The sequence below is a fragment of the Microcaecilia unicolor genome, chromosome 3 (genome assembly GCF_901765095.1).
Source record: "Microcaecilia unicolor chromosome 3, aMicUni1.1, whole genome shotgun sequence".
Taxonomy (NCBI): Eukaryota; Metazoa; Chordata; class Amphibia; order Gymnophiona; family Siphonopidae; genus Microcaecilia; species Microcaecilia unicolor.
In genome coordinates, this window is record NC_044033.1 from 120,117,360 (window position 1) to 120,405,717 (window position 288,358).

Here is a 288,358-nt window from a genome sequence, read left to right on the forward strand (position 1 = left end):
CGATTCCCTAACATGTTGTTATTCTACCATAACATCACTTGTAAAACTGTTTATATCGGAACTGACGAATGCCTTTACGGTACTATGTAAGCCACATTGAGCCTGCAAATAGGTGGGAAAATGTGGGATACAAGTGCAACAAATAAATAAATAAATAAATAAATTAATTAATTAACATACAGGCCCTAAAAGAAATTAACACAACAGCACTTACTTGCTCCTAATCCTATGTAAAGTCTGCATTATTCAGTTTAAATGTGTTAATCATAATACATTAACTCAATAATGCTTCCCTGCCCAACACACCTCCTCCCCAAATTCTTTTTTAAATTGTTAAGGCACAGTTAGCATGCAAAAAAGAGGGTAATGCTCATGCTAATCTTGTGTTAAGGGTCTAATAAAGTGCTTTTACTAAACTGAGGGAAAACAGGCCCTGAGGTAGCGGTGGGGGCTGTTCTTCCTGTGTTGGGGGATGTTTTTCCTGTGTGCCAGGGCCCTGATTACCACAGCGGATAAAAATCCCCCCCCCTCTCAAAATGTCTATGTGGTAAGATAACCTTTGCTGTGTGACCATGCAGCAGGAAGTACTTACCACCACCCACTGAGGTGGCGGTAAGGGATCCCACAGTAACCTGGTGATTGGGCAGCGCACAGTGATGCCCGATTACCACCAAGTTAGTGCTGCGCTAGAGAAAAAACAATTTTCCAGAGTGTCAGAAATGGCTCGCGCTTCAGACGGAACTACCGCCGGCGGCCTTGTTGGGCCAGTGGTAGTTCCGTTTTAGCGTGCAGTAAGCCCATGTTGGGCTTACTGCCGCTTTGTAAAAGACTCCCTAAATTTGTTACAGTATATTAGCAAACTGAATGTACACTATCAAACACTTATTCCTATTATGTGGGAGTTCGCCTTATCATGACGGACATGAGCTCAGAATGTTAAGCAACTTCCCATGAAGCTCTTATAACTGCTTTGCCCCCTGAAGTGGACACTGCCAAAAGGGATGTTATTACTACTCAGGGTTGGGTGTGGATTTCAGCACCCATGGGTAAGAGCAGAGAGCATATTCCAGAGAGGGGGAGGGGTAGGGCAGAGATCCCAAAGAATGATTGCCAGAACAGCAACAGAGGAAGGTCATAGTGTCATATTGGCATCTCTTGAAGCACCAAATGTAAATGGTTCTAAAGGAAAAAGGAACAAGCTCCACTTTGGCCTGGTTCATAAATACGTAAGTATATAATGTGATATCCCTCTTCTCACTCAGGGTGACCTGGTTCTCAATATGCAGATCATATGCAAATTAGTGTGCTACCCCTTCTCGCTCAGGGTGACCTGGTTCCCCCTCAGCAAATTAAACAGGTCTCACCAACTGCATATTTCTCAGGCAACTCTTTATTCCAGCCCCTGGGCACAGTTCTTCTAGCTTAAATACTTTATACATTTACATATCTTCTCACTGAGCCTCCCCACACAGATTCCTGGGCTCAGCACTACACCAATACTTTGGGGACTCTCAACCCCAGGCGTTGCAGCCTGCTTCTCTCAGTACTTTGGACACACAGCCCCTCTTTGAACCCACAGTTCTGGACACACAGTCTTTTCTTCTTTGGACACACAGTCCCCTCTTTGAACACACAGTTCCGGACACACAGTCTTTTCTTCTTTGGACACACAGTCCCTCCACTGAACACACAGTTCCTATAAGTACTGAGGACACACAGTCAAACACTAATGCTTTAGGGACTTCTTACCCAGGACTTTCAGCCTGCTGATCTCCTTTGGACACCCAGTCCACCCCCAAGTCCATAAGGTTAGCCAGTATCTTTCAGGGGCTCTCTCTTCTTCTGCTGCTAGCTCACCTCCCTTCCTTTCACAACTCAGGTGGGGTATAAAGTGGTTCATTAGCTACACAGGACCCAGCCCACAACCACCTGCACCTGTGGACCTCCCAGGGCTCTCCCCGGTCCTAGCGACCTCCATCTTCTTCTAACGCCCTCTAGTGGCCTACACCATATAGGACACCCTCTTACTTATCACAATAAGCATTGCCATACTGGGACAGATTAACTGTCCATCAAACCAAGTGTCATGTTTTAGTGTCCAATCCAGGTCTCAAGTATCTGGCAGAATACCAAACAACAATAGATTTTCCCAGGACCATCTTAATATTGGCTTATGAACTTTTAGGAACTTGTCTAAACCTTTTTAAAACCCTGCTAATCTAACCACTTTTACTACATTGCGTCACATTCAATTACACATTGAGAGGCCCTTTTACTAAGCCAAATAAGCATCTGTGCACACCCAACGTGCACCAAAATGGAGTTATCACCTGGCTACCATGTGGCTCTTGAGGTAACTTCATTTTTGGCATGTGTCCTATACGTGCATCTGAAAAATAATTTTTATTTTCTAGCGTGTATCTGCTACGCACGCCAAGTGGCATTTGACGCACGTAGGTCATTACCACCCGGTTACCACATAAGACCTTACCGCTAGGTCAATAGCTGGCGGTAAGGTCTCAGACCCATTTTCGACAAAAATTTAAAAAGCCATTTTTTTTGCAGGCGCACTGAAAATGGATCTTCATGTTCCCAAAATACGCGCCTACACTACCGCAGGACATTTTCAGCGCACCTTAGTAAAAGGACCCCTGAATGAAGAAATATTTTCTCTGATTGGTTTAAATTTATTATTTAGTAGCTTCATTGCATTCCCCCTAGTCTTTGTATTTTTGGAAACAATAAAGTAATTAATCTCCACCTGTTCTACTCCACTCAGTATTTTATAGACCTCTATCATATCGCCCATCAGCTGTCTCTTCTCAAAGCTGAAAAGTCCTAGCCTCTTTAGCTATTCCTTATAGGAAAGTCTTCCCATCCCCTTTATCATTTTTGTCACCCTTCAATGTACCTTTTCTATAGCTTTTATTTAATTACTTTGAAATTTAGCATCCTAGGTAGTTGTCTATGGGGCTAATTTTTAAACCACTTAGACTTCCAATGTTCCATACGTTACTATGGAACTTTGTAAGTCTAAGGGGGTCTTTTACTAAAGCTTAGCTCGAGTTATCCGCAGCAGAGCCCATAAGAATATAATGGTCCCAACTGCAGATAACTTGAGCTAAGCTTTAGTAAAAGACCCCCTAAGTGCTTTGCCAAAATCCAGGCCCGGTACACTCACTGGTCCCTCTGTATCCAGACATAGAGCACTCGAACTACATTGACAGACAACAGGCTTGTAATTCCATCTCCATCTAAAGCTAGATGAGAATCAACGCGAACATCGGCATTTTTTTTCTTAGCTCCCTCACTTTGGAATTGTCTTTCTAAAGAACTTAGGCTTGAAGATTCTTATACTCATTATCGTAAAGCTTTAAAAACACATTTCTTTCGAGAGTCATTTGAAAAAAACACTTAAATTAAAAATAAAGGGAAAAAAAACTTTTAGTTTTTCGATTTTTATCAATGTTTTTATGATTATAGCTTTTGAAATCTGTATGTGTGTTGAATTTTTGCAGTGCTTTTCTATCATAAATGGATTTCAGAGTATGTCTACTTATTGTTTTAATGTTATTTTATATTGTAAACCGTTCTGATTTACCTTTGTAATAAGTGACGGTCTAGTAAATAAATAAATAAATGATAAACGATAATAACCATTAAAGTGCATTAATCAAATGTTTTTAAGCAACTAAATGTGTGTTTATCATGTAAATTTGTAGTGTGAATATTTCTTTTCCTTCTATATGTGAGTAAAAGTATATTCATAGTTTCACAGAAAAAGGAGTTGAGTTAAGTCAGGAAAGTATATGCATAAATTTCGTTTTGAAATCTTTACCTGTTCTTCATATATTTGTTTTGCACCTGCTTCCACTGGGGTGCAAAAACACATGGATGCAAACAATCTCACTTCGTATTTGCCAGGGGCATTTGCAAAGAGAGGAGTTTCCCTTTGAAAATTACCTGCAGCTGCACGATCATCATGAGGGTTTCAAACTTTCCTCAGATACACTGCAGTTAAAGAGAAGACCAATCATATAATTGTTATACCTGACAAATTATGTTTGGGCAAGCATTAGCTACAAGACAGTCACTTTGGAACTAGGTATGCACTAAATTCAGCTTCCATTTTCAATTATGTATGTACTTTCGCGTTTGTTTGTTTTTTAATTAGGATTGAGGTTTTTATATGATTGAGATTTTTATATGATTAATATATTTACATTACATATTATTTATATCTAATTAGATTATTTATGGTTTATGACTGTTATTGTTTTTAATTCTATGTTTCTTTCTATGCTTATTTGTTGATGTTTATTTCTGACAGACCACTGACGCAGGCTATAGTTGCCAAAACACAGACTGTATTAGGTCTGTTGAATAAAACGAAGTTGAAACACCATTTTTGAAGGCTCCTTATGTTTTTTGTTTGTCTGTTATGTCCTTTTTAACCAGAATGACAGGAAATGCTCCAAATTTAGGAGCTCTTTAACTAAGCTGTGTTAGGTGCTAAGGTGCGCCTAATGCAGCAAAAATGGCCTAATGCAGGTCACGCTAAAGCATTCTCTGTTAGTTTTGCCATCTGTGCATGCTTAGGACCCCAACACAGGCTGGCCACGTGCTAAAAAGGAAGTACCGCTGGTGCGTGTCATATCCAACGCTACAAAAATATTTTTATTTTTGGAGCGCTGGTGTGTACCCGGTTACCGCCGGGTTAGTGTAGAAGCCCTTACCGCCACCTCACTGGGTGGTGGTAAGGCCCCCCCCCCCCCCCAGAAATGGCCATGCAGCAAATGCTTCACTTGTCATACACCCATTTCCTTAAAAAAAAGAAAGACCTACCTTTTACCTGCTGCAGTAAAAGGGGGCCTCAGGATTCGTCAAAAACATGCACCAATGCCAGCGTAGGCCCCCTTTTGCCACAGCTTGGTAAAAGGGGCCCTAAGTCCGTGGTGTTTATTTTTTTTTCTTATTTTTTGAAGGGGATGTGTCAGGGGCAGATAATGGGCTTAGATACACTAAACAGTTAGTGCACTGACATTGCAGCCATCCTAACTGGAGAACATGTACATAACACAGGAGAATTTATTGTACCATCCAATTTGATTCTCTTCTAACAATATTTAATTTCTTTCCTCCAAGTGGTCTTACTATTGCTTGGACATGGTTAGTGTTTTTTTAAAATAAAGAATCTTTAATAAATTGACCGACATGGGCCGTGTCTCAAAAAAGGTCATGGATATGATTACCTTCCAATGAAAATGCTGAAATACAATCAACTGTACATGAAGCCGCGTTCTAAAACATTGTATCTAGAAGTACTTTTGACTACTGAGGTCCGAGATGCGGTGTTTTGAAACATAGTTCCATGTACTGTCGATTGCATTTCAACGTTTTCAGTTGAAGATAAGTCATATCCATGACCTTTTTGTGAGATTTGATTGCATTCAATTCTATTCAGGAAATCTTGACTGCCCCAACTTGACATTTCGTCCATTAGATTGTAAGCTCCTTCGAGCAGGGACTGTCCTTCTTTGTTAAACTGTACAGCGCTGCATAACCCTAGTAGCGCTCTAGAAATGTTAAGTAGTAGTAGTAGTAGTAGTATTTGACCCCTGAAACATGCGCATGTGTGCCGAAACACAGCCTGTGTTGGGGCCGATTCTGTTCAATATATTTGTGAGTGACATTGCCGAAGGGTTATAAGGTAAAGTTTGCCTTTTTGCAGATGACACCAAGCTTTGCAGCAGAGTGGACACCCCGGAGGGAGTGGAAAACATGAAAAAGGTTCTGAAGAAGCTAGAAGAATGGTCTAACGTTTGGCAATTAAAATTCAATGCGAAGAAATGCAAAGTGATGCACTTAGGGAGTAGAAATCCAAGGGAGACGTATGTGTTAGGCGGGGAGAGTGTGATAGGCACGGACAGGGAGAGGGATCTTGGGGTGATAGTATCTGAGGACCTGAAGGCGACGAAACAGTGTGACAAGGCGGTGGCTGTAGCTAGAAGATTGCTAGGCTGTATAGAGAGAGGAGTGACCAGCAGAAGAAAGGAGGTTTTAATGCCCCTGTATAAGACGTTGGTGAGGCCCCACCTGGAGTATTGTGTTCAGGTTTGGAGGCCGTACCTTGCGAAGGATGTTAAAAAAATGGAAGCGGTGCAAAGAAAAGCTACGAGGATGGTATGGGATTTGCGTTCCAAGACGTATGAAGAGAGACTTGCTGACCTGAACATGTATACCCTGGAGGAAAGGAGGAACAGGGGTGATATGATACAGATGTTCAAATATTTGAAAGGTATTAATCCGCAAACGAATCTTTTCCGGAGATGGGAAGGCGGTAGAACGAGAGGACATGAAATGAGATTGAAGGGGGGCAGACTCAGGAAAGATGTCAGGAAGTATTTTTTCACAGAGAGGGTGGTGGACGCTTGGAATGCCCTCCCGCGGGAGGTGGTGGAGATGAAAACGGTAACTGAATTCAAACATGCGTGGGATATGCATAAAGGAATCCTGTGCAGAAGGAATGGATCCTCAGAAGCTTAGCTGAAATTGGGTGGCGGAGCAGGTGGGGGGAAGAGGGGTTGGTGGTTGGGAGGCTAGGATAGGGGAGGGCAGACTTATACGGTCTGTACCAGAGCCGGTGATGGGAGGCGGGACTGGTGGTTGGGAGGCGGGAAATACTGCTGGGCAGATTTATACGGTCTGTGCCCTGAAAAAGACAGGTACAAATACAAGGTAAGGTACAAATTCAAGGTAAGGTATACACATATGAGTTTATCTTGGGCAGTCTGGATGGACCATGCAGGTCTTTTTCTGCCGTCATCTACTATGTTACTATGTTACTATGTTATTTATTAAAGATTCTTTGATTGTTCCAGTCCTGAAGGCCTTTTTGTGATTCTTGTTTTATCTTTGCTTGTTTACATTTGGACCCTCTCTTTTTCTACCTAGTGTTTTGTTATCCCTTGCCTTTGAAAAGCTAATTTCACTTGAGGTAAAGATCCAGCTATAAAAAGTCAAAAATAATTGGTAGAGTGAGGTTGTCATTCCAGAGTAGTAAGGGTTACACAAAGCTCCATTATAAGAATGTTTAGTAGGTGTACAATCTCCACTCTATATATATACTCAGGCTTCTGTTTTCTAAGGTGCACTAAGGTATTGCATTTACTCCTCAGTAAGGATTATTTTGTTGGGCTACCTATTTCTGAAAGCTGGAATAAACTTCCAGCACAGGAGAGCAAAAGATACTATCACCTTGGGTGAGCTGTACACCGCCTTGGGTGAATCTCTTTATAAAGGCGATTAATATATCCCCAATTAAAAAAATAAATAAACAAGTAAATCTGTAAGCTGATGCATCAGTGGGTGACTAGGTAATTTTTGTACTCAGTGTAAAGCAGACACCAGGGGGCAGAGCATGCAAACTGCTGACATTCATGATTAGGAGAAGACGCACATCCAGTATTATTTATATATATAAACTGAAGTGTAAGAATGTATATATATATATATTGTAAGGAGGCATTTGGGGAAGGCAAACTCTTCAAAGAACCAGAAAGGCTAGGATTTTTGCTTCAGCCCCTGGCTTCTGGAGTATATAAGTTTTTAAAAGAATAGATGAAAAAAATGGGTGATACATTTGACTATTGTCTCTATCTGGCTCTTGGCCTTTTGGCTGAAGAGGGGGGAGGGGTTTCTTCAGGCTGTGAAAGCTGGGCTGCAGTCCATGGGCTCCGTGAGCTAGAATTAAAAAGATCTGGAATCTTACAAAAGAACTAGAGGTACTGAGCCTTGAACCTAGCAAGGACATAGCCCATGCTAATGGAAACCCCTCCTAAAGAGGAAGGGCCTGCAAAGTTTGGAGAAGGAGAGGCGATGCCTGGAGGACACAGCCCAGAGGTGGAGAGGCAATACACAAAATACACAGTCCTGGGGTGATGGAGCCCAGAGGCAGTTGTAGCAACAGGATCCAGCAGCAGAGACAGTGGAGGAATTATGCTGAAGAAGTAGAAGGTCCCAGGCAGCTCAAATGAGAATGGGGAGGACAACTAGTAATGAGATTTGAAAACACAATATTACTATTCCTTACTTAGGGGCCCTTTTATTAAGCTGTGGTAAAATGTAGCCTTAGCATGTGCTTACGTGTGTCATTCCCACCTGCTAAAAGCGTCAAAAAAAAGCACAAAGGGCTTTTCAAGAATGGGACAAGTGTGTTTTATTGATGATCCAACGCAGGTTGTATGTTGTGAAGACGCCTGTCTCAGGGGTCAATTCCTGCAACCAACGATAAGTGCTTAGGTGAGGACAGAGGATGTATATATTGTAGCATAGCACAATGGTGGTCTGCTCTACTAAGACAGGAATATTCCTGTTTTAGTGATTATATATGGTGACAGAAGCATGCTTAAGCAGTAGGTGATGGGAGCTAAAAGGGGATTCAATATTTTGCACATCCCTTACAATTTCATATTTCCCTTCCCAGTACTTCATTCATTAAACAACCTTCACCTAGTTCTACCTGGGCTAAAACAAGCTCTTTTGAAATCTACCAGACATCATTCCTTCTTCTTTGCCACAGTACAGAATTCCTTACCTTCCCATGTCCGAGCCAAATACTCACTTAAAAAATTGAAGACAGGCCTCAAAACGTGGTTCTTCCACTGCGCTTTTGACTCTGCTTAGGTTGTTTGCAGAACTTCTGACAATGAGTTGACCCTTTATTCTTATTTTTATATTCATTTAAATTTTTTTTGTATGTTTTAGTGTACTCTAATTTTCCTCCTTCATTTACTTCTGTTTCCTCTCTGTACTTATCTGTTTGGGGTGATTGACTATCCTTTCAGATTTTGTAGTTCCTTTTCCATTCATTTTTATCTTGTGTTTTTAGAATAGTAAACAGCTTTGATCTGCAAGTTAGCAAAGGTGGTATAGAAAATGCTAATAAACTAAAGATCCATCTGGCAGCAAGCAGGAGGGCAAGGTGGGATCTAATAGAGAAATGCAGGAAAATAGCAGCGATCAGTAGCATAGTAGATGATAGTGTGAATGGTGGACAGCAGGGAGAAGTAACAAGCAGTAGAGGTGCCTTTTAACCACCTCATTCAAGATGCAGAGGGAAGTAGAGCGGCAGGCACAACTTCATGATTTGTCTAAGGAAAGTTGACATAGATCTAGATTACCTCCTATGGATTGGTTATGCATGACAAAGGTGATATAGATCCTGAAGCCCTTCAAGGATGTCATGGAGGTCCTGAGTTCAGGTTTGGCCACCTTTGGCAAGGTCATCCCTTTAGTCAATCTACTAGATGTCAGGTTAGAGGATATGAACTTTTCCTTCAGGAATTTGTTGACTTAGGAGTAATGTCAGGACATACTTTTTCATGGAAAGGGTGGTGGAAGCCAAGAATGCTTTCCCAGGGGAGGTGGTGGAGATACAAATGGTGAGGGAATTCAAAAAGGCATGGAAAGAGAATAGAATAAAAGCACAACTTTGCAGTGCTTAGATGAAAACTTCAGCAGTAGAAGAGAAGTAAGACAACTGCCAAGCAGACTTTTACGATCTGTATCCCAAATATGGCAAAACAGGGCAAGCTTTACAATTTATGTCCTGATTATGGAAAGACAGATCTGGATGGGTTGAAGTGGGCTTCTATGGCAACTTCAATGGTTGGGAAGTATGACCAGTGCCAGGAAGACTTCTACAGTCTGTGACCTGAAAATAGCAAGGGCACACCAAGAACAAGTATATTTTACATCACAATCGTATCATGTGCTATGAGTGTATCTCATATTTTACATGTTCATCAGTTTGCATTTCTGGCAGGTTACAGCACCAAGTTGACCTTTGTTGAGTTTGTCAGTGAGGTTCATTGTGTTCTAGATTCTGGAGATATGGTTTTGGTGGTGTCTTTAGACCTCTCATCTGCTTTTGATTCAGTAGATCACCAAGAGGGGCATAATCGAACGCGAACGCCTATCTCCATGGGTGTCTATGTCCGAAACCGGGTACGTGAAGAGGCGGGACAGACCGTATTTTCGAAAAAATGTACGTTTTTCAGCTGGGCTTTGTTTTTTTTAGCGATAATGGAAACTAAAAACGCCCAGCTCAAAAACGTCCTAATCCGAGCCATTTGGTCGTGGGAGGGGCCACGATTCGTAGTACACTCGCCCCCCTGACATGCCAGGACACCAACTGGGCACCCTAGAGGTCAGTGCGGTGGACTTCAGACAACACTCTCACATGCATAGCTCTCTTACCACGGGTGCTGAGCACCCAACCCCCTCCCCCCAAACCCACTACCCACAAATGTACAACACTACCATAGCTCTTAGGGGTGAAGGGGGCACCTACATATGGGTACAGTGGGTTTTGCAGACCTCCCATTTACCAGCACAAGTGTTACAGGTATGGGAGGATGGGCCTGGGTCCACCTGGCTGAAGTGCACTGCGGTACCCACTAAAAGTGCTCCAGGGACCTCTAGGACTTGTTGCTGCTATATAACATTGGCACACCAGTTGACACCTGAAGACTAATCTCTCTGAAAACATCCTTTATTGCCATAAGCACGCTTACTCACAGTTAACTGCAGATCAGAGGTTGTGCCCCACTGGCAATGAGTCTCCCTGGTACTGAGATTAGCAGTAGGTCAGAGCTGGCAGAATGCTCTACAATGCCCTCTTTCAGCCACATTCAAGGTAAGAACTAAGTTCTCTAACGTGGCTAACACGTGAAAGGGATCTAAAACTGGCTTACAAAAATGGCCACTACCTCATGGACTACCGGAAACAAAACAGGGCACACTCTGACCCAGTAAGCATGGGGAAAAGCACCATGGGAGTAGAGCCTACCAACTACCAACATCGTGAGCATGTGGCACAAGCTGGTGGAATCATGGAACCCAATACCCTACACCCACCACAATGCATTGCTGATGTGACTCTGCAGTGCGCATAACATAAAAGGTGTCATACTCACCCGAGAGCCACATCAGAACCAGGGAAAGGCTGTCAGAGGATAGAACACATTCTGCTGTCATGGAGGTGGGTACGGCATTTGAGGCTGGCATACAGGCTGGAAAAAAAGTTTGTAAAGTGGGGGTTTTTTGGTGAGAGGGGGTTAGTGACCACTGGGGGAGTCCAGGGAGGTCATCCCCGATTCCCTCCAGTGGTCATCTGGTCAGTTGGGGCACTTTTTTGGGACTTGTTCGTGAAAAAAAAGGGTCCAAAAAAGTGACCCAAAATCGCGGTAAAAACACCTTTTTTTCGATTAGCAGCTAAAGACGCCCATCTCTCCTCAGCCGATAACCACGCCCCAGTTCCGCCTTCACCACGCCTCTGACACGCCCCCATCAACTTTACCCGTTTCTGCGACAGATTGCAGTTGGAAACGCCCAAAATCGGCTTTCAATTATACCGATTTGGGCGCCATCTACCGATTTGGGTCGCAGTATAGGCGTTTTTCTCTTTCGATTATAAGCAGGCAATTGTTGCTTGCACAACAGAAGTCATTGAGGATTGATGGTAACGTACTTACCTGGATTTCTTTGTTTTTGGCAGATCGCACCTTCTCAGTGGTTAGAGGAGGTGAGATCTTTGTTGCTAAGTGATTAGATTGTGGAGTGCCACAAGACTCCGCCCTTTCACCAATGCTATTTAACATCTTTCTGAGCCTTTGTTGACCCTGATTCAGGGTTTCACTGAGGTGAGTAGTTTTGTTTATGCAGATGATTTGTTGGTGGTGGTCCACATTTCTCCAGCTGTTAGGGATCTTGGACTTTGCATTCCTGTCTTTCAGCAGTGAGTGAGTGAGTGGTTGGTGGGGTATCGTTTAGTTTTGAATTTTGGCTAAAACCTCTGTTTGCTAGTTTGTAGGGTGGCAGGACTGTCCATTTGTACAATTAGATTTTATGGGGATGCAAATACCCGTGGTTGATAAATTTAAGTACTTTGGGGTCTTTTTTTTTTTTTTTTACTCCAAACTAACTTTTGTTGACCAGGTTTCTTCTCTAGTCTGGATGGGATTTGTGTATTGCATAAGTTACCGTCAATGTGTACTCTTTTTGATGAGCACTCTTTTCAAACATTGGTACATGCACTTTTAATGTCTTTACTGTATTATGATAATGTGATGTTTTCTGGTTTCCCAAATGCTGTGTTGAAGAGACTATAGACTGTGCAGAACACTGCTATTTGTTTGTTGGTGGGGAAATCTAAATATGAGCATATTACGCCTGTTTATTTTTGTATTTATTATCACTGGCTGCCTATATCTTTTAGGTATAAGTTGTTACTTTTGGCACATCAGGCTTTTTTTGTTTGATAGAACTCTATCTTCTTTGGCATGATTATTGGTGCCTGGTGTTCCAGGATAAGCACCTCGCTCTACTATGGGTAATCAGTTAATGGTTCAAGACTTGAACAGAGCCCATAGGGCAGTTCCTCAAGTCGTAACTTTTTTTCTCTATGTTCTATCGGTCTTATGGAACTCTCTTCCTGAGGTGTTACAGTTGGAGAGCTCTCGGACTCAGTTTAAGAAATTGTTGAAAATTCATTTCTTTACTACTGCTTTTGGATCGTTGCTAGGTGGGGCTGGCTGAGTGGTTCCTGGATGATTAGAGATTGAATGGTTTGTTTGTTCTTGTTTGAATGTGCTTTCCTGTTTTTAATGGTCTTTTCTGTTTTAATTCAGATTTTATTTTATATTGTACACTGCTTTGTTCTTATTTAAGGTTAGGCGTTATAGCAAATGTAATACATTGTAATTGAGGGGAGACACGTTAAGGTTGATTGCACATAAAATGTTGTCAGTTTGCAACTTTGTTGGATTGTTGGTTTAATCAAGTATTGACAATGAATCTGGCTATGCTGAAACCAAAATTATAACACCACTCTTCCAAGATTGTATCAAATTTAATTGCCTATTTGTTAGAGGCACTACAGAGGCCACCCTCCAGCAACTAGTGGAGGAGCCCACCTGAAGAGAGCTACATTGAATCTGGCATTGACATATGGAGAGAAAGTGTTACTGACTTCATGGTAAGGGAACATTTGGTCTAGTGATCATTCTACCATCTTCTATGCCTGAATATAACTTGTCTAGAGCTAAGAATGAAAAGGTCTGAGGGGCATAGCCAGACCTTGCAGTGGGAGGAGGCCAGACCCCAAGATGGGGGGCACATTTTGGTCTGCCGTCCTGCCACCGCCACTCCCCCCCATAGCCTTGCCACTCCCCCATTGCTAACTGCAAGCTGCAGCAAATACCTTGGCTGAAAGGGGTCCCAAACCCCTGCCAGCTGAAGCCTTGTCCAGCACCAGTCTCCGGCGCCGCCACATTGCCTGCCCTGCTCTCTCTTCCCACTCACGTCCTGCACACTCCTTTTAGTGAAACTGAGCAATTTCACTAAAAGGAGCGTGCAGGACATGAGGGAGAAGAGAGAGCAGGGCAGGCAACTCGGCAGCGCTGGACAAGGCTTCAGCTGGCAGGGGTTGGGGACCCCCATCAGCAAAACCAGGGGCCCAGGCCCCAGTGGCCCCACATAGCTATGGCACTGTTAAATATTAAACAAATAGTACCTGGCTCCATATTAGCCTAGTTTAACTAATCCAAATTAAAATTCTGGACTTCAGAGGGAAGGAGAGGACAAACTTTGAGATGAGTGATAGTGTTAAGTAGGCTAAAGAGGAAGGAGGAACTTGTAACCAGGGGTAGAGCTACTGAAGGGCCTAGGCCCATCCACTTTGCCCTCAGGCCCACCTAGCAGCCAGGCACATCAATCATCTAGCTGGTGGTGAATCTCAAGCTCTGCCAGCTGGTGAAATCTAGAGATGTGTTCAGCCAATGTACTGCAGCAATCAGTGACAGCATGTTGAGCTGCTGGCTCTGGCATTGCTAGCATTATTGCCACTGAGTGCAGTGGTTTAGTGAATGAGCTCAGCTCCAGATTTTTTCTGCTAATTGTTTTTTGAGGGGGAGGGGAGAGAAGAGGAGAGGGGAGGCTGAGAAAATGGGCTGCCCAGTCCCCACCCATACTAACTGTTATGGGCTAAAAACAAAACCCTCAGTTCTTGCTATGCTTCTGCTTGAGACAGCAATGAAAAGGAGCATTGATAAGGCATCATATCTCTATAATATGGGACTGGTTACCAAAGAATAAAAGAAAAAGAGACAAATACGATTTTTGAGACAGTAGAAAATGGTAACAGCAAAGAGATGAACATTAAAAATAACCATAAAAATCACCACAGTTAGATGAAGACAGGTAGAATTGTCAGAAGCAACAAAGGGAAGTAGAGAGGGCACTCTGGTCTTTTGCTTGACTAACAGAGGAGAAAATTACCCAATCAATAAAACAAGGAGATAAAACATGCTTTGGTTGTAAAAAGGAGAGATGAGAACCCAAAGGGAGGATAGGTAAAAGAAAACAGAAAATGCAAAGAGGTCTAGCAGAAGACCTGATTCATTAAAGGTAGCTACAGCTAAATTGCTTTAATAGGCATGAAAATAGCATCCTGGGGGGGGGGGGGGGGGGGGGGGGGGGGGGGGGTTAAAGAGGACAATTTTGATACTGCCTACATAGCTGCACTTTTTACCTGCAGACTGTGCACTGAGTTTGACAATGAAAGTGTGAACATACTTTCACTTTGAAAATGGCCAGTGGAGAGAAATGAACCTGCAGACACTTGCCTCCATTTTTTTTTGTTACATGTGTACCCTGTGCTTTCCCACTCATGGCAGGCTCAATGCAGCTAACATGGGGCAATGGAGGGTTAAGTGACTCGCCCAGCATCATAGGGAGCTGCCTGTGTCTGAAGTGGGAATTGAACTCAGTTTCTCAGAACCAAAGTCCACCACCCTAACCACTAGGCCACTCCTCCACTCCAATTTTCTATTGATTCTGACTGAAACAATGTGTGGAGCTTTTGAAAACCCGTAAGTGCATGTGTTCATTCAATCCCCACTCTATTCCAACCCCCAGAAACACTTACCGTATTTTTCGGACTATAAGATGCACCGGACCATAAGACGCACCTAGGTTTTAGAGGAGGGAAATAGGAAAATTTTTTTTTTTCCTTTTTCCCTCCTCTAAAACCTAGGTGCTCCAGTGCGTCTTGTCCGAATCCCTCCCTCCGAGTTTGGGATCGCCCTCCCCCCAGCCCTGTCACCACTTCTCCCTACTCACATCACGCGATCTTCCCTGGTGGTCCAGTGACGTCGGGGCAGGAAAGAGCCCCCTCTTTCCTGCCCAGCGTGCTGCTCTCCATCCTCCTGTATGCAGCCTGATGGTCTTGGCGAGATTCAAAATGGCCGCCAAGAATTGAAGTCTCGGTGGCCATTTTGAATCTCGCCGAGACCGTCAGGCTGCATACAGGAGGATGGAGAGCAGCGCGCTGGACAGGAAAGAGGGGGCTCTTTCCTGCCCCAACATCACTAGACCACCAGGGAAGATCGCGTGATGTGAGTAGGGAGAAGTGGTGACAGGGCCGGGGGGAGGGCGATCTCGAACTCGGAGGGCGGGCGGCCAGCCAGCCAGCCAGCCAGCCAGCCAAATCTACCTTCGGACTATAAGACGCACCCCCCATTTTCCTCCCAGATTTTGGAGGAAAAAAGTGCGTCTTATAGTCTGAAAAATGCGGTACTAAGCGGGTCTTTTACAAAGGCAAGCTAATGTGATTAGTGCACGCTAAAAATGATAGTGCCCCTTTGTAAAAGGACCCCTAAATGCAGGTAAACATGTGTGAGGTGTTCCACAATGCTTATACATTTATTATGGGTGAACATTTATTTTTAACCTGAAACAGCAGGAACTTTTTTTATATATATATATCATCATTAATGCATACTATTGCTCAAATGAAAGCAGCAGGTCAATAATTTACAATCCCAAAACAGGGTTGTGTCCATCTTTAAATGATAAGATTGATATTCAAAGTGATTTAACTGACCAGAAACAGCGCATGGCCAGTTAAATTGCTTGATTGGGGCTAACTAGTCATTTTCAGCAGCACTTAGGGCCTCTTTTAATTAGGCTTGCTAGCGTTTTTACTGTGCGCTAAAATTTAGGTCATGCTATACGTTAGAGATGCCCTGGGCATCTCTAATGTTTAGCGCACCCTAAATATTAGAATACACTAAAAACGCAAGTGCACCTTAGAAAAAGCCCCCCTTAACCAGTTAGTACCAGTGAAAATGATTGGTCAGCGCCTAATGCAAAACTGACTGTTTTGGGGGTGTTCCAGGGGCAAAGTCAGCACTTGGCCAGTTAAATGTACACAGTGCCCCATAGCCAGTTAAATGCTGAATATTGTACCTAATTGACTGTAGTTTAGCTGGCTCTGGAAACCCAGAAATTCAATACTGGAACCTGGACATGGCCCAGCATGAATTTCCAGGCACAGCGCTGGCGGCGGTCAGCAAAACTTTGAATGGTGCTGGCTGAATATCGACCCCAATGTATTTAGCTTTGGATGGTCACTGTGCTTGTTGGAAATGGGGGTGGACTTTTCCCCAGAAGAGAGACAACCTTTAAATGGGTGTGTTGCAAGTACACCAGCAAAAAGACAGTGGGGAATGGACAAGCTCTTCGGGGACAAAACAATGATACTACAAAGATTTTAAGAAGCAGTGTTTTTTGAAGGTTGAAGATTCAACACAGCACTGTGTTTCGGCAAAAAAGCCTCCTGGAGTCTAAAAGTAACATATAAAACATATATACACTATACCATAAATTCTTCTTTAAAATTGCAATGATAAAAAACAAAATTGAAAACATAAGCATTTATAAAATTACAAATAAAAACTACAGGATATCAAATATAATTAAAATATATCAATTGCGACTAAAATATAAAATGTGACATACCAAAAGAATACCCACAATTAAATGCTCATATAATGTGTTCTAAACCATATGTAAAAATCAATGTAAATAATTCTTATGGCTAGTGCAGGCATGGAAAATAATCTGCACATATGGAAAAAGAGGATAGTGTCAACATGGTTTCATGAGATTTTTTTTTTCCTCAGGGGGAGGAATGCTGGCTTCGGCCTAACCCCTGGTAAGCCTTTCCTCAGCTGAGAGGTACCCACCTCTACCACCGGCTGCCTTTCAGGTGCTGTGGAGGACTTGCAGCTCATCTGCATATCCTTACAGCCTTCTCCGGGGTGACACCCAGGTCCACCCCGATCCACTCAGGGCCTCCGCTCTAGGTGCGGCGCGCGGGGCATTTTTCTCTTTGTATCTAATCTTTTTCCAGTTGCTAAAGTACCTTAATCGTTTATGGCCCCTATTCACATTCTCTTCCTAGCTCTGTCCCTTCCTAATCTTTTCCCTCACCCCCTACCTCTCTCCGCTACAGGAACTCACTTCCCATCCATCGACTTCATCACCTCACCTTCTCTCCTACCCTCTTCCTCCTTTTTGGCTTTTAATCTCCGTCTCTTTCTTCCCTCCATTTTGCCCTCCCCATTCCACCTAAATACCTCTCGCCTTCGACGCCTTCGTGGCCACACCTCTCCTACTCTCCTCTGCTCTCTTTTACTCCTTCTCTTACTCTCAGCTGGTGACATCAATCCCAATCCTGGCCCTCCTCACCAACTATTATCCAAACTCTACAGATCTCACCGTGACCTCTCTAACCTCATCTCTATTCCTCTACTCCCCTCCTCTTCTCTGCCCTTCTCTTGCGCCCTATGGAATGCCCGCTCTATCTGTAACAAACTCCCCTATATCCAGGACCTCTTTATCTCGCGTCACCTCCATCTGCTCGCCATAACAGAAACCTGGCTCTGCCCTGATGACTCTGCTTCAGTCGCAGCCCTGTGCCATGGCGGTTATCTATTTTCACATACTCCTCGCCCTGCTGGCCGTGGGGGCGGTGTTGGACTACTTCTCTCTCCCTCCTCCAGATTTCAACCCCTTCTTCCACCTCAATCTCACTGTTTTTCCTCCTTTGAAGTCCACTCTATCCGCCTTTTCTCTCCTCTGCCTCTTCGAATAGCGGTCATTTATCGTCCCCCTGATAAGTCCCTTTCATCCTTTCTCAGTGACTTTGATGCCTGGCTTGCCTTCTTCCATGATCCTTCCTCCCCCTCTCTCATCCTTGGTGACTTTAATATTCCTGCTAATGATCCTTCCAACTCTTATATTTCCAAGTTACTCGCTTTAACGTCGTCCTTTAATCTCCAACTATGCTCCACCTCCCCCACTCATCAAAATGGTCACTGTCTTGATCTCATCTTCTCCTCCAACTGTTCACCCTCTAGTTTCCTTGCCTCCGATCTTCCCCTCTCTGATCACCATCTTATAACTTTCACACTTAAATCTCCTCCCTCCCAGTCCCGTCCTATCCTATCTAATTTATCTAGGAATCTTCACGACATTGACCCTTTATCTCTATCCTCCCATGTTTCAAACCTCCTCTCTACTGTGGCACCATCCACGTCTGTCAACGAGGCTGTTTCTTCTTACAACAATACTCTATCCTCTGCCTTAGACACTCTTGCACCTTTGATGACCCGCCCTGTAAGGCGTACAAAACCCCAACCTTGGCTGACTTCTAATATCCGCTACCTACGTTCCTGTACCCGCTCCGCCGAACGCCTCTGGCGGAAATCTCGGGCCCTTGCTGATTTCTTACACTTTAAGTTCATGCTGACCTCCTTCCAATCTGCTCTTTTACGTGCCAAACAGGATTATTATATCCAACTGACCAACTCTCTTGGCTCTAATCCTCGACTTCTCTTCACCACATTGAACTCTCTCCTCAAGGTGCCCCCTCCCCCAACTCCCCCTTCATTATCTCCTCAGACCCTTGCTGAATTCTTTCACAACAAGGTTCAAAAGATAAACCTTGCTTTCTCTACCTCACTAGCTCTCCCTCCACTAGTCCGTTCCCCTCTCTCTCCTTCCCCTCATTCCCTTTCCTCCTTTCCTGAAGTTACTATTGAGGAAACTACACTTCTCCTTTCTTCCTCAAAATGTACCACCTGTTCCTCTGATCCCATTCCCACCCACCTTCTTAATGCCATCTCTCCTACTCTTATTCCTTTTATCTGTCACATTCTCAACCTCTCACTTTCCACTGCGACTGTCCCTGCTGCCTTTAAACATGCTGTGGTCACACCTCTCCTTAAGAAGCCTTCACTTGACCCTACTTGTCCCTCTAATTACCGACCCATCTCCCTCCTTCCTTTTCTCTCCAAATTACTTGAGCGTGCTGTTCACCGCCGCTGCCTTGATTTTCTCTCCTCACATGCTATTCTTGACCCATTACTATCTGGTTTTCGCCCTCTCCACTCAACCGAAACTGCGCTTACTAAAGTCTCCAATGACCTATTACTGGCTAAATCCAGAGGTCAATATTCCATCCTCATTCTTCTTGATCTTTCCGCTGCTTTTGACACTGTCGATCACAGCATACTTCTCAATACCCTGCCCTCACTTGGATTCCAGGGCTCTGTCCTTTCCTGGTTCTCTTCCTACCTCTCCCTCCGCACCTTTAGTGTTCACTCTGGTGGATCCTCTTCTACTTCTATCCCTCTGCCTGTCGGCGTACCTCAGGGTTCTGTTCTTGGTCCCCTCCTCTTTTCTATCTACACTTCTTCCCTTGGTTTATTAATCTCATCCCATGGCTTTTCCTACCACCTCTATGCTGATGACTCCCAAATCTACCTTTCTACCCCTGATATCTCACCTTGCATCCAAACCAAAGTTTCAGCGTGCTTGTCTGACATTGCTGCCTGGATGTCTCAACGCCACCTGAAATTAAATATGACCAAAACCGAGCTTCTCATTTCCCCCCCCAAACCCACCTCCCCGCTCCCCCCGTTTTCTATTTCTGTTGATGGCTCTCTCATTCTCCCTGTCTCCTCAGCTCGAAACCTTGGGGTCATCTTTGACTCTTCTCTCTCCTTCTCTGCTCATATCCAGCAGACCGCCAAGACCTGTCGTTTCTTTCTTTACAACATCCGTAAAATCCGCCCCTTTCTTTCCGAGCACTCTACCAAAACCCTCATCCACACCCTTGTCACCTGTCGTTTAGACTACTGCAATCTGCTTCTTGCTGGCCTCCCACTTAGTCACCTCTCCCCTCTCCAGTCAGTTCAAAACTCTGCTGCCCGTCTCATCTTCCGCCAGGGTCGCTTTACTCATACTACCCCTCTCCTCAAGACCCTTCACTGGCTCCCTATCCGTTTTCGCATCCTGTTCAAACTTCTTCTACTAACCTATAAATGTACTCACTCTGCTGCTCCCCAGTATCTCTCCACACTCGTCCTTCCCTACACCCCTTTCCGTGCACTCCGCTCCATGGATAAATCCTTCTTATCTGTTCCCTTCTCCACTACTGCCAACTCCAGACTTCGCGCCTTCTGTCTCGCTGCACCCTACGCCTGGAATAAACTTCCTGAGCCCCTACATCTTGCCCCATCCTTGGCCACCTTTAAATCTAGACTGAAAACCCACCTCTTTAACATTGCTTTTGACTCGTAACCACTTGTAACCACTCGCCTCCACCTACCCTCCTCTCTTCCTTCCCGTTCACATTAATTGATTTGATTTGCTTACTTTATTTATTTTTTGTCTATTAGATTGTAAGCTCTTTGAGCAGGGACTGTCTTTCTTCTATGTTTGTACAGCGCTGCGTATGCCTTGTAGCGCTATAGAAATGCTAAATAGTAGTAGTAGTAGTAGTTTCCATAGACCACTTTTTTTTCAACAAACTTTGGAACTTATCGGATGGTTATATTCCTCAAGTTTTCACCTTCAGGCTCTTCTCCCAAACTTTCAATGGAAGAAGCAATTAACTTGCTGGTCACCCATACACAAGGACTAACACCAACTCAGATACTATAGCAGGACTTGTTTATCTATCCTATCTTAGCTGAGATCATATTCATGAACCTTTTTAACTTTATGTGCAACTTTCTTAAATTAGCCCTGTTACAGTATGTTCTAATACCTGTTAATTTGTCTTATCTTCTATATGATCCATCTTTGCCTACACCCTATACTGTCTATTCAAATGTTCTATTGTGTATTATGTTGACAATTTAAATAGCATACTGTGCCATACCATGTACTGTTATTTGAATATTTTTTTTTACTGCTGTAATTGTCTGTTGCCTATGTTCAACCTATTCTTGCTGTACACTGCCTTGGATGAATTATTTTTCCAAAAGGTGGTAAATAAATCCTAATAAATAAATAAGTAAATAAACAAACAAACAAACAAACAAACAAATAAATATCTTGAGCCATACCTGACTAAAACTATTCATTGTAATTCAGCCAAGCCTATTCTCCGTAAATTTTGTAAGTCCATGAACTCAGATCCACATACTTCAACAAGCCAGCATAAAAACCAAGCTTTCGCCACCCCAAACATGCTAACAGGATATGGAATGCTAACAACCTGTTAAATATAATCTGGCACTAGCATTCTTTTCTTCTTTCCCTCATCCTTTATCACTTTTACTTTCTTCTAGTCATATACATTCCAGTTCTTGTTCACACAATCTCCTACCAAATGTGACCCCTCCTAGACACTTGTGCTACCCCTTTAGAGTGGACAATTAACCCAGACAGCTAGCCATCCTGACCAGCCTCAATGTGTTCATCATCAGAAGATGAGAACAATGAGGATGAACCTGAGGAATCCCAAGATTGAGAAGAATTTAAAACTTGCATATGATCCCCATGCCTATAATGCTAGTGCTTAAATTCTTTGAAGGAGTAAACAAACATGTGGACAAAGGGGAGCCGGTTGATGTTGTGTATCTGGATTTTCAAAAGGCGTTTGACAAGGTACCTCATGAAAGGCTACAGAGGAAATTGGAGAGTCATGGGATAGGAGGAAATGTCCTATTGTGGATTAAAAACTGGTTGAAGGATAGGAAACAGAGAGTGGGGTTAAATGGGCAGTATTCACAATGGAGAAGGGTAGTTAGTGGGGTTCCTCAGGGATCTGTGCTAGGACCGCTGCTTTTTAATATATTTATAAATGATTTAGAGATGGGAGTAACTAGGGAGGTAATTAAATTTGCTGATGACACAAAGTTATTCAAAGTCATTAACTCGCGACAGGATTGTGAAAAATTACAGAAGGACCTTACGAGACTGGGACACTGGGCGGCTAAATGGCAGATGACGTTTAATGTGAGCAAGTGCAAGGTGATGCATGTGGAAAAAAGAACCCAAATTATAGCTACGTCATGCAAGGTTCCACATTAGGAGTTACGGACCAAGAAAGGGATCTGGGTGTCGTCGTCGATAATACACTGAAACCTTCTGCTCAGTGTGCTGCTGCGGCTAAGAAAGTGAATAGTGTTGGGTATCATTAGGAAAGATATGGAAAACAGGTGTGAGGATGTTATAATGCCGTTGTATCGCTCCATGGTGCGACCGCACCTTGAGTACTGTGATCAATTCTGGTCGCCGCATCTCAAGAAAGATATAGTAGAATTGGAAAAGATGCAGCGAAGGGCGACTAAAATGATAGTGGGGATGGGACGACTTCCCTATGAAGAAAGACTAAGGAGGCTAGGGCTTTTCAGCTTGGAGAAGAGACGGCTGAGGGGAGACATGATAGAGGTATATAAAATATTGAGTGGAGTGGAACAGGTGGATGTGAAGCGTCTGTTCACGCTTTCCAAAAATACTAGGACTAGGGGGCATGCGATGAAATTACAGTGTAGTAAATTTAAAACAAATCGGAAAAATTTTTCTTTACCCAACGCGTAATTAAACTCTGGAATTCGTTGCCGGAGAATGTGGTGAAGGCGGTTAGCTTAGCAGAGTTTAAAAAGAGGTTAGACGGTTTCCTAAAGGTCAAGTCCATAAACTACTACTAAATGGACTTGGTAAAAATCCACAATTCCAGGAATAACATGTATAGAATGTTTGTACGTTTGGGAAGCTAGCCAGGTGCCCTTGGCCTGGATTGGCTGCTGTCATGGACAGGATGCTGGGCTTGATGGACCTTTGGTCTTTTCCCAGTGTGGCATTACTTATGTACTTGTCCTTCTCCAACCTCATAACCACATATTTCAAGTGCTTTAAAATGTCTTTCTTCTCAAATGGTGCCCTACAGATTTTTACTTTGCCCACCCTTACCCTCCTCCTTTTCTGTACTTGCAATCCACCATTCTCTGTCTTTCACCTCAGCAATGTCTTAACCCCAAGACATCAACCACACAATTTTCACACTCCCTATTGTTCTCATGGACTGCAGAACCCCACTCAGCACCTTGAGATCTATTCACCTCTATATCTACTTCTTCAGCTTGGTATTCCATTGCCCCAGATACAAAAACCCAAATTATAAGCCCACTATGGACAGAGAAAACACCTGCACAGAACAAATGCAAACCGCTTTGACTGTGCCACAGACAAGCAGTAAATCAAATTCTTGACTCCTTACCCTTTCCTGCTGAACACCACTGACAGCACAAGCTGCACAGAAGCAGCCTCATGGACCCTAGTCTCTTTTTTTCCTCCTTCTCCTCCTCCTCCTCCTCAACCCCTAGCCTCCCCCACACCTTCCAAACAGTCATTGGTCCATCTGCTAGCCCCCTAGATCATATAGAATGAGCTCCCTCTCCCATTACCTTTTGAGGAGCTATCAATGCCTATTACAAGCTGCACACTTATGCCCCAAGCAAACAAATTATCACAACAAACCAGCCACCTAAGGCAAAAAGGATCCCACACAGAAGAGACTAGCTACAGGTCAGCAGTTACCCAAGCCACAATCTCCACACTTCTAGCCAAACTCACCAGTTTGATAACATAATTATTTTGCCCCCAGGACCGCTGTCTTGGACTCCAAAATAGCAGCACCACGAAGCTCAGCCTCCTATGAGCGGCCTACAGCTGTGAATAGCTGCACTTGCTTGTCACTGGCACTAAAGAAAAACATGCCTGCAGCACAGTACCCATGAAAATAGCCCAGAGCTGCAACCAGCTGAGCATGCCTGTACTAGCAAAGAATAGTTTAGCTCTGAACTTGTTGCCAGAGGATGTGGTAATGGCAGTTAGCATATCTGGGCTTAAAAAAAAGTTTGGACAAGTTCCTGGAGGAAAAGTCCATAGTCTGACATGGGGGATGCCACTGCTTGCCGTAGAATTGGTAGTATGGAATGGTGCTACTAATTGGGTTTCTGCCAGGTACTTGTGACCTGGATTGGCCACTGCTGGAAGCAGGATGCTGGGCTAGATGGACCATTGGTCTGACCCAGTTTGGCTATTCTTATGTTTATGTTATAAAACATTGGCAGAACAACACATCTCCTAAAAGACTAGCAAACAACTATGGCTAACGGAAATGTAAGAATTTCTTTTCCCCACCAACCTCACAACCTGCACTGAACAAAGGCAAGAAAGAGAAGATTGAAGGACTGTGGCCAGTCGCACCAGTTGCTTCCTTTAGGTTGGACTAACTTAATACATGTTTTAGTAGCTTTTAGAATCTAACAAATTAATCAAGACATGTATTAAGTTAATCCAGAGGTTCTCAACCCAGTCCTCAGGATACACCAAGCCGGTCAGGTTTTCGGGACACTCACAATGAATATACATGAGAGAGATTTGCATACAATGGAGACAGTGCATGCAAATTTATCTCATGCATATTCATTGTGGATATCATGAAAACCAGACTGGTTTGGTAGGTCTCAAGGACTGGGTTGAGAACCCCTGAGTTAGTCCAATAAATGGGTATCATTGTTTGTATTCTTATTTATTAGCCATTATTTCTGTGCAACTCCAATGGCAACCACACTGCTCTATCCGTGGAGGCTGATTGATCATCCTTGCTGTTCAGTCAGTAGGTGTTTATAATACCACCAGCAATGTCATATGTGTGCTTGGCAGTAGCTTCCTACTTGCAAGTATGGCTTTGTTTGAAAATAACTTTCTATCACTTGTCATGATTATAACTAATTACCTCCCTCATGCTTTTTCATGGTGAGGAACAGAAACCTTCATGCAGGCAAGATGAGACCTTGCCTGACAGGTACCATATTTCAGCTTCTGGCTGTTTTAATGTTGGCTGAACATCCTTGACCTGATGGAGCTTAAGATAAAAGGTTATAATTATATTTCTTTTTGGTAACAGAAATTCCAAAACAAGCCAATGTTCTCTGTGAATCCAAGAGCAGTTTATATTGCTCGCTATAGCATTTTTTTTCACAACATCAATATAATCTCAATCAAGATGAAGTAGATATAAGGCAAGAAGGGAAAAATAAGCAGAGCACAGCTCATAAACTTTTCTCAACCTCTCTGAATATATTTGTGTGTATACCTGTCTTGTTTTTGACCTGGGGAAAGAGGAGAGGGACAGATTGAATGGAGTTGATCCCAAACATTCCTTTGGTTTGGCAGGGGGGGTTGTTTACTAAAGCTTAGCTCGAGTTATCTACAGCAGGGCTAAGGAATAAAATGGGCTCTGCTGCAGATAACTCGAACTAAGCTTTAGTAAACAGGGGGGCAAGAGTAATAATATTTAACCATTAGATGTCACTGTCAAGACATTTCAAAGGATGGATTTTACAATTTAACCATAGAGTGCCTCTTTTCCATGGTAACACAGTAACATAGTAGATGACGGCAGAAAAAGACCTGCACGGTCCATCCAGTCTGCTCAACAAGATAAACTCATATGTGCTACTTTTTGTGTATACCTTACCTTGATTTGTATCTGCCATTTTCAGGGCACAGACCATAGAAGTCTTGCCCAGCACTAGCCCTGCCTCCCAAACACCAGCCCCGCTTCCCAATCTTGGCTAAGCTTCTTGTTATGCTTCTCCACCAAAAGCTGGTAGCACACACAACAACGAGTAACAAACTGCTTGGTAAATCACTAGTCACCATCTACAGCAACCATGAAGAAAGCTATATGGTTCAGTCATTAGGTTTCAAAGTAGAATTGATAACAAATACAATGGAATATACACCTGAATTTTCTTAGAATTCATCCCCTTTCAAGGCTTTGGATGGGCTCTTCTCATGACTCAGCTTGTTGATGCACTATCCCTAGTCTCTGGAACTAATTACCTATTGAGCTTCAATTGGAATCTTCCAAAAATAAGTTCAAGGTTGTTCTATAAACTTGGTTAGTCCAGCAGGCTTTTTACTGATTGATTCTCAGCTTTCAAATTCTCTACCATTGCTTACCTTCTTCCCCTCCCTTTTGCCCATGTGTTCAGCTGAATTGCTGTTTGTTATTGGTTAACCTATGTTGTGCTATTCATTGCCCAACCTTTTGTGGGTCCATATATTGTCTCATTTTCATATATAGTTACTATCTATTGTTTTTTTTTTGGGGGGGGGGGGGGTCCCAGCTGTCTCAACAATAAATTGTAAACCTCTATGATGCTAGTAAAAAGCGGTATATCAAATGACACATAAAATAAAATCCCTTAGGGGCCATTTACTAAAGCATAGGTATAAAATGGGCTTCTAGCGTTTTGCCCATGCTAATTCCATTAGCGTGCACTAAGGTTTTAATAAAAGAACCCCTTAGAATCAGTGCAGCATTGGGTTGTGGCAGTAGTAGGGGAGGAGTTTGGTAAAGAAAGCATTTGCAGTACGTCTCATTAAATTATTTCCAGCATCTCTGTGTATTGTATGTGTCTGTCTGCCATGGTTTTGTGTTTGTTCTGTGTTTGTGTTTTGTTAGTGTGTGTGTATGTATATTACTTGTATTTTACTTGTGTTTTACTTGTAGGTTAGTGTTTTTTTGTTTTGGATCTAATCATGTATAAATGTATTTGTATCTGGTATGTGTATAAATTTTATATTTCTGTGCCTATATTTTCTTTATGTGTTATATGTGTATGTGTGTTTTGTATATCTGAGTATGCTGTATCTGTGGGAGTGTGTTTGTTGGTGCTGTATGTGGTTGAGATCTGGAAAATAGAGGCAAGGGAAGAAGTGGTTTGAAATGAACAATTCTATAATAGCTATGTGCCCAGTGTTTCTTTGATGCAGAAACTGAAACTACTTCTTCCAAGGTAATGAAATGGGTCTTTTTATAGGAGATCTTATTTCTCCAATCTGGACAGATTCTAAACTTGCTGTGTCTTTTCACACATTCATCTCTCCCCATACCTCAACACATACACCCACACCAAATTTGGTCCCATTCCATTAAAGTTTCAGAGAGTTATTTGTTCCCCAGACAGGCAGACATTCTTGATTTCTTACAGTATGTAAAATTTCTTTCCAACAATCTGTTGCATTGGAAAGAATGTTAATAGACTCCTCTGGGTCAGATTTGGCCAATGATTTTCTCATAGACAAAGGAGAAACACCTTGATGAAGCAAGCTATTTGGCCACACCACAGACAAGGGCATGGCAGCAAAGCTAAAAAGCAATGGCCTCTAAGTGAAATTGCAATTATTCATGGGTAAAAGAAAATGAAGGTGAAATGACTTCTTAATGAATAATTTTGTATTTCACAGTAGACATTATAATTGGTGATTTATAATTAAGTGATTTATAATTAAGGACAAGGGAAACACATGAATCATAAGAATGAGGCATTCAGCAACAACAATTCATTAGTTCAAAAATATGGAAATGTAGTGAAATACGAGAAAGATGCGTGAACAGGAGATCAGGCTGATTCCTTTGTTTGTTGAGAAGGAAATGTTGTGACAGTGGGATTCAGCTTTCACTGAACTAGATCCCCAGGATATCTCCAGGCTACTTCATCACTTCTTATATATCACCATTTCTTATTTTCACCTGCCCTTCACTTGGGTTTAGGTTAACATATGGCTCCAGAAAAAGGAGGATACATTGATCCAGTCCAGGTTTTGTTTCCATTGACTGCAATGGAAGTAAAACCCAGACTGGCTCAATCTGTCCTCCTTTTTCTGGAGCCATGTGGTAACCCTACTTAGGCTCCCCTTCTTACCTTGCCTCTCTGATCATCCCTTATACCCTTTCTCATTTCCTATCGTCTTACCCTTACGTCCCTCAAGCTGGTGCATTTTGAGTCCACTTGTCAATTGGCCTTCTTTTTCGTTGTGCCCAAGTTGTGGAATGAACTCCCTCCCTCCTTAAGATCCGAGCTTTCCTTTCCTCTTTTCAAGTTGCAACTAAAGGCACATTATTTTACTTTAGCTTTTGGCTTCTTATCCAAATTTCTTAATACTTGAGACTCGTTCCTCAGTAGACGGGACATGTGAATGTATTTGTTGTTTTTATTTGTGTAACTATTTTGGTTTGATTGCTGTCTCAGGCTGACAAACCTCTGTTCTATCTAATTCTGGTGTTCTTTTCTGTGAGATTCTACTGCTATGTAAACCACTTTGTCCTTTTATTAGCAATGGCTGTATATTACGTATAACAATAAACATAACTGCTCAGACTCCCAAAGTCCCTTTTGTGATTACCCTGAGATCCTAACTTTAACAGACTGTTGGGTAAGCTAAATAAGGAGGAGGAATTTTAGGGGGTAATTTTAAAAGACGCTGCTATATGGAAAGTCTAAAAATCCCTATTTTAAGCCAATGCTATAAAGATGCACTCAATAAACAAGACAACCTGAATATAACATGTCATATCATATAATCTTAGATCTTTGGACCTCAACAATAAGAAGAGAGCTTGTCGGCATGATGGGTTTCTCACACACATTGGGGTTTTTCCTTGGAACTGCAGATAACGAAACAAGATTTCATGTCTGAAGAGTGATCCCCCAGCGGACACGATCAGATAAGTTTTATTCAAGTTTATAAGGTACAATTGTTGAAGTAGAAAATATAGTGTTGTTACACGTGGAGGGGCATAATCGAATGGGGCGCCCAAGTTTTCATGAGGGTGTCCTCACAGGATGGCCCCGCGAAGGGGCGGGGAAACCTGTATTATCGAAACAAGATGCGCGTCCATCTTTCGTTTCGATAATACGGTCAGGGACACCCAAATCTCAACATTTAGGTCAACCTTAGAGATGATCGACCTTAGAGATGGTCATCCCCGGTTTTCGGCCATAATGGAAACTGAGGACGCCTATCTCAAAAACGACCAAATCCAAGCTCTTTGGTCATGGGAGGAGCCAGAATTCGTAGTGCACTGGTCCCCCTGAAGTGCCAGGACACCAACCAAGCACTCTAGGGGGCACTGCAGTGGACTTCAGAAATTGGTCCCAGGTGCATAGCTCTATTACCTTGGGTGCTGAGCCCCCCCCCCCCCCCCACAAGTGTAACAGGTAGGGGGATGGACCTGGGTCTGCCTGGCTGAAGTTCACTGCACCCACTAAAACAGATCCAGGGACCTGTATACTGCTGTCATGGAGCTAGGTATGACATTTGAGGCTGGGGTGGGAGGGGGTTGGTGACCACTGAGGGAGTAAGGGAGAGGTCATCCCCGATTCCCTCCGGTGGTCATCTGGTCAGTTTGGGCACCTTTTCACGGCTTGGTCGCAAGAATAAATGGACCAAGTAAAATCAGCCAAGTGCTCGTCAGGGACGCCCTTCTTTTTTCCATTATCGGCTGAGGACGTCCATCCCTTAAGCATGCCCCAGTCTCGCCTTCGCTACGCTGCCAACACACCCCCGTGAACTTTGGTCGTCCCCGCAACGGAAAGCAGTTGAGGACGCCCAAAATCGTCTTTCAATTATGCCGATTTGGGTGACCCTGAGAGATGGATGCCCATCTCCCGATTTGTGTCGGAAGATGGGCGCCCTTCTCTTTCAAAAGTAAGCCTGGAAGTATGCACAAGTTATAAAAAAGAGGACCAATGACAATATTGGAGATTGATTCTTGATGGAATGAGAAATTTAAAGCTATTGCATTTCTCCACTGAGGTCCGAAGAGATAATAAGATCTAAGATTATATGATATGACATGTTATATTCAGGTTGTCTTGCTTATTGAGTGGGTTTTGATTTTTGACACCTGCAACAAACAGCTTATTGCCAGAATTATTTGTTATTGTGATGATATAAAGGTAACATAAGGGTCTAGGTGCCTCTCTATAAAATAGCTGAGATAATTTTCATGCACCTTTTCTGACTCTATGAGCTCCTGTTACTCTATCTTATCTGTCTATATGTTCCACTCTACTTACCCCCATGCTATTAAGATGTTTGAATGTGTCTTGTGTTGAGATTGTAAGTAACATTTTGTGCCATAATGTGCACCGTTAGTTGAATATTTTTACTACAATAACTGTTTCTTGCCTATGTCTGGGTTTTACTTGCTGTACACTGTCTTGGGTGACTAATTAAATCCTAATACATAAAAAAATAAATAGGCACCTAGTATCAGCCCCAATAGTACACTAGTGTCGTGTTTCCTTATACAAAAGGTATATATTTGTATGTGTATTCTATGTTTATACTTGTGCACCTTAGAAAATACATGTGTACATCACAACTCCACCTAAACTATGCCCAAGGGAATGCTTACTCAGACTGAGTAGGAGCAGGCATACTTTTTAATTTAACATGGACATTTATAGGTCACATGACCAACGAAGCTCAAGGCGGCTTCTGAAAGAAAATCCTAAGTTACAATTTTCAACAAGTATGATGACTACCGTGAAGTTTCTGATATCAGTACAATTTAAAACAAATATTTACAAAAAGCCAAACTTTTAAAAGCATGTCTAAAAGCAAAATAACTTGGCAAAGTTTTATTTCTACTGGTAAGGCATTCTCTGTGCCTGCGTTATATGTATGTATATCTCCACATAATTTTATAAACACACTTGTCTGTATGTAAAACAGACTTTATATGATCTCACCTCGGTCAAATCTGCAGTAGATTCCAGAATACTGCAGGATATATGTATCAGGGGTGAACCCCAGGAAGTAAGCACACACTCACCTTGGGCATCACACATGGCCTGCATGTTCATGGAGTGATATGATTTTTCTGTTCTTATAGGTCTCCTTGTGTGCTCAGGGGGGTCTGAGTGCAACGTGTGTGCAGTCGATGATGCCAGTGAATGAGGGGAAGCAGTCTACGGTGTAGAACTGAGCCATGTTGTTCTGGAGGGCCTGTGTGGTAGTGGGAAGGTAATATTGTGTGAAGTGTGGGTAAGGAAGGCATTGAGGAACTGTGCAAGGCAGTTGGAGATGGTGGGTTGGGTGGTACCTGCATTGGCTGCTAGCACCAACTGAATCATACCGGTGGCAAGAAAGGCAAGGGAGGCAGAGACCTTAAGGTGGACTTATACTGGATTATTCCTGTGCATCCTGGCCTGGAGGAAGGTTTGTAGCTGGTCACAGAAATGCTGTATGGCAGCCCTATCAAAGAGGTACCTAGCAAGGCATTACTGGTCAGTGAGGTCCATGAAGTGAGTCATGGCCCTAAATACTCTGGAATTGGGGTATCTCCTTTAGGACCTCCCCTCCAAACTCTCATCCACATCCGGCAAAGCATCAGTCACAATAGCATTCAGCACTTCCATGACTGACGTGCAGGTGTCCACCACCACAGGTGCAACCCAGTAACATCACTATGCACTTCTCCACCTACTGCACCCAATAAGACCCAGCACCAGCACCCAGCACTCACTCTCCCAGCACCAGCAAATAGTCCTCACACAAATGGCAGCAAAACATAGCAGTCTCTCTCAGCACCAGAACACAGTCCTCACACAAACAGCTGCAACACCACGAACAGTGACAAGCTGGGAGAGGACATACAGAAAGACAATGAGAGACAGAAGACAATCAGGTAGGGGGTTTAAATGGGAGGTGTGGGGATTTGGGGACAGTGAAGGGAGATTTGGGGGAAGGGGCAAGATACAGAGCAAGGGACAGGTATGGCTGGGTGGGCTGGCAGTTGTGGGCAAGGACATACATCACAAACAATGCCCATCTCATGCTCATGCCCACAACACCTTCCCCCCAAAATGCGCACTCTCAAAACTTTTTCATTTGATTATATGGTTTAAACGATTTCATGTGAGAAAAACCACTTTGGGCTCAGGCCCACCCAGTAGCAGCATACCTGTGATGTGGCTGGCAGGGATCCCCAAGCCAAAAACTCCTAACAACTGTCCCTCCTACATACCTTGTAAATAGCAGAGCTTCATCTGCAGTGAGCAGTGACTGATACATACTGCTTGCAACCCCACAGCCTTTCCTCTGATGTATTCCCTCCTATGTGGAAACAGGAAGTTGCATCAGAGGGAAAGCTGTGGGGCCAACATGGACAGCATGTATTAGTTGCTGCTCGCTGACTGTGAAAATCTGCTATTTAAAAGGTATGTGTGTTTGGTGTGGGGGGAGGGATATTTGAGAGACCATATAGGATGCAGGCAAGAGAGGGAGAGACCAAATCACTTGTGGGACAAGGTGGACTTCTGCCCACCAATCTTGGGCCCAGGCCCACCCAAAATTGGGTGTCTGGCTACGCCCTTGCCTTGTGCACTTTTTTCAATGTTCTTTTCTTTTGAAAATGAGCCTCAACCTATTCATTCCCTATACAGGAGCTAAAAACATTGCCTGCAGTAGGAAATATGTAATAGAGATTTATTTTACCAACAAAGTTTTGGTTTATTTTTTATTTTTTCTTAAATTTTCTCCAGTTTAGAGTTTGTTTTTTTAAATTTGATTCACACATGCATTTTAATATTTGTTGTATGCCTGTTAAAACGTTTTAACAAATACAAATTGATGTATGTGCATTAATTGGAGGTATACATGTGTATAATTTTCATGCACTAAGGGGTCCTTTAACCAAGGGCTTAACGCAACTTAAAAGTTCTTACAGCAGGGTGTGCTCAGGCGTCCTGCGATAAGTTCCAGATTAGCATGTGCACTTTGTGGAGGGGTTGTGTCTGGGGGCGGAGGGGGGGGGGGCGGAGAGTGGACGTGTCTGCATTGTTAAGTTAATGCAGCTATATTGTCATGCGCTAACTGATTACTGCGTGAACCCTTACCGCCTGGTAATCTTTTTCAATGGTAAGTAACAAAAGAGATGGTCCAAAAGTACACAAATCAAGACAACAAAAAAGCACAAAAGGGCCTCCAAGGCTGGAACAATGGTACAATCTTTAATGAAATGGACCCAACATGGGCAGTGTTTCGGTGCAAAGGGGCGCCTGCCTCAGGGGTCGATACAATTGACGGTTCATTGGAATTGTCTACTACTTTTTGAAGCGTTCGGTACAATCTGCTGTGGATTGAAACGTCTTTTAAAGGACGATTTGGGACACATTTTTTCACTGTAAAGAAAATTCTTTCGACCCCTGAGGCAGGCGCATCTTTGCGCCAAAACATGGCCCATGTCAGGTCCATTTAATTAAAGATTGTACCATTATTCCAGCCTTGGAGGCACTTTTGTGCTTTTTTGTGTGATCTTTTTAAATGACCACATTAGTACATGACCATTAATACAAAAATTCAAAAATCAGTCATTTTACTGCAGCACTAAAAGTGGCATGTCAGAAAGGCCCTCGTAAAGGCACATTAAGGCCACTTTTTAGCACTGCTTTATAAAAGGGCCCCTACAAATTTTAAGGCACCCAAACAAATCAAGGGGTCCTTTTACAAACCAGCAGTAAAATGTGGCATTAACACGCCTTTATGTGTGTCATTCCTGTATGCTAAGACCATTTTTACAGCTGGGATAAAATGGCTGAAATTCCTATTTCTGGTAATAATGGCCACGCTATTTTTGCCATTGGTTCATTACCATTAAAACGGATTAGTGCGTGAGCCCTACCTCTACCAATTATGAAGGCAGTAAGGACTCATGTGTTAAACATGCGCTAATCGGTTAGTGTGCAGCAATGTAAGTACACTAACCCCACTTTCCACTCCCAGACATACCCCCTGCACCAAAATATAAATGTTTTTTTTATCATTTATCATTTATTAATGCCTATGTTTACTAAGGTGTGCTATCGGCGCGTTAGCATTTTTAACGTGTGTAAATTGTTTACACGTGTTAAACACTAATATGCCCATAGAAATGTATAGGCGCATTAGCGTTTAATGCACCTTAACTTTAAAATCGCATTAGAAATGTTAATGCACCTTTGTAAACATACCCCTTATTTGCTATTTTGCTTTGTTGCGAACAAATTAAAGCGGTTTACACTAAAACAATAAATATAGTTAGGTAAAAAACAGAAAAGAACAACAATTTGTGACAGGAAAGAACTAACTAATCACTCACACAAGAGAAACGAAAACAAACATACAAACTCACCCCCCCTGTTTACTAAGTCGTGTGGCAAAGTCGACACAGCCCATTCAAAATGAATGGGCTTACGGCAGCCGCTAGCACAGCTTAGTAAACGGGGTAAAATACTTTATTTAATTTAAAATAAATAACCGTTCATGCACTTCCCATCCAGAATTCCTGGTCTCTCGCTGCAGGATCAGCCTGTACTTATATAGCAAAAGCCTGTTGAAAAAGGTGCATTTTCAAAAGAACATGGAAAGAGCGGCGGCGTAGCTACGGGGGGGGGGGGCATAGGGGCCTGGGCCCCCAAATTGGCTCTGGGGCTCCCATTTTGTCTGATGGGAGTCCCCAACCCCCACCAGCTAAAGTGCTTGTCCCGTTCACAGCGACTGAAAACAAAACAGGGTGCCAGTCAATGTGAGACTAGCATGGGACAAACGCTTTAGCCAAGGTACCTTCACAGTGGCAGGGGGCGGAGGTGATGTCAGGAGGACGGAAGCGATGTCAGGAGAGTGGCAGTGGGGAGGTGGTAGCAGGGCCGGTCTTAGCAAGTGCGGGGCCCTGTGCAGAGCAATTTGATGGGGCCCCACCCAGCTCCGCCCCCACCCTAGCTCCACCCCCACCCTAGCTCCAGGGCCGACCATCCCCTCCGAGGTCCAGGGCCATCCCCCCTCCCTCCGAGCTCCAGGGCCCGGCCCCTCTCTGAGCTCCAGGGCTCCTCCCTCCGTCCCAGCTCCAAGTCTCCCCTCCTTCCCAGCTCCAAGGCCTCCCTCCCTCCCTCCCTGCCAGCTCCAAGGCCTGCCTGCCAGCTCCAAGGCCTGCCTGCCTGCCTCCCTCCCTCCCTACCTGCTTGCCAGCTCCAAGGCCCCCCTCCCAGCTCTAAGGCTCCCCACCTTCCGAGGTCTCCCTCCCCTTCCCTCTGCATTTTAAAAGTTACCTCGTCAGGTTACAGGCAGCGGCAGGAGTAAAAAGCGTGCGAGCTGCTTGGCGCTTCAGGAGCCTTCCTTTCCTTTGCTCAACTCTGAGGGCGGGACCAGAGCTGAGAGAGGGAAAGGAAGGCTCCTGAAGTGCCGAGCAGCTCACATGCTTTTCACTCCTGCCGCTGCCTGTAACCCGACTAGGTAACTTTTAAAATTCAGAGGGAGGGGGACTGGAACTCGGGCGGTCGGGGGCGGGGCGGAGGCGCGCCACGCGGGGTCCCCTTGAGCATGAGGCCCTATGAGGTCGCCTCGGTCGCCTCGCCCTAAGACCGGCCCTGGGCGGTAGCATTCTTGGTGGGGGGGGGGGGGGGCGGAAGTGGCAGCGGGAGGGCAGGTTAAAATGTGCCCCACCACCTTGAGCTATAGCCCCCCTCCCATCGAGGTCTGGCTACACCCCTGGAAAGAGGTGTAAAATGTTTCAGGACAGAGCTACTGAGGTAGGGAATTCCAAAGTGCTGGGGACAAGAAGTAAAATGCACTTGATCTAGTAGTTTCTAATCTCTGCGAGCACCTCATATTCCATTTTTTGCTGGTTAGCACACGTTAGTGCTTACGGTAACTCTGTAAAAGGGCCCTAAATGGGTGAAATGAGTGCACATCCTTAAAATGCATGTTCACCTGTGGAGAGAAATCCTAGCTAAAAGGAACTGTGGTTAGAGTGTCCAGTGTTCACTGTTTATAATTAAATCAATGTTTTATTTCATAAATGAATAATATAGTGCAATGGAACTGCATTGTATAATCTACACCAGTGAGCATGTTTAAACTGCTAAGTGCTCTTTCTCACCACAAGAAAATTGTGTACATCTCCTTGATATTTTAAGCCCTTTATTCTTAAAGGATCTTGACTCTGTGGGAAGAGTGAGGGCATGTTATCATTAGTAAGCCTACTTGGCTAAAATAAGAAAATTTTTTGCTAATAAGGTGCAGGATAAAGCAAAGGAAAACAAAGGAATAATCCTATCAAATATACTAACAGAATGTATTAGTGTGATTATAAGCTATGTATCTTCTAAACAGATGAATTATACTACAGCAGCCAGGTTGGATAAGAGTAAAGAAATTAGCATTTGTGGGAATTTGAGGTAATTCAACTGCACATCATTGTGCTTCATCTGCTGTAATCTAATAGTACATGCAGGATGGCACTTGACAAATCTTGTTAATAGATGGTTTCTAAAGACTTTGGCAGCTGTAAGAGCTTCAAAAAAAGAAAAAAAATAGAAACCCATTGTACTGTATATATATATTTTTATCTTTAATCACCATTTTGAGAGAGAGACAATATTTGAGTTACTAAGCAAAACAACTATCATAGTTAAGATAGTGGTCATTTTATTTGAGTCTTCTAACAATGATTTTCTGAACGTTCTTTCTTTTTCCACCTTCTCGTTGTACTTCCTCAGTTTTATAATTAAGCAGGAAAATAAATTTTATCTTTCTTTATTTTTATTGTCATTAGGCAATTCAAAAAGCCAGGGTTTAGAAAACAGTACTTTGAAAGAAAATGAGAAGTGGAAGAAAAAATGCAATCATAGGTCACACCTTAAACAGTAGTAAGTGTGTGGTTATATATTTTTGGACGTGCATTAGGCAGAAATTGAACCTTATGCAATCAGTGGTGTAGACCTGTTGTGTAAAAGTTCTGTGGGAAATACATGTCATATAAACATGCAGGACAATACCTGGGGTAGCAGTGAATACTAGAAATGTATATATTTTAAAGGAAAAGTACTGCAAAGCATTGGGCTGTTATTACTAAGCAGCAGTAAGCCCAAAGCGGCCTTACCGCTCGCTATACAGGAAGTACCACTGGGCTACCTCAGCAGCCCGGAGTTACTTCCCACCCCTAGTGCACCATCATTTCTGACGCTACAAAAATATATTTATTTTTGTAGTGCCAGAGTGCACCCGGTAGTAATTGGACAGTGCTGCATACTGCCTGGTTACCTTTGGGTTAACGCAGGAGCCCTTACTGCCACCTCAATAGGTGGCGGTAAGGGCTTCCCCCAAAATGGCTGCGCGGCAAGTGCTTTACTTCCTGCATGGCCATTTCCTGCAGGAAGGTGAGGCTTCTCTTTTAGCAGCTGCGGTAAAAGGGACCCATTGTTTTTATGATTTGTAAATTGACCTGAAATATGCATGTTTAATATTTAGTCTACTTTGGGGCTCATTTTCAAAACAAAAAAAGTCCACAATTATCATTAGGTGGTAGACAGACATTTTTCTCTCAAAAACATCCAAGTTGCAATATGTGACACTCCAATTTCAGATATTTTTCTCCACAGTTTGTCCAAATTTCAAGGGGGTGTGTTTTGGGTGGGACATGGGTGGCACCAAAAGATAGACATTTGCTGCATTAATTAAACAAAATGAAAATGTCTAGGACCAGAATGATGATTTTGGCTACACCTGTTTCAATCAAAAGTGACCAAAGTGTGTAATTAAACCTGGAATTCGTTGCCAGAGAATGTGGTAAAGGCGGTTAGCTTAGCGGAGTTTAAAAAAGGTTTGGATGTCTTCCTAAAGGAAAAGTCCATAGACCATTATTAAATGGACTTGGGGAAAATCTACTATTTCTTTGATAAGCAGTATAAAATATTTTGTACTTTTTTGGGATTTTGTCAGGTATTTGTGACCCGGATTGGCCACGGTTAAAAACAGGATGCTGGGCTTGATGGACCTTTGGTCTTTCCCAGTATGGAAATACTTATGTACTTACGCCACTGCTGCTGCCACTACAGCACTAGAGACTTCTAGTGGTGCCCCATATCACCCTCCCCTGTCTTCCAATCCCCTGAGCTGCCGACAGCCTCAGTAAAAGCAGCATGCACGCTGCTTTAGACCTGCCCTGGAGGACCCTCTCTCTCCTACAGCTTCCTGCCTGCACGGGAACAGGAAGTTGAAGGAGAAAGAAAGGCTTCCGGGGGCAGGTCTAAAGCAGCACACATGCTGCTTTCTCGCAGAAGCTGCTGGCGACTCGGGGGATTGGAGGATGGGGTGGCAGTTCATTTGGGGGGCACTGCCCCCATCACCCCCCCCCAAACTACACTCATGACCGTATGCTAATATTAACATTAGTGCATGACCAGAAATAAAACAAATAGGAAAAGCTCTTTTTGATGGCTATGCTAGAAATGAGCTTAGCACATGGAACAGGCCTGATGAAGGGCACGATAAGCCCTTTTCTTAGTGCAACTTAGTAAAAGGGCCACTTAGTGATTAATAATAAATATTTTGGTTCTTAAAGATAGTATTTCTGGCAAAAAAATATTCATTGTCACATACTCTTTGGACTTCAATATGTTGCTTGCACATGGAAAAGTATATTTTCAGCTTTATTTTCCTTATACTTTGTGATAGTGATAAAACATAAGGTGCTTCAACTTTTAGTACAAGAAGAGTGCTAGGCAGACTTATACAGTCTGTGCCCTGAGAATGGCAAGGACAAATCAAACTCGGGTATACATATAAAGTATCACATATCAAGTAAAATGAGTTTATCTTGTTGGGCAGACAGGATGGACCATACAGGTCTTTATCTGCCGTCACTTGCTATGTTACTCACGTTATGTTAGTTACAAAAAATGACAAATCTCACATTTAGGGGTCCTTTTACTAAGGTGTGCTAACAGATTTAGCATGCGCTAATGATTAGCACAATCTAAATGATAAAACCCCTGTAGGAATAAAATTGTCTTCTTAACATGCTCATATTTAGCATGCATTAAGGGCTTCTTTTAGAAAGCCATGATAACGATTCCTGCCTGACAAATGAGAGGAAGCCCATAGGAATTGAATCTGCTTCCTCTCATTTGCTTAGGGTTACCATATTTTGTCCCCCAAAAGGAGGACACATGCCCCGCCCCACCACACACCCCGCCCTGCCCCCTGTCACGCCCTCGCTCTGTCCCTGTCACATTTTCCCTTCCCCCGTCAAATACCCCATCGCCCCCCCTCCCCGTCACCCCCCTCCCCTTACCTTACTACTGCCCTGGTGGTCTAATGACCTCCTCTTTGGGGCAGGAAAGAGCCCCCTCTTTCCTGCCCAGAACGCTGTCCTGCATGCATCCTTCCTGTTGCTGATCTTCGGCGCCAAGTCAAAATGGCCACCGAGAGTTCAAGTCTCGCGAGGTCACATCAACTCTCGGCGGCCATTTTGGATCAGCAACAGGAAGGATGCATGCAGGGCAGCTCTCCTGGCAGGAAAGAGGGGGCTCTTTCCTGTCCAGAAGGCGGAAGAGGTCACTAGACCACCAGGGCACTAGTAAGTAAGGGGAGGGGAGGCTAGCAATCTGCCTGTTTGTCCGGATTTCTGGACAAATGGGCAGGCTGGCGGGTGGGCCATCCTATAGGTTGAATGAATGCATGAGAAGCATTGCATTTGTGGTTGCATTTCTGAACCCCAGTTTGCTTCTGTTTTTGAACTGAATAAGTGAATGATAGGTCTGATTTTTTTTCCACTATTTCTGAGTCAGCTGTCATGCAGTTTGAATCAACAATTCACTATGTCAGTTCAAACTATTGGACCATGCCAGATTCTGTTTGAATATCAGTGGGGACAGGAAAAAGGGGGGGGGGGGACTCTTTCAACAGGACTTATTTCAGAAGAGTTCAGGGAAGGACTGCAGATAACATGTCAGAAACTCAAAGGGAAGAGGACGTTAATCTATTTACAGCAGAAAAAGTTGGCATAGAACTAGGGAAAAAAAGCTGTGATGCATAGAGATGTGTCTGCAGCTTTTTTAACAGTTCTGGTCAATCGTTCTTTGGTGACAGGAGTGATTCCAAATGACGGGAGACAGATAGATATACTTCCTCATCACAAAGGAGGAAGTCAGAACATGTTTGATTACTACAGGCAAGTTAGCTTTAGCATCATGGTGAGGAAATGAATAAAATGGCTAATGAAACAAAGGATAATATATTTTTTATTTTTGTTACATTTGTACCCTGCACTTTCCCACTCATGGCAGGCTCAATGCAGCTTACATGGGGCAATGGAGGGTTAAGTGACTTGCCCAGATTCACAAGGAGCTGCCTGTGGCGGGAATCGAATTCAGTTCCTCAGGACCAAAGTCAACCACCCTAACCACTAGGCCACTCCTCCACATATATGACATGATTGTACCAGAGAGATGTCATATCATACAGAGCTGCAAAGAACAAGCAGCAAAGAAATTCAATCCAGGACAGTGGTGTATTTGGTGAACTTAGATGTCACTGACTGACCAAAACAGAGGAAATCCCTCACAAACAGCAACAGCACACAACCACAGTGAAGGAAACAAAGATCGCATGGATGATACTCAGAGTCCTTTATTCACATTTACAGACTCAACATGGGCCTGTGTTTCGGCCAAAAGGTCTGCCTCAGGAGTCTCTTATCAGATGTAATTGTAGTGTGTAATGTTGTCTGTAATTAATAATTAATAGTTTTATCAACACATAACTGGACAACCTCTCAGCTTTCAAGGCAATTCTACAGAAGAAACTCACTGAAGATGATTCCAAGCCACTCAGCTTGTTAAAGCATTAAACTGGGTTAGAAATTGATTGATAGGCCATAGTAAATAGATTTCACTTCAAGGAAGGAGGGGTTATCAGTTTCCATAAGTGATGCTGCAGAAGAGCTAGTGGTGAAGGCATGCTTTTGTGCTGGTGGAACTAAGATGGGCCACAGGGTCGACATTCTAGACTGCATAGGGAAAAAAATGAGAAGTGATGTACAAGAGTCTGAGGAGTGCTTATGAGTTTAGCCAGTAATAGTTTTCTTCACCTCTGCATTCCACAGTCAGCCCTTCTTTTAAATGCCAGTCCTAGAATGGAGAAGTGGCCTAGTGATTAATGCAGTGGCCTGAAAACCAAGGGATATGGGTTTGATTCCCACTGCATCTCCTTGTGATTCTGGGCAAATCACTTAACTCAGGTACAAAATCAGTACCTATATACAATATGTAAACCACTTTGATTTTCTGTGATATATCAAATCTCATATCCTTTCCCTTAAAGTTATACTTGAATATTCAGCACTGGCCAATATCTGGATATTGGTGCTGAATACCTGGGTATGGTGTTGTCCATTGTCCTGAGGCAGGCAGGTTATTCTGCTGAAATACAGACCGTGTCGGGTTAAGCTACATCTCCTATGGTGGATTGTCTTTTTTGGCCAGCCTCCACTTTCTCCTGTCCAGACCGCAGCCAATACCCAGATAATGATGATATTCAGCACCATTTTATGAAAATGAATCTGAATATCTTAGGACAACTTTTCTCTTTAACAAGGCTTACCATAACAATCAATAATAGGAACTCCAATGGATCACTATTTACTTGATAGTTTGCCTGTTTTCTGATTTAATGAATTGATTATATCCATTATGTTACACTTGTTTCTTTGTATGTAACCAATTGTTTATTACTCTTGATTGGTGCCTGCTATGATGTAATATTGTAAGCCACATTGAGTCTGCAAATAGGTGGGAAAATGTGGGATACAAATGCAACAAATAAATAAATATTGCCAGAGTCTGGACAAATCCCAAAAGCCCAAGCTCTGGATTGTGCTGGGGTGGCCTGTAGTGACTTTCAGTGGCATCATCTGGTCGGTACTGCTACTCTGGGTGGCAGGGAAGTAGTTTTGAATTTTGGTGCCTTATTATTTCCCAAATATCAACTGTCAGAAAAGTATTAATCCTAGCTTCTATAAAGATACTGAGAATTGCAAGAGGTGAAGCCACTAAAAAGATTCATGGGGAAGTTATCAGCATGGGCTACCATTAAGTCAGGTTATTTTAGTGTTAATAACTAGGTCTCATTGCATAAAATGGGACCTGTGCTAAAATAGTAAGACTTAGTGGTAGAATAACCTGTCTTTATAGTGCTTCTGTTGATAACTTCCTCCCTCAATTACTGACTTTTGCTGTGTCCTAAATCAGCTCTTGATTTTCAGAGCCCTAAAGAGAAGGGAAGAAAGGGGTTGCAATGGTGATACTGACTGACCATAATCAGATACATACATATCATGTTCTGGATAGAGACATGACTTGTGAATCCTACCTGAAGAACACAATAGGAATGGCTAATCTAGAGGAGAAGTGATTTAATTATGAGAACAAATCTTAGATTATTGTTAATGAAGGATTATGGCACCAGAAATCCAATAAATGCTAGTTCTGATTAAGATGGAAGCTCAAAAGAATAAAGGCTACATAAAAGTTAAGCATTCTTAATGGAAAGAAAGTTTTTGGAATAAATAATGTAAAGCTTATGAAGATAAGTTTAACAGGTTAGGGCTCTACAACTTGTAGAAAGGAAGACTCAGAGAAGACATGATAGAGATTTATGAAATCTTCATTAGGGTAGAACAGGTGACTAGAAAAAAGTTGTTTACTCTTTCGAGCAGTACTACAATTAGAGGATGTTCCATGAAAGAAACTAGTAGCAGATTCAAAATAAATATAAGAAATTACTTTTTCAGTTGAAATTCAGGTAAGCTGTGGAATTTGTTTCCAAAAGATGTGAACAAAGTTAGTAGAACAGTTAAAAAAGAAAGTTTGGTGAACCTTCTAGAAGACAGGCCAATTAACATTTTCTAGCCAGACTGATCTAGAAATTACCACTTTCTCTGTATGGGAATGAAGAACATGGAATAGATAATCAGCTACTTCCAAGTAGCCTAGGTTGGCCACAAAATGCCACTTCTTACATCATATGAAACTGAAAGTACTGGAAAAGAAGTGGGTTCTCAGAAGTTCCTAGAGCTCTCTCATTAATTTATTGTATTGTAGCTTCTCACCTACTAAAGCAGAACTGGCATAGCCCTATGATGAAAAGATCTGGAGACATATCACTGAACACAAGGAAACATGACCTCACAGAGATTGGTGGATGTATGGACCAGCCTCCCATTAATGTAAACAGAAATAGCATCAAAATTCAAAGATACGTGGAATAAGCTCAGGGATCTAGCAGGCATGGAGAATAAATCTGGTGATAAAATAGGGTTTATGGTATTTCAATGGGTTGGGAAAATGGAAAGACTTTGCCATCATTTTCTGTTTCTATGTGAACTGTTCATATTTGCCTAATGTGCCATGCAGAGCAGTGGTATTCACACTAGTTCACAGTACATCAGGTTTTCAGGATACCTATATGCATGAGATATATCTGAAAATATTGGAGGTAGTGCCTAAATCGTCTATCCAATCAGCCCAACATACCCTAAACCTTCCCAAGAGAACATCCACCTCTCCATTCCCACTCTCCAGGGAAGGAACACCTCCTACCCTCACCTGCCTCTGAACAGAGAGTTGTATCTTCCATTCTGTGAAGATTATACTCCTTCATGATTAAACACTGGTATCACAAACAGGGCAGTCAGCAATTTGTCACCATGCCAACTCCATTTAGGCAATTACGTATAGTGCAATCTTGTAACTTAATACCACTACACCATGCCAATAGTCCAAAAAGTGGCTTTATTATTATGGTGTCACCATAGTCTCATATAGTACACACTTCTTCCTCTCCCTTTGAGGTTCACAGCAACCACAATCTTAGCATATGGTAAGAATGTGATATGAACTCTCAAAAAAACTCAAAAACTGTGCAGAGTATTAAAATCAGAAACTATCAATTATAAATCAATACTCTGATTTTCAGTTGCAAATCAAGCACTCAGTTGCAATCAGTTATTTATATTTTTTTAAAAATAGCCTCAAAAGCCCAGGGTACCTTTAAATTAGGACACCAAAAGGGGCATAATCGAACGGAAATGTCTATCTCCATGGGCGTTTATCTCCGAGAACGGGCCCATGAAGGGGTGGACCGAACCGTATTTTCGAAAAACATGGACGTTTATCTTTTTTTGAGCTGGGCGTTTTTGTTTTTCAGCGATAATGGAAACCGAACGCGCCCAGCTCAAAAACGAATAACTCCAAGACATTTATTCGTGGGAGGGGCCAGGATTCATAGTGCACTGGTCCCCCTCACATGCCAGGACACCAACCGGGCACCCTAGGGGGCACTTTTACAAAAAAAAAAAAAAAGGTAAAATAGCTCCCAGGTGCATAGCACCCTTCCTTTGGGTGTTGAGCCCCCCAAATCCCCCTCAAAACCCACTGCCCACAAGTCTACACCATTACTATAGCCCTAAGGGGTGAAGGGGGGCACCTAAATGTGGGTACAGTGGGTTTGGGGGGCGGTTTGGAGGGCTCCCATTTACCAGCACAAGTGTAACAGGTGGGGGGGGGATGGGCCTGGGTCCACCTGCCTGAAGTCCACTGCACCCCCTAATCACTGATCCAGTGACCTGCATACTGCTGCCAGGGAGGTGGGTATGACATTTGAGGGTGAAAATAAAAAGTTGTGAAACGGCATATTTTGTGGTGGGAGGGGGTTTGTGACCACTGGGGGAGTCAGGGGAGGTCATCCCAGATTCCCTCCAGTGGTCATCTGGTCATTTAGGGCACTTTTTGGGGCCATATTCGTGGAAAAACAGGGTCCAGGAAAAGTGCCCTAAATTCTCGCTAAAAACGCATATTTTTTTTCCATTATCGGCGAAAGGCGCCCATCTCTGATCGCCTGATAACCACGCCCCAGTTCCGCCTTCACCATGCCTTCGACACGCCCCATCAACTTTGTCCGCATCCGCGACGGAGTGCAGTTGAAAACGTCCAAATTCGGCTTTCGATTATACCGCTTTATTCGTTTTTGTGAGATAAACATCTATCTCCCGATTTTGGTCACAATATAGGCGTTTTTCTATTTCGATTATAAGCAGGCAACTGTAGTAGCTAGCATCATAGGCTCCTCTGCCTTCCGAAAACAACTACAGAGTAAAAACTTCCAAAATATTTATTGATGGAAGAAAAAGTCTGTGGTAAAAAAATGGAAGGAGGGGTGATAACTATAACAAAAAGGTTTTTGTGTGATTTGAGTGCTTAGAAAGCAATACTATGTTCCAATTCAAAGATTGAAAAACTTATATTAATAATAGAACATTGAAAGTATCACAGAACATGAAATAACACCTATTTTAACTCAGCTTATAAGTGGAAAAGTGAGTGCTTGGTATTTCACTCCCATACTCAATAATATGCTGTGTCAACGTAGCCTAGTATTAATACATTTTTTTCCATCTTCTGAAACAGTTCTTTAGTATACTTTGTACTTAGCTTAAGGCGAAAGTGAAAACCATATCATTCTCAGTCTTGCCACTGTTGCTTCTAGCAGCGAAAAGTTACAAGATGTTCTGGTCTTCAATTCTCTTTGATCCCCTAACCGGATCTGTATATCGTTTCACATAGAATCTTTCTCTTTCTCGACAGTATAGGGACCCTTCTGTTTCGCTGCTTCTTCAGAAGAAAATCCAAATAACAAGTATCTATTTTTCATTTCAATCCTCATGATATAAAATATGCATACTTGATCGTAATCTGTCTTTGTCATTATTGGGATATGAACTGTAGAAATCTGTCACAGCCTACTCCTGCCTATAACATAACATTTCAATAGCCATGACATCATTTAAGTTTTATTTTGATTTGATTCCATCTTTTTCCTGTATAGGGTTCCTTTTGAGTTTGTCCCACACACTTTTGAATTCCATCACTTTTTTCTGTCTTTACCAGCTCCACCGGGAGGGTGTTCCAGGCATCCACCACCTTCTCCACACAGAAAGTATTTCCTGATATTACTCTTAAGTTACCAACACAGAAGATTTCCACCAAATGAAAATGTCTTAAACAATAATGTAGTCATGCATAAATTGTAGAACATCAGTTCTTTAGCACCCAAATCTACCTGGAAGGAAAAAAGCCTCACAGAGCTCCTAGATCGTTCAAATCTGCCAGATCTGACCAGATCACAACGATCTTCTGCTCATCATTGGCCAGAAAAAACCTTCCAATGGCTAAATCTTTCACACAATTTTTTTATATGCTGTTTCACGCAATTTTTTTACATGCTTATTTCAATACTTTTTAATTCATGTATGATGCCGTAATGCATCTTAAGTGTTCACCAAAAAAGAGAATAAAGCAGGACTACATTTATACCTTAAAGTAATGGTAACATAGTAGATGATGGCAGAAAAAGACCTGCACGGTCCATCCAGTCTGCCGAACAAGATAAACTCATATGTGCTACTTTTTGTGTATACCTTACCTTGATTTGTATCTGTCATTTTCAGGGCACAGACCGTATAAGTCTGCCCAGCAATATCCTTGCCTCCCAACCACCAGCCCCGCCTCCCACCACTGGCTTTGCCACCTAATCTCAGCTACGCTTCTGAGAATCCATTCCCTCGGAACAGCATTCCTTTGTTTATCCCACGCATGTTTGAATTCCATTACCGTTTTCCTCTCCACCACCTCCCGCGGGAGAGCATTCCAAGCATCCACCACTCTCTCCATGAAAAAATACTTCCTGACATTTTTCTTGAGTCTGCCCCCCTTCAATCTCACATCGTGCCCTCTAGTTCTATCGCCTTCCCATCTCCGGAAAAGGTTAGTTTGCGGATTAATACCTTTCAGATATCAAGGTAAGGGGCATTAAAACCTCTTTTCTTCTGCTTTTCACTCCCCTCTCTATACAGCCTAGCAACCTTCTACTTACGGCCACCGCCTTGTTACACTGTTTCGTCGCCTTCAGATCCTCAGATACTATCACCCCAAGATCCCTCTCCCGGTCGGTACCTATCAGACTCTCCCCACCTAACACATACGTCTCCCATGGATTTCTACTCCCTAAGTGCATCACTTTGCATTTCTTCGCATTGAATTTTAATTGCCAAACCTTAGACCATTCTTCTAGCTTCCGCAGATCCTTTTTCATGTTTTCCACTCCCTCCTGGGTGTCCACTCAAAGTGAAATTGATAGTGCTGTACAGACACTTATCTTTCTTTGTCAGCACTGTCTGTTATTGGCATAGAAAGATCCTATGCTGCCCCCCACACCCCCTTCACTCAGATCTAGAGGTGGTAAATAAGACAATAAATAATGCGACAAAATTGGAGGTTGCCCAGATAAAAGAACCTTATGAATTAAAGTGAGAATTTCATATTGGACAAGATATTGCACAGGGAACCAGTGTTTCTTCTGTAGTATGAGGGTAACATGGTCATATTTCCACCCTCCCAATACTAATTTTACCGCAGTATTTTGTATCAATTGCAGACGCTGGAGTTCTCATTGGTTAATCCTCTGAAATAAAGCATTTCAATAGTCAATACTAATAAGAACTAGAGTGTGTGTTAAACTTCTAAGTGTGCCTGGCTCAAGAAATGGACGTAATGATCTAATGATCTGATCTGACATAATAGGTAAAAACATTTGGAGATTACAGTTGAGAAGTGAGTTGAAAAAGAAAGACCTGTGTCAAAAGTTACCCCTAGGATCCTAAGGATATTGGACGTGGAGATAGTGTTTCCCAAAACATATCAGCGTGATAATTCTGGAGGGAGGGGACTATGAGAGAACAACATAATTTTAGATTTGGATACATTTAGTTTCATCCTGTTTGACTCAATCTATAATAGTCTTTTTCTAACTTGGTGGTAAGAGAAGCCTGTGCTAAAGGATCATTAGGCTTAAATGGAGCCTGTACCTGTATGTTGACTGTGTTGATAAAGGGGATAAGGCCAAGGTCAGCTATAAGCAGAGCCAAGTGAGTTAAGAATGTGTTGAAAAGTAGTGGGGCTAACAACGAGCCCTGTGGCACTCCACACAATATGGAAATGATGATAAGCTACCTCGCCAGAGAACTTGGTATGAGCATTGGCTCAAGTAAGATTTCCGCCATTGCTTCTCAGCTCTAGTGATACCTATTTGTATCCTTACATCTGGGAATCCCTAGCCACCAGGCTCACCAAAAATAGTCACAGTAGAACAATAGAATCTTGCAATGGCAGAACTATGTTGAACCAATTAACCTGAATTTATATACAAACTAGTTGTGGAGGTGCAGCCTGGAAATGAATAAAAAATGGGCCCAGGAGGGTGGAGTTGAATCCTAGACACCAAACAAATTCTGCAGGACTGTCTGGCCAAACCAACTGTTGCATCATATATTCTGCTCGAGGCAGTAATGAGATATGAATGTGTGAACTGAAGACTACATTAAAGCCTTGCATATTTCTTCAATGGAAGTTGACCTCAAGTGGGCTACCGATGCAGCCATGGCTCTGACATTGTGAGCCATGACATGACCCTCAAGAGTCAGCCCAGCTTGGGAGTAAGTAAAGGAGAACTAGCGAATTGGATAACGTGCACGTACTGATGGCTGTCCCCATCATGTTGGGATTTAAAAAAATAATAATAAATAAAAAGCTGAATTTAGTCCACTCCAGATAGAAAGCTAAGACTCACTTGCAGTTCAAGTTATACACTGCACTTTCAACAGGATGGACATGAGGTTTTGGGAAGAATGTTGGCAGAACAATAGACTGGTTAAAATGGAACTCTGACACAATTTTATGAAGGAATTTATCATGTGTATGTAGAACTACCCTTTTATGATAAAATCTAGTGTAAAGTGGATCAGCTACTAAGGCCTGAAGTTCACTAACTCTGCAAGCTGAAGTGACCACTGCAAAAAAAAAAAAAAAAAGACCTTTCAGGTCAGGTACTTCAGAAGATAGGAGTCTAATGGCTCAAAATGAGCTTTCATTAGCTGGGTGAGGACAACTTTAAGATCCCAAGACACCATGGGAGGTTTGAGAGGGGGCTTCATCAACATCAAACCTTACATGAAGTGAACAACTAGAGGCTGTACAGAGATGGACTTGCCCTGCACCTGATGGTGATAAGCAATAATTGCAGAGTGATGAACCCTTATAGAGTTGGTCTTTAAACCAGATTCTGATGGGTGGATGAGATACTCAAGCAATTTTTGTGTAGGACAAGATAGCGGATCTAGGGCCTTGCCTTCAAACCAAACTGCAAACGTCCTCCATTTGAATGTGTAACACCTCTTAGTGGAATCTTTACTGGAAGCCAGCAAAATACTGGAGATATCCTCAGGCAGATGAAAGGAGGCAAGCAGTAAGGGCCAGGGTTTGGAGACTGGGATGTATAAGGGAGGATGGCATTTGGTGCTAATCTGCTATGTGATCTGAGTCTGGAATAGAACTAAGGGACTTTGTTGTTGAGATGACTGACAAAGAGGTCCACCAAGGGAGTGCTTCACACATGGAAGATCTCACAGGCTATGCCCGTATTGAGAGAGCACTCTTGTGGTTGCATGATCCTGCTTAGCCTGTTCACCAGACTGTTGTCTTTCTTCACCAGGTATATGGCTCTGAGCACCATGCCATATTTGAGAGCTCATTGCCACATCCTGACTGTTTTCTGACACATTGGGTACAATCCCATACCCCCATGCTTGTTGATTTAGTACATTGCAACCTGATTGTCCATTTGAATTAGAATAATTTGGTTTGTCAGCCGATCTCTGAAACCCTTTAGAGTATTCCATATTACCTGTAATTCCAGGAGATTGAAATGGAAGGACATTTCCTGGGAGCACAAAGTTTCTTGAGTGTGAAGCTCATCTACATGAGCTCCCTATCCCAGGTTGGTTGTATCAGTGGTCAGTATCTTTTGAGAAGGCTGAATTTGGAATGGTAGTCCCAGGGTCAATTTGAACTGAATTATTGTCACATCCCTCGCTAACTCCGTCTGTGCTCGCCTAGGGGCCGGCCCGTGGCCATGGCCGGCCTTGACCCAGTCGCCGGGCGATGCGCCTGCTCCTCGCCCTGATGGCTGGCCATTCCGGTCTCAAGGCGATACCGGCCAAGATTGAGGGCCAGCCGCCGCCGAGACTGCGGCCGAAGACCGGCCTACTGTAACTTCCTGTTCTCCATCACCGGCTATGGAATCCACGCTTGCACCGGCAGGGAAGATGGCACCGGGAACCTGGAGCCAGCATCTCTTCCGCCTAGTAAACGCGGGAACCAAGACCCCGCCCTGGAGGACCCTGATTGGATGGTTGGAACCAAGGCTCCGCCTGAAGACCGGCCTTGAACCACTCCAAAGGGTTCCTCGAGGGAGATCATCCGAAGTCTCCACCCCTGTCAGCTGAGGCTCGCTTGCTGATCACTGGTAGTATTTAAGGCATAGCCTCCTGCAGGCATATTGCTTCGGCTTCTGTTTCGTGAGGCTCCAGCCTAGTGGTGATTCCTGGACTACTTTGCTTGTCGCCTGCTTTGACCTCCTGCCTGTCCCTGGACTACTCTGCTCGCCGCCTGCCTTGACCTCCTGCCTGTCCCTTGACTACTCTGCTCACCGCCTGCCTTGACCTCCTGCCTGTCCCTGGACTACTCTGCTCGCCGCCTGCCTTGACCTCCTGCCTGTCCCTGGACTACTCTGCTCGCCGCCTGCCTTGACCTCCTGCCTGTCCCTGGACTACTCTGCTCGCCGCCTGCCTTGACCTCCTGCCTGTCCCCGGACTACTCTGCTCACCTTGCCTGCCCCTCTCCCCTGCTGGGGTTGGGAGGCTAGTCCTCTGGTGTCCGGTCAGTCTGTTCACCCCCGCGGTTCCGGAAGTCCCGTTGGCCACCTGCAGCTGGGGGCTCAACACCTGGTGAACGGTGGTCGCCGCGGGTGAAGTCTCGGGGTGCTCGGCTGTCCTTTGGGGGAACATTGAGGCATTCCTTACGCTCTCCTGGGGGACCCAAGGGCTCACGACTCATCAGTCAGGACAATTATCCACCAGCAGAGAGACTGTTTGAGTTGTGGTGTGACCTTGATGACATCCACTAGGTTCCTCATGTCCTGATGCACTTGAGAAGCTTGGGTCCACTGGGCTGTCCTGAAATAGAAATGTGCCAAGGATATAACATGTACTATAGAGGCCATGTGGCCCAGCTATCTCAACATCTGCTGAGCTGTTACCTATTGGTTGCTGCAAATCTGATCCATGATCACCATTAGAGAAGTCACTCTATCCCGAGGAAGAAAGGCTCAAGAGCACTATGTATCTAGATGGGCTCCTATGTACTCCAATTGCTGAACAGATTGGAGATGGGACTTTGGGCAGTTGATTACAAACCCTAGCAGCTCCAATACCCAGATAGTTCTCTGCACTGATGCTTGAACACCCTCCCATGATGTGCTTTTGAGCAGCCAATCGTCCAAGTAGGGAAACACATACGCTCCCAGCCTGTGTACCGATGCTGCAACTACTGCAAGACATTTGCTGAATACCCTGGGTGCAGATATGAAGCCAAATATCAGAATGTGGTAACATGGAGGAGCATAATCGAACGGGGACAACCATCTCTAAGGGCGCCCATCTCTAAGGACGTCCAGGCGAAGGGGTGGGGAAACTGCTATTATCGAAACAAGATGTCTATTAGATTGTAAGCTCTTTGAGCAGGGACTGTCTTTCTTCTATGTTTGTGCAGCGCTGCGTATGCCTTGTAGCGCTATAGAAATGCTAAATAGTAGTAGTATTAGTATGGGCGTCCATCTTTTGTTTCAATAATACAGTCAGGGACGCCCAAATCTCAACATTTAGGTCAATCTTAGAGATGGTCGATCTAAGTGTTGAGATGGTCAACCTTAGAGATGGTTGTCCCCCGGTTTTCGGCAATAATGGAAACCGAGGACGCCCATCTCAAAAATGACCAAATCCAAGGCATTTGGTCATGGGAGGAGCCAGCATTCATAGTGCACTGGTCCCCCTCACATGCCAGGACACCAACCGGGCACCCTAGGGGGCACTGAAGGACTTCAGAAATTGCTCCCAGGTACATAGCTCCCTTACCTTCGCTGCTGAGCCCCCCAACCCCCCCCCCCAAACCCCACTTCCCACAACTGTACACCACTACCATAGCCCGAAGGGGTGAAGGGGGGTACCTAGATGTGGGTACAGTGGGTTTTGAAGGGCTCACATTTACCAGCACAAGTGTAACAGGTAGGTGGGGAATGGACCTGGGTCCGCCTGGCTGAAGTGCACTGCATCCACTAAACCTGCTCCAGGGACCTGCATACTGCTGTCATGGAGCTGGGTATGACATTTGAGGCTGGCATAGAGGCTAGCAAAAAAAAGTAAAAAAAAAAAAAAAATAGAGTGGGAGGGGGTTGGTGACCACTGGGGGAGTAAGGGGAGGTGATCCCCGATTCCCTCCAGTGGTCATCTGGTCAGTTACTACTACTACTACTACTTAACATTTCTAGAGCGCTACTAGGGTTACGCAGTGCTGTACAAGTTAGCAATTAAGGACAGTCCCTGCTCAAAGGAGCTTACAATCTAAAGGACGAGATGTCAAGTTGGGGCAGTGTAGGACACATACCTTTTGAGGCTTGGTCATGACAAAATTGGACCAAGTAAAGTCGACCAATAGTATATGCTCATCAGGGACGCCCTTCTTTTTTCCATTATCGGCCGAGGACACCCATCTCTTAAGCACGTCCCAGTCCCGCCTTCGCTACACCTCCGACAGGCCCCGTGAGCTTTGGTCGTCCCTGCGACGGACTGCAGTTGAGGACACCCAAAATCGGCTTTCGATTATGCCGATTTGGGCGACTCTTAGAGAAGGACGCCGATCTCCCGATTTGTGTCGGAAGATGGGCACCCTTCTCTTTCAAAACTTCCCCTGATAGTAACAGTAAATAACAGCAGACAAAGACCTGTACTAGAATTGGTGCTTCTCTACTAGAAATCTAAGATACTTCTGGTGATTGGGAATTATCTGGATGTGGGTATATGTATTCTTTGAGTCCAGAGAGTGTAGCCAATTGTTTTCCTGAATCATGGGAAGAAGAGTGCCTAGGGAAACCATCCTGAACTTTTCCATGACCAAATACCTGTTCAGAGCCCTTAGGTCTAAGATTGGGTGAAATCCCCCTGTTTTCTCAGATACAAGGAAGTATCTGGAACAGAATCCCTGTCATTCTTGCCCTGGTGGGATGGTTGCTATGCTTTCTTGGAGCCAGTCAAAAGCTTGCCTTCGCTTTTGCCTGAGGAGCAGGTTGTGACTTCTGTGGACAATGCTGGCGAGCCCGAGGACACTGGATATGGACCTGCTGCTGAAGACGGGCAGAAGTAGTAAACCTATGTCTTTGAGAGTAGTCGGGACATCTTCAAGGCCCATCAGAAAACCTCCTAGTACAGGAGGATGCAGAAAGAGGCTGCCAGGAGAGGACTGGATGGTGTCAGTGTGTTTTTTGATGAGGTCAGTGACCTCCTCCACCTTGTCCCCCAAAAGATTGTCTCTCCAGCAAGATACATCTGCTAGCCTCTCCTGAACCACAGGTTCAAGGTCAGAGACATACAGCTATGAGACTCTGCACTTCCCCATACTCAAAACAGAAAATCATACGTGCCCCTAATCAAATATCTTCAATACTCCTTCTGACTCTTTGCCAACTGATGAGGATCAGCAGCCTGCTCCTATGGGATAGTGTCTGCAAAGTCTAGTATACTACGAATCAAGGACTGCAAGTAAATGCTCATGTAGCAGACTGGCATCGAGGCCTGATAAATATACCTCCCCAAAGTATATAAGTCCTGGGTCTCCCTGCCTGGGGGCACCATACATGAGACCTGGAACTCCTAGCCCTTTTGAGAGCACATTCAACCACCATGCAGTGGTGTGGCAACTGGGTCTTCTTGAATCCTGGAGCCTTCTAGAACCCATACATAGAATCCGCCTTCTTCAGTACAACTTGAACAGAGAGAGGGTTCTCCTAATTCTTCGTCCATACATCCCAGAGAATCTTGTGCAAAGGGATTGTCACAGCATCTCTTGGGGGGGGGGGGGAGAATCAAACTCCAGGACTTGAAATTACTCAGTCCTAGGTTTGTCCTCCATTTCCATCTTAAAGAGAATGGCATCTTCCATTTCTTTAGCAAAACAGGAAAGGAGAGAGGCTCAGTGTAGACTTTCTTCTCTCATCAGTTTTTTGTTTTGCATTTGTACCCTGTGCTTTCCCACTCATGGCAGGCTCAATGTGGCAATGGAGGGTTAAGTAACTTGCCCAGAGTCTGTGCCTGAAGTTGGAATTGAACTCAGTTCCTCGGGACCAAAGTCCACCACCCTAACCACTAGGCCACTCCACTCCGCTCTGCCTCTGAGTGTATGCTGTATGACTCCTCCTCTGAGAGGTAGACTAGATCTTCTTCAGTCTCCCATGATCAGTCCATGTCAGACTCAGCAAAATAGTCCTGATGGGACTCCTGAGTCTGCACCTGTCTTAGCTAGCTGGAAAGTTGTCCAGGCCTTGGGGCTAGGTGCCTGCTCATGTCTTGACCTCAAGGGAGCTTCCTCTCCTGATGCCAAGTGATGCTGTGCACAGAGAAGCACCAATGTCTCTCGAGGCAATGGGGTCGGAAACTGTTCCATAGATGATTCATGGGCCTTGGGGATGGAGAGGTTGAGTGCTGCTGCTGGTGCAAGCACCCTCAATATCTGAGCACTTTGGAGCTCTAACAAGCTTGATAACTCCTCCCTAAGCATGGCCCAGAACTAATCATTGAGGACAGGCATTGGTAAGACTGGGGCCGATGTCAATGTGGACACAGCCTGCTGAGTTGTCGGTGCCAAATTGGAAGTGGGGTCCTGGCTGCACAGTGGTAGAGGTGAGGGGAAGCAGTCCTTTTGGCACTGACATCTCTCTGGTGCCAGTGATGCTGATTCCCCAGAGCTCCCAGCACTGTGCATAAAAGAGGACCGATGTCAATGCTTACTGGCCTTCACCTGATGCCAGACATCAGGGTCCCTTGGTACCAATGAGGACCACACATGTCCTTGAGCTTGCTACCAGTGTCTGACTTTGAGGAAGGTGGAAATTTCCTTGATGCCTGTGCACGCTCATTGTTGGATGGTGGTACCTTACCAGCCATCAAGGTTGATGCTTCTGATGCTGATGTCGATGGACCAGACTTAGAAAATCAAAATTTCCCTGTGGTGGGCCTGACTTGCTTTCTGTGTTCTTTTCTGTACTTTAAAACAGAGAACACAGTTGAGTGGATCATAGTCAGGCCCCAAACACCCCACATACCATTTGTGTGGGTCATTGCTAGATATCACCTGATTGCATTGGATGCATCTCTTAAAGCCACTAGGAGTCTTCTGAGGTATCAAAAAGAACAGTGGCTAAATCAAAAGACTTGATAGTGAGACCAAAAAGGGACTTACCACAATATGAGCTCAGTGCTCTGGCCTAAGAGGGCCTCAGGAGCCACGAAAAAGAAAGAAAACTTAAAAGAGCCAAAAACATTACAAAAAGCTCTATGGGAAGGCACAAACACACAGTGAAAAAATTGCTGTGGAGGAGATCAGCGAGATGCAACCTCCTAGCTCCACAGAAAAAACTAGACTGAGGGTCCTGTGCTCATGCATTGAGCAGAAAGGTACTTGTGCATGCATGGTGGGGCCAGGGGCATAGCCAGACAACAGATTTTAGGTGGGCCTAGGCAAGAAGTGGGTGGGCATCAAGTGTTCTCCCCTTCACCCACCACTACAAAAAATCTCAGCTGGTGGGAAAACGCTTCTTTCCACCTTAGTAGTCTGCAGCAGGCATGCACTGAAAACTGAGCATGTGCAGGTGCCAGTATCGTGGAGAACAGCATTTTCATTACCATCGGGGGAAGTCTTCAGCTGGCGGAGCTTGGGATCCCCACCAGCTACCGCTAAACGTGCTACTGTTGGGTGGGCCTGAGCCTTAATTGGGTGGGCCCCGGCCCACCCAGGCCCACCTGTGGCTACGCCACTGGGTAGGGCTGCTGCCAAAAGCGAATAGAGTGCTGGGCAGCGCAGCATCCGCACCGGGCTCCATCAGGATGACATCACCCAGATGTAAGGATACAACTGTCCTGCTTGTTCTCAGAGAACATGCAAGTAACCAAGCCAATGTCATCATCATTATCATCCTAATTCCATGAACCAGATCAAGAATGAATGCACTAGTTGAATGGAAAGTTCACTTCACTGCTCCATGTGGCTTGAATTCTGTACGAACAGGCCAGAATCAGAGACTCAACTGTGACTCATATGATTTGAACCAAACTAACCCTTCCTGGTTTGGAGTGTGTTCAAATCCAATTCAAATATTTTCCCATCACTGAACAGATTGGAAAGTAAAGCCCTCTATTTATCCATATAAAAGGTAGAATACAAGCAGTGACAGTGCAAGGTTCCCCACACTGCCGCATCAACATGACTCAATCCTGGCGAGACAACCCCCAAGGATAAACAGGTAATTCTGTTTTTATATTCACTCATTCTTTGGCTTCTCTATTGAGACTGCCAAGGGAGTCTGCCAATAACTTTCTGGTATCTAGATTGCAGAACAGCTTCCAAGCCAGGCAAGGAAGGAAGCAATATCGATACCATCAGTTTTATCCACTGTACAGTGAAATAGAAAGCGACCTGGGCAAGGTCAAAGAGGCAAAAGGTCAGCAGTGGAACCAGGATTAGAATGCAGAACTGTCAGTTCTGCTGTTCCACTGTTCTGTGTTCTTACCACTGGATCACCCTACATCCCAGCCTAAACATTCCTACAGAACTCTGGGCTACAAAGAGGATATTGTTAAGACATGAAGGTCACGAAAGATGTGTGATCCTGTCAATAATTGCTCACTGCAACAGCCTGAGTGTAGTCAGCTTTCTGATAATATGTTTACACATCAGGGTTTATTAAAAAAAAAGTAACAGAAACTTCTTATTACATCATCCACAGACTCGGATGATACCCATCATAAGCAAACATTATGTATTTACCAAAAAATGCAACATTTGTGATTGCTGTTTCTAGGCTACCACTTAACCCTGATAAGCTCTCAGCAATGCTTCCAGATTTAAAAACACTTACATTTAACACCTGGATATGGAGAGTTATTTTCTACTTCTTAAGAAAAGTGATTTCATTCCTGCGTGAAAAGAGATGTCACACCACACCAAGTGAGTCTAGATTTTCCTCCTGTTTATATGTAGTGTACATTCAGTGTGTCCAAGGAATGGCACACCCAGAAATTATCACTGTGAAAGGTTAGCTCCCGGGTCACTCACCCATACACCTGGGAAGAGACTTCTCACTAATAAGTTAAAGATTTCTGAGTCATATAGTTAAAACATTACCTATTGCTGAGTATTAAACTGAGTCCAAAAGTTTTAATAGATAATTATATTTTCATGAATAGTTCATCATGGAGTTGGGACATTAAACCAGGACTTAATGCATTCCCCCCACCCCCACCCCACGAAAATTAAATCAAATGGAGCCTCATTTTATCATTTTACATAGAACATGGCGACTGGAATTGAAATGACCAGGTCAGGACATGCTCAGTTCCGATTATATTTTAGAAAAGGATCTACCAGCACGGAGCACATGAAACAGAAACAGCCATTTTAAAAATATACATGTTGAAAAAAATGAACAGCATGAAGCCGACACTTTCCATGTAGGGGTGTCAACACTTTCACATGGGACTGGCAGTTTCACCACATCCACATGTAAGTGTTGAAATTTGCCTGCCTCAGCCTGGCTGTCTTTTGTGCTGGATGCTGATGTCTTCTACAGGTCACAGAGCAGCTGTAGGGCCTGTACATGGAGGTGCCTTAGGTGGATTGCAGTTGGGGCACCAATGCCACCATTTGCTGTGCGAAAAAACAGAAGGTAACTGAATGAAAAAGGTCCCACGAGACAAGCAATGATACACAAAAAAAGTGGGAACAGAGGAAGGCTTGACAAACCCCAGGAACAAAACAATTAAAATTTATTACTTAAAATATGTATAAAAACAGCATAAACTACATATTTAAAAAAGGAGATATGTGCATAATAAAATAAATATACTAAAAGTCCAATAATGTGCATTAAAATAAATCTACTGAAAATCCAATGGTGTACGTTAAAATTGGTGTCAAAGTAATACATTTTAATTGTTTTGTTCCTGGGGTTTGTCAAGCCTTCCTCTGTGCCCACTTTTTTTGTGTACCATTTGCTGTGCTCCATCTGGCGTCATGTCTAGAGAGGAAAATGCATGATATGTTTGCCTACATGTCTCCATATGTGCAATTGTGTGGCATTCGCTGTGGATCCTAGCACTGGAAGCAGAGCGTAAGAGAACAGAGCAGCACAGAACAGAACAGATTGTAGCAATAGCATTTAGCATTGAAACTGTCCTGTCTTCTGCTGTCAGAATGGACGGAATTCAACTTCTGTTATGCACAGCTGTACTCACTTTCTCTCTTTTATATTGTAATGTTGCCTTTTCCTATTATGTTAGTACTTTCTTAGATGTATGTTGTAAGCCACTTAGAAGGTTTGTCTAATAGGCAGGATAGCAAGAAACTATTAAACTTGAAACGTTTTAAATGAGTCATTATGCAGGGTCTGGTCTCTCTCTCGACTTCTAGGTTATTAGCATCACCGGTCCACCAAAGCATGTCCAAATGATAGAGCCATGCACTCCTGCTAGAAACATACCCCCCAATATTCAAATCTATTTAACCTGCCAGAAATGGCTGCTGGCCGGTTAAAAAGCATTTTGACGTCTAAATGAGAATGTTCAGCGCAATATAATTGGTTGTTTCCACTGAATATTTGTGGTCAGTGCCAAAAAGTTAACCGGTTTTATCACACGGTAACTGGCAATATTCAGCTCTGACCGGCTAAATTTAGCAAGCAAACCAGACCGAATAAATAGCAGTCCTATCTTCGCCCGCTATGAGCTTAACCATCCAGAGCTGAATATTTGCTTAGCCGGTTAAGTTGATGCCGGACAAAACCCCCCAAATATCCAATGCCACCTGGCATTGTATATCCAGGGTCAGCGCCGACCACACCACTTATGCAGGCTGCCTCCCATTGGCTGAATATCAGCCCAATAGAATTGGCTAAAAATATGAAGGGAAAGGAGTGATGGAATAGAGGGCAAAGCACAAATTTGAAGGGGAACACAGAAGTAGAGATACACAGCACTGAGGGAAGGTGCACAAAAGAACACACACACATATACAAACAGATACACAAACACACAGTTTGACCTCATTTACTAAGGCTTTCACCTATTTGGGAGACACTGTAGTGACCCTAGCGCTGAAGGTCAGCAAATAAATTCCTAATTCGCATATAAAATTATGCCTAAGGCAGTATCAAACTGTATTCAAATACCCCTGGATTCTATAAATGGTGCTCAAATTTGCGCAAGGAAATTTGAGTGCACACCCAATTTGTGTGTGTAATTTGAGTAACAAACCCATTAATGTCAATAATTGTGTGTTAACAGTCAGTTTTTTGTGCTAATTAGCAATATTTTTTTAAGTACAGATCTTGCTAGGCACTATTCTATAAAAATGCACAGATAAATCTTTTAGGGAGCCTTTTGTAAATCCGCGCTAATGATTCCCACCCAACCACTGCGATGAAACCCCTAGGAATTGAATGGGCTTTGTTAGGGTTACCATATGTCCGGATTTACCCGGACGTGTCCTCTTTATGAGGACATGTCCGGGCGTCCGGACGGGTTTTTGCCAGTCCACCCGTTTGTCCGGATTTCTGGACAAACGGGCAGGTGGGCGGCAGGCCTATCCTAGCCTCCCCTTCCCTTACTTGCTATCTACTGCCCTGGTGGTCTAGTGACCTCTTTGGGGCAGGAAAGAGCACCCTTTTTTCTGCCCCGAAGAGGTCACTAGACCACCAAGGCAGTAGATAGTAAGTAAGGGGAGGTGGCCTGGGGGAAGGGAGATTAGGTGACCCGGGGAGGGGAGGTGACGGGGAGGCAGGGGAGGGGAATATGTGACCGGGGGAGGGGAAAATGTGACAGGGGGCAGGGCGTGGGCGGGGCAGGGTGTGGGACATGTGTTCTCTTTTTGAGAGGACAAAATATGGTAACCCTAGGTTTGTTGCATTTGCTGCACCAGAATAGTACTACTACTACTTAACATTTCTAAAGCGCTACTAGGGTTACGCAGCGCAGCTCAAAGGAGCTTACAATCTAATGAATAGCTAGTGTGGCTTTGTAAAAGGAGCCCATAGTGTGCACCTGAAAATGGGGCGTGGTTATGGGAGGGGCATGGGGGTCATGGGTGTTCACTGAAGATGTATGCACTATTTTAGAATTCAGGAGATCCATGCCTAATTGACGGGTAAGGATTTACACCAGGGTTCAGTTGGTATAAATCCTTGCACCCAAAGTTTGGTGCGGATACTGATACTATGCGTTATTCTATAAATGTATAAATGGCAACCAACTCAGAGCACTGTTTAGACAATAGCACACATTTTTATTTGGTGCCCAAATTACTGAATCTAGTCCTAAGCTTTCAGGTCATGTGGACACTTCTTTGCATCCAGGTTCAGTATGGATACCCTCATTATCATTGGATTTAAATGAGCAGTATTCTGATGTCTCTTTGCGCTGTAGACCCTGATATTGAGATAGCAGGAATTAAATTGGCTAACTCCCGCTGTTGCTGGTGAACCCGAATTTCAGCCACCAGCATTGTATTCCTAGAGTTTTTTTTGGCACCGCAAATGTAGCCAGTTAAGCTGATATTCATTGGCTGGCCAGCTAGGTTCTGGTGATCAAAGATAGGCCTGCTATTTACGCAGGTCTATCTGGCTGCTAAACTTAACCAGCCAGCCACTGAAAATCAGCAGTAACCAGTATGTCATGTGGCATAGCTGGTGACCGGGCTAGCCATTGACCAGAATATTCAGCAGGAGATAGCCTGTTATCTTCCACTGAATATCAGCGGATAACTGGCTTGAGGGTATTTATTTATTTATTTATGCATTTGTACCCCACATTTTCCAATCAGGTTGTCGGTTCAATGTGGCATACTGTTTAATACAGTTAGGCTTGTAACATGTTAATTGGGAGTTAACTCATGTTGTGATTACTTTCTGTTAGTGGTTGTGTTTCGTGGTGTTTTGTATTGTGGAACAGTTAGCCTGTTAGTGCGTTTTAGGATTTTCGGTATTGTGTTCCAGATTTTGGAATAAATGTATATGAAGCTGCTTGAGTGTGCAGATTTGTATTTTAGGCCTTGGCATTTGGGGAAGTGAAAAGAAAAGTAGGTTCTTGCACCTTTGATTGCATTGCACATAAGTAGTTTTATTAGGTTTGTCATGTATTCCGGTGTATGGCCAAAGATTATCCTGTGAGCTAGAGAGCAGATCTTGAAGGATATACGTGTTTTGATGGATAGCCAGTGAAGTTTGAGGAGCAGTGGTCTTGTGCTTTCATATCAATTCATTACGAATATTAGTCTGGCTGCTGTGTTTTGTCCTGTTTGCAGTTTCTTGAGTAGTTGCTTCTTGCATCCAGTGTAAATTCCATAGCTGTAGTCTGCATGGGCGAGGACCATGAATTAGACTAATGTGTGGAATACGTCTCTCAGGAAGTATTTTTTAATGCATTTCAGTTTCCACATGGTTTGGAACATTTTCTTTCTTGTGTTTGAGATTTGCTTGTTGAGGGATAGGTTGCGGTCAATGGAGACTCCTAGGATTTTTAGATTGTCAGATATTGGGAGGGATGCGTTCATAGCATAAATATTTGGGTATTGCCCGATATTATGTGGTGAGGTGAGTATTAGACAGTGTATTTTTTCTTTGTTCAGTTTGAGCTTGAACGATGATACCCAGGAGTCCATTATATTTAAGCCGTTCACAATTCTAGATGTAATTTTGTGCAGATTCTTATGGAAGGGGATGTAAATGGACATGTCGCTGGTGTAGATGAGGGGGTTGAAGCCTTATTTGGATAGTGTTTGGGGAAGGGGGGGGGGCATCATTAATTTGAATAGCATCGGTGAGAGCAGTGAGTCCTGGGAAACCCCACATTCCACTTTCCATGGAAGGGATAAAGAAGAAATTGTCTTGACTTGAAGAAATTGTCTTGACTTGATAGGATCTTGTAGTCAGGAAGCCTAGGAGCCAGTTAAGCAGCTTACCTCCAATTCCAATTTTATCAAGGATTGTTTTGAGAATTAGATGGTTAACCACGGAGTGGCCTAGTGGTTAGGGTGGTGGACTTTGGTTCTGAGAAACTGAGTTCAGTTCCCACTTCAGGCACAGGCAGCTCCTTGTGACTCTGGGCAAGTCACTTAACCCTCCATTGCCCCATGTAAGCCACATTGAGCCTGCCATGAGTGGGAAAGCACAGGCTACAAATATCGCTAAAAAAAAGCACTCAACATGTCAAATTGTAGTAGAAATATGCTTTTTCCATATGAGATTTCCTTTTTGAAGTTGGCCAGTAGTGTGGTCAATACTGTTTCGGTGCTGTGATGAGGTCTGAAGCCTGACTGGGAGTTGAGGAGTATGGATAATTTGTTAATGTAGTCAGTTAGTTGGTAGGCCACTATTCCTTCCATTATTTTAGTTATTAAAGGAATGGATGCCACTGACCTGTACTTCCAAGTGTTGTTGATGTTTTTCTTGCCTTTTTTCTGTGGGAAACAACCTGCCTGAAACATGTAGTTCAAATGGGAGGTGAGTTGGTCTATGAATCGGTCCAGGGCAACTTTTAGTATGTGATTGGGGCATGTATCTAGCATGCAGAAAGTGGATGAGAATTTTCTTAAGCTTTTGCTACTATCTCTTTTGTGGGTTGTGTAAAGGTGGTCCATGTTCAGTCTACTGGTGCTTCCTCTGAGGGGTGGTCATGTTCATCAATTAGGGATTTGAAGTTTGCGTCATCTTGTTTTAAGTGTTTTCTTAGGTTGAGAATCCTTTCTTCGAATAATCTGGCGAGAACGTTAGCTGATGTGGGGGGTTCTACATTTGCCATCATCAAAGGTTTGGTGTTTATTAGGTTGTTAACAATTTTGTATAGTTTATTTGTGTCTTTGTAGTCTGGACCTACTTGTTCTTTATAGAATTTTGTTTTAGCCAGTCTGATTTTGATCTTGTACTGTTTCGTGCATCTCTCCATACTGTTTTGTTTGTTTCATTTTTGTTTTTTTGCCATGCTCGTTCTAGTCTTCTGCAGAGGGTTTTAGCTTCTTTTAGCTTCTCATCAAACCATGGGACTGATTTACACTTCTGTACGTTTTTTGTTTTCATAGGCACTATTATGTCCTGTATGTTGGTACACCTTTCATCCCATTCTGATAGAAATTCTTCTGTGTTGGTCATTGGAGACCATTGGTCTTTGTATATGGCCTCCAAAATTTGGTTGTGTCAGTCTTTCCTCGTGTGGGGGAGGTTGATGTGTACTGATTTTTTTTTCTTTGGTGCTTATGTGTGTAGGTGTGTGTGGGTGTAAGTATTTAGGGAGGTCTTCTCTTGTTGTGTGTGTGTGTGTGTGTGTGTGCAAGGGTTTTGGATATACCTACTTACTTGAGTGAATATCGGGCAGCTACTGCCTTCCGCTTTATTCACCCAAAACTGTGGAAAAACCTCCCACTTCACATCAGGAACTAATCAACTCTCTTAGCATTTAAGAGATTGATCAAATCTCATTTATTTACTCAAGTTCTTGGTTCAGATAGCAACTAGTTGTGTGGGGTTTTTTTTGCTTGTTTACTTTTTTTTTTCCTTTCTCTTCTCCATTTCTCCCTTTTTATTGCATTGTAAATTGCTTTGAAGCCTAGTACAGGCCATGTGGTAGAATATCAAGTCACACAAACAAAGAAAGCAACACTGGGCCTTCAAGACTGAGACAACAGGAGTATTTAATTGATAAATGACCTGACATGGGCCGTGTTTCGGAGTTGAAAAACGCCTGCCTCAGGGGTCTTTTTTCTTTGCCTTAAAGTGACAGCTGCCAGCAGCGTCATTTGTAAACGTTGAAATATTTTTTATACTTAGAGACAAGATCCTTTGTTGTTTTTTTGATACTGATATCTATTATGACACTGATTTTGCTGTTTTGCTGCCTCAGGTCCATCTCATTTTTTTAAAAACAGTAGGGTTGGTTGTTCATTCTTTATATTTTGCCAATAGCAGTAATATTAGTTGTCTGTTTTCCTTTTTACTAAAATATTTTTCAAATGTTTTATTTTTATTAATTTCTATTTTTTATTTTAGCATTTATTATTTATTTAATATTTTATTTTCTAATTTTTAAAATTTTTTATTATTTATTTTATTTTATTTTTTCTGCTGTGTCGAGTTATTTGATGACCATTAATAAAGACTTTGTAACTACTTATGTTTCCCTGGGTTATTGAAAGAGCCAGACCATCCTACTCCTTTTTTGCTGTACTACTTTTACATAGATTTTGAGGGTCCCTCCACCTTCGGTGGTCATACCTCATCTTCTGTCCCCATCACCACCTCATCCCCTGCAGGCTTTGTTATCATCTGTTCAAGACTCAATCACTTACGATTTTATTTTAAAAACTTTTATTACAGTATAAAAAGGAACAATATTCTGTTCAACTGTTTATAAATCATAAATAGAAAACAATAATAACAATGATCAATTGAAATAGCCCCCCACCACCACTACCACTCTCTACCTTTCTACCCCCAACAATATCTGACTTCTACCACCCCATGGAACTCTAATCCACCCTGTTAAAATGTTCATTGGGATAAAATACAACCTGTTCTATTTGCCCTAGTGGGGAAGAAGTATGCCCTATGAAACACTTTTATGATTTTTTAATTTGAGGATGAATAATAAGCCATCAACAATCTCAGGATTCAGTCTAGCTCTTCTGTCTTCCACAGTTGTCTCGGAAGACATGCTGATAGCAGGAATGCACAGGATCTCCTATGCAAGTTTTGCCAGTTTTAGGCAGCACTTTTCCTTGTTTTTCCAAAAACATCGATGTCTGCTTCACTTGAACATAAATAACTGTCCAGTCCATTAACAATAGCTTTCAAAGGGGGCATTGTTCCATAAAAGTCGCTCATGAAACTGCTAGCATCCATTTTCATTCTTTTGGAGGAGGGACTCTTCCACAGATATGACACTTTCTGGGAATGTGGATTGTGGAAGATCCTGAGTTGTTGATGATGATGGACTTGAGCCTTCCATTTTGATCTGGTTTTGGTACAACCTTCTCAAATATTTGGTTGCCTGAGTTTTTACATCATCTAGGAAGATAATTGAATTGTCTCTGAGACATGGGTGTAGAAGAAAACCAACACTGAGTAGTGGATGAACAGGAAAATAAGTTTCAATTAAGTGCTGGAAATGCTCCTTGATACCAGCAACAATGGATGAATCTGTTGCAGTAATGATAAATTGCTTGAGCAACTGGGCACATGATGGAAATAAAGTGCAGATGGCAGGAGTCTGATCAGCAGACAAGACACAAATGATGCCATTTAACAGTGCTTCATTTAAATCCAAAAGCAGCTTCTGAAGGTTTTTTTAAATCATTCAATTCAGTTGCCAGTTGTCTAAGATGTGTTTTTACATATTGATACTAGCATTTTATAGATGCTGTGCCATCTAGTTGGAATAGTCTGTTTAAGACTAGTCTCATTCTCTACCCATTGGAAAATGCTTTACATAATTATCCACAAAACCCTGACTTCCTTCCAGAGCAAAAAATTTATTTATTCCTGCACATCATCAACTGAAAATGTGGGATAAACAAAACAGAATAGGATAAAATTATCTCTGCTTTTTCCATTCTGTCAGCAGCATCTGGATTTTAATTATCTGAAGACCAGAAATGTTTTGGCGATCCAGCTGAAAAACTGGGGAGGCATTCTCCTTCCCACAACAGGGTCTAACTCTTCTTTGGGAAAGGATGAAAAAGATGTTTTTTTTTAATTACATTTGTACCCTGTGCTTTCCCACTCAAGGCAGGCTCAATGTGGCTTACATGGGGCAATGGAGGGTTAAGTGACTTGCCCAGAGTCACAAGGAGCTGCCTGTGTGTGAAGTGAGAATTGAACTCAGTTCTTCAGTTCCCCAGGACAAAAGTCCACCACCCTAACCACTAGGCCACTCCTACTTAACTTCTGTTAAGTAGTTATGTAATATATTTCATTGATGGGCTGTTGCACTCCCAGGAATTAGGTTTTCAATATATTTGCCATATCCTATATAATAAAAACCAACCTCAACGTTCTGAAGCTGACTCCCTGGCTTCAGTGAAGGGTTTGAAGCTTCTGAAGCTCAGGCTCCATCTCTGTAAGCTCCGCCCTCGAGTACCTCCGGGGTTCGTCACAAGCAGAAGTGACCAACCACATGAGGTTTCTCGGCTTCAGAATGTTGGAGGTGCATTCTATTAAATAGGATTGGTCAGTTCCTTGAAGCACAGCCAGAGCTCAGCGTCCTGCACAGTAACGCTCAGACACCAGAGAGAGAGAGGGGGGGGGGCTGACACCAGAGAGAGGGAGGGAGGGGGGCCTGACACCAGACAGGGGAGGGGGGAGGTATCTCTGTCACACACACACTCTCTCTCACAGTCCATGTCTTTCTCTCTCTCACTCACTGTCTCTCACACACTCTATGTCTCACACTGTATCACATTCACTCTCTATGTGTCATACAGTCACTCACACACTCTCTTGGTCTCATACACTCAGTCTCACAGAAAGTCTGTGTCTCACACACTCTCTCTCTCACACACTGTGTCTCACATATGCACTTGCACACACTCTCATTCTCACACACACACTCTCTCTCACAAACACACTTGCACCCAGACTCACTCTCTCTCTCTCACACACACATACTCGCACATACACTCTCTCAAACATACACACTCCGAGGAAAACCTTGCTAGCGCCCGTTTCATTTGTGTCAGAAACTGGCCTTTTTTACTAGTATCAAATAAATTGGAACTTGAACTACCGATGCTGTACTAGCTGGATGACCTCTATGAACCTACAGAAACTACAAGACACTTCAGAACACAGCAATTCGTCTGCTGGAGATGGCCTATCCTTTTGAGCATATTAACCCCTTTATACCAATATTAACACTAGCTTCCTGTACAATATAGGATTAAATTTAAGCTGATGGTTCTTACTCATAGGACTTATTATAGTAGAATACCCCGAATGCTTTCTGACCTGATAATCTGATACGTATCAACAAGAGGTATACATCATTGCTGGTGGTTACTGCAGTGCAAAATACTCTTCTTGAGTCCACCAGGAAGGGAGCTTTTTTAACAAGGCACCCACATTGTGGAATGTTCTCCCACAGGTCCTCCATGAAACAGAATCTTTGTCAAGTTTTAAACATCTTCTTAAGGTGCACTGTTTTCTCCATGCATTTAATATCTCCCTCCACAGGGATTAGTTTAGTTCATTGTGCTAGGTACTTACTGATTTGTACTGGTTTTTGTTTGGGTTTTTAACCTATTTTAATTTGTAGGTCATTTTGCTGCATTTTTATAGTGTTATATTAGGTATGTTTGATCTTGTGTGAACAAGCTTTTCTATCACATCGCCAAGGACACTAAGGTCCTCCCAAGGACTTTCACTTACCACACCCTCTCCAAAAGACAATACACGATGTGATACCCGCAAGCGAGTATCACTCTGGAATGCATTGCCTGAAAGGCTGTGCTTAACACAAGAATATCTCTACTTCAGGAAGCAGATGAAAGCTTGGCTCTTCAACCAGGCCTTTACTGGAAGAAGTAACTAACTCGTTAGTCTCACTCACACACACAAGGAGTGACTGAGGCTGCATATACTGCAGCAGGACATGTTTATCCACTCCTATCTTAGCTGAGATAATATTTAACCATTTCTCTGACCTCATGTGCAACTTTCTTTAAATCAACCACCTTACTTTCTAACTCTCCCTACTTTCTTACCCTTCTATATGTTACATCTTTGCTTTACCCTTCACTGTCAATTATAATGTTCTATTACGTATTGTGTTGACATTGTAAATAGTATACCGTGCCATACTTTGTATTGTTTTTGAATATTTTTACTGCTGTAATTGTCTATTGTTCATGTTTGATCTATTCTTATTGTACACCGCCTTGAGTGAATTCCTTCAAAAAGGCGGTAAATAAATCCTAATAAATAAATAAATAAATAAATATCAGATATTATAGTTCTTCTCCTCTTTGATTTTAACTTATTTTATTAAATTGTACACCACTGTAATCTCATTTCTAGCTAAGCAGTATAGCAAATCTAATAAACAATAATTATAATCTCCAGCAGGTACAAAAATTCACCCTTGAAATTCCACTGAAAAGTGCAATGGTTCAGCAAGCAGCATCTTAGGTCTTACAATCCTGAAGATCAAGCTCTGCACATACTTGAAAACAGAAGGAACTAGTTTAATAAGCACTTACTAAGGAATACCATATATGGTGCCTAGCATTATGCTCTAAATCAGAGCAGAAAAGCATTAGAATGCATGCAAGGTGCCCAAAAATGGCAGATCAGTGTGGAACTACATTTATGCCTTTGTTATAGAGTGGTGCCTATGTGTTTCTGACTGCATCTGAAAAGGGTGTAAATCCTCACACTCAAAACTGGGTGTGGATCCCGGCGCTAAGCACCATTCAGCGCACATTTTTTTTGGCATTACTAAATCTAGTCCTTAGTGTATGAAAATATCTGCTTCGCAGTCTGTACCTGCTCTTTCATATCAATTAACTATTTGAGATATTTGACAGGTATATGGACCAGTTCATCAGATCATGAGCCACCAAGATATCTGTGATGATTCAAAGAATGCAATATGATGGTTAGACCATTATTCCATTTTATAAATTCTATATCAGCAGACAGATGACTGGGCAGACAGATCTCATAACAGCATGAATCATTGTCAATGCAGCCACCACACAGGTAAATGCTTCCTTCGTTCTAGAAGTGTGTCTATTGGGCACTTTCATATCTTTTAGTAAGTACAGAACTGAACTGTGAATGTGGTAGTCCACAAAATATTGTGCAGGCCTTTCCTTTTTTGGGGGGGGGGGAGGGGCACTTTTATAAAATATTTTTTTCTGCAAGCATCTGATATACAGGTAGTAACATGGAATATGCAGTTTGTGCAATGACAGCTGTGATACTGGAATTAGTCATAGGAAGGTTTTGGCACATTTGATTCAACACTCATACAGGCAGGAGTGCAAGGGAAAGGTGCAGAGAGTCTTCTCACAGGAATTATCAAAGAGAAAGGCCTGTGTGGAATGTTTCGTGGTTTAATAAGCCTGAAAGTACTTTTGTTATAACCCAACATGTCTTTTGTTGGACAGACATTGATTGCCAGCAGTGAGGTAGTAGTAATTAAGAACTTTGCAAGGGCCAAATATGAAATTACCACTATGAAGGATGTGGACTTGAGGCCAGCTAATGATTCATTACAGAATTAAAGCAGTTTATTGTTAATCTTTTGCCTTAGGTTTCCTTAGAAACAAATACTGTTTCTTTGTTCGGATATGAAATAAGAATTGTTTCTTTAAAATTTCCAAGCATTAGTTTAGAGTGGGGATGTAAAGCACTGAATAAGGCTGGAGAGATAGCTTCACATTTAAGGTTTGACCTGTGTTACCTGCTCAGGCTTGTATTTCAAAGATCAGATCTCAGCATTATTAAAATGACATTTTCACCCTCCTGAGGTAAATGTGAAAGGGAAAGTGAGCAACATTTAGAACTGAGTGATAGTAATATCAAAGTATGTCTGTATAAAGCATTTGATGAGGTTTTAATTACCAAGAACAATCATAATCACAGAGCATATTGAGGAATGTTGATGTACATTTGTTTGCTGTGCCGAATACTGGACATGTAATGAACCCATATGCATATTTTAATAATACAGTGAAAGTGAAGATATTCAGGAATGCAAGTAAATGGAAGTAGCCTAGGGTTCCTTTTACTAAACTGTGGTAGATAGTGGCCTTAGCACAATCTAACATGGGGCTTTCCCATGCGCTAAGGCCATTTTGACTGTGGCTGGAAAATTGCCAGTTTTCCATTTTCCTTACTAATGGCCATGTACTAATGTTGCCATTAGTGTGCAGTCATTTTAAAAACTAGTATGCGCTAAACATGTGCAAGTCAGTTAGCACATGATAATGTAGTTGTGTTAACTGATTAACACAGAAATATTCACTTTCTGCCCACCAGACATGCCCCCTCTGGAAAAATTAAAAATATTTTTTTAGCACATGGTTTGCACACACAGATTAGGAACTTACCGCAGGATACCTGAGCATGCCCCATAGTAAGCCATTTTAAGTTGCGGTAAGCATGCACTAGTGCTTAAAAGGATCCCCCCCCCCCCTAGACATTTTTGCACATAAGTGGCCTCATAGAATAATGACTAGCAGAAATACATGTGCCATGTTTTGATGGTCCACCTTTGCTGGTGGCCGTGTGCATGAGCTTCCAAGTAGTGAATCACCCTTTCAACTCTGGGACTTACCCAGCAGCAGTGATGCCTAGTAGACTAGTGGATCGAGGAAGAGCAGTCCCCTTCTGCTCTTGCCCTATCAGCCCCAGGTTCAAAATGGCAGTGCCAAAATGGCAGTGCTGACCCCTAGCGATAGTCTTGCAGTAGTACTTCTAGAAGGGTCAGCCTTCCATATGTAACCCTGGTTTCACAATACAGTTCAGGCACCAGCTAGCTCTTTGTGGGTAAACACCCAAGACCAGAGCCACAACAAAAAAAAAACATATATATTATGGAGGGGGTCACAAAGGTTTCTTTATTCACTGAGCTGGGTGCAAGCCGGGGCTGGATAAAAATCTGGAAGGCCGTAGGGTATTGAGCCAGGGCTTTCCCTCTTTACTCTCTGCTCACTTCCCTTTGTTAGTTCAGGGAGCCAGTAAGTTTAACGCCCAGGTTTTATATGAAGACAACAAGAACTTTACTGAAAAGGCTGCAACAGGCAGCTCAAAACCATTCAGAATAAAACATGTTAATTTGTAATCCAACTTGTTATCCGGTACAAATAAGTCAGAGCCAAACTCAGGGATATGGTGTAAACCCTCCAGTTCAATTTTTGTAAAATCCTACAGTATGTACATATTTACATCTCCTCCTGCCCATTATCCATTCTTTCTGGATAAAACAACCTAAGGCTGTGCCCGCAGCCCTGATGCAGCAAGCAATCTCCACTTTAATTAGACCTCCCTGTCTGTCCACACTCTTCCAAAGGTGTACTCTCCGGCCTACTACCTTGGGCTCCAAGTAGGCTCTTTCCTGTTCTTGCTCCAAGGCTGGGTTCCCCTGTTTTCCACCTGGGGCAGTCCTCCACGTCACGGTTAATGCTTTACTAGCAGAAAACACCATGTTAGTCAGCATGATTTTCTTGAACCCATCCAGGACACCCCCCTCTATCATAGGAGCAGACTCTTTGGGTGCTGTGGGTGCTTGAGCATCCCCAATATTGAGAAAATTCCTTGTATGTGTCAAGGGAGGATGTATTTCCATTGGGCTTCTATTCCCACTCTTCTCTCTTTCTTGAGTTACTTCATGGGATCATTTGAGTTCTCCATGTAAGTTGATTCTCATAGGACATTCAACAACCAGAGACATTTCTGTCAGTACTTTCCCATAAACACTCCCTTTAAGGCTGGACTTCTTAATCTCCCTTTCCAGCCCAATTTTCTCCCTCCAGTTACTCTAGGGAGGGGTTGTTCCATAGTCTAGCAATCCCTATTATAAGGGGGGAATTACACATATACCCTGGGATTCTATACATGGTGCCTTAATTTCTGCATGGAAATCAAAGTGTATTCTATAACAATGCATGTAACTTAATTGGTTAACTGGCTAATCAGTACTGTTAATTGGACGTTAACAAGCTATTCTCAACACTAATTGGCATTAATTAAGATTTAAGCATACAACTCACTAAGGGGCCCTTTTACACAGGTGCACCAAAAAGTGGGCTGCAGTAGTGTCGATATGTGTATTGGACACACACTGGACCATTTTTCCACCTCATCTGAAAAAAAGGGGGGGGGGGGGGAAATGGACAAGTGGCAAAATGAAAACCAGTGTGCATCTATTAATGGCCTGAGCCCTTAACACCACCCGTTAACTTAGCGGTAGGGGCTCACGTGTTACCCGCACGGTAACAGTCCAGCATGTATCAACTCCTGACCTCGGCTGGTGGGGGTTGGGGTCCCCCACCAGCAAAGGTACCCACGGCGGCGGGGGGGTGGGTCGGAAATGGCGGTGGCTGGGGGGGGCTATAATGTGCCCCCTCACTCTGGCTTTTGCCCCCGCTACCGCCGACTTTCAGATATGCCCCTGCTTTGCACCTAATTTAGGCTTTGAGATTTACGTCAAGTAAAACATGGTGTAAATGACCTTGACTAAAATTGGCCACATGGAGAGGCACTCTGAATATTCTATATACCATGAAAAATTTAAACCTATTTTGAGACCTGGTGGTAGGAGGATAACCAGTGGGACACTGTCATAACGGAGTACAAATTATATTGTAGTGATAGGGTGGATCGAATTGGTGGAGGGGTAGCATTGTATGTTAAGGAGAGCCTTGAATCAAATAGATTGAAAATTCTGCAGGAAACAAAACACATCTTGGAATCCCTAAAAGGAGTGATCAGGGAAGACAAAGCCATAGCGGACAGATTAAATGAATTCATTGCTTCGGTCTTCACTGAGGAAGATTTGGGGGAGATACTGGTGCCAGAAATGGTGTTCAAAGCTGACGAGTCAGAGAAACTGAATGAAATCTCTATAGACCTAGAGGATGTATTGGGGCAATTTGACAAATTGAAGAGTAGCAAATCTCCTGGACTAGATGGTATTCATCCCAGAGTACTTATAGAATTGAAAAATGAACTGGCGGAACTATTGTTAGTAATATGTAGTTTATCCTTAAACTCGAGCATGGTACCGGAAGATTGGAGGGTGGTCAATGTAACGCTGATTTTTAAAAAAGGTTCCAGGGGAGATCCGGGAAATTATAGACCGGTGAGTCTTACATCGTTGCCGGGCAAAATGGTAGAGACTATTATAAAGAACAAAATTACAGAGCATATTCAAAAGCATGGATTAATGAGACAAAGCCAACATGGAATTAGTGAAGGGAAATCTTGCCTCACCAATCTATTACATTTCTTTGAAGGGGTGAACAAACATGTGGATAAAGGTGAGCCGGTTGATATTGTGTATCTGGATTTTCAGAAGGCGTTTGACAAAGTACCTCATGAAAGACTCCAGAGGAAATTGGAGAGTCATGGGATAGGAGGTAGTGTTCTATTGTGGATTAAAAACTGGTTAAAAGATAGAAAACAGAGAGTAGGGTTAAATGGTCAGTATTCTTAATGGAGAAGGGTAGTTAGTGGGGTTCCCCAGGGGTCTGTGCCACTGCTTTTTAACATATTTATAAATGATCTAGAGATGGGAGTAGCTAGTGAGGTAATTAAATTTGCTGACGACACAAAGTTATTCGAAGTAGTTAAATCACAGGAGGATTATGAAAAATTACAAGAGGACCTTACGAGACTGGGACACTGGGCGTCTAAATGGCAGATAACATTTAATGTGAGCAAGTGCAAAGTGATGCATGTGGGAAAGAGGAACTCGAATTATAGCTACGTCATGCAAGGTTCCAAGTTAGGAGTCACCGACCAAGAAAGGGATCTAGGTGTCATCGTTGATGATACATTGAAACCTTCTGCTCAGTGTGCTGTGGCGGCTAAGAAAGCAAATAGAATGTTAGGTATTATTAGGAAAGGAATGGAAAACAAAAATGAGGATGTTATAATGCCTTTGTATCACTCCATGGTGTGACCACACCTCAAATATTGTGTTCAATTCTGGTCGCCACTTTTCAAAAAAGATATAGTGGAATTAGAAAAGGTGTAGAGAAGGGCAACAAAAATGATAAAGGGGATGGGACGACTTCCCTTTGAGGAAAGGCTAAAGTGGCTGGGGCTCTTCAGCTTGGAGAAAAGATGGCTGAGGGGAGATAGAGGTCTATAAAATAATGAGTGGAGTGGAATGGGTAGACGTGAAGCATCTGTTTACGCTTTCCAAAAATACTAGGACTAGGGGGCATGCGATGACGCTACAAAGTAGTAAATTTAAAATGAATCTGAGAAACTTTTTCTTCAATCAACGTGTAATTCAACTCTGGAATTCGTTGCCAGAAAATGTGGTAAAGACAGTTAGCTTAGCAGAGTTTTAAAAAGGTTTGGACGGCTTCCTAAAGGAAAAGTCCATAAACCATTATTAAATGGACTTGGGGAAAATATTTCTGTGATAAGCAGTGTAAATTGTTTTGTACTTTTTTTGGGATCTTGCCAGGTATTTGTGACATGGATTGGCCACTGTTGGAAACAGGATGCTGGGCTTGGTGGACCTTTGGTCTGTCCCAGTATGGTAATACTTATGTACTTATGTAAAATATAGGCATGCTTTAGAGAATACACCAAGGTGTATTTTTTTTCTGCATGGAATTCTCAAGCGCCATATATAGAATCTAGCCCATAAGGGCAAATTGCCCACTCACCCACTACCATATGGCTTCCTGGGGTCTTTGCTGCTGAAGGGACCTCATCCAGACTAAAGACCATACAAGTAACTGTGTAAATTATAAATTAGTATAATTCTTTGACTATTCTGTTTAAAATCTAGGTGTGGACATTTACAGCAGTTATAGGGCTGGTGTACGTGTCTTAAATGTAAGCATTTTCTGTCACTTGTACTAGTATTTTATAGAGAGAAGTAGGTGCCTTACTTTTCTTTTTAGAATAAGCTTGAAATAGGTGCCTGCTTTATAGAAGATTAGATGAATATAAATAGCATGAACATATCATCTCTTTGTACATGCAGTTACGTAGAGGAGTGTGGTAGCCGTGTTAGTCCACTCTTAAGGTTATCAATAGAAATCAAAAAAAGAAAACATGGAAATAAAACATGGAAAGATATTCAACATAAAGGGATCTTTCACTTGCTCATCTTCCAATGTGGTATATATCATTCAGTGTAAAAAATGTAACGAAGGATGCTATATTGGAGAAACAGGCCAGATGCTTAAGACAAGATTCAATTTACATAGACATCATATGAACAATACTTGTGCCAGCAGGGTTCCCACGCCTGTTGGTCAACATTTTACAGGACCAGGACACTGTACCAGTGACTTCACAGTGAGAATCCTGAAAGGTAACTTTAAAACCATACAAGAACATAAGACCTTTGAAGTCAGAATGATTGAATATTTTAACACCCAACAGAAAGGACTTAACAAGGATCTGGGGTTCCTAGCCCATTATAAACCATAAAGCTGTATGTCTCTGTTGATCACCCTCCCCTCACCTATCCACACCCATCCTGTTAGAATATCAATGATATGCTTTGATGTCCTCATGCATACTTCCTACCCACCCCTCCTCCCACCCTGTCAGACTGTCATAGTAATGCTTGAATGTTTTCACTTATATACACTGTCAGCTAGCACATTTGCTTATTTCCGATCTGAGGAAGAAGGGCAACCTTCGAAAGCTAATCAAGAAATGTATTAAGTTATGTCCAATAAAAAAGGTATCATCTTATTTTCTTTTCCATGTTTTATTTTGTTTGATTTCTATTGATTACATGCAGTTAATAAATCCCAATATAAATAAATAAATATAAGCAAAAATCAACTCCTTGTAATGGATAAGAAAAAATATGAAAAATCCCACTGTAAAAATATTTTAATTGCCTATCAGCAGTTTCAAATGGATTAAATATTCCATTCAGAATCTGCCCACTAGTCAGCTAGAAAACTATTTTCCAAATCAATTTAATTGTCCAGCATAGGAATCTGGTTGTGTCAGATTTAGCTTGCAGTGCCTCAGGGCTGACAATTGAAGCTCCCAGACTGCCAACTTGTAAGGGCATTTAGAAAAATATTCCTCATTATCACAGTAATACCTAATATGAAACTTAGCATGTTTGATAGAATTGTGAGAAACACACCAATTGAACTTTGCAAGATATTCTCTGAAAAGTCTAAGTTGAGCAAAATTTCTCCATAGACAATAAAAATGAAAAGTATGTGTAAACCAGAAAAAAAAATCAGTGGAAATATATAGACCATGTAGCAGAGTTACTGGAGAGTGGGTTTGATTCCCAAGCCTGGATTTTATTTTGCAGCTGAAGGATAGATAGATGGATATAATCTAATATAGTATGTTTCGAATGGGTCTGAGGAAGGTAAGCAGTCTAAATATCATGCAGCGTTATTGCTTTTGTTTGAAATTCTTGTGGATTTCAAAGTCATCAGTCTGTCAGTGATATTTTAATGAAGAAAATTTCACTCTTATCTTTTGCATACAAAGAGCTAACCCTTATCTCATAACAAAAACAATATTCCTTCTCTCCTCCACTCCTGTACAGTGTGCTTATTCTGAAACTGATGGAGAAAAAGACCTCAGTAGTCACCACGTGGCAGCAGAACAAATAATGTGCTCAATGCCCGCATCTTTAAGACTCCATTATTATCGGTCAAAAAATTCCACTTGTTCTTATATTCAATGATTGAAAACTCCATATGAATGTGAGTTAGTTGTGACTAGTTTCCAGTTTTGCATAGAATCTAAATAATCTAAATAATGTCACTTAGCTTTAAATCTGCCCAACGGGGCTCTTCGTTTCACTCTGTGGTTGAGCTTCCTCAGGGGGCCAAGTAACTAATAGCAAGTCACAATGTCTAGAACCAGAATGATACCACAAAATTACTAAAGTGTTGCTTATGGTGAAAGTGACGAAAATATGGTCAATATTTAGCCAGTGGCTGACATCCTTTTTTAAGCACTGACTGTTGCCAGCTAAATTAGACCCAGATATTCAAGGCTAGGCCATGTCTAGGTACCGACATTACATATCCAGGCATGTCTAACCAGGAGCTAGCCAACAACACCTATTCAGGTCCCAGCTGTAAATTGTCTGAGTCCCAAATTCATCCAACTTTCCAGTGGCTCAATGCCCGCATCTTTAAGACTCCATTATTATCGGTCAAAAAATTCCACTTGTTCTTATATTCAATGATTGATAACTCCATATGAATGTGAGTTAGTTGTGACTAGTTTCCAGTTTTGCATAGAATCTAAATAATCTAAATAATGTCACTTAGCTTTAAATCTGCCCAACGGGGCTCTTCGTTTCACTCTGTGGTTGAGCTTCCTCAGGGGGCCAAGTAACTAATAGCAAGTCACAATGTCTAGAACCAGAATGATACCACAAAATTACTAAAGTGTTGCTTATGGTGAAAGTGACGAAAATATGGTCAATATTTAGCCAGTGGCTGACATCCTTTTTTAAGCACTGACTGTTGCCAGCTAAATTAGACCCAGATATTCAAGGCTAGGCCATGTCTAGGTACCGACATTACATATCCAGGCATGTCTAACCAGGAGCTAGCCAACAACACCTATTCAGGTCCCAGCTGTAAATTGTCTGAGTCCCAAATTCATCCAACTTTCCAGTGGCTCAATGCCCGCATCTTTAAGACTCCATTATTATCGGTCAAAAAATTCCACTTGTTCTTATATTCAATGATTGATAACTCCATATGAATGTGAGTTAGTTGTGACTAGTTTCCAGTTTTGCATAGAATCTAAATAATCTAAATAATGTCACTTAGCTTTAAATCTGCCCAACGGGGCTCTTCGTTTCACTCTGTGGTTGAGCTTCCTCAGGGGGCCAAGTAACTAATAGCAAGTCACAATGTCTAGAACCAGAATGATACCACAAAATTACTAAAGTGTCGCTTATGGTGAAAGTGACGAAAATATGGTCAATATTTAGCCAGTGGCTGACATCCTTTTTTAAGCACTGACTGTTGCCAGCTAAATTAGACCCAGATATTCAAGGCTAGGCCATGTCTAGGTACCGACATTACATATCCAGGCATGTCTAACCAGGAGCTAGCCAACAACACCTATTCAGGTCCCAGCTGTAAATTGTCTGAGTCCCAAATTCATCCAACTTTCCAGTGGCGTAGGAAGGGGGGGCGGTGGGGCGGTCCACCCCGGGTGCACGCGCTGGGGGGGGGGGGGTTGTCGGCACGCTGGTTCTCTGCTCTTTCTGCCCCAGAACAGGTTACTTCCTGTTCCAGGGCAGAGAAAGCAGGGAAGCAGCAGAGCCGACACAGCTCCCAGTGACGTGCACTGGGGGCGGATCGGCCCTCCCGCCTGCCCCCCACTGCAGGGTAGGGTGCGTTTCGGGGGGCGCTCCGGAGGGGGGGTGCCGTGCCCTGCAACCAAGGGAGGGTGCGCAGTGGCGACCCGCCCCGGGTGTCAGGCACCCTCGCTACGGCACTGCAACGTTCCCCCCAATGTTCCAATCTCCCCACATATCCCCCCAGATTCCAATCTCCTTGATCCCTCTCCCCAACTCCTGCCATCCCCTTACCCCAGGGGTAGTAAAGAAGAGCAGACTATATGTAATTGAAGACTTTATTCACTACTTTAGCTCCCAGGTTCTACACACACATGCCTGACTTGGCTATGTTTTGCCCATGGGGCTGCTTCAGGGGTGAGTATTTATCAAGTGGTATAAAAATCCAAGCTTCACCAAATTGGTACATACCCCCCCCCCCCCCCCCCCCCCCCCCGATATCCAACCTGCAGTGGTCAGCGTATTTTTAAAAGCTAACAGTTGCTGGCTGAATTAGCCCCCAATAATCAGTACTGGGCCACGTCTGGGCACCGGTATTGAATATTGGGGGCTAAGTGTGGGCAGGCAGGCTGCCAGAGCTTATGCGGGCCCGGCTAATTTTCAGCTGGGCCTACATAAGAGAGTTACGTGGGACCTGGCTGAAAATCGGCTTGGACTCTCGTAACTATTTTTTAAATATAAACCCCTCCCAATCCCCTTCCCAGGCTCTCTAATCTACCCCTCCCTTCTACCCCTGCTGTGATTTCCTAAGTTCCTCCCCTCCTCCTGAAAAAACCTTCCCCACGCCCTCCCAATGTCTAGATAGGCTCCCCTGGTCCTACCTGTCTCCCTGGAGGTACAGCGAGGGTCTTTGGGGGCAGGAGTTCAGTACCTCACTCCTGCCCCCTCATAGCTGCCTGTGTAGTACTGCGAGCTGCTGCAAGGGGGACAAGAGCTATGCTCCTACCCCCAAAGACACCCACTGGACCATCAGGGAGACAGGTAGGCCTAAGAGCTTTTGAGCTGTCCTAAATGAGGCCACTTAGCTATGCGCATACCATCATTGAATACTACCAGCACCCTCATAACCCCAGCTTTTCCCCAGTGCCACCCCCAGCGCCTGCCCATTTTTTGGTTGGGCTGTCTGTGGGGATATTCAGAGGCTCCTGCCCACTTAAATTAATTTGAATATTGGCCTTTCAACCCTGGGATTTACCCAGCAGTGATTCCTGGAAGTCTAGTGGATCAAGTAAGAGTAGTCTTCTTCTGCTCCTGCTCTATCAGCCCTAGATTCAAAATGGCAGTGCTGACCTCTAGCAGTAATCTTGTAGTAGTGCTGCTATGGGGGTCAGCCTTCCATAAAAGAGCAAATTTCCCACTCACCTACCAACATGGCTTCCCGGGGTCTTTGCTGCTAAAGGGACCTACTCCAGGCTAAATGGTCCAGCTTCTGCTGCTCCTCGGCCACAGCCTTAGATGACAAGCTTGAAGAGCCTGTAACACCATCAATTTTACTCTTCGTTGCTTCCACACTGAGTTGGGGAACTAGTGGGCTCATGCACTTATAGCAATAGACTTGATGTTATCCATCTGCAGTGCTTCTTCAGTACTGCTAGCAGCTGCCAGTGTGGCAGGATCTGGTGGGACAGCCTTTTCCTCGGGGGTGAGTGAAAGGCTCTGATCAAGAGTGGGTCATGACATCCTCTACAACCCCTAGGGAAACCGCTCTGATAATTGATGACATGGGTACCACAAAGGAGTTCATAGTTCTGGTCACACAAAGGGTATTAGGAGCAGGAGGAAGGTTCCTGGGCTTCTGAACCATAAGGAAAATAAACAGAGCCAGAAGTGGGACTACCAAGATGATGTCTGATTGAGGCTCACCTGCTGGCTGCTCTGCTCCGGGTGGCATTATTTGGTGTTGTTTGTTGTGTTTCTCCTCTGGAATGGGGAAGAAGAGAAAGGGGAAGGAGCCCATGCTGACTTCTGTACTGACAACAATCCCTCAAATTCATCAAACAATGCTGCAGGGTTTTCGAGCATCAACAGTTTGCCTTCATGCTCCAACTTTGATTCAGATGGTGCAGGCTAGCACCAACAGCAGCATTAACGGTGTCTCTCAGAGCCTTGTTGAGCAGACAACAACCTTGCAGCCATCAGGCCCTGTTGCAGGAGTTGGTGAGGGAATAAAAATACAGTCTCCAACTCCTGTACTAGAGGTTCTCCTGCTGGCAATATTGACACCACAGGGCACCACTTCTGTCTCAAAGGAAGATCTTCAGAAAGTAAGTACCCAAGTCTAAAATGTGGGACTGCAACAGCCTATTGTGGAGCTGTGAGAATTAGTAAGACCTTCTGTTGTAGCAATGGACTCTACTTCAGAGGTTATACAGACCCTTAGTTCATTTTTTATAAAAGTGTTTGAGATTTTTTAATTCATATTAGTTCATTAGGAGGTCAAGCACAAACTTTGGACCAGCATGCCAATAGATTGGCCTCATTAGAAGCTAAAATCTCTACAATACACCTGGCTATCAAATCAAATATTAAGGATAAATTGTTCTCCTTAGAAATTGGAATATATGGAAAATCAGCCATGGATTAAAAAAAAAACTAAGGTTTTTTTTAACTTCCCTAAATCTCCTCTAATTACACCTATGGAGATGGCCAAGAAATATTTTATGGATATGGTTAATATACCAATAGAAGCTGTATTGCCCTTTGTTAAAGTTCAATATTTTACAACAAACACCCAGGGGGACTTTAGAGGCGATCAACCTGGAGAAGCTAGCCAGCTTAATTTGACAGAGTTTTTGGAGTCATCTTTAGAAGTAGTAACTTCTAAAACGACTTTATTTGTGATGTTTGAACTTGAACCAGACCAAAAGCATGTTCTACATTTATATATTCATCCTATGGATGAGCTGTTTTTAGACTTAACAACATAAGTACATAAGTGTTGCCATACTGGGACAGACCAAAGATCCACCAGGCCCACTATTCTGCTTCCAAAGTGGACAATCCAGGTTACAAGTACCTGGCAAGAACCCAAAACAGTAAAATAGATTTTATGCTGCTTATCTTAGAAATAAGCAGTGGATTTTCCCCAAGTCCTTCTTAATAATGGCTTATGGATTTTTCATTTAGGAAGGTAGCCAAACCTTTTTTAAACCCTGCTAAGCTAACTGCTTTTACCACATTCTCTGGCAACGAATTCCAGAGTTTAATTACACATTGAGTGAAGAAATATTTTCTCTGATTTGTTTTAAATTTACTACTTAATAGCTTCATTGCGTGCCCCCTAAAGTCCATGTATTTCCTGATTTCTCTAAAGAAACACAGAGGAAATGTCAGGAGTTTCTACTACTACTACTTATCATTTCTGTCTTTAAGGTCCTGTGCATGACCTTTGAGTTACATTTTCCTTGCTAGTGTATGGTTAGTTTCGAGTGTAGGAATTAACTCCCCTGTTTACAAAGCTGCGCTTACAGCTGCGGTGCACTAATGCCAACACAGCCCATTCACTTTGAGTGGTCTGTGTCGGCATTGTCATGCAGCAGCCACTAGCACAGCTTAGTAAACAGGATGGTAGGTGTTTTTTGAGCCAGAACAATTCTTGGATTTCATTGTTCCTAAGGAGGAAATAAGGGGTACTGTATGATTACGCTTTAAGAATCAGCTTGCTGGATAAAAGAGGGATGTTGTGATTTTGTCATGTGAATTGTTTTTCTTCTTAAGTTTAATTTCTTCTCTTGGTCTCCATGTCCCATCTTCCTTTTTTCATTCATAGTTTCTTTACTAGGTGGAATGTAATTGATATTTTCTTTGTTTGTTTGTTTTTTCTCTTTATTTAACTTTTGGAATTATTTCAGTTGTGGCTATCACAGTATTAATATTGCGATTGTTATTTTGAAAACTTTAATACAAAGTTTTTAAAAAAAGAGCCAGGAGTCTGGAGCTTTGAGGTGGGTGGGAATATCTAAAGTGCCATCCAGGAGCCACAACAATTTTTCCAACTTTCTCATTAAGTGATCTTATTCCTTTGCAATACTAATTTATTAGGGATACTTCTGCATACAGTGATTCTATTTTTCTTTTGGTGCATTTTTAACAAGGAAGGACTATTATTTTTTCCCGGCCCTGTGTCCTTTTAGGTAGAATTCTCTCAGTAACTGTTTTGGCTGTACAGTAATGGATTTGATTTACCTTGTTGATTTTTCTTGTTATATATATGTTTTTATACCAGTCATTAGATTCAGCTTAACTAGTTGTTCCGTCTCCTGTGTCCTAGCCGGTGGTGTAACCATGGGAGGAGGGGGGAAGCTGCTATATTAGATTTAGGACCCTCCAAGTTGTGGCATCGTCTACTGCTGTTGCTGGCAGGGATCTCCAAGCCTGGACAGTGGAAGAGTTCCTCCAGTGGCAGTTGGAAGCACTTTCTATGGGTTGCTGCCACACCAACTCACCCACCCCACCACACCCCTGCACATACTCAGTTTTCACGTGTGTGTGAGAAATAAACATTGACCCTGGAGAGGGGGGGGGACCAGGGTGACAGTGACAGGCTATAGAAAATATTGTTGACTCCCAGGCCATGCTGAAGAACCTCTTCTGCTGACAGGGCTTGGGACCTCTGCCAGCTCAGGTATTTATTGATCACAGAGGCAGAGAGTGGGGGAGCAGGACAAAGTTTTGCACTACCTACTTTGGGTTTAGCCCCCTCCCCCCTCCCAATTTCTAGGTCTGGCTACACAACTGGTCCCAGCAAACTTATCAACCTCCTCCATGCAGGCCAGGAATTCCTCTGCAAACGTTTGATCTCCTGATCTTTCCTCTGACCCTCCCCCTTTCTCTGCTTCCTGGCCTACTCCTGACTGGTCACATCCTCCTGGGCAGCTTCATCTTCATCACTGGCTCATCCTACACCTCCTCCTCATTCACTTCCCACTCTGCCTCGCATCACTCTCTCTCTCTCTCATCCATCACAGATACCTTCCCTGTTAATCTTATCCAAACTCTGTGGCTACTGTAGCATCTCCTCTTCTGTACTTCTTGACAAATCTCCTTTATCTCTTTCTGTTTCTCTCTGCAGAATCAATTAGCAGTGTTAAGATGTCCTTACTGAGGTATTTATCTTTAATCTGTCCAATTAAAGATCTTAAATTTGCATTGGCAGCTTTAGCTTTGATATTTTTCTTTTTCTTCTGTTTTTGACAAGCTGTCTTTGTGTACTCGCTGTAATTAGCTGGAAGCTTTGTGGCATAATAGTAGCAGTATTTTGGATGACATTACAGGCAAATAATGCATGATTTTTTTTTCCATGTAACTTGTTAAATTGAAAAACGTCCTGCATTATTCCCTTAATAAACTACCCATAATTTTATTTTTTTCTATTCATTAAACTTATGGGGGGGGGGGGGGGGTCCAACATTGTTAATAGCTGCCAGGCAAGGGGGTGGAGCTTGGCTTATCGGTGGATGACAGCATAGGGATTGTGTTCCCCCAACCTGCCTTACAGAACACTGCATTCCTGGATGAATATAAATTTCTAACACCCATCAAGTGCATTTTATTATAAACATTATACTGCATGCAAAAATAACAAGCCCAATATACCTTACAGCTAGGGAACCAGCAACAAAAGACTGAAACAAGACTGGGCGACTCCACTTACAAATGGCACTGAAGAGAGATCACCATGAGCTTATGGAACCTTTGATGTCAGAACTTAAATGTATGATGCAAGAAAACACTTCCAGTCAACTAGAACTTTCTGAAATGTATGGTAAATTAAAATTCTGTTCTGAATGCACATTGAATCTGGAAAACCAAATTTCTGATGTCAAAGATGAATTAGGCCACTATAGCCAGGTCCACAAGACCTTATATTTACTATGCACTGAACTGGAGGACCTTAACAACCGTGCCCGGCAATCTGCCTGAAAATATCGAAGGTGCCAATCCAGTAACCTTTATGGAAGACTTTAGTCCACAATTATTACAATTGGATTTTAGAAGGCCATTTGAACTTGAAAGGGCACATCGAGTGTCTGCATTTCGGCCCTTGAATCAGAGAGGTCCTCTGCCTTTCATTATTAAGGTCCTCTGATTCCAACAATTAGCGGAGATCCTGACAAAAGCCAAACAAATGCAAAATTTGAACTGGAATGGCTCAAAAAGCTCTACCATGCCTGATTTTGCCAAAGGCACAGTGCTCAAAAGGAAGCAATTCCTCTCTTTCTGGCCACAATTGAAACAGAATGGAGCCTGCTATGGAGTATTTTACCCTGCCTTATTAAAAGTCACGCTTATTTATTTATTTGTTACATTTGTATCCCACATTTTCCCACCTATTTGCAGGCTCAATGTGACTTACAAATAACCGTAAAGGCATTCACCAATTCCGGTTTGAACAAATACAAAGTAATATCAAGGTAGGATAGGTTCGTATGTGAACCACATGCACAAATTTGACGAGCCTAACAAAGTGCAAAGTTATATTGATGGTATACAATTTCAGGGCTGTCATAACAGGTGACTTTATCATCCGCTTTGTACCATAAGTCTTTCTCCCTGTCTGTGAGGAGGAAGTATAAGTTGCATTTCTTGCTGCATTTGAAACCCATTGGAGTGCAGCAGTTAATGCTTACACCTCATCTTAGCTAAATTATGTTGCCATCTTTGTTAATGCCTTCGCTTTGAACCTATGCAAGTCAGGTGTTGTGTTATCCATTGTAGCATTCTATGTCAATAAGATAACTGTGCAATAGTTTTGATGTGTGCAGGTGAAGTGAGTGTGTATGTTGTTCTGTGCGCCTATGTCTAATGATCTGCACAGTTTTGTTTAATGTTTTGAGGATGTATGTAGAAAAGTTACTCATCTTGAACAGTGCTAGATATGGACATAAGATACAATCTATAGATACTTCTCAGAGTACTAAGAGTTTCTTTTTGTTTGTTTTTCTTTTAACCAGATAAAGAAAAAACGTATTTGTGCAACTACTAAATACAAATAGACTATGGTACTACTATATTCGTTAAATGAAAATGGATTAAATCACCCGGTGAAATGAAGGAAAATACTTAAGAAAAAGAGGGCTGGCACTATTTTCCTCCAGGAAACCCATCTGAACAAGGACACTAACCTGCTTATAATCGAACGAGAAAAACGCCCAAGTTCCGACCTAAATCGGGAGATGGACGTTTATCTCACAAAAACGAATAACGCGGTATAATTGAAAGCCGAACTTGGATGTTTTCAACTGCACTCCATCGCGGAAGCGTTCAAAGTTGACGTGGGCGTGTCGGGGGCGTGGCAAAGGTGGAACTGGGGCATGGTTATCAGCCGAGGAGAGATGGGCACCTTTCGCCGATAATGGAAAAAAGTATGCGTTTGTAGCTAGAATTTAGGGCACTTTTCCTGGACCCTGTTTTTCACGAATAAGGCCCCCAAAAGTGCCCTAAATGACCAGATTACCACCAAAGGGAATTGGGGATGACCTCCCCTGACTCCCCCAGTGGTCACTAACCCCCTCCCACCACAAAAAATGATGTTTCACAACTTTTTATTTTCACCCTCAAATGTCATACCCACCTCCCTGGCAGCAGTATGCACGTCCCTGGAGCAGTTGTTAGGGGGTGCAGTGGACTTCAGGCAGGTGGACCCAGGCCCATCCCCCCCCTACCTGTTACAATTGTGCTGCTTAATGCTTAGTCGTCCAACCCCCCCCCAAACCCACTGTACCCACATGTAGGTGCCCCCCTTCACCCCTTAGGGCTATAGTAATGGTGTAGACTCGTGGGCAGTGGGTTTTGAGGGGGATTTGGGGGGCTCAACACACAAGGGAAGGCTGCTATGCACCTGGGAGCTCTTTTACCTTTTTTTTTGTTTTTGTAAAAGTGCCCCCTAGGGTGCCCGGTTGGTGTCCTGGCATGTGAGGGAGACCAGTGCACTACGAATCCTGGCCCCTCCCACGAACAAATGCCTTGGATTTATTCGTTTTTGAGCTGGGCGCTTTTATTTTCCATTATCGCTGAAAAACAAAAACGCCCACTCACAAATTGTCGAATAAAACATGGACATCTATTTTTTTGCGAAAATACGGTTCAGTCCGCCCCTTCACGGACCCGTTCTCGGAGATAAACGCCCATGGAGATAGACGTTTTCGTTCGATTATGCCCCTCTATGAGACTCACTAATGAATGGGTAAAATATCCTTTCTTCTCACCAGCCATTAAGAAAAAAAGGCAGTGTATCAATTGTCTTCAGGGAGAACCCCAATATTGAGATTCTTTCCCATTGTTCAGATGAAACAGGAAGGAAATTGTAAATTGATATTAAAATAAATGATACTTGAATAAATCTTTTGGCTTTTACTAAAATAAATTATACTTGTTTAAGTCTCATTAACATACAGTACATGTCCCTGAAGTCTTTTTCTCGGCACTACAAACAATGATCCTAGACAATGATAACAAACCAATAATAGTTGTTGGGGACTACAACCAAGTAGATAGATCGCCCTGTCCGAAAACTGTTAGATGTAAGAGCTCTGTGATGACTCAATGCGGATTAGTGGACATATAGAGACTATTGGACTCATTTTCAGAAGAGAAAGACATGAATCTTTCTACATAAATCTGGAGATGGACGTCCTTCTCCCAGGGACGTCCAAATGGGTATAATTGAAACCAGATTTAGGACATCTCCAACTGCACTCCGTCGCAAGGGGGCATGTTGGAGGCATATTGAAGGTGGGACTTGGGCGCGCCTAACACTTGGACGTCTTTGACCCATAATCGAAAAAAAACAAGGACGTCCCTGACAAACACTTGGATGTTTTCACCCGGACCTGTTTTTCTTATGAATAAGGCACAAAAAGGTGACCGAAATGACTAGATGACCACCAGAGAGAATCGAGGATGACCTCCCGTTACTCCCCCAGTGGTCACTAACCCCCTCCCACCCTCAAAAAACATCTTTCAAAATATGTTGTGCCAGCCTCAGATGTCATACTCAGGTCCATGACAGCGCATGCAGGTCCCTGGAGCAGTTTTAGTGGATACTGCAGTGCACTTCAGACAGGCAGACCCAGGCCCTTACCCCCCTACCTGTTACATTTGTGGAGGGAACAGCAAGCTCTCCAAAACCCACCACAAACCCACTGTACCCATGTATAGGTGCCCCCTTCACCCGTAAGGGCTATGGTAGTGGTGTACAGTTATGGGTAGTGGGTTTTGGGGGGCTCAGCAAACAAGGTAAGGGAGCTATGTTCCTGGGAGCATTTTATGAAGTCCACTGCAGTGCCCCCTAGGGTGCCCGGTTGGTGTCCTGGCATGTCAGGGGGACCAATGCAGTACAAATGCTGGCTCCTCCCATGTCCAAATGGCTTGCATTTGGCCGTTTTTGACATGGACGTCTTTGTTTTTGAAAATCGCCGAAAGTCAGAAACGTCCATGTCTAGGGACGACCAAATCTAGGGACATCCAAATTTAAGGATTTGGATGTCTCTGATGGTATTTTCGAAACGAAAGATGGATGTCCGTCTTGTTTCAAAAATATGGGTTTCCCTGCCCCTGGATTTCGCCGTTTTGCAAGGATGTCCAAATCGCAACTTGGATGTCCCTTTCGAAAATGCCCCTCCACGTAACCCTACCGTCAAAGAATATACCTTCTGTTTTCAGGTTCACAATTCTTTTTCAAGAATTGACTATTTTCATATAACCAAAAACATAACTGAACATGTTAATGAAAGATCAACAAATGTGAACTCCTCCATACATATCCAGTATTGTCTTATAATACTTGCTTGTTATACTAATATCATGCTTTTTCATTATCATGCTACCCAAGATCTTTCCATAATACTAAATGTCTATTTCATTTTATATTTCCATTATTCATGATATATTGTAAGCCACATTAAGCCTGCAAAGAGGTGGGAAAATGTGGGATACAAATGCAATAAATAAATAAATATACTAAGCCCATTATAGTGTTGAACTATGCAGCCCTCTCACTCCTGCCCCTTACGATGCCTCTGTAAAATGGCTGCTGTGACCTCAACACTATATTGGGCTCAGTATAACAGTATCATTAACATATTCAGTTTTGTTCTTGGTTGACCCATACAGACATAATGATGACACATTAAACATATTGCCTCCAGATCAAAAACTCTGGAGATTTAACAATAGCCTGGTATTAGATGAGCACTTCATACAATCTACTCAAAAAGCTCAAGAGCTGTCCTTAGCTATGCAGGTGCCAGCTCTGAATATAGGACCGGCACTCACATAACTTTTTTTTTCTTAAAAAAAAAAGCCTCGGGTACTGTGAGCTGACACGAGAGGTTGCAGCAGCCATTTTACAGAGGCGCCATAAGGGGCAGGAGTGAGAGGGCTGCGCTCCTACACCCAATGACCCGCTATGATTTATTAACCACCTTTATGAAGAGATTCACCCAAAGTGGTGTACAGCATATCTTACATAGCGCAAATAGGTAAAGTCCAGGTGGGACTCTGAATACTGCAGTTATTCACATATCTCTGGCATTTAGATACAAGCAGTTATACAGTTCTATGACTGATATAAATGCTTGCCTTTAACCTCAGATGCATATATATACCCAGTTATGCTAACATTCTATAAAGGAAAGTAGGTGCATTGTTATAGAATTGTCTTCATGAAGGGTCCACATTGATGTACCTCTTATGTGCATAAGTGTATAGAAAACTAATACTTTCACAGGTAAGTGAACAATTGTGTGCATAAATAGTGACAAAACTTGACAAAGAAGACCCTATAATCTTGGACCTATGCCCTCCTGGTTACAAAATCTTGTATTGGACCAAAAATAGGGAAAAAAGGTGCTGGCATTGCTCTGATCTACATGTAGTAGTTGTTATTTTCTCATCTGCATAGAAGCTGGATCACACAGTCTGAAAGTTAGGAACTCATGGCCCTGGGAAAATCCCCTCCCCTGTGCAAAATAGGAGGAAAAGTCTCCTGAAAAAGGCTGGCACCTCCTTGACAGCCATATCCTTTCACACTATGGCATAATGCAGCTCAGTGTGCTTTGAAGGCATAACATAGTGGTGGTCCTGGCTTATCTTTCAATGGATAGTGATCTTTATCACCAAGCCATAACAAACTTGAGCTAAATTAAAAGGGAGAAAAAAAAATCACATCCTCATTCAAGTCTCAGGAAAGGTATCAAATCAGCATGACTTTGTTTCTTGCACTTCTTTCATAAAAGATTAATTGCAATTTTTTTTGAATTCTGACTTATTTTATTTAGGCAGACAGCAGTGCTGAATTTTGAGGTACCTGCTGGTGTGCCATTAAAAGTAGATGACACCAGACAACTTGCCAAAGAGGTAGATCAAGTGTTAATGGAGAGAAACAAGGGTTCATGCCTAATTTCACATATAACTTCAAAGAATCCTGTAAGGAAGAAAATAGTAACATTGTGAATATACCTTCTAACATGTCAGGATTCTGGGACTAGCTGACAGTTGGCAAGGTGAGCCTGAAAGAAACATCCTGGCCTGGACACACCAAACTAAATTCTAGAAAAACAATTGAAACTGTATAAAGAAAATAATGACTTGATTCTACTAATGGGATTCTGAAGATTCCATTGTTGGAACTGAAATGCATGTGGGTTCTTCGCTTTGATAAATAATTTTGCCGTGGATTGCTGTTTAGGTAGCCTCAATTCTGGTAACGTATTTCACATAAAATCAGCTCACCAACTCAGTGGCTCCTAACCCTGTTCATAACCAGTAAGGTTTGCAAGGTATTAGCAATAAATATGCATGAGGCATAGGGGTATACATTAGAGATGCACAGAACCATTTTAGATAAAATGTAGAAAACAGAATTGAGGTGATTAGGTCAGGATGTGTGAAATTCTGGTAGTACTTTAGAAATGGATGTGCCAATGAAGAGTGCTAGTCACTGTTTCCTCTAAGCTCAGCAGGAGTCCTCCACCTTCAGTCCTGCCAGTGGGGGGCACTGTTTCACGATCAGATTTTCAACAGTGAGGACAGGCAAGTTCTGCAGGTCTCCAGGGAACCTGCCTGTCCCTAGGGATTGAAAACATAATACTGAAGCACCACACACACACGGCAACAATATAGTTGGAGGACTCCTGCTCACCTTAGAGGGAACAGTAATTACAAGTTATGTAAGGTGAGAGCAACCATTTCACAACAGTGGCAACTAGGTAACATATATGTCTATGTATTGGCACTTATCCTATATAATAATTCTCACCACCAACGTTCTAATGTGGAACTGCCTGTGTCCGTGGCTCCTGGAGTTGCTGAGCTAGGCTCCGTAGCCAGGATGACATCACTAACAGCTGATTCCCAGGCAGGGGGAGGAGTAGGGAAACACTCCGCGTGTTTCCCTACTCCTCCCCCTGCCTGGGAATCAGCTGTCAGTGCGCCGCTCCCTGCCAACCATCTAGGGTAAAACCTAGATGTTTGGGGCTAGACCTGTTTTATTAACTACAAAGACACAAAAAGGTGCCCTAAATGACTAGATTGCCACTGGAGGGATTAAAGCGTGACCCCCTTACTCCCCAGTGGTTGATGACCCCTTCCCAAACATAAACAATACATACCAACCTCTATGACAGCATCAGATGTTATGGCCAGTCCTATTAGAGCAGCAAGCAAATCCCTGGAGTAGCCTAGTGGTCGTTGCAGTGGAATGTAGAGAAGGGGGTCCAGGACCATAACCCACTCTGTTCCATTTGTGGAAAGTGCGAGCCCTCTAAAACCCACCAAAAGCCCATTGTACCCATATATAGATTACTCCTATAGCCATAAGGGCTATTGTTGTGGTGTTCAGTTGGATACAGTTTGGTGGGTTTGGGAGGACTCCCCATAAAATTTAAGGGATAGCAGTAAGATGTGTACCTGGAGCCTTTTATATGATGTCCACTGCAGTGCCCTTCTAGGGTGTCCCACTGCTCTGCTGGGATATATGTGTGGCTAATCTATTAAGAATGCTAGCTTCTCTCCTACATTATAATGGCTTGATTTTGTGCATTTGTCACTTGGACCTTTGTGGGTTTTTTTTTAATGGTCATAAAAGAAAAAAGTTCGAAAATGGCCAAGTTCCCTATTGGATTTTTGGACGTTTGCAACAAAACATCCAAAGTTGGATTTAGATGTTATATCGAAAATGCCCTTCCACATTTGTCTCTGGAAGACCGGGTTCATGTGGTAGTTTTGCATGAGGAAGGGTATTCCAGTTGAGAGATTGCTGCAAAGGTTTGATGTACACTATAACTGTAAGGAGAAAAGTTTTTGGCGAATGCTAAATTGCAAATTGTAGCATATGCTAATACATGGAACACTGCATTCTCGATAATGGATCCACAAAGCTAGAACAAAATACCAGGGGAGAGGTCTTTTACTAATGTTTAGCTCAAGTTATCTGCAGCAGGACCCATTTTATTCCTATTCCATTTAATTGTACCATAGGCAATTAAGTGCCAATCTAGCACTTATTAACAAATTAAGGGGTCCTTTTACAAAGCTATAGTAGAAACTGGCCTTAGCCTGTCCTTACATAGGTATTTCCTGCATGCTAAGGCCATTTCTACCATAGCCAGAAAATGGCCGATTTTCTGAATTAATAGCCATTCATTAATGTTGCTATTAGCATGCAGCCATTAACAAAAATTAGTGTCAGCTCTTACCTCCACCTATTTTGTAGAAGGTAACGGCTCTTGCACTAATGCCAATGCGTTAACTTAGTGCAGAAATGCCCATTCTCCACCCCCCTGACATGCCCTCTCAGCCAAAAAATATAAACTATTTTGTAGCGAGTGGGTAGCGCGCACACATTTCAAACTTACTGTGGGATATCTCAGCGCATCCCTCGGTAAGCCCTTTTGATCTGTGGCAGGGGCGTATCTGCGTGGGGCCACAGGGGCCTGGGCCCCCGCAGATTTTGCCCTGGACCCCCCTACCGCCGTTAACCCTTCCCCGCCTACCACCAACCCTTTCCCCGCCTTCCGCCGTCACATACCCCTGAGCTCCGCTCCTGCCGTTTTTTTAAAATATTACTTCAGCTGGCGGGGGACCCCAACCCCCGCCAGCCCAGCCGAGGTCTTCTTTAACTTCTTCATCCTCGTGCTGTTAAAGCTGCAATGCATCCTTCCAGTTGGACGGAGTTTGACGTCGCAGCACGTTGTAATTGCAGGACGTCTACGTGCTGCGACGTCAAACTCCGTCCAACTGGAAGGATGCATTGCAGCTTTAACAGCACGAGGATGAAGAAGTTAAAGAAGACCTCGGCTGGGCTGGTGGGGGTTGGGGTCCCCCGCCAGCTGAAGTAATATTTTAAAAAACCGGCAGGAGCGGACCTCGGGGGTAGGTGACAGCGGTAGGTGGGGAAAGGGTTAGCGGTAGGCGGGGAAAGGGTTGGCGGTAGGCGGGCGAGGGTTAACGGCGGTAGGGGGGAGGGTTGATGGCGGTGGGGGGAAGGTTGATGGCGGTGGGGGGGGACGGCGGCCGGGGGGGTTATAATGTGCCCCCTCACTGTAGCCCCTGCCCCCCCCTACCGCCGAACCTCAGATACGCCCCTGATCTGTGGTAAGCACATTTTAGTGCTTTCTGTAGCTTAGTAAAAGGACTCCTTAGTTATATGCATAACTGACCCTGTACTAAAACAGTAAGTCCAACTATGAGCACCATTTATAGAATTTGGGGGACTGCAGACTAAATATTGCCACTGTCCAGATATTCAGTGATGGCTACCTACCAGATAGTGGCACTGAATATCCAGATATTTTTTGACCACTGCAGCTGGTGTTTTAGAAAAACGCTGATTGAGGTGACTGAACATTGATCCACTTATGAATATTCTGAAATCTTAACTGTTGTGGGGTGATGACTACAGGTTTGAGAACACCTGCAGAATTTTTTTTATAAAACTGAAATACTACCACATGGTTAATTCACAGCTTTTCTTTCATAGTTCCTGCGCTCTTTGAATCATGTGTACATTGGAAAAAAAAAAGTCCTTGATTGGAGGAAAGTGGGGCAAAATGTTATCTTAGAGCTGTGATACATGGCTTCCAGAAGACACAGAAAGGTGACACAAATCAACCATCAAACCAGCTGACGGTAGACAGGAAGGATTAGCGTTGACACAGCAGACCTGACCTCTGCCAGTAGTGGAACTGTGTCTAAATACAGCCAAGCCTATCCAAAATCACCCCAGGCAAAGGAACAGCAGAAGCTGTAGGTAGAGCCATAGGAATCAAATGGCATTAGGACCTTCTCATGCCTAATCGGACTGACAGCTCCGTCTGCCTGCTGGACAGTGTTTATTTAGTCTTTGTTGTGAGACCAGCAACGCAAACTGATATGAGTTCCAGACATAGTAAACCAAGAGAATGCAGCATTAGCTCTTCCTATTTCCCCAACACTTGTCAAATCAGATCACAGATAGATGCAGAAGGGAACGGATCATCGTAGAGAGGTGACTCCTTTTCTGTTACCAGAAGGCCACAAAAATACAAGTAAGAACTGACACAGATAACTATTTTTATTCTGGCCAACCTTACACTAGAACGGCAGCTTTGAAATGTATTATTCCTGAATTAAACAAAAAATAATAATAATTAAGGGGTTCTTTTACTAAGCTGCATTAAGCACTAACATGCGCTTAACACAGCAAACATAACCTAACCCAGTATGTTCTAAAGCATTCTGCATTAGTCTTGGCACGTGAACACACTAAGCACATGGTAATTATTTATTTAAATATTTTTGAGGGGTGTGTCAGCCGCAGAGAGTGGGTTCTAACCAGTTAGCGCATCTATATTACTGTGTGTTAACTGGTTAGTACATGGTTAACACAGGCGCCCTTACCACCTCCTACATAGGCAGCAGTAAGAGTTCATGTGGTAACTTTTTTTTAAATGGCTGCACACTAATGTTAAGATTTACGCATGGCCTTATATTGAAACAATAGAAAATAGACCTTTTTCACGGCTGTGGTAAAAATGGCTTTAGTGAGCAAGAAAGACCCACATAAGGGTGCTCTAAGGCCATTTCTTACCGTAGCTTAGTAAAAGGACCCCTAAGATGGACCAAAATATGCTTTAATGAATGCTTCCAGACTATTTTTATTTCAGATGTTAATCACTACTGTAAACAGTGGAAAAAAAACCTGCTGATCTGATGTAATTATTTTTCTGTCTTATTCACAAGACGTTTGTTCCATTTGGATTGAGCTCATACTGGTACCTTTTCAGTAGTAACTCAATGCAGAGTTACATTTAGAAATAATAGGTATTTCCTTGACCCTGGAGAGCTTACAGTCTAAGGGGACCTTTTACTAAAAAGTGTTAAGAAATGGGCTTAGCGCATTTTAACATGGGACTTTCCCATATGCTAAGCCTATTTCTACATTGGCCCCAAAATAGGATTTTTTATTTTCTCGTTTTGTAGGTCCCATACTAATTTTTCCATTAGCATGAAAGACCTAAAAAAATATTAATGTAGGAGCATTTACCACCTCCGATGCTCCTGCTTCCTTATTAGGAGGCGCTAAGGAGGCGCCTAAAGGGGAAGTGGGACTTGATATACTGCCTTTCTGTGGTATTTTGCAACTACATTCAAATTGGTTTATTGATATACAGATACTTATTTTGCACCTGGGGCAATAGAGGGTTAAGTGACTTGCCCAGAGTCACAAGGAGTTGCAGTGGGAATCAAACCCAGTTCCCCAGGATCAAAGTCTGCTGCACTAACCACTAGGCTACTCCTCCAATCAATGTGATAAACATTTCCGTTTAAGCATATTCTATAAGTGACACCTAGCTTTAGGCACAGTACATAGAATACACTTAGTTGATATCCCAGCGCCTAAAACTTTGCGCCTCCATTTATACCAATGAAAACGTGGCATAAATCCCTGCACGTAGATTTACACACACTGGGCTATATTGTACAACTACGCATGTAAATTTTGGAATGCCCATGAAACTCCCATTTCTCCGCCCTTAACCATGCCCCTTTTGAACTGCGCCCATTACATTTAGGCGCTGTTCATTGCAGAATATGCTTAGCGAATTGTGCGCTTAAATTCTAATTATTGCCAATTAGTGCTCATTATTGTTTATTAGGTGCTGTTATCAACGCTGATTAGCTTGTTAAGCCAATTAAGTCACACACGCTGTTATGGAGTACGCTCAGATTTCAGTATGGAACGCTAGGTGCGCTATATAGAATCCAGCAGTAAGTGCTTCCATATTAAGTCTGTGTTATCCAGTTAGTATGTAGTAGTGCGAATGCGCTAAATGAATAACACTTCAGTGCCTATTCCCCACCCATGACACCCCCCCTCCTGAAAAAATATCAAAAAGAAAATAGCATGGGATGAGTGCATGCTGATAGGCAACTTACTGCAAAAGCTTTAATGCATTTTTCAGTAATCCTTTTTCCTCTCATTAAGGACTAGATTCTATATGTCACCTGAAAAACAGGCACCAAAAAGAAAAAAATGCCTAGGCATATTCTATAAACTTTGCCTAAATTTAGGAGTACTTTATAAAATATGCCTAAATTTCCACATGGATTATAGAATACGCCAAGCACACATCCACATGAATAAATTTAGTCATGGGTAGTTATGCCATTGGTGTAAATGCCGAAGCGTAAATTAGGTGGGGACCGAGAATATTCTATAACAACGTGCTTAGATTTTAGAAACGCCCATGACCTGCCTATTCCACGCCCCCTTTTCAACTATGCAACTTAGAATTTATGCTCATCAGGTTACAGAATACTCTTAGACAGTTATTCATGTAAATTCTAATTAATGCAAATTTGTGTCAATAATTGCTTGTTAAGTGGCAACTATCGGCACTGATTGGCTTGTTAACTAATTAAGTTGTGTGTGCAAATGCAGAATATGACCAGATTTGCACGTGCAACTTAAGTTATTGAGATGGACATGGGGGAAGCCACTGCTTGTCCCAGGATGGGTAGCATGGAATGCTGCTACTAATTGGGTTTCTTCCAGATACTTGTGACTTGGATTGGCCACTGTTAGAAGCAAGATACAGGGTTAAATAGAGCTTTGGTCTGACCCAGTATGGCTATTCTTATGTTCTTAAGTCACGCTATATAGAATCTGGGGGTAAGTGTATATTAGTGGTTAACACAATTTAGTATAGGGGCTCCTAAGTTTGTACTTGAGGCAATGGGCCATTAAGGGCCAGACTCTATAAAGTATGCCTAGAGAGCCCTGGCAAAATCTAGGCGTATTCTGTAATTTAATTGGCACGTAACTTAATTGGCTTAGCAGGCCAATCAACATATTTAGCAGCACTTAACAAGCAATAATCTGTACTAATTGACAATAATTAGAATTTACACGCACAACTCGCTAAACAGATTCTGTAATGAACTGCACCTAAATTCTAAAGCACGTAGTTCAAAAGGGGCATGGCTATGAGTATGAATATGCCCCAGTGCTCGTTATTCTACATGCAGGGATTTATGCCACATTTTCATTGGTGTAAAAGGACGCACGTGGTCTTAAATGCTAGGATGTCAATTAAACGTATTCTATATACCACGCCTAAATCTAGGCACCACTTATAGAATATGCTTAGGCAGAAATGTTTACCATGTGGATTTTTTAGGCGCCATATATAGAATCTGGCCCAAAGTGACTTGCCCAAGGTCACATGGAGTGGTGGTGGGATTTGAACCCTGGTTTCTCTGGCTTTCAGCCTGCTGCTCTGATCATTAATTATACCTCCATTCACTGTAAAAATTGTGTGACTAGTTTCAAATCTAAGTGTGACCCAGGTGACTAACCTGCTTATTTTCGAAGGAGATCGCCGGCCATCTTCCAACACAAATCGGGAGATGGCCGGCAAACTCCTGAACCCAGCCAAATCGGTATAATCGAAAGCCGATTTTGGCCGGTGCCAACTACTTTCCATTGCGGAGCCGGCCAAAACCCACTGTACCCACATGTAGGTGCCCCCCTTCACCCATAAGGGCTATGGTAATGGTGTAAAGTTGTGGGGAGTGGGTTTTGGGGGGCTCAGCACTCAAGGTAAGGGAGGTATGCACCTGGGAGCAATTTTTGAAGTCCAATGCAGTGCCCCCTAGGGTGCCCGGTTGGTGTCCTGGCATGTCAGGGGGACCAGCACACTACAAATGCTGGCCCCTCCCATGACCAAATGCCTTGGATTTGGCTGGGTTTGAGATGGCCGGCATCGGTTTCCATTATTGGCGAAAACCGATGCCGGCCATCTCAAGCCCGGCCATCTCTGACATTTGGCCGGACCCAACCGTATTATCGAGATGAAAAATGGCCAGCCATCTTTTTCGATAATACAGTTCGGGACTACTCTTTGCGGCGCCGGCCATATAGATGGCCAGCGCCGTTCAATTATGCCCCTCCACATGTCCTAATGATGTGATTTATATGCCTCAGTTACTAGCTCGATGTCAAGTTACAGGGATGCCACTAGCCTTGCTAACTGTATACTAGGGAAGTCTATATATGGCACTAATTCTGCACTGATTTTTCAGCGAGGAAAAGAGTTATAATGGAAGCAAGGCACCGAAATGGCTCAAAAATAGCAGATCAGCATGGAACAACACTTATGCATCTAGAATAGCACCTACATGTTTCCTCATAGATGTGAAAAGGGGGCGTAACGATGGGAGGGAAATGGGTAGGTCAGGAGCATTCCTTAAAATGCATACAGTGTTATAGAATTTGGGGGATCTGCGCCCAACTTGCATGCCTGAATTTACACCTGGTTTCAGTTGGCATAAATGCTCATTCCCAAAATTGGGTGCGGATTCTGGCGTTATGTGTTATTCAATAAAGGGTACCCATCCCGGAGCGCCCATTATAAAATTCCATTCAGTGCCAATTTTTTTTTAGCGCTGATTTTTCGATGCCATTTACTGAATCTAGTCTATAATGTATAATATGGAAGTGTATAACTAGATGGCCTTGACAAGCAAGAATAAAAAAGCCCTCGTTTGGGAGAGAAAATTGCCTTTTGCTTCAGCTCTGTTACCCAGAAGCAGGTGAAAATTCAGCAGTTTGGAGTCTTAGTTCTTGGGTAGAGTGGACCCTGAAGTTTTGGAGTCAAAGGAAAAAAAAAGGATTCACTGGTCTTTTCCTGTTTTTCCTTTGTCCTTCTGAGTCAGGTAGTGAGCTCAAAGAATCCTGAGTTTCACGTTTTCAGGGACTGGGCCCTGGAAACCAAACTGCTTATGTCAAGGGAAAATGAGAAAAGAATTCCTTCCTCTGTGGCAGGGAGGCCCTGAGGAAAGAAGTCCCCAAAGTGGGAAATGAAAAATCCTAGTTCTGAACAACTGTCTGATTCAGGTCAGCCCTCAAGGGTCGCAGTTCAGAGTCCTGGGGGATGAGTCTAGCAGGTATGAAGAAGTTAGATAAGTTATAGCTATTATGGTAGTAACCCAATTATTCTGGGAGTCTCAAGGGAGTCACAGAGAAGCAAAGAGAAGTTGAGACAGTACCTATGCAGATTTTACTGTTAGGTGAAGGAAACCTACAGGAAGAGTGATAAGGAAAGAGCTAGAAAAAGGAAATTATATGCAGGAACAGGCATGCCAAAATGTTTTCATGTTGATTAGCATTTGTCCACCTTATTTGGCTAGTCTTCATAGACCGAATCATTCATTCAGTTCACCCCCATTCAATTTGATAAGGAAAGCCATTTTACAATGTAACATTGGTTCTTGCCACCTATTTTTAATTAAATTGACTGGAAACTTCTTGGCAGACATAAGTAACAGGGGCAACAGCATTACAAGTCATCAAGAGTGTCACAAACACCCCATGGACTAGAAGAGGAGCAAAGGGTATGTATAGTGGCAGGAAGACTACAAACCACCAGCAGAAGGGCAGAATGAACATTGCAATGGAGCAGAAACCAGCAACATCCAACTGGCCAGAGAACACTAAGGGAATTTTGGAGCAGTAAAATGACACTAACTCTAGCAGGAAGACACCAAGGCATTTGTAAAATGACAAGAACATTTTCCATACAGCCCCAAGGCAGTATGAGTGGGTTAAAGTAGCAAAAGTATTGTCTGAAAGGCACAGGAACACTGGAAGAGTGTCAATACCACATCCAGATTGTTTGAAAGGCCTAAAACTCTAGTTGCTCAGTGCCACATTCCCTGAAATTCCCAACTCCAATTTTCCATACACTTGGAAGAAAAAATGCTTTACTGAGTGAAGGAGAGCATCCTCGGGAATTTTTTTATATCTCTCACAAGTAATTATTAGAGAATCATAGACATAAACAAAGATGTGAGGGTAACTAGTACACAAAGGTTAAGAGGCCTTGCAGATTTTTTCTAGGTTCATAGCATTCCTGTCCTGATCTAAACTTGTCTGGCTTATAATAAATTGAACAGAACATCGCACCAAGTTCTTAATGTTATCTTCATAAGAGGCTTGCTAATCTCTCATTGTCAAATGAATATCTTGTAGAAATAATTGCAGATGAAGTAACTAATTTTCTAGTGAGGTTAGAGCCTGCCAAATTCTGTTCAGCATTATACTGGGCAGTTTCGGTAAGGGAGATCTTGCCAACAATACTGACGTTGTCATAGATACTTCTGGATAAAAAAACTGCACCCGGTTCAGAAATATGGCTGATAGGGTTATGCAAGCCAAAATTGTTTTGTTTAGTTTCCCATTTTCATTTTGTGTAGTTTTTTTTTTCTTTTTGGAGGTAATATCATCAATATGTGCACTGTTGCACAATACTACACACTACTGCTCAAATAGTACACCCTATTGTTTAGTAGTGCACACTATTGAGCAATAAGGCACACTATTAACACAGAAAAATCCAAAATATGTTTCCTGTCATTTCATTTTAAAAACTTCATGAAATGACATGAAAGAATGTTGACATTTCTCATCTCATTTTAAATGAATGCATCTCCCTGATGGCTGACTTCCTTCATTGACTTTCAAAGATCACATCCCCAGCATCCCTCCTTCTACTTCTCCAGTGCTCTGTTTCAGCTTCAGTGGCTTCTGTCTCACAACAGATATCCTGGGTCTTGCTTCCAAGGAGGTCAGTGTACCAGTGTACCCTCCATGACTGTATCAGCCTTGTACTCCATTGTGCATCTTAGCAAGCTATGTGCCAATGCTGATGAGATTCCCAGTCGGGCAGGAAGTATAGCCTGAATGCTGGGGCCAAAAGATAGTTTGGTGTCCAGTCAATTCGACAGTTCTGCTTCAGGCATGGAACCAGCCCCCCCCCCCCCCCTTCACAGATATCTGTCCAAGTACTTAGCTGACTGACTACAAAATGGTGATCTGTACCAATAGAAAAAGCACTGGGTCAATAGTGTGTGTGTTAGGGAGTGTGTGTGTGTGTGTGGGGGGGGGGGGGGGGCGTATGCCTAGATTTCATCTTATGCCTTTCTGTGATGTCTTCATTCACAAAATATAGAGTACTACAGAAAAACTAAAGCCAAAACCTATCCCTTAGGTGTCATCTTGGAAATCTTCATATGAATGTTTTTGAGGTTGTGTGCAAAAGTCTAAAATAGTTGAAGTTGCCTATTTGGTTGAAAATTAGTTATTGGTATGAGAATAGTATTCACCAATAATAATAACATCATCAAACAATTATGCATTGTGTCAGCCATACTTATTTAAATTATATTTATGTCTTAACTAATTAATTTTATTCACAACATGAACTTATTTAAAGAGGATATTTAATGGATCTTTTTAAATGTATTGCCAGGGCCTCTTTGAGATTGAGAAAGGCATAAGTCAGTTCTAGCTTCTGAGGCCCCGATTCAAAATAATAATAATGAACAAATTGTAAAGTGAAGGCTAAAAACATTGCACATAGGTACATTTTGTTGAATGGGTGGGTGGGAAGTTTGTATGGGCTTCCATAGGTAAAGGTGTGAGTGAGTGGATGGAAAGCATGCATATGTGTAAATCAGGTGAGTGAGTAGAGTACAAAGTATATAAGTATTGCCATACTGGGACGGACCAAAGGTCCATCAAGCCAGCATCCTGTTTCCAACAGTGGCCAATCTAGTTCACAAATACCTGGCAAGATCCCCAAAAAGTACAAAACATTTTATGCTGCTTATCTCATAAATAGTGGATTTTTGTAGTGCTGGAACTTAAGCGAAGATAATCGGGAAGAACCGCGCATTGCCTAGTTACTGCTGGGTTAGCCTGGTAGCCCCTATCACCATCTGAATGGGTGGAAGTAAGGGTTCCCCACTGAAATGGCTGTGTGGTAAGTGGTTCACTTACTGCACAGCCATCGTTTTTCATCAAACATAGCCTTTTACCCGCTGCGGTAAAAATGGACCTCAGCACATGATGCTAGCTCTGGCCCCCTTTTATTGCAACTTCTTGCAGTAAAAGGGGGCCAGAGAACTTCTTCAGGAGAAATTAATAAACAAATACATCTCTTCCAGATCTAAAGGTCGATCGGCTCAAAATGGCTCCCACTTAAATAGGTGCCATTAATTTCTCCTGAAGAAGCAGCAAAACAGAAGGATTCTTTTGTCGAGAAATAACAGTGGACATGTGGCTCGAGCAGAGTTGAAGGGAGCTCTCCCTGGATGTTAGTTGGAGGTTCATCACCACCCGGGTGGAGAAGCTAAGTGACTCTGCTGGGCACATGCCTTGATAAGTGGATGATTCTTTCTAGTATTCTTTTGTAATAGTGGGTTGTTGGGATATTAGCCTAATACCGCAGGTGTTTTGTATAGCTTCCTCTGTTTTTTTGCTGCAGAGTTTTTTTCTCCAATAAGGAGTGGTTTTGTTCTGCGGTTGGTTTCAGAGGTTGACTAAAGCCTATGATGAAAGCCTGTTAAGGGGTTGTCCATTTAAATAGGTACCCTAGGCTTCTGAAGCTTCCTTTATTTAAATATTTAAAGATTTGAAAATTAACCATGGAGGTGTTTGGTTAATACCTAAGAGTGAGAGCAATTAGATTAGAAGTAGTATACTACGCCATACTTTGTATTGTTATTTGAATATTTTTACTGCTGTAATTGTCTACAGCTTATGTTTGACTAATCCTTGCTGTATACTGTCTTGAGTAAATTCCTTCCAAAAGGAGGTAAATAAATCCTAATAAATAGATAAATAAATATTCCTCAACATTGGAGCTATCCCCTTTACAAGTCACCATGAAAAGCATATTCAGATTGTGATTTGCACCTTAGGAACAGCCCACTGTCCTTCCACTGCCAGGCACTTTGCTTAAAGCAAACAGGATGAGGAGAGCATTAGCCCATAGCATTTTTATTTTGGGTAACAAGGGCACCTTTGGCAGCCCTTGCCCCAGAGCCTGCTTTCAAATGGGGCCAGACACTTTGTGAATAACACAAACCCTGCAAAAAGGCACTCAAAACTTATACAGAAAATGTACCACATCATAACAGCCCTAACCCACCAATGAAAAGACAGTGCTATAAATATTACACTGGGCCCTAGAGCACCAATATACCTGCAACGTGGAAACTGGAACAAGCTAGAATACTACACATTCCTATACAGGCACTACATGCTAGCAGAATCCTTCACCTCAGTCACATCTACAGAACACAGACACCCTTACCTGAGAAAGAATAGAGATTGCAAAAACATGCAAACAAAAACTGAAATTGAGACACCCAAGAAAGCCAGACTCTATAAGCAGTGCAAATACTAGTAAAAACAGAAACGTATTCTCTCCTGAAATTTGAAAGATACAAAAGCAGGGAAACATAATGTACATTTCACAAAGGAAATACACCCCAATCCTTAATAAAAAACATTAAATAAAAATATATTTTTTCTTTTCTACCTTAGCTGTCTGAGCATTTTTTTTCTAATTGGGCGGGTCTCAGTCTCTTTTTCATGTTCTATGTCAGTCTTCTACATTTTTTTCCAGGTTGGCATTTTCATTTCCTCTCTTTCCTTGTCTTCTTCATCTCCTTCTTTAAATCTGACTGGCACCGATCGTTCATTTTATGTTTTTCTCCCAGTTTTCTCTTTTCTGCTTTTATATCCTTCCATTTGATTTTACTCTCATTCTCCATCTCTCTCACTCTCTACTCCTTTTGTCTCATTTTCACTTCCTATCTACTTACAGGCTTTTCCCATCATCCTCTTATTCCCTCTCCAGCACTCCCATTGCACCCTCCGTGTATCTCCTTCCACGGTCTCCTAACTCTCCCCGTTTTCTTCCCACTTTCTTAGCCCCTCATTCCCATCCTCTGTACTCAACCTCTTAGCCCTCATCTACCCTCCAGGGCCACCGAGAGCCAGAGCCGGGCCCAGGACAAGGCCGCCCTCGGCCCCCCTACCCACCCCACCCGAGGTCATCGTCACCGCCGGGCCCCCCCCCCCCCCACCTGCTACCGGGCCCTGAACTAACCTTAAACGCCGCCTTCCTTTCCTTTCACCACCTTCGCGGCCAGCAGCAGCAGGGCAGACCTCTCCTTCCTTCTGTGCTCCGCCCTCACGGACGTTACGTCAGGCGAGGGCGGGACACAGAAGGAAGGAGTGGCCTGCCCTGCTGCTGCTTGCCGCAAAGGTGGTGAAAGGAAAGGAAGGAGGTGTTTAAGGTTAGTTAGTTAGTTCGGGAGCGACGGCGGGCGGGCCTGACTGCGGAAGCACCGGGCCCCCTCCGGAGGCCCGGGCCCGGGGACTTTTGTCCCCCCTGTCCCCCCCCTCTCAGCAGCCCTGCTACCCTCCACTGCCTCTCATCCCATCAGCCTCAGCTCCATTCCTGTCTCTCATTCCTTCCCTTGTCTCCAGGCCATTCTTCTAGCTCTTACCCTATACCCCATGTCCTATTGCATCTCCTTCACCATCTTTTTAATCCCATTTCCACCAATCAGCTAATTGTTTCAAGGCTCACCCAGAAAGAAATGCCCGCGTATAATAGTACTTTTTTAGTTTCCTTTTATATTTATATTTCACGATTGATTTCTAAGGTTTTATGTTTTTTACATCTAGCTGATTTATTTTACAGCAGATAATTTGTAAATTAAAGAATAATAGTACAGTCGAAGAATTACTGGTAATCATAACATAGATAATAATAGAAGGAGTAAGAAGCAAAATAAGAATGTCCTCTTTGCCGAAGTTTATTTGAACTGAGTACTGCACAGTAACGGGCTAATGTTTTCTCAGGAAACAACATGTTTCTTCCACCAAGCCCAGGTGAGTCTGGAATTACACAAACTTGTTTGTAGTGGCTTAGAAATTGCAAGCTTTCCCACCTGAATTCCTCCGCTTTTAGCAGAGAAGGATTTGGGGAGGGTGTTTATTTCAGTTGGTCACAAAGAGATCTGTTCCTGTGCTGAAAGACAAGCCCATGAGACACTTTTTTTACAGAGTAGAAGATATTGAGAGGGACCAATTACCCCATAAGTGGTTCTCATGACTTACAGTTGGCACTATGTACCAGGTTGTGTATTAACGTCTTTGCCTGTTGCTCAGCATTCTCAAGTAGTGACTTTGTCAATTGTTCCTTCTGCTGATTGTTTGACAGATAAACTTCAATACATATGGCGATGTTAACCCCGACTCTGGCAGAACTATATGTCACTCAAATCTATATTAGAGACCAAATATATAATGCCACGGAAGCATTTTCTGGTGGTTTAAACAGACCTCTGTTGTGCAACTCAAAACTAATAAGAAGTTTGTATAGTGTCAAGAATCAAGCACAGCGTTCATCATCGGTCTCTTTAATTTAAGTATTTTATTTTATAACCTTTCCCACATAATATCTTCTTATGCTCTAATTCAAACCTTATTCATTTTTAAATAGAAAGACTTAGCTTTTGTTGGCTCAGGGGCATAACAGTCCGACATGGCACATGTTTCGCATAAGCTGTTTCAAGAAAATACCCCCATACATACTGGTTGGCAATTTTAGAGGGTCTTTTACTAAAAATTAGCTTGACTTACATAAGAACATAACATAAGAGTAGCCATACTGGGTCAGACCAGTGGTCCATCTAGCCAAGTATCCTGTTTTCTAAATAGTGGCTAAGCCAGGTCACAAGTACCTGGCAGAAACCCAAATCGTGGCAACACTCCATACTACAAATCCCAGGGCAAGCATTTGCTTCCCATGTCTCTCTCAATGGCAGACTATGGACTTTTCCTCCAGGAATTTGTCCAAACCATTTTTAAACCCAGATACACTAACCGCTGTTACCACCTCCTCCGGCAAAGAGTTCCAGAGCTTAACTATTTGTTGAATGAAAAAAAGATTTCCTCCTATTTGTTTTAAAAGTATTTCCATATAACTTCCTCGAGTGTCCCCTAGTCTTTGTACTTTTGGAACAAGTAAAAAATTGATTTACTTCTACTCGTTCTACACCACTCAGAATTTTGTAGACCTCAATCATATCTCCCCTCAGCCGTCTCTTTTCCATAAAATGGGCGCTGCTGCAGATAACTTGAGCTAATCTTTAGTAAAAGACTCCCCTTATGGAGCAAAATAATAATGGGGGTATGTCCTTTCAACAGCTTATGCGAAACATGTGCCATGTTGGACTGTTTTGGCTCTTAGCCAACAAAAGCCAAGTCTTTCTATTTAAAAATTAATAATGTTTGAATTAGAACTTAAGAAGATATTATGTGAGAAATGGTTATAAAATGCAATAAAATTAAAGAGACTGATGATGAACCCTAAGCTTGATTCATGAAACTATACAAACTTCTTATTAGTTTTGAGTTGCACAACTGAGGTCTGTTTAAACCACCAGAAAATGCTTTCGGGATATTTTCACATATGACAGGACTTTGATACCAGCTTTACTTGGCTAATAAGAAATAGACCAAAATGAAATTTGAAGCCTAGCCAATACAATAGGTACAGTGTATACAAAATATATTTTTTGCTTGTAATGGCTATCACATTTTGTCAAATAAGCTTGTTTTTAAAGTGAAAAAATGTGGATCCGCCTGATATTCAAAAGTATTTAACAGGCCAGGAACGGCACCTGGCCGGTTAAATACACTTAAGCCATCTATCCACCGATATTCAGTGGGAGATAATCAGTTATCTCCCACTGAACATCCCAGTCAGTGGCTAGCCCAGTCAGCGGCTATGTGCAAGAGTCTGCAGTAAGTGACACTGGATATAGCACGTTGAAGTGCCGTTTGACTAAAGTTGGATCTTGAAGACTCTTCAAGCAATAAAGTTTGGAATATTTGAGTAGTATAAGTGATAGGTGAGATTTGAATTCAGCACGACTAAGATTCTTCAAGCAACGGATCATTTTGAAAAAAAACTTTTTTGGCTGCAGCCTCTTGGGTTTTTAACATTATGATTCTGTGGATCACAAAAAGGGATGTGGCCATGGGAGAGGCATGGATGGATCTTGGATGTTCCTGAAAATTACATGCACTGTTAAAGAATATTCCAGATCTGCACCTAAATTAGGCGTGGGCATTTACACCAGGTTTTCATTGGTGTAAATGGTCATGCCTAAATTTTAGTTGCAGGGAATGGCGCTACATGAATTCTATAAACCAAGCCTAACTTTAGATGAGGTCTATAGAATAGCACTAAGGGGCCCTTTTACTAAGGCACAACAAAAAATGGCCTGCGCTGCTGTTGGTGTGTGTTTTGGATGCAAGCAGGTCCATTTTTCAGTGTGCCTGGAAAAATGGCCTTTTTTTTGTGGCCAAAAATGGATCTGCTGCAAAATTGCACATGCATCCACTACGTTTCAGTAGAGAGCGGCAGGCATCAGCAGTGATTTTCATATCCCATCGGCTGCTGAACTCAGAGCCTTCTCGCTGCTGCATCCTGCCTTGCAGAAGCAGGAAGTGACATCAAAATGGGAGGGATGCAGCAGCACAAATTTCTCTTTGTGAAATTTTGTGCTGGTGATAATGGATACCTTATGGGCATTTTTTGTTAAGTTGGATGCAACAGCTTCTAAATCTTCTTCTGATATTGCTAGTTTGGTTTCTAAAATGGACAGCATGGAATGGAATCAAGATGGCTCCTGAAAAGACTGTGTTGAGAGAGTAAGCAACATGGACCTGGAGGTTAAAGAAATTCATAATCAATTCTTCCATTATTCAGGATAAAGTTATGCTTCAGTGTAAGACTGAGAAAATGGAGAAACGTCCATAAGCCATTATTAAAATGGACGTGGGGAAAATCCACTGCTTATTTCTAGGATACTATCCAACTGTTCACGGCCTCACTCAGTATTTAAATAAAATCACAAAACTGCATAAAAGCAGTCAGATATTTGTAACCTGGATTGGCCACCTCTCGAAACAGGATGTTGTGCTTGATGGACCTTTGGTCTGTCCCAGTATGGCAATACTTATGTACTTATAATTAAATCTGCACTTTCTGAACTTCCATAAACCCTTAGGGATGACTGCTAGAGAGACTCTATTTTTGTGAAATACTTGATATAAACTGGAAGCTGTTCAGCCAGTTAACTAAATATGGAGTCCCTTTACTAAACTGTACTAAAATAGGCAGTTACCATGGCTTAATGAGGGACTTTACCATGCAGTCGCTGCAAATATAGCTTGACAACCATTGGGAGCATTCCAAGCATTTGTCTTTTTGGGCACCATGTTAAAAGTTTCATTAACTTGGTACTCTGCTTAGAGTTAACATGGAAGTACTTAGTGCCTCCTATTTAGGATGTGTTTAGTGATCCCACATTAACTCCCTAATTCTATAAAAGTTGGCAAAAATTGCATGCACAAATTTGGGCGTGTGCCCAATTTGTATGTGTGATTGAACCAATTAGTACCAATAAATCCAATTATTGGCACTAATTGAAATCAATTAAAATATACATGCATACATTTAATAAATAGGACAAAATGTGCAGGGACCTTAAAGCATATCAAAACTTACTCACAGCATCCTCTGCAACTCAACCTAACTTTAACTGCTTTGTAAAAATATCATTTAAATACATATGGATCTTCAGATATGACAACACAGGTGCTGCAGAATCAACTTAAGCAGCCGAGTGTGAATCATCATTGATCCAAGACCAGTAATTACTTATTCACTTGCATGGGAATTTTAAATAGAAAGAAGCACCAAGCTGAAAAACTCTAGGACCTAGCAATAAAAATTGCTTATGTCTTTTCTGTGTCTCATGATGTCCATCAGGAAATACCATCAAATTATATCCCATAAATTGCTTCATTCTACTTTTTAAATATTTTTATTTATTGACATTTTTTATAATAATACATTGAAGCAAAAAAAAAACCTTGTACATAAATCCAACGAAATAATAATATAATAATAAGTAGGAAACATACTAATAGCATTCAGTCCACCATTTCAGGGAAGGAGAGCATACTGACCAATACCCTCTTTTTCAAAGCTGTGCAGCAATGCAGACACAGCCTATTTACTTTGAATGGGCTGTGTCAGCATTACCATACTAGCAGCCACTAGCGCAGCTTTGTAAAAAGGAGGGGGGGGGGGGAAACAAAAAGATAAGCAATTTAGTATCCTTTATATAATGAATCTAAGCAAGCAAAGTTACACAGTGGGCTCAGATGGAAGCACAGATGTAATTTTCTTTACTGTTAATGAAAGCAGAGATCAGAATAGGCTCAAACAAAACATACTTCACTGCTTTATATTTAACAATGGATTTATAAAGGTATTTAAAGAAAAAGGGGGGGGCTTCTAGTTGAATAACCCCTGGTCTAAGCAGGAGAAAATACCTTCTTCTCTTCTTACATGTGAGCTCTGGTATTGCCTTACTTTGTAAAATGTTACTTCTTGTTATGTTGTGAGCTCTTGATTGTATCTATATCAAAAATCAATAAAAGAAATTAAACTAAAAAAAACATATGGAGTAACTAATCTCAATCATCAGAGAGAATCAATACCATAATTAAAGTAGCCAAAGTTACCAACTGTGTATCAGAAGATTCCAGCAGAACAGAAATATTTGGTATCCACCTATTGATTATCAAGGTTTATTTTTGCAGGAGGAACATATCTTTGAAATAGGAGGCATTGAACTTCTCTCAGATAACATTTAAACACATCTCTAGTAGGTTCTAATGCAAACTTGAGAAAGTTAATTATACACAAATTAGAATATCTTACAGTGCTTTCCAAATTTTCAGTCTTCCTTCTTAATATCACATTGTTCTTCATCAAATTTGAATCAACCAGTTGAAGATTGTTTATATGAATTGCATGTTAATATGAGACTTCAAGAGTTTTTTTTTAAATTTATTTATTTTAAGTTTTACAAATAACTTCAAGATAATACTTGAAATCAGCAAAGATGATTTACAAAAGAAAACAACTCAAATATTTTACATCCTATATTGGTTATCAATAAATCTATACTTTAACAACAAAAAAGGTCAAAAAATATATGTTGAATTTTACAATATAGAATATAAGTATTTCTAAATTAATGCATCTATAGTCCACAACAGTGAAGGCATTTCTCAACCCTTTTAGTTATATTTGAAAACCTTTAGTTTAGGATTTTTAGGGACAGGGAAGGAAGTTCCAGGAATTCCTAATATTTACGAAGTATATGTTACTATTTGTCTTGGTTGACTTGAGGGTAGCAAGGCTATTTTGGAGTCCAAAAAAGAATTCAGTTGTTTAGGATCAAGGAAAACATATCTAATGGAATTCAATTTAACAACACATTTACATGGGAAGTTTAACCAGTAAAGTGCCCCAAGTTGGAAGGCCTTAGATCGTAACTAGAGAAATTCTTTACGCCTTCTCTGGGTTGCCTTAGAGACGTCCGGAAACATTCTTATCTTAAAGTTCATAAAAAGTTGGTCTCTATGAAGAAAAAATTTCTTGAGAATCCAATCTCTATCTGGCTGCAACACAAAGGAGACTATTAAAGTCATTGGCACCAAACCTAAATTGTCATCTTCTATTGCCTGTGTTAGATTCAAATCCAAAACGTCAAAAGACGTTTCGGGTCTTTGACCTTCCACTTGTTCTTGTTCCCTTCTTTTATATGGTAATAAATAGTAAATTTTTGATATAGGAGGAAATGCAGTCTCAGGAATTTCCAGAACTTCACACATGTATTTTTTAAAAGTTAATGCAGGTGCAATCAAAGGTTGTTTTGGAAAATTTATCAATCTTAATGTGTTATATCGTTGCGCATTTTCCAAATTTTCTATCTTATTCTGGAGATATGAATTTTCTTTTATCAAATTAGCTTGTACTTGTTGGATAGTTTGTATCTCTTTTGAATTATTCTCCGTTAGTGTTTCCAAATTTTGCAACTTTGTCTCCATTACTGGGATTTTATTTAGGAAGATTTGAGATTGTTCACATATAGAGGAGATTTTTTTAGATAAAGAGTTTTCCAAACTCTTCAAAGCTTCCCAGATAGCTTCCAAAGTGATATTTTCTGGCTTTTCCCCTAAAGCAGACTTACTTGGTAACTCCGTTTGTAAAGTTTCCACCATCAAGCCTGCTTCTCTCATCGATGGCTCTTCAGTCAAGGTTTCTCCTCCACTCGATTCCCGCACTACCTGTGCGGTTAGCATCGGCAGACTAACTTCCGGGTTGGGTCCCGTTCCAGGAGACCCCGCCGCCACTTGGAAACTTGGGGCTTCTCGGTCCCTCCTCGGCGTGTCTGCCGGCATGGGAGGAGCTAACCTCTGCTTGGGGCTCAATGTTGTCTCCATCTCTGGATGGGCATGTGGCTCTCCTCTCCCCGCATTCTCCATCTGCAGAGCTCCCGCTCCCGACATCGTTCCTGGAACCAAGAAGTGTTCAATCAAACCAGGTACCAGCGAAGCAGAAACCGCGGGTCCGTTTCTCTGTCTTCCCCTCCTCATAGACATTTTAGCTTACAAAGGATAAAGTGTTTTCAGGAAATTAAAGGTGCATGGTTCGGAGCGCTTCCCAGCACTTCCTTCCCGTCGCCATCTTGCCTCCGAAAGTCGAGACTTCAAGAGTTTTTTTTTTCAATCTAGAGTCTTAATGCTGGCAACATTAGTTTGATTCATAGTGTTCACATTAGCAAATTAAGAAGGTAAGGCCTTACCTGGATCTAATATGGCCATCCATATAGATTCTAATGCGAAGGTCATAGGACGCTATAAGTTAAACTGAAAAGAGAAGGGCAACCTTGTTATAGTGCTCTGTTCCTTAATTACACTTCCAGAAACAGTAAGCTTCTCTCACACAACTTGATCCACTGCAATCAATCTCCTATTAACCACTGGGCTAAGTTGATCGGGAGATGAAAATCCCATTTCATTTCATCTCTTCTCTTGCTCTAGAAACTGCCCCTCTCTCCTCTCCGAAATCAGCACTGTACACTGTATCAGATCAGCAGGTTCTATAGTTCTCAACAGAGATGGCTGTGATGGAGGACTTTGCAGTTCAGGGCTAAGAGATAACTCGGAGCTGAAATCTGACATCACTCTGCCAAGCAGCGGCATTGAGAGAGCCGAAGACTTCATGATGGTTGAAGATGCTGCACTTCCACGCCATAGGAAATCATCCATAGGACCATGACAATGCACAGTACCCACCAAGCGTATTCTATAACATAGTCTACGTAATCGGACCATGTACATCTGAAAGGAGGCGTTCCGAACAATTTGAAATGAGCGTGACAAGGATGTTCCTAAATTCCATGCATGTCGCTATATAATTGCTGTTCCGTGTGGAAATTTGGATGAAGGTATTTACTCCAAGTTCTCCTTAGTGTAAATGGCCACATCTCCTGGAACATATCCAGCCTTTAAGCATATTCTATTCATAGCCATGTAAATTTTACTGCAGAAGTTAAGTATAGGACAAGCAAGTTTAAGAATTAAGGTCTGAAAACAAGGTTTCTAATATAGTGGCCCTTTTACAGAGGTGCATAAGGGACTCATATGCGTCCAGCATGCACCAAATCATCATTATTGCCCAGCTACAGGTGGTAATTCTGAATTTGGCACACCAAAAACACGCGGTAGAAAATATTTTCTATTTTCTACCATATGGCACTTACCCAGTGGTAAATGGCAGTGGGCGTATGCTGCATGTCTACTGCCTGGGTAGTGCATGAGATTTTAATTCTAAGTCAATGGATGGCAGTAAGGTCTCAGGCCGAAAATGGACGCACGCTGATTTTAATTTTGCCGCACATCCATTTCCGGCCCCTTAAAAAGGGCCATTTTTCCGGGATGCGGTAAAAACTGGCCTGGTGCATGCCCAAAAGATGCACTCGCACTGCTGCAGGCCACTTTTTGCTGTGGCTTAGTCAAAGGGCCCCATAATGTTCAATACAAATATCTGGACCAATGAAGAGTGGATAACTGCTGTACTAAAAATAAGTTTTGTGCTTTAAGTATGGTATGCGTTCTGAGGATCTAGAAAACAATAATAAGAATATGAAGGATTTTGTAGACACAATTCAGTTGGTGTTGCAGAATATATATTGCTAGGATGAATGCGTCATGCCTGATGGGCATCCTTAAGCTGGGAAGGAAGTAAACCATTACAATTATGTACATAACTTGGGTACAGTACTTAGTATACTTACATCCCTGATGACTGTGGCTTGGGAGTTGTAGGACAAAGTGAGTCTCTCCCAGGCCCTTCTGTACTGCAGGTATTACCTTTGACGGCCTGGGAGGATAAAGTACCTTCTTTCCTTTCAAAGAAAGAGCTGGGCCAGGAGTTTGATCTCTGAAGGTGAAAAGTTTGGTATTCTCCTGCATGGAGGTGTGGCTGCAAATGTCCCCATGGATATAATGTCATGACGTCTTTATGTGTTGATGTCAAATCAGCATTGAACAATTTCTACTCAGTGCATGGAATTCCAGGCATACTCTATATACTGTGTGGAAAAGCCAGGTGCATTCTATATAGTGCGTGGAGCAGGGCAGGCATAGAATTGTAGGCACATGAGTCCATGGCATGTAGATTTCGTTAAAGGGCAATGAAGAGGCGTATTCTGTAAAAAGCACCTAACATTTATAGAATATGCTTAGGAGTTTTTAGGTGCCATATAGAATTTAGCCCTAAACCTTGAGGTAAAACTGAAAAATGTATTGTGATGTCCTCTCTATTCTCAAAGCCCCACCTAGTTTCAAAGGTAGATAATAAGCTTGCAGGATAAGTGGCAATTTACTTTGAGGAATTTGAAAAATCTCAGAAAAATATTTCAATGCCATCTCCTTAAATGATGTCTTTGCCAGCTAGGGAAAATGTATAAATCATGAATTACCACTCCTGATAGTATTTTCAACAGCTTCTAGTTTCTGATCTAAATAAGAAGGGTTACCTTTGAAAGCTAATCAACAAATGTATTAAATTAAATAAAAAAGGTATCAACTTATTTTCTTTTCTATGTTTAGTTTTACTTATATTTGTCACCTTTAGTTTAAATCTAAAAGCAGAAATATATTTAATTATAGTTGTCTGAATAGCTTGATACTAACTTTCTAGAGTCACCATCTTCTCCAAAGACTTAAGTTAGAATTTCAGTTTCTTGTAGAGATATTTTCTGTTGTGTCTATAACTTGAGAAGTTAGCAAATTCACAACATGAAGCACTGCTTTAGATAATTCAGATATTGCAAACCAAATAGATTCCAGGGACATAACTAGTGGATTACTCATGATTGTGGAGGGTAATAATCTGAGTGGTATCAAAAGGTTCTCGCTCTATATCTCCAACAGCACCTTGAGGACCCTAAGTAGAATCTTTGCTGGAGCATAAACCTGTACCAGCATATCTCCTGTAGTTGCTGGGACACCTTCATCCTCTGAGGACTGCTCTTTGGAGCTAGGAGGCCCTTTTACTAATTGATGGTAAGCCCACCGCAGGCTTACCACATGTCAATTTGGAGCTACTGCTGGCCCAACGCAGGAGCCAGCAGTAGTCCCATCCCGAACAAGCAGCATTTCCCACGCTAGCAATATATTCAATAAGTGGTTCCTCAGGGGGTTGCCCGGTGGTAATCGAGCATCACCGTGCACTACCTGTTTACCACTGCAAAAGCCTGGGAGCCCTTATCACCACCTCAGTGGGTGGTGGTAAGTGTTTCCCTGTGCATGACCATGTGGTAAGACCAATCTTACTGTTTGGCCATGTCTTTTTCAACCTTTTTACCTGCTGTGGTAAAAAGGGCCTCAGCTAGCAGCAAACACAGCCCCTTCCACTAGTGCAGGGTCCTTTTTACCTTAGCTTAGTAAAAGGACCCCTAGGTGAATTCAGTGCTCTTGGCTGTGATACTGGTGTTCTGTTGCCCTGGCTCAGTGTGACTTCCAGCCCAGAGGATCAGGGAGCCTGTCCTCTCAAGCCTTCCAATCCGAGTGGACTTACCACCAGACTAATTTGTTTCTTTTCACAGCAAAATACTTAGAAATCAATGAGACCCACAGTCAGCACAACAGGCTGAGACTTTAGCCCTGCCTGTTAACCCTTACACTTCACCATTATAGGAAAAATCAAGCGGTAGAAGAGAAACTGCTGCATTCATCTGGCACTTGGCCAGATTAATTACATTTAATATCTTTTTTTGTTTGGGGGGGGGGGAGAGAAAACTAGGCATGAAGAATCAGTGAGAGCTACTTTTTATCTGTTATCTTTGAGTAGGACTTAAGACATGTCATGTCACAGGCACCTACGACACCCTTTTACTAAAGGGTGTTAAGCTCTAACGCAAGCTTAGTGTATGGGAAAACACTTACCGCAAAACACATTAAACATTTTGTGACAATTTGTTATTTCCTGAATGCTAAGTGTGCATTATTTATTTTTTTTTAAATACTTTTTTTCAAAAGGTATATGCTATGGGCGGGTAATGGGCGGGGAAACATTGTTCAGGTAGTGCATTCTGATTAGCACGTTCTACTTGAATAATGCAGACTTACCCCCATGTTTACTGATCCATGCTAGCGGCTGCAGTGTGTCAATGTCGATGCAACCCATTCACTTTGAATGGGCTACATCGGCATTGCTGTGTGGCATTCGCTAGTGTGGTTTAGTAAACAAGGGGTTAATGTGAGAGCACTTTAGTGCCTCCCAAATAGAAGGCAATAAGTGCTTCCACGTTAATTATTTGCATTTGCCACATGTTAAAGATAACATTAGTGTACAACGTGCAAATTTTTAAAAAAGGCCTTCTTTTACTGCCACACGCTCTATGATAAGACACTCATTATATTCCTATGGGCGTCTTATCATTTAGCAAGTGCAAATCCTTAGCATCCGCGAAATCCATTAGCACAAGTTAGTAAAAAGGCCCTTAAATATGGGCTTAGTGCGTGGGAAAGTCCCACATTAAAACGCGCCATGTCCATTTTTTACTGCATTTTAGTAAAAGAGTCCCCCATGTGCTTTTATAAGCTCGACTAGAAATAAGCACTTACTTAGCTTTTACACATAAGTGACCTGTTAAATAATTTCCTCCTTAAGAGTGCAGTAAGAAGCAGGTGAGAATCTTTATAAAGCTAATTTTCTCAATGTTTTCATTTATTTAAAAATAAGAAAAAATAAACAATTTGCTTTCCATGTTTCATGATTTTGAACCATGTGTGGTTACACTGGTGCCTTTTTTGGAATGATTTATATTTTAATGCTAGTAAACACCCTTGAGAAGAGGGGGAAATAGAACTCAGCTCAGCTAGATGACTCTTTCTAACAATCCTATTTTTCTAACCTTTTTAGCAACTCTTGTGAAATGCCAGCTCAAGGGACATGTTGCACCAACCACCACAATGCTGCCTTAGTTCAGGGCTGATCCCCAGAAATGCTGTCTCTCTGCTGAGCCACTAATATCGCTTGTAGCACCTGCTGTGTGGTGAGGTCTTACATCCCACCCCAAACCACATCTGATTTTGTTTAGTTTCTGGCATCTCTCAGAATAAACCAAGAAGTAATTTGTTTGTTCCCAAAAATGTGGGAAAGAGGCCATTGAGGATCAAAATAGCTTGAACCAGATTAAAAAAAAAAATAGATGGCATAGTGCTGATGTTGCACTGTTATGTTCTGTAAATAAAAACGATGTTTTCCAACACTGCCACCAGTGCAGCACCATTGAATTGCTGTTTTCATTGGCTGGCCCATGTACCATTCTCCGTATAAACTGGAAATGAAGCCAAGCTATATAAGAGGGATAGCATCACACTGTAAAGCACAGTACTGTACCATTGGGCTTTATAAGAAATTATGAGACTCATTTACTACAATGCATTAAGAAATGGTCTTATCTCATTTTAACACAGGACTTCCCCACATGCTATGGGCCAGATTCTAGAAATGATTGCTGAAAATTTGGCACTGATAAAATTTGGGGGCCCTTTTACTAAGCTGCAGTAAAAGGGGCCCTACGTTAGCGGTGGCAGCCATTTTTTGCTGCGCATCAGGGCCCCTTTTATTACAGTGGGTAAAAAGACCGAAAAAAGAAATGGCAGTAAGTTATTATTATTATTATTATTATTATTATTATGAATTACATTTTTACCCCACGCTTTCCCACACATAGCAGGTTCAATGCGGCTTACATAGTAAATAGAACTACAAAGTCTTGAAGGAGAATGTTACAAGTTGTAGTAAACATAGTAGTAGTGGGGTTTTGAGGATATGTAGATTGAGCATGGAGAGGTAAACAAAGATAGGATGAGCAAAAGTAGAAGACATTGGGAGGGGTAAGGAGTAGGAAGGATGGAGAGGAAGAGGTTGAGGAATGAGCATAAGGAGATTGTGAGATATGGTCAAAGGTATAATAATTGTCAGGGCAGGAATCAAGTGGATGGGCTTAAAAAGTTAAGTTGGGTCATTAGGGTAAGCTTTCTTGAAGAGATGGGTCTTCAACATTTTTCTGAATGGTAGATGGTCGTTGATTGTTCGGATGGATCTTGGCAGAGCGTTCCAAAGCTGGCTGCCCAAAAAGGAGAAACTGGATGCATAGGAGGTTTTGTATTTAATACCTTTGCAGTTGGGAAGGTGTAAATTGAGGTAAGTACGAGAAAACGATGACCTATTTCTGATTAGGAGGTTCTGGTTCACACTTGCCTGCAGCCATTTCGGGGGGGATCACTTACCGCCACCTATTGAGGTGGCAGTAGAGGCTCCCACGCTAACCTGGCAGTAACCCCCTGTGGAAATATTTTTTAAATATTTCCACTAGTGCCAGAAATAGTGCACGCTGGGGATGAAACTACCTTCGGTACACATGTTGGGCCAGTGGGAGCTTCGGGCTGCCACACGGTAACCCTTTAGTAAAAGGGCCCCTTGGTGATCAATGCTATAAAGGGTGCTCAGGGATGAGCACTCTAAAGAATAGCATTGAACACCGAGTTCAGCACTGAACTTTGGGCACAAGGACTTATTCCAGCTGAAACTTGGTATAAATCCTGGCATGCAAACTGGGCACAGATCCTCACTATTCTGTAATACTGTGCACATCTTTTCTGAATTCTCCTGACTCCGGTGCTGGAAGAAGGCTGACTATCCTGCTTATTTTCGAAGGAGAAGGGCGGCCATCTTCCGACACAAATCGGAGATGGCTGGCCTTCTCCTAAGGCCGGCCAAATCGGTATAATCGAAAGCCGATTTTGGCCAGCATCAAATGCTTTCCGTCACAGGGATGGCCAAAGTTCAAGGGGGCGTGCCGGCATGTACTGAAGGCGGGATGGGGAGTGGTTAAGAGATGGCCATCCTTGGCCGATAATGGAAAAAAAAAGGCTGGCCCTGACAAGCATTTGACCGACTTTACTTGGTCCCTTTTTGTTCATGACTAAGCCTTGAAAAGTTGCCCAAACTGACCAGATGACCACCGGAGGGAATTGGAGATCACCTCCCCTTACTTCCCCAGTGGTCACCAACCCCCTCCCACCGAAAAAAAACAAACAAACTTTTTTTTCCAGCCTCTATGCCAGCCTCAAATGTCATACCCAGCTCCATCACAGCACTATGCAGGTCCCTGGAGCAGTTTTTAGTGGGTTCTTGTTGGGCAGACTAGATGGACCGTGCAGGTCTTTTTCTGTCATCATCTACTATGTTACTATGTTACTGCAGTGCACTTCAGGCAGGCGGACCCAGGCCCATCCCCCCCTACCTGTTACACTTGTTGTGGTAAATAGGAGCCCTCCAAAACCCACACGAAACCCACTGTACCCACATCTAGGTGCCCCCCGTTACCCTTTAAGGGCTATGGTAGTAGTGTACAGTTGTGGGGAGTGGGTTTTGGGGGGCTCAGTACACAAGGTAAGGGAGTTATGCACCTGGGAGCAATTTGTGAAGTCCACTGCAGTGCCCCCTAGGGTGCCCAGTTGGTGTCCTGACATGTGAGGGGGACCAGTACACTACAAATGCTAGCTCCTCCCATAACCAAATGGCTTGGATTTGACGGTTTTGAGATGGCCGCCATTAGTTTCCATTATCGGCATACACCAATGTCGGCCATCTCTAAGGGCGGCCCAAATGTTGAGATTTGGCCGGCCCTGACCGTATTATTGAAACGAAAGATGGCCGCCCATCTTGTTTCGATAATACGGTCGAGTATGCCGCTTTACAGGGCCGTCATTAGATATGGCCGCCCTTATAGATGGGCGCCTCCGTTCGATTATGCCCCTCCACGTCAGTTGCTGGCGCCGGAGAGAGAAGACTTCAAGGCAGTGAAAGCGACCATGCAGATGGGAGAGAGCGGGTAGAAGAGACAGGAAAAGATGCAAGACTCGTGTGGAAGGGGGTAGAGAAAGATATTGGCATGAGGCGCATAGGTGCCATTTTTTCTAAAAATCTGTTTGGGGGAGTGACCGCTCTCCATGCACCCCCCCCCCCCTTAACTATGCTACTGCCACCCATGCCCTTCTCATGGCTACATCCACTTTTGAGTTGTGCAAGATCCAATTTAGAGGCTCATTGTTACAGAACAGTACGCAGCCAGATCAGTATCCAAATCATATTAGTGCCAAATAAGTGCCTGTTAACTCCAATAATTAAATAATTGGAGCCAATTAACTAATTATTTTGGGCACCAATCTAGGAAATATACCTTTTATAGAATCTTAGGGATTAGAATTTTTATAATAATTCTGTGTATCAAGCTATGCTGCATGTAGAAAATGTGATGACATTTTAGCTTCCCAGAGATAAGGCATACTTACAGAATCTTTCTACAACACCTTCACAAATTAAATAAAATAATTTCCATTGAGGAAACAACCTTTTTTTTTTTTTTTGGAAAAATAGGATATGTCTCATGCTTGCTGCAATTCAAGTAAACATAAACTCTGGCCCAAATATCATAACCATCATTTCCTCAAAGTTAGCAGTACTAAACCAAAATATCATTTTGTTTGGCTAAGCCGAAAGTAGGATGTGGTTGTTAACCACACGATCAAATTTCAAGTAGACGCAATCAGAGTTATGGCTTTGTCTTCATTTTTAAAAAAAAGTATTACCCTCAACACCACCATTCTGCTTAACAAACACATGGAACCGTATCACAGGTACACATTAAGGCTCCTTTTTATGACTTGCCAAAGGTTTTCCCAGAGTTAAAAATAAGGCAACTATTTTATCAACTTTCTGTTCCATTTGATGCTACATTCTTGACTTCAGGACATTTTGAGAGCATCTGGCAAACGTTCATCTCTGTGCTGTTTGACAATTTCGCCTAAGTCCACTTGAAAAATGCCTCCCTGAAAGAAATAGTTGCAAAGTTTAAAAAAAAAAAAGACAGCATATGGGTAGACCTTTAAAAAAATGTTCTTTATGTGCTGTTGGTCAGTGCAGGCCAAAAGGAAACATATAATTTACATCCTTCAAGTGTGAAATCCAGACTTGGGGTTTGGGAGATTTTCTTTTTCATTATTGCTGGTTTTTTTTTCTCTTTCATTTGTACTCTAAAGGCACATTAGCATTCAGAGAATGATGAACAGATGATAAAGTTGGGTGCCTCAAGTTAATGACCGGCACTATATTCACAACCTAGTTTGCTTTTTGTTCTCGGTCAATGCTTCAATGCTGCTGATGAGAAAGAATGACTTTTTATTGAGGGGAGCTCAATGAATTAAATAGAGAAGTGTTCACTTGACTGAAAATGCTTTGACAGACGGCAAAGCAGCCGGTCAGATTTGAAACTCTTTACATCTCATACGGTCGGTGGGTGGGGTGGATGGAGTAGGCAAGGGGGTTATCCCAGATAAGCTGCAAAGCGACTATTCCAGGTTTTCTGGAAAACAAGAGAGGCAAGCTATACCCTCTTATTTTGATTCATAGGTCTCCATTTCCTTTTGTTCCATGATGCACTAAACCTGTTCACAAGCCCTCTCCCTTCAATATGATCCCCATAAAAAGCTAATCATTGTACGGTGCTTTGGAGACAAAGAAAAGATGCCCTGAAAAATTCATGGTCTTGGAAGACTCTTTTGCATTGTAACCATCTGGTCCAATGCAACTGGAATGAATAGGATAATTGAGTTCCAAATAACTTCATTCTGGTACAAATAATGGTACTCAGCCCTGATTTGTCTTCTTCACAACAGCGATGCCCCATCATTTCACACCACATCTGCACATTTTGTTGATCAACACTGAGCTACCAACAAGTTAGCACACTTAATTAAGCCCATATAATTCTTCTGAAGTAAGCAGAAATGTTTGTGTTGTGTGTGTGAATGCATGTGTATGGAATCGAGAAGGTTGGAGGGGAGACTAAAAAGAATGATCCTGCAAATGAGACTTTAGTGAGTCTCTTTTGTGTAAGCAATTGAGATGGATGGCAATCTCATGCCACCAAGGTCTTCCAAAGTAGGGACTGTGAAAGCATTAGACATATCAACAGCTGTGTATAATCTGTGCTAGGTCTGCTTTCAGACAGGCGTGCTTCATGGGCCGATCATGGTCCATTGTTGCATAATCTTCTTTTTCAAATGGTGTTACAATTAATTTGATTTGAAGTCTATGGTGCTCAGTCACTAAAGCATCATTAAAATCCCCTTAGGAAACTAGAGAATAGACTTAATAACAAGAGTTCTTTGTCCATTTATTAAAATGTGTTTCACTAGGGATTGGGAAGAAGGAGAGAAAAAGTTGCCAGAATCTTGTAGGTTACAGTGAAAAGTAAAACTTAAACTGTAGTATATTTTTAGAGATTAGATTTGAATGATAGATAGAAAGCTAGAAAGGACTTTATAAATAAAACAATCTATTGTTTTATATTTAACTGATTCATTGATACATCAAAGACTTTTCAAATAGCATTAGCAATCAATTTTTTCTACAGTGTTGTGACTTGTGCCATTCGATAGAATGTTATTAAGGAGTATATACATCACCACAATAATACACTGCAAAAATTGTTTTTGCTTTGTTATGAATACCAGCATTCTAGGTTTGAAAGCAGGAGTCTCTCTTGTGGAAAGGAATGTGTGAACTTTTGTGAACTGCTATTAATACGATTTAGTTATAAGGTTCTGAAATACCTATCATACTGTCTAAAGACCACTGTCAATTTTGCAGCATAACTTGGTCGAAGTTGAATTTGTGGGCAGACTTTTTGCACAGGTTTTCCAAGTATGAAAAAGAGACCCATAGGGTAAAGACATTCAGGATTTCTTATCTGAAACAAGTGTCAAAATATTTCGTCAGTCCTATAAGGGTCATTTCACTTGCATACTGTGCCCCTCATTTGTTTATCTAAATGCCGACAAATTGCAGCATTTTAACAACATATTTCTGCTACTGAACTTCATTTGCATGGTGTGCCCTCTTTCATTGAGTTGATAATGAGGCCAAGCATAAAGCATTCATTCACTGCCACATAAAGAAGCTTGACAGTGATGAATACCAAGTAGGAGAGTTAGGTAGTTCATAGAATATACTATTATACAAAATCTCTATCCTTTTATCTTACCTGCTGCTCATTTTCAGTTCTTTCACATGAGCTGTCGTCAGTAAGTTTCTGTTTCCCAACTCTTGCATTTAATGGGCAAGTATAAAATATATCAGCTTAGACTTTATTTTTATTTATTTGACATACTTATTATCACTTCCTTGGTCTTTATTTAAAAAGGAAAAATAGGTCCAAAGCAATGTGCACAGCAAATAAAAAAATCAGTTGGCTCAATATCCAGACTCTGTGGTCAGTTTTGTTTTTTTTTATTGTTGGCTACAGTGTTTGACTATATATATTACATACATTTGGCACTGCTATCCATATAATAAGCAGTGCTGAATCTACGTGCAGACCACTGACTGGCACCAGCTCTATAGATAATGATGATATTCAATTGCTATCCCTATAGTTATGTGGTTTAATTTAAGACAGTCTTTTTGATGTCCTAAATTAAAACACATAGGGGCCCTTTTACTAAAGCTTAGAATGCGCTGAAGAGCGCGCCTAGAGTTACGCATGATTCCATGCATAAATCTATGTGTATTTTATAGCTACACACGTAGATTAATTGTTTTAACAAGCTGTTAAGTGTTGTGAACAGCTCTTAACAAGCACTAACTAGCAAAAATTAGAATGTCCACACGTACATTGCTAAGTGTATTTTGTAATGAGCTGCACCTATATTCCAACACGTGCAGGAGAAAGAGGCGTGGTTAGAGGGTGTGGAAATGGGTATGTCATGGGCGTTCCAAAATCTACATGCGTTGTTTAACATATGGGCCAATGCACATAAATCTATGAGCAGGGATTACACCAGCTTTTCATTGGCATAAATGGATGCACGTAGATTCAGTGTAATTACTTAGCGCACGTTAATTTTAGGCGCCATATATAGAATCGGGCCTAAGTGCTGTGTGGCTCATAGGTATAAAATAGGACAAACAGTATTTACCTCCAGGTTCTATAAATGGTGACTAAAGCTGCATGCGCAAATCAGCACATGCAGCTGATTTGCACATGCAACTTAACTGCTAACAAGTTAATCAGCGCCGATAATTCTCGGCACTAATTGGTACTAATCAGAATTTACATATGCAACTTTCTAGTCATATTCTGTAATGTGGTGCTTGTAAATTCCAATGCGCAGATCGCAGAGTGGGCATGGCCATGGGAGGAGAATGGGCGGGCAATTGGTGTTCCTAAACATTTCACACACTGTAATAGAATACGCCCTATCCACTCCTAAGTTAGGTGCAGACATTTGCACCAGGTTTTAGTTGGTGTAAATGGTTGCACCTAAATTTTAGTTGTGGGGACAGGCGCTACACATATTCTATAAGCCACGCCTAACTTTAGGTGAGGTTTATAGAATAGTGCTAACCTCCGGATTCTATATAGCGCACCTAGAGTTACGCTTGATTCCATGTATAAATCTAGGTGTATTTTATAACTACGTGCATTGATTAATTGCTTTAACAAGGTGTTATGCGTTGTTTACAGCTCTTAACAGGCAATAACAAACACTAATTGGCAAAGATTAGAATTTATGCATTTACATTGCTAAGCATATTCTGTAATGTACTGTGCCTAAATTCTAATGTGTACAGGCAAAAAGGGGCCTGGAAATGAGCATTTTGTGGATGGTCTAAAATCTACCCATGTTGTTATAAAATATGGGCCAGTGCAGGTAAATCTATGTGCAGGAACTTACCAGCTTTTCCTTGGTGTAAATGGATGCGTGTAGATTCTGTCACTTGAACTACGCATAAGCGTATTCTAAATACCGCATGTAATTTTATGCACGGTATTTAGAATGCGCTTAAGTGTAATTGCCTAGCGCACGTTCATTTTAGGTGCCATATATAGAATCAGGCCCTAAGTGCATTTTTTGGCACCGCTTTTTTTCAGTCACCATTTATAGAATTTGATCTTTAGTGTGCACTAATGTCCATTACCGCGCGCTAAGCTTTAGTAAAATGATAGCAGCTGAAAATCTGTAGAATTAGGCAGAACGCACTTAGGGCCCCTTTTACCAAGCTGTGGCAAAAGGGGGCTGGTGCTGGCGTCGGCGTGTGTTTTACACGCAGACAGAGGCTCCCTTTTACAACAGCTGGTATAAAGGAAGTCTCGCCTTCCTGCAGTAAATGGCTATGTAGCAAGTAAAGCACTTGCCGTGCAGCTAATTCGGGGGGGGGGGGGGGGGGGAGACGCCCTTACCACCACCCATTGGGGAGGCGGTAAGGGCTCCTGCGTTAACCCGGTGGTAACCAGGCAGCGCATGACACTCCCTATTATCTCCGGGTACAGTCCGGCGCTACAAAATAATCTGCACTCACTTCAGCCTGGTACTATATGGATAGTGTGTAAGAATTTTAGGGGGGGGGCAGTTAGGAATGTGGGCTCCTGTTAAGTTGGGTTATTTTACTGCAAATCATGCTCTTTTTGCACAGGGTCCCATTTTATCCAATGAGACTCTGTGTTAAACTAGCACTGCATCAAAACATTGCTCTCATTAAGCAAACCAACAAATAGTTAAATACAGATCAAGTTACCAGCAAGCAAAATACTTTTGATCTATTGTTGGTTTGTCAATCTAACTTCCAGTTGCATATGTGGATTTGTAGGTGCACATTTGATGTACTAAATTTACATGCACATTAAAGTGAACACAGAATCAATTTAACATAAAGTTAACTGATGAAGTAATGGTATAAAGTTGATTTATGTAAGCAACAAAGGGGGCCCTTTTACTAAGGCCTGCCGAAAAATGGCCTGCGCCGGTGTAGGTGCGTGTTTTGGTCGCGCACAAGCCCATTTTTCAGCACACCTGGAAAAAAGGTCTTTTTATGTGGCCAAAAGTGAACGTGTGGCAAAAGTAAAACCAGCACACATCCATTTTCGGCCTGAGACCTTACCGCCACCCATTGAGTTAGTGGTAAGGTCTTACTCGCTAACTGGGCAGTAATCACCAGCGTTGTCGATTACTGCCAGGTATGCGCCAAGTGGTAGAAAATATTTTCTACTGCAAGTTTTGGACCTTAGAGGCCTTTTTACTAAAGGGTTGCTGCGTGGCAACCCGGAACTATCACCGGTCCAACATGTCCTCCAGTAGTAGTTCTGCCTTGAGCCTGCGACATTTCTGGCACAACAAAAAATATTTTTGTAATTTTTACTGTGGCGTTAACTCAGCAGTGATCACTGCCCGGTTACCGCAGGCTTACCATGGGAGGAGCCCTTACCGCCACCTCAATAGGTGGCAGTAAGTGATCCGCACCGCATGGCCACATGGTAAGAGTAATCTTACCGCATGGCCATTTTTCTTTCAGGGGCTTTTTACCTGATGCGGGAAAAAAGGCCCTGGCTACCGCAGGGCCTTTTTACCACAGCTTGGTAAAAGAACCCCTGAAATACTCCATTGCCTCAGATACATTGTGAGCACTCCAAGGACAGAAGAGGTACACTAATTCAATAGTTTCCATGTTTTAGGTGTTATAAAACATGATAAATTGTTTTGGAAGGATAGAAATAGTAGGGTTTGTGGCCAATTGCCAACCAACTATTTTTTGTAGAATTCTTAGATAAAATAGTCTGTACTCAGTTTACGGACTATTTGGAAGATCATGGTGGGTTGGTTAGGTGAGAGTCAGTGCTAGCGATGGAGTTGGTCTTCCTGTGTGTCTAAGGAGGAGGAGGTGCTTAGTAGCATTGCTAGATCTTTCCTCTGCATTTGGTTTAGTGAATCATAATATTTTGGTGGACAAATGCAGGAAAATAGGGCTATGGGAAAGAGTTTTGAAATGGACTGAGTCATTTTTGAGGAGCAGGAGTTTTGTTGTTGATCACACCAGCTCTGAATCTGGGAATCAAGTCAGTCTGAGTCATTATATCAGCTGTAGAACGCAGGATGATATGAAAGGAATGACCTCAACAGGAAATCAGGAAATCCTCATCTCACATTTGCACTTCTAAATATATAAATCTCTGTATTTCCATTGTGATAAATGATGGAATGTCCTGTTATTACAGCAAGGATATTGTGGGACTCGCTGCATAGTATGAAATCATATCTTCATTTGTTTTTGTTTGCAGTAGGTTAGAGTCTCAGAGTATCCAAAACATCTTAGATGTCCGAGTCACCTGTTCAGTTCTTTTCAGATCCTGTATTTATGCTACCTGAAGGAATGGAATTTGTTAATTGCCTCTGGCCATCAACAAAGGAATAAACACATACAATAGGAAGTTTGCACTGTATCCTTAAGGAAAACAATATGACAGCTGGGCACATTCCTTTGAGACTGCCAGGAGGTAAATTGTCATCTGGTCTAGGAGTCAAAATTAGTTAAAAACTCAAAACCTTCCCCTGGCAACAGGTCAAAAATTAATAACCTGATGTTGTTTCCTTCTTCAGGAAAACAAAACAAAACATTAATCTCTTTGAACATTAACCTTTTAAATAGACCTAGTTAACCTGATAATTAAGTCCGGTTTAGGGATTGGATGGTCTAGTGGAGTGATACAATGCACTTTTTTTTTTTGGATGCACATTCTCAGGGATGCAAGTGATGTTCTCTGTCAGTTATGCAGCCATGCAGTAAGCAGAGAGATCTCACACATGTTGAGACAAAGACCACGATTGCCCCCTGCCCCTCCGAATCTCTAAATTACACCACAGGGGCAAAGTGAATGACTCTGCACACTATTCACAGTCAGTTCTATGAAGGTCAGAATAGGGCTGGGAGGTTTGAAGAAATGTAACAAACTCTTATTCCATTGAAATAGAAGAGACACATGCAAGATATTATGTGGAATCCAAATGTTCTAGGCCTGCGTGATACTCATAGGTTTTATGTCAAATTGAAATTTGGCATAACACGAAGTGCAGTTCCGTCATAGTACTGCACATCCTGAATAAAGAAAATGTCACTGTAAGATGCAGAAATGGCAATGTTCATTTTATACATATTTTATTATGACTTAAAAATGTATGTATTCAAAGCCACTTATATGTTTAGAGGGCAATTCTAAAAAAGAGGCACCTTTATTAAGGCACCAAGCAGATGCATACTTGAAACCTATTGTATAAAGAAAAGCAGGCACATAGGGCCAGATTTTATATAAGGCACCTAAAGAAAATCCATGCAGTAAACATTTCTGCCGAAGCATATTCTATAAGCAGCGCCTAGATTTAGGCGCAGTGTATAGAATATGCTTAGTTGATATCCCAGCCCCTAAAAGTACGTGCCTCCATTTACACCAACAAAAACATGGCATAAGTCCCTGTGTGTAGATTTATGTGCACACAGCTGTATTCTTTAACTATGCTGACATGTCGGCACCATATATAGAATATGGGGGATAGGGGGCGATTCTATAATTTGGTACTAAGAAGAAGGCACCGCAATGGGGCATGCTTACTCCAGAATTCTGGAAAAGCACTAAACATTGCACATGCAAATTTGGGTTCATGCATGTGCAATTTAACTGAGTAATAATTAGCTTGTTAACTAGCAATTATTGGCACTAATTCGATTTAATTGAAATGTGCATGCGTTTTACTTAAGAGTCCAAAAAGAATTGCAGAAATGAGAGGGCCATGGGTGCATCGGGGCGGTTCCTAAAATTTACAAGTGTAATTATAGAATAAGGGGTATCCACGTCTAATTTACATTATATTTAATGCTAATATGTCACATGTACCAATATATGTAAAAAATGCAATTTACAATCAAAAAAGAAGTAGGATATAATCCTAGAATTACCACAATGCAAAGGAATAGCCCCATTCAATGACATTCTATTAAAAAGTCATCAAAGCAAAAGCCACTACATATTACAGTTAAGATCATACCAACTTCTGAAATAACCAACCCCCTGTTTACAAAGCCGCACGACAATGCTAACACAGCCCATTCAAAGTGAATGGCCTGTGTCAGCATTAGTACACTGGCAGCCACTAGGGCAGCTTTGTAAACAGGGGGGCAAGTTATTAAAGCTTTCCGAAACATCACATAATTGAATTGATGGCTTTATACATTTTGGTAGTTTATTCTACCACTTGGCTGCTTGGTAGGTAAAAGGCAATTCTAATTCAGTTTTAAAGAAAACCCTATGTAGCGAATGAAATTACAATCTCAAATATTGTCTCGAACTATAGACATAATTCTTGTCAAGTAATTCAAGCAGAGATAACATATATAACGGGGCCAAACTATGAAGATTTAAAAAAAAACCCAAAACAAGCAACATAACTTAAAAACAGAGGGCCCCTTTTACCAAGCTGCAGCAAAAGGGGGCCGGTGCTGCCGTTGGCACGTGTTTTACACACATGCCAAGGCCCCTTTATACTGCAGCTGATAAAAGTGAAGGAAATGGCCATGTGGCAAGTAAAGCATTTGCCGTGCGGCCGTTTGGGGGGGGGGGGGGGAGCCCTTACCACCACCTATTGAAGTTGCAGTAAGGGCTCCCACATTAGCCTGGCAGTAATTGGGCAGCACGCAGCACTGCCCAGTTACCACTGGGTACACTGAGCACTACAAAAATAAATACTTTTTTGTAGCGTTGGAAATGACAATACGCTAGGGGTGGAAGCACCACTGAGCTGCTGCGGTAGCCCTTCTGGTACTTCCTGTATAGCAAACGGTAAGCCTGCATTGGGCTTACTGCTGCTCAGTAAAAGGAGCCCAGAGTGTGCCTCAATTGGCAACTCTCAAACTGGGTGACTTTATAGATCAAGCGAGCTGCTGTATTTTGTAGTATTTGTACTTGCCTCCGAATGACTGCAGTACAACCTACATAAATGATGTTACGATAGTCTAGGTGTGCTAACAAACGCGTCTGTACAATCAGATGAAACACATAGGTCTTAAAATACAATCTAAGCAGGAGGATTTGCTCCACGTTTCAGTTAGTGCAAATGGACGTGCCTAAGTGTGATTCCCAGGTGTAAGCACTATTCTATAAACCACGTCTAAATTTAAGCATGGTTTATAGAATAGTGTTTTTTTTTCTACGCTGATATTTTAGGTGCCATATGTAGAATCTTGCCCTTAGCACCAATTCTTTCATGGCACTTAGGTGCACAGAAGGCATTGTAGGATACTAGCAAAAACCTGCTTTGAGGCGCCAAAAGTTAGGCACGATCCTTACACCAGGTCAATGGTTGGTGTAGTAGATGTGCTAGGTGTGCCAATCAATGGATGCAAATGATAGTATCCTGTATGATGTGTGAAATCTTTTGGGTGACACGCCCATGGCTTGCTCATGCACCACCCTTTTGCATGCCCCCTTGTAGTTATGGTCTATAGCACTTAGGTGTTACCTTATAGAGTAGCACCCAGTACACATACATGCATCACTGCCGATTATTGCCACCAATGATGCGTACAAATGGCATGCACTTCTAGTCAATATATCAACACAGAGCTAGTAGAATATCACAGTGTTAGCCAAACGCATCAACTCAAACTGATCTCTACTTATTGGTTCATGAAGTGGTAATGTCTCATCAAAAGGAGGAAAAGCTTCAAAAAATGATCAGGTACTACTTTGTCGATCAGTTAATCAACCTTAGGGAGCCCCATTCATTCATCACAGGCTGAAAAACCTCCCGTTATTCTTTACTATAAAGTAATTCATTCATGTATGGATGCCATGGACCCTGAAGCAGGAGTCGAAACCTTGGCCAAAGTTGGCCGTGGGCAGCGAGAAGAGACTGAGTAGCTGCAGAGATAAGTTTCTTTCCTTTTACTAGAAGTTTGGATAAAGTTGAACTAAGTGCAATCATACATGAATGAGTTACTTTATAGTAAAGAAGAACGGGAGGGTTTTCAGCCTATGATGAATGAATGGGGCTCCCTAAGGTTGATTAACTGATCGACAAAGGAGTACCTTATCATTTTTGAGGCTTTTCCTCCTTTTGATGAGACATCACCACTTCATGAATCAATAAGTATAGATCAGTTTGAGTTGATGTACTTCTAGTCATCCATTTATAGAATGGCCCTGATAATTTCCTTTATAAGAACTAGCACAACCGGGTGTGTACGCGTGTATGTATTTATGTGTGAGCAGTTAGCCAGCCATTTGTGAATGGTTGCACCTAGACTGGATAAATAATCATAAATTTTAGTATTGTTTAATTTATATGCATAAGAGTGCTCTCCACCCACACTCCAGCCAGGTGCTGTCCATGTGAGGTCCCCTGCAAAGTACACACTATGAATGATAAGACAAGTACTTACAGAATAGCACATTGCGGGACAATTGTAGGAGTGGAGGTAGCCTAATGGTTAGTGCAATGCCTGTGATCCAGGGGAATCAACTTTGATTCCCACTGCAGCTTCTTGTGACTCTGGGTAAGTCCGTTAACCCTCCATTGCCCCAGGTACAAAGTAAATACCTGTATATAATATGTAAACCACTTTGATTGTAACCACAGAAAAGTGGTATATCAAATCCCATCCCTATCCTTATGTAAATATATGTTCACATAAATAAATTCATTTCATCATAGGGTCCCTGGTGTGATACAAAAGTGCTCAAATTAATGAAGTGCACAATCAACTTATAATGTAAAACATATGCTGCTCACAATATGACACAATGACTCCAGTCTTCATCGAATAGTCCAAGCAACCCTCAAATCCACATGCAGTCAAGCACAGCAAATGCCCAGTTTAATCATTGCACTTATCTTGGGATATTTCATGATTTCTTCTACGGAGGAGGCAATTGGTTCTACAGAGGCCTGTTTCAGAGAAAACCTCCTTCCTCAGGAACCCGCTAAGTTTCAGGCCACTCCCTTTAATTACCACTCCCATGCAGTTGCAAAATGGTAGTGCTGGAGAAAGCTATCCAGACCCTAGCATTGAATACTGGCAGTGCCTGGAAAACTCCCAGCTCCACCACAACTCTGCCCTCAGACTGCCTCAGCACTAACTGGCAAATTCTGCAGTAGTTAGAGTAGATTTTCAGCAGCACTGCCCAGTTAATTGCTGCTGAATATCTGATCTTGGGCCAGCCAGTGTGATTTCAGAAGGCAGCAGCTTCCCCTACCAGGTTAAATCACCTTGAATATTCCCATCGGTTTCTTTGTACAGACTTGGTCAGATTTTTAAAATGAATAGCACAAGTGTATATTTGCTTTGAAAATTACCACAAGGAATTTATCTTCTTAAATTTGCGTCTCCTCTTTAGCATACACAGATCTTATTGGTTAATGTATTTACAAAGGCTTGAATGTTCAAAATGAAAATTCCTCCCCAGTCCTATCTCCAGGAATGCCTCCACTTTTGGTACAAACATGCGGTTCTTATTTCCAGAGCTGCCGCGAGGGGGGTAGGGGAGGCAAAATTCCCCAGGCCTGGCCTCCAAGGGGGGGGGGCCTGGCACCAGCAAGCTTCTTCCTGCCTGCCTGATTCCAGGTATGTCTCTCTCCTGCTCCTGCATGCCGTTAACGCAATCATCCAGGTCTCGGCACATAGGAGCAGGAGCAGTCAGACATATGAAGGCAATGTGGGGGGGGGGGGGGGGGTGGCGGCGCAAGTGTGTGTATGGGGCGACGTGAGTGATGGGGAGGGGGCAGCATTAGCCCTACCAATGCTTAGTAAAAGGTCCATTTTCTTTGTTTGGATACCCATGGAGAGAATTCATTCTTTTTTTACAAGCATAAGTTCACACACAAATCAAAAAGGCAATTTTATAAAACCCCACTTCTGTGAGTAAAGCACAGTTTTATCCATGAAAATGTGTTCGGAAATTTCTCCTTAAATATTTAAAACTCTGGTTATTTTCAACAGAGAGAAAAAAGATTGTGGGGTTAACATACAATCAGTTTAGTCAAGCAGGATATAAAGGAATAAAAGAACAGTTTGAGAAGAAGAAATATTTTGGGTAAAAGAGGAGGAAAGACAGTTGTGTACTTTGGAGCCCCTATATCGTTAATAGTAAGAGACAGTAAGGAAACACTTTGCTGAGCAAGCACAAAATGAATGCATAGTTGATTTATTCTTGTTTCTTCAGTCTAGTCGGATGATAGGTTTTCTTGTCATGTTCTATTATCAAACCAACCAGACTCAACACATATTATAAAGACAAATCTTAGAACGTAAGTAAGAGCTGCATTTTCATCTTTTACAAGCATTTTGCATGTAGGCTATTCAGCAGCTTGTGATGCAGATGTGGAAGATTTATGACTGTTAATCCCATCCGCTTTCCTATTGTATTTTTAATGATGAAATGGAGTGGGAAAACTGATTTGGCAGAAAGGGATCTGTTCATTTAAATACTAAGCCCACGGTTATTGTTCAGATAGAATTACAGTGGGGGAAATAAGTATTTGATCCCTTGCTGATTTTGTAAGTTTGCCCACTGACAAAGACATGAGCAGCCCATAATTGAAGGGTAGGTTATTGGTAACAGTGAGAGATAGCACATCACAAATTAAATCCGGAAAATCACATTGTGGAAAGTATATGTATTTATTTGCATTCTGCAGAGGGAAATAAGTATTTAATCCCTCTGGCAAACAAGACCTAATACTTGGTGGCAAAACCCTTGTTGGCAAGCACAGCGGTCAGACGTCTTCTGTAGTTGATGATGAGGTTTGCACACATGTCAGGAGGAATTTTGGTCCACTCCTCTTTGCAGATCATCTCTAAATCATTAAGAGTTCTGGGCTGTCGCTTGGCAACTCGCAGCTTCAGCTCCCTCCATAAGTTTTCAATGGGATTAAGGTCTGGTGACTGGCTAGGCCACTCCATGACCCTAATGTGCTTCTTCCTGAGCCACTCCTTTGTTGCCTTGGCTGTATGTTTTGGGTCATTGTCGTGCTGGAAGACCCAGCCACGACCCATTTTTAAGGCCCTGGCGGAGGGAAGGAGGTTGTCACTCAGAATTGTACGGTACATGGCCCCATCCATTCTCCCATTGATGCGGTGAAGTAGTCCTGTGCCCTTAGCAGAGAAACACCCCCAAAACATAACATTTCCACCTCCATGCTTGACAGTGGGGACGGTGTTCTTTGGGTCATAGGCAGCATTTCTCTTCCTCCAAACACGGCGAGTTGAGTTCATGCCAAAGAGCTCAATTTTTGTCTCATCTGACCACAGCACCTTCTCCCAATCACTCTCGGCATCATCCAGGTGTTCACTGGCAAACTTCAGACGGGCCGTCACATGTGCCTTCCGGAGCAGGGGGACCTTGCGGGCACTGCAGGATTGCAATCCGTTATGTCGTAATGTGTTACCAATGGTTTTCGTGGTGACAGTGGTCCCAGCTGCCTTGAGATCATTGACAAGTTCCCCCCTTGTAGTTGTAGGCTGATTTCTAACCTTCCTCATGATCAAGGATACCCCACGAGGTGAGATTTTGCGTGGAGCCCCAGATCTTTGTCGATTGACAGTCATTTTGTACTTCTTCCATTTTCTTACTATGGCACCAACAGTTGTCTCCTTCTCGCCCAGCGTCTTACTGATGGTTTTGTAGCCCATTCCAGCCTTGTGCAGGTGTATGATCTTGTCCCTGACATCCTTAGACAGCTCCTTGCTCTTGGCCATTTTGTAGAGGTTAGAGTCTGACTGATTCACTGAGTCTGTGGACAGGTGTCTTTCATACAGGTGACCATTGCCGACAGCTGTCTGTCATGCAGGTAACGAGTTGATTTGGAGCATCTACCTGGTCTGTAGGGGCCAGATCTCTTACTGGTTGGTGGGGGATCAAATACTTATTTCCCTCTGCAGAATGCAAATAAATTCATATACTTTCCACAATGTGATTTTCCGGATTTAATTTGTGATGTGCTATCTCTCACTGTTACCAATAACCTACCCTTCAATTATGGGCTGCTCATGTCTTTGTCAGTGGGCAAACTTACAAAATCAGCAAGGGATCAAATACTTATTTCCCCCACTGTATATTAAAACATGAAAGACCCCATTGTAGTAAGATGCCATAATGCTAGAAAACCTAATATTAGAAAAGCACCAAACCATCTAATATAAAGGAGGAGGCAAATACAGTTACAGTACCATTAAGCCCAACTCCAAATAGACTTAATATATAGATTTATTGGATCTGTGAGATACACATGATTCCATCCTCAGGATGTGCATGTAATCGTCATCAATCCATAGCATATTTTCCATATAGTATATTTTCCATATTCTTAATTTTTCAACTTTTTAAGTTATTTTTTAGTTATTATAAAAAAATGGTTTTATCATGAGTACATAGCTCAATTTCTTCCTCTTAGTCTTCCATCAAAGGAGATATATAAATCATAGCAGGAAACACATAATCACAGACATGAATTCAAGTTTCGTAAAATAGCTGTATCTAGGTCAGTCTCCATATGATTTCTCATATATTGCCACTTCTAAACACTGGAAAAGGTATAATATATTAGACCCCACAAATTAGTAATCCAACTTTATTGTACAAGAGGAAAAATAACACCAGCAAGGTGAAGGTTCATTTCAAATAGGTGGGGAAGAAGGGAATTTAGACATCCAGATCAGGACATGCTCAATTCCCTCAATATTTTGCAAAAAGGTACACATGTATTTGCTGGTGCTTAAAGGGGCAAAAGTGATTTCAGAAATGTGCATGTACACAAAAAGAAAGAGATTGCACAGGGCTTTTTTCACGAGTACCAGCAACTACTTGTGCAGATCCTGATTCTGTAATCTACATGTAGTTTCTGGCACTTATATTACTAGATACAGCCATCCTCTCTCCATCCCAATCTTCTGATCCTCCCCTCAGTAGCATAAAATCACCCTCCCTGCCCCTTCCCACCTTCCCATGACACAATCAATATCATCTACCCTCTCCCCAGAACTCCTGATGCAATCAATATCAACCCTCCCCATCCCCACCCCCTTGGCTTTTACAGGGAGCTCTCCCTAGTGCAATAGTAGGGAACTGGAATGATCCCCAGTTTCTCCTGGTTTATGGGGCACCCAGGTTCAAAATGGCATCTCTGACCCCTTAGTCATATTTGGCAGCTTGATCCCTGGCAGTAGTACTATGAGACTACTCCTAGGGGAATGGGGGTGCCATTTTGAACCAGGCAACCCATGGAGCAGGTGAAAATGGGAATTGCTCCTGCTCTCCATCATACCACCAGGGAGCTAGGGGTGAAAGAATAATATTGATTGTTCTGGGGAGAGTAGTCTGAGGGTAGGGAAAGCTATTTATTGTGTCGAGAGGTCTAAGGGAGTCCAGGTGGGTGGGGAGAAGATATATATTGAGTTGGGGGAGGCTAAGGGCAGGGAGTTTATGCTTTGCTATCAGGAGGGTGGTTGGAGGGAGTGGGTTCCATCAGTCTTTACATAGAGATTTTTGATATGTATGTGTATTCCCATTGGAAAATAGGGAATGCACATCTGTATTTTGGACTCATTCAAACCATGCCCTACCCACACAAAAACCATGAAACCTTATAATCTCTCCATGGTATGGATCTCTGTGTGTAAATAGTGGTGCTCTTGGCAAGCTGCAGTAAGCACTAATGCATTCGTACTGCACTTTAAAATGCCTTACCGTGGAGCGTGCCTGAGCACGGCCTGCGGTAATTTTGGCATTGGTGCATGCTACCCATACACTAAAAAATAGATTTTATATTTTACCGCTGGGGTGAGTATGTAAATGGAGATTAGGTGCATTCCATGCTAATCAGTTAACGCAGCTCTATTATTACACGCCAACTGAATAGCAAGGAGTTAGCATATGAGCCTTAGGTGCAATAGGGGTTCACATGCTAATGGCTACAAACTAATGGTAAATTAGACCATTTTAGCCCAGCGGTAAAAGTGACCTTAGTGTTCAAGAATGACCCACATACGCACACGCTAAGGTCACTTTTTTACCACTATTTGGTAAAAGTGCCCCTAAAATTGCTATTTGTAAGTGTAACTGATCTACACATGTGTATGCTGCTTCTAATATGTGATTATGCTTTTAAAATAAGGGTCATTATTTAGTGACTTTGTACTGCCTGAACCTGCGAATGTTGCTGTTCGTGTTTATGAATATTTCAGTGGCTAGTATTTCTTTTATTATTATTTTTTTAATTTTTTAATTAAAGAACAAAAGAAATGACAAGTCAACATACTTGCACTATAAACATGAAACTAGATAACCTCCTGGAATTGCAAACAGAAAGAAAAAAGGAATACGTACAAAGAAATAAAAGAACCAGAGCATCCACATCTCTGTGGACCCCAATTATACAGGGAAGAGATGCAGATGTTAAGTCCTCGAGTTTTGCAAACAGGCCAGGTTTTCAGTATATCCTTAATGAATATGCATTTAGATAGATCTATAGAAACATAGATAATGACAATAGATAAAGACCATATGGCCTATCTAGTCTTCCCTTCCATACTATCGACTATCTCTTCCTCCCTCATGTGTTTGTCCCAGGCTTTCTTGAATTCAGACACAGTCTTTGTCTCTACCAGCTTCACCAGGAGGTTGTTCCACACATCCATCGTCCTTTCTTTACAGAAGTATTTCCTTAAATTATTCCGTAGTCCATCCCTTTTCACCTTCATCTTGTTCCTCTTCATTCCAGAGCTTCCTTTCAAAAGACTTGCTTCCTGTGCATTTATGCCATGGAGATATTTAAACATTGCTATTATATCTCTCCTCTCATGCCTTTCTTCCAGAGTATACATATTAAAATCTTTAAGTCTGTCCCTACATGCTTTATGACAAAAACAACCAACCAGTTTGGTAGATGTCCTCTGGACTGACTCCATCCTATATATATATATATATATCCTTTTGAAGGTGTGGTCTAAGAAATTGTGCATAGTACTTAAATGACATCTCACCAGAGACTTATACAGAAGCACTATCACCTCCTTTTTCCTGCTGGCCATTCCACTTCCTGTGCATTCATGCATCCTCTGGCTTTTGCATCACCTTTTTTACCTGTTTGAAAATTACCTTCATTATATACAAATCTATCTTATGCGTATTCGTTAGGAATAGCTTGAAAACCTGGTCAGTTTATGGCACTCAAGGCCTGAACTCCTACATCCATGAATAGAGGCACAGAAACATTTAAAGGGAGCAATCCAGAAGAAAAACAAACAAAATGATAAAGACATAACACACTGATCCAGCCAAATTCCTAATAAGCAAGAGAGAACAAAATTATCATCATCTAATTTTCACTTCTATTGGAAACTCTTTTACTGTACTTTCCAAGAAAACTTTTAACTGTTCTGGGTTAAAGAAAATGTATCTGGTATTAGCAAAATTTACCAAACATTTATATGGGAAACCCAAAGTAAAGGAAAGCCCAAGAGGTGTGGATGGACATTTTCAATACAGGTTTACATTCAATTTTGTATGTTTTGCTAAAAACATCCAAAAATCCATTTGAAACCAGAAAAATATCCAACTTTTTGTTTCAAAACTGGCCATTTGCTAGATGTATTTGTGCTTAGTGAATCTATCTTTTAGGGAAAAAAAGGTCCAAATGAATAACACACAAAATCAAGTTATTGGGATGTAGGAGGAGCCAGCATGCTTAGTAGACTAACCACATAGATATCCCAGCAAAGCAATGTGGCACCCTAGGGGGCACTGCAGTGGACTTCACATAAAAGGTCCCAGGTACACATTTTATCATTACCTTTTATATTGTATGGTGAGCCCTCCAAAAAACCACCAAAAACCTTCTGCACCCAACTGTACACCACTCCAATAGCCCTTATGCCTGAAGTATCACCTATTTGTAGGTACAATAGGTTTTTGGTGGATTTTGGAGGGCTCACACTTTCCACCACAAGTGTAACAGTTAAAGAGGGATATGGGTCTGGGTCCTCTTCTCTACAGTCCACTGCACTAACCATTAGGCTACTCCAGGCACCTGCTTGCTGCTCTAACAGAACTGGCTATAACATCTGAAGCTGTCATAGAGTCTGATATTCACAGTTTCTCTGTGGACAGGATAATGCAGACACACATGGTAGTCTTCTCCATGGGCTGACTGCCTGGACACGCTCTCCCTAGCTTAATTAGCAAAGATTCTTCAGCCAATAGGGTACAGAGTGCTCCTTCTCACTCGATAGAAGTCATCAGTTCCTCAGTTCTTTCTTTTCAGCGTTACCACGATGGACGTAGTTCTCTCTGCAGAAAAGGAAAAAGTGAAAAAAAAGACACCCAAACATGCAGAAAATGGACACAGGTGCCGACCGTAAGGGCCAGACTTTGGTACCAAAAAGGGTCTATTTTTTCTAGTGCTTCCTCGTCAGCACATTTACAGGACTCCTTTGGAGTACCGCTACCTTCTGGCACCATAGAGCCGGCCCCTCAGGGGACCTCAACACCAATGGTTCTCAGTGCTATAAGCACTAAAATCTCTAAAGGGAAGGCTCAGAACACTGAACGCCCAAAACAATCAACTCAACATATGACTTCTCACCAACTGGGAGATAATCAAACATGTGACACTTAGCGCAAAATACTGGATAGCCCTCCATCTCAATGCTGTCTTCATCTTATTATTGGTGACTTCTTAATTAAGTTGTTAATCAAGTAAGAATATGTAAACTAATGTCCCCTAAGATTGTTAGTTATATGCTAGGCTATACTGTTATTATTATGATTATGATTATTTTAATGTTATTAGTAGGTTTCCCTCTATGTATCTAAGTAGGCTGTATTTCTAAGAGCTAATTACTGCATAGAGATGCCCTAATTAAATTTGTAGCCTCCTAATTAGTTTGAGGACTTATAAATCAGAGATCAGGCCAGGGGTGGGCGAGAGTTGGGGTGGGAGGGAATTAAAGTCTAAACTGAGGCTTCCTGTGTCTATTAACTGGGCTATATACTGATACTATAGTAAATGTAAAATAGCCCCCTTAAATGCTGGCCTATGGAACTGTAACAGAGACTTTCCCCCTGTGTACTAAGCCACTCTATGCCGTACACTAATGCCGACACAGGCCATTTACTTTGAATAGGCTGTGTTAGCATTGCTACACCGGCAGCCACTAGCACGGCTTAGTAAACAGGGGGGTTTATATGCTAAGAAAAACTATTCCTTAAATTCCTTTGCTAAGTGAGCAGAGTAACTTAAAATAAAGTCCCTAAGGTTACCTATTTAATTATCCCAAGTTTTAAAACAATTTCCCAGCAAACTCTTACCAGTGAAGATCCCTCCCTCTCTGGAAATCTTCTCACAGCACCTCTTCAATGTAAGGACTGGAGGCACAGAGCTATCTATGATAGAGGAGCAACTGCATTGTGGAAATGCTTCTAGAGCAGTGTATTTGGAGAAGAGTAGGATGAAGACATCAGGGAATGAGGCTCAAGCTGTAATGCTTCCATCAGACTTCCTGAGACTATTGGGCTCATTTTCGAAAGAGAAGGGCGCCCATCTTTCGACAAATCAGAAGATGGACATCCTTCTCCCAGGGTCGTCCAAATCGGTATAATCGAAAGCTGATTTTGGACGTCCCCAACTGCTTTCAGTCGCAGGGACGGTCAAAGTTCAAGGAGGCGTATTGGAGGCGTAGTGAAGGCGGGACTTGGGCGTGCCTAACACTTGGACGTCCTTGACCCATAATGGGAAAAAAAGGGCGTCTCTGACGAGCACTTGGACGACTTTACCTGGTCGTGTTTTTCTTATGACCAAGGCACAAAAAGGTGTCCGAAATGACCAGATGACCACTGGAGGGAATCGAGGATGACCCCCCCCCCTTACTCCCCCAATGCTCACTAACCCCCTCCCACCCTCAAAAAGTATCTTTCAAAATATTTTGTGCCAGCCTCTATGCCAGCCTCAGATGTCATACTCAGGTACATGACAGCAGTATGCAGGTACCTGGAGCAGTTTTAGTGGGTGCAGTGCACTTCAGGCAGGCGGACCCAGGCCCATCCCCGCTACCTGTTACGTTTGTGGAGGAAACAGCGAGCCCTCCAAAACCCACCAGAAACCCACTGTACCCACATCTAGGTGCCCACTTCACCCGTAAGGGCTGTGGTAGTGGTGTGTAGTTGTAGGTAGTGGTTTTTTTGGGAGGGGGGGTTGGGGGGGCTCAGCACACAAGGTAAGGGAGCTATGTACCTGGGAGCAATTTCTGAAGTCCACTGCAGTGCCCCCTAGGGTGCCCGGTTGGTGTCCTGGCATGTCAGGGGGACCAGGGCACTATAAATGCTGGCTCCTCCCACAACCAAATGGCTTGCATTTGGTCGTTTCTGAGATGGATGTCCTTGGTTTCCATTATCGCCAATCAGAAACTACCAAATCTAGGGACGACCAAATTTAAGGATTTGGACGTCCCTGACGGTATTTTCGAAGCAAAAGATGGACGTCCATCTTGTTTCGAAAATACGGGTTTCCCCGCCCCTGGATTGGGACGTTTTGCGAGGACGTCCATATCAAAACATGGACGTCCCTTTCAAAAATACCCCTCCATGGGATTCTGGAGATGTTCAGGTAAATTTTGAAACCTTTAAACTAGTTTTGTCAAAGACAAAAAAAAAATTCTTTAAAGGGTATTTGGAAGACCCTCAGCATGCTGGAAAAAATAATTGAGTGATTAAAATGTTCAGTTACATCTAGTAAAAACACGTTACTTTTGCATTCTAAGTGGAGACCGGGACTTAGAGACAAAAATAGATTTTCAGAAGATAAAATTGTGTTAATGAAGGATAATATAAGTTTAAGATTTAAAGTGGAGAATTTAAGATTTTCTTCTAAATAACCATTACTGCTCCCCCTTGAATTTACTGAGGAACCTTTTTTTTTAATTTTGAAAATTCCTCAAAATGTCTGCCTATTTTCAGAACATATTAACTTCCTCCATGCATGGAAAGAGATGACTAGGACAATTGAGCATGTGTCCAATTCTCCTTTGATTCCTTGAATCCACTGTAAATTTTTGAAACTTTGAGAGAGGTGGATGGAGAACTTGGAATGTTTTTGCGCTTAACCCAGAAAAAGCTTGGCTTCTCCAGTTGTTATTTTTTTTCCAGAAAATACAGGAAAAGTTTATGGATAAGATACACATTTTTCCAGACTTGACCAGGACAAACCAAAAGAGAAGGAAGCAATTTCTTTTGATGAGACCCAAAGTCTTGCAGCTAGGGGCACAGTTTTGCAGACATTTTCTATGTAAATGTGTTGTAAAGTGGCTGGAAGTGAAGTATGTGTTTTATGAGCCACAACATCTTATGGCATTTCCTGTGGCCGAGCAGACCATTCCTGTTTCGTCTTCTCTGTCTTCTTCCTTCCCATGTGAATTGTGGGGTAAGGATATCAATCTCCTTTAGTTTAAATTTCAACAGTTTTGTTGTTTTCCATCTTCTCTTTAAAATGGATTGCTTGGAATAAGAATATAAGAAGAGTCATACTGGGTCAGACAAATGATCCATCTAGCCCAGTATCCTGTTTCCAACAGTGACCAATCCAGTTCACAAGTACCTTGCAGATATCCAAATAGTAGCAACATTCCATGCTACCAATCCCAGGGCAAGCAGTAGCTTCCCCATGACTGTCTCAATAACAGACTATGGACTTTTCCTACAGAAACTTGTCCAATCTTTTTTAAACCCAGATACACTAACCGCTGTTACCACATCCTCTGGCAAAGAGTTCCAGAGCTTAACTATTCATTGAGTGAAAAAAAATATTTCCTCCTATTTGTTTTAAAAATATATTTCCATGTAACTTTATTGAATGTCCCCTAGCCTTTGTATTTTTTGAAAGAGTAAAAAATTGATTCACTTCTATTTGTTCTACACCACTCATGATTTTGTAGCTGGATGTTCTCCCCATATTGGTGGACTAGATAGTATAATATATTATATGAATCTATAGGGCCCTTTTACTGAAGAGTGATACATTGTTGTGCTTACCAAAATCAGAACCCTTCAACAACCTCAATCCAATTCCACTTGCAACCTTGAGATCCAATATCCCCATCTCAAACCCTACCCATGAATTCTAAAACCCCATTCTAGCTCTAACCATCTCTACCCCAGAGCCTAACTCTTCCCCCAATCCCCTGACCTCCTGAGACCTACGCAGGGGCCCCCTCTAGTCCACCCGGGACCTCTCTGAGATCCAAAATTATGCCAATGACTTGTAGAAATAGTCTTGTGGTACTAGGAGTATCCTTCCATGTAAGAAGAAAATCAAGTTTTCATACTATGTTGAGCAAAATCTCCTTATATGGATGGATGTCCCCTAGTATTAGTGCTGAAAGTCTACTGCTAGAAGTCATTGGGTCCATTTTGAATCCCAGCACAGTCCCAAGGAGGCACAAAGGAATAACACTCCCATCCAGGCCCTATGCACTACTAATGATGATTCCTACTTAGGTACCGGGGGGCACAGTTGTCCTCTGCTGGAGCGTGGCAGTTAGACCCAGGGGGCAGGGCTTAGACATCAGAGAGTGGACTTTGAACTTGGAGATTGTATCGAAGGGTTGAGCCTAGGTCAATTGGAAGTTGGAGAGTGTTAGGGGAATTGGGTGTCAGGCAGTTTTGGAGGGTGGGGATCAGACAAAGGCGTTGGCACTGCTGCAGAAACTCTTCTGATAGTGGCACCCTACCAGATTACTGAAAACATAACTGCATCTCTTGTCTTCCCTTGAGGTGATAATTAGTGCAGATGTGCTACTGGCACTAATGACACCTAGTGCAAGGTAGAGCTCCATGTGCTAGCTGCTACTGCCAGCCATTCCTCCGCATTGGCCTGGTCATGCTCTTGCACCGCACACTCCCACATTAAATAGCTAGCACAGCTTTTTACTGTGCTTCTCTTTTAATGTGTCTTAGATGTTAGCGCAAGTCTATGCTAATATTGAATAATGGTAAAACCCATGCTAGGTCTTTAATGCAGTAAAAGGCCCTTACATTTTTTTGTAAAAAAAAAAAAAAAAAGAAATTAGGGATCACTTGGTTTCTTTTTTTCTGATTTCTTGTTTCATTTTGCTGCATTTTTTACAACAATTTTGCTTGAATGTGTTTAATAATTTAATACATTTAAAAAGGTGAGTAATTAATACTAAAGTGTATAGGTAGCAAATCAAGAGTTTAATTTTCTTAGTAATTAGAATACAGTAATAACTTTGCATATACTGACGGAGAAACTTCAACAAACTAGCATGCAGTAAGTATATAGTTAATTGCTTATTTAATTTTAGAATAATATTTTATTCTCTGCAAGAGTCCAATGGGTGGAACTAAGCTGAGAGGGAATGCTGAACTATATGGGAGCTTCAGCAAATAACATTATCGGACATGTGAGCATGTCAACATGTGAACTGTACTTAATTATGACCAAAATTAAACCTTAAGTCAAATCAAAGAGATCTACCAAGCATAGAATAAGTAAAATACATATTACTGAGCTGGATGGGAATGTTCCATGTTATTTGAAAAGATTTCTAAAAGAAGCATAATAACTTATTGTAAGCCACACTGAGCCCGCAAAAAGGTGGGAAAATGTGGGATACAAATGCAATAAATAAATAAATAAAATATATAAGCAACTGCATGAACTTCAGTGAGAAAGAAAAGAATTAGAGTAAGGGGGAAAAAAAGTACCAGAGTATTAAAACCTTTTTGTGAGCATGTGATAAAAAATATATAACACAGTAAAGAAATGCTATTTGAATACTTTCAGTAATATCTAAGGGGTTCTCTTAATAAGCTGTAGTAAGACCTAACACATGCTTACCACAGCTTAAAATGGTTTACTGCGAGACACTAATAAGCATGCATTAGAACATTCAAATCACATAGATATGATGCTGTTGATTTTCTATAATACGGCTTACCATATAGCTGAGGGGCCAAGTGCAGATATATGCGTGGTAAATAGTTAAGCATGTAGCTATAAAATACTGGGTAAGTGTGCCTAATTTGGACACCAGCATTTACATCAGGTTTCAACAGGCGTAAGTCTGGTACTAGGCATGGGAATCGGAATTATGCGCTATTCTATAAAGGACGTACACAGTTTATAGAATAGCGTTTAGCATCAATTTTTTTTCAGCACCAATTTTTGTGCCCTGTTTACTAAGGCGCGTTAGCATTTTTAAAGCATCTACAATTAGCACGCACGCTAACCATGTAGGTGTCTATAGGGATAATGTAGGCGTGTACACAGCTACTACTACTACAAGCGCTACTAGGGTTACGCAGCGCTGTACAATTTAGACATAGAAGGACGGTCCCTGCTCAAAGAGCTTACAATCTAAAAGACAAGAGAACAATCTAAAGACAAGTGAACAATCTAGAGGACGAGTGAACAGTTAATCTGATAGAGTGGATAGATAGGGGCATTCTGTCTATCTAGAGCGGTTAGGTGCTGAAGGCAGCATAGAAGAGGTGAGTTTTAAGCAGAGATTTGAAGATGGGTAGGGAGGGGGCATGGCGTATGGGTAAAGGAAGATTGTTCCAGGCATAGGGTGAAGCAAGGCAGAATGAGCGGAGCCTGGAGTTGGCAGTGGTGGAGAAGGGTACTGAGAGAAGGGCTTTGTCCTGTGAGCGGAGGTTACGGGCGGGAACATAGGGGGAGATGAGGGTGGAGAGGTAGTGAGGAGCCGCAGACTGAGTGCACTTGTAGGTAAGGAGGAGGAGCTTGAATTGTATGCGATATCTGATTGGAAGCCAATGAAGTGACTTGAGGAGAGGGGTGATATGAGTATATCGGTTTTGGCGGAATATAAGACGTGCAGCAGCGTACTGAACTGATTGAAGGGGGAATAGATGGCTGAGTGGGAGGCCGGTGAGGAGTAAGTTGCAGTAATCAAGGCGAGAGGTAATGAGAGCGTGGACGAGAGTTCTGGTGGTGTGCTCAGAGAGGAAAGGGCGAATTTTGCTGATGTTGAAGAGGAAGCTAACGCACAAACATGGCTAACATGCATTAAAAACGCTAACATGCCTATAACGCAGCTTAGTAAATAGGGCCATTTGAGCGCTATTTATAGAATCCCCCTCTGACTGTGTCACATTAAGGACATTTTAAATTACAGAGCTGCAGGGCAATTTTCAGGTCTTAAATTTAGACCTATGTAAAATATTTTTAAAATGGTCCTCCTCATGTATATACAACCTTTCTCTTAATATTAGCCAAGTTTTATCCAATTAAGGCCTTAACCCTTTCATATACGCTGATGACGTCACACTGTACATCCCTTACAAAAACGATCTAACAGAAATCATCAAAGAAATCAAACTCAGCTTGAATATCATGAACTCATGGGCAAATGCATTTCAACTCAAACAACATAGAAAAACACACTGTCTCATCCTCTCATCCCAATATAACACAAGTAAACCCACCAATTTCACCATGCCAGATTACACCCTCCCTATCTCAGACAGCCTGAAAATTCTCAGAGTTACAATCAATCATAATCTCACACTAGAGAGCCAAGTGAAAGCTACAACAAAGAAAATGTTCCACTCAATGTGGAAGCTCAAATGAGTGAAACCGTTTTTCCCGAGGGAAATATTTCGCAACCTGCTACAAACCATGGTACTAAGCCATCTAGATTACTGTAATGGAGTTTATGCGGGCTGTAAAGAACAAATCATAAAGAAACTCCAAACTGCTCAAAACACAGCAGCCAGGCTTATATTCGGAAAAACAAGATTCGAAAGCGCCAAACCTCTACGAGGAAAACTACACTGGCTCCTAATCAAAGAACGTATTGCGTTCAAAATCTGCACCCTGGTGCATCCAGCTTCTCTTATATAAGCACGCAACTATGGAACGCGCTACTAATAGCCGTGAAAACAACAGACAACCACCTAAACTTCTGGAAACTCTTAAAGACTAACCTTTCGAAAAGGAACTACCGCCCGGCTACCATGTGGACTGGGTGGTAATTGCATTTTTTATGTGTGTCCACTACGGGCGCTGGAAAATATATTTTATTTTCCAGCAAGTGACGCTAACTGGGCAGTAATCGACATTGTATGCGTGCTGATGATTACTGCCTGGTTAACACTTGAGACTTTACTGCTAAGCCAATGGGTCTCAGGCCCAAAATGGACAAACACCAATTTTTATTTTGCCGCATTTCCATTTTCAGCAAAAAAAAAGCCCTTTTTGTGGGTGTGCTGAAAAATGGACCTGTGTGCGTCTAATACACACGTCTACACCAGTGCAGGCCACTTTTCAGCACACCTTTTAAAAGACCCTTTTAAGAGATTTAAATTCTGGTCATATATTACTAAACTCTCCCCAAGATATTCTTTTTTTATACAGGAAGCACATCTTAATTCAAGTGACACCCATTTATTAAAACATCAGAAATATGTTTTGGGAAGTGTATTGCCAGCTATTGGTAAAAAAAAAAAATTGGTATGGCCATTTTGTATAAATCTTATCTGTTTTTGCAATTAACTTCACAATTGTCTGATAATTTAGGAAGATGGTTCAGTGTGACTGCTAATACTGGATCCTCTTTGTTCTTCTTTTGTTGTGTCTATGCTCCTAATAGTGATGGTGTATTTTTTTTTTTTTTACTAATTTGGCTGATTTAACACAGAACACTCAAACTCCAATTATCCTTGTTTGAGATTTCAATCTAGTTCTAAATCCCTCATTAGATAAGAAATCTCTAAGTTGAGAACTGATTATAAGCACTATAGAAAACCTTCATCTCACAGACATATGGAGAACTATTCATCTATTTGAGAAAGTTTTCACTTTTTTTCAATCCTTCACAAATCTCACTCCAATCAATTTTTTAAAAATAATTTCAGACCCTTTGGTTTCTTGTGTTATAAAATCTGATATCCTTTCCACCACAATTTCTGATCATGTACCAATTCTTTCTAATTTTATACCTGACAATTATCCATGCTCAGATAGATTCTTCAGATTCAACACTAAGGGCCATGTTTACATCTACAAGGTTAGCATGTGTTAAAAACGCTAGCGCGCCTTTATGAACAGGGCCCTAAATTGTTAACTGAATCAGGATTTAAAGAGAGAATACAAAAAGGTACTTCTGATTACTATTCGTATAAGCCAAATGACACTTCGCTATCTGTGTGGTGAGACGCTTACCAAGCAGTTAGAGGTAAAATCATAAAATGTCAGAAGGAGCAGACAAAAACTCTAGATGACTTAGAATCTTCTATTAGATCATTAGAACTATCATATTTTATTTATTTATTTATTGTGAACATTTATATCTCACATATTCCCACCAAGGCGGGCTCTGTGTGGCGTGCAATGCTCTGAGTCTTTCAAAAACTATGCAAATTAAGAGCTGAATATAATAATATCCACATCAAATTAGCTTCCCATCATTTAACTTCATTGGGAGCTAGACATTATCCTGAACAAAATAAAGCTGAAAGACTTTAGGCTAGATATTTAAAAAGTAAGAAGGTTAAAACTAGGTTTACTTCTCTTGTTAATCCAAAAGACAACTCTCTTACTTATATTTAATATTGAAACTTTCAAATCTTTTCAAGATTTGTATAAATCTCATAATATGTCAGAATGAACATCTTCTGACAAAGCAATTAAGGACTTTTTAAATTATCTTGACTCGGTTAAATTAGATAGCAATTTGTGTAATAAACTTGAACAACCCATTTCACTGGAACAAATAACAAAAGGCTATTAAAGCTTTATCTTTAAATAAAGAACCAGGCCCCAACAGTTTTTGGCTGAATATTAAATAAATAAATGACACCCATTCTATTGGAACTATATAATAGCATAAATCAGACCGCGATTATTTTTATTTATTGCATTTGTATCCCACATTATCCAACCTATTTGCAGGCTCAATGTGGCTTACAGAGACCTGTTATGGCCTCACCATTCCAGGATGTCAAATACAATTGGTAAAGCAAAAAGATTATAGATAGGAAGAGAGATCTAAGCAGATAGTTATAGAAAGATGATTTTCTGAGCTAGGTAGTTTGGCGGAGTAGTAAAGTTAAGCTAAGGGTTCTCTTTGTAGGCCTTGTTGAAGAGATTATTGATGGTACCTTCACTGAAGCACAAATTATTGTTATTCCAAAACCTGGAAGAGATCCAAAATTGGTATCCAACTATAGACCTATATCATTGCTCAATCTAGACAGCAAAATGTATGCAAATATTATTGCAACTAGATTGTCCTTCATATTATCACATATTATTTGTTTCAAAATACTGCACATCGCACATAGAACATCAACCTTTTACAATGTTTTTCAAAGTTACAAGAAAAAAAATACAGTTTGCATAGATAGAAAGTTTGGAAAATAGATCACATTTTGGATGTTTTATGGAATCAAGTGTGGTTGTAAGGCCCGAGAGCTTCATTATCTTTCTCTGTGACTCAGTCATTGTACTTCCTTCTTCATTGTGCTTAGTGGACCCCCGAGGAAAGCTAAGGTCTGTGGACCACCTTCAACTGGCCTATGTTGGTCTTGTCATTCACAGACTGACATTCTTACTCATATTATCTTTGAATGTATTAATCTTCAAATTTATTGGAAAGATATTTGGAATAAAATCTCATCAATATTTCAAATACATGAACAACTTTCAATTGAGCATTTAATATGGAAATCTATAGCACTTATAAGATACTGATAAAGCTCTGACTTCTTGACCGTTATTGCTTTAAAACTGATTGTTAACCATTGGAAAGACAATTCTAACCTTAATATATCTATATGGTAGAACTGGATACCACTTTATAAGAAATATGAACGAACAACAGAATCTAATTTATCATCGCTTTCTAGAAGATCACATAAATGGAAGACCTTTGAAAATTTCCTGGAATCATCTACTATATAGCTCTATATCTGCATTACAATTCAGTTATTATCTCATTCTATTTTAGTCTATTGTTATCTTATTTAAGATCAGATCCATTGCCATTTCTGTTTTTGACATGTATATTATAAAACTAATTAAAAAAAATTTAAAGACTGTAAAACCCATTTTTGCAATTGCTTCTATGGTGTTTTGTGCTGTGTGAGGCCTAGCATTAATATGTTGCAATACAATTTATTCTTTGTGTTTCTGAACTCTTCTCAATAGTTATTTAAAAGTTTCCAGGGTTGCAATGTAACACTCTGAGTGATCCTCCGATAGTTCTTTATGAGTTTGTCAACCTTTCTACTGTGATACTTGTCTGTTGCTGTCACGGGTCATCTGCTTTGTTTCTGATCACACAAATCAGTCCTTCCCAGTCCACAGTCTTTACATTTTTAAGCCCAGCAACACACAGTACTCACATCAACACAGTCATCACTATAAACAACCTGCATGCAGCAGTGAATTTCAGTTGGAGGGAATCCTTCAACAGCCAGAAATTATATCACAGAACGTTCCTTAAGTTGCACCAAGTGCTCACTGCATGCTTCTGTTTCAAAAGCAATAGCAAAACAACCTTTTCACACAGACACTTTTCACCAACTGAGGTGACTGAAGAGGTTTCAAAGAACAAGAGAACATGTGTAGCATGTCAATGCTGCCATCTGTTGATGAATTATGGATGTGGAGGCATTAGTTTTCATTTAATCCTCATAAAATTATCCTCCATATGTATTGTTAGTCCAATAAAAAGGCATCACCTTATATTTTTTTTTGTTTTTGTATATTTCCCTTTATTACTGTCCATTCAGGTGGACTAATATGGAAAATACACTACTGGATCAATTAATGATTCTGGCGGCTAACTAGCAGACCACTCACACAAAATCTAGCCTAGCTTGACACACATCCCTAAACTAGGGATTCCCTTCAATGTAGCCATCCACTACAATGTAGCCATCCAAAGCCTTTGCCTTAACATCCAGTCTGTTTACATGACACATGCCCCCTCTGTTACCTAGTAGATATTTCTGTTATATGAGTGTTCTACTGTGCTCTTTTGATTTTTCAACAATGTTTTTTCAACAATATTTGTTCCTCTGTATCAGTATAATAAGTTCGCTTTGTTAATTCTAACTTAGTCTATATACTGCATCGGCTTTGAATCAGCGTAATCAGCATCATTATGACGTTTCACGTCTTTTACGTGAGTTCGTCTACTTCCAGCCAAGGGAGCATAACAGCGGGAACTCTCTCAAGTTCAGGTTAAGAAAGAGTCCTCAGAAAGTTGGCGCAGTGTGTATTTATTTTCAGGAATAGGCAGCAAAAAAAAAAAAAAAACGGGTCCCTGACGAAGATCGTCTTGAAACCCTGCAGAGTTGGACACAGATGGTATCTTGCCAATACTGGAGAAAATTTGTGGTGACAGTGGTGAATGAACTCGTCAACTCTGGATTCAACAACAGCTGCACACACCTAGCAGCGCAGAGATAAGTGCGCCTTTTTCTTCAGAATTTATTACTTATGAATTTAGGAATATTTGTTAAGGACTTTTCATTCTAATTTATATTACATTTCAGGTTTCCTTACAGTATCACTGGAGATAATCCATTGTTAGGTACTTATATGGATACAAAAAGTTTAGTTTATGGCTAGAGTGCTATTTGTGCATGTTTATTAATGGACAGAGAGCATTTAGCTCTTGTGTGTATCACTTAGTAAGATAAAAACAACAAAAAAGATAAAATCAGATGAGCAGACAAGCTCACGTCTCATATCACCATGGGTGTATGGGAGTGAAGCATCTTTGATTTGCATATGTGGTGTTAGTGAGTAGGGAACCTGTTAGTGTGGGATTTAGACAAGGATATGGATTGAGAGCTTATGTCTGTTTAGTTTACACAAGTAGGTATTATTGGGTTTGTTTGCAGAGTTGATATAGAGCATATGGTTGCTCAAGGGTACTCATGGGTGCACTTATTAATTTTCAGGAGAGATTCCATGATAGAGAAGCCCATCCACCCATTAGGATAAGCCTGCAATTAGTGGGTTGCCTACTTGGGTGAGTTCAGCCTCTGAGAATTTCTCCTTCCCACATAAAATGTATTAAAAATTATTATTTAGCTTCTTGTGTTGCTAGCTAAATAATAATTTTTAATACATTAAACTCTCCATTCATACCCTGGGTATTATAACTGGTTAGAGTTGAGTTCTAGCCTTACCCTGGCTCATTTTTCAAACTTTTAATTTGTATGGCACTGACATTGTATCATAGTATTGTTAATAGTTCAGTTTAATTTGTCTATTTCTCTAATTTATGCTGGGATTGTGGTTTGACAATTCAGTATAGTTGCCTGTGTTCGGTTACACTCTTTGCCTTAAGTCAATCTCTTTATAGAGGTGTTTCATAAACTCTAGAAAGAAATATATCACATTCCTTGATAATTCATATAGTAGCAAATACTGTGGAAAAAAACAAAAACACTGCATGCTTTTTGCACAGACCATAATTAGCATGAATGGGCCTTTAAATCTAGTTCACAGACCCAGAGATCACTTTGGAAAATGGGTGACAGGGGATTAGATGGTTCTGAAGTCCTGGATGTTCATTGATTAATTGGGGTAGGGGGTTTTGGGCACAAAGATCTAGTCATTGAATTTATGGATTTGAATTACAGAGTCATGTGGCTTTTTTATTTTACTGGTGTTGTAACCAGTTCTTTCTTTTTGTGCGAGATATTGTAGAGAAACACAATGCAAAATAGAACAATATTAGAAAGAACTAAATTTTTTTTGTTACATTTGTACCCCACGCTTTCCCACTCATGGCAGGCTCAATGTGGCAGGCAATGGAGGGTTAAGTGACTTGCCCAGAGTCACAAGGAGCTGCCTGGCCCAGGAATCAAACTCAGCTCCTCAGTTCCCAAGGACCAAAGTCCACCACCCTAACCACTAGGCCACTCCTCTGGTTCAGGTGGGGGAACCAATGAGAGTTCTGGGGGTTGGCAGATTGAGGAGGTAAGGGAGATTGGGGGGGGAAGGCTGAATAACAGGCCTGACAATATCACTTCAAGTCAGAATAGATATGCACTCGAGGTTGCTGGCTGACCCCCGGAGAGCTTGATGTAGCCTGCAGATCATTATAGCTCATCAGGGTCTACATTAAAGCTTGGTGTACTGCTAGGTAGCACGTGTTGCCATGCTAGTTTTAGTACTGATGTATATGGTGCTCTTGTTGTGCTGTAATATACCCCCAAATTCTATATAGGAATAAATTCTATAAATTCTGCCCAAATTAGAGCACCAATAAAATTAGCACTAAATTCTATTCTATAAACAATACTCAGACTTGAGTGCCATGTACAGAATAGCATTTGGTTCCAGGATCCACACCCAGTTTGAGGAGAGAGGATTTATATCAGTTGAAACCTGGTGTAAATGCTCATGCCTAAATTAGGCACAGATTTCCCTTATTCTTTTTTATTTGTTACATTTGTATCCTACATTTTCCCACCTATTTGCAGGCTCAATGTGGCTTACATTGTCCCATAGAGGCGTTCGCCATCTCCGGTAGTGAAACAAATACAAGGAGTTAATGTGGTCGGATAAGGTTCATGTGATATAGACACATTGGGAATCATAGAGAGGAAGAGTTATGAATAGTTTATTGCAAGCTTTGGTATCGTTGAGTTATGAGTTATTCTTTAACACTGTGTGCAAATTCCAGGAACACCCTTGATCCATCCATGCCCCTTCCATGACTGCACTCCTTTTCTGGTCCACATGTAAAATTTACAAGTGGATCCCAGCACCTAAAGATGGACAGTAAATTTAAATGAATGCCAATTAGTGTCAATAATTATTAATGCCCAATTATCAGTGCTAATTGGCTCATTTGCCAATTAAATTCATGTGCAAATTGGGTACGTGCTCAAATTTGTACTCACAGTTTTGAGTACCATATATAGAATTAGGGTCGTAGTGTACATCAGGTGCATAAATTTAGGGAGTCAGACAGAAGCTAGGTGCCCAAATGGGGTAAATGGCAATCAGGCACCAAACTGCACTTAGGTGCTATTCTATAAGGGGCCCTTTTAGCAATCCAGAACTACCACTGGATCCACGCGGGCACCAGTGGTAATTCCACCTCCAGTGCATGGCATTTCCGGCACTAGGGAAAATAGGTCCCTATTTTTTACCGCAGCAGTTACCCAGTGGTGCTGCCCGGTTTCCACCAAGTTAGCACAGGAGCCCTTACTGCTATCTCAATGTGTGGTGATAAGTGCTCCCCCTCACATTGTCACGCATTAAGTGTAATATTACCGCATGGCCATTTCTTTTTTTTGGTCTTTTTACTTGCTGTGGTAAAAAGGGCCTCAGCGTGTGCCACGAACAGCTACTGCTGCTAGCGCAGGGCCCATTTTGACCACAGCTTAGTAAAAGGGCCCCTAAGTTAGCACCTACATGCTTTAGGGCCGGACTCAGTAAATGGCACTGAAAATTTGGCACTGGAAAAAAAATCAGCACTAAACGCAGTTCTATAAAGGGTGCCCTTTACAGAACCGTGCCTTCCTGCGCCTAACTCTAGACACCAGCATTTATGACTGCTGGAACCTGGTGTAAATGCTGGTACCCAAGTTAGGTGAGCTATAAGCAACTTTTTGGAATGTCCCTGACAGGCTCATGGCCACACCCCCCTTTGAGTTATGCGCTAGTAGAGTCAGGTGCCATGCGTTATAGAATAGTGTGTAGCCAGATGGGTGTGCAGACTTTAATGAGTGCCAATTAACATCAATAATAGGTTCTTAGCACCCAATTATTGATGTTAACTGACTTGTTACTCAATTACTGTGCATGTGCATCTTGGGCATGCAATTCTGGGCAGGAGACAGCAAACATAAGTGTTGCAATCGACTCTGACTGCGGATATTTAATGTTGGGCTCTTTCTAGTGACCGGCATTGAACATCTGGGGGAGGGTGGGTTTTTGGGCAGCTCAAACTTAACTGGCTAAGGGGCCCTTTTACAAAGGTATGGTAGGCTCTATGCACATGCAGCGTGTGCCAAAATGAGACTACTGACAGGCTAGAGCGCACCCTGGTGGTAATTTTAGATTTGGCATGCACCCATAACGCCTGGAAAAAATATATTTTTTAATTTCCTACTATGCACAGCTTTTCCAGCATTAATAGGCAGTTGGAACACACTGACCGGTCACTATGTGTGTAGCACGTGAGCCCTTACTGCTAGGTCGATGGGTAGTGGTAAGGTCTGAGGCCGAAAATGGACACACGCCGCTTTCAATTTTAGTACATGTCCGTTTTCCATCACCTTAAAAAAGGCCCTTTTTCCTAGACACGGAAAAAAAGGGTCCAGCCCAAAAGATGCACTCGCACTACCACAGGCCACTTTTTACCATGGCTTAGTAAACGGACTGCTAAGTGAATATTCAGCACTGGCTAGTTAAGTTTATAGCAGACAAAGATAGGACTGCTATTTAGGCATTCTGATTTGGCTGCTAAACTTGGCCGGCCAGCACTTGAATATTCGTGGATAGCCGCAAATATTCAGTGGAGGTTTCTGGCTGTATCCTGCTGAATATTAGTGGTTAGCTGGCTAAATATTATTTAACTGACCTGAAGCTGTTCCTTGCTGATTAAATAGTGCTGAAGGGTCGCTGGACATGGGTGGCTGGAGGGGGGCAGAGGAGAGAGGAGGGTCACTGGACATGGGTGGCTGGAGGGGGGGGGCAGGGGAGAAAGGAGGGTCGTAATATATAAAAGTGTACTGTAGACATCCACTCTCATTTCTTGCTTTGGCTATTTCATTACATTTTTCACAACAAAAATGTTGCCCGTTTTAACAGGCTTTACGGCTTGTATATATATATATATATTCAGCACTATTTAATCGGCAAGGAACAGCTTCAGGTCAGTTAAATAATATTTAGCCAGCTAACTATATATATATATATATATATATATATATATATATATATATATATATATATAAATCTAGGGTTAGCATCTAACTACAAATGGAGGCTTGCATGTGGGCAGGGCTTAGACAGGTCACACACTTACAGATCCTTTTACAAAGGTGATCTAGCGTTTTTAGCTCATGCTAATGATTAGTGTGTGCTAAACAGGGGCGTATCTGGAATCCGGCGGTAGGGGGGGCCAGAGCCAGAGAGGGGGGGCACATTTTTGCCTCCCTCCCCCCCCCCCCCCCGCCGCCGCCGCCGCCGCCGCCTCTCTCCACCCCCTCCCCGCCGTCAACCCTCCCCCGCTGCTTACTTTTGCTGGCGCCGAGGTCCCGACCCGCAGTCTCCGTTTTTCGTCTTCCTCCGTGGCCATGCTTCCAGGAAGTAACGCTGCAGTGCTGATTCGTTGACCCCAGTTCGACGTCTGACGTCAGACGCCGAACTGGATTCAACGAATCAGCACTGCAGCGTTACTTCCTGGAAGCATGGCCACGGAGGAAGACGAAAAACGGAGATTGCGGGTCGGACCTCGGCGCCAGCAAAAGTAAGCAGCGGGGGAGGGTTGACGGCGGGGAGGGGGGCCAGGGCGAAATCTGCGGGGGCCCAGGCCCCTGTGGCCCCACGCAGATACGCCCCTGGTGCTAAATGCTAGAGACACCCATAGAAATATCTGGGCATGTCTAAAGTTCAGAATATGTTTATTTTTAGTGTGCGCTAAAAACAAACACTAGCACACCTTTGTAAAAGGACCCCTTAGGCACCAAAGGGCCCTTTCACTAAGGTGCGTAGGACCTATGTGCATACAATGCATGCGTCAAATTAGAACTACTGCCTGTCTACTGTGTGCCCTAGGCGGTAGTTCTAATTTGTACGTGCATCCGATACATGCAGCAGAAAATATCTTTTATATTCTACCACGCGGCGCTTACCAGGTGGTAATGGGCAGTGTACGCACACTGATGATTACTGCCCGGTTAGCATGTGAGACCTTACTGCTAAGTCAATGGGTGGCAGTAAGGTCTCAGGCCCAAAATGGATGCACACTGATTTTTATATTGCCGTACGTTCGTTTTCGGCCCCCCAAAAAAGCCTTTTTTGCAGGTGCGCTGAAAAATGGACCTGCACAGGTCCAATATAAGCACTTACACCAGCGCAGGCCATTTTTTGGCGCCTTAGTAAAAGGGCCCCCCAAACTTACAAAGTACTGTAAGCTGCCTAGGTGACAACATTTACACCTGCCTTTTACATGGTGTAAATGTTGATGCCTAAATGTTAGCAACTAAAATTACGCACCCAAATGCCAAGCTAGACTCTCTTCCATTACAGAATTTGGGCACCCAGATGATATTATAAGATTATCTCACCACACAGATTTTGGGCACCTATGTTTTAGCGTACTTTCCCCAGATTCTATATAGCACGCCGAATTTTCCACGCTGAAATCCAAGCATATTCTATAACAACGCATGTAACATAATTGGCTTAACAAGCTAATTAGCATCGATAACAGGTCTTAACTGAGCACTGATTGGCAATAATTAGAATTTACACAAACAACTCACTAAGCCTAATCTGTAATGCACTACACCTAAATTGTAAAGTGTGCAACCAAAAAGAGGCATTGGTTATGGTTGGAGAAATGGGCATTTCATGGGCATTCTAAAATTTATGTGCACTGTTATAGAATATGCCCCTGTGTGTCTAAATTCACACTCTGGCATTTATGCCACATTTCCCTTGGTGTAAATGGATGTGCATAGTTTTAAGCGCTGTGATATCCACTAAGCATATTTTTGTATACCTAAATATAGACACTGCTTACAGACTGCACAGGCAGAAATTTATTCCCCGTGGAGTTTTCAGGTACCATTTATAGAATCTGACCCTTTATGGAATTGTTCCAAAGGCTTTAATATTCTCTAAAACCAGCAAAATTGACTCTAGTTTCATTGTTAACGAATGTAATGGAATACGGATTTTTCCTCTTATTGTACGTGTTGTGCAAAGAAAGTTTATGAAAAAAAATCCTGAAGTATTTATTATAGAAAGAAAATACAGTTCATTGTATATTAAGATCATTGCAGTATCTTTTTCACAATGTCATGGTGTGTGCTGAAATTCAGTTTGATTGCCTTGAGATTCATCAGTAGGTTTATGGAAAGAGTGCCATCTAGTGGTAAAGAATAATTAAAAAAAAAAAACGGGAGAAATGTTTTGGGCTGCTTTTTCGAAGAATGGCAGCAAGCTTTCCTGAAAACGCATAGCAAATTTCTCAAGCAGCTGTTTGTTGCTTTCATAGGTTGTGTCATTGGAATGTAGAGGCAGATTTTGGAAAGGACATTCAAATCAGAATTGAGATGTCCAGGTTGGGAGTCTCAAGTTCTGCTACTATTTCAGAAGAAGATCTGCTGATGCAGTGTCTGTAATACAGGGTGAAATCAATGTTTATGTATCAGTTATGTATGGCAGAAGCATCCATTTTAGAATCATATATGTCTAAAATATAAACGGGACAGCATGGGTACATTTGCGTTTATGTTATGAAACAGCACCACAAACATTATCTCTTAATTCTAGAAAATTATGCAGTCAAATTTCCAACTAGTGCGCAAATCCGTACGTGAGAATAAGGTTGGTTGCAAGCATAACTTAGGGGGTCCTTTTACTAAGAAGCGGTAGGGTTAACGCTCGGGTTGCGTGTGCCAAATCGGCACTACTGCAGGGGTAGCATGGATAGTTTTGAAGTTGGCGCACACTGTTTCCCGTGGTAGAAAATATTTTCTATTTTCCATCATGAGGGCATTCCTGATGGTAATCGGCAGTGTGGCCACTGGCTTCTGCTGCCTGAGTAGCATGTGAGCCCTTACTGCTAGGTCAATAGGTGGCAGTAAGGGCTCAGGCAGTAAGCAAAACAAAAAGGTTACACATCGAACAGTGATCCAAAATACCATGTACATTTTTGGATCACTTTTCGATGTGTAACCTTTTTGTTTTGCTTTTACAGCGTCACTCCTGAGCCTGAAAGAGCATCCACGGATCGAGAACCCGGTATCCCCTGAAGAAGCCTTTGGTGAAACGGGTCCGTTGGGTTTCGGTTGTCATCCGGGAGAACTATATACGTCAAGCTCGGACATCTAAGTTAAGCTGAATTTTGATTTATTTTGCTTGCATTTTGCATGTTTGGAACTATATTGTACCGGTTACACAGCAATTATTTCCTTTTTGTTTTTTCAATTGCATGAGACAAAAAAAATTTAAAAATATAATCAAAAGATATGAACAATTTCTTCCAATCTTTACGGTTGGTTGGGGGTTTTTGACCGATGAATATAGAAAACAGGCACGAGACAAGGATTGTCTGATTGCCACAGACCTGCAGTGGCAGGTCCGTCTTTCTGAGGTCTTTTCCCCCTATCTTTTGTTAAGTGGTGTGAATCACATTTTGCATTTTGTCCGCTCTGTGTGTGGTACCATTAAGGTCTATTCAGGCAAATACTAAATTAATTCAGATGGAGCTATTAAAGGGGGGAAGATCCATAGGTCATTTGGAATACTAGTTCTTAGTTCAATTTTCAGCCATTGACTCTACAAATGCAAGTTTCAGAATTAGGACATTTTCCTACCAAATCCTTGGACTTCTCAGCTTTGGATGAAGGAATAGTTCTTTCTTTTTCCTTGACACCAATTGATTTGATAATGAGGGCTAAGTCCCTCAAGGACTAGAGTACAAGGTCCAGTGAGCTCACTACCTGTCTTAGTGTCACATTCGTGAGTTCTTGTGCCCGGTGGGAGCACAGAGGTGAAGACTCAAACCTGTTCACCTATGATGACCGCCATTCCCCGAGGGTTGAGCCCCCAGGTGCAGGCAGCCGACAGGACTTCCGGATTCAGGCAGGGGTCAGACAGCCGCAGGCAACAGGCAGAGAGCAGCTAGGTACAGGCAGTAGTAGGTCAGGCACTAGACAGAGAGTAGTCAGGAATTTAGCAGGAACTCGGGCAGGCAGCTAGCAGAGCGCAACAGGATTCAAGAAGGTGATAGGTTAGGCAGCGCATAATCCGGTGCTCAGGCAAAGGTCAGGTCAGGCAGCAGGCAGAGCATAATCCGGTATTCAGGCAAAGGTCAGGTCAGGCAGCAGGCAGAGCGTAATCCGGTGTTCAGGCAAAGGTTAGGTCAGGCAGCAAGCAAAGCGTAATCCGGATTCTAGCAGAGGTCAAATCAGGTCAGGCAGCAAGCAATAGTAGACAGTCACACAGGATCACTATCAAATCTACCAAAGTAGAAGCCGAAGCCCTGAGAGAAAGAGTTGGTGCTCCTAAATAGCTCCCACCATCAGGAGCAACAGGGCTCAGCTGGTGAGGAAGGCTCTGGGTTGGCTGGCCACAGGAGGGAGGCGGAGCTAGGTTGTGGAAGGCCAATCCCAGCCACCAGAGGCAAAGCCAGACCTCCCGCGCTCCCTGGTCCCGCAACCAGAAGAGAAGGAGCCACTAGGATGCCGGTGCTCCCAAAATGGCCGGCGCCCCCCTGCAGGACCCAGGACGTCCCCCAGAACGCGACCAGGACCCCCGGGAGAATACAGGGAATGCTGCTGCACAGCCATCGACCCTGCCACGGCCGATGCTTGACAATCCCCTCCAAGAGGGTGGAGACGAGGAGCGGAGCCACCGAGGAGTGTGAGACAGAGCGGGGTAGGAGCAGAACAGCGCGAGGCAGGTGAGGAACATGACACTTAGGATGTCAGAAAAGATTCAAAAGACAATTTTCCTCCCACACTAGAGTTATTATACTGTTGCTTAACATCATCATATTTTGTTATATTCTCCTCCAATGGTCATTTCCAGTGGGGCAGCTATTGACATGGTAAACTACAATATACTACTAAGACTCCTTGGCCACTTTGGGATTGATGGAAATGTATTCAATTGGATCAAGCTTTTTCTAACCACTAGAACCTACCAAGTAAAATCACTCAAACATATCACCACTGTGAAAAGCAGCCTGCGGAGTACCCCAAGGATCACCATTATCACCAATACTCTTCAATATAATGATGATCCCACTGGCAAAATCCCTATCCAATCGAGGCCTCAACCTGTTCATCAGACATGACTTAACAGAAATAACCAATGAAATCAATGACGGCCTGAACATCATGGACTCTTGGGCAAATTCATTACAACTGAAACTGAATACTGAAAAAAAACATACTGCCTTATCCTCTCATCTCAACATAACAAGTACAAACCCACAACCATAAACACCCCAGGACACACCCTCCCTACCTCAGACAGCCTAAAAATACTCGGAGTCACAATCAACCGCAACCTTACCCTTGAGAGCCAAGTAAACTCCGTAATAAAGAAAATGTTCTACTCAATGTGGAAACTTGAACGATTAAAGCCTTTCTTCCTGAGAGAAATTTTCAAAACCTAATACAATCAGTGGTCCTAAGACATGCAGATTACTGCAACGGAATATACACGGGATGCAAAGATCAACTCACAAAAAAACTCCAGACTGCCCAAAACACAGCAGCCAGACTGATGTTTGGTAAAATACAATTCGAAAGTGCCAAAGTCCTCCGAGAAAAGCTGCACTGGCTCCCAATCAAAGAAAGGATCATCTTCAAAATCTGCACCCTGGTCCACAAAATTATCTACGGCGTAGTCTCAGGATACATGATAGACCTCATAGATCTACCAACCAGGAACAGAATCTGATCATCACGATCATACCTAAACCTACACTACCCTAATTGCAAAGGACTTAAATACAAAACAACTTACGCATCCTACTTCTCCTACATAAGCGCACAACTATGGAATGGACTCCCAAAAGCTGTGAAAACAATCCATCACCATTTAAACTTCAGGAAATCACTAAAAACCAACTTCTTCAAAAAGGCTTACCCCACCGATCCACCGTAAATCCCCACACCCAGCAACACAGCATAACCAATGATCTTACTGGACAATATACAATCTACATTCCCTTCGACCTTCATGTTGCCTGATACACATCTACCTCATTAGACCACAATACAACCTGTATTTGTTATCAACCGAATTGGCAAATGCCATTACAGTACTATGTAAGCCACATTGAGCCTGCAAATAGGTGGGAAAATGTGGGGTACAAATGTAACAAATAAATAAATACATATTCAAACACTACACATTACACAGCTACCAGGGACAGTGGTACCTCTGCAGCACAAAAATATACTTTGAGGTCAGTTACTGAGTTAATAACCAAAGTATATAAGTAACTGTACTTATATACCTTGGTTATTAATTCATATCTAGTGATGCCACAATTCTCCCTCTCACAAAAATGGGAAATCAGAAACAGTATTTTGGTGCATTTTCAGTATGTAAGGAGAACATAGTATATCAAAGTAAAACAACTGCCTCATTTGATTTTCAAAAGCTTCACACCAGGGGTGGACTGACATGGATTTGGGCTCTTGGGCAATAAGGGTTATTGGCCCCTGACCACCTACCGAGGGATTAAACTATATGGAACCAAAGGAAAAGTGGGCTCCCAACTGGTGTGGGACCTCGAGCACTTCCCTATTGTCCTAATGGTCAGTCTGCAACTGCCTCACCCACAAAATGAACACAGGCCCTGATATTCAGTGGTCAGGTAGGAATGACTTCTGACTGGATTAGTAGTGCTCACCAGGGTCATACCCGGATTCTCAACAGCATTATTCACTGAAACGTTTGCTGACTGCCTCGGAGCAGCCCACAGTGGAGGTGGAAGTTATCTTAGTATCTGATATCCAGTGCCAATAACTGGATAACCATCCAGCAGAGTAACCATTATAACTTGAAAAGATAGTTATCCAGGTACTGGAGATGAGTATTAGCGATACTCAGATAACTTCCAACAGCCACTTTATACCTGAATATTCAGCACCACTATTTGTTATGTTATCTTATGTAATTCTGGTTCTTGCATTCAACCTATATCTATTTAGTTCAAGGACAGATCACAGTTAGTTAAGAACAGGACTAATCAATCCAGGGATTACAGAAAGATAGAACGACTAATGGCATATCTTTAACATCAAATGAATCCTCATTATTAGTTCATAGATTAAGCAATAGATAGACCTGCCCTACAAAATAAGAATTTTTAAAAGTTTTTTAAATTGAAAATAATGAGTAGATGATCTCGTAGATATTGGCTGAATATCTGGGTCTCACTTAAAATTTGCATTCAGCGTTTTAAAGTAATGCTGATCATGGAGTTTAGATATTAGGGGTGCAGTATATAGGTCAGTTTTAATGGATACAAAGAGAAGATTCAGCCATTTTAGGTAAAGTTAGAACTTTGTTGAATGTTATCTAATATGGTTCTGTAAAATTGAGGGAAAGGAAAGGGGGATGGGACTTGATATACCACCTTTCTGTGGTTACAATCAAAGCAGTTTATATATTATATACAGGGAACCTGAGAGGAAACAAAAAAAGGATGTCATAGCATAGATGTCCAGGAAGGAGTAGAGGTTGAAACAAATGATGACCAGCCATGGAGATGAAGTCTTCAAAACATTTATTAAAAGCACTAGTGAAAATGGATCTGACACGGGCCATGTTTTGGTGGGCACAGCCACCTGCCTCAAGGGTCACAGACATAAATCGGAAGATGGACATCCTTCTCCCAGGGACGTCCAAATTGGTATAATCGAAATCCAATTTGGGACATCTCCAACTGCACTCCATCGCAAGGACGGCCAAAGTTCAAGGGGGTGTATTGGAGGCGTAGCAAAGGCGGGACTTGGTGGGCTTAACACTTGGATGTCCTTGACCCATAGTCGAAAAAAACAAGGACGTCCCTGATGAACACTTGGACATTTTCACCAGGACCTGTTTTTCTTATGAAGAAGGCACAAAAAGGTGCCCAAAATGACCAGATGACCACCAGAGAGAATTGGGGATGACTTCCCCTTACTCCCCCAGTGGTCACTAACCCCCTCCCACCCTCAAAAAACATCTTTAAAAATATGTCGTGCCAGCCTCAGATGTCATACTCAGGTCCATGACAGTGCATGCAGGACCCAGGAGCAGTTTTAGTGGGTACTGCAGTGCAGGCGGACCCAGGCCCATACCCTCCCCACCTGTTACATTTGTGGAGGAAACAGCGAGTTCTCCAAAACCCAATACAAACCCACTGAACCCACATATATGTGCCCCCCTTCTCCCGTAAGGGCTAAGGTAGTGGTGTACAGTTGTGGCTAGTGGGTTTCGGGGGAGGGGGGTTGGGGGGCTCAGCACACAAGGTAATGGAGCTTTGTTAGTAGACAGGGCCCAACCTCAGTTGTTTCCACAATAAAAAGGTCATGTTACCAAAGCGTTTTCCAACCTTTACACATTGCTATCTAGATATTAACTATCTCATAAGTCTAGCTCTTCTGTAAGATTACATTATCTACTTGGACCAGGGAGGTGGCAACACTCTCTGAGTAGAATAAAAACTATTGATTGGTGAAAGTGACCATTGGGCTCATTTTCGAAAGAGAAGGATGCCCATCTTTCGACATAAATTGGAAGATGGACGTCCTTCTCCCAGGGTCATCCAAATCGTTATAATCGAAAGCCGATTTTGGACATCCCCAACTGCTTTCGGTTGCAAGGACAGCCAAAGTTCAAGGGGGCGTATCGGAGGCGTAGCAAAGGCGGGACTTGGGCGTGCCTAACACGTGGACGTCCTCACCCATAATCGAAAGAAAAAAGGACGTCACTTGGACAACTTTACCTGGTTGTGTTTTTCTTACGACCAAGGCACAAAAGGGTGCCTGAAATGACCAGATGACCACCAGAGAGAATCGGGGATGACCTCCCCTTACTCCCCCAGTGGTCACTAACCCCCTCCCACCCTCAAAAAATATCTTTCAAAATATTGATTGCCATCCTCTATGCACGCCTCAGATGTCATACTCAGGTCCATCACAGCAGTATGCAGGTCCCTGGAGCAGTTTTAGTGGGTGCAGTGCACTTCAGGCAGGTGGACCCAGGCCTATCCCCTCCCCACCTGTTACATTTGTGGAGGAAACAAATAGCCCTCCAAAACCCACCACAAACCCACTGTAGCCACATCTAGGTGCCCCCCTTCACCCGTAAGGGCTATGGTAGTGGTGTACAGTTGTGGGTAGTGGGTTTGGGGGGGGGGTTGGGGGGCTCAGCATACAAGGTAAGGGAGCTATGTACCTGGGAGCAATTTATGAAGTCCACTGCAGTGCCCCCTAGGGTGCCCGGTAGCTGTCCTGGCATGTCAGGGGGACCAGTGCACTACAAATGCTGGCTCCTCCCATGACCAAATGGCTTGCATTTGGTCATTTCTGACATGGACGTCCTTGGTTTCGATTGTAGCCAAAAATGAAAAACAACCAAGTCTAGGTACGACCAAATTTCAGGATTTGGACATCTTTGACTGTATTATCGAAACAGAAGATGGACGTCCATCTTGTTTCGAAAATACGGGTTTCCCCGCCCCTGGATTGGGACATTTTGCGAGGATGTCCTCATCAAAACTTGGACGTCCCTTTTGAAAATGCCCCTCCACATAGCTTTGAATCCCCATTCTTAAAACATTCATTTTATACCCACACAGTTAACACTCACCACATTCACATCTCCTCAGTCACTGATTATTACATGCCATGAAAATATGACCCCCACTTCATACATATAATAAGAACCATACATCCCCAACCTTGTAAAATAGAAACCTAGGAGCATCAAACTTTTCAGGCCATAATTAAGAAGCTAAAAGGAATTGTCCATCTACTCCTAGCATAAACTCCAGCTACAAAGAATACGATCTTATATTAGCTACAAAGGGGCATTTTTTAATAAGACGTCTAAGTCCAACTTTGGATGTTTTGCTAAAAACATCCAAAATTCAAGTGGGGAATACAGCCATTTTCAAAACAGAAAATATCTATCTTTTTTTTCTGAAAATGTCTATTTGTTAGATGTTTTTGTGCTCTGTGCATTTATCTTTTTGGTCCATTTTCGAAAACAAAAAAAGTCCAAGTGAAAAATGCACAAAATCAAGTCATTTGGATGTAGGAGGAGCCAGCATTCTTAGTATACTGACCACACAGACATCCCAGGAGAGCAATGGGACACCCTAAGGGGCACTGCAGTGGACTTCATATACCGTATTTTTCGGACTATAAGACGCACTTTTTTCCCCCAAAATTTGGGAGGAAAATGGGGGGTGCGTCTTATAGTCCGAAGGTAGCGTTTTCGGACCTCCGTTCCAGTACTTACATGATTCCATGTGCCCTGGTGGTCTAGTGACGTCGGGGCAGGAAAGAGCCCCCTCTTTCCTGCCCATCGCGCTGCTCTCCGTGCTTCTCAATGCTTTCTGATGGTCTCGGCGATATTCAAAATGGCCGCCGAGATTCTCGGCGGCCATTTTGAATCTCGCCGAGACCGTCAGAAAGCATTGAGGAGCACGGAGAGCAGCGCGATGGGCAGGAAAGAGGGGGCTCTTTCCTGCCCCGACGTCACTAGACCACCAGGGCACATGGAATCATGTAAGTACTGGAACGGAGGTCCGAAACCCGGACAAGACGCACCGGAGCAGAGCACCTAGGTTTTAGAGGAGGGAAAGAGGAAAATTTTTTTTTTCCTATTTCCCTCCTCTAAAACCTAGGTGCGTCTTATGGTCCGGTGCGTCTTATAGTCCGAAAAATACGGTAAATGTTCCCAGGTACACATCTCACCATTGTTCCCTTATCTTACTACTACTACTACTATTTAGCATTTCTATAGCACTACAAGGCGTACGCAGTGCTGCACAAACATAGAAGAAAGACAGTCCCTGCTCAAAGAGCTTACAATCTTGTCTGCTGAGCCCCCCAAAACCCACCCAAAGCTCACTACCCCAAATGTACACCACTACAATATCCCTTATGTGTGAAGGGGGCACCTATATGTGGGTACAGTAGGTTTTTGGTGAGTTTTGGAGGGATCACAGTTTCCACCACAAGTGTAACAAGTAGGGGGAGGTATGGGCTTGGGTCCACCTGTCTGCACTGCACCCACCACTAGACTACTCCAGGGACCTGCATGCTGCTCTAATGGACCTGAGTATAACATCTGAGGCCGGTATAGAGGCTGATAATGTTTTTAATCACATTTTTGGGGTGAGAATGGGGTTAATGACCACTAGGGGAGTAAGGGGAGGTCATCCCTGATTCCCTCCAGTGGTCATCTGGTCATTGAGGGCAATTTTTAGTGGCTTATTCATTAATAAAACAGGTCTAGACCAAAACGTCCAACTTATAGCCCTGGATGTTTTTGTTTTGTTCCATTATGGCACAAAAACATCCAAGTGTTAGGAATGCCCAGATCCCACCCTTAACACACCCCCTTGTGATATGAATGCACTTCTGATGGCCTTCATAGCAAAACATCTAAAAACTGGTTTCAAAAATATCAATGTGGACGTTTTTGTGAGAAAAACTTCCAAATGCAGATTTATACCATTTTTTGGACGTTTTTCTCTTTTGAAAATGGGCCCCAAAGTCACCAAGCAATTCCTGCATCCACTGCCTTGTTGTTGCAGTTTCCTCAGCTGAGACAGTACATACTCAGCTTTTGTCACCAATACACAAGTTATAAGTCTTTCCAGGATAAGCAATTTTCAAAGTGGCTGGGTAAAGACTTTATAAGCATGGTTTATTACCTACTTGTCAATCTGTGCTATATTCCTGCTTCAATAAAGATGTAAAACAAACAAACAAAGCAAAGTGTACATTCTGTTGTACCAATGTAGTGTAGATCAAATGGAAGGCTTTACAACAAATTGAGACCTTAGCCAAAAGATCTTGGAAGATATAATTCTCTAACCATCATATCGTAGCTCGTTTCACTTTTGTTTATAGGCAGGTAGGACCATCGCTTTATGAACAAAGTTCAAAAGCTATGCAATTGTAACTCGTGGTCTGCCTACCACATTGTTCCGGCGTCCCATATGGTACGCATGCTCCACACATAGAACTCCCAGTTAGGCCACTGGCATAAACTCCTGCACAAGCCACACTTTCAAAGAGCCTACTAGCTCTGAATCTACCAGAGTTTCTGGTAAACCATACAACTTTAACTTATTCCTTCACAACCTGTTTTCCAGGTTCCCTAATTTTGCTTCTTTCCATACGTGTTTACCTTTTTGGCCAAGTCTCTTAGCTGTGTTTGGGCCTGGCAAAATGTATCCTCCATCTCCGAGTTGCACCTTTCCACCTTCAACAATCTCTCTCCAAAGGCCATCAATATCTGTGTTACTTCATGCAACTGGAAGGAAGGAAAGCTTCTCAAACTGACTGTTCAGAGCTGCCATCATCAATTCAGTAAGAAGAGCAATCATTGAGTAACCTTCCATTGCCCCAGGTACAAAATACGTAGCTGTATATAATATGTAAACTGCATTTGTAACCATAGAAAGGCGATATATCAAGTCCCTTCTCCTTTCCCTTTCCCTTAGCAGCTGACTTGCATTGGGTTCTGCCGTCTTTGGTTCAGCAAGCTTAAGCTTCTCCTTGTCCTTTTCCAATGTTTTTGTCACCATTTCAACCTAATCTTTGATGACAATTTTTTTAATAAAAATGCATGTTGGTCTGTTGCTGTTTCTCCAAGGTTTTGATCTTATTTTTTATTTTTATTTTTTGGCAGAGAGGATTATATAACGGAGTCCTGGAGCATATTGGCCTAGTATTCTCTCATACAGTGCTCATCACTTGATCTTGAAAAATGTAATTTATGTGAACTGGGTATTGCTGCTGAATGCATGGTGAGACACAATTTTCTTAATATTCCAAAAGCTTCTGTTTTTTTGAATGGAAATAAATCCTTAAACGAATGCAAAAGTGTCTCTAAATGACATTTTAAGATGTGCAAGCAGTAAATAGAAGCCATAACATTTGAGAGGAAATTAATGCTAAATGATTACATTACATTACGTTATAAAAGATTTATAACCCACATATACTCTAGTAGTTCAATGCAGATAACATCAAGACATCTGGATAACATTCCAAGAATCAAATGTAATAGCAAACCCACACTTGGTGAGTAAAGATAATGCATGCAATATTCATGCAAAACAAATTTTATTGGGAAGCAAAAGCCTCAACAGACTCCAAAACAAACAGCACTGCTTCAGCACTAATGGAGTTTTCACTGTCATCATAGGCTAATAAAAAACCTCCCATAGTGCAAAATGTATCCTTCTCTGAGTTTCACCTTTCCGTCTTCAACCATCTCTCTCCAAAGTCCATTAATGTCTGTGTTGATCCATGCAACTGGAAGTAAAGCTTCTCAGATCTTAACATGAACCAGTGGCGTTCTGTGGTTGGCTGACACCCGGGGCGGATCGTCGCTACGTGCACCCCCCCCCCGGGTGCAGTGCAACACGGTGCCCCCCCCCCCCCCGCGTGGCACGGCACCCCCCTGGTGTGGACTCCCCGGCGCAGTGCCTCTCACTCCCCCCCCATTCCGACAGTCCCCACCTGCCTACCAGCTGAGCTCCGTGCACCCGGCACCTTGAATCTGAAGCGCTGCTGACTGTAAAAGAAGAAAATTGTCTTGTCGTTGGTCCTTCCCTCGCACTGTGTCCCGCCCTCTGATGTAACTTCCTATTTCCTCGAGGACGGGACACAGTGAGGGAAGGGCCAACGACGAGAAAATTTTCTTCTTTTACAGTCAGCAGCGCTGCAGATTCGAGGTGCTGGGTGCACGGAGCTCAGCTGATAGGCAGGTGGGGACTGTCGGATGGATGGGGAGTGAGAGGTGCTGCGCCGGGGGAGTCAACGCCAGGGGGGTGCCGTGCCATGCCGGGGGGGGGGGGGGGGTGGACAGAGCACCCCCCACCCGTTGACACCCGGGGCCGACCACCCCCACCGCCCCACCCTTGCTACGCTACTGACATGAACAGCCATGTGTTTGGAGTTCTACATGTGCTCCACGGACCTTGATGCAGTACATCGAAACTTTGTTCACTGTCGGCCGTGGAATACTTACAGAAGGCATCTCAGCACTCTAAAGTGTACTATTCTTGTTTTGGAAAATTTGCATTGAGAAAGTGTGCCCCATGGAATTTTTTTAAAGTTTATGATGACAGAGAAAACTCTGTTACTGCTGAAGCAGTGCTGTTTGTTTTGGAGTTTGTTGAGGCTTTTTCCTCCCAATAAATTTTTTTTCTATGAATATTGCATGTACTATCTTTACTCACCAAGAGAGGGTTTGCTATTAAATTTTTTTATTGATACTATTTAAATCCTCTTCATTAATCCCAATATTCTGTAGTAAATAACATTCCAGGAATTACAGACCAGGTCCTAAAATATAGTGTGATAGCAAATAACACCCCCCCCCCCCCCCCCCCGTGCTAATTCTGCCATGTGCTAATACTGACACAACCCATCCACTTTGAATGGGCTGTGTCGGAATTGCTGCACGGCAGCTGCTAGCACGGCTTAGTAAACAAGTGGAAAAATTACCTAAACCTTATCAGAGTTCACTTTTGTAACATTTTTCTGAAATTAAAAAAAGGTCCTTTGCGATCTCCTAAATATGGAATATTTGCAAGTCATTCTAATCGCAGAAGGAAGAGAGTTCCAAATAGCAGCAGCCTGGTAAGGTAATGAAGTTGTCAATGCTCTCCAAGATTTGATATTGTGTAAAGTAGGAAAACTGAGAAGGAACTGATTCCTTATACTATATGGAGAACCACTCTTTAAAGGCCAGAAAAATTCCATCATGTATGAAAGTATCAGACAGTAAAGAAATTTAGGGGCCCTTTTACTAAGCTATGTAAGCATCTATGCACCCAACATCCGCCAAAATGGAGTTACTGCCCGGCTACCACATGCTCTTGCGGTAATTTCATTTTTGGCATGTGTCCAAAAAGTAACTTTTATTTTCAGATACGCGTATCAGACGCGTGGCAAGTAGCATTTCACACATGTAGGTCATTACCATTCAGTTACCGCATCAGACTTTACCACTAGGTCAATGACTGGCGGTAAGATCTCAGACCCAAAATGGACAAGTGGCAATTTTCATTTTGCCGCACATCCATTTTCAGCAAAAAATTAAAAAAGGCATTTTTGTAGGCACGCTGAAAAATGATTCTGCACACGCACAAAACACGCTTCTACACTAACGCAGGCCATTTTTCAGTGCGTCTTTGTAAAAGTGCTCCTTAAAGACCAGAATATAACATTTAAATTGCACTCTGGCCTCTATAGGTAGTCATTGTAAAACAAGAAAACATGTAGAAATGGACTCAAACCTATGAGCAGAATAAATCAACCTAACAGCAGAGCTGTTGCAGAGATTCAGTTCATAGGAATGCAAATACTATTCAGTAGTGTATACAAATGAAATACCCATTTGATAGGCAGGGGCATAGATTTTTTTATTTTTTTTTTTAGATTAATCTTGAATGTAATAATTATGGTGTTTACCCACATTCTGTTCAGTGAGACAGTAGGAGATTTCTTCCTAGTTTGCAAGTGATGTGAGGTAATAGTTGATCTTTCCTATTTTTTTTTTCAAGCAGATTTCTTCCTCCTCCTTTCACAAGGTTGGTAACCAATGAGATCAGATGACAGGGCATTAACCTTTAATGTGCAGGTGTGCAGTCCCAGCTAACTGGAGTGCTTTGGGAACATGGAGATAAAGAAAGGACCATCTTCAGCTCATGACTCATCCTACACACGCTTCATTGCCAGAAAAAAAGGCCCATTTTCCAGATCACACCGTGATCGATGTTTCTCATCACACTCCCTTCATCTGACAGGAGTTCACTCACAGAATTCTGGTAACAAGAGAAATTTTGCATAAATGTTTTGTTGGCTCTCCTCACTAGGGGAGAATGGATGTCTTAATATTTATTTATTTATTTATTTATTTTCAGCACTTGATATGCTACAAGTGATCCCTGAGGCCTATGCACTTTACAATTTCTATGAGAGGTACACTGCATCAATATGGAAACTGTGGAGCTCTTTTACTAAGCCACATAAGCATCTATGCGCGCCCAACATCCGCCAAAATGAAATTACCACCCAACTACCGCCTGGCTCTTGCGGTAGTTTAATTTTTGGCACGCATCCGATACACGCATCTGAAAAAAATATATATTTTTGGGCTTGCGTAACAGATGTTCGTCGAGTGACATTTGGCGCACGAAGGTCATTACCCCCCCCGGTTACCACGTGAGTCTTTACTGCTAGGTCAATGGCTGGTGGTACAGTCTCAGACCCAAATGCCAAACATCCATTTTTGGGAAAAAGTTTTACAAAGGCCTTTTTTTACAGGCACGCAAAAAAATGGATCGGCACGCACCCAAAACCCATGCCTCAAGCTATTTTTCAGCACGCCTTTGTAAAAGGACCCCTAAATTTTCTATCAGTATGGAAGCTATTGTCTATTGTTCTTGTTTGATTTATTCTTACTGTACACCGCCTTGAGTGAATTTCTTCAAAAAGGTGGTAAATAAATCCTAATAAATAAATATGCTAAATTAAGAAGGAAGTTTTGTTGAAAAAAAACTACATTATACCATAATGAACATGACATTAGTTAAATCTTTCATAGTAACATAGTAGATGACAGCAGAAAAAGACCTGCATGGTCCATCCAGTCTGCCCAAGATAAACTCATATGTGTATACCTTACCTTGAATTTGTACCTTACCTTGAATTTGTACCTGTCTTTTTCAGGGCACAGACCGTATAAGTCTGCCCAGCAGTATTTCCCGTCTCCCAACCACCTGTCCCGCCTCCCATCACCGGCTCTGGTACAGACCGTATAAGTCTGCCCTCCCCTATCCTAGCCTCCCAACCACCACCCCCTCTTCCCCCCACCTGCTCCGCCACCCAATTTCAGCTAAGCTTCTGAGGATCCATTCCTTCTGCACAGGATTCCTTTATGCATATCCCACGCATGTTTGAATTCCGTTACTGTTTTCATCTCCACCACTTCCCGCGGGAGGGCATTCCAAGCGTCCACCACCCTCTCTGTGAAAAAATACTTCCTGACATCTTTCCTGAGTCTTTCATATAATAGCATACTGCAAGACCGGTCTATAGTAAATGAACAGCACCTAATTTAATAGGGGTTTTCCAGGTGACTCTATAATACAGGAGAGGCTGTAGTAACTCAAGTCATATGATTTATTATTCAGGATAAACAGTGAGGTGTTGGAAGAAGGCCTTGTTTACCTTGCTGGCTGTTATTGTATTGTATATTGAAGAGAATGGCAAGGAAACTCTATACAAAGAGCATTTTCTTTTTCACTATTGGCTCTAAGCTTGTCAGTACAGACTTCCCTAGTGGCCTATCCAAATGGCCCACCTGTGTCCTTTGCCTAATTCCTGTGAGAAGGGAGGAGATTAGTCAGGTTACACCAGCTTTGAAGTGAACAATAGGCCAGAGTGGAGGAGGTCCAGGATCAAAAGGCTGTAGTGATAAGACAGGAGATAGGTCTCTCTGAAGGGTACAGACACCTGTAATCTGGTGGGAAATGAGCTGGTTAATTATGTGAGCCTCAGCATCTGTTTCTTTCACCTGCATCCAGAGAAAATAACAGTCCTGGAAATAGGGTTGGTGGAAAACTGCAGGGAAATAGGCAGCAGGCAGTAAGCATCTGGCTGCAAACTATAGAAAATATGTGGAGAGCCAGCAGAGCCAGTTTTAGTCTATAGGAAGGGTAAAGAGCTGTATATTGAATCAGCAGCTTAAGCCTTGTCATTTTGGGAAAATTTACCAGCTTGTTTATTAGCTCTTGCCAGATTTGTAGGCAGGCTTCTGCTGGACAAGCTTAGAATATTTCCAATAGATAAGAAGGAAAACTGGTACAACCAACCCTTACAGACCTATTTGCTGATGAAAAATGGAACTGAGTTTTCTCATAATCTATAAATTAAAAAAAAGGAGAAAACTTGAAAAAGAAGAGTAAAGAATTTTAAATTATATAGGGATCCTTTAAGAAAGCCATGGAAAAAAAGTGGCCTGTGGTAGTGCGGGCACCTATTTTAGGCGTGCACTGAGCCTTTTTTTTTACTGCGGCTGGGAAAAAGGCAATTTTTAAATGCACCTGCACTAATATTAAAACTAGTGTGCAACTATTTATGTCCTGAGCCCTTACCACTACCCACTGACCTAGCGGTAAGGGCTCACGTGCTACCTATGTGCTAATCATGCAGCGCATGCCAACATGGGTGAGCTGCCAGTTACCGCCGGGAACACCCCCTGCAGTAGAAAATAGAAAATTACTTTTTACCATGGGATTCGGTGCACGCCAAAAACAGAATTACCACCAGGCGCACACGCTACCCCGGCGGTTATGCCGATTGGGCATTCGCTACCCATGCGTTAGGCCTCCCACACCTTTGCAAAAGGGCCCATAATTTTTCTATGCTGTAGATTTTCTGGAGCCCTAATTAAAATTCACAGACTGGATTGGGCTACTATAACCCAGTAATTGGTTATCTAAAGCTTTTCTTTCTGACCTTAAGGAATCCATTCCTCCAAATTAATTTTTGACATTGAATTGCAAATTGCACTGAATTGCAAATTTCAGGAAAAGATATGTATATTAACTATCATAAAAAGAAGATTTATGGTAAGCAATTGATAGGACAAAAAATCAGCAATACCTCAAGAAAAAGTATTTTGGGTACTCTGGAAGTCATTCTACTCTTTCACACAGCTGCCCACCATGAGTGAGTCACACAAATATGTATAAACCTTTCCCCTTCCTCTTGGTGACCTCAGCCCTGAATTTAGTTATTTCAACTCAGGTGGAAGTAGTTATAAAAGAGCCATGGCCATCCAGCTTTCATTCATTCCTGTGGTCACTTTTCAGACAATTTTAAGTCTTCATTCTGATCTGTGCAGTTTCAGTAATGTATCATCCGTGTAGCTTCTTGCACTAAAAAATAAAAAATAAAAAATAAAGTCCCTTGATTTTTCATCCTGTCTAGGAGTCTGCAACTTATCCAGCATCCTCATTAATGTTTCTACTGTGGTTGCGTGGTTGCTGATTTTGTTGGACCACGATCTCATTACCCAATAATTTCACTTTCATACTACATTACATCATGACGTCAGCTAGCTGGTGAAATCAAAGCACTCATTGCCTGCATTAGAAAGCAAATGAGTCATTGGGAACATTCAGAATCTGGATACGCTTTATATGTTTGGTCACTCATTATTTCTTCACATTCTTAGAACTCAGGGCAAGAAATAATGGGGTTATAATTCAGCAAGTGGCGGCAACTGTATCAATTTAAATACTGGTGTTGATATATGAATTAATTTGTATATCCAGTGCTATTATGGGGGGAATTCAGGCACTGGACATGGACAGATCTGTGTTAAACTGTTATTCTGCAAAGGACATTGTGCAAAATTCTAGCAAAGCATAGATCTTTGGGCGCTAGATTTATGCCTGCTAAAATCCAGTGCAATGCTGGAGCCCAATTTAGGGGTGGAAATGATATTATTCTATAAGATCACGCCTAAATCTCAGGAATACTCCTGACCCACCTATGCCCCTCCCATGACCACGCCCCCTGTGCAGTTGTCTGTGAGAGAAGTTAGGTGTTCAGTTTACAGAATAGGAGCATAATGTGCAACTGCTAATTAGTGCCAGTTTGTGCTTCTTAAAGGCTAATCATTGGTACTTATCTCCAATTAGTGCCAATTTAAGGCCAATTAATTATGGCATATGCTTAACTGACCCTATTCTATAACTGGGCGCGCAATGGGGTGTCTAATTTTAGGTGCCAATTATAGAATTTGGGAGTATATGTTTAATTAGTGGTGTTCGATGTACACATTCCACCTGATTTTATATATCGCACCCAGTGGGTCCTTTTACAAAAATGTGCTAAGGTTTTGTACTTACTGGGCTGGATTCAGTAAATGGTGCTCAAAATTTGGTGCTCTCTTTATATATATATATATATATATATATATATATATATATATATATATTCCTTCCTTCCATTCCTTCTGATAACCTTCAAATACTGTTTATTTAATATGAGCCTTTGGTTATCTTCTGCTGCATGAGGCAAGATTAAAGAAAGGAACATTGCATGCATCTAAAATATCTAAGACTATGATTGTCATCTCTCTATGTATTTATCCTCATCTATAAATGGAATTCTTGGCACATCCAGATGTGTGAATCTGTGCCTAGAACCGGAGATTAGCTCTGTATTACTCCCACACTGACATTAGTCATTTAATTGTTTCTGAGGCCTGTAGGTGTGTGTGAGAGAGAAGGAAGCGACTTTGAACAATAGAGCAATAGTTCATTGTGTTAAAGCAATACAATATAATTTCACTAAGAGCCAGGTGTGAAATGAATTAGATGCATATTGTTAGTTTTGGGGGGAAGCATTATGCATAAGAAAATGAAGAAATTTGACAATAATTCAATAATTTTTGTTCATGTAATAAATCTCCATAGTATGAGATAAAAGTCATATTTTTCATAGTAAACCTCCCAGCAACATCTTGCTCCAGTTTGGCATCTGTATACACTAATCAGCCATGAAAACTAGGAATGCGAATGGCCACAAAAAGTGTGGGTTAGTCTTTGTTTTACATGGAGGGGCATAATCGAAAGTGGGTGCCCATCTCCGTGGGCGGCCATCTCCGTGGGCGGCCATCTCCATGGGCGGCCATGCGAAGGGGCGGGACAAACCGTATTTTTGAAAAAAGATGGGGGCCCATCTCCCGACTTGGGTCGAAATATGGGCGCCCATCACTTTCGAAAATAAGCTGGATAGAGTTTTAGCCATTTTTGTGTGTTTTGTTTTTCCTGCTTTGAACACATTCATGCCAGAAGTTTTTGCACACGCAAATTGATGGTATTCGTGCAAATCAAATGTACAGTGTATACAAACATAAGCCATTTGCATGCATCTTAACCCACTTCAATTTCAATTTATTGTTTGAATTCCGGCATTTCCCCAAAAAGGCTTCACCACGGTTCACATCAAAGCTAAGTGGTTTTCCTTAGAATTACATCAGTGGTTTAGAAGACATTTCAGAAACAGTTATAGAACAATTTTACAATCTGCATGAACATATCACACTGGTTTTATATTCTGCGTATGCATATTACGTATTGCACTAGCTGTTAGTAAAATGCAGGGTGGTATGTGGTTTCTCATTGGCTGTTAATCGTCAAAAAGGAACGTTTTCAGTTTTTTCCTAAAGGTAAGGTAGGAGAGTTCCAGATGGACTGAGGTAGGCAGGGAATTCCATAGGGGAATGATCTTGAAGTAAAATGAAGCATTAAAGTATTTGAAGAAGCAAACATTTTTCGCACTCGGAGTTATAGTCCTGTAAACATGGGCACACAGTTTTGCAACTAGTAATAAAAATTGGGCACACTAATTGTAGAATACTGCCTAACTGGGGGGCTCTTTTCACAGTAGCGGTAAGCCCAATGTGGGCTTACCGCCCACTATTCCTGAATTACAGCCAGCCCAATATGGCCTCCGGTGGTAGTTACGGCTCCAGTGCATGTCATTTCCAGCACTGTTCCAGCGGTATTTTTATGGTGCTATTCAGAACTGTGCCAGAGTTTTGAGCATCAGAACCTACGTGCTATGTGTCCCATTTTATACCTATGGGACACGTGGCACTTAACGCACCCTAATGTCCGTTAGCGCATGCTAAGCTTTAGTAAAAGGGCCCCTTGTTGCCTAAGTTCTATAGAGCCCTGTTTACTAAGGTGCGCTAGTGTTTTTAGCGCGTGTTAAAAATTAGCACGTGCTAACACTAGAAACACCTATAGGAATATATGGGTGTCTCTAGTGTTAGTGCTCACTAATTTTTAGCTTGTGCTAAAAATGCTAGCGTGTCTATAGCGCGGTTTAGTAAACAGGGCCCATAGTGTGTAACTGCAAAGTGCTTCCCTGTGATGCCCTGTCCACCAGCCTAACCGAGACTTTTCGAGTCAAGACCTGATTTTAGACTTTTTCCTTCCTTCTTCCTCTTTCTGCTTTCCTCTCCATGCCTACTCGTTAATTTGCTTTTAGATTGTATTTATATTCCCTTCCTCTTTCTGTTCCTTCTACCCTTCCATTTCTCATTGTCTTTGATTTAGTTTTATTAGTTCATTGTAAGCCGCTTTGGGGCTGCAACACTGTGGCAAAAGGCGGGGTATAAATGGCCTAAAAATAAATAAATAAAATTTTAAGGGAATTTTTAAAATATATTTTATTGCAGGTTGTGCACTAATGTTGACATTAACACGCAGTACCTGCGTAGAGTTAATATGGGAGAAATTTACCACTTCCTATTTAGCATTAAACAGTTAGTGCAGGTTATGCTTAATGCACTAGACAGTTAATGCTTCCACGTCAACTCTCCGCCCATGAAATGCCCCCTCCCAAAATGCTTTTTTAACAACCAGACAAAATACGGCAAAATGCTTTTAACACATTTCTACAGTAGCCTGTTTGTGCACACTTAACATGTGTTACGGGCATAACATCCTTTAGTAAAAGTGCCCCTAAAATGCTAAAGATATATTATTGGACAATCCCCCCAATTCTATACAGTGTGACTTGAGTTGCACATGCAAATCTGGGCATATTCTGATTTGCATGCATAATTCCACTGGATAACAAGCCAATCAGTGCTGATAATTGGATGTAAACAAGCAATTATCAGCAATAATTGGCACTAATTAGAATTTATGTGCACTATTCGCTAATCGTATTCTATAAAGTAGGTTATGTTTATGTTTATTGGTGACTTGTTACACCACCTTTCACAACAAATCAAAGTGGTGTACAAAAAAATTAAAAATGAAGAAAATAGGAAAGGAATGCCAATATCAGGAGAACAGGAGAGATAAACAGACTAAGCCAGAAAGAAGGATAACAAAGAAGATGGATCGAGAAACAAAGACAACCAACTAACCGCCGATACCTATCGCTTAAGAATGGAGAACTGTAGAATTAAGGAAACGCCTGAGAAAACAAATGAGCATTAAGGACACAGCGAAAATGGGGAAACGAAAGCTCAGACTTCAAAGGAAGAGGTAACAAATTCCAAAGAGAAGGGGCCAAGCAAAAGAATGCAGAGACGCGTGTGGAGCTAAGGTGAGCATAATGAACAGATGGGAAAGACAAATGGGAATCAAGGGGTCCTTTTACTAAGGTGCACCAAAAAATGGCTTGCACCTGAAAAAAAGGCCTTTTTGGAGGGCCAAAAATGGACTTGCGGCAAAATGAAAATTGATGCATGTCCATTTTGGGCCTGAGACCTTACTGCCACCCATTCACTTAGTGGTAAGGTCTCATCCTTTAAACAGGTAGTAATCATCAGCACATGTACAAAGCCGATTACCGCTCGGTTAGTGCCACGTGCTAGAAAATAAAATATATTTTCCACCGCATTGGGCATGCGTAGGCACCTACATGGCTTAGTAAAAGGGCCCCCAAATGTGGAGCAAAGCTCATGTATAGGACAATAGGGAGTAATAACATTGTCAAAATATGGCGGAGAACCCCAAGCATAAAGCCTCAAAAGGAGGCGTGGTCATGGGCGGAGCATGGGCAGGTCATAAGTGTTCCTAAAAAGTATATGCAGTGTTATAGAATAACCAGTTCCATGCCTAAAATTGGATGTGGGCATTTCTACCAGCTACGCATATTCTGTAAGCTGCGCCTAACTTTAGTCACAGTTTATAGAATGCACATAGTTACGTTTTCCATCTGCACCAATTTTTTCACCAGCAAATATAGACTCTTGCCCCAAATGAGTATTAATGAATGCACATCCATAAGAGTGAAACTAGAAATGGTATAAGAAAGAGTTAATAAAATAAAGGGGTGAAATGACTCCACTCTGAAGAATGGCTAAATAGGTTATGGCTCTTCAGCTAGGAAAAAAGACAATATAATAGAGGTCCATAAAATCTTGAATGGATTGGAACAGGTAAATGAAGAGGCTGCACTCACTTAAGACACTCCTTTTCTGACTGATTAGAAAGCAGGATAGAAGGAAACCAGATATAGTGATAAAGAAAAAAATACAGAAGACGTGTCAGAACCAAGTAATTGTAATGTACATTGAGTGGCAAGACACAAACCCCCTAATTATATAAAAGCTGCTAAAAATTGAATGTGCCAATTTGGGTGCATGCCCAATTTATGTGTGAAATGTAATTGAATAATGAGCTAATTATGGTCATTAATTGCCTTAATAACCAATTATTGTCACAAATTAGATTTAATTGGCATTTACGCACATAAACTAATGAAAGATATGGTTACCAAGCAACTCACCGACTACTTAAATAAATTCTCAGTTCTTCATGACTCTCAATCAGGATTTCAATCTAACCACATCACAGAACCAGTACTAATTACTCTTCTAACTAAATTTAAACAAGCAATTGCAACTGGAAACAATATACTTCTCCTACAATTTGGCATGTCCAATGCATTCGACATGGTAAGCCATAAAATATTATTAAACATCCTAGAATACTTCGGAGTTGGAGGCAACGTTCTTAGTTGGTTTAGAGGCTTCCTAACCACAAGAACATACCAAGTGAAATCTAATTCGAATATGTCAGCTCCATGGATACCTGAATGCGGAGTTCCCCAAGGATCTCCACTCTCGCCAACCCTCTTCAACCTAATGATGACACCCCTGGCCAAATTGTTATCCAAGCAAGGCCTCAAACCATACATATACGCAGACGGCGTCATGATCTATATCCCGTTCAAACATGATTTAAGGGAAATCACTAATGACATTAACCAAAGCTTCCAAATTATGCATTCATGGGCGGATGCATTTCAATTAAAACTTAATGCAGAAAAAACACGTCTTATACTCTCATCACAACATAACACAAGTAAATTCACTACTATAACCACATCAAACTTTTCCCTTCCTGTTTCAGATACCCTGTAAATTCTTGTAGTTACCATTGATCGTAATCTCACACTTGAAAGCCATGTGAAGAATGCAACAAGGAAGATGTTCCATTCAATGTGGAAACTCAAAAGAGTAAAACCTTTCTTCCCTAGGGATAGTTTTCGAAACCTAGTACAATCAATGGTGCTAAGCCATATAGACTACTGCAATGCACTTTATGCTGGCTGTAAAGAGCAATTCATTAAGACACTTCAAACAGGCCAAAACACTGCAGCCAGACTCATATTTGGAAAAAGAAAATACGAAAGTGCCACTTCCACTTAAAGAACATATTACGTTCAAAGTCTGCACTCTAGTTCATAAAATCATTCACAGAGATGCCCTGGCCTACATGTCAGACCTTATTGACTTACCACCCAGGAAAGCTAAAAGATCAGTGCGCACTTTCCTGAATCTTCACTTCCCCAGCTGTAAACGACTAAAATATAGACTTACACATACGTCCAGCTTTTCCTACATGAGCACGCAGCTGTAGAATGCATTACCACTTGACCAGAAAACAATTTACAACCTAATCAACTTTTGTAAATCACTGAAGACTTATCTGTTTAACAAGGTATACCACAATGATCCATAATAGAAACCGTAACGCATCACTACTTACCTGATATCCTGAATGTTATCTCTCTATACCTGATTGCTTGATTCTATTATGTTATCCATGTTCCCTATGTAATACCAATTGTATCTTTTACGCTGGAATGGCAAATGCCATGAAGGAACATTGTAAGCCACATTGAGCCTGCAAATAGGTGGGAAAATATGGGATACAAATGCAACAAATAAATAAATAAATGTAGATGCAGGAGCCATGTCTAAATTTTATGCATGAGTTGAAAAAGGGAGTGTAAAAATGAGAAAGTCACAGGTGGAATGGGGCATTCCTAAAATTTACCTTTGTACCTAATGTAGGCGCATAATTTGCACCCTGTTTCAGTTGGTGAAAATGGCTGTACATAAAGTTAGGTGCAATTCCTGGGCATGAGCACTGTTCTATAAGCCGTGCCTAACTTTAAGTGCGGCTTATGCAATAGCATTTTTCCTGGTGCTGATTTTTTCAGCGCCATATATAGAATTCACCCAAAGGGGGCAATTCTGTAACATAGACGCTAGCATGCTCGTTACACTTATAAATGGTTAGAATACTAGCATCTGTGTGCATATATCCACCCATTATTCCACTTAAGCACTATTCAGTTATTTGGCTTTCAAATTTGTACTATGACTAGAGAGCATTCCATGAAACTAACCACAATTTAAAACAAGTCAGAAAAAGTATTTTTTTTTCACTCAACATACAATTAAGTAGTGGAATTTGTTGCTGGAAAAAATGTGGCCAATTCAGTTATCATACAATAACTGGATATAAAAGGAGGTTAGATCAGTTCTTGGTGGACAAGTTCATAAACTATCGGAAGAGCCATCACTTATCTCTAGGTATGAGCAGTGAGGAACAGATCTACTCTACTCTTTGGGAATTTGTTGGATTAGCCACTGTCAGACATGGGTTGATAGGATTGACGGTTTTTTGGTTTGACCTAATTGTTTTGTGGGTAATGTCTCCAAATGGCGTAGGTTTGCTCATATATTGGCATCAATGAACCATACTTCTGCTCCAGGAAGTATGATTACAATCTCTCTAATGTACTGCACGTGCTCAACTTAATACTTGTATCAAGTAAAAGAGCTTCTTTCTGGAGTTCATAGGATGTAATATGTATAGTTAACTTATGTGTTAGAGAATTGCTTTTCATCAGGCCTGTAGTGGCTAACCCTATGAGAAAATATTTCTGTATCTTTCTAGCACATTTTTTTTTCTTGAGGATATAAAGAGCAGTTCTATTACAGGAGGGTACCCAGTTTTCTGTATAGAATACTAGTCTAACCAGGGGGCCCTTTTACTAAGCTGTGGTAAAAAGTGGCCTGCAGTAATGTAGACGCGTGTACTGGGCATGCACCGTGGCCAGTTTTTACCTCATCTACAAACAATGACTTTTTTTAATGGGACAGGAAAAGGGCCTGCGGTAAAAATGAAACCAGCATGAGCCCAAAACCGGCCTGAGCCTTAATGCCACCCGTTAATCTAGCGGTAAAGGCTCACGCACTATATGCACGATGACCAGTCGGCATGCTCCAAGTGCCGATTACCGCCAGAACTGGCGCTCATGGAAGGAAATAAATAAATAACTCATCCACACTTTATGGGTGCACGCCAAATCTGAAATTACCACCAGGATGGCATATTGGCCTGGCGGTAGTCTCATTTGAGCATGTGCTGCATGCACGTAGAGCCTACCGTGGCTTAGTAAAAGGGCCCCCAGGTATATAAGCACCTAGAAGTTAGGTATGAGCACTTATGCCACCATAGAGCTGGTGTAAATGGTCATGTCTAATTGCCAAGAATATACACATACCTTATAGTATAGGTACATATGTAAGTGTGCACCTTATACTCAGGCTCCACCTCAGGGTACATCCACTGTGCAAATTCATCTCTCTGGTTGATCGTCTTTTGTGTCATCCTCTACTCTTTCTTGGTTCATGCGAGATACACCCATAGTTTCTGAATTGTGCTTAAGCATAATAATGGGTAGACATACATGCATATGTGCTAGAATTCAAACCATTTATGTGTGTAATGGGTGCATCTTCTTTTCAGATAACAATAGGCACATTTAGGATTATCATACTATATTTAGTGGCTTAGCACAAAAGATGGTGACTGGAACTCTGCGAGACCCCAGAGGATTCATCCACTCTGATGAGATGAGCGCCTCTGCAATGGAAGGAAAGCTAAATACCATTGGTCCAGCAAGACACCTAGCAGATCCATCAGCTTTTGTATTTTTTTTTTTTTTATAAATAGTTTATAAAAAATCATTTTTTTAACTGTTGCGTGCACCCTCATGTTTTGGAAAGTGTGATTTTTTTTATTTTCCAGCTTCAGCATGTGTTACTTGACGGCATTTTTGATCTTTTGTCTCTCTCTCTCTTTATGAGTCAGGAGTGAAGGAAATGGGATTCTTCAAGAAAATGGGAGTGTTGAAAGCCCTGTGTTTCAGTGAAACAGCCATGCCATTACAGGGGTGTCATGGAAGATTACTGTTTTCAGGGCCGCCGACAGACTGGGCCGGGCCCGGGACAAGGCCGCCCCTGGCCCCCGGCCCCAGCCCCTGGGCTCTGCCCCCCAGGTTGTTGCCGTCCCCCTAAGGGGGGCCCGGCGCCACAGTCCCACCCGCCTCCACCACCGGGCCGGGCCCCTTCCATCTGAACCCCCGCCAGCAGAAGTGCTATCTTCTGACTCCGGCGTGCGGGGCCCTCTCGGCGGCCCTGACTGTTTTCCACTTGTACTGAAAGTATAGACAGCATCAAAGAAATCAAAAAGAAGCTGCTGAAACAAAATGTGGCGGGCATTTTCGATATGATATCTAAGTCCGAGTTTGGACGTTTTGCAAAAAATGTCCAAAATCTGAATAAGAAAGAAGGTCATTTTCAAAAAAAGAAAAAGTCTATCTTTTGTTCTCAAAAATACGGTTTTGAAGAAGGTTTTGTGATTTGGCTGTTTTGTTTTTTGGTCCATTTTCAAACAAAAAACGTCCAAGTGCAAAATGTGCAAAATCAAGCCATTGGGATGTAGGAAGAGCCAGCATTATTAGTAGATTGGTCTCCCAGACATCCCAAGAAAGCAGTAGGGCACCCTAGAGGGCACTGCAGTGGACTTCATAAAATGCACCCAGGTACACATCTCACCATTGCTCCATTATCTTGTCTGCTGAGCCCCCCCCAAAACCTACTACCCCCAACTGTACACCTTTACCATAGCTCTTACGGGTGAAGGGGGGACTTATATGTGGGAACAGTGGGTTTTGGTGAGTTTTGGAGGGCTCACAGTTTCCTCCACAAGTGTAACAGGTAGGGGGAGGTAGAAGCCTGGGTCCACCTGTCTGCAGTGCACTGCACCACTACTGGACTACTCCAGGGAACTGCATGCTATTCTAATGGACCTGAGTATAACATCTGAGGTTGGCATAGAGGCTGGCAACTAATGTTTTTCATCATATTTTTGGGTGATGGGAGGGGGTTAGTGACCACTGGGAGAATAAGGGGAGGTCATCCCTGATTCCCTCCAGTGGTCATCTCATTATTTAGGGCAGCTTTTTGTGCCTTATTCATTATAAAAACAGGTCTAGCTCAAAATGTCTTAGTTTTAGTTCTGGACGTTTTTGTTTTGTTCCATTATGGCTGAAAAATATCTAAATCTTAGGAACGCCCAAGTCCCGCCCTGAACACGCCCCTGACACACACCCCTTGAGAGTTGGACGCACTTCTGACAGACTTCTAATGTCTAAAAATAGCTTTCATAAATATTCAAAAAGGTGGTAAATAAATCCAAATAAATAAAATATACAGCCATTGTTAATCTCTATTTTTATTTAATGTAAACAGCAAGAAGCCAACATCAAATACAGATATTTAATGCAGAAAATACCTATGTTTGGAGATATATTTAGTCTACATATCCCTTAATAAATTATCCAAGCTTGAGGGAGAAGGTGTGGTTTAGTGGTTAGAGAACTAGGCTATGATTCAGTCAAAGTCTTGGAACATCAGTCTTATACCCCGCCACAGACTATGTGACCTTTGGCAAATCCCTTTATCCCCTTGTCTTTCCTGACTCCAGTGGAAAACAAATCATCTGGTTTTCTCAGTCAGCAAGTTAGATTACTTTGATTTGTAGGCAGAAGCATTCTCTGCAACAAGAAAAAAAAGGACATTGCAATGGATACACTGCTCTAAGCATGTGACTCTGGGAAAGTCACTTAGGGGGTCTTTCACAAAGTGGCGATAAGACCAACGCGGGTTTACTGCTCAATAATCCGGAACTACTGCTGGCCTAACGCAGCCACTGGCGATAGTTCTGGCTGGAGCGCGCACCATTTCTGGCACCCAGGAAATGGTTTTTCTGTAGCACGGTGCTAACCTGATGGTGATCGGGCATCGCAGTGAGCTGTCCGGTTAACACAGGTTTACCACGGGAGTCCTTACTGCCACCTCAATGAGTGGCAGTAAGTGCTCCCTGTTGCATGGCCACGCGGCAAGGGTTATCTCACTGTTTGGCCATTTGGTGGTGGGGGGGGGGGGGCATTTTAACTGTTGCAGTAAAAGGGGCCCTGACGCATGGGAAAAATGGCCACCACAGGACTTTTTTTTACCCACAGCTTAGTATAAGGACCCCTTAACCCTCTATTGTCCAAGGTATAAAATAAGTACCTGTATATAATATGTAAACTAATTTGATTGCAACCACAGAAAGGCAATACATCAAGTCCTATCCACTTTCCCTTTCCCTTTTTTTTTTTAGATTTAGGATATTTTTCTTTTGTTTGGAAGGAGAAAACAAATTTATAGCAGAACAAAGCACTTAATATAAGCACTGAAAAACACATTTATTTCTTCTGAAATATTCTGCATTTATTGTTCTGTTGCCATTTAATTCTAATGATAGTAGTAAATGACAATGAAAATGACACTACAGAATTTGGGGACCCTGTGCTACATTGTGCTGGTACTAATGAGGATGCAGAACAAACTGTGACAGTAATTTCCAAACCTATTCCTGGAGGCACCCCAGCCAGTCAGGTTTTCAGGATATCCATAATAAATATTCATGAAAGAGATTTGCATGCACTGCCTCCACTGCATGCAAATCCCTCTCATGAATATATATTGTGGATATCCTAAAAAACTTGACTGGCTGGGGTTCCTCCAGGACTAGATTTGGGAAACACTAGACTGGGAAGAAAGCCAATGGAGAACGGGCTGGTTGGTAGAAGACCAAGATCTAGGACCAGATTATGAATAGGGCTTTTATTCTCAGATGTTTGTAAACTCTACACTATAGATTTGGGTATTTATTTTCCAGATAATCAGAGGTCCATTGGGGGTACAGAATTCAATGGTATTGTTTTCATAGAGAAAGGGAAAGGGAAATGGGACTTGATATACCGCCTTTCTGAGGTTTTTGCAACTACCTTCAAAGCGGTTTACATATATTTAGGTACTTATTTTGTACCAGGGGCAATGGAGGGATAAGTGACTTGGCTACTACTACTATTTAGCATTTCTATAGCGCTACAAGGTGTACGCAGCGCTGCACAAACATAGAAGAAAGACAGTCCCTGCTCAAAGACCTTACAATCTTATAGACAAAAAAAAAAATAAAGTAAGCAAATCAAATCAATTAATGTGAACGGGAAGGAAGAGAGGAGGGTAGGTGGAGGCGAGTGGTTACAAGTGGTTACGAGTCAAAAGCAATGTTAAAGAGGTGGGCTTTCAGTCTAGATTTAAAGGTGGCCAAGGATGGGGCAAGACGTAGGGGCTAGAGTCACAAGGAGCTGCAGTGGGAATCAAACTCAGTTCCTCAGGATCAAAGTCCACTGCACTAACCACTAGGCTACTCCTCCACTCCAAAGAAGATACCATTGGTCGGTACCATCTCCAGTTGAATCAAAAACAAACATTTTTGCAACTTTGTTTATTTAATTATTTATTTTTAAATTTTCTATACCACCTATAACTAGGTGATTTACAAAAAAATTCACATTATTCATATCGCAAAACATAAAAGAAACCAGACCATAATAACAATTCAATCTTCAAAATAAAAAAAAAACAAAAACGCTGAGACAAACAATTTTGTCTTAACAGTTTCCTAAACTGTGTTACACTGCTACAATGCCGAATCTGACCTGACAATGCATTCCACAGTGTTATCCCTGTAGGAACAAAAGCAGTAGCTCATGTGTCTGCATACCGAAAGTTAAGTTACTATCCAACTTATTTTCGAAAGAGAAAGACGCCCATATTTCGACCCAAATCGGGAGATGGGCATCTTTCTCCCATGGGTGTCCAAATCGGTATAATCGAAAGCCGATTTTGGGCGTCTTCAACTGCAATCTGTCGCGGAAACAGCCAAAGTTGACGGGGTGTATCTGAGCCGTGTTGAAGGCGGGACTGGGGTGTGTTTATCAGCTGAGGAGAGATGGGCATCCTCGGCCAATAATCGAAAAAAGAGAGGCGTTTTTAGCGCGAATTTGGGTCATTTTTTACCCTTTTTTTCACGAACAAGTCCCAAAAAAGTGCCCTAAATGACCAGATGACCAAGCGGGAATGACCACCCCTGACTCCCCCAGTGGTCACTAACCCCCTCCCACCCAAAAAAAAACAACTTTAACAACTTTTTTTTCCAGCCTGTATGCCAGTCTCAAATGTCATACCTAGCTCCATCACAGCAGTATGCAGGTCCCTGGAGCAGTTGTTAGTGGGTGCAGTGGACTTCAGCCAGGTGGACCCAGGCCCATCCCCCCCCCACCTGTCACACTTGTGGTGGTAAATGGGAGCACTCCAAACCGCCCCCAAAACCCACTGTACCCACATCTAGGTGCCCCCCTTCAGCCATAAGTGCTATGGTAATGGTGTAGCGTTGTTGGCAGTGGGTTTTGGGGGGAATTGGAGGGATTCAGCACCCAAAGGAGACTTCAGAGGTAGTTAACTGTTTATTTTAAATTGTTACAAGTGCCCCCTAGGGTGCCCGGTTGGTGTCCTGGCATGTGAGGGGGACCAATGCACTACGAATCCTGGCCCCTTCCACGAACCAATGCCTTGGATTTGGTCATTTTTGAGCTGGGTGCCTTCAGTTTCCATTATTGCTGAAAAACAAAACCGCCCAGCTCAAATCTGCACAAATCCGATGCATTTGGCTGGCACAAACCGTATTATCGAAAAAAGATGGACACCCATTTTTTTTTTAATACGGTTTGTCCCGCCCCTTCACGTATCCGTTCTCGGAGATAGACGCCCATGGAGATGGGCGTTCGCGTTCGATTATGCCCCTCCACATCAGTTGAAAGTCTCAGTTGAAAGTCTCATAGTAGCCTCTGACCGCAATTCACGTCTTGGATGGTAAACAGTCAACATATGTTTCAGATAAAATGGAGCCACTGCAAACAACACCTGATGTATAACTGTCAAAATTTTAAATTGAATCCTTTGAAAAACAGGCAACCAATGTAGTTTTTTAAGCACTGGTGTAACATGAGAAAACTTTGCCACCCCCATTATTGTTCTCACTGTTGCATTTTGAGCCACTTGCAATGCCCTGACACTCAAAGGTGACATACCAATGTACAGGTCATTGCAATAGTCCAAATGCACCAGAACCATACTTTTGAACAACACATCGGAAATTATAAACAGAAAGCGTGGGTTTCAATCGATACAAGATGTGCAAATGTTTAAATGGCACCTGAACTACATTTGCAACCTGTGATCTCATTGTCAGTTTACTGTCCATGGTAATCCCTAACAATTTCTTCTCCTTCCTTACTGGTACGCACATATCCCCCAGACATACAGTAGTCAGCCAATCAAACAATTCCTCCTTATCCACAATATAACTTCTGTTTTTGCAACATTCAGGACCAATCCATTTCTTCACTGCCTCCATACAATCACTTAATTGACTACTGAATCCTACTTCCCTAGTTATTATTGAGGGGAAACAAAAAGTATACATCATCAGCATGTTGTCATCTGCATGGAGAAGAAAAGTGGAAGGTCCAAGCCAGGCAGATCAAGTGGTGAAATAGTACTGTTGGGTGACTGCTGGGGTAGGATTTACAGAGCCCTAGGCTTGGAGGAAAAGCAGAGCTGCATTACTGACAAAAGTGCAGAAGGCCAAAGCATTAATGAAAGTTCATCTCAAAAGATAAATTTTCAAATGGTTTAGGCACCCAAATGTGAGAGATATGCTCCTAAATGGGGAAACTTTGAAAACTGATAGTGAGCACCTACATTTAGAAGTCTATTTTCACAAGGATGCCAATCGTGCAGTACTTCTCAAATAATGCTAGATTCTATATATGGCACCACATAAATTTTAGGTGCAGATTCCACGCCTAAATTTATATGCGTAAATGCCAATTGAATCTAATTAGTACCAACAATTGCTTATTAAAAAGTCAATCATCGGCATTAATTAGCTTATTCAATTCAATTGTGCATACAAATTGGGAATGCACCCAAATTTGTGCACACAATTTTTGGTGACTTTTAAAGAATTAAGGGTATGGTGTCACAAAATCATTCAGTGGGATCATAAAGAAGTCCTGGTAAAATTTTTAAGTCAGGCACACAACCACTTTTTCAGGACCAGTTTTGGGCATGGCGAATGGATCATGCTGAGCATTGAAGCCGCTGGGTCTGAGACCAATAAAGAGATGTCCAATCAGCAGTTTTCTGGTGTGACCAATTAAGAGACAGCTTACACCTGGACTATTCCTGGCTTGCATGTCAGTGCCTTGTTAATAGCCTAAGGAGCAGCTACCAAGAACATACAGCTAGAGACAAAGTTTGTCCCCGTCTCCATCCCGTCCCTGTGGGATCTGTCTCCATCCCTACCCCATCCCCGCAGGTTCTGTTTCCATCCCTGTCCCACCCCACAGGTTTTCTCCCCATCCTCATCCCGTCCTCGCAGGCTCTGTCTCCATCCCCGCCCCATCCCCGCAGATTCTGTCCTCGTCCCTGAAGGCTCTGTCCTCATCTGAAGAAGCCTTGAAAACTATGATTTTATATCTAAATCTTTTTATTAAAGTATAAAAAGGAACAATATGCTGTGCAACAGTTGTTTATAAATCACAAATAGAAAACAATAATAACAATGAGCAGCTATAATAACCCCTCCCCCACTACCACCACCACCCTCTACCCTTCCAACCCCAACAATAGCTGTCCTCTACTACCCCAAGAAACCCTAATCAACCCTGTTAAAATGTCCAGGGGTACAAAATACAACCCATTCTGTATGCCCTAATGGGGGAGAAATATGCCCTATGAAGCACTGTTATGATTTTTAAATCTGTGGATGAATAATAAATCATCAACAGTCTCAGAATTCATTCTAGCTCGCTTGTCTTCCACAGTCCTTCCTGCAGTAGAAAATGTATTCTCAGAAGATATGCTGGTAGCAGGAATGTACAGGATCTTCTGCACCTAATTATGAGCTCCTCAAAAATTTCAAGTGCAATTTGTGCAAGGCTCATATTTAGGCACAGAAAAGCAAGCACTGATGTGTCCTTTCGTTTTTGGTTGGGATATGTGCACAGGAAGCCAAGCATAAAATTTGCCTGTAATTTGCTTCTTGCATGCTGCGGTATTATGCTTGCAGTAGAAATCACATACTCAGTTCTACTTTGAGCCTTTCTGCATCTCTCCCAGATTGAACTGCTTCCTGCATGGGAAAGGGAAATGCAAAGCTGAGGTTCCTACTCTCTCTTCACATCCTACCAGAATCAAGAGTGGGGAATGATGGGATAAATGGGAAGAACAGCTTTGGAACTGGGATTAAGTTTGCTCCTGTCTTCCAGCCTACCCCACCCTAAGCTGTCGTGTTACCCAGTTCCAGGAGGGAGATTTCAGGCCTGTTCTAGATTTCTAACAATTCTGTCCTGATGCATTAAGGTATCTGAAACACTGATTTCAATGGGTAGAATCATGGACTACAAATACCACAAGGATATATATGTTCAAAACCAGGAGTACAAAAAGTCTCTCTCCTTGAATTGCGTAGTTTGGCAGATCTGACCTCTCGTGATTGGTGCAGTACACCCCACTGGAGCAAAAAGCACATATAATAGAAGTTTATTATTTTGTTAGTGCTAATTTTTATAATTGTTAGCCTGATATGATGTGTAGAAATGCTAATGTTAACTTTTTGTGATCCACCTTGTGCTGAATTCTAGCACAGTGGAATGTAAATGTTAAAATTAAATTAAATAGAAGAAGGGTTAAGGCAAAGTATCAGCATAGGACTGCACTAGGGGGCCTTTTATTAAAGGGTTGCCATGTGGCAACCTGAAACTACGGCTGGCCCAACGCGACCACTGGCCGTAGTTCTGCCTCGAGTGTGCTCCACTTCCGGTGCTATGGAAAATAATTCCATAATTTCTAGCATGAAACTAACTCAGCAGTAATCAGTTACCACCGGTTACCATGGGAGCCCTTACTGCCACCTCAATGGATGGCGGTAATTGCTCACCCTGCATAGCCACACGATAAGAATAATCTTACTGCATGGTCATGTCTTTTTAAAGGCTTTTTACCCACTGCAGTAAAAAGGGCCCTGATGTGTGGGCAAAGATGGCCCTTTTTACCGCAGCTTGTTTAAAGGACCCCTAGTAGCACAAAAAAGGCCCAGGGTGCTAAGAGGAGGTATAACAAGATGCACCTGGTTAGACTCTGCTGCTTGCAGCTGGTTGAGTTATGGTTTGCTATTTCCCAGCATCTGGATAGGGAAACTCAGGATTCTGAGACAGGAGATCAGCTGGAGGTCAGGAGGAGGTTGAGAGTGGAGATCCACTGGAGGGCAGAGTGCTTAAGAGAGATCATAAGTGGAAAAATGGACTGACTGAAAGGGCCGTACCACAGAAAATACTTAAACATAGATCAAGAGGTCGGTTTTCAAAATGGAGTAGAGAAGTGGCCCAGTACTTAGAGCACTGGTCTTGACATCCAGAGAGACCCAGTTCAAATCCTACTGCTGCTCCTTATAAGTACAAAAGTATTGCTATACTGGGACAGATCAAAGGTCCATCAAGCCCAGCATCCTGTTTCCAACAGTGACCAATCTAGGTCTCAAATACCTGGCAAGATCCCAAAAACGTACAAAACATTTTATGCCACTTATTCCAGAAATAAGCAGTGTATATTCCTCAATTTCATTTAATAATGGTCTATGGACTTTTCCTTTAGGAAGCCATCCAAACCTTTTTTAAACCACGCTAAGCTAACCGCCTTTACCACTTTCGCTGGCAATGAATTTCAGAGTTTAATTACACATTGAGTGAAGAAATATTTTCTCTGATTCATTTTAAATGTACTACTTTGTAGCTTCATCAAATGCCCCCTAGTCCTAGTATTTTTGGAAAGAGTAAACAGATGCTTCACATGTACTCTTTCCACTCCATTCATTATTTTATAGACCTCTATTATATCTCTCCTCAGTCATATTTTCTCCAAGCTGAAAAGTCCTAGCCACTTTAGCCTTTTTTCATAGGGAAGTCGTACCATTCCCTTTATCATTTTTGTTGCCCTTCTCTGTACCTTTTCTAATTCCACTATCAGGCTTATTTTCGAAAGAGAAGGGCGCCCATCTTTTGACACAAATCGGGAGATGGGCGTCCTTCTCCCAGGGTCACCCAAATCAGCATAATCGAAAGCCAATTTTGTGAGTCCCCAAATGCTTTCCTTCGCGGGGATGACCAAAGTTCCCAGGGTGTGTCGGAAGCATAGCGAAGGCAGGACTGGGACATGCTTAACACATGGGCGTCCTCGGCCGATAATGGAAAAAAGAAGGGTGTCTCTGATGATCACTTGGCCGACTTTACTTGGCCCATTTTTTCTTGCAACCAAGCCTCAAAAAGGTGCCCAAACTGACCAGATGACCACCGGAGGGAGTCAGGGATGTCCTCCCCTTACTCCCCCAGTGGTCACTAACCCCCTCCCACCCTAAAAAAATTTTAAAAATATTTTTTGCCAGCCTCAAATGTCATACCCAGCTCCCTGACAGCAATATGCAGGTCCCTGGAGCAGTTTTAGTGGGTGCAGTGCACTTCAGGCAGGCGGACCCAGGCCCATCCCCCCTACCTGTTACACTTGTGCTGGTAAATGTGAGCCCTTCAAAACTCACCAGAAACCCACTGTACCCACATATAGGTGCCCTCTTCACCCCTTAGGGCTATGGTAGTGGTGTACAGTTGTGGGGAGTGGGTTTTTGGAAGGGGGATTGGGGGGCTCAGCACCCAAGGTAAGGGAACTATGCACCTGGGAGCAATTTCTGAAGTCCACTGCAGTGCCCCCTAGGGTGCCCAGTTGGTGTCCTGGCATGTGAGGGGGACCAGTGCACTACGAATGCTGGCTCCTCCCATGACCAAAGGGCTTGCATTTAGTCGTTTCTGAGATGGGTGTCCTCGGTTTCCATTCTCGCCGAAAACCGGGGACGACCATCTCTAAGGTCGACCTAAATGTTGAGATTTGGGCGTCCCCAACCATGTTATCGAAATGAAAGATGGACACCCATCTTGTTTCGATAATACGGGTTTCTCCACCCCTTCACCGGGACGTCCTGCGAGGACGTCCTCAGGAAAACGTGGGCGCCCCATTCGATTATGCCCCTCCACATCTTTTTTGAAATGTGGTGACCAGAATTGAACACAATATTTGAGGTGCGGTTGCACCATGGAGTGATACAAAGGCATTATAACGTGCTCATTTTTGTTTTCCATTCCTTTCCTAAGAATACCTAACATTCTATTTGTTTCTTAGCTGCCGTAGCACACTGAGCAGAAGGTTTCAACGTATCATCAACGACGACACCTAGATCACTTTCTTGGTCGGTGACTCCTAACATGGAACCTTGCATTATGTAGCTATAATTCAGGTTCATCTTTCCCACATGCATCTCTTTGCACTCGCTCACATTAAACATCATCCACCAATTAGATGCCCAGTGTCCCAGTCTCATAAGGTCCTCTTGTAATTTTTCATAATCCTCTTGTGATTAAACAACTTTGAATAACTTTTTGTCGTTGTTACAGAACTGGTAGTGAGCACTTGTGCCTCGATAGAGCATGGTGAAAAAGGAGGCCGCACTCAGTCAGGCAGCCGGACAACCCCTAGCTTCATCTGGGGACGACCACCATTCCCCAGGAGTTGAGCTCCCAGGTGCGGGTGGCCACCAGGACTTCAGGATACGAGCGGGGTCGGACAGCCGCTAGCCGAGCCAGGCAGCAAGTAAACAGTATCAAGTCCAAACCGAGAATCAGGGTAGGCAGCAAAGCAGAGAATGTCAGGTCCAAACCAGAAGTCAGGGCAGGCAGCAAAGCAGAGAAAGTCAGGTCCAAACCAGAAGTCAGGGCAGACAGCAAAGCAGAGAATGTCAGGTCCAATCCAGAAGTCAAAGCCAAGCCGGGAGAAGACAGCAGAATGCTCAGAACACACACCAGACCTCTACAACGATAGAAGCCAAAGCAAACTGATGACCGTGTTCAGTTCTTAAATAGGCCTCTCATCAGGAGATCCCTGCCACAGTTGACGGGCAAGGAACCTCATTTGGCACACCCATAGGAATAAGCCTTTCAAGATGGCTGCCCCTCAGGAACCGATGTAGCTGCTCTACTCAAGATGGCCGTCCTTCAGGAACTGATCAAATGCACCTCTCAAGATGGCCGCCCCTCAACTGAACCTTCAAAGATGGCCGCCGCCAAGAGCAGCCAGGTAGGAGTGTAACAGAGTGTAACAGTCGTCATCAAATTTAATTACCTCACTAGTTACTCCCATCTCTAGGTCATTTATAAATATGTTAAAAAACAGCAGTCCCAGTACAGACCCCTGGGGAACCCCACTAACCAGGGCCGTGCCTAGGGTCTCTGGCGCCCCCCTGCAGTTGGCCCCGCCCCACCCCCCGAAAACGATCGCTACACTACCCGCCCTCTTCTCCCCAGATCCTTTTCCTTTTTTTTTTGTTTAAATTTACCTCTGTCCGGCGGCAGCGTAGCGTTAGTGAGAAGGAGGCGGTGCTCCCCGCCCCAACGTGTCAGTCTTCCCTTCGCTCAGTGGCCCGCCTTCTTCTGACATAATTTCTGATATCAGAAGAAGGCGGAACTGAGCGAAGGGAAGACTGACATGTCGGGGCGGGGGAGCGCCGCCTCCTCACTAACACTACGCTGCCGCCGGACAGAGGTAAATTTAAACAAAAAAAAAAAGGAAAAGGATCTGGGGAGAAGAGGACGAGGTAAGCATGGTGCGACGGGGCGCCCCCCAGAGGATGGCGCCCTCCTGCCATGCTTACCTCGCTTACCGTGTTGGCACGGCCCTGCCACTAACTACCCTTCTCCATTGAGAATACTGACCATTTAACCCTACTCTCTGTTTTCTATCTTTTAACCAGTTTTTAATCCACAATAGGACACTACCTCCTATCCCATGACTCTCCAATTTCCTCTGGAGTCTTTCATGAGGTACTTTGTCAAACGCCTTCTGAAAATCCAGATACACAATATCAACCGGCTCACCTTTATCCACATGTTTGTTCACCCCTTCAAAGAAATGTAATAGATTGGTGAGGCACGATTTCCCTTCACTAAATTCATATTGGCTTTGTCTCATTAATCCATGCTTTTGAATATGCTCTGTAATTTTGTTCTTTATAATAGTTTCTACCATTTTGCCCGGCACTGACATCATGCTGACTGGTCTATAATTTCCCAGATCTCCTCTGGAACCTTTTGAAAACATTGATGTTACATTGGCCACCCTCCAATGTTCCGGTACCACTCTCAATTTTAAAGATAGATTCCATACTACTAAGAATAATTCCGCAAGTTCATTTTTCGATTCTATCAGTACTCTGGGATGGATACTATCCAGTCCAGGAGATTTGCTACTCTTCAATTTGCCAAATTGCCCCATTACATCCTCCAGGTTTATAGAGATTTCATTCAGTTTCTCCGACTCGTCAGCTTTTAATACCATTTCTGGCATCGGTATCTCTCCCAAATCTTCCTCGGTGAAGGCCGAAGCAAAGAATTCATTTAATCTCTCTGCTATGGTTTTGTCTTCCCTGATTGCCTCTTTTACCCCTCAGTAAATTGTGATCTTGGGCAAATCAGTTAATCCTCCATTGCCTCAGGTGCAAATTTAGGGGGCCTTTTACAAAGGCATGGTAGTCTCTAGTGTTTAGTGTGCCATTTAGATTGTGAGCCCGACAGGGTAAATACCCTATGTACCTGAATATAACTCACCTTGAGCAAAATCCAAAAGTTAAATAAATAAAAGTGGTTTAACTGGCCAGAAACAGCTCCTGGGCAGTTAAATCGCTTGTTTGAGTCCATCCAATGATATTTAGCGGCACATAACCAGTTAGTACTGCTGAATATCACCGCTGACTGTTAAACTCAAAGATGGCTATTTTGTGGGCAGTCTGGGGGCAGAGTTGGCACTTATGCAGTTAATTGCCAATATTCAGCACTTAAATACATAACTTAAGTAAATCAAATCAGGAATAACGCCAGCAACAGTATTTTTGTGTTATTACACAATCCTACTAATTTGAAAGGCATACTGAATGTGATGCTTATTATCATGGATGTCTGTAGATTATTTCTCGGAATTTTGGAGAAACATGAGGTTTCCTTTCACTCTAGTGCTTTGTTTAGATAGTCACCTGGGGTCACGTCAGCAACGTTTTAGAAAGCAACAGTAGATGAAAAACAACCTGCTTGAAGCTTCTAAATAATTTATGAATAGAATGCAACAGAATTTGCTAGAAATACCATCATTTGACAGCAGAGATTAGAGGAATACAGGGCAGATTCTAAATTGTGGAATTCACTTCCATCACATCTTCAATATTCTCAGCCTGTGCTCTTTTTCATGAAAAAGCTAAAAGCCTTTTTTTGTCCAGATGGTTTTTGATAGACTTTGATTCTGGTAAGTAATGATTGTAATTAATATGTATTATGGATAAAATGTATGTTATTGTTTATTGTGAATGTTTTGGGGGGTTTTTTGTGATCTGCCCAAAATAGTAGATGGTGTGAGTTATAATTTTAATTGTAATAAATCAGGAAAATGTAATATCCAAATTATAACAACACTAAATTACAGCAAATCCGATATAGCTGTGTTACTCTGATGACTGTGTCAAGCTAATAATTAACATATTTGAAAGTACAGTTCTTAGCACAAATAATCTGTCTCAACCCCCCCCCCCCCCCAAAAAAAAAAAAAAACATCTAGGGGAAAAATCCAAATAGCATAAACATTAATAAGAACCTTGCAGCACCTTAGATGATAAAGAAAAACAGCTACAGGCAGAATCAAACCAAAATTATACATCTAGATTGAAAAAATGGGGGGGGGGGGGGTATGCTGCTGCTCTCCTATTCATCATCACACTTCCATGAATTAAAACAAATTATGAAAATATGTTGTAGATATCAATTGGTAAAATTATGTAATGACATAATTAGAATGTACAATATTGAAATTTTGGAGTAACAAAATTTGTATACCAATCAGTGCTAATCTAATGACCATCTCGGTGATACATTTACACCTCAACAAAAGTCATTTTGAGTCTATAGATATAATAAAATCTAAAAACTATTAATAAAAACATTAATAAAATCTAAAAACCATTAATAAAAATGGAATTCCCTACCAAAGTCACTCAGATATGTTACTAACTACTTGAAATTTCGTAAATTGTTGAAAACATTCTTATATAGTGTATTCCTCACCACTGTTGATGATTGTTATCCTTTTAGAGGCCCTTTTACTAAGGCATGGGAGGGCTAATGCACGGGTACTGTGTGTCAAATTCATACTACTGCTGGGCATATTGTCAGCAGGCCACAACCTTTAGGCCTTCCTGCAGGTATGAACTCGGCTGACCCTGGAAGGCCCTTCCCTGGACACATCACTCCCAGAAGCTGACTCCAAAAATATGCTTAAAACTGCTTTATTCCATCAACAAGGCCAAGACATTTCCTCTTCCAGACACAGTCCTTGGTTACAGCACATATCACCCCTTGTTCCTCCCCCCCGCCGGCCACAGTTTCTGCCCCCTAAGAGTATCCGGGTCAGTAGGGAGCTCACCTTCTTCTTCTGCTTCCCCCATAGCCTGTCTCCGGGCCCTCTGGGTATTCCTTTTAAGAGCTCACTCCTTCCTTGTTTTCCCGGGAGAAGCCAGAATATCTACATGAAAGGGAAATAGCTGAGATACGGAAGTTTCAGGTTCCCGCTCTTGGCGCTCTTGAGCCCTGGTGGTTACTAGGGCCTCCTTTTCTTTTAGACACTGAGAAAAAGGGGGCCAGTCCCTGCCCAAAATAAGCTCCTGAGGGAGCCAGGGAAGGACCGCCACTGCTACCCAATTACTTCCCTTGGGTCCCGTTATCCTGACCTTATGCAGAGCATAGCAGGTCATAGCACCATGTATGCATTGAATCGCTACCTCCCCTTTATAAGATTTAGTTTCCGTCCCTAACTTGTCCCTAACTTGCTTCCACAGTCCCCGAGACGTCGTCTGATCAGCTCCCAAATCCAGCAGACCTTCCACGGTGATCCCCTCCACCTCTACCCTTTGGGTATATTGGGGAGCCACCTGCTGACTGGTGTGAGAGGTGAGGCCCACCCTCCCATGACAGTCCTTGCGCCAATGCCCCTTCTTCCTGCACCTGTAACAAAGCTTTCCCCTCTCACCTTCCTCCTGTTGGGGACCCAACGGCATCGCCCAGAAGCTCCGGCTATGCTCACCTCTTTGGGGTCCCTCCCCCACCTCCCATGGTGCTGAGATTCCAGATAGCATTCCATACTTCCTATAGCCTCTTCTAAAGTTTTACAGCCCCTCCGCACCAGATCCACCCTTAATCCGGTAGGCAGGGCCTCTAAATACTGATCCAGGATTAATTCCTGCATTATCTGGGGAACCGTTTTCCTCTCTGGCTCTAACCACTTCCCTGCCAGATCCCCTAATTTCTGGGCCAAGGCCCTGGGTTTCTCCCCCTCCGCCCACCGTAACTCCCTAAATTTCCTCCTATAGGTTTGCCTGCTCAACCCATACCGGTCCAGGATTGCCCCTTTTAATTTAGCATAATCCCTTACTTCTAATGAGGGAAGGCTCCAGAAAGCCGCTAGAGCCTCCCCTGACAAGGAAGGGGCTAAGCGAATGACCCACTGCTCCAGGGGCCACCCTGCAGCCGTGGCCACCCTTTCAAAAGCACCCAAATAGTCCTCTATATCATCGTCTGCAAGCTTGCCCCATGAGAGCCAGTTAATATTTAAAAGTCCTACCACCGCAGAAGGTCCCTCTAAACTCATCGGGGCTGAGGTCAGACTCTCCACCTGGGCGGCCCCACCTCCTCTCAAGAAGTCTTGGAATAAGTCCAATAAGGACTGCTGCTGTATGGCTGCCAAGAACGCTTCCATCAACCTCTGGGCAAGCTCCTGTTGCTTCTGGAACTGATGAGTCATGAAGGCAAACTGCTCCTTAGGATCCATAATGACCACCTTCCAGCGGCCCATGAAAAGGGAAACACAAGAAACACACCAAGTGCGGCCATCCAAAAAAATATATTTCCCTTTTTTTTTTTCCAAGCCCAGGTAAACACCTGAGAATCCTCAACTGCTTCCTTACACGCTTACCAGAAACAGGAGAGTATTTTGCCTTTAGCTGCGTTGGCCCCTTGGATGGGCTGCTGGAACCCTTGCAGCCTCCTGACCTCCGTCCTGCCAATGACTGTCCGGAATTCCCTGAGTCTCCTGCACCTGGTAGTTCAACAGATCCCACCACTGCCACAAAAATATGTCATCAGGCCACCACCTTCAGGCCTTCCTGCAGGTATGAACTCGTCTGACCCTGGAAGGCCCTTCCCTGGACACAGCACTCCCAGAAGCAGACTCCAAAAATATGCTTAAAACCGCTTTATTCCATCAGCAAGGCCAAGACATTTCCTCTTGCAGACACAGTCCTTGGTTACAGCACATATCACCCCTTGTTCCTTCCCCCCGCCGGCCACAGTTTCTGGATACAGCTTAAATCATTCACTGCTTCCCCAGCATGGCCTGATTCCTGGACACAGTTTTAAATCACTCACTGTTTCACCAGCATGGCAGAGTTCTGAACACAGTTCAAGTCACTCACTGTTTCCCCAGCATGGCACCACTTCTGGACACACTTTAAATTACTCACTGCTTCCTAGCATGGTATGACTTCTGGACACAGTTTAAATCACTCACTGCTTCTCCAGTATGGCATGACTTCTGGACACAGCTTAAATCACTCACTGCTTCCCCAGCATGGCATGACTTCTGGACATAGTTCAAATCACTCACTGCTTCCCCAGCATGGCCAGGTTCCTGGACACAGTTCAAGTCACTACCTGTTTCTCCAGCCGGGTCTGACTTCTAGCCATAGCTGAAGTCATTCACTGCTTTACAGCATGGCACCTCTCTCCCTTGAGTGGAACAGCTGCTTAACTTTTCCTCCAAGCTTTCCCCAGCCTTGAAGAAGGTTTGTTATGATGCCTTTCAACTTCTTCCATTGTACCTGAGCTACAGCAGCAATCTCCATGGGCTCACATCCCCAGTCATCTTGGGCTTGGATCTCCTCTCCAACCTCTTTCTCCACCTCCCATTCCATGGGCTCTTCTCCCTTTATGGTCCCCAGCTGGTCCTCTCCCTCCTGGTTATTCCTCCTCATCCAATCCCCCTCCTCTCCCTCGGGATCCTCGGACTTATAGTTCCCTTGCTGCTCCTTTTGCTTGCCCCCAGGGCTTTGCAGGGGTTCTTGGGAACTGTAGTCCTCCTCCCTTCTCCGGCTCTTGGGAAACTTATGCCTCCGTGGGGGCGAGGCTTCCCAACCCCTAGGATCCTGGGACTTGTAGTTGGAATCCCCAGGTATAAAACCTACCCATCTTGTTCCTCTCCCGGATCCCTTCTTCCCTGACCCTCAGGGGTTCCTTACAGTATTCAGCACAGAAAACTTTTAACCAGGGGCTCAGTGATAAACCTTCTCAAGTTGACCAGTTTCCAAAAGACAATGGATGTAAAAGGCCCCTTAAGGATGCTATACAAAATGTAAAATTACATGAATGGTTTATTGTAATAAAAATGTTGCAAGTAGAGCATTCATGCAGAGGTTTACTGGTAATCATCCAGATAAATATATATATATATACTAGCCGTTAAGCCCGTAACAATGGGCTAGTTTTTTGTTTTCCTATGGCCTCCCCCCATCCACCAACCCTGCTCTCTCCCCTGCCCTCCTCCCATGTCCAGCAACCCTCCTCTCCCCCTTCCCATCTGCTCCATCCACCCGTGTCCATCAACTGTTCTCTCCCCTACCCTCCATCCTCGGGCTCCCATCCATGTCCACCCATCTCCTAAGTGTACTGCGATTGTGACATCCTCTGCCCTGCTGTCCCCTCCGCTGCCATTTCACCCCCCCCCCCGCCGCTGCTGCCGCCGCCGCCACCCTTGACCCCCCCGGCGTTGCCCCCCCATTCCGCCGTCGTCGTGTCCTCCTTCAGCTGCTTTCATACCTCCCATGCTTCCTGTCGTCAGTTCGCCTTCATCGCTGCGTCTGTTTCCCTCAGTTCTGTTCCACCCCCTCCTTCCCTCCCTCCTCCTCCGATTTCCACACCCATGTCCAGGACCCCCTCCCTATTGGGCTGTACTGCTGGTGGAGGCGGGGCTTGGACTTCTGCATTTTCAACGTTCGGTCTCTACTGCACATTTGCGGGTGAGTCGGTCACTTGTCATTTATATGTTTGATATATATAGATAGTGATAGGTATTTCTTGCTGTCACATCTACTGGCAAGATCATGATTGCTGCTTCTTATAAAACTGTGCTTCATGGTTTGGCATCATTTTTATGACTATCCCACAGTTCATTACATGCAATCAAGCACTTTATTTTCCAAGTCAAATCTTATTTGGGACCAGTTACACTGAGGTTGATATTCATAACAATTTGGTTAGCTTTGGAGTTAACTACATAAATCATTTTGGCTAAAAACCAGGGCCGCCTACTGCATAACTTTTGACCAGACATGTTCTGTATTAGGAGGAAGAGGGCTGGGAGATGTTCTAGGAACAGAGCCAAAATTTATCCAGATAGCTATCCATATAACTTTATTTGTTTGAGCAGAACTGGATAAACAGATGTCACAACAGAAATAGATTACATATCCATTTAAATGTAGGACAGCATATTCAGTATCAAGCTTAAACAATGGATCTGAAAATGTCCTTAAAGATATCCAGATAACCTCTACTGTGGCAGTTACCCTGCTGAAGTGGCAGCTACCCTGCTGAAGATTGACCTTATAGGGATAAATTCAATAAATGGCACCAAAATATGGGTACAGATCACTCCAACTCAGCTTGGCTCCATTCTCAAAATGGCTGCCGTCACCTCCAGTGACAATCTCGCAAGACTGCTGCTGGAAGTTGTGATAGTCATTATGACTTCAGAGACAGCATGGGCAGGGTGGTAAGATAGGCCCAGGTGGGTCTACAGATAGCTTTGGGGGACAGGGAATTCTTTGGTACAGGGAAGGGGGAGGGAGGAAGGATGAGATCCTTTGGTTTGGGGGGGAGGAGGAGGAAGAGAGCAGCCACAGGACATGACATAAAAAGTTTTGGTTTCAGCTGAAAATACACCGGCATTTTTAGCTGAAACCAAAATAGGGCCAATACTGATTTGGGGCTGGTTTCAGCATTAAAATTCAGTCAGCCTCTTCCAGATACCTATTCAGACAAGTTAGGACAGCTGAATTTTGGAGGCACCCAGATAACCTCTAGTGGCTGCCTTATACCCAGATATTTATCACTAGTATCAGATACACCCTGGCACTGAATATCCAGGTATAACTTTAAATACTGCAGTGGGTGTTATAAAGTAACGCCAACCACAGAGTTTAAATATCAAGAGAATAGTTTTTTACAAACTCTTGCTCAGAATTTATGGAGCCTGTGCAGTAAAAGCTAGGCTGGACACCAGCGTAGTTTAGTATACATATTCGCTAGCATGTTGCACTGTACACTAAGGAGTCCATTTTCTAAATGGACTCCATTTGGGGAGTGAGGAATGAAAACTCACTAGGACTAAACACTTAAATTTAGGGCAAAATTTCACTAGGCCCCTAAATTTAGGTTCCTCAGAAGTGGACAGAAATAGGAATGCAGTTGAGGAATATAAATTTTAGGTACTTGGCACTTATTCTCAGGAGAAGGCACTTAACCTATAGGCCTAGTCACAAAAACAACATCAAAAGCAAAACACCAACATGTTTCAACAGGTTTATTTCTTTATATGGATATCCTGCTTCATAATTTATCAGCATATGCTTGGTTTAGCATCAGAAATCATCTTATCAGAATGAGTGTTTTCTTGCATCCTAGTGTACTTGGTGGTGGAACATTTGCTCTGCATTCTATACACTTGGGCTGAGATTCTTAAAATGAACATTTCTTATTTGCAGTTACCTTAGAACCTTGTTCAAGTGTTTTGCTGGAGAATGATTTCAAAGTCGTTCGGCAAAAAGCCAGAACAAATATGTAAAAAGATTTGTTAGCACCGACTGTCCATGCAAATCGCCATGAGGTCTGCATACCACTGCTGTCTAATGTTTCTTTTGAAAATAAAGCATTTGAATTCCATTTCTGAGTTTCCAAACCATCTGAGTAAATGAGTGCTTGGGAAAGGTCATGATACATGTTATAGCAAGTTACAGTTAATTATTAAAAATGAGAAGTATTTTACACCTCAACATTCTTGTATACAGTTCAGTAAATGCACGGTAAATTGCCAATATTAGTTAAATCAGTTTTCTAATAAGAACCAGTGATCCAGTACCACTGGTAAAATAGATAGATAGATAGATAGATAGATAGATAGATAGATAGATAGATAGATAGATAGAGGATTAGCTGTTTATGAAATCTTAGAGGTCCTTTACTAATGGCTAGTTTCACTAACTACACCATTAGTTTGTATTAACTACAGCAAGGCTCTAAGGAATAAAATGGACCATGGAAATTAGGAAATGACCACCTAAATGTGTTGCAATTAATAATAATCTGGTCGATTCTTAAAGCAAGTTAAGTGGGCAGGAGAAACTCCAGCCTGCTTAAGTCACCTGGAGTAGCCCAACTGCTGATATTTAGTGGCACTAAACCGGGCAGTGCTGTTGAATATTGGCTCTGACTGGCCCAAACAAATGTGGGCAGGTCTGGGGCGGTACAAGGGGTAGTACTGGGGAGGAGTCAACGATGTTCAAAATTTCAAAAACTGGCCTAACTTGGCTGGAGTAGCTTTGTGGGCCCCAACAATGAATCCTTCCAAGCCCCTTGAAGCAGCCTGCCTCCTTCCCCTTCCCCCTCCCCATTCCATGGTAGTAAGCAACTCCCCTGGAACATCCTCTCAATGCCTCCAGGTCTAGCTAGGCCTCCCTTCAGCCTACCAGTATCCCTGGTGGTCCGGGGGCAGGAGCAAAGCCCACTTGTCCCTGCACCTTGCGGTTGACTTCAGAAAATGACTGCTGCAACCTCTCACAGCTACTCACTGTACAAGTATACTATCCTGCTTATAATCAAATGAGAAAAACGCCCAAGTTCCGACCTAAATCGGGAGATGGACGTTTATCTCACAAAAACGAATAACACGGTATAATCGAAAGCCGAACTTGGATGTTTTCAACTGCACTCCATCGCGGAAGTGTACAAAGTTGACGGGGGGTGTTGGAGGCGTGGTGAAGGCGGGACTGGGGCATGGTTATCACCCGAACAGAGATGGGCGCCTTTCGCAAATAATGGAAAAAAAATATGCGTTTGTAACTAGAATTTAGGGCACTTTTCCTGGACCCTGTTTTTTCACGAATAAGGCCCCAAAAAGTGCCCTAAATGACCAGATTACCCCCAGAGGGAATCGGGGATGACCTCCCCTGACTCCCCCAGTGGTCACTAACCCCCTCCCACCACAAAACATGATGTTTCACAACTTTTTTATTTTCACCCTCAAATGTCATACCCACCTCCCTGGCAGCAGTATGCAGGTCCCTGGAGCAGTTGTTAGGGGGTGCAGTGGACTTCAGGCAGGTGGACCCAGGCCCATCCCCCCCTACCTGTTACAATTGTGCTGCCTAATGCTTAGTCGTCCAACCCACCCAAACCCACTGTACCCACATGTAGGTGCCCCCCTTCACCCCTTAGGGCTATAGTAATGGTGTAGACTTGTGGGCAGTGGGTTTTGAGGGGGATTTGGGGGGCTCAACACACAAGGGAAGGGTGCTATGCACCTGGGAGCTCTTTTACCTTTTTTTTTTGGTTTTGTAAAAGTGCCCCATAGGGTGCCCAGTTGGTGTCCTGGCATGTGAGGGGGACCAGTGCACCATGAATCCTGGCCCCTCCCACGAACAAATGCCTTGGATTTATTCGTTTTTGAGCCGGGCGCTTTCATTTTCCATTATCGCTGAAAAGCAAAAACGCCCAGCTCACAAATTGTTGAATAAAACATAGACGTCTATTTTTTTCGAAAATACGGTTCGGTCCGCCCCTTCACGGACCCGTTCTCGGAGATAAACGCCCATGGAGATAGACATTTTCGTTCGATTATGCTCCTCTATGGGTCTCATTTTCGAAAGAGAAAACCATCTAAAAAGTGGCATAAAGCAGCATTTGGATGTTTTTCTCACAAAAACTATGCTGTTCTTCTGGATGTTTATCAATTTGATTTCAGGCCAAAGTGAGGTACAAAGATTTTGCTAGTATCAACTCTTAATGTGATTAAGATGGGAGTGCCAGGTGTACCACAAGGTTCAGCTTTATCTCCGGTGTTGTTTAATTTATATATGACACTTATTTTTAGAGAGTTGTCTGGTCTTGGATTGCATTATAGATTTTATGCAGATGACTTACAATTTTTCTTCCAGGTTGAAAGCAGTATTGAATCCTCACCGGTCCATATATTGGATGTAATTGATTCAGAAATGGATGACAGCGAATCTGGAAAAAACACAAGGCTGGGGGTAAAAGATTGTCCTTTGAATTTTCAGGTTGAAGGCTGTATGATTTCTATTTTGAAAGAAATTAAGTATCTGGGGGTTTGGTTGGACACTACGCTGTCCATGAAGAGTCATATTGGCTATGTTATTAAGATGATGTTTTTCAACTTGAGATTATTACATAGGCTGCAGGATTTGCTTTCATCTGGGAATTTTCAGTCAATTTTGCAAGCCATGGTTTTTCCACATTTTGATTATTGTAATGCATTGTTGTTTGGTTTACCTGGATATATGTTACAGGCACTCCAGGTTGTTCAAAATGTGGTGTTGTAGGTGCTTTATGTAAATCAGTTTGGGAGCATATTACAGCTATTTTAGCATCACTACACTTGTTACCAATTGTGTATAGGATTTAATTTAAGTTACTCACTTTGATTTTTAAAGCATTGAGTAAATCAGGTTCCCCTTGGCTGGCATCAGTTCTGACAAGGTACATGCCTACTTGTTCTTTAAGGTCTGAGAATAAGTGTTTGCTTGATGTCCCAAGTTTTAAATCTGTTAGCTTATTAGGTCTTCGGACTACGACTTTTCAAATTGTGGGGCCTAAGCTCTGGAATACCTTACTAGTGGAGATGCATAAAGCTGAAATATTGCTTAGCTTTAGAAAGCAGATAAAAACATTTTTTATTTTCAAAAGCGTTTGAGGAGGTGGGAGATTTCACGGGTTTGTGAGGTGGAGGGGTATGTACATGGCTATGGAAACAATTTTTTTATTTGTTTTGCTTTCATTCTGACACTTGTGATGTATTTTATTACTGTGTATGTACTGTAAGTTTGCAATCTACCAAGAATGCAGGATTGTGCAGAATAGAAATGTGAAATAAATTAAATAAATAAATCTAAAACATCAAATTTTGGTTTCTTATATAGCTTTAAACTATGCTTGCTTGTACTCATGGCAGCATTTTAGTCTTCAGGGAAGTTAAGCTGAGGTAAAGAAGTCCTCTGCATTAGCTGTTTGGGAAGATTTGGGGAATGCCCCAAGAATTAATGCAGATGCTTTGCAGCTATTGTGTGGTAACTTTGCAATTATTGTATGGTAACTGCAATTCCTGACTGCACTTCAAACAATACTTGAAACAAATCTTTTCCAGACACGGGAAAATGGTAAAACTAGAGGACTTGAATTGAGGTTGCAGGGTGGTAGACTTAGAAATAACGTCTGGAAATTCTTTTTCACAGAGAGGGTGGACAATGCTTGGAATGCCCTCTGGAGGGAGGTGGTAGAGATAAAAATGGTGACAGAATTCTAAAAGGCATGGGATGAACACAGAAGATCTGTAATTAGAAAATGAATTGTAAATAAAAAAAAACCCTCAAATGACTGCATGGGTGTTGATGTGTCGAGTGGTGCTTAGATGGCGACTCTGGCTGTTACAAAGATGCGTAAGGGACTACACACATGCAGCACGTGTCAAATCGGAATTATCGCCCGGCTAGTGTGTGCACTTGGTGGTAATTCCATGTTTTGTGTTCGCCAAAAACCAGCGGTAGAAAATAATTTTCTATTTTATACCGCAGGGGTGTTCCTGGCGGTAATTGGCAGTTGGTGTATGCTGGATGATTACTGCGTGGGTAATGCATTTATTATTTATTATTAGATTTGCTCACACCTTTTTCAGTAGTAGCTCAAGGTGAGTTACATTCATGTACACTGGGTATTTCTCTGTCCCAGGAGGGCTCACAATCTAAGTTTGTACCTGAGGCAATGGAGGGTTAAGTGACTTGCCCAAGATCACAAGGAGTAGCAGTAGGATTTAAACTGGCCACCTCTGGATGTCAAGACCGGTGCTTTAACCACTAGGCCACTCCTCCACTCCAGCACGAGACATTACTGCTAAATCAATGGGTGGCTTTAAGGGCTCAGGCCATAAATAGATGTGCGCTGGTTTTAATTTTGCCACACATCCATTTCTCCCCTCCCCAGTGGTGTACCAAGGGGGGGGGGCGGTGGGGGCGGTCTGCCCCGGGTGCACGCCGCTGGGGGGTGCCGCGGCGCGCGCCTGTCAGCTGAGTTCGCTGACTTCGCTAACTTCGCTGCAGCTCCCTCTGCCCCTGAACAGGTTACTTCCTGTTCCAGCTGGGGCAGAGGGAGCTGCAGCGAAGTTAACGGAGTCAGCGAACTCAGCTGACAGGTGCGCGCCGTGGCACCCCCCCCCCCCAGTGGCATGCACCCGGGGGGGGTGTGTCATTTCGCCGAGGGGGGAGGTGTCATTTCGCCGGGGGGGGGGGGCACGCTCGGGGGGGGGCACGCTCGGGGGGGGGGGCATATCGGCGATCCGCCCTGGGTGTCATGCAGGCTAGGATCGCCACTGCCCCGCCCCCTCCCAAAAAAACCCTTTTTTCTAGATGCAGTGGAGAAATGGTTTAGCACACATCCAATACATGTGACCACACTAATGCAGGCCACTTTTTGGCATACCTTTGTAAAATGGCCCCTAAAGCCAGTGCCAGGCAGACTTCTACGGTCTGTGTCTCATATATGGAAAGACAGTTTAGGATGGGCTGGAGAAGGATGTTCCAGTAGTTGTAATGATAGGACAGTGCAAGGCAGACTTCTACAGCTTATGTCCCAGAAATGCGAAAGAAAGACCAGGATCAAGTATTTTATACTACATTCATTGTTGGTTTAATCATGAATTGATAATGAGTGTGACTATTGGGATGGATCATCTAGATCATTATCTTCTAACATGTTACTCTTCATCTTAAATGAGAGGTAAATTTTCAATGTCATTCTGAGATGACATACCCAGCTATATTGTTGCCAAGCAAGAGCAGTCAAATATTTAACTGCAATCTAGTAAGCTATTCAGCTCATTTTCGAAAGTGATCGCCGGCCATCTTCTGACACAAATCGGGAGATGGCCAGCGATCTCCTTAACCCGGCCAAATCGGTAAAATCGAAAGCTGATTTTGGTCGGATTCAACTGCTTTCCGTTGCGGAGCCGGCGAAACATCAAGGGGGCGTGTCGGTAGGTTAGTGAAGGCAGGATGGGGGAGGGAGGGGGCGGGACGGGGCAGGATGGGGGTGTGCTCATGAGATGGCCGGCTTCACCCAATAATAAAAAAGCCAGGTTTATAGAGCATTTTGCTGGCTGTACTTGGTCACTTTTCTTTCACGACCAAGCTTCAAAAAGGAGCCCCAACTCACCAAATGACCACCGGAGGGAATCGGGGATGACTTCCCCTTACTCCCCCAGTGGTCACCCCCTCCCACCCAAAAAAATGTTTTTTTTTGCCAATGTCATACCCAGCTCCCTGATAGCAGTATGCAAGTTCCTGGAGCAGTTTTTAGTGGGTGCAGTGCACTTCAGACAGGTGGGCCCAGGCCCCCCCCCCCACCTGTTACACTTGTGGTGGTAAACGGGAGCCCTCCAAAACCCACCCAAAACCCATTGTACCCACATATAGGTGCCCCCCTTTACCCCTTAGGACTATGGTAATGGTGTAGAGTTGTGGGGAGTGGGTTTTGGGGGGCTAAACAACCAAGAGAAGGGAGCTATGCACCTGGGAGCTATTTTTATTTTTTAAGTTTTAGAAGTGTCCCCTAGGGTGCCCGGTTGGTGTCCTGGCATGTCAGGAGGGCCAGTGCACTACAAATGCTGGCTCCTTCCATGACCAAATGCCTTGGATTTCGCCGGGTTTGAGATCGCCGGCATTATTTTCCATTATGGTTGAAAACTGATGCCGGCCATCTCAAACCCGGCGAACTCTGACATTTGGCAGGGCCCAACCGTATTAGCAAAAAAAAAGATGGCCGGCCATCTTTTTCGAAAATACGGTTGGCTCCGCCCACTTATGGCGCTGGTCCCGAAGATGGCCGGCCAGCTATTTGGCCAGCGCCGTTCGATTATGCCCCTCTATGTCTCAACTCTCCATCCACTGAGGGGGTAATTATACAAAGAGGTACCTAGTTTTATGTGCAAATGACAACATTTTAGTCATTTACATGCATAAGTTGCCTCATAAAATGCCTACTACCATGAAAGCATGAGCATAAGTTTCACTGTTGGATTATGCAGTAGTGGAGTTTGGGTGGAGAATGGACAGGATCCTCATTTCTTTATATAGACTATAACATTTCTTAATTTCAGTTCATATGTGCATAAGGTTTGTGCTAGCACATGAGCTGTAGAACTGTATTCACATTCTTTTGCATGCACGCTAGTATTTTATAAAGTCAAGCGGTGAACACTTGACTTTATAAAATAGACAAAAATAAACAAATGAAAATGTATTTTAATTAGGCATAATTTTATATAGAATTACCATCCATGTCTCCATCCAATAACACGCCCCTAATTACCCCATGCCCACTCAGCCTTCCACTCACTAATGCACACCAGTAAGTCCCCCATTCAAACTCTCCATCTCCATCTCCATAAGTCCCCAACAGGAGTCCAGCTAATAATGCACCCCAGTTAAGCCCCACAACCACTTTTCTTTTCCTTTACTGTCCTTTCTTAACATTTTATACTTTCAAATACTATATACAAGTACATCTTGAATGGCATAAAGGGCTTACAAGGAAGAAAAATATATTTCTTGTGTACCTGAGGGACTCTTTCATGGGCACCTATAATTTCTACAGACTATAGGGCAGTATTCCATCAAGTGAACATGTCTACTGAGAATATCTGTCTTCAGACAGCCATCTTGGTTTTCAAAACCAGCCCACTCTTCCTTTTCCTGTGGAAGCTGAAAAAAATGGCCATGGGTTCTGCTGAGTTCACTGACGTAAGCTTGCAGATTTCAGTGACATCAGCAGCAGGTGTGAGCTGTAATTGTGTTCAATTAACTAAGCTGTGATTTTGTTTATATAACTGTATTGTTCAGATGCACTGACCTATCTGGCTTAAGCAAACCACAGCAGCAGCTCAGTTAATTAAATCCAGCTCCAGCACACACCTGCTGCTCAGTTAATTGAACTCAGCTGATCCCACAGATATCTTTTCAACATAATTTGACAAGGAATAGTTGGGGCAAGGGGGATTACTACTGTTTAGATTACTGGATGAGAGGCAAGCAGTTTGTTGGGAGTAGTATGGATGAAAAGGTTTTATCGATAAGTTGAATGGGCCTGGGTGGAGGATGAGGGAGGTATGTTAACAGATAGGTGACTTAGTTGATGGGAGGGGGGAATCTTTGGCCCAGATATCTCAGACAAAGGGTCTCTGCAATGGGGATCTTGGTGCAAAGGGCCTTTGGCATACTGGTTTTTAGGAAAGAGTCCCTGACCTGTGAGTCTTGGAGCAGAGGACATCTGGCCTGAGGGTTTCAGTGAAAGAAGACATTTTGCTTGATCATCTTGAGCCAGAAGGTCTCTGGATTAAGGATCTTGGGGCAAAGGCTCTCAGTCCTGGAACAATATGGACCCAGTAAACCTTTGAAATATGCATACATTAGAATAGATTCCTTCTGTTTTAACTTACTTGTCATTACCTTCTGTTTTTAATACACTTTCACTCTACTATGAATTCAGGAGCACAGCTACCTTTGGGCAAGCCTGGTAAAAAATCTGGGGATGCTCACTGATGGAGCCACTTACTGATGGACTGACAGCAGATCAATTGGGGGGGGGGGGGGGCACAATCTGAGGCCGGAGTGGCAGTGCTGGGAGGAAGTGAGCATGGCACACACTGCATTTACCTCTAAGAGTTCTACCATACACCTCCCACTCCCAATATTCAACTCAACCCCCTTATGGCCATGCACCAGGTAAAGTACTTTCTTAAGTACTTTATCTCATATTCTTGTGGGGTGAGAAGTTTCACAATAAGAGCCATGAGATCTCACAGCTCATATTGCAAAATTTGGCCCAATGGTAGCCCAAGTTGAAGTGCTTAAGCACTTTGCCTGCTGCCAGACTGCATGGCTGAGGGTTGAGATTTGGATCAGGAGGTGGCACAGCAGCACTCCTAGAAGTAAGTGCAGTGTGTGCTTCGCTCATCTCACTCAAGCTCTCAGACTGAAAAAAAATGTTTTGAACAGCCTAAGTGAGGAATGTCCCCTGAATCCTTCACTGCACCCACCCAAAGCATCCCTGCAAACCCATCTCACAGACCTTTCCTCCACTGTACCCTGATGCCCACCCTGCAGACGCACCTCAGATACCTCTTCACCATACTACTGCCCCAGACATGATGTTACAGGGGCCACTATTAAATTTTCCACCCAGGCCCATTTAATCCTAGCTATGCCACTGAATGCATGCTGAAAATATTTAGGCTAAAACATCAGTAGTCAAGGTAAATAGCTATTTTAATTCCATAAATAATATTTTATTAATTTTGGTATTGATTCAGATGGGAAATGAAACAAAAAATTTAGAAATTTTGATGTTTTCATGTCATTTTCAAATACAGTACATTCCCATGGTACTGTTTCTTTAATGACTTTTTTTTTTTTTAATCTCCAACATAGGGTTACACTATATGCTCCACTTCTTTAGGGAAAGCCAGACCCAGTTTTATTCTCATTTCTGTATGGACTAAGGACTCCTAAGGAAGCTGACCAACAGCCTCTCTCCCCACAGACATGGAGCTATATATTAAATCGGCCCAAACATAGCTTAAAAGGGCAATTTAACATCGTGTTTGTCTCAAATGTAGTTTTAGCAGTTTTGCATGGAGATCAGATTTTAGTTAGCTGTGTTGTATTCATGTTGGACTTGATTCAAACAGTCACAGATGTTTCATATCAGCGCGGCCTTTTCTGGAGCAATCACCCCCTCTGTCCATGATATGCACCACCTGTGGTTCTTTCAATGAAGTCCATATGACGTTGGATGCATTAGGGTGGGGCTACCACAGGTTTCTGATGATGACCAGTACAAAACCACCCTGATTGTTTTGGACAGGTAACAATGGGTTAGCTCAATAGGACTTTCTAAAGCTTCTACGGTTTATTTTCTTTAGACATAAGATAAAATCAGAAACCAAAGCAGAGACTTTGTTTTAACTGATGGCTATATTATTGGAAAATCTCCAAACATGACTTTCAACCATTAAGGACTAAATTCAACCCAAAGTTGTTTGACTTTTGGTGGGTAAATGGAGGCAAAACTCTGAAAAACAATTGTAAAAAATAAGTATTTGGGTGCCCAAATTAAGGGCATCTTTTATCAAACTGTGCTAGCAGTTCCCGATGCGGTAATGCCAACAATGCCCATTCACTTTGAAAGGGCTTCATCGCAGGGGCGTAGCCAGACTTCGGTGGGAGGGGGGCCAGAGCCCAAGGGGAGGGGGCACATTCCCCCCCACCGACCCCCCTGCGCCACCATTTTTGACCCCCCGCCGATGCCATCTTTGACCCCTCCCCCGGCGTCACCATTGAGTACCTGTGCTGGCGGGGGGTCCCCAATCCCCGCCAGCCGAAGTTCTGTGTCTTCACTGAAGACTCTTCAGCTCGTCTCTGGGTCGGAGCGTTGATGCAGACTGCTGCAGCAGCTGATCTGATTCTGCAAGCGGGAAGCCGATTCTCTTTGCGTGGTATGAATCGTCCTGACGTCCTGCACGTTCCTACGTCCTGCAGCAACGCACTGGCCCAGAGACGGGCTGAAGACACAGAACTTCGGCTGGCGGGGATTAGGGACCCCCGCCAGCACAGGTACTCAACGGCGATGGCAACGGCGACGGGGGAGGGTTGGCGACGCCGGGGGAGGGGTCCAGGGCCAAATCTGAGGGGGCTCAGGCCCCACGTAGCTAAGCCACTGCTTCATCGGCATTGCTGCACGGGAACCACTAGCACGGCATGATAAAAGAGGCCCTAAGAGAGCATTTCTCACATTACTAAACAAAAACAAACAAAATACATAAAAATACATAATCCCAAAACAAAATAAACAGAAAATTCAAGATAATAATTCATTATATAGATTTCATTAATGTCCTTTACAGATGTCACAGACATTTAACTGAACGTAAGTGCTCATTTTATTGGATTTTGACAGCTTTCAGACCATGATATATTTATTCCTGCCAAACAAAGGAAGCCTGTGCTATAACCCTGCAACAGATCCACAGCAAGTTTTGCAGTATGTCTCCTTTCCTGTATTAAGAGTGCGTTAGTGCTTAATACCGTTTAAAAAAAAGGGCCTCAACGTGTGCTAATCATTATTAAAAGACCACCATAATTCACTAAGAAAAAACATTCATTCTCTTGTAAAAAATAATCAAACATGCTAGTATATCAGAATAACAAGTACCCCTCCCCTATTTACTAAGCCATGCTAGCGGCTGCTGCATGGCAATGCCGACACAGCCCATTCAAAGTGGCAAAGGAGCATTATTCTGCTCCTCATTTGGTTAGGAAATTATGTTTCCAAATTATGCATTCTTGGGCAAATGCTTTTCAATTAAAACTTAACACTGAAAAACCGCAATGCCTCATACTTACTTCACAACATAATACAAGTAAATTCACCTCCATGATCACACCAAACTTTTCCCTTCCTGTCTCAGACACCTTGAAGATCCTTGGAGTCACTATAGATCGAAATCTAACACTTGAAAATCATGTGAGGAATACAACTAAGAAAATGTTTCAGTCTATGTGGAAACTAAGAAGAATAAAACCTTTCTTCCCAAGAGTCATTTTTCACAATATGGTACAATCTATGGTGCTGAGTCATCTGGACTATTGTAATGCGTTGTATGCCAGCTGTAAAGAGTATTTTATCAAGAAACTTCAGACAGCCCAGAACACAGCGGCTAGACTCATATTTGGCAAGACCAAATATGAAAGTGCAAACCCCCTTAGAGAAAAGCTTCATTGGCTTCCAATTAAGGAACACACTATGTTCAAAATTTGTACTGTGATTCATAAAGTCATCCATGGAAATGCCCCGGCTTATATGTCAGATCTCATTGATTTGCCACCCAGGAATGCTAAGAGATCAGCTCGCACATTCCTGGGACTTCATTTCCCTAGTTGTAAAGGTCTATAAATTAGTACATGCGTCCTGCATTTCCTACATTAGCACTCAGATGTGGAATGCATTACCACTTGATCTGAAAACTATTTATGACTTATCCAACTTTCGAAAAACACTAAAAACGTATCTCTTTAATAAGGCTTATCATAATTAATCAATTATAAGAACTGTAAAACATTACTACTTTCTTGATAGTTTGACTGTTTTTCTGACTTCTGAATAGATTTTACCCTTCCATGTTACATCTATTTCTTTATATGTAATTCATTTGTTTACTTATGCTGATTGACGCCTGACATGTTGTAATATTGTAAGCCACATTGAGACTGCAAATAGGTGGGAAAATGTGGGATACAAATGCAATAAATAAATAAATAAATAAATATGGTACATGTGTGTCACATTGCTGAGTCATTTAGGGGTCCTTTTACTAAGTTGTGCTGAAAAATGGCTTGCGCTGATGTAGACATGTGTATTGGACACGCGTATGTCCATTCTTCAGTGCACCCGCAAAAAAGGCCTTTTCTGCCGAAAATGAACGTGCGGCAAAATAAAAATCAGCGCGTGTCCATTTTGGGCCTGAGACCTTATCGCCACCAATTATCTTAGCGGTAAGGTCTCACACATTAACCGGGCGGTAATTGTCAGTGTGTGTGTCCACTGTTGATTACCCCAAGCAGTAGAAAATAGAAATTAGTTTCTGCTGCACGTATTGGACGTGCGTAGAAATTAGAATTATCACCAGGGGCATACAGTAGCCGGGTGGTAGTTCTAATTTGACGCGCATTGTATGTGCAAAGGTGCCTACGCTTCTTAGTTAAAGGGCCCCTTAGTTTAGAATTATCTAGAAGTCTTACTAGGAGATCTATTTGCATTATTATTGTTACCCATATGCTTTAAACCCTAATGGAAGGTTTTGTTATTAATGTGTCTTATATGATACTATCGACACAGTTTGTAATGTAGTGTTGCTTTTTCATTTTTAATGATTTCTTATTAATATATGTTGCATAACGCCACTTTTGGGCTTTTGTTTTTGCACTGCCATTCTTTTATTCACAGGAATCTCAGATCAATGCACATTGCATAACATTTTTTATGCACTGCTATCATTTTATTTGAAAGAAACATTGACTACTCTATGTTGCATTACATTGCATATTAGTATACTTTATAATGTAATGTTCATTTTTTTATCTGGAAGAAATTTAGCACAAATGCAATATCGCTTTTTTACAGACAGGAAAAGCTGCTGTCATAAAATATCCTCATTTTGTAATTATTTTTTTCTTTTTCTCCATTTTGAATTTAGCGCATGATATTTTGCATAAGGTTTTTCTAATGATTTTATTTATATGTGCTTTACTTATCATGAAGAATCTCTTTTGAAATATCCTTTTTCACATTTACATATTTGTTGCATCGCCACATTAGCTACGTCATTCTATGATGTATGAAAATGCTCCATTTTCATATTTTGGTGGTCTTTTCAGATATTGCTTTTGGAGTGTAGGACCAAGATCTGTGCATTAGAAAGAAGGTATGTTGGCATTATTTGACAGATTTTCAAGAGTATGGTCACCATAGGGCATACCAGTTTTATACACTTTTCTTTCCTTCATTGCGTTTTCTTCAATTCAGAAGGGCTTTTAATCTCGGCTTTTTGGTGGGATTTTACTAGACTATGATTGCTTAGAGGAATATCTAGGAGACAATAAAGTGCTATGGGGTCCTTTTACAAAGGCACGCTGAAAAATGACTTGCAGAAGTGTAGGCACGGGTTTTGGGCACGCGCTGATCCATTTTGTAGCGCACCTGTAAAAAAGGCCTCTTTTTTTGCTGAAAATGGACGTGCGGTAAATTCAAAATTGCCGTGCACCCAATTTGGGTCTGAGACCATACCGCCAGCCATAGACTTAGCAGTAAAGAATCTGGGTGGTAATGACCTAGGTGCGTCAAAGGCCACTTGGCGTGCGTCCTTTACGTGCGCCAGAAAATAAAAAATATTTTTCAGATGCGCGTACAGATGTGCTCCAAAACTGAAATTACTGCAAGGGCCACTCGATAAACGGGCGGTAACTCCAATTTGGCATGTGTTCAGCACACATAGGTGCCTAAAAATTTAAGCGTATTAGTAAAAGGGGCCCTATGTTATTACTTTTGGATAGTTTCATCTCTGGTAGTGTGTACATAATATAATATAATATATATATATATATATCACATATCATTACTTTATTATATGTTAACATAGACCGCACTGAACATCTCTGCGCGTTGCTCAGAGAATGGCAAATTTTCCTTGATATTATAACGGAGCATGAAGGGCACTTTATATATCTGATAATATGACTTCTAGCAAGTGATTATGTATTTCACGAGGTCACCTATTCTTTTAATGATGAGCATACGTTGTATATGTATCACAGGGAGAATTTAAGATTCACTGTTTTAATTGTAATTTTATAACACAAGGGAAAATGCACGGCATATGTCAGGTGTTTATTTAAATTGCTCTTAAGTAAGCACTGTGCTTTCTATGTTTATGTATTTTTTATGGTGACACCATCTGCACAGCGATATTATCAACTGCTTATAGCTAAACACTGCACTTTTATGTTTCTGCATTTTTCATGGTGATTCCATTAGCACAGGGAAGTTCTCTGGAATTTATTCATGCTGCTTTTCTATCTTTCACTAGTTCTAAGTTTTATATATCTCCCTTTTAGTTGAAGAGCCAACTATTGTAGGATTTTTTTTTTTTTTTGCAGTAAGCAAGAAGTTGTCCTTGTGTTCACATTAAACAAGTGGGATTTCATGACAGTTTGCTGTTTCTGTTATCTATGCATTTTCTTATTGTTATTATTATTTTTAATTGATAATTCATTGTTATTACATTTATTTTATCATTCTTGTATTTATGTTATGATATGTTAATTTTATTATATTTTATTGTATATGCAATTTTTAATTTTTACATTTTATTAAACCCTGATGCAGGCACTTGGATGCCGAAACACGGCCTGTGTCGAGGCTTTACAATAAAGTCTACTTCTGTCCTGTTCCTGGAGGCCCATTTGTGCCACACTGATGGAGGATAATTTTCAGTTGATTAAGGCAGGTAAAATATTTGTATCTATGCAAATTTATCCTCATGATGACACTGAGGTCCATGTGGAAAACTGTGGCATAGTTTAGAAAGGAAAAATATAGACCCAGAAAAAAAGGTCTTGGAAAAATATTAATGAAACGTTGTATAGAAAGAACATTAACAGAAATGAAAATGTAAAAATAAGTGAAAAAAGTGGAAAATAAAACAAAAAAATCACATAATAGTCTTATTGAAACATAATTTTAAAATGTGTAGAATGAGGAACAGAATTATCCACTCCCCCCCCCCCCCCTTTTAGAAAGCTGGGTTGTGTCAGCATTACTGCACCAGCAGCCGCTACTACAGCTTTGTAAAAGGAGGGGGGGAGGAGGGACAAATGTCTTAAATATAGTTTAAGAAATGTTATAAAAGTGAAACACGTTGAAAGATTCAGATACCTTTAATGTTTTGACTAATAAAAAGTAGTTTTAAGGATTTTAAGGGAGAACTAATGGGGTATGTAGCAGGACATTCATACAACTTATCCGAAAAGGCTGCCCCGATTTAGATTTTAAATAGAACCATTCAATCAATACAAATAGATGCTAAAGATGTTCCCAAACAACATGGAAGGGGTGAAATCCCCAGTTATTAGAACAATGTGGATCATATTCTCAAAGCATATTAGCAGCATTGTGTGCATTTGTCCTATTTTGTGCATTTCCTGCTAAATGTACAGCGCTGCCTTTCTATGCAAAGGAATTCCTGTGTTCTGTTTATAAGCAGTTTCTGTTTTAGAAATGATGAAGTAACATAAAGAATGAATGAGTGGATTAATGAATGAATGAGTGAATGACCGCTAGCTCTTGCATCACAATTCTTTTTATTTGAATGGAGAGACATTAGCCCTTCTACTTTTGGTCCTATTATTAACCCCTATTAGTATTCTAATTATAAATACCTGGTAAATGTCTGTCTTTGATCTGGTCTACATGTCACTCATCAGTCTTTTAACTCTAGATTCCCCCTATCTTCTATGACATACAGCATTGTTTTCTCCTTGAATACCTTCCCAGCCATTCTCCGAAGCTGACTGAAAACACTGGCTTGTGGTATCAGGTACCATAGCTTCAGGCTTTTGGGCAGCTGTCCATTTTCTAAAAAGCTCTCTTTATGCATCGCGGCCACAGCTTTCTCAGTTTCATCTTTCATGGAAAAAAAAAACCTTGGAAGCGCAGTAAATACTTTCCTCTTTACAATCGAGGCCCGCATGCATTAATACACCTTGTAATTGTTTGTCTCTGTTAGGCTTTCTATCCTTTTGCCTCCTTTTTCCCCTTTGAGCCTCGGTTTCCTTGGTGCAATAATTCACTCTACTCCCAGTCTAGAAAATGATATGCATGCATTTAATTTAAATGGACTGTGGCAACTCTATTAGGGGTAATCTTATAAAGGTGTATCTTTGTGGAAAATAGTGGTTTAGGTGCAAAAATCACATTTTATAAAATTTACACCCACACTCTGGGCCCCTTTTACTAAGCTGCATAGGTGCCTATGCGCGCCCAAAGCACGCCAAATTGGATTTACTGTTCAGTTACTGCGTGGCCTTTATGGTAATTTCAATTTTGGCATGCGTCGGAAAAATATTTTTTATTTTCTGGCACGCGTAGCAGATGCGCACCAAGTGGCACCTGACAAGCGTAGGTCATTACCACCCAAATTCTTTACCGCTAGGTCTATGGCTGACGGTAAGGTCTCAGATCCAAAATGGACATGCGGCAATTTTGATTTTGCCGAACGTCCATTTTCGGGAGAAAAAAAAAGAGACCTTTTTTACAGGTGCGCTGAAAAATGATTCTGCACACACTCAAAACCCACGTCTACACTACCGCAAGTCGTATTTCAGCGTGCGTTTGTAAAAGGACTCCTCTGTTTGAGCTGGCCAAAGGCATTTCTAGGGGAAGAATTTCCATTTTCGCATGTATGTTATGAAATGCATGCATGTTTGTAAAATAAACTGACAAATTTGTATGTGTCTGTCAGTAGATATAAATGTGTGTGGGTACATAAGTACATAAGTATTGCCATACTGGGAAAGACCAACGGTCCATCAAGCCCAGCATCCTGTTTCCAACAGTGGCCAATCCAGGTCACAAATACCTAGTAAAATCCCAAAAAGTACAAAACATTTTATGCTGCTTATCCCAGAAAAAGTGGATTTTCCCCAAGTCCATGTAATAATGGTCTATGGACTTTTCCTTTAGGAAGCCACCCAAACCTTTTTAAAACTCCGCTAAGCTAACCTCCTTTACTACATTCTCTGTCAATGAATTCCAGAGTTTAATTACACGTTGAGTGAAGAAAAATTTTCTCCGATTCGTTTTAAAAAAATCTGGGGGAGCAGCAGCGATTGGGGGGAGTGGCAGCGGCAGTGATTGGGGGCGGCAGCGGCCCTGCCCCAGGCCTGGTTCAGTCTCTTGGCAGCCCTGTTTCCGGATGCAACTTGCTAAGTGTATTCTGTAACGTGGTGTGCCTAAATTCTAAGTTGCACAGTTGAAAAAGGGGTGTGGCCATGGGCAAGGCATAGGTGTTTCTAAAATCTATGCACATTGTTATAGAATACACCCGCTCTGCATTTAATTTAGGCTTCGGGATTGACGCCAAGTACAACATGGCGTAAATGGCCACAACCAAATTTAGTCACGTAGAGAGGCATTCAGTGTATTTTATATACTGTGCAGGAATTTAAGTGTATTCTATAAAATTTAAGCATTTTTTAGAGAATACGCCTAGGCGTATTTTTTTTCAGCACAGATTTTTCATGCACCAAATATAGAATCTAGCCCTTAGTTTGCACAAACAGGTCACTTAACACAAAACACTATAAGATGCATTAACGTAAGCATTTTGATGTGCACTAAAGCACTTTAGGGCTTAACACTGTTTAGAAGACATACTCCATAGAGAGAGTGAATCAGTCTGTACTAGGCATTATTGACTTCTGGTATATTTAAAAATTGTGTTTAATTTTATTTATTTATTTATTAGGATTTATTTAGCCCCTTTTTGAAGGAATTCACTCAAGATGGTGTACAATAAGAATAAATCAAACATGGGCAAAAGACAATTACAGCAGTAAAAGCATTCAAATAATACAAAGTATGGCATACTATACTGCTTACAATGCCAACACAATACATAATATAACATTGTAATTGACAGTGTAGGGTATAAGCAAAGAAATGTTGGATCTAATTTTAATTAATGTTGGGAGTCATTCTTTGGATCTAATTTTTTTTATATAAAAAGGCAGTATTGAGGTGTAAAATGTAATGAGTATCTTGGAGTCGGAGAGAATAAAAGAGCAGTAACGTGTTATTGTCCAGATTTCAAAATCAATTTTTTTTACAAAACACCCAACATGTTTCGACAGCACAGCACCTGCATCTTGGCACACTGCTGTGGTAAAAAAGTGACCTGTGCTAGTTTGGATGCGTGCAATTAGCGTGTGTTGGGCCATGTTTTACCATGGAGGGTAAAAAGGCTTTTTTTTTAATGGGGCGGTAAATGGCCATGCGCTAATATTGAAAGTAGCGCATGGTAATTTACTGCCTGAGCCCATAACGCCACCTATTTAATTGGCGGTAAGGGCTCATGCACTACTCCTGCGGTAATTGGATAATGCACATTAATGTGGCTGCACTGCCAATTACCACTAGGAACCTCCCCCACAGTAGTAACTTGAAAATAATTTTCTAGTGTGGGAAACAGTGCAGACTAACTTCAAAACTTCTGCAGGGTGCCTGCGCTATCCCAGTAATAGTGTCTATTTAATGCTCACTACCCACATGTTAGCCCTACTGCAGCTGAGTAAAAGAGATCCATTTGATAAGCTGATGTGGATTTTTAATTACCAGACTCACCACTTCATTTTTTTATTTCTGCCCCTAACACAGGTGCTCTGCTGCTGAAACATGTTGGGCATTTTGTAAATAAATTGATTTTGAATCTGGACATTAACACCACTCCTGTTTGAATTTGAATAAAACTAATTTTGAGCCTTTAGATACCCTGCTGCTCTTTTATTTTCTGCATTCCAATTTGTGATGGGGTTTTGTCTCACTTTTTCACAGTGCATTTTTTCTAGCAAAAAAGGTGCCTGTACTTAAATGCTAGGCCACCCTTCAGGGATGAGGTGATCACTGAGGGACCCACCCCATAATAGCCAGGCCCCCTGCAACCAGTCACAGAATCTATGACAAGGTAGAATTGGTGTATAGAGCCTGAGCTCTTTCATTGAAATTTGGGGTCCATGGGTCAAAATTTTAGCAGACAATGGAAAAGGTGCCGGTACTCAGTACCCCCAAGTACACTCTCAAAAAAAGCCCTTCTTTTTCATTACATGTATATCTTGGAGTCAGGCTGCAAGTATTACTCTTCTGCAAAGTATGGGACTCCTTACATTCCAGGAGCTGCAAACACGTCCAGCATTCCATCCTTTCCAGCATAAGCCAGTCCCAGTCTCCTGCATGACAGCATTAGGAATGCTGCTGGGCCACTGGGACAGTCATTAGTGGCAGACTTTGTAATGCAATGCCTGGGCTCATTTTTCAGTGTGACACATTTGAGAGGTTTTAGAAATCAGGCTGCTAAAAGCAGGTTTTGTAAAACATAATTAGCTTTCTATGGCTCCTCCAAGCATTTCAACGGAAAAAGCAACTTTATATTAAAACAAAATAAGAATAGAAAGGTGAATTAAAGAGGCCAATTTAGGGGCCCTTTTACTAAGAGCCTAGGCGCCTATGCACACCCAATGTGTGTCAATTTTGAGTTATGCCAGGCTACCGCGTGGACCTTTCAGTAATTTCATTTTTGACGCACGTCCACTAGGCATGCAAAAAAAATGTTGTTATTTTCTGGCACGTGGGCAGTAATCGGGTGGTAATCAGCATTTTACATGCGTAGACCGTTTCTGTCCGATTACTGCGTGAGACCTTACCGCAAGGTCAATGGGCGGTGGCGGTAAGGTCTCAGACCCAAAATGGACGCACGGCAATTTTCATTTTGCCACATGTTCATTTTCGGCAAAAATGTTAAAAAAGGCATTTTTTACAGGTGCGCTGAAAAATGATTCTGCGCATGCCCAAAACACATCTACACCACCTAGGATACAGAAAGTGAAAGTGCCTTGTTGCTTTGTAGCCTTTACTATATGAGATGTGGGGTAAGGAATAATATATTGTAGAGGAATATTTTCGAGTTATTCCCCGAGTTTTCCACGTCATCACTGTGACCCCTGACGCAGGTGCTAGTCACCGAAACACGGCCCGTATCGGGTCTTTTTGTCAAGGCTTATTCATTACAGAACTGTGTTCCATTTTTAAAGGCCCGTGGTGCTGTTTTTTTGTTTGGACTTTAGGTTGTACTTCGGTCCCTCTCTTATGCTATACACTACCGCAGGGCCATTTTTCAGCGCACCTTTGTAAAAGGGCCCTAAGAGTCTCAGTAGCAGTAATTTGCACTGTTACATGGAAGTGCTATGTTAAAGCCTCCCCCCCCCCCCCCCCCCCCCACCAATCCTCCATCAGCCAGTATGAAGTTTGAAATGAAGGAAGCATTCATGACATTTGGGTGGAGATCTCATGCTTGGCTCCTGGCCAAGGACAGCTGATTAAATGACTGGATTAAAACAGGTCAGAAGGGACTACAGAGGTATCTGTAAATAGAGTTTGTGATGCCGTAGTTCGATAGAGCTCAGTTTTGTTTCAGAAAACTGCCAGGGAAAAAGAAAAGATGCATTCAAAATACCAGATATTCCCATAGTTGCAGATGTATAAGGAAAGGCCTAAAATGATTCTAGAACAGAGTATCTGATTTATAATATATACGTATGAACAAAAAAAACCCAGAAAAATTAACAGAGATGCTTAGTAATTAACTTTTACTAAGCCACGGCAAAATCTAGCCTTAGCATGTGCTAATACGGTACTCTGCGCGCACACAGAGAGATTTTTTGTGGCAGTATATTAAGGATTTTTTGTTGTTTTTTGCTGGTTCCCATGTAGAACTTGGAAAAACAAAAAGAGGGAGCACTTCCTGCCTCTTCTTTAGGAGGTGTTAAGTGTTCCTGTGTTAAGTCCGCATTATCCAGTTAGCATGTGCTAATCAGAATGCACTAACTGGATAACGCATCCACGTTCATTCCCGGCCCATGTCATGCCCCGTCCTAGAAAATGTAAATAGCACGCGATTAGTGTGCACTGATAAGCAAATAACCCCAAAAACGCTTTACTGTGTTTTGTGATAAGCCTTTTTTCTGGCATTTGCACTTAGGGGCCCTTTTACTAAAGGGCAGTAGGGGCTACCGTGTGGGTAACACAGGCCAAAACAGCACCACTGTGGGGCGTGCTGAGGAATCCCATGGTATTGCTGTAATCAGTGTGTGCCAATCCCCACGGTAGGAAATAGACATTATTTTCTAGTGCAGGGGGTGGAGATTAGGCATGTCCTACGCTAATCGGATAGCACGAGCACACTACCACGCATTACCTGAGTACTGCAGGAGTAGCGCTCTGCTACTCTGCTCTGCTCTGCTGCGCGACTCATTTTCCGCCAAAGTCGCTATGCTCACATTAACCCCCTCCTTAAGTCACTTCACTGGCTCCCTATCCGTTTCCGTATTTAGTTCAAGCTTCTCTTATTGACCTATAAGTGTATTCACTCTGCCGCTCCCCAGTACCTCTCCACTCTTATCTCTCCCTACGTCCCCCCTCGGGTACTCCGTTCTGTAGATAAATCTCTCTTATTCGTCCCCTTCTCCTCTACTGCTAATTCTAGACTCTGTTCCTTTTGTCTTGCTGCACCTCACGCCTGGAATAGACTTCCCGAACCTGTGCGTCTTGCCCCATCTTTGGCCGTTTTCAAGTCCAAACTTAAAGCCCACCTCTTTACCAATGCTTTTGACTCCTAACCACTACTCACTTGCCCTGTCCTTTATCCTCACCTATTTATTCCCTTACCCTTAATTGTTCTGTCTGTTTGCCTGTCTTATCTAGATTGTAAGCTCTTTGAGCAGGGACTGTCTTTTTGTGTATGGTGTACAGCGCTGCGTATGCCTTGTAGTGCTATAGAAATGATAAATAGTAGTAGTAGTAGTAACGCGGGAGCCCTTACTGCTTCTTAAGTAGGTGACGGTAAGGGTTCCTGGTGGTAATGGAAATAAGCACGTGGCCATTTAAAAACGGAGCACAGCCATTTTTCAGCCACACTAGAAAGTGGCCGGTGTGTGTGGCAAAGCTACGTACTAATCACAGCGACAGCCACTTTCTAACGTGGCTTAGTAAAAGGGCTCCAGAATGAGTTAGTCTGGGAAGGAAATAAAAGTGGATAAAGGAGGGGCGGTGGTAATACAAAATACTTCCGCCTATATGGAGGAGATAACACGCCAATTATCAGATAGGGACACATACATAGAAATAGGGGGGGATCCTTCGGAAATGGTGCAAGGATTGATAGAAGAAGTTACTAAGGGAGGTAAAGACGCTGGTTTTCTCACACAGAAAGAATATACTTTTTTGAATTTTCGTTTCTTTAAAGTCCCTATTTTTTATACTTTACCCAAAATCCACAAAAATTTAGAACATCCCCCTGGTCGACCTATTGTGTCGGCCAGGGGATCTCTACTTGAACGTGCTGCACAGTATATCGACAAGATTTTACAACCACATATGTTGACAATACGTTCTTTTGTACGGGACAGCACTCATTTTTTGACGCTGTTAGATTCTTTGCAGATACAAGATGAATCGACTGTTTTGTTGGTCACCCTGGACGTTTGTGCTTTGTACACGTCTATACCCCAGGAAGAGGCCATTCTGGTTTTGGAACAAATTTTGGAATCTAGACCTCGTCCTCAGTTAATTCCCACCGAATTCATTATTGAATTAATTCGTATCACCTTATCCAGAAATTATTTTACATGGAATCAAAGATTCTATTTTCAGAAAACAGGGGTCTCTATGGGAGCGGCTTGTTCTCCTACCATCGCTAATCTTTTCATGGAATATTTTGAAAATCGGTGGATTTACACTTCTGAATTATTTGTGCATGCCATATGCTGGTTCCGCTATATAGATGACATCTTTATGGCTTGGAGAGGGACATTGGATCAGTTAAACACATTTGTACAAGAATTAAACACATGTCACAACACGATTAAATTTGAAGTTAAACATAGTGTTTCATCGATTGCTTTTTTAGACGTGGATGTACATCTAGACCAACTCCACGTGAATACCTCTGTACACATCAAACCCACTGACAGAAATACGACTTTACAGTATACCAGCATGCATCCGTATCATTGCAGGACCAACATCCCTTTTGCACAGTTTCTTCGATATAGAAGAATCTGTTCTTCACGAGAGGGTTATGTACAACAAGCCACCCAATTACAATCTAAATTAGTAGATCGAGGTTATCCTAAACAATTGGTGGCCAAGGCCAAGAAAAGAGCTGGAAATAATCATAGAGATTGGTTGTTACACCCTCCACCGAAAATTCAAGAGAGTGAAGAATTATTGACATTTGTCACACGTTTCAATGTTCATTCTAATAAAATGATCAAAATTGTTAAACACCATTTATCGTTGTTACAAGTCCATCCCTGTCTTCAGGATTTACGGGTGATTTTCGCCTTCCAACGCAACAGTAACTTTAACGATATGTTATGTCCTGCGGATGTTTGGAATAGAGACACCGCGGGACGAAGAGACGAGGGGGGCCATGGCCCATGTGGACATTGTTCTGTGTGTGATATTATGATACAATCTTGTACGTTTACGGATCCCCAGTTAAAGAAAACGTATACGCTTTATGCCAACACTAACTGTGCTTCATCGCATGTAATATATGTCATTACATGCCCGTGTGATTTATGTTATGTAGGTCAAACCTCACGGAATTTAAGAACTCGGTTAATTGAACACCGACATTGCATACATACGGGTAAAGTGCATGAGCCCATGGTCACACATTGCTTGAAATATCAACATCAATTTTCGGCGTTAAAGTGCATTGCATTAGAACAAATTAAAATAACAGAAAGGAAGGGAGACATCAGACGCATGTTAAGACAAAGAGAACAACGTTGGATATTTAATTTACAGACTGTCATTCCCAAAGGTTTAAATGTGGCGATTGAGTGGAAAGCGTTTCTTTGATCAGCGCTCCGTCTGATTGGATGGAAACGAAATGACGTCAGACGCTGAGTATTTAAACCTTTCATGGGTATGGAGAAGCTGTCCGCCATTTTCTGTTCCAGTGAGATTGGAGACGGAGATTTTTTACATGCTTGGGATTGTGTACAGTGTGAAAGATTCCCCTGAAGCAGCTACTATATCTAGCGAAACAGGGCTTCCCTGTCGGGACCTTTCGAATGTTAAAAGATATTTTGAATACGGCTGGACTTTCTAAGCATTCTTATATGAAGATAAGTACTTTTGCCAAGCTTGAATGTATTTATAAACAGAGTCTCTCATGCATCTGTTTGTTGGAACTAAAATTTTACAAATTATTGAGTGGAGTTTTTTTTGAGACCCATGACTGATAAGGCCTCCTCATTATACAAAAGGCTTGTCCTTTGAAAACGAGGATCAGCCGAGTAACCTGAGGTCTTTTTTTCTCCACTTTATTGTTATATTAATGGTTTCCAACAAATACGTTGCATACGGGTAGGAGGTGACAGTATTTTTGATAACAGATCCTACTTATTCCGAAATATTACAAGGAAATAACCCCCCCTTTTTTTTTTCTCTCTCTCTCTCTCTCTCTCTAACAATTTCCAGTCCTGCTTTTGAAACAAGTTGAAAGCTGTTCTTTTTGTGTTTTGTAGGTTATAGGGATTAAAATATTAAGAGCCACAGAAAGACCGATTGTACTGCACATAACCTGAAAAAAATGGAAAAGGTAGAAATACTGGAATTGTTTTAACATGCATTAATTGCTTAATGGCCATGTTTTTTGTTCCAAGTTGGGTGGGGTGGAACTGAAATATTGCTTAATGATTTAACATTTTCCCATGCCATGCCACCAGTAATATGGTTATTCTATAATTAAAGTGTTATATAAACAAGTCCTTTGGGGAAACAAATTACTTTTCTTCTTTGTAGAGGATACTTATATAATTTAAGATTTGCATGCCCATTCTGTTTCACTTGAGATAAAGCATATTACAATTACCCCAAACCCCAAATTGTTTTGAAGTAATTTCAAAACATTTTGAAATTTAAGCATAATGTATTGTGCGTGGAAAATGTGGTGCAGATTAAACTTCCTTAAAGCATCTACATTCTGAATGAACAAAGAGTGGAAAGGCTGTTGGAACCAGGCCTGTAAAGTTGCTTTTTTCTTTTTTTTCCTGGAGAACATATATTTTGAAACACAGCTTTGCAGCAATTATATGCTCTGTTCGGTTCTGCAAAATGTATTTCTGTGTGAAAATTCAGACACAGGGTATTTGATGAAAACAGAAGCATCCTGCTATGAATAAAAGCGTTTACAGTTTTCAAAATCTCTGCCGTAGACATACCTCATATTGTAAGACTTTGAAGCCAAGTCACTTACACAGCATACAAAAAAATAAATGTTTGCATACATACTAAGGGTTCCTTTTACAAAGCAGTGCAACCGATTAGCATACACTGAATGTGAAGAAGCCCATGGGAATTGAATAGGCTTCTTTGCATTCAGACCCCAGTGATCAGAAGCAAATGTGGATGCTAGAGGCCAATTGCGCTGTACTAGTGCCTGCGTTTGCTCCTGCCCGATGATCAGAGCCATCGAAAGCGTGTAACAACATGCTCGCCAGCTCTGAATGCAATGAGCATGCAAATGCATGCTGAACAGGGCATTACCTATTCCTCCCCAATGCTCAGCTCCCGCAGCAAACCCTACGCAGGCTCAGAGCTGGCGTTAGGGTTTGAGGACCATTGGGGAGGAACGGTGAGCCCTGACCAGCATGCATTTGCATGCTTGCAGGCCCCCAACCCCCCACATGCCAGTTTTCCCTGGTGGCCCAGTGGTCCAGTGGCCTTTTTCTCTCCCCAACTCCTTGACACCCCCAACACCCCCCAACATGAGGGCAGAGAGGCTGATGATCCAGTGGAGCTCAAGCCCCCAACACCTCCCCACACCAAAAACACCATCCCTGTTGGCCCAAATGGGCTGTCAAGATACCCTCACCTACCCTGGTGGTCTAGCAGCCAACCTGCCCCTCCGTACCTCTGTGTCTCGGAAAGCGAATAGAATGTTGGGTATTATTAGGAAAGGTATGGAAAGCAGGTGTGAGGATGTTATAATGCCGTTATATCGCTCCATGGTGCGACCACATCTTGAGTATTGTGTTCAATTCTGGTCGCCGCATCTCAAGAAAGATATAATGGAATTGGAAAAGGTGCAGCAAAGGGCGACTAAAATAATAGTGGGGATGGGACGACTTCCCTATGAAGAAAGACTAAGGAGGCTAGGGCTTTTCAGCTTGGAGAAGAGATGGCTGAGGGGAGACATGATAGAGGTATATAAAATAATGAGTGGAGTGGAACAGGTGGATGTGAAGAGTCTGTTCACGCTTTCCAAAAATACTAGGACTAGGGGGCATGCGATGAAACTACAGTGTAGTAAATTTAAAACAAATCGGAGAAAATGTTTCTTCACCCAACGCGTAATTAAACTCTGGAATTTGTTGCCGGAGAACGTGGTGAAGGCGGTTAGCTTGGCAGAGTTTAAAAGGGGGTTAGATGGTTTCCTAAAGGACAAGTCCATAAACCACTACTAAATGGACTTGGGAAAAATCCACAATTCCAGGAATAACATGTATAGAATGTTTGTACGTTTGGGAAGCTTGCCAGGTGCCCTTGGCCTGGATTGGCCGCTGTCATGGACAGGATGCTGGGATCGATGGACCCTTGGTCTTTTCCCAGTGTGGCATTACTTATGTACTTATGTATGCCTACTTATTATTTTTAGAACTGATGTAGCAACCAACCGTCCATAAATTTGTCTTGTGCGGCAGCTAATAATTTCTTCAGGAAAATCTGAACTCTTCATATTAATTTCCATTAACAGAAATCCTTTGCCACCTTTGATTTAAATAATTAGGTCAGTTGTGAAGATGGTCATCAGATGCAGTCAGTAAGGCAGTCAGCTGCCGTCATTACTAATTTGGCTGATACTCTCACACTTAATGGGACATAATTAACAAATAATCATGTACCATAATTTCAAAAGTAAACAAAGTGAATTATCCGTAATGACTGTATAATCCTCCCACATAGATACAGTACACTACAATATTATGCATTTTAGTACAATTTATCCTAGTTCCCACTGTTTTCCTTTGTACAGTGTAGATATTGTATATTCCTTGTGAATTCAGGTGCATGTCCGCTACGCGCATACGAAATGTATTTGTTATTTTCTGATGCGCGGCAGCTACGCGTGTCAAGTGACATTTGATGTGCATAGACCATTACTGCCCGGTTACCACATGAGACCTTACCTCTAGGTCAATGGCTTGCGGTAAGGTACCAGACCCAAAATGGAAGTGCAGCAATTTTCATTTTGCCGCACGTCCATTTTCTACAAAAGTTTTTTAAAAAGGCATTTTTTATTGGTGCACTAAAAAATGATTCTGCATGCACCCATTTTTCAGCGCACCTTAGTAAAAGGACCCCAAAAATGGTAAAATAATTCAAGAAGAGATGAGATGAGCACAGAAGATTCCTAGTAAAGAGGGGATGGAGAAGATGGAGATTGTGGTATTTCTTCAGGGGTGATCATATTCTATGGTAGAGGCAAGAGAGAGGTTATAAAGACAAAATAAAAAAAAGATAAAGGAAGCATGACCTAATAATTCTATAGATCATGCTAGTTTGCTATGTCGACTGACAGTTACACTAACATGTGGAGAGGCATTTTCAAAAGAATATCCAAGTCAGAATCTGACAGCCAACTCATAATGTCCAAAAAGATGTCCATCTCTCAGTCATTTTTGAACAAGAAAAATGTTAGGATTTCCTATTCGAAAATACGTGAGAAGGATATTCTTGTGCCGAAAATGTCCAAAATGAACCACCATTTTCCAAAATGAAATATCCAAAATATGAACGCCAATAAAGCAGGCACAAAAACATCTGTCTGGCATCATATGTATAAAAATGGCCACACACATACCTAAAGAACAGAGGAGCAGCCTAGTGGTCAGTGCAGTTGACTTTAAACAGCATGACCCAGGCACAAATCCCTTTATATGTCATTGTGAGCCCTCCAAGAACAGATAAAAAACCTGCTGTACCTAAAGGTACATCACTACAATAGCCATCACTATTGCAGGTGCCTTATAAATTCAGGTACAATAGGAGGGGCATAATTGAACGAAAACGTCTATCTCCATGGGCGTTTATCTCTGAGAACGGGTCCGTGAAGGGCGGACCGAACCGTATTTTCGCAGACATAGACGTCCATGTTTTATTCGACAATTTGTAAGCTGGGCGTTTTTGTTATTCAGCGATAATGGAAATGAAAGCGCCCAGCTCAAAAACGAATAATCTAAGGCATTTGTTCGTGGGAGGGACCAGGATTCGTAGTGCACTGGTCCCCCTCACATGCCAGGACACCAACCGGGCACCCTAGGGGGCACTTTTACAAAAACAAAAAAAAAAGGTAAAAGAGCTCCCAGGTGCATAGCACCCTTCCCTTGTGTGTTGAGCCACCCAAATCCCCCTCAAAACCCACTGCCCACAAGTCTACACCATTACTATAGCACTAAGGGGTGTAGGGGGGCACCTACATGTGGGTACAGTGGGTTTGGGGGGTTGGACGACTAATAAGCATTAAGCAGCACAATTGTAACAGGTAGGGGGGATGGGCCTGGGTCCACCTGCCTGAAGTCCACTGCAACCCCCTAACAACTGCTCCAGGGACCTGCATACTGCTGCCAGGGAGATGGGTATGACATTTGATGGTGAAAATAAAAAGTTGTGAAACATCATTTTTTTTGTGGTGGGAGGGGGTTAGTGACCACTGGGGGAGTCAGGGAGGTCATCCCCGATTCCCTCTGGGGGTAATCTGGTCATTTAGGGCACTTTTTGGGGCCTTATTCGTGAAAAAAACAGGGTCCAGGAAAAAGTGCCCTAAATTCTAGCTACAAACGCATACTTTTTTTCCATTATCGTCGAAAGGCGCCCATCTCTGTTCGGGTGATAACCATGCCCCAGTCCCGCCTCACCCGCCTCCGACACGCCCCGTCAACTTGTACGCTTCTGCGATGGAGTGCAGTGAAAACGTCCAAGTTTGGCTTTCGATTATACCGCTTATTCGTTTTGTGAGATAAACGTCCATCTCCCTATTTAGGTCGGAACTTGGGCGTTTTCCTCGTTCGATTATAAGCAGGTAGGTATTTCTGTGTTCCAGGAGGGCTCACATAGTTGTACAGAAATGAAAGTGTTAAAGTGGGAGTTACACCTGGTACCATTGTTCAAAGTCCACTGCAATGAACATTAAGCTACTACTTACACTTGCTTGCTGCTCTATTAAGAACAGACATAATACCTGAAGATGTCATAAAGCCTGGTATCCACTGTCATTTTCACTTCATTTGTTTTTTAATTTTAGTTTTTAAGTAAATTTTATTAGATTTTTAAGGGTAACAAACATCCAAATTCAATACAAAATAACAATGTTCTATAACTTCCATTCCATAAGAGAAACTATATGATAACAGACAGTACTTATAAATATATCAATAATATAGAACAATAAGACATGTAACTGGATAAATAATGTTGTAGTAGTTCAAAAGCTTGCACTAAGTGAATACACAACAAGTATACAGATAAATGAAGTAGATATACACTTTAATGGAAGTTATATGAATATGAATAGTAATTTTTTAAAAAAGGAGGCGAGGGGGGAAAAATAAAAAAAGGGGGGGATTTAGATATTATGCTCAGGTGGCTATTTAGTTGGATTTGACTCCAAAAATTGTAAAGCTAACCAAATGTTATGATTAGGTATCTGAAAATTACCAATATTGGCTGTACAATATCTATGAATTTGTAAGACATTATTCCATCAAAAATGTATATTAAGTTGTGAATTATCCTTCCAATTGGATAGTACATATTTAAGGGTAATTGCTATCATTGTGTCAAAAAGTTTAGATTTGTAAACATCTAAAGAGTGATCTAATGTCAATGAACCAAAGATAATCTTTTTAGGAGTCATAATTTCAGTAAAGTTAAATATGGATGAAATAATTTGCCATACTTTGGTCCAAAATAAATTGGTATAATGGCATTCAAAGATTAAATGGAAAAGAGTACCTTGATGTTCCTTACATGACCAACATAAGTTATCTTTTGACAAACCTGCAACCTTCATTTTTGAGGGGTTCATAGATTCTATGATGTTAGGGAGGTGGGAGGGGGGTCAGTAACCACTGGGAGATTATGGACGGGTCATACCCTCATCCATCCAATGGTCAGTTGCTCAATCAGGGCACCTTCTTGTACACTGCATGCAATTGAGGTCTGGATAAAAACATCCTTCTTTTGGGCCTTGGATGTTTCTTCTGGTTCCATTATAGCTGAAAGATGTCCTAATTTTAGGTGCACCCTAGTTCCACCCAAAACATGCTTTAAACACACCCCCTTGCTATTTGGATGAACTTCAGTGTAAAACATTCAAATTCTGCCTTTTGAAAATTGTGATTTGTATATTTTCGGCAGACAGACTTTTCGTGGCCATTTTGAGACGTCCATCTGCTTTGAAAATGAGCACTATAATGAGATTGCATTGTTTTTTAATGTGGCTTTATTAGAGGTCCTAACGATGTCTTAGTGGTATTAATGGAACTATATTATGGAATGAGTATATTATTGTTATTATTTTATCTTTATTACAATTTTAAATCTAAATTAAAACAATAATGAATGATGAAAATATAGAACTGTCCTACAAAATGGAAATTTAAAAAAAATAGGGACTATCATTTCAATATTTAACCCACAAAATTTCTATAGCCAACAACAAAGAAATAATAAATCAAAACAATGGAATACAAGGAGAGATCCATGCATGCTGATTGTAAGCAGTTCTTAACTAGGCTAATCATCTTTGTTAGGTTCAAAGAAAGAAATTGCTTATCTCCAAAAATTATGAAACACTTACAAAAACTTTTTAAAATATAGCTCACACCTAAGACTAAGCTCTGGCCTTAAGTCAAAGAAGTCCTTCTGGCATATTATAGGGCCCTTTAACAAAGGCATACCAAAAATTGTCCTGCGGTAGTGTGGGTACGTGTTTTTGGTGCGTGCCGGACCCTTATTGTACCTTGTCTGAAAAAAAAGGATTTTTTTTACTGGGCCAGAAAATGGACATGCAGCAAAATGAAAACCTGCGCGAGTCCATTTTCGGCCTGAGACCTTACTGCCACCCATTGACCTAGCAGTAAGGTCTCACACGCTACCCGGGCGGTAAGAATGCGGCACATGCCAACTGCCATTTACCACCAGGTAGGCACTCCGCGGTAGAAAATAGAAAATATTTTCTACCACGTGTTTTCAGCACGTGCCAATTTGGAATTACCATCCAGGGCACATAGTAGCCAGGCAATAAAGCTAATTTGGCACACACCGGACGTACTTAGGCCCTTAAGTGCCTTTGTAAAATGGGCCCTAGGAGAGAAATAAGGAAATATTTGAATCTTTGGACTCAAACACTGATTGCTCATTTTCTTAAAGTCAAAGGATTATATTCCAGTTATGCTCGAGCAAAGCTAACTATCAAGGTGGTTCATTCAGTCACTACATCAAGAGAGCTCTCCAAAAACCATAACCTATGAAAAGGAATGAATCTGACGTTCAGTAGGAGACCTTCTTCCAGTATAAATATTGGGCTCTTTTTTATGAGGTAGATTATGTCCAGAAAAATTGAAAACCCACTTCAGATATTTCTGGATCATACTAACAGGGAGATTTACAAAAATTACCAAATATACTTATGTATAGGTCATAAAATGTATGCCCATTTTTAATATTAAAAGTTGAGGGGTTGACCTATATGTGAGTCTAGTAGCTTTTCCCATCCCGTCCCTCCCCCCCCCCCACCCCAGGTTCCAGCATCTACATTTCCCCTCCCCATTTTCCTGGGTTCAGGGTCTTTGTTAAAACTTTTTTTTTTAATGGGAGACAAAGGAGACTTTAGTATAGGCTGTAATCCACAGCGGAGCTTAATCTCAGTGAGTAAAGCAGAGCAATTTGGCTCACTTAAAAAGCTCTATACATCATTAGTACTCCTAGTTGTCTGTCACATTCTACTTTCAGCATCATTTCTTTCAACCATCAGCCATTCAAGCCTGATGTTTCACCAGTATTAAAACCAGCAAGTAGCTCGCATTACCATGCCTGATATAAGACTGGTTTGTACGTAGACCTCTTAAAATTAAAATAACTTCCTAAACATATTTTAAATGGCCAAAATCTACCATCTTTAATTTTTACATCTGGCTTGTTCTTTATAACAATAATATAAAACCAACAATTAGACCATGCAGTCTAGAGAATGTTGTCATGGAAAAGAGATCCCAATTACTGGGTTTATCTGGAGACAGTGGCACAGAAGAGAATGGGTCTTTCCCACAGAGCCAAATAACTGTGGGTAAGTTGCATTTCCTTCAGATATAATTGTTAAACTATATAGTTATAAAAGCTCAGACAGAATTTGGCAATCTATCTCTGTCAGAAGAAACCTTTATAGTGTGTGTACAAATTTGGGGGGACTTTAATTAGTTTATTCAAAGAATAGTTCAAACAAGCAGATTTTTCTTTCCATGGCAATACAGTAATGTTTATCTTGTATTATTCAATGTAAAACTCCTTGGCAGTACAAAGAGTTTTGTCAGATTCGGGTCTCTACGCTTTATTGTATACATTTACTAGTCCTGCAAATGGTATGTGACCTGCAGGGGCGTAGCCAGACAACAGATTTTGGGTGGGCCTAGGCAAGAAGTGGGTGGGCACCAAATGTTCTCCCCCCCCCCCCCCCCCCCACCAGGAAAATGCTTCTTTCCACCTGGCAGTCTTGCAGCAGGCATGCGCTCAAAACTAAGCATGCGCAGGTGCCAGTATCGTGGAGAGTAGCATTTTCATTACCATCAGGGGTAAGTCTTCGGCTGGTAGAGCTTGGGATCTCCACCAGCTACCGCTAAACGTGTGCTGCTGTTGGGTGGGCCTGAGCCCTAAGTGGATGGGCCCTGGCCCACCCAGGCCCACCTGTGGCTACGCCACTGGTGACCTGTACTCTTATCTCTATATTGAGGGCACAAAGGGCCTTACAGTCAGTCAGTCTTGCCAGCTTTTAAAGGTAAGCATCAATGCTGACTCATAACTATCCATATATTCAATGACGCTATCCATTTAACGAGCGCCAACGAATACACATGTGACCAGCAGCTGCACTGATGCATATACGTGAAGGGTAATTTTATAATAAGTTGGTTATATGTGAAGGAGGAAGGAACACTTTCTTACAGTCAATATTTTAAAGACACATGGAGGGGCATTTTTAATATGACGTCTAAATTCGAATTTGGATGTTTTGCACAAAACATCCAAACTCTGAAGGTCATTTTAAAAAGAAAAATGTTTTTTTTTTAATACTGTTTTGGACAAGTTTTGTGATTTGGACATTTTGTTTTTTGATCCATTTTTGAAAAGAAAAAAAAAAAACACATACGTGCAAAACATAGAGATTCATGCCATTGGGGTGTAGGAGGAGCCAGCATTTAGCAATTACACATGTTACTGCCCTTAGTCGCTATTCTATAAGTTGCATGCTCAAATTCCTTGCAAATGGAGTACGATAGGTGAGTTCCCCAGGGGTCTGTGCTGGGACCACTGTTTTTTTAAACATATTTATAAATGATCTAGAGATGGGAGTAACTAGTGAGTTGATCAAATTTGCTGAGCCCATACGCCAAGCCCCCTCCCTCCCCATCTTCAAACCCTTGCTTAAAGCCCACCTCTTCAATGTCGCTTTCGGCACCTAACCATTGACCTCTATCCAGGAAATCCAGATTGCCCTATTTGATTGACTGCATTTTTGTCCTTTAGATTGTAAGCTCCTTTGAGCAGGGACTGTCCTTCTTTGTTAAATTGTACAGCACTGCGTAACCCTAGCAGCGCTTTAGAAATGTTAAATAGTAGTAGTAGTAGTAATGTCACAAAGTTATTCAAAGTTGTTAAAAATTGCAAGAAAGCCTTACGGGACTGGGAAACTGGGCATCCAAATGGCAAATGACATTTAATGTGAGCAAGTGCAAAGTGATGCATGTGGGAAAGAAGAGCCCATATTAAACTACGTAATGCAAGGTTCAACACTAGGAGTCACTGCCCAGAAAAAGGATCTGGATGTCATTGTTGATGATATGTTGAAACCCTCTGCTCAGTGTGCAGCGGCAGCTAAGAAAGCAAATATAATGTTTGGAATAATTAGGAAAGGAATGGAAAACAATAATGTCATAATGTCTTTGTATCGCTCTATGGTCACTGCATCTCAAAAAAGATATAGTGGAATTAGAAAAGATAAAAAGAAGGCAGCAAAAATGATAAAGAGAATGAGGGAAGGCTAAAGTGGCTAGAGCTCTTCAGCTTGAAGAAGAGACCACTGAGGGGAGATATGATAGAGGTCTATAAAATACTGAGTGGAATGGATAGACATGAATCACTTGTTTCCTCTTTTCAAAACTACTAGGACTAGGGGGCATGCAATGAAGCTATAAAGTAGTAAATTTAAAACAAACCATAGAAAATATTTATTCTCTCAATGTGCAATTAAACTCTGGAATTTGTTGCCAGAGAATGTGGTGAAAGCAGTTAGCTTATCAGGGTTTTAAAAAAGGTTTGGATAATTTCCTAAAAGAAAAGTCCACACGTCATTGTTAAAATGTACTTGAGAAAATCCACTACTTATTTCTAGGATAAGCAGCATAAAATCTGTTTACTGTTTTGGTATCTTGCCAAGTACTTATGACCTGGATTTAGCCACTGTTGGAAACAGGATACTGGGCTTGATGGACCTTCAGTCTGTTCCAGTGGCGTAGCCAGACCTGACATTTTTGTTTGGGGGGGGGGCAGAATTAACATGGGAGGGCACCAGGTATATAGTATGAGTAGTGCTTGGTATACTCCTAAATAATGTTTAAATCACAGTATCATGCAAAATTACCATAACAGCATATATCCTTCAACTTTGCTTTATAATAAATATAAATGCCTTATTCCCCAGGAACTCAAAATATAAAAACTGTTCTGAATTTGTTTGAATCTCTGTAAAAACATAAAGCCTATCCAGGCCAAGGCAAATTGTGAAGTACCTGAAATACAAACCTATACAAATCATGCAGAACCTATAGAGCTATCTATCCTGCTTATTTTCGAAGGAGAAGTGCGCCCATCTTCCGACACAAATCGGGAGATGGGTGCCCTTCTCCTTAAGGGCAGCCAAATCGGTATAACCGAAAGCCGATTTTGGCCGCCCTCAACTGCTCTCCGTCACAGGGCCGGCCAAAGTTCAAGGGGGCGTGTCAGCAGTGTACCGAAGGCAGGATGGGGTGTGGTTAAGAGATGGTCGTCCTTGGCGAAGGGCGGCCCTGACGAGCATTTGGCCGACTTTACTTGGTCCATTTATTTTCAGGACCAAGCCTCAAAAAGGTGTCTGAATTGACCAGATGACCACCAGAGGGAATCGGGGATGACCTCCCCATACTCCCTCAGTGGTCAACAACCCCTCCCACCTAAAAAAAAAATTTAAAACATTTTTTTGCCAGCCTCTATGCCAGCCTCAATGTCATACCCAGCTCCATGACAGCAGTATGCAGGTCCCTGGAGCAGTTTTAGTGGGTACAGTGCACTTCAGGTAGATGGACCCAGGCCCATCCCCCCCCTACCTGTTACACTTGTGGTGGTAAATGTAAGCCCTCCAAAACCCATCCGAAACCTACTGTACCCAGATGTAGGTGCCCCCCTTCACCCATAAGGGCTATGGTAGTGGTGTACAGTTGTGGGGAGTGGGTTTTGGGGGGGATTTGGAGGGCTCAGCACCCAAGGGAAGGGAGTACGTACTGGGAGCAATTAAGAAGTCCACTGCAGTGCTCCCTAGGGTGCCCAGTTGGTGTCCTGGCATGTGAGGGGGACCAGTGCACTACAAAGGCTGGCTCCTCTCACGACCAAATGGTTTGGAATTGGCTGGTTTTGAGATGGCCGGCCCTCAGTTTCCATTATCAGCGAAAACCAATGCCAGCCATCTCTAAGGGCGGCCATCTCTAAGGTCGACCCAAATGTTGAGATTTGGCCGGCCCCCGACCGTATTATCGAACATAAGATGACCGCCCATCTTGTTTCGATAATACTGTTGGAGACGCCTCTTTATGGGGCCGTCCTTAGAGATGGACACCCTTATAGATGGGCACCCCCGTTCGATTATGCCCCTCCATAACACCACTAGCTTACAGAAGTAATAGAACAAGGACCCTTCCTAGAAATAGGCAAAACAGTAACCCCCCCTGCTTACAAAGCTGCCGGTGCGCTAATGCCACCACAGCACATTCACTCTGAATGGGCTGTGTCAGCGTTAGGGTGCAGCAGCCACTAGTGCAGCTTAGTAAACAGGGGGATAAATAGTACAGTCGGACCTAGAGCATCAATATACCTATTGTGAAACTGAACAAGCTGAATTATACAGATGATTAAATAGAAACTCCATACAAACAAAGTTCCTGATCTCGGTCACAAACAGACTTTTCCCAGGTACAGAATAAGTGACCACATTGTTAAAATATGAATACTTAGACAGAAATTAAACTTAAACCCCAAGAAGCCACACTCTGCCTGCAGTGCAACACTAGAGAAGAGAAAGAGAAAAAGTGCCCTGCACTCTACAAAATACAAATAAAGAAATATAATCTACTGTAACGGACATTTTCCATTCACTGAATTAAACATAAAATCATTCTTTCCACCTTTGCTGTCTGGTCATTTTGTTTTTTCTGTTTGTATTTGTCCCAGTCTCCAGTTTCTGCTTTCCTCTGTCTTTTCTTAGCTTTCTTTCCAAAGTATCCAGTCCATCTGACACTTCTTCTATCCATTCCTGTATTCATAGGCGGTCGGTGGCCCAACTGTTTGGGGAGGCTAAAGGGGGTGGGGTTAGGGGTGGGGCCAGGGGTGGAGCTTAAATCCATAATTGTCTGATAACATGCAGAAAAAATAAATAAATAAAAATAAAAGTCACAATTAATACCTTTTATTAAATTTAGATATTAGATATGTATCATATGTCAAAGAATAAAGTGGTTGCTCAAAGCATATTCTAACCACAATCGCTCAACTGCAAAACACTATGCACAACTTTGTCCAAAAACACACTCAGAACCTTACTGTACCATAAATATTACACTGGGCAGACCTAATACACCAATATACCACCCTTACGGAAAATGCAGACTGTCAACAATATGAAACAAGGGATCATATCATCATAATTCTTATGTAGAGCCACAAAACATCCTAATTCATGTTTAATGTGGGATAAAATGCCATAAATACGTAAATAAATATAACTTTTAATGTTGAGCACCTGATTCTCAAAGTGGACATATTCCAAACGCTATAATGAAAATAAAACGATCTTTTCTACCTTTGGTGACTTTTTCTGATCATGCTGGCCCAGTATCCGTTCTGCTGCTATCTGTCCTCAGTGCAGGTCAGGAAGTCATCCTCATTAAATATCTCCCTGGCAACCCAGGACACCTCCAGCCAACCCCCCTGATTTCCCAGCAGTAAGGTAAACAAACCATAAACCAATTTCTACAACTGCTAGAGGGCTTTCACTGCAGCTCCTGCTGTGAGGATGGAGGTAAATCAACAATTTAATCCCCTCAGAGCAGCTGGACTCCACAGCTGATCCATTCTGCTGCAGCAGGGGGAGGCTTAGCCTCTCCAAGTCTCTTATACCGAGCGCCTATGCCTGTATTCTTCTCTTTCACTTCTACATCTTCAGCTTTTCTTCAACCTACAAGCCCCCCCCCCCACTTCCAATATCCTCCCATACCCTTTTTCCTCCTGATCTAGCATCTCCTCTCTTTCCCCCTTCTTCTAAGCCAGCATCTTCCCCATCCCATTCCAGTATTCCCCTCTCTTCCACCCATCCTGATCCAGCATCTCTCTTCTGTCACTCTACTCCCCCCCCCCCCCCCCCCGCCTACCATCTCCCGTTCTCACTCCCCTTTGTTGTTTGTGCATTTTATTTTTCTAATTGGGTTGTCACAGTCTTTTTCAGGTTTGCCTTTCCAGTTCTTCTCTCTCCTCTAGTCGTTTCCTTTATTCTTTGTGTAACCCAGGTTTCACCTCCAGACTAGCTCATTCTGACCTCCAGACCTGGGCCACAAATGCCTCGACTTGTTTCTCACTCACAAATGTTTGTATTCCACCTACCCACACATGAGTTTGGGCACAGGCTGGGACTGGACTTACTCCAGTAGGCAGCAGGATATTAAGATGGGCTTTATTTATCCTTTCTCTAGTATCCTTAGCACTCCTGAAGTCAGCTGTCCATGCTCGCTCTTGCTCTCACAAAGGATACTTAACACACCCAAGGATTTTTCTTTATGCAAAACTTTATTAACTTCAATAACTGCAGTAACTCCAAACTTCAGGCTTTTTATGTACAGTCAACATTTGGTTTAAGAAGTTCTTAAGGTAGTCCAGCCAAGACTATTTTTGTGGTCTTATCCACTATTTAATGGTTCTCCTTTTAAACTAGAATTATGTACAAATTTACAATCCCTCCAGACCATCAACCATCCCTGTGGGCTTTATAATCCAAAGCTGCTCCTGGTGTCTCTACTACTACTATTTAACATTTCTAGAGCGCTACAAAGTGTACGCAGCGCTGTACAAACACAGAAGAAAGACAGTCCCTGCTCAAAGAGCTTACAATCTAATAGACAAAAAGTAAAGCATTTAAATTTAAATAATTAAGCAGTCAAGCACAAGAGAACAGTCACAGAAGGACAGAAGATGTTGAAGGGTGGTCAGTGTGATTAGGTGTAACTCTGGTTGGAGTAGTGGGAGAAGGTGATAGAAGAATAGAAATGGGTGAGGTAAAGTAATGAGTGGGTTGATAGGGAGGTTATATAAGGACATGTCACTCTAGGGGTGGGTGGGTAGAGGGGTAGGGTGGGTGGAAGCAGGAGAAGGTATTCTCTGCAGCCTATCTGTCTCTGATCGCAATCCACCTCCCTCAGGATCAATGTACATCTCAGGGCTACACACTGGCCTTGAACAGGCTTCCCCTGCTCCAACTCCTGTTCCAAGCTGGGTTCCCCTTACCCATCTGTAGCTCTTCCAAACACATAGGCTAAGAAATCCGATGGTCCAGCACCCAAAATGCTGGCAAACAGGGTATCAGATGCAACAACATGCCAATAAACTTGTCCACTGGGGCACACTTTTATATTGGCACATTGTTGCTTCTGATACCCTGTTTGCCAGCACGTTGAATGCTATTCCATTGGATTTCTTAGCCTATGTGTTTACAATTACCATCAGGGGCTGAGATAATTTGTTTGAAACAGGCACTTTGAGTCTGTTGTCAATGAACATTTTGCTCTAGAGAAAACTATGAAGAGTGCTTCTTATATATCTCACTGTTTTAGAAATACATTGATCTACCCTCTTCTTTTTTATTATTATTTTTTGTTGTTGTTTGGATTTTGTTGTTAGGGAGCCCTTCTGCTTTCTTTGTTGTGGATTACACAAACAAGAACTTTTATTACCTTCAAACTCCACCTCCCTTGTCAATCATATAACAAACCCACTTTCTCTCTGCAGTTTATTTCACATACACTCCTCTTGGACTGGGCTTCCCTTTCACCCAGGAAAAACCAAACCCATTCAGTAATCCTCATATAATGGGTGATTACATCGGTATCTGTCTGACACTGATCTCTAGGGGATTCTTTTTTCCATTTTTCTCTTTTCTATGTTTATATCTGCCCATTTGAATTTTACCCTCATTCTCCTTTCCCACTAGTCCTTAGTTTCCTCCATTTACATCTCATCCCATTTCTTTCTCTAGCAGTCCCATTGGCCCCTCTGGTTCTTTCCTTTCCCAGTCTCCTATCCTCCTCTCATCTTTCACCTACTCCTTAGTCCCCCATTTCTATCCTCTGTACTTACTCTGTCAGCCCTCCCCTCCCATCTATGTCCAGCGATTTCTCCTCTCTTCTCTCCCCTTGCCCTCCCCTCCCATCCATGTCCAATGATTCTCCTCTCTCCCTTACCCTCCCTGTCCAGCGATTCTCCTCTGCCCTCCCCTCCCATCTATGTCCAGTGATTTCTGCTCTCTCCCCTCCCTCCTTGTCCAGCGATTCTCCTTTGCCCCCTATCCTCCCCTCTATGTCCAGTAACTCGCCCCAGGCCTCCACCTGCCCCCCCCCCCTTTTAAGCCCCCGTCGAGTTCCAGCGCTCCAGCCCCACCTGCCCAACCTTAGCTTCCGACAGCCCCCCCCCCCACGATGCGTTCAATCTTTTATTTTTTTTAACGTGAAGTCGCAGCGCCGGCATTAGTGAGAGGACCAGGCTCGCCTCCTCCTGCCTTCCCTTCATTCCTCTTAGTGTCCCGCCTTCCTGTGATGTAGTTTCCTGTTTCCGCGAGGGCAGGACACTGAGAGGAAATGAAGGGAAGGCAGGAGGAGGCGAGCCTGGTCCTCTCACTAACGCTGGCACTGCTACTTCATGTAAAAAAAAAAAAATAAATAAAGGATTTAAACGCGTCGTGCGGGGGGGGGGGGGAGCTGCCAGAAGCTAAGGGCGGGCGGGTGGGGCTGGGGCGCTGGAACTCGATGGGGGCTTAAAAAGGGTGTCGCGGGTGGCAGGAACGGAAAGCAGGGCTGGGGAGCTAAGGGCGGGTAGTGAGCCTAGGAAAAAAAAGTGCCGGTACACTGTACCGGTGCGTACCGGCACAAAAAAAGCACTGGGTATGAGAATCCTAGCTAGGTGCTATTCTATAGAGAGCACCTCACCCAGTGTGCCCGTTATAGATCAGCACTGAGCTCAGACTTTTCCCGGTGCCTAATTGTTGGTGCCATTTACTGAATCCATCCCTAAATGTGTAGAGCATGCCGTGCAGATCAGTGAAACAACCTCCTACTTTAATTCAATTTTGTTTGTATTTTTAATGTACAAGAATGGGAAGAATTTTATAGGACAACATATCTTCTGTCATTCTAGTGCAATGGTTCCCAAACCTGGTCCTGGAGGCACCCCGACCAGTCAGGTTTTCAGGATATCCATAATGAATATTCATGAGACATATTTGCATGCACTGTCTCCACTGCATGCAAATCTCTCTCATGAATATTCATTGTGGATATCCTGAAAACCTGACTGGCTGGGGTGCCTCCAGGACCAGGTTTGGGAACCACTGTTCTAGTGCCTAAACACTGTCAGTTCATTTTATCGAGCACTTCATAGAAAGCAATTATTATTAGCATTTGTATAGCGCTACCAGACATACGCAGCTCTGAACACCTGACAGTCCTTGCTCAAAAGAGCTTACAATCTAAATACAGACAGACAAGACAGTTACGGGTGAGGGAAGTAATGGGTGAGAAGGAAGGAAGGGACAAGGGGAGGGTAATTGAGTAGTGGTTAGGAGCCAAAAGCAGCAGTGAAAAAAGGTGAGTTCTTAGCATAGATTTGAAAACAGGTAGAGATGGAGCTAGACGTATAGGTCCAGGAAGTCCTATTCCAGGCATAAGGTGCCGTGAAAGAAAAGGAACAAAGCCTGGAGTTAGCAGTGAAAGAGAAGGGGGACGGCAAGAGAGATTTATCCAGTGAGCAGAGTTCACGGGGAGGAATGTACGGAGAGATGAGAGTGGAGAGGTAATGGGGGGCTGCAGAGTGGATGCATTTAAAGGTCAGTACGAGAAGTTTAAACTGTATGCGGAAGCACACAGGGAGCCAGTGAAGTGACTTGAGGAGTGGGCTAGTGTGGGTATAACGATTCTGGCGGAAAATAAGTCGTGCCACAGAATTTTGAATAGATTGGAGAGGAGAGAGATGGCTGAGCGGAAGACCAGTGAGAAGTAAATTGCAATAGTCCAAGCGAGAGGTGACAAGGGTGTGATAAGGGTTCTGGTAGCTTATTCATAATTATAATCATACCACACATATTAACCAGAACACAACAAATAGTCAACTATCACTGTTTAACAATGCTTTGCATGATTTTCCCTAACAGTTCAAGCTGCATACAGCTTTTTCTTTAATTCGTTCTTTGTTTTTTTCTTTTTGGTTTATACAAATACTTGTTACAACTTGCAGACAAAGTCAGTCTGGGGTCATCCTAATTGCAAGCATCCTAACTGCTAAATGCAAACTTCTGCAGACAATAAATTTTGGTTCTGCCTAATCCCAGTGCTGTTTTAGGAAGGTGTCTCTGCTCCTTATCAGTACTGAAAGAGTCTTATTATCCCTGATTAATGCAACCCACATTTGCCAGTTACAGCAAAGTCAGACTTCTCCTTGACTCTTGACGTCAGGGCTGTCACTGGGAATTAAGTTGTGGTGTGCTAGTCCTCTAAAGCTTGCTAACCTAACCCCCAAAACTATTAATATATTTGTGAACCCCCAGCCTTTCCGAAGCTTTATAAATTCCAGAGCTGAGCTATTTTGCAACTCGATGAAACCTTATATATGTAGAAAACAAAGCTCTTTGGGATACTCTTACACAAAATTGTAATCACATGTGGTGAGATGGCTGGTTTTGATATGTAATGTATTGCTGTCTCTAGTGAAGAAAAATTGTATTGTACTGCATGAAGACAACTTAATGCACTGGGCCCCCTCAATAAGGCTTTTTCTAATATAAGACTTAAAAAAAATTCTTAGAGGTCTTTATTAACTCTTACAAAACATATTCCAAAAACAGAGAAAATTGCTTAGCAACACAATCACCAATCACAACAATTGTATTATATACTATCTCCCAACACCATTGACTCCCATTAAAATTGTTGTACCATCGCACCTCATGTACAATCGGTTAATTGCATGTCTACTGTGCCTATAATTCCCCACATTGGAATTTCTGTCAGGTAGCCAGCATCTGGCCAACTCAACCTTCCATCTACTTTTGGTCAGTAAATGAGTATCTGACCTTAGCTGGGGGTGGGGTGGGGTGGGGGTAAGAAGACTGGGAAGGCATTTGCAACTGCCCTCTAATCTACCTTTACCATTTCCCCACTATAATATTCACTTGTTTAACTGGCAAGAGGAAAATGGAGAAGGTCTAATGTTTTGTAAAGTCTTATATTACATTGTCTTTCGTCCACATGAAAACCAGATGCTACATCATATGAGAGACATCCGACCCACAGGAAAAAATATATAAACAGAAATAACAACTGTAAACAGCTAAAATATCACATATACTATAATTCTGTATAAGTGTGTGTGTATGTGTTGGGGGGGGGGGGGTGGAGGAGGTTGTGCAGGGAGAAAAGGAATTTTTTTTTAGCAAAGTTAATAAGTGGGGTCTTCAAAAACTTGAACATTTTTTGAGGAAGTCAAAAATGTATGACAGTAGGGAAAAGTGTGCATATGACAGAAATAATCAAATATTTAACTGGCATCACTTTAGTGGAAACAGGTACATTCTATAAAGAAAATTCATGATATGAAGTTGAAAGGAAGAAGTCTTAAAGGAAGGATGAAGATCAGATGCCTGGAATACACTACTCGCAAAAACAGTAGAACCCACAACTGCTATAAAACTAAAGCATACTTCTGAGAGATCTGTGGAGCAAAGCTCATACTGACCACCTAGTTACAACATCTGTCAGTGCTTTTTACGGACAGGTTAGAACCAATTTTCAACATGCAATTACATGCAGACTCCAGCTTTCAAATGTAATTAGGGAAAAAAGTGCATGCGCATATTTGCATCTCCTTTTCTGCAAGTGTTTCCATACAAAATAATGCCCTTACTTTAAAAAATACAAACATTATTTATGTTCCTGCAACCTCTTCCCTAACCCACTATCAGGAGAGCTCTGTGAAATGTGGAACAATGCACATATTTTTATCCATACCCTGGGGGTACATTGATGGGAGGCTGGGAAAAGCAGCAGAAAGGAGATGAGGATGAGGCGGGCTCAAAGCTGGGCTATTTTTAGATCCTATATACCTAATCACATAAGAGGGCCATAAAGGAAAGAAGAAGCCAGGGTGTGCAAAGCAGTCATCCAGTAAAGTCAACTAAAGTGAAACTGCAGCAAGGTTCTGGTTGTAATCTTAAAACAAGGAAATCTGGTAGACTGAGTGGGTCAAATGGCCCCTTTCTGCCAACACATTCTATGATAATTTCCTTTCATGGTTGTATGTCTGCCACAAGAAATACATTGGGCACCAGCTTTGTTGCCATTGCCATTTGGTATACTATGAGGATTAAAAAAATTGTTTAAAAGTATTTGGTACTTATTTTATTGCAGAAGCTAATTTTCTATCATGTCATGTAGCCAATGTTCACACTAGATCTTCTACAACTGAGAACTGCACAGGAAAAGGAAAGCTTCCTGTCTGCAATGTATATGGAGCTGCATCCACCAGACATCATTAAACAGAAGCTGGGAAAACTCTTGGGGGTCCTTTTACTAAGTTGTGGTAAGTGCTAAATGTTCTCTAAACAATTATTTTTATTTTTGTCTGGAGGGGCATATCTGGGGGCAAAAGAGTGGGCATTTCTGTGCTAATCAGTTAGCATAGGATTACCACATGAGCCCTTACCACCTACAAAATAGGGGGTCCGTTTACAAAGGTACACTGAAAAATGGCTTGCGATAATATAGGCATGGGTTTTGGGCGCACACCGATCCATTTTTCAGCGTGCCTATAAAAAATGCCTTTTTCTATTTTTGCATTATCAATAGAAATCAAACAAAATAAAACATGGAAAAGAAAATAAGATGATACCTTTTTATTGGACATAACTTAATACATTTCTTGATTAGCTTTCGAAGGTTGCCCTTCTTCGTCAGATCAGAAATAAGCAAATGTGCTAGCTGACAGTGTATATAAGTGAAAACATTCAAGCATTACTATGACAGTCTGACAGGGTGGGAGGATGGGGGTGGGTAGGAGGTATGCATGGGGACATCAAAGCATATCATTGATATTCTAACAGGATGGGTGTGGATAGGTGAGGGGTGGGGTGATCAACAGAGAAATACAGACTTTATGGTTTATAATGGGCTAGGAACCCCAGATCCTTGTTAAGGTCCTTTCTGTTGGGTGTTTAAAATATTTAATCATTCTGACTTCAAAGATCTTACATTCTTGTATGGTTTTAAAGTTACCTTTCAGGATTCTCACTGTGAAGTCACTGGTACAGTGTCCTGGTCCTGTAAAATGCTGACCAACAGGCTTGGGAGCCCTACTGGCACCCAGTATTGTTCATGTGATGTCTATGTAAATTGAATCTTGTCTTAACCATCTGGCTTGTTTCTCCAATATAGCATCCTTCGTTAATTTAAGAGTGACTAACATTGCTACCACACTCCTCTATTTTTTGCAGAAATCAAAATTAAAATTGCTGCACGTCCATTTTGGGTATGAGACCTTACCGCCAGCCGTTGACCTAGCGGTAAAGATCATGTGGTAACCGAGCAGTAATGACCTATGCACACCAAATGCTGCTTGGCGGCGTCCGTTATGCGTGTCCGAAAATAAAAATTATTTTTCAGCCTTGCGTATCGGACGCATGCCAAAAAATGAAACTACCGCAAGACCCATGCGGTAGTCGGTGGTAACTCCATTTTGGCATGTGTTGGGTGCATGTAAATGCATACACGGCTTAGTAAAAGGGCCCCTTAGTGTCAGTAAGTGCTCACACAGAATTCTTGTTTTAATGACTGTGTGCTAATGGTAACATTAACACATGGCCATTACTGCAAAAAATGGAAAATCGGCCATTTTACTGCTATGACAAAAATGGCCTCAGTGTGTGTGGGAAAACCCTGCATAAGAGCACAATAAGGCCACTTTCAGTCTTATTTTCAAAAGATAAGGGATGCCCATCTTTCGACACAAATTGCAAGATGGGCGTCCTTCTCACAGGTTGCCCAAATCGGCATAATCGAACGCCGATTTTGGGCATCCTCAACTGCTTTCCATCACGGGGGACAGCCAAAGTTCACGGAGGCGTAGCGAAGGCGGGAACTAGGCGGGCCCAACATGGGCGTCCTCGACCGATAATGGAAAAAAGAAGGGCGTCCTGATGAACACTTGAACGACTTTACCTGGTCCTTTCTTCTTATTACCAAGCCACAAAAATGTACCCTAAATGACCAGATGAACCACCGGAGGGAATAGGGGATGAGCTCCTCTTATTCCCCCAGTGGTCAATAAACCCCTCCCACCCTCAAAATAAATGTAAAAAATATTTTTCCAGCCTCTATGCCAGCCTCAAATATCATACCCAGCTCCATGACAGCAGTATGCAGGTCCCTGGAGCAGTTTTAGTGGGTGCAGTGCACTTCAGGCAGGCGGACCCAGGTCTATCCCCCCCTACCTGTTACACTTGTGGTGGTAAATGGAGCCCTTCAAAACCCACCAGAAACCCACTGTACCCACATGTAGGTGCCCTCCCTTCACCCCTTAGGGCTATGGTAGTGGTGTACAGTTGAGGGAAGTGGGTTTGGGAGCTCAGCACACAAGGTAAGGGAGCTATGCACCTGGAACAATTTCTGAAGTCCACTGCAGTGCCCCTAGGGTGCCCAGTTGGTGGTCTTGGCTTGTCCAGGGGGACCAGTGCACTACGAATGCTGGCTCCTTCCTGACCCAAATGGCTTGGATTGGTTGTTTCTGAGATGGGCGTCCTCGGTTTCCATTAGCGCCAAAAATCGGGACGACCATCTCTAATATCAACCATCTCTAAGGTCGACCTAAATTTGCGATTTGGGCGTCCCCGACCGTATTATCGAAATGAAAGATGGACGTCCATCTTGTTTCGATAATATGGGTTTCCCCGCCCCTTCACCAGGATGTCCTACAAGGACGTCCTCAGAAAACTTGGATGCCCCTTTCGATTATGCCCCTCTTTATACCACAGCTTAGTATAAGACTCCTAAGGTAGGAAACATTCCTATGAAATCCTTAGAGTAAGAAATAGGAGGTATGTAAAGAAATAACTGGCACCAGCCCTGCCCTGTTGCACTGCTCATGCCTCAGTGACTGGTATTGGTGTCCCCCTGATTCAGTCAACTTCTGCCTCCTATTATCATGGCTGCCTGCCTGCTACAGTACTTGTTGTTGTTGTTGTTTTAATCAAAATTTACAACCCATTCCTCAATGCATGAAACATACTCAGGTCGATATTCAGTCTATAGCAGTTAGCATTTATTTTAAACACCAGCCACTGTTCTGTCCTCCGACAGCCTCGCACTAGTTTATAACGTGATCCTAAAATGTGTGTAATGATTTTACTGTTATTCTCAGTTCTAAGGACTATCATTGCTGCACTTTCTCACTGCAAAGATACATGAGCAATGCACTGTGGGTAATGTAGTTCACAGGCAGTGCAACCACACCTGCTTGACTGTGTAAGAACTGCTACCACTGTTTGTGAGGCTGCCCAGACCTCCTCCCTCTCTCTGCCAAGCTTGGCTCTTTTGTCTTCCTGCTATCATTTCCCGGTCATTCTCACTATCTCTGTCCTGGGAGGTCAGCCAGGTATGACCTTTCCCCCCAATTGAGAGCCGTCCTCTAGGACCACCCCTTGCTACCCGATGGTAGGCTCTGTCCCCATTGGGCTCTATCTGCTCCTCCCTGAGCCTATGTGGCCTATCTTTAACTGATAAGCATGTAACATAGTAGATGACGGCAGAAAAAGACCTGCACGGTCTATCCAGTCTACCCAACAAGATAACTCATATTTGCTGCTTTTTGTGTATACCCTACTTTGATTTGTACCTGTGCTCTTCAGGGCACAGACCGTATAAGTCTGCCCAGCGCTATCCCCGCCTCCCAACCACCAGACCCTCCTCCCAACCACCGGCTCTGGCACAGACCGTACAAGTCTGTCCAGCACTATCCCCGCCTCCCAACCACCAGTCCCGCTGCCCACCACCAGCTCTGGCACAGACCGTATAAGTCTGCCCAGCACTATCCCCACTTCCCAACCACCAGCCCCGCCTCCCGATCTTGACTAAGCTCCTGAGGATCCATTCCTTCGGCTGGTTAGTAACTGGTTAGCGCTGAATATTGGCTTAACCGGGTAAGTTGGCACAGACAAAACTGAAACCGAATATTCAATGCCAGTCACTACATATGGTCCGGCATGGAATATCTGGGCGAGTGCTGCCGCCGGCAGCTAAATGCATTGCCTGCCACTGGCTGAATATCAGGGGGAGTGTATTACAAACATTAGTCTCTTATATCTAAAGGATATAGAATAATTAACAAATAAGAATAAAATCATAAATACTACATTATTGATTGGAAAATGAAAGAAAATGTGTGCTTACAATCAGTGATCCAACAAGACACTTCTACACCATTTAAAATACAAAAAATAAACAAATCAATCCCTATATAGGGTGTATATGGAGATTCAAGAAGAATGCCACACTCGAAAAAAAAAATGAAACAAATTAGGTTAAGAAGGGAGACAAAACGAGAATTTTGTATAGGCTGTTACCACAGCCGAGCTGCATTTTCAGTGAGTCTAGGCGTAACAACGGCTCGCTACCACGCTCTATACATCATCAATACTCCTTACTCTGTGACCCCTTCAAAATCTTTTATGCTTATATATAAGTTCAGTAAATCAAATAAATTAAAAAACGAGTGTGAAAAACTTTAATGAGAATCCCTATAACTCTTCCCTACGGAACATGGCAAGATAAAGTCCAATCAAAAGTGTACTAAAAATAGTTTTACAAAATGTTTTTTTTTAAATAGCAAAGCACCAGAGTATTAAGGAAACACAGACAGGGGCGAAACCTAACTTAAGCTTATGTTTCCTCACTCCTACGCCGACTGTTCCTTAAACCTTTAAAGAGTATTGATGATGTAGAGTGTGACAGTGAGCCGTTGTTACGCCTAGACTCACCGAAAACTCAGCTCGGCTGTGGTAACAGCCTATACGGAATTCTCCTTTTGTCTCCCTTCTTTAATCTAATTTGTTTCATATATATATTTTTTGAGTGTGGAATTCTTCTTGAATCTCCCTGTACGCCCTATATAGGGATTGACTTTGTTTATTTTTTGTACTTTGAAGTGTCTCCCCCTGGGATTTCACATTTGGTAGTGACACCATTCAAAATGGCATTGAGATAGAAAATCTTCACTAGAAGGAAACAAAGCAAAAATAAATAAAGATTTTTATTGCTATTGTCACTGTAAACAGTATAATTAAGGTAACCATATGTATGAATGTAAGTGGGGGTTTTTAATGCCTATCTATAACTCAACTAAAGTCAAACTTCTCTAGTTGAAACCAGAACTTCCAAGAGTACTGCAAAAACATGTTCAAATGTTTATGTCACCCTTATACTGCCATATTTACTTTTAAGAAAAGGTTACAGGCTCTTATTACATCTATATAAACAAAACTGACAAGGATGGTATTTTAAAAAGGGGGGAAGGATGGTATTAAAAAGAATGAACAAACTTCATTTCTTATAGTTATGGAACAAGGATGATATTAAATAGAAAGAAAGAAAAAACAAGCCTTAGTTCTTAAACCATCTCCTCTTAAACTGTTTCTGCTTTCTGCAGAATGTTTTTGTTCTCCTGTTTCTCTTCTAAGTGCAAAAACGTACCACATTTTAGTAAAAGAGCTCCTTAGTTTGGGGGTCCTTTTTTAAGGTTGTAATATATTCCATTTATCAGTACTGGTTCCTGATAATTCACATATATGTATGATTTTCATGTCTAGAAGTGGTATTTATATTAAAGTGTCTTCTTACCCTCAACAGATGGTTCATTAGTGACCCTTCAGATTCTGGTTGTTTTTCCAATTATCAGATTTTTGGCTCCCTCTGCTGCTGCTTTTCTCTCTCTCTTATTTTCTCTGAGGGTTGTTCTCTCAGTTTTGTTCTTTTGATAATATATTACACAAACACATATGAAACACATATTTAATAACACAACATCATGTGCTCAGAAGCAGATATGATATATGTTATAAACTTTTAGGTAACTGTAGGTAACGTGCTTACCGCAGCAAAAAATACCTTACTATGGGGTGTGCTGAGGCATCCCGTAATCATTTTTACATGTGCATGTGCTACCCATGTGCTAAAAATAAAATTTATTTTTTTAGCACTGGGGATAGAGAGTGGACGTATTCTCTACTAATCGGTTAGCACAGCTATATTGCTGCACGCTAACCAATTAGTGCATGTTAAGTGCCTAAGACCTTACCACCTACATAATGGGTGTCAGTAGGGGCTCACGTGCTAATAGCCATGGGAAAATTAGTGCATGGCCATTAATGAGGAAAATAGAATAACTGGTCCAGAAGACCCTGTGTGCAAGGAAAAACATAGATTGTGTAATTGAGGCCGAAGCAACACTACGAATGTTTGAGTCCAGCACTTTCTCCACTTGACTGGCGAAACTTGCACAGTGCACAACAGTCTCCATCCCCCAGATCTGATGCAAAGAAGAGGATCATCAATTAAAGAAGGGGGAACAATATTGAAAAATACACTAGTATTCCTCAGAAATCATCTGCTATTAAAAAAAGGGAAAAAGAGACTGTGATGTGGACTTTCATTCTTTCTTTTTTATTCTTTCTTAATTTTTTATATTCTTTTATAAAAAGAGGGAAAAAGGGACCAGTGACGTCAGATATTAACCAGTGGCCAGACTATTAGGTTTCCTATAGTGCTCAGCTATTTCAAACCCTTGAGCCTACTGCGTGACTTCAATCACTTGCCAAACCGGAATCAAAACCTCTATAGATATACAAATTTTATTATTTATTGTAAGTAATTTTATTAAGACAATTTTAATATTCAATTAAAGACCCCTGTATTCACATGTGTCCTAAATTAACTATTGAAAACTAAGAAATTAAAATAGTATTTGCTAGGTTTGGATTGATGCCAAACCATGAAACTGGCAACCCATGATAGAACAAGTGAATAGCGACTACTTATCTGCATTTGCAGTCTCCGCACTGAACAAAAAACTTTTTACTGCCCAACGTTAATATCCATATGAGAGACAGCATTTCGGTCAAAAGTCCTGCTTCCAGGGGCTGTCGAAAGTCACAACAATGGCTCAACTCAAATGAAGTGAACAGGCTCAGGAGGCAGCCCCTGGAAGCAGGTCTTTTGACCAAAATGCTGTCTCTCATATGGATATTAGCGTTGGGCAGGAAGCCAATTAATAACTTATTTATTTCCTTTATAAAACCCTACAGAGAAAAAACAATAATCATACACATATTATACATAATCATTGGCGCCAAGGACATTTTAATAGTTTCTAACCGCCCCCACCAACTCAAGTACAATGGTGGCCAATGACCACAGAGCTCTTTAACCCACTGAAAAATACTATGCTCATTACGTGTGATCCTATCAGTGAAGGTGGGTAGAAGCACAATGCCCAAGTACTTCATACCAGTTCTACACCACTGAAAAGGAACAGAGGAAATCATATCCCTGGTACAGTACACATTTAGTGGTATTCCCTCAGACTTTGTAGCCAGAAAATTCCCCAAAGCCCACAATTAGTTGTAATAATGAAGGGATTGTAGAACAGGGATTGGTTAAATACAACAGAACATCATCAGCATATGCAGACAGCTTATATTCATGTGACCCATAAGATATACATATAATGAGCTAGACTCTGTATATGGCACCTGAAAAATCTGCATGGAAAAAAAATTACGCCTAGGCATATTCTCTAAAGTATGCCTAAATTTTATAGAATAGACTTAAATTTCTGTGCGGTATATAGAATATACTGAGCAGCTTCCCACGTGACTAAATTTGGTCACATCCATTTAGGTCACCTTTTACTTGGTAAAAATCCTGATGCCTAAATTAGGCGCAGAGGGGTGTATTCTATAATAATGCGTATAGATTTTAGAACTGGCCATGCCCCCTTTTCAACTATGCAATTTAGAATTTAGGCGCACCACGTTATAAAATATACTTAGCGAGTTGTGTGCATAAATCTCAATGCCAAATAGTGCTAATTGTGTGTTAACATCCAATGAACAGCACTAATTAGCTAGTTAAACAATTAAGTTATACGCATTGTTATAGAATATGCTTCTGTTTCCAAGTGTATTTTCAGGCGCCATATATAGAATCCTTGGGAATATCCCTGGATTGCTTTATATCATTTTTTTTCATCACAGTTTGTTGTATAATCTATACTGCACAGTAGAAGATGGTATTCCACTGTAGATTAGCCACAAAGCATGATATAAGCTTTCAAAATGTGTTTCAGATGCAGTGCTTTTTTTGTGCCGGTACGCGCCGGTACGGCGTACCGGCACCTTTTTCCCTAGGGTTCCTGACTTGCGTTCCTGCCGCCCGTCGAAATCCAGCGCCCCTGCCCCAGCTGCCCGCCCTCTTTGCTTCCCGACAGCCCTGCTTTCCAGTCCAAACCCCCCCCCCCGCGACGCGTTTCAATCTTGTATTTATTTATTTTTTTACTTGCAGTCACAGCGCCGGCGTGGTTGAGAGGACCAGGCTCGCCTCCTCATGCTTTCCTTCCCTTCGATGTTCCGATTCGCTGCCTCTCAGTGTCCGCCTTCGCGGAAACAGGAAACACGTCACAGGAAGGCGGGACACTGAGGCAGCGAATCGGAAACCGAAGGGAAGGAAAGCATGAGGAGGCGAGCCTGGTCCTCTCAACAACGCCGGCGCTGTGACTGCAAGTAAAAAAAATAAATAAATAAAAGATTGAAACGCGTCGTGGGGGGGGGGGGAGGTTTGGACCGGAAAGCAGGGCTGTCGGGAAGCAAAGAGGGCGGGCAGCTGGGGCAGGGGCGCTGGATCTCGACGTCGGGTGGGGAGAAGGTCTGATTTGGGGGTTGGATGAATGGCAGAGCCTGGGGATGGGAGAACAGGGCACATGCTGGGCGCTAGGGGTTGAGGAGAGAGAAGGGTATTTTGCTGGGGCTGGGAGAAGGGAGCTGATTTAGGGAGAAGAGTCTGACTCTGTGGCTGGGAGAAAAAGGGACCAAGGACAGACGCTGAGGTTTGGGGCTGAGGGTCTAATGCTGGGGCTGGAGAAGAAGGGGAGGGCAGGGAAGAGAAAATTGCTGGAGAGGGGAGAGAGGATAATCAGTGGACATGGATGGCAGGGGAGGACAGGGGGCAGAGAAGAATGGGTCGTGGATGGCAGGGGAGGACGGAGCAGAGAAGAATGGCTGGTCACAGATGGCAGGGGAGGACGGGGCAGAGAAGAATGGCTGGTCACGGATGGCAGGGGAGGACGGAGCACAGAAGAATGGATGGCAGGGGGAGGACAGGGGGCAGAGAAGAATGGCTGGTCACGGATGGCAGGGGAGGACGGAGCACAGAAGAATGGTGGTCATGGATGGCAGGGGAGGACGGAGCACAGAAGAATGGCTGGTCACGGATGGCAGGGGAGGACAGGGGGCAGAGAAGAATGGCTGGTCATGGATGGCAGGGGAGGACAGGGGACGGAGGAGAATGGCTGGTCATGGATGGCAGGGGAGGACAGGGGACAGAGGAGAATCGCTGGACATGGGAGGGGAGAGCAGGGGAGAGAGGAGACATGCGCATGGATGGATGGAGGGGTTGGCGGGGAGAGAGGAGAAATGCACTTGGATGGAGGAGAGGGGGAGAGAATTATTCTTTATATGGATACAGGGGAGGGAGAGAGAGGAGAAATGCGGACATGGATGGAGGAGGGAGGGGAGGAGAATTATTTCTTATGAGAAGGGAGGGAGAAGAGGAGAGGAGGATGCGGAGGACATGGATGGAGCGGAGGAAGAAAAAAAGAAGATGCACATGGATGGAGATGAGGGAAAGGAAAGAGAGGAGAAAAAACTGCACTTGGATGGAGAAAATAGGCAAAAGCTGGATCCATGTTGTACCTCCTCCAGTCAATTCCGCAGAGGAGGATCCAGCTTTTACTTATGGATGTAGGGCAAGAAATGAAGAAGAGGAAAGGAAAGAAATAAATGGAGTTAAGAGAACAGATAGAGAGCAGCAGAATCAGAGGCTGGGACCAATATGGGTAGAAAAACAAAGTCACCAGACAACAAAGGTAGAAAAAAATCATTTATTTTCATTTTTAGTGTTTACATCTGTTGTCTTATTTTGCACTGGGTATACTGGAGCTGTAGCAGCTTACAGAAATTATTTATAATGAAAAAAATCATGATATTTTTTTCTCCTATACTAGTATATTTCAATGATGTCTGTTTATATGCACCAGGCTGCTATAAGGGGTGTGGCCAATGTGGGTGTGGCTATCATAAGGGGTGGAGCCATATGTGGTGACTCCGCCCACAATGAGTACTGGCACCTTTTTTCTAAAAAAAGCACTGTTCAGATGTAACAGTGGGAGAAGAGCAAGAATCTTGCTGACAACACCAGGCTGCTTGCCAAGTACATCAGTTCATTATTATCACATCTAATGTATATGGGGTGCTTTTAAATCTAGATTGTAAACTCTCTGGAGTAGGGAGATATCTAATGTATCTCAGTTTGTAACTCACTTTGAGATTGGGCTGATTAGACATTCGGGGGCCCAGGGCAGAAACTGCAGAGGTGTCCTGATTCCCCCCTGAAGGCTATGCCTTCTTCAGCTTGAGGCAGGCTTGGGACCCTCTGTGGCTTGAGGGTCTAGGGCAATTGCTGTGTTTGCCACCCCCTGACATTGGCCCTGCTATAAAGGGAAAATGTCATCACCTACAATATAACTATACCTGGCACTTCCATTCCCACCAACAAAAAAAACAGGGTAGAAAACCAGATATAGTGATAAAGGAGAAAAATATACAAGTTGGGATAAAAGTTGGGAGCAGATATGGAGATCAATGTTTAAATGTTCCAAGTCAGCTGCCATAACACAGTCCCTTTATTTCTTTGCACATAGATCCTTATGGACGCCCCTCATAAGTACATAAGTAATGCCACACTGGGAAAAGACCAAGGGTCCATTGAGCCCAGCATCCTGTCTACGACAGCGGCCAATCCAGGCCAAGGGCACCTGGCAAGCTTCCCAAACGTACAAACATTTTATACATGTTATTCCTGGAATTGTGGATTTTTCCCAACGGTTTATGGACTTGTCCTTTAGAAAACTGTCTAACCCCTTTTTAAACTCTGCCATGCTAACCGCCTTCACCATGTTCTCCGGAAACGAATTCCAGAGTTTAATTACGCGTTGGGTGAAGAAAACTTTTTCTCTGATTTGTTTTAAATTTACTACATTGTAGTTTCATCGCATGCCCCCTAGTCCTAGTATTTTTGAAAAGCGTGAACAGACGCTTCACATCCACCTGTTCCACTCCACTCATTATTTTATATACCTCTATCAAGTCGCATACAATTAACCCTGGCATTTCCAACTTATGTTGGTCCTGTCATGCCCAACAAGATACTATCAAACATCTTATCTTTGAGTGTGTGTGTGTAGTAAAGTATTCTGGAATGACATATGGCTCACTCTGACAGAAGTGTTTCATTTACTGGTCCCATATTGTACAAATATGTATTGCTTACAGACCAATGTTTTAGATCTAAGTTCAAATCTAATGAATGAATGCTTGTTAATAGCATGTTTACTTTAGCCTTGAAGGTAGTTTTTAGACACTGGAAAACTTTGAACCAAGCCAAGCATCAAAACTGGTAGAATCTAGTACTTCAAACTTATGAATCATCCCTTGCTAAAAAATCACCTCGTTTTATCTTGCATAAGGAGAAGTGGTCTTTGTTGCTGACATACTTTAAAGATGCATGTTGAGGCTTTTTTCTTTTGTTTTTCTCCCTTCTCCCTCCCCCCCTTCTTTTACGTTTTTTAAACTACTAGTAAAAAAGGCCCGTTTCTGAAACAAATGAAACGGGCACTAGCAAGGTTTTCCTCGGAGTGTGTATGTTTGGGAGAGTGTATGTGAGAGTGACTGTGTGAGACAGAGTGAAAGTGTGAGTGTGTGTGTGTGAGAGAGAGAGTGAGTCTGGGTGTGAGTGTGTTTGTGAGAGAGTGTGTGTGTGAGAATGAGAGTGTGTGCAAGTGTGTATGTGAGACACAGTGTGAGAGAGTGTGTGTGTGTGTGTGTGTGTGCGAGAGAGAGAGAGTGTGTGAGACACAGATTCTCTGTGAGAGTGAGTGTATGAGACCAAGCGAGTGTGTGAGTGACTGTGTGGCACATAGAGAGTGAATGTGATACAGTGTGAGACAGAGTGTGTGAGAGTGTGAGTCAGAAAGACATTGTATATGAGAGAGAGAGTGTGAGCCCTGCCCTCCCAATCCATGCCCATCTGTCCCCTGCCCCCTCCATTCATCCTTTTCCAGCAATTCCCCTCTCTCCCTGAGCCCTGCCCTCCCAATCCATGCCCATCCATGCTCCTCTGTCACCTGCCCCCTCCATTCATCCCTATCCAGCAATTCCCCTCTCTCCCTGAGCCCTGCCCTGCAATCCATATCCATCCATGCCCATCTGTCCCCTCCATTCATCCCTATCCAGCAATTCCCCTCTCTCCCTGAGCCTGCCCTCCCAATCCATGCCCATCCATGCTCCTCTGTCCCCTGCCCCCTCCATTCATCCCTTTCCAGCAATTCCCCTCTCTCCCTGAGCCCTGCCCTCCCAATCCATGCCCATCCATGCTCCTCTGTCCCCTGCCCCCTCCATTCATCCTTTTCCAGCAATTCCCCTTTTTCCCTTCCATGCCCCCCTCGCATCCATGCTCCTCTCTCCCATGTCCCAGCCTGGCCCGCCCTCTTCTCCCCCCCCCCTTCGCATCCATGCCCCCCTTCGCATCCATGCTGTCGTTTTTCCCTTGCCCTCCCGCTCCCATTGTTCAACTTTACTGCCCACCCTCTTCTCTCCCTCCAACATCCCTTTTTTTTTTTTTTAAATTTACCTCCGTGGCGGTTCTGGCAGCGTAGCATCAGGGAAGGAGGCAGCGCTCCCTTCGCTGTGTTCCGCCTTCTTCTGACATCATCCTTGATGTCAGAAGAAGGCAGAACACAGCGAAGGGAAGACTAGAGACGTCTGGAGCGCCGCCTCCTTCCCTGACGCTGCCGGAACCACCACCATGGAGGTAAATGTAATATAATAAAACGCACCGTGCGTGGGTGCGATCCGTTTGTTCTGTTTTTTTTATAATAAAACGCACCATGCGTGGGTGCGATCCGTTTGGGTTTTTTTTCCGCCCTCGACGTCATGACGTTTGACGCAAGGGCGGGGCAGAGACGGCTGGCTGGCTTCACACCATGAATCCACGAACCCTACAGCCAGGAGTGTTTGAGTGACTTCAGAACGTTGTCTTCAGAACGTTCACGGTGCGTTTTTATTATATGAAGATGTACATTATTACACTGGTTTGTATTATGTTGTTCTTCTGTAATTAAATCAATAAAAATACTAACACAAAAAAGTAAAAAAATGCAAGAATAATATTGCTAATAGAAGTGTTATTGCCTGTGACTATTCCGTATAACATCATACCGAGAGGGAAAAGATCCTTAGCACAGATTCATGAGCCCATTATGTTAGCATTCTATAATGGCAGTTGCTCACTCAATTGCTACAATAGAATTCATGTTTAGCACTCATTATCCTGGTGTCTACTTTTAGGCAACATATAGAGAATTAGGGCATTGGGGTCTGAGGATTCCTGTATTTTACATGTTCCCTCAGTAAGGGCCCTTTTACATGTTCCCTCAGTAAGCCCACCAATCTGGAGCTACCACCAGCTCAACAGAGGCACTGGCGGTAGTTCCACCCCCAGTGGACAGCATTTTCGGTGTTAGCAGAAATATTCAAAAAATTTTTGCAGGGGGGTTACCTGGTATTAATCGGACAGCACCATATGCTACCCGGTTACCACCAGGTTAGTGTGGGAACCCTTACCGCCACTTCAATAGATGGTGGTAAATGCTCCCCCTGCATGGCTACACAGTAAGAGCAATCTTACCACATTGTCACTACTTTTTACTCACTGCAGTGCGTGGCAAAAACAGTCCCCGCCGCAAGTGCAGGGCCCTTTTTACCACAGCTTAGTGAAAGGACCCCTAAGACAGGTCCAGATGGTGGAAACTAGAAGTAGGATATCCTCAGTGGTAATTCCTTCAGAATGGAATAGATTACCACTGGAGTTACAGATGACAGAGAACAGCTGTAAGTTTAGAAAACAACTTTAAAAAATTCTTTACCCAGGCACTCTCACATTAAGATTGTATTGAAGTCAGCTTAGCAGTCTTTAAAAAAGGTTTTGATCATTTCCTAAAAGTCCAAAAGCCATTATGAAGATGAACTTGGGGAAAATCCACTGCTTATTTCAAGGATAAGCAGTATAAAATCTATTTTACTGTTCTGGGATCTTGCCAGGTACATGTGACCTGGATTGGCCACTGTTGGAATCAAGATACTGGGCTTGATTGAGCTTTGGTCTTTCCCAGTATGGCAACACTTATGTTCTTATTGGCCTTGGTTGAAACCTTGGGGTTTGAGTTCAGGAGCGGTGAAGAAAGAAGCAGATAACATAAAGTGTGTGATTACTTTTTGATATGTGATTTGTAATATGTTTAGAAAACTTATGTGTTATATGTTTCAAGGGTAATATTTAGCAGGACATATCCAAGTATGAGTGGCTCCTGCCCATAAAAGCCCCACTGAACAGGTCATACCCGGATAGTCAGTGGCACTTATCTGGACAACACCACTGAATATCTGGTAAGACTGCCCTGGCACTCTCCAGGTAGTTAGACCAATCTAAATCCCAAAATAGAGCTATCCAGGATATCCAACAATGAATAGTTCATATAGCAATAAATGATAATTATGCTGATGTGTTATGTTGCGCTTTCTCTACAGATCTTATCAGTCAGACACGCACCCTGAGGCAGAATTCGAAACTTGGGTCGAAGTCGGGCCTTGGAAGGTGTCTTAGCGACTGAAAAGTTAAAGATAAGTGCATTAAGATCCGTTAAAAAATACAGATGATTCATATCTGTTTATGAGTATTAAAGCAGTAGCCATACTCGTGAAATAAAAGAAGGAGGTTTTTGCCCGTGATGATTTAAGGGACCTCCCTAATGTTGGTTTTATCAACGACGGAGTGTTCCCTTACAATTTGAGGTTTTTCCTCCTATTTAAAAATCACTTGTATGCATCAGAAGTATTTGGGGATATCATTTATTGCTAAAAGAACTCTCCAGGTAGTGCCAGGGATGTCTGGGGGTAGAGTCGGGGTGGACCCAGGAGTTATCCGGGTAGTTTTGATTTTCAATCCATTAGCAGGGTAATTAGTCAAATTATGTTAGGACAGCAAAAAGGCTATCCTAATTATATGGATAGTTTTCTCAGTACTGGTCTAAATATTGTCAGTATCCTGATAACAGCTGGCAGTTGTTCATAAGAACATAAGAATAGCAATACTGGGTTAGACCAGTGGTCCATCTAGTCCAATATCCTGCTTCTAGCAGTGGCCAAGTACCTGGCAGAAGCCCAATTAGTAGCAACATTCCATGCTACCACTCCCAGGGAAAGCAGTGGCTTCTCTCATGTCTATCTCAATAACAGATTATGGGCTTTTCTTCCAGGAATTTATCCAAACCTTTTTTAAACCCAAATATGCTTACTGCCATTATCACATCCTCCGGCAACGAGTTCCAGAGCTTAACTGTTCTTTGAGTGAAAAAAATATTTGCTCCTGTTTGTTTTTAAAGTATTTCCATGCAATGGAATAATGAATTAGATGAGTAATATCTGGGGTAATCAGGTTAATACCACATTTTTTTTGTTTACTGTTTAATTGATCTCCTTGTCTTGTTTCACTCTCCCTATTTAGTGGTCTAAGGAAGAGAATAGATTACCTGACTGAAATAATTCCTACATATTACTTTCTCTGTATTTCCGGCAAGTTATTTTATCGCTTGTAAAAATTTAAATGGTTATAAATAAAAAAAAAAAAGTATTTCCATGCAAGTTCATTGAGTATTTGTCAGACTTGTGAGTTCTTATACCAAGTAGAGCGCTGCAGAGCCCAGTACTCGGACCAGGTTCTGCTTGGTGGCTGGGCAACCTCGGGTTTCACCTGCGCTGACCGACGTTCCCCAGAGGTTGAGCCCCTAGGTGCGGGCGGCCTGCAGGACTTACGGGATGGAGCTGGAAGCGGGGTGATGAATGTATCGGCCAGGTAGGCAGCAGGTCAAGAGTAATCCAGGTACAGCGGCAGTCAGTAGGCAGGTGGCAGGCAAGAGAGTAATCCAGGTACAGGCCAAAGTCAGTAGGCAAGCGGCAGGCAGAAAGGTAATCCAGGTATATGCAAAGTCAGCAATGAGGGACCAGTAGATAAGAAGCAGACTACAGAGTTAGAAACACCTACCAAAGTAGAAGCCAATGTATGGAGTCCAGGGAGAGCTCAGCTGATAAAATGCTGGCGTCTGACATCAGCAGGGAGAAGGGGCACAGCCATAGGACAAGAGCAGGGGAAGGGAATCGTAAGACCAATAGGAGAGAAGCAAGGGAAGCCAGGCAGAGGAAGAGCAGACCCAGGTGTGTGGAAGCAAAGCAATCAAGAAGCCTGGAAGCCAGGCAGAGAGAGAGTGAGAGCAGAAACAGGTGCATGGAAGCAAAGCAATTAAGAAGCCTGCAACCACCGATCTCTGAACAAACCCAGAGGACTACACACACATGGCTCAGGCAGTGCCAGTCAAGTGTGCATGTCGACAGGACCACACACAGCCCGAGGACGCCGCTTGCGTTGAGGTAGGGGAGATGACAGTATTCCCTGGTCTTTGTACTTTTTGAATGAATGAATGAATGAAAAATCAATTTACCTCCACCCGTTCCACAGCACGCAGGATTTTGTAGACCTCAATCATATCCCCCTGAGCCGTCTCTATTCCAAGCTGAAGAGCCCTAACCTCTTTAGCCATTCCTCATACATGAGCATTTCCATCCCCTTTATCATTTTGATCATTCTTCTTTGAACCTTTTCTAATTCCGTTATATCTTCTTTGAGATATGGTGACCAGAATTGAACACAATACTCAAGGTGAGGTCACACCATGGCACGATACAGAGGCATTATAATATTTTTGGTCTTATTTTGCATCCATCTCCTAATAATTCCTAGCATCCTGTTTGCTTTTTTGGCTACCTGGCATCCAAATATAGTGTGACACTGAATATCTGGGCATAAACCTCTGGATTCTATAAATAACACCCACATTTGGGCACCCAAATTTGCATGCAATCCTAACATCTGCATAGAAATAAGAACCATTAATAAACAATAATTGTCTGTTAACAATCAGTTATTGATATTAATTGACATTAATTTGGATTTGCACAAGGATCTGTTTGTACCTAATTCTAAAAAGATCCACACCCATATGGAACCCAAAAGGGGATGTGGCCATGGGAGGAGTATGGGCGGGTCAGGGGCATTCCCAGTGTTCTGGGGATCTGCATACAAATTGCATGCCAGAGTTAAGAACCAGGTTTCACTTGGTGTAATGTAACCTGTGGTTAAATATTATTTTGTTTACCTGAAGGGGGAGGCTTGTTTCAGGCAGGGGGAGGCTCAGTGCAGCTCAGAAACAGCCCACAATGGCTCTGAGACCAGTATAGAACATACATTGTTTAAAAATGTTTTGATGGTTGTGTTTGCTTATAAGTTATAGAATTCAGATGCCCAGAGGTCCTAAAGTGGTGCTGGGACCTCCTTTGATGAAGTTTGATATATAAATGCTTTAAATTGTGAGTTTCTCTTTGTGTGGGGGGTGGAGAGGGGGTTAAGGGAGGTTTAAAACTGCACATTTTCACATAATTCTCCTCAAAGCATGACTAAGTTAGTGTATGATGTTAAAAAGTGAAAATGAAGGTTTCTTTAGGATAATTTTGACTGTTTTAACTGTGTTTGAGCTGTGCAGGGCTCACTTTGGGAAGCCCTTTTCTACTGAGATTTGCCTAGCTTGATCCTGATTGGCTGCACAGCTCACCACAGGAACCTGTTTCTGGGGAATATTCTCTGGAGTCTAGGGAGAAGAGAGAGGTTGGACTCTGAACAGTCAGGGTGGATATCTGAGAGTCTGGGAGGTTAAAGTATGAGTTGAAGAAATAAATAATTTGTTTAACTAATATATGAAGACGTTTGGTGAGTGGAAGTGAGAGCTAAAGTGTGAATGTGTTTTGGATAGACTTTAACCATTTTGTGACCCTTTGGTGAGAGGAAGAACTGCTCTACACTACAGTGTAAAGTGAATTTGTTCTGATAATTATCAGAATTACGTAGTAGTAATTTTTCATCTAACTGAAAAGCTGTGAGAACAATGAGAAGGGGAGAGAATTAAAATACATACAAGTTCTGTGAGAACCATGCAAAGTGTTTACAGTTTGAGGAGCATTTTCTTTTATGATTGTATTCTATAGGGAAGACATTGATGTTAATCTAAATTTCATACAGAAATAAATCTGAACTGTGAAAGGTGTAACTCAGAGTGTGTTTGAATTTCTAAGAATTCTGAGGTGGAGAGAGGTTTTTTTTCTTCAGTGGCTTCATTGTCACTGGGGACTTAACGTGTAGTGGATACTACAATACCTTTTTGTTGTTGATGTTGTTGTTGTCTTGGTGATTGCTACTGTGTGTGTGAAGTGAATAGTATTTTTGAAGAGAGTCAACCAAGAAGACAACCGATAGTGAGGTGAAACAAAGTCTTAGATAGTATTTTTAATTATTTTCATTTAAGAGGTATAACTTGTCTGGAATGTTTTTACGTTTGGGGAGTGTGCCAGGTGCCCTTGACCTGGATTAGCCACTGTCGGTGACAGGATGCTGGGCTAGATGGACCTTTGGTCTTTCCCAGTATGGCACTACTTATGTACTTATGTACTTATGTACTTAGTCCAAACAATATTCAGATTCTTAAACTAAAAGAGATTTTTTTTTTTAAGGAACATGTCCTGAGTGACAGGTTGCACACACATTTGGATATGGAGGTATTTTTCTCTCAATTTTGTTTTGATTTTAATAGTAGGCAGTAGGTTCCATGGCAGCAGTTTTTCACCATCCTACGTAGAAGGAGGACAAAGAAGAAGAAGGGCCACACAGTTTCCATGCAAGAAGAGGACCCAAGGAAAGATGGACCATCAGATAAGACTTCAGGAATTGCACCTATGACATCCAGGAACTAGACTACATTTTCTCTATCCTTTTTTATTGAGCTAAAGAGACACTGACACACAGAGGGTAATAACAGGAGATAAAGCCATACTTTCCTGGTTGATTAATAATCCTCTTATCTGATACTGAAGTAAGAAAAAGGGGGTTCTGGTTTTTGTATACACCAAAGTGTTCTGAGCTGTAAAAGGAGTTTCCACATAGTTTATTGTTAAGTGGAAGGGAAGAAACATTTGAGTTGTAACTTTCCTTTACATTTATCCCTGCATTTATACACTGAGGTGTATAGTTTTCTGTCTTGCTGTACACTCCTGTTAACCAAGATTCTATAGAATGTTTACAGTTTAACTAGTCCTTAAGTAAACCAATTCTTGTGGAATAAACATATTCTGTTAAACTTTCAGTTGGTCATCTTTTCATTATCCTGTATATAATTACTTACAAAAATTTTCATTTGGAATGTAACATCTTTTCTCTAGATTTTCACTTATTTTTCCTCTCAAGTTTTTGGATCTTGAGACGAGGTTAGTTTGTTAATGAAGCTTTTACCCTTGTCTTTACATAAGTGCTCTGTCTGAGGTAACATTGCAGGCCACCGGTGATGCATTGAAATCCTATTCAGGTACATGTAGGACAGAATCAGCGTATGGGACAAGGGGTTTACAGTAAGTCCTCGCATCCAGTGTTGGGAATGGAATCCCCGTTAGGCACTATTCTATAAAGAACACTTAGACCAGAGTGTCTTTTTTGAATGGCACTGAGTGCAGATTTTCCCGGTGCCTAATTTTTAGTGCCGGTTACTGAATCCAGCCCAAAAAGCCTATAGTTTTAAAAAAACTAACTGCAATGGGATGAATTTTGTCCAGTTTACTTTTATGTGTTTCTATTGTGCATGTTGCACTATTCCCCTTAACCCTGTGGGTGAAAAGGATATGAATGATTTTAAATAAATATATGAAATCAACATGAGAACCAACTTTTGAAAATGATTAGCGGTATTATACGTGTCATATGTGCGGTTTCTGCCCTGGTGGTATTCTGGATTGGAACCGTCCCACAATGTTAGCAAAGGGTTTGAAGGGAGAGAGACCACAGTGATGTCTTCTGTTGCTGGGGAAGAGCCAAATGGAGGACCTCTTGGGGTTCATGCCATCCCTGTAAAGAGGGGGGGGTTACTCCTGGGTAGGGAATTTATGGGATTATAAATAGAGAGGGAACAAAGATAGGGGTCTGGTTTTAGCATCCTGCCAAGACCCTGAGAGCTAGGGAGGATCTCATGCCTCAGGAGAATCTGCTTGGGAGAAGTGGAGAAAAAGGATGAGACTCCTGCTAAACAGGAGATTTTCCCAACCAAGGTTGGGAAGTAATATAGAACCCTGGAGGAATAAGTCACCCAGGGATTGATGACAGGAGATCCCTGTACCAGTGCAACAATAGAAAGAACAGTGGGAGTTTGGTGTAAAGCCCAGTGGGGGGAAATCTTGTCCTGGGCTTTGGGACTAGAAGACCATGAGGCTGAGAAGGACAAATTTGACCAGGGGCCCACAGAACATGATATATAGAGAGTGGAGTAAAACGAAGAGATCCTTTATTCTTACAAATAAAGGGAAATACCAAGATTGAATTTGGAGTTGTACAAAATGTACATAATTCAAGCATTAAGCTGGCAAGGCTTTTCTTTCTGCAAACCGGGCAGGATATGAAGGCTTTACTTCAAGTAGCCCTGTGCTCCTTGTAATTATCTGTATGTTGATACTAATCTTTATTTACAGGTGGTAAAAACACCTTAAGAAATGATAGAAGGCTGCAGAACAGTGTTAAAAAAAAAAGGATTTTCCGTTATAACAGACTATAAAAAAAATCCCTCTTTTCATCCCTGACCTATCCTTATGAGTAATGCTTAAATTTAAATGTATCAGACAACTGAGATTTATGTTACTAATGAGTTGCACTGGGCAAATCTGAGTTTGTGGATTGTTTGTTATGTGTCTTAGTGCCCTTGCTGTTTAGTCTGAACACATAGTATTGCCATAAAGGAGGATTTGGATATTTTTCTTTGAATGTGTCTAGCACATTGGGCCGAGGTTTGGGTATGGAAAGGTTCATTATTCATATGCTTGTAGCACAGCTTGTGGGAAGTGAATTTTTTCACAGCCTTTCATTTAGCTACCTGGCAAGCACATCAAAGGGATACTAGGTACATAACACAGAGCTCTGTAGTCCATGGTACTATTTATACTGCAAAGAATAGAAAACAAGGGCACCTTGCACCAGTGATATAGGGAGGGAAAGAGGTGCATGGGAATAGAAAAACAAGGGTAAGAAAGAAGAATGTGCTAATGATGATTTTGAAGGAGCCGTAAATTGATGGTAGCTCTATTTGGTTAACCTCTTTAATTCTTGTACTTATGTCATATCCAGGATGTGAATCTAGTTGGTATTTATATAATTTTTAACAGTCTGAAGTTTGTAATTATATATATAACAAGAATGTAGCATTACTTAATCTCAAATAACAGATTAAGACACAAACCTAGCTTAGTCCTGACCTAGACGTCTGAATTCCAATTTCTACATCCTTTCTAAAAATCCCTCTCCACACCTCTGTGTAGGTTCCTGGTGACTGCACCTTGAGAATTGTGTGTAGTTCTGGTCACCTAGAAAATGTTCAGAGAAGGAAAACAAAAACTACAGCGAGCATAGAATATCTCCCTTAGGAAGGGATGCTAAATAGGCGAGGCATTTTGGGCTAGATTCTATATATCACGCCTAAAAAATTGTTGCCGACAAAAGTACACCTAGGTGTATTCTACAAACTGCATCTAAATTTTTGGTGCAGTTCATAGAATATGCCTAAATCTAGGCATAATTTATAGAACATGCCCATCACCCATTTTCTGGGACAATATTTAGTTGTGGTCATTTATGCCAATGAAAACCTGGTGTAAATGCTGTTGCCTAAATTACACATGGAATGGGCATAGTCTATAACAGTGCAAATTCTCAGAACACCCATATCCTGCCTATGTCCCTCCCATGGTCATGCCCCTTTTCAGATCCACATCTTAGAATTTACGCACATCACTTTATAGAATACGCTTAGACAGTTGTGCAAGTAAATTCTAATAAATGTCAATTAATACCAATAATTGCTTGTTAGGTTTGGTTATTGGCTAGGTAAGCTAATTAAGTTGCACACACAAATCCAGAATATGACCAGATTTGTGCATTCAACTCAAATTGCACTATTTAGAATCCGGGAATTTACGCTTGGAGAAAAAATGATTGGGAGGGATAACGATAAAAGTTTATAAAATCATGAGTGGGGTATAATGGCTAAATAGGAAATATTTTTTAACCTTTCAAACAATATAACCACACATTTACAAGGAAATTTCAAACCTTTGGATGCAATAACAAAAACTGTTTCCTATACTGTGAGGGGTGGGGTCTGATGTCAGTGGGCGGATCGGGAGGGGAGTCTGATGTCAGCAGGAAGGGGGTCAGACCATGTTGGGGCTGGGTGAGAGGGAAGAATCACATTTTCAGCCACTACTTATAAGCTTTGTGGGTGTCGGCTGATATTCAGTGCCAGTACCCACATAGCTAAGTGATCAAAGATAGGACTGCTATTTATGTGGTCCTATTTGGTTGCTTAGCTATGCATGTATTGGTACTGAATATGCTGGCACACACTTAACTGCCAACTCCTCCTTGATTCTGCCCTCACAACGCCCCTTACTGGCTCACTTCAAAAATGTCTGGTTTGAGCCAATATTCGGTGGCATTGGCCAGTTAAGTGCCACTGAATGTCAGTGGCTGGTTCACAGAGCATGATTTAAGTGGGCAGGAGCCTCTCCTGCCCACTTAAATCATTTTGAATATCAACCGGGTTGATTTTAGCATTATAAAATAATTAATCTTGATGTTTAAAGAAAAAACTAATCACCAGTTCTCTATCCAGCTCAGTAAGAAATATGACTATGTTTGTTGCCTTCTCTACTAACTCATTGGAAATGTCAAGAAATGCAGATAAATCCAAACTATCAGATGAAATCTGGGACAAATCCATCTGCTCCTCAGCTTAACACAAGAATATAAGAATAGCCATACTGGGTCAGACCAATGGTCCAACTAGACAAGTATCCTATTTCCAACAGTGGCCGATCCAGGTCACAAATACCTGGCAGAAACCCAAATTGTAGCAAAATTCCATGCTACCAATCCCGGGGCAAGCAGTGGCTTCTCCCATGTCTATCTCAATAGCAGACTGTGGACCTCCAGGAACTAGTCCAAACCTTTTTTAAACCCAGATGTGCTAACCGCTGTTACCACATCCTCTGACAATGAGTTCCAGTTTCTTGAAGTGTCTTGGAGAAAGGAACATAGAATGCTGATATCACAGATGGAATCACTACTAGTGACAATTTTAAGAATTCTAAATAAGATTTCTTATAAAGCCACTTTGGAGAGATTTTAGAAATCTTGGGGAAAATTTATAAAATGAAGGTTCTTCTTCTTAGCAAGATTTCTATATTCTCCTGTTTTCAGTGTATAAAAATGTTGTCCTTAACCAAAACAGCTTTCTCATTAAACAGTTTCTCCACCTTGGGCTTGATAACATCTAGCCTCTTTTTTTTACATTGCTCCACATCAGCAGCTTGGGAATCTACTATATGTGTTGATGTCTGAACTTGAATGGATAATGGAGATGGATACCCAGAGTTTGGATGCAATCCAAAATGAGGGGCCCGTTTACTAAGCAGTGGTAAAAGGTGTCCTGCGGTAGTGTAGACGCGTGTATTGGGCGCGTTCTGGGTCAGTTTTTACTGCAACTACAAAAAAAGGGCTTTTTAATAATGAGACAGGAAAAGGGCCTGTGGTAAAAATGAAACCAGCGCACACCCAAAACTGACCTGAGTACTTAACACCACCCATTCATCTAGTAGTAAAGGCTCACGCACTACATGTGCAGTGACCGGTTGGCGCACTCCAAGTATCGATTACCGCAGGAACTGGCGCATGTGTTATGGGCGCATGCCAAATCTGAAATTATCGTCAGGAGGGCACACTGGTCTGGAGATAGTCTCATTTGGGCATGCGCATAGAGCCTACTGCAGCTTAGTAAAAGGGCTCCTGAATCCAGGGAAATAGTCATAGGTTTCTCACCTTGGTAACGTCCATGCTCACTGTGTCTACCCAAAAGTAGGGATTCTGACCCCAGCATCCCAAGAAAACAGTCATTAGTAGGACTCAACCTTTTTGATTCTACCATCTACCTAATCCACTCACTGCAACAGTTTCCTGGATGGAGGCTTCATCGCCATGTGCCGGAGTCATCATATCCTCCATCTGCATTGTGTATGTGTGACTAGTGTGTGCATGCACACACTATTGGAAAAGAGCCTGTAGTTTTTGAAAGTTATAGGTCGCCCAAAGTTGGGTGCACAGTTTTGGGCATGAATCTCAGATTTTTGTGTAAACTAATTAGCCAATTAGGCAATAACAATCAATTATTAGCGTTGACAAGCACTTAATTGGCAGTAATTAGGACTTACGTTTGGCTCTGCCCTACACCCTATTCTATAACATAGTGTGCCTAAATTTCAGGACCCCCCCCCCCCCCCCCCGGGGCCCTGATATTCAGCACTAGTACCATCAGAAATGGCCCACTAACTGGTTAAATAGCATGTTGACCACGAACCACAAAAATTCAGTGGTGAAAGAACTAGTTATCTCTGCTTAATAGTCGTGATCTGTGACGAAAAGTTAACCAGCTATATTGCATAATAACTGGCAAAGTCAGCACTGACCAGCTAAGTTTAGCGGGCAAATTGGACCGCATAAATAACAGTCCTGTCTTTGCCCGCTATTAACCGGCCAGCACTGAATATTCCGTAGCTGGTTAGTTAGTGTCGCCAAATTAAAAAAATGGATATTCAATGTCCAGTCACTAAAAATAGCCTGGCACTGATATCCAGGATCAGCACCAACCTCAGCACATATGCTGGCTGCCACCCGCTGACTGAATATCGGGCCCCACAGTGCAGAATTCCAAAGGGGGCATGGTCATGGGAAGAGCATGGGCAGGTCAGGAGTTTTCCAGAAATTTGGTGCAATATTATAGAATACCTGCTATCAGTTGGGTGCGAGCATTACAACAGATTTTGACAGGCATAAATGCTCACGCCCGAATTAGGCACAAAAAACGCACTAAACTAGTATTTCTGTAAAGATCATTTCACAAAGAGCACCCTTTATAGAATACTGTTTTAGCGCAGATATCCTGGTGCCTAATTGTAAGTACATAAGTACATAAATATTGCCATACTGGGACAGACCGAAGGTTCATCAAGCCCAGCATCCTGTTTCCAATAGTGGCCAATCCAGGTCACAAGTACCTGCCAAGATCCCCAAACAATACAATACATTTTACGCTGCTTATCTTAGAAATAAGCAGCGGATTTTCCCCCAAGTCCATTTTAATAATGGTTTATGGACTTTTTCCTTTAGGAAGCCATCCAAACCTTGTTTAAACCCTGCTTAGCTAACCATTTACTACATTCTCTGGCAACAAATTCCAGAGTTTAATTACACATTGAATGAAGAATAATTTTCCTCAGATTCGTTTAAATTTATTACTTTGTAGCTTCATCACATGCCCCCTAGTCCTTAGTATTTTTGGAAAGAGTAAACAAGCGATTCATTTATTGAATGTACCCCTTTGTGAATAGCACATGCTTTTTGTGAAAAATGGATGCGCTTTCAGAAGTGTGCACTGTTTCAGAAGAGCATGTGCCCTTGCTGAAAAAAGTATGCACTACTGATATTGCTCCAATAACGAAAAAAACTCAAGCAAAAAAGGAAAAAAAAAATAGAAAGAAAATTTCCCATAAATGAAATGGGAAGTAATAAGAAATGAATTTTGGGGCTGCACACTCATAGGTGCCCTGTGGGTGCAGTGAGTGGTGAGCACTCCCAATATTGAACAAGCCCCCTTCAATGCGACCAGTGATGTATAATTTAATGCAGTGTTTAGCACCCCCAATCGCTGGCATTTATGCATAATAGCTCTGAATATATGTGTTTTGGGTTTTTTTTTAACACGTGCTGTCTTAAAAAAAACAAAAGGCAAACTGCTGCTTTTAAATATAAGCCATAAATTAATGAGCTTAAAAAATAAATGAAAGGGAATGAAATAAATGGATGCAAATCCCTGTTAAGTTGTGAAACCTGATAGTAGATCAACATAAGATGTATTCAAAAATTTTGTGTTGCTTACAGCATAATTTTTTAATAAAGATTTTATGAAAGCTGCATGGGGCTGATTACAAAAAGCAGGCTAGCTGATGTGCATTGCTCTAATTACATGAACCTTCTGATCTTTGCTTTAGTAAGTCAGCAGACATCAAAGTGATAACATCCCGTCTTAGTTCCACTTGATATATGCTATTACTGATTGGTAAAATATGCATAGGCTGTCATTGAAATTAATGCGATAAATATCAACAATTTTTCCCTTCAGGTTAACAAGTTTTTTAAGTGCATTTCTAGTAGTTTCTGTCTTCTTCCTTTTCAGAGGATAGGCTGAGTTTCACCCTGAATAGGACGAATAGGAAAGAAGGTCATTTTTGAAAAAGAAAATGTTTATCTTTTTTTCTTTTCAAAAATACTGTTTTGAACAGGGTTTTGTGCTTGGTGTGTGTGTGTATATAATATATATATATATATATATATATTATATATATAGATATAATATATATATATATATATATATATTATATATACAGTGGTGGAAATAAGTATTTGATCCCTTGCTGATTTTGTAAGTTTGCCCACCTGACAAAGACATGAGCAGCCCATAATTGAAGGGTAGGGTTATTGGTAACAGTGAGAGATATCACATCACAAATTAAATCCGGAAAATCACATTGTGGAAAGTATATGAATTTATTTGCATTCTGCAGAGGGAATAAGTATTTGATCCCCCACCAAACCAGTAAAGAGATCTGCCCCTACAGACCAGGTAGATGCTCCAAATCAACTCGTTACCTGCATGACAGACAGCTGTCGGCAATGGTCACCTGTATGAAAGACACCTGTCCACAGACTCAGTGAATCAGTCAGACTCTAACCTCTACAAAATGGCCAAGAGCAAGGAGCTGTCTAAGGATGTCAGGGACAAGATCATACACCTGCACAAGCTGGAATGGGCTACAAAACCATCAGTAAGACGCTGGGCGAGAAGGAGACAACTGTTGGTGCCATAGTAAGAAAATGGAAGAAGTACAAAAGACTGTCAATCGACAAAGATCTGGGGCCTCCACGCAAAATCTCACCTCGTGGGGTATCCTTGATCATGAGGAAGGTTAGAAATCAGCCTACAACTACAAGGGGGGAACTTGTCAATGATCTCAAGGGCAGCTGGGACCACTGTCACCTACGAAAACCATTGGTAACACATTACGACATAACGGATTGCAATCCTGCAGTGCCCGCAAGGTCCCCCTGCTCCGGAAGGCACATGTGACGGCCCGTCTGAAGTTTGCCAGTGAACACCTGGATGATGCCGAGAGTGATTGGGAGAAGGTGCTGTGGTCAGATGAGACAAAAATTGAGCTCTTTGGCATGACTCAACTCGCCGTGTTTGGAGGAAGAGAAATGCTGCCTATGACCCAAAGAAAACCGTACCCACTGTCAAGCATGGAGGTGGAAATGTTATGTTTTGGGGTGTTTCTCTGCTAAGGGCACAGGACTACTTCACCGCATCAATGGGAGAATGGATGGGGCCATGTACCGTACAATTCTGAGTGACAACCTCCTTCCCTCCGCCAGGGCCTAAAATGGGTCGTGGCTGGGTCTTCCAGCACGACAATGACCCAAAACATACAGCCAAGGCAACAAAGGAGTGGCTCAGGAAGAAGCACATTAGGGTCATGGAGTGGCCTAGCCAGTCACCAGACCTTAATCCCATTGAAAACTTATGCAGGGAGCTGAAGCTGCGAGTTGCCAAGCGACAGCCCAGAACTCTTAATGATTTAGAGATGATCTGCAAAGAGGAGTGGACCAAAATTCCTCCTGACATGTGTGCAAACCTCATCATCAACTACAGAAGACGTCTGACCGCTGTGCTTGCCAACAAGGGTTTTGCCACCAAGTATTAGGTCTTGTTTGCCAGAGGAATTAAATACTTATTTCCCTCTGCAGAATGCAAATAAATTCATATACTTTCCACAATGTGATTTTCCAGATTTAATTTGTGATGTGCTATCTCTCACTGTTACCAATAACCTACCCTTCAATTATGGGGCTGCTCATGTCTTTGTCAGTGGGCAAACTTACAAAATCAGCAAGGGATCAAATACTTATTTCCACCACTGTATATATATAATATATATATATTTTTTTTACCATAAAAAAGTCCAAGTGAAAGTGTAGAAAATCCACGCCATTGGGATGTAGGAGGGGCCAGTATTTTAGTAGACTGGTCTCCCAGACATCCCAGAAGGCAATTTCTGCTGACCTCCCCAAAACCCACCCAAAACCCACTACCCCCAACTATACACCACTACCATAGCCCTTAGGGTTGAAGGGGGCACCTATGTGTGGGTACAGTGGGTTTCTGGTGAGTTTTGGAAGATCACAGTTTACGCCACAAGTGTAACAGATAGGGGAAGGTATGGGCCTGGATCCACCTGTCTGCAGTGCACTACACCCACCAGTAGACTACTCCAGGGGCCTGAATGCTGCTCTAATGGACCTGATTATAACATCTGAGGCTACCATTGAGGATGGCAAGTAATATTTTAATCACATTTTTGGGGGGTGGGAGGGGGTCAGTGACCACTGGGGGGAGTTGAGGGGGAGGTCATATTCACTTTAGTGGTCATCTGCTCATTTAGGGCACCTTGCTGTGCCTTTTTTCATTATTAAAAATAGGTCTAGATCAAAAAGTCTTAGTTTTAGTCCTGATGGTTTTGTTTGTTCCAGTATGGCTGAAAAATATCCAAGTCTTAGGAATACCCAGATCCCGCCTTTAACATGCCCCCGCACACACACCTTGAGATTTGGATGCACTGCAGAAGAACAACAAAGAAAAATGTCTGAAAATAGGTTTTTGAAAATTTGGACGTTTTTCTGAGAAAAAGTAACTCAAAAGGGAGCATGGCCATGGGAAGGGCATGAGATTGTCAGGGGCATTCCAGAAATTTGCACGCAGTGTTATAGAATACCACAGATGCACACCCAAATTGGACGCTAGGAATTATACCTAGTTTCAGCAGGTGCAAGTCTACTTCTTAAGCATAAAGAAATGTAAAGCATAAACTTCTTTGAGAAAGCTACACTGCATTTCCTAGAAGGCAGTAGGGCTGGAGTTGGGAAGGAGCAGGTGCTTGAGGAACCTGGGAGGAGGACTAATTAGCAAGCTCCCAGTGCTTGATTACTAATCCTTCTTATGCTATGAGAGGAATTTATAATAGGGTTTTGTCTCTTAGAAGACAGACACAGCCAGGGCACATAGCAAGTCATAGCATTTGGGGAAAGGAGAATGGATTTCCCCAATGAGTGGGTGGTTATCCACTTTAGCAAGGTTCCTTCTCCTTGCTTGTTTTTCTACATACAAGCAATGAGCCTGGGGAGTTGTTTGGTCTCCACAGTAGGTAGCTGGGAGTCTGAGGAAGAAGAAGCTGTTTGCCTCCAACAGGCCTGACGTTCAGCTGTTAAGGAGCTTAAGGTATTTAAAAGCCCATTGGTGAAAGGGTGAAAATAGTTCAGAAGAAAGAGGTATGTAGGAAGCTACCTGTGAGTTTGCTTCATAGGAAGTTTGGTTCGAGTTTGGTGAGATTTGCTCTCTTATCTAGATTCTAGAAGGGAAGTGATAAGAAAGGGAAGCTTAAGGCTACACCTGCAGATGCAAAGGTTGCCCTGATATATGAAATAGAGGTGCAGAATAAGGAAGGTCTGTTAAGATGGGCAGTACTAGAATAGGGAAACTGCAGTTTCAGCACATAGACTTTGTATTAAGTACTGCTTGGTGTGTATCAGAAAACCTGGACTGGAATTCCATGTAAAACAGGAATCAAAAGGGGGAAATAAGGAATTACCTGTTGGAGCTCTTTCCTTTCCCAGTTACATCCATCCTTCCTAGTTGTAACCATTCAAGTTAGTGATACAGGGATGCCATAAATTTTGTTTTGTTAAGAAAAATTAAAGCTTTTTGATTTTGGAAAGTTTAGTGTGGTCTTCTATGTGTGAGGCCATTGAAAGTAGAGAGGACTGCTTTATAAGGCCTTGGCAGGGTTGTCTCACTGGTCTATATAGGGTGCTAGGGCCCTGAACATTGAGGATCCAAGACAAGGAATGACCTGGGATCAACACAACACATATATTTATGTCAGCACCTACTTTATAGAATTACCCTGTAATGAGAAAAAGACCCAAAAGATTGCACCTGACAAACTTATCCGTAAAAGGTAAACACCATTTGCTTCATCATGTATGGAATTAGATTTGATTCTATCTTGACATCTTGATAATAAACACTGGAGATCAAAGAATGGAAAAAAATACCTCTTATCAGCAAGAATGAGGCTTGCCAACATTCACAACACAATAAACACATCAGTTGCTATTAAGAAGGCAAAAGACCAGAGCTTCAGATAAAAGTGATTTATTTCCATTTATGCATTAGTCATGTCTGCTGTTTAGGAAGCCAGTAGAGAACCATTTCAGTCTCTGTGCTTAACAGAAGAACAGAAGACACGTTTTATACTAGGTTGCCCTATGGTTTGGTTATCTTTCATGAAACCACACTAAATTAGACATGCTCTTACACAAGAGGGATGACTAAGACCCTTGTGGTTCTGTAGTCATGACTAGGGTTGCAAAATCATGGAAAACCAGGAGCTGGTGGGGCAACTGAGGTCTTCCCTGCCTCTCTCACTGATCTGTTCCTGATTCCATTCTGGCCTTGCTTATCCATGAGAGCTGGACCACACTAGGAAGAAAAGAGGAAGGTGACACAGACTAAAAACCTTCTCCTCTACGTCCACAGCTTGGCTTGTGATTTGATCCAACAATTCTATAACTAGAAGCCACAAGTTAGGTGCCTACATACAATGCACTCAATGCTAATTTTATAACGATATCTGTGTGCCAAGATTCTGTTATAGAATTCTAGCGCATATCCCTCCGCCCTCTTGTGCGCATCTGACTGCTACCAGATGTTTGGCTTTCTTTTGTGTAACAAACTCCCTGTGGAATCTTATACCATTAAAAAAAACATCCCCCCGATATTCAAAACCATTTAACCGGCCAGGAACAGCACCTGCTAGTTAATACATAGTCGGCTATCTGGCAATATTCACCGGGAGATAGCAGGTTATATCGCGCAATATAACCAGCTATCTGCCAATTTTCAATGCATTGCCAGCTAAGTTTGGCAGCCATATTTGGCCATGTCAATAGCAGGCCTCTCTTTGTCAAGTTCCAACTTAACCAGCCAGTACTGAATATTGGCTTGGTCAGTTAAGTTGGAACCAGCAACAAATAAACCAGATATTCAATGGCGGTCACCAGAATCGGCACGGCATTGAATATCTGGGCACAGCACTGACCGCGGCAGACAGCCCAGCTACCTCCCAAAGTCTGAATATCGGCCCCTATTTGTTTAGCGAGGCATTTGACTAAGTATAACCCGGGGTGAGATCAGATCGGCAGGACCCTCCCTGTCCTTGTTGATCTTCAGCTGGATTTGCTGTTTCTCTCTCTTTCTTTTCTATGAACTAATGATATTCTTTTCCATTCTCCTTTTGTTTTAGCATGTAATCTGCTTTGCTTTAGTTTAAGAAAGGCAGTATATCAAATACCAGTAGCTATAACCATAGCCAATAATAGAGTAGGTTGGTAAGTGTCTACTTATAGGTATGCCTATTTATGGTATGTCAAAAGTTATAAGTGCTGTACATAAATGTGACATTTTAGTGTTTTGTAGGCTGTGTGCATAAATGTTGGTCCCTCCTTCTGTGGGTCAATTTGTTTTCCTTGTTTCTATTCTCTCTGTGGTGGTCACACTGATCGTGGCACTCGGGCCTTATCCAACCATGCGGTCAGTGGTTGGGAAGCTTTCTGTGGCAATCGCGTTTTCAGGACTGCCGGGTACTGTTTGTCAGCATTGCTGGAGGTGGACTCCTCATTCGGCAGTGTAGCAGGATTTCCCTTGTTGGGGGCTTTTCTTTCCTCTGGAGTCCCAAACGTCCGGTCATGCTGAGATCATAAGGACAGACCACCCTCTGTGTTCCAGTTTGGGTCCCATCGCACGGGTCAGGAATCCTGCAAACCTCTGTCCCTCACAAGGTCACCCAAAGAGGGTCCACAAGTTAACAAAATTAGGGCTAGGCCGGGAAAAAAACGGTACGATCGCAAGGGACTAAAACCTGATACGATCGCTTGGGAGCACTTTACAGGGCTCCCGTTCAGTGGGTTTTGGTGGTTTTAGAGAGCTCACACTTTCCACCACAAGTGTAACACTTAGAGTGGGGTATGGACAAGGGTTCCCTTCTCCACAGTGCACTGCACAGATCAGTAGGCTACTCCAGGGTCAGCTTGCTGTTCTAATAGGACTGTCCATAACATCTGAAGCTGTCATAGAGACTGCTATGTACTGTTTCTTTCACATCTTTGGGGGCAGGAGGGGGGTCAGTGACCACTGGAGGGAAAGGGAGGGTCATGCTTTAATCCCTCCAGTGGTCATTTGTTCATTTAGGCACCTTTTTATGATTTAGTCGTGATTCAAACAGGTCTAGACCAAACTTTCTACCTTTTAGCCCCGGACGTTTTTGCATCATTCCATTATGGCAGAAAAATGTCCAAGATATGTGAATGCCCAAATCCCACCCCAACATGCCCCCCATGTGATTTGGATGCACTACATATGAACTGCATAGAAAACTGCCTTAAAAAGGGGTTTAAAAAATAGTGATTTGGACGTTTTGGAAAAAAAAAATAAAATAAAAAATCATCTGCCGCTTTGTGCCGCTATTTGGATATTTTCTGTTTTGAAAATGAGCACCAGTATCTTCCAACTTTCCTCTTCTAGTCCTGGATAGCCCTCCCCCCCATACTCCAGCTCCTGATCATATTGTACCTCCTCCTTTTTCTCTTTGTTCTCAGTTCTTTCCTCCTTCCATCCTCTCCACCCTCTCCTCCATCTTTCCTTTGTATCTTCATCTTTTCTGTCTCCCACTTTTCTCTGTCTACAAGAACCCTTCTCTTTATTTTTCTCTCTCCTCTCCCTTGCTGAAATTTCATTCTCAGTTTGATCCTCCTCCTATTTATCTCCCACCTAGCACAAGACACTTTTCCTGCACCAAAGAAAGTATTTAATAAATTGTTCAGAAATGATTTTTTTTCTAAAGTAAAAAGGCAGATAAGTTATGCAAATATATGCCAATATGCTACAAAATCGCTGCTCTGATTTTGGAAAATTTGTTGCAAAATTCTCTAACCCATGCAAGAATTTACTTCTGAAACTATCAAAGAAAACTGGGAATTCTGTATATGGTATATCAAATAACTAAGAGGAAAGGGGAGTTGTGTATAAAGCATGATGCATTTGGAAAGTTGCCACTTCTGGAACCCAACCAGTAGCCTCTTGGTCCTTCCAGAAAGATGAAATCACCAACACAGATGTCAAATATCATCAACATTAGACTCAGGAAAGTAAAAATAGGACTCATTTACCTGAAAAAAGGGCATTTGGTAATTGAACTTAAATTTCTTCAAAGTGCATACTGACCTCATCCAAAGATCTGATCTCCTTCAGACAATAGGATGTGTATGATGTCTGACTTAGGTAATAAAATTAGGGCTTTTGATTTTCAGTAATTACCAAGGAACATTGATGAAATAGCTCCAGTGCAAATTGGTATCATTATTTATAGACAAAAGTCTTGAAAAATATGCCTTCTTCACTGCTTTGAGAGCTGCAGACATAACAGGATGGAAAGAACATAAGCCTTGTCATACTGGGACAGTCCATGAAACCCAGTATCCTGTTTCCAACAGTGGCAATCCAGGTCACAAGTACATGACAATATACCAAAATATTAAAACAGATTTGATGCTGCTTATCCTAGAAAAAAGTGGATTTTCCCAGCAGCCTGATGTGTTCACATCCCACTCATACAGGGGTCAGCCCAAGAGGATCTAATACCTGGGTGAAATTTCAGACATGTGCCCCCCACCCACTCCATCTGAAGGTCCTCCCTCACACCCTCATATCTAGCATCTCCTATTCCCTTGTGTATTCCTCCGTAGTTCAGCATCTCCCTTTTCCTACCCCCTGTTATATCTAGCATCCATCCCACTGGTACTCAAACTGATGGAAAGCATGGTAACCAAACAGCTCACCGATTACATAAACAAATTCTCAATATTACACAAAGCACAATCAGGATTTCGCTCCAACCATAGCACTGAAACAGTACTAATTACTCTCCTAACCAAATTCAAACAAGAAATTGCAATCGACAAAAGCATACTTCTCCTACAATTCGACATGTTTAGTGCATTCGACATGGTTAACCACAAAATATTACTAAACATCCTAGAATACTTCGGAATCGGTGGAAATGTACTTAGTTGGATTAGGGTCTTTCTAACCACTAGAGCATATCAAGTGAAATCAAATTTGAACATATCACCACCATGGAAAACAGACTGTGGAGTACCACAAGGATCACCACTATCACCAATCTTTTTCAACCTAATGAGGATCCCGCTAGCTAAGTCCTTATCCACCCAAGGCCTTAACCCATACATCTATGTCGACGATGTCACAATATACATCCCTTACAAACATGATCTAACAGAAATCAACAATGAAATCAAATTTGGCTTGAACATCATGAACTCATGGGCGAATGCATTTCAAGTAAAACTCAACGCAGAAAAAACACACTGTCTCATCCTCTCCTCCCAATACAACACGAACAAACCTACCAACATAAGCACCCCAGACTACACCCTTCCTGTTTCAGGCAGCCTGAAAATTCTCAGAGCCACAATAGACCGAAACCTCACGCTAGAAAGCCAAACAAAATCTGTAACAAAGAAAATGTTCTACTCAATGTGGAAATGCAAACGAATAAAACCTTTCTTCCCAAGGGAAATATTCTGCAACTTGGTATAATCAATGGTACTGAGCCACCTAGACTAATGTAATGGAATCTATGCGGGAGGCAAAGAAATAATCATAAAGAAACTCCAAACTGCTCAAAACACCGCAGCCAGGCTTATATTTGCTAAAACGAGATTCAAAAGCGCCAAACCCCTATGAGAAAAACTGCATTGGCTCCCAATCAAAGAACGTATTGCGTTCAAAATCTGCACTCTGGTTCATAAAATCATCTACGGTGAAGCACCGGGATACATGTTAAACCTCATAGACCTACCAACCAGAAACACAACTAGATCAACACGCTCATTCCTAAACCTTCACCACCGAAGCTGCAAAGGTCTCAAATACAAATCAACTTATGCATCCAGCTTCTCCTATATAAGCACGCAACTCTGAAATGCACTACCAAATGCCGCAAAAACGTTTGACCTACCAAACTTCCGGAAATCACTAAAGACTATCTTATTCAAAAAGGCATACTATAACGACCCAATTTAAACATCTGAATCCTGCAACACAACAACACTAATACTCGAACTGGACTGAACTTAACGCTTCCTCCTTTCTATTCTCTTATGTCTCTGTCATACATACACTTTATTATACCATAATATCACTCTGTATTTGTCATACTGGAAAGGCAATTGCCTCATGGTACTATGTAAGCCACATTGAGCCTGCAAATAGGTGGGAAAATGTGGGATACAAATGCAACGAATAAATAAATAAATAAATAAATAGTAACATAGTAAGTGACAGTAGATAAAAACCTGAACAGTCCAGTCTGCCCAATAGTCATGTATATTATCAATATCAATATCAATTGATAATTAAATCAACAATGAATGTGATATTATATATTTGATTATGGTCTTTTTTTGCATTCCATGGACATAGACCATAGAAATCCGCCCGGTCCTCTCCTTATGTTCCAACTGCTGGAGTTGTCGTTGAAGCCCACTCCAGCCTATTTATTTTCTCATTTGTGGGAAACAGACAGTAAAAGTCTGTCCAGCACTGTCCTCATGTTCCAGCCACTAAAGTTGCTGTCTAAGTCATTTCCAGCCCATCCTAAACCAGCTTGCCATATATAAGACACGGACCATACAAGTCTGCCCAGTATCGGCCCTAGCTCATCACACCCGGAGTCACCATCTAAGTGTCACTCGATACATCCACACACCAGAAGCCATTTGAGTTTAGTTTTTTCATAACTTCCATTTTCTAATAAGAGATCCTCTGTATTCATCCCATGCCTTTTTGAATTCCGTCACCATTTCTGTCTCTACCACCTCCTTAATGGAGACTTTCCACATCTGTGCTGTTAAAGCAAGGAGGAGGAGGAGGAGGAGGAGGAGACAGCACTCAAAGAACTTGGAACTTGGTAAGTGAGAGGCTGGTGCAAGTGCGGCTTACACTTCCACGAGAACCCCAAAGGAATTGTTTCCAACCCCACGGGAACTCCGCAGGAGTGACTTCCGTCCCCACGGGAACCCCGCAGGTTCCACGGGATTCCCGAGAACCCCGTTCCTATGCAGGTCTCTAGTAACAAGCCTCTGGCACTGTCTGAATTCTTTGATTTGTTCAACATCCATATGTACATGAGTATTGCCATACTGGGACAGACTAAAGGTCCATCGAGCCCAGCATCCTTTTTCCAACAGTGGCCAATTCAGGTCACAAGTACCTGGCAAGATCCCAAAACAGTACAATACATTTTAAGCTGCTTGTCCTAGAAATAAGCAATGGATTTTCCCCAAGTACATTTTAATAATGGCTTATGGACTTTTCTTTTAGGAAGTTAGCCAAACCTTTTTTAAACCCCGCTAAGCTAACTGCTTTTACTACAGTCTCTGGCAACAAATTCCAGAGTTTAATTACACATTGAGTGAAGAAATGTTTTCTCCGATTTGTTTTAAATTTGCTTACCGCTTGCTATTCTGTGACTACCACCGGCCCAACGCGGCCGCTGGCAGTAGTTCCGGGTCGAATGCATGTCATTTCCGGGAGAAAAAAACCCAGAAAGCGGCGGTAACCTAGTGGTAATTGGTCATCATCGCGTGCTGCCCTATTACCACTGGGTTACTGTGGGAGTCCTTACCACCACCTCACTAGGTGGCTATAAGGGCTCCCCACCACATGGCCGTGTGGTAAGAGTTTTCTTACTACATGGCCATTTTGTTTTTGGGACTTTTTACCTGCTGCTGTAAAAAGGGCCCTGGTGCATGGGGAAAAGCAGCCCCCGCCTCTACTAAAGGGCCTTTTTTCCTGCAGCTTGGTAAAAAGACCCCTAAGTTCTTTAGGCATTTCATTTGTTTGAAGCTTCAGGGGATAATAAGTTTGTGACATTATGTGTGTGTGTGTGGGGGGGGGGGGGGGGGGGAAGGTCAAAGTCTTCTGACACAATGTGATGAGAGGGAATGGTCAATTTTGCACCAAAATTGTGTAACATCACTAATGGACAACCCTGCAGCTAAATACTCCTTTGGACCTAGAGTTTGAAGGGGTTATGGGGAGGGGGAGGGGAAGAGGCAATTTTCCTTAGCTTCCCGGTATTAAAATCCACCTCAAAAATGCAAAATAGAGTTTTGTAGCTTTGCACTCTAATTGGCTACCTTTTGAGGCCCAGTTTTATAAAGTGTGACGTATATGAAAGTAAGTGGCAGCACTTACACATGTAGATTAAAATCACAATTTAGAAATAGAAAACGTGTATTAGAGCTATCTCCTGCATAATATCCCAGTCAGCAGCTAGCCCGGTCACCAGCTATGTCATGTGACATAGCCAATTGCCACTGATTATCAGCAACAGACTGGTTAAGTTTAGCGGCCAGAAAGACCTGCAGAAATAGCAGATCTATCTTTCGCTGCTAAAACCTAACTGGTCAGCCGATGAATATCGGCTTAAACGGCTATGGGGCCCTTTTACTAAGACACGTAGGTGCCTACATGTGTACAATGTACACCAAATTAGAACTACTACCGGGCTACCATGTGCCCCTGACAGTAATTCTAATTTCTACGCGCGTCCAAAATGTGCGGCAGAAAATAATTTCTATTTTCTACTGCGTGGTACTAACCGGGTGCTAATAGTCAGTGTAACTGTGCTGATGATTGCTGCCCGGTTATTGCGTGAGACCTTACCGCTAAGTCAATGGGTGGCGGTAAGGTCTCAGGCCCACAATGGACGCGCGCTGATTTTTATTTTGCCGCACGTTCAATTACAGCAAAGAAAGGCCTTTTTTGTAGGTTCACTGAAAAATGGACCTGCATGTCCAATACACGTGTCTACACCAGCGCAGGCCATTTTTCAGCGCACCTTAGTAAAAACACCCCTATGTTTGTGGGGCAAAAAAAACCCTTGGAAAATCAATTCTGGTGGCCAGATACGGCCCGACATTAAATTTCTGAGTTAGCCGGTCTAACTCCCGCTGTCTCAATATCAGGACCCATATGGCCTATGCAGTTTGCCAATCCGTGCCATTTACTCTCCCTTCTACTCCCTTAGAGATCCTATATACTTGTCCCAAGTTTTCTTGAATTCAGATACAGTTTTCATCTCCAGCACCTCTACTGGGAGGGTTGTTGCTGCCTTAGCTATTCTACAGTAATTCAGTGTAGAATGAGGAATTTCACAGAAATGGTCAGATTCTGCCAAATCACAGGAGACTGGGGACCTGGATTTTAAGTATTTTATGTTGCTCAGTAATGAGACTGTTTATTTTAGCATGTTTGTGTTTTTGCAACACCACGGTTCTATTTCAGCTAGAATGTACAGTCTTTTAGTGTAATAGTTACTGAAATTTCCTTGATTGTGTCTAGGAGCTCGGCTGCTGAGTTGCCAGTTTCATTCAAAGAGAAATCATGCCATAGCAGGCAACCAGCCAAAGCTGTTCTGAAATTAAACAGGATTAGAAACTATCACGTTAGTCTTCCAAAACACTCACAGAACTATTTTGAAAAAGATCAAGTTACGCTATTTTTTTTAACAGCTGTCCCTCATGTTCAATGAACAAATAATGTCAGCACCTGATTTTGGTTAATATTTTCTTGGCATTGTTAATATTCAGAAAGATAGTTATCATGTGGATATAAATCAGGTTGACAATCTCCATAAAAATACTCTTTCAGAGCTCAGGTTTACTCAATGACTGTGTTTATTCTTCTCAGCATAGTTATCACAAAGAGAAAGGTATAATGGGATGACTGTCTTATATAAATCTCTTATGCTTTAAAGGGAAGCATAGAGAAGAAGTCTGAATTTGAATCACTCATTCATCATTAATGTGGACATTATTACAGTTATGCCAGAATAAAATTTATCGGCTCAATATTTAAACACTTCAGTGTGCATCTGTTAACAACACTGGCTGCAGCATTTAAATAATTCATGTAACATAGTAAATCATAGAAGATAAAGACCTGCATGGTCCATCCAGTCTGCCCAACAAGGTGGAATAAAATCTACATACTTGATCCTGATCTACCATTCCCATTTTCAAGACAAAGACCATAGACATCTGTCCTCACTTGAATTTCAGGGCTCTGTTTTCTTTCCTGGTTTTCTTCTTATCTCTCCCAGCGTACCTTTAGTGTATACTCTAGTGGATCCTCCTCTACTTCTATCCCACTGTCAGTTGGTGTACCTCAGGGATCTGTCCTGGGACCTCTTCTTTTCTCCATCTATACTTCTTCCCTTGGTACTCTGATTTCATCCCATGGTTTTCAGTATCATCTTTACGCTGATGACTCCCAGATCTACCTCTCCACACTAGAAATCTCAGCCGAAATCTAGGCCAAAGTATCAGCCTGCCTGTCTGACATTGTTGCCTGGATGTCTCAGTGCCATCTGAAACTAAACATGACCAAGACTGAGCTTCTCATCTTTCCCCCAAACCAACCTCTCCTCTTCCCCCATTCTCTATTTCTGTGGATAACACTCTCATCCTTCCTGTCTCATCAGCTCGTAACCTTGGGGTCATCTTCGACTCCTCCCTCTCCTTCTCTGCACATATTCAGCAGACTGCTAAAACCTGTCATTTCTTTCTCCATAATATTAGCAAAATTCGCCCTTTCCTTTCTGAGCACACTACCAGAACCCTCATCCACACTCTTATCACCTCTCGCTTAGACTATTGCAACTTGCTTCTCACAGGTCTCCCACTTAGCCATCTCTCCCCTCTTCAATCTGTTCAAATTTCTGCTGCACAACTAATATTCCGCTAGTGTCATTATGCTCATATTAGCCCTCTCCTCAAGTCACTTCACTGGCTTCCTATCCGTTTCCGCATACAGTTCAAACTCTTCTTATTGACCTATAAGTCATTCACTCTGCAGCTCCTCAGTACCTCTCCATTCTCATCTTTCCCTACATTCCTCCCCGGGAACTCCGTTCACTGGGTAAATCTCTCTTATCTGCACCCTTCTCCTCCACCGCTAACTCCAGACTCCGTTCCTTTGATCTTGCTGCACCATATGCCTGGAATAGACTTCCTGAGCCGGTACGTCAAGCTCCATCTCTGGCAGTCTTCAAATCTAAGCTAAAAGTCCACCTTTTTGATGCTGCTTTTAACTCCTAACCCTTATTCACTTGTTCGGAACCCTTATTTTATCATCCTTACTTTAATATTCCCTTATCTCTTGTTTGTCCTGTTTGTCTGTCCTAATTAGATTGTAAGCTCTGTTGAGCAGGGACTGTCTCTTCATGTTCAAGTGTACAGCGCTGTGTACGTCTAGTAGCGCTTTAGAAATGATAAGTAGTAGTAGTAGTAGTCTGGCACTGTCCTTTATTCCCAGCTACTAGAGTTGCCTTATAAGCACCTCTTCAGCAGGACCACCAAAAGGGAGGATGGCACCGGTGATCAAAAGAGACTGCTCTGCCGTTCACAGGTCCTTCTTCCTGTTGTGTCGTGTCTATGGAGAAACAGGAGCTTACTTCACAGGAGTCTGGACACAGCAGGAAGAAGAACTTATAGTGGGCAGAACACTCTCATTTGCTGCTGCTGCTGCAGGAGGGGGGGGGGGTGCTGGCAGCAGGGGAGGAACAGCAGGAGAAGTAGTAGCAGTGGTGGGAGGGCGGTGGAAGTGGTGACATTGAGGGGAGTGGCGGTGGGGCCCTTTAGATAGCTTGCCCTGGGCCCAGTTCTGTCTCTC